Here is a 264,539-nt window from a genome sequence, read left to right on the forward strand (position 1 = left end):
CAGCAAAGCCTGACAATCATTGGACTCCCAAACTTTGAGTATAGGGTTTTGATATACAACCTCTCAATCTGTGCAAGTTTGAAGGGAACCTGCAACGTGTCTCTTGACCCTGAATTGAAAAGACCAAAATTGAATACATAAATGACATAATAGGTGCGTTTGCTGTTATTTGGCAAAGTCGAAAGGATTATAATAATTGCAAAGTTGGTTGTTATGAATAAATAAAATATATAGCTGCATTTGTAATAACTTTTAAAAGAGGAAATGTGTCTATAATGATAAACATGTGTGCATGAATAAACGACACGCATAGGACACAAGAAAATTCTGAAAAAAGGAACGGATTTATCTATAATTTATCCAAAAGGCAAAACATGATTGAAGAAGGTTTCGATGGGGTTGTATAAAGATAGTACTATCGTAGCAAGCGCCGTATACACGTGAGTATGATAACAAAGACAATATCACACTACACTATACTTGACCATGACGTCACCACGCTGATACCTTACATTGTTTAGCCCTTTGTTGGTCCCAGAAATTGTCGTATTCTGGGAAAATTCCTTCCAAGTGGAAACACTGTCACGAACTTATTTTATGCAATATATCGTTGTACTTATTACTGGCATTAACGATGCCCCATTGCAAACAGAAAGAACCAACAGTGTATACACTTCGCTGTTTTCATTCATGCAATGATAGAACGTAAGCGTGAAAAAAAAAGTATTCCTCTGCTAAATCTTCTAAAATGTTGTGGATTTTAAGTTTGAATTGTGCTCACCCCAAGTTGTTCACGAAAGTTGCACCCATACTGTAATAGAGCAACCCTGCAACTTGTTTACAATGGACGTACCACAGAGAAACGTCAAAGAGCAGAAATCATAATCAGCTCCAATAATATATAGGTCATTCTCACATGTCGTATTACACATGCAAACTGTTGAAAAGTTCAAATTGCAAATCTGCCAAGTAGTCCTTTTACAGAGAATGACAGAGAAAGATAAGAATAACAAGTTCAGTAATATTTGATTGATCAAGTCTCCGACAGTGGGAATTATGCCCTAAAATGACGGGAAAACATTTTGCTACTCACACCAAAGCGCATATACCGGTCATGGATACTAAAATGTTGAAAAATAAATATCATGATCATTGCATACGATATTTGTGGCCAACATTTAATCATAACTGGAAACAAGTTACAGAAGACCCTATTTTGGGCCCTCACATGACGACAAAAATATTATTCCTGAACAGCTTTGGTTCACCACTATTAACTTTATATCCACAACACTTCAGCAAATTTGGGTAAACGCTCTAGGGGGAGTAGCATTTCTTACGTTTTCAGAATATGACCTCTCGTGACCTCAAATGACCTTCATTTTTTTTTAAATATGATCGCATGTATGAAACAATAACTCATGCAAAGCACTCACGAAATTCCAGCCAAATCGAATGAAAACTGACGAAATGGCAGTCAATGAAGTGACAGAATTTCGGCAGCTGAGCTAACAACGAATTGAAGTTATATGGATTTGTCAAGGATACATTGATTGCTTAAAGTCTCAATACGTGTTTGCTGATGAAATTTGGAAAACAAACTTCCGAAGCAGATTCAATGTTTCTTATACTAAATGCACTCTGACCAGGTGGGTTTAATGAAGAAAACAAATGGCGCGAACGATTTACCGTAAAATCACTGCGACCGCCCATATCAACATGTTCATTACACAAATCTAACTGATATATACTCGTTTCGTTCACTTTTTTGACCCAATTCCACGGAGGAAACGTCTGAAAACAACTTTTTTTAATCATTGCAATGGAAGGAAATGACAAAATTTCGCAAGCTACATCGGTAAGACCGAAAGAAAGATACTATTCAAGGGGAGGGACCGAACACAAGCTAGCCACGAAAGTGAGAGTAGTCCTAGGCCTAACGGTCGTAAACAAAACAGAGGGATCTGATTGGCCCATGATCTGTTGGGGGCTTGCAAATTTTGATTGAAGTTTGTAGAATCTACGGACTCGTTAATAAATCTGGCGAATTTTATTCAGCTCAAAATGTTTAACGACAGAAAACTTAATAAAAATAATGAATATTGATATGGAAATTGCATAGAACGGTGTCAGTTTCACTGAGCTTTTAGTTCAGTTAGCTGTAAATGTCGAAGTTCAAATTTGGCAAACACGTACTGAGACATTAATTCAACCTTTACTCTTCGATCGCGTGCAGTAGAATGTGCGCACGCACAATCACCACATGCACGACGTTACCATCATTGTAAGGTAAAACGAATTGTGATTTTAGTTGCCTCACGCGTTGATCAGTCAGCTAGGAAAGCTTTTACCTTTGTAGTACCTGAAATACATTATCAAACATTTACATCAAATAAATCAATAAGTCAAATGTCAACATATAACCTAGACGGCTGACAAACAGTTTACCGGTATGCAACCCAAATTATTGAAGGGTTAAGCGGATCATTTACATGCAATTGTCTGTGATGTGAAGAGTTAAGTGAGAAGTCCCCTTAAATCATTACTTTATTCTCACCTGTAGGGTAAACGTTGGTAAACCACGGTTGTTCCTTCCAACTATGGAAACATTGTTTTAAAATATTTGGCGTCAAGTGGTGGATGTATTATGTGTTTATATCAAACAAATGGAGTGGGCCAAGAGTGGGTTAAGAGCACGCATCACCATTTGGAGAGGGCTAAGAGCTAGGGCCATAGCAACAGGGGGTTTGAATATTCAATAGTTGGAAAATCGGTCGTGCAAGACATGAAAAGTTTTATCTATGCAACATTCCTTAAAATAATTTAAGCTGATAGCACTCTCGAAAGGATAATTCTGATTTCTGAATCAATGATGTTAGGCTGTTTTTATTTATTTCTAAGTTTAGGCTTACATTATTACAAGATCTGACAAAATTCCAACTTACAAGTCACCAAAATCCTGTTTCTAACTCCTTGTACAACCCATAATAAAGTTGAAAATACTACAAACTAACTTTAAAATTTGTCTGAATACGGTCAATTGGTGTTCAATTTATCAACTTATCATATTACTGAGCACCCGTTATAGCGTACTTAAGGTACAACGAATTGACAACCCACTCCACTCTGTAAATAATTTGCTTGTCTTCTTTACACTTATACTGCATTTGTTTAAAATACCAGTCTGTTTTCCAAAATAATGTTTGCTAACCTGCAGGAGCGGTGCTTTCTCACGGCTCGACCAGACTTGTCTCCCCCGGAAACACACCCACTCGTGTTATGCTGCTGAAAATTTCGAAATTGGAATTTCTATGAGGAATTTTGTACGTTTTGCCATCTCACTTGTTGAGCATGCGCTTGTATTTGGGATAAAATTTTATGTTCTACATTGCTTCTTGCCGGTGTACTGTCTTAATATTTATTCTTCATGTTACTCCAATATGAGATATAATTATGCGTATCATATTACTGCTGTAATTGAATTACATAATTATGGTCAGTTTGGTCATCAATTCTAATAATCCGCCCAGTTGGAAAAATGATGATTCTAGTAGGAATATTATGATTCTACACCCCCCCCCCCCCCCAATCACAAGACCCTTAAAACGTCCCTACATTTATTAAATACCAGTTTGCTTTCCAAAATAAAAATTTGAAAACCTACATTCTCGATCAGGCTATTCCCCCCCCCCCCCCGACGCACCCACTCGTGTTATGATTGGAATTTCAATGAGGGATTTTGTACTTGTTCACTGTGTTCGTTTTGTCATCTCACTTGTTAAGCCTGCCCTTGGTTTGGGACAAAAATGTATGTTATATGTTATTGATTCTATATAAAGCTCTGCTGTGATAAAGTAGGAACCCTACAAGATTTTATTTTACTGTTATTCATTTCTTCATATTTTTTTATCTATAGTTCTTCCTAAAAGGCAACTGAATCTTACCAAATTTATCCACTTTTGACGATTATGTCTCTGCAAATCGCATTGAACATTACGACATATGTAAGCTAAAACTTCACTGATTGGCGTGGTGTACGAGAAACATCATGGCCTTAGTGGTTGACACATATTTATGACCTTGACGTTCGTAGTTCTAGGAGGTGGATCCATCCTGTCCCTGGTTACACTGTAACCGTTGTAGTGTATATTCTAGTCACGAGCCACATGCAGTGTAGCCTAACAGTAACTGTGTGTGCAGCCGTCTATGGCTGGCCGTTTGTGCCATCTTGTATGTTACCGTGGCAGAAACTTGGGTTGTCGTCGCGGAAACTTCCGTTGTCCAGTTTCGTCCTCTTCAGATTATTTTTCTGGATAACCATGGCAACGGTCATTAAGCTAACACCAAACTGTTATGTTAACTCCTTTCTTTTATACCACATTTAGACAAGTTCCTTCAACTCTTTGTGTCGAATTGGGCAGCCATAATATTATTCTTGATGAGATAATCTTCGATAAAAACATAAACTAACTTAGTAATATAACACGCATAACGTGCATAATAGGGAAAGCCTAGGAATAATGCGGTCACTGTGAACAATGAGTAGCAAACTTACTAATGGATATAAACGTTGTTAGGAGACGACATATAGTCCTTAATGTGTCTTGCATTGCATGTACCACTGAACGTACCACTGGAAAAGATATCAATTCATCTCACAGATATTCTTCCTTTATAATACCTGAGTATTTTGAATCTATTATACAATGTTACTCAGCATAGTCCATTGTTTTGTTTTTGTAAGTTATCTCTGTCTCTCTCTCACCCCTCCCCCACCCCTCCCTCTCTTCCTCCTCTCCCCCTCTTTCTCTCGTACCCACAATGACAAAAATCAGTTGGAATATTGTAGGAAGCAAGTATTTCTACTCAAAGGATTGCCAAAATCCTCACTGAAGAAAGGAGTTAAGGATTTCAAAAACTTAAACTTGGCTTAAACTAGAAGGTAAGCTTGATGGTGTGCAACTATTTAACGGCCTTGGTTACTTCTTTGTGCAAATTATGCTTAACTTGAGGTAAACCTGTTGGCCCATAAAGTTCAAAAGTTTTATACTTTCTGGACGAACTAACATATTTCCAAATATTTGGTGACCTGCTATTAAAACTCGAGATGTTATAACATCAACGCTTCCACCTGTGTTGAACTTCAACCCTAGCCTTTCATGCCGCGACCATTCGGCGTTCAGTAGATAAACCTGTAGGTGAGATTAGGGTCTGGGGTTAGAGTTAGGAGTTAGGTTTATAAGGTAGGAGTTATATATATATTCTAGGGTTAGAGCTAGAGCACCTAGTTTTAGGATAATGATTAAGGTTTCGACACTTGGCCACAGGGGCAGGCGAAGATCTGAGAAACAGCTTCGATATTACGTCACTGCATGATAAGTGACGTGTTTGATGCCAATCACGAACCTAGGGAAGAGAGGATTTGAAAGGCATTAATTTATTACGGTTTCCACACCTCGGATACGCTCCATAGCAACAACAAACGTAGCCAGGAGTTAAAGGGGTATTGAATGGGCCTTTACTAACTGTGATACAACAAAACTAAATTGTTGTAAGGTGGTGGGTTGAAAACCCGATACTTGCAAATATAGAAGTATATAATTTTATACAATCCGCGTCGGAACTAACAAAAAGAAGACATTTATGCAGTATTTTGCAACCATAGAATTGCCCACTTTCCTAACTGAAGACTAAGTTTCATAACGTTTAACTGTCCGTAAGGTACCGGTACGCCTTTAAGTATAGGTGTGGTGTGTTGAAATGAAGACTGCAACTTTCCGTCAGAAGTTTAAGTTACACTTCCGCTTCAATATTTCGCTATAAGTAACGTGATATCTATATCTCGATGGTTGTTCTACTATGATTGTGTTAAAGCTGAAACATTTCAGTTATCGTAAACGTTATCTTTATGAATTTTTGTCTCAAATTGTCATGCCTACATCTACTATATTTTAGATTTTAATGTCCCATGTTTATTAATCCGCCGAGGCCAACAGTTTCCCATTTGCATGTGCTTTGAATACTAGTCAGCTAGGGCTGGTCACATGTTTCGTTTAGTAATGATTAGACACTATTGACCTGCTGCTGGTTGTAACCTTTATCGTTCAGCGGTGCAGGTTGTCCCTTTAATTTTATTTTCTGGAGTGTTTGGGTCACGAGCCGTTTGATCGTGTTACAGATCGAAGGCGTTAGCTTCACTTATCAGTAAACAATCTCAGAAATCAACAAAGACAACTTAATTGTTCATATAAACAATCAAATTGTCCATATAATTCAATAACGTTTGCTACTGAACAAGCTTCCTTACCGTAAAAAAAAAGTAAGTTTTTCCCCTCACTGTCTGTAACATTGGTATAAACCTGCTCTCAGTGAGTTCATAATGGCTTCCCTTTTTTTTCTCTCTTCAGCAATGACAAATTTTTAAATGACACCCTTTGCATATCCCAACAATAAAAGCATGTTTTTAATTTGTTTAACATATCACGATAAGCCTCCAAGAATTATTATCCTTGCAACAGTTGTTTTGTATAAAGAAGCCTCGCAGTTTATAAGAAAATTAAAATAGAAATTATTATGACGTGAATATTCATATCCACTTGGATATCATAACTGGCAGGGAATATAATATCAAGTTTGAATGAAATCGAGACACTTGGCTGAGCCTTCACCCTCAAAATATCAAATAAGTGCTCAGGAAGAAGAACATATTTCCATTGTTCCAGGACCTGGTGAAATGTGAAACGATATTAAATTTCAGAATTATAATATAAAGTGTTTCTCCTTTGTCCATAGTCTTTATCATGATATTAATATGGTACTTTATTCACTATGACAGTACGTCGGGCGTAGTAACAGGCTTATGTAAGATTAAAACTATTAAATCTGAACAAGATTCCTGACAACAACGTAATGAGTGGCATCACGTTAAATCTGATCCGGTGTTGAATGTAAATCTAAGAGACTGCACAAACTAAGTGACAATTGTAAATATTTATCAACATTGTTTGGACCGTTGCTGGACAGTGAATCCGTCTAATCTTTCGCGATTTAGGTATACACAGATCAGATCTATAGGCATGGAAGAATTATGTTTCATTGCAGTAAAGAGGTGTCATGCTAATGGCCACTGCAGTAAGGACTATGACGTGTTATGCTCAGACCACTGCAGTAAAGACTATGACGTGTTATTCTAAGACCACTGCAGTAAAGACTATGACGTATGATTCTCAGACCACTGCAGTAAAGACTATAACGTGTTATGCTGAGACCACTGCAGTAAAGACTATGACGTGTTATGCTAAGATCACTGCAGTAAAGACTATGACGTGTTATGCTAAGACCACTGCAGTAAAGACTATGACGTGTTATGCTAAGATCACTGCAGTAAAGACTATGACGTGTTATGCTAAGATCACTGCAGTAAAGACTATGACGTGTTATGCTGAGACCACTGCAGTAAAGACTATGACGTGTTATGCTCAGACCACTGCAGTAAAGACTATGACGTGTATATATGCTAAGATCACTGCATTAAAGACTATGACGTGTTATGCTAAGACCACTGCAGTAAAGACTATGACGTGTTATGCTAAGATCACTGCAGTAAAGACTATGACGTGTTATGCTAAGACCACTGCAGTAAAGACTATGACGTGTTATGCTAAGATCATTGCAGTAAAGACTATGACGTGTTATGCTAAGATCACTGCAGTAAAGACTATGACGTGTTATGCTCAGACCACTGCAGTAAAGACTATGACGTGTTATGCTAAGACCACTGCAGTAAAGACTATGACGTGTTATGCTCAGACCACTGCAGTAAAGGACTATGACGTGTTATGCTCAGACCACTGCAGTAAAGACTATGACGTGTTATGCTAAGACCACTGCAGTAAAGACTATGACGTGTTATGCTCAGACCACTACAGTAAAGAGTATGATGCGTTATGCTCAGACCACTGCAGTAAAGCGTATGATGCGTTATGCTCAGACCACTGCGGTGAAGAATGTTATGTTTCACGTTGTTGATGTTTCGATGTCTTAATTTGCTTTTTATTGAATTTGTCTTGCAAGGTTTGTTATTGTAATTGTAGGTTGTTAAGTGATATCGCAACAATGCTGTCCGTTAGCGATATACAAGTAAAGCGCTGTAAACACCACACGCTAATGTCTATGAGACTACCGAAAGAAGCCTTCAACAAGAACCCTTGTTAAACTTAACCTTCGTAAACAAATTCTAGTGCACAGTCATTACAACTTATGTCGTTCCAGTATTTATTCTTGTCGGCCAAGTCTTTGGCACGGAATTCAGTTTTAATAAATTTGATAAGGGCAATCTTTCTAACCGTCGTCAATTGACGGGAGGTTTTTTCAAGCCCTCTTACAACCACCTATTCCATGTATTTCATCAAAATCGTTCAAAATCTTAGGTGCGGTTACAGTGGATTCGGAAAGTATGCTTGTATAGCGCCACTGTAATCCTTAATTCCTTGTATGTTAACCTACACAAGGTACACATACATACGCAACCTACAACCCTCTCATTTTAACTTGTGAAAGAAGTTCCTCGTGATGAAATAGGAGAGAAAAGTTAAGCGCCTTTCACGAGGAACCGACGGGAACAGTGTATTTCTGCAGCCTTAGCAACCGGTACCACCATGGCAGACAGATCCACGAACAGAACGAGGTTGGAACCGATCGCCCAGCTTATCGGCGACGACGAAATAACTTCGTGCTTCCATCTTTTATGATATTGACACATTGCACGTGTTTAAAGTAGCATGTACAATAGGTCAAGTCTTGCTCACAAAGGGAAAGACATGGGGCTGCCTACTTAACAGACTAACATTTTCTATGAGATAGTTACATTCGGTAAATTGGCATAAGCAATAAATTTTAAGACCGATGAGTTTATTTAAAAGTTTGAGTTGTTATCATGACATGAGCTCCTTAGACATGTTTACATGGCGTCTGATGGCTGCTTGTGTTCCAGCTACTCTCGCTACTGATTTATTGCTCTCAGTACCGCAGGATAAGTAGGTCGCTACATTCAGAGGGCTCCATGTTTGTCGCGAATTACTAAATTTACAACCACCATGTCAGGACTAAGATAATCTTGAAATGAGGTTGCAGTGTTAAATAGTTCAGACTATGATACATTGGATGTCGATATAATAAAACCTTGCCACAGTTCACCGCAAAGGAGGACGGTTCATCTATCAATTGGCAATAAGTAGCATTTCTCGACAGACACACAGGGAAGCATGATCCAATAAGGTGTGAGACCGTCCACACCGTATTACGACGACAATAACACGATAATTTAGTAATATCGTGAAGCATTTGGTCATCGCAAATAGCCCGTATCAATACTATAGCTTATTTATAGTTTATTTGTACATCCTACCTGAATATAACCAACAATGCAGTAATGACATGTATACCGTTATGTCGACTTCGATCGCAGTCCTGCCTATCAATAGTACGGAAGCTGGCCCTAACTAGTAATTATATTGACGACTGACGGAAGAAGTTACTGCACAAATTACGAGCAGGCAATCTACAGTATAGGATCAATGCGGCCTCATATTGGAAAAGAGCAAACTGGTTTACACACCCATTGTCTTGCTTGCATGTGTAGTTCTGAATAACATTTTAAAATATAATCTTTCCCGGAAATTCCACATTATGCTCAAAATTTCAACTTGTTTTTTTTCCCTATGTATTTCGACTATTTATGTCGAAATTTGGACATTATATTTGAAAATCTGGGGGTGTTTTATCTCGAATTCGGTATCTTAAAATATCTATTTTCTTTTATTTCGGCATTTACTGAAATTGTTGAGATTTTTAATTACGAAAATTCGACGTAAACTGTAAAAGCCTCACTCTTTCCTCCAGGTGTGGTAGCCAGCCATCGTGGTGTGAGGGACAGAGCCAAATTGATTTCCCTGCCAATTTTAAGAGTCAAGGAATTTAAGTTGGGTTAACGCTTACATTTATATGACATGAAATCATAAAGGCCAAACTCTCTGTTACGAATTCAACGTTAAGAAGGGGGGGGGGGGCGGGTTGCACACAATTTGCTGACATGCATTCTGGGGAGGGGTCTAAGGGGTCTCCCGTTTGAGATAATTTTGTTTCGGTAAGATGGCTAAGATGTCAATTGTTGCTATGATGTTAACTACATTTGTATGAAAGACTATGCGCACGTGTGTTATTAAAATGAAAATTTGGGCAAGGGGTGGGGTGGGGAGGAGGCACGTGTTCCCATGCCCTCTAACGATATCAAACATTTTACAAATTCATAATAGTGAAAGTGAGGGTAGGTAAACACAAGTATCTTATATCTCAATGACCCAAAAAATGATGTGTTTTAGTTCAAGATGACGACCAAGGGCGTGCCTAACGACTCACGGAACTTAACTAGAAAATTCAAATATTCTTATTCATTTAAATTTAACTTGTTCAGAAAAATCTCGTTCTGTATGCTTGGTATGTCTATTGAGGAAAGCCCTGTGAGAAGCAGATCACTGTGTGCTATTATATATCTATTATAGCAATAAACCGTAGTATCTTATCTAGTATTATATATATATATATATATATATATATATATTATAGCTATCAACCCAAGTATCTTATCTAGTGTTATATATATTATAGCTATCAACCGTAGTATTTTATATAGTATTATATATATATATATATAAAAGCTATAAACCCTAGTATCGTGTCTAGTATTATATATATATATTATAGCTACATTATAGCTTAGTACCTTATATAGTATTATATATATTATAGCTACAAACCCTAGTATCTTGTATAGTATTATATATATATTATAACTATAAACCCTAATATCTTATCGAGTATTATATATATATTATAGATATAAACCCTATTATCTTATCTTTTTTTAAATATATATTATAGCTATAAACCCTAGTATCTTATATAGTATTTTATATGTATATATGATAGCTATTTATTTACAAATAAAGTGGCAAGTTTTTTTGGCAGTCCCCGTTTCGTCCCAGAAAATTTCTGTAAGGGGGTATATTTCTTTCGCCCGCCCTTCTGGCTAAGCCACTGCTTTCCTTGACATTTTGAATTTTCACATAAAGATTTTGATTTTTGTCGAACTTTCAAGGAAGAAAATGGGAAGTTCAGTACCATAGTATATGAAAAGAAATATCAGTGTTAATTTGATTGCCCGACACTCTCCTTGCTATAACAAAAGATTAAGCTAATACTTGAGCATCCCTACTTGTAGATGAAAAAATAAGGGGAAGAAACATACCACTGCCTCCACCCCTAGCTCCCCCCCCCCCGACACCCTTCTCCTGTTTCTATGCCTAACCTATGACAAATTATGATTTCTATTTGCACGTGGTCATATTTTTTTTATACCTTTCTTAATGATTACCAGTTATCTTGTATTCTCTAATATTTAAATGTAAGAATAATGCGTACAAACTCTTCCTTGTGTTAAACAAGATTCCGTGCGTGTCGGAGGAGGAGGTTTTGTAATCTATTTTTAGAAAGTGAACTTCTTGTTTAGCTTTGGTAAAAGGCAGTGACAACTCTGTATAGTAAAAATGAAACATGTAGTTTGTGAATCTCTACGTCAATAAGTACACCAAGACTAACAAACAAATATGAAGGTAGCAACGACAAGCATACTAACAGACAGACAGAGCTACTGACGCCTGTCTGAATGATTGAGTCCCTCCCTATACATGGTAGGGTTCTGATTCAACAAACACGTATATCCTGGTTCTTGTTGACATATGCAAGCATGGATACAATTACCATGTGTAATTTCATATTCTGAGAACTGCACAAAAGATACAGAATATTAATTATACAGGTACCATTTGGTAGTAAGTCTGGTAAACAATGGATTGTGTAACCGCTGCCTTGTTATGTCTTCTTCTTACTTTATTAAGACCACGTACTCTAAATCCCATCATGCGTAATTTAACTGCATGGTATTCGCATACTAACCACCGTCAATGCGTAAATGTCCGATATAGCAATAAATCAATAAAAAATAAATAAAAATAATATATATATATATATATATATATATATACATATATATATATATATATATATATATATATATATATATATATATATATATATATATATATATATATATTGATTTAAAATATTGGGGCACTAATAAAGTGAATAATAATGGAACTGACAGGCCTGTATATAAAATGTATAGACGTAATATGATTATGAACCGTACTTTCACAGTAGACTGCCACACACTGTTCACTTATCTTAGGAGCTCTCTACGTTTATTGTTATTCTAACCAAACTCGTGAAAACCAAAAGCAACATACGGTCATCGCATCCGCGATCGTGCATGTACATGCTTTTCCCTTAAAATACACACTGTTTTCCTATCGAACGCCATTCCGACAATACGTGCCTAGAGAATCCTGAGGTTTCACATTACTGACTAATGGAATATGAAGAAATGATCATCGCTACAATTAACTGAAATAGCGCAAACTGTCCAGGCGTTCACACTTTTCATTTAGGAAATGAAATCTCACGAGGACAGGTGTCCCCAGTGCAGGCTACTGCCATGTACTTGACATCAGTTAACTTAATCACAAATCAAAATATTAGTGAACATATAACACATGACTACTAAACTAGAACTTGAGGTATAATGAGTAATAAGGGGTTAATCAACGGTCTAGCGTGCGTTACTCACAGGATTAATGCACGATCGGGGGATAATGCAAGCGATGCACGAGGGCGGAGCCCGAGTGCATCCAGCGATAGCATTAACACCCGGAGTGCATTAATCATGTGAGTAACGCACGCTAGACCGTTGATTAACCCCGTTCATTCATACACTACCATTTGTGTGGGGGAAAAATCATAAAACAAAACATTTTTGGTTACATATAACCAAAGATTTATTAAAGTGATGCCCCGTAATTTTACCGTGCGTTACTCACAGGATTAACCACGGTCAGCTGACCTGAATGGACCAATAGGATTTAGGAATCTTTACTAAGTATGAATGAACATGGTTTTAACAACATCATGACTATAACAGCACCTAAGATTAGCACCATGTATGTATCTGTCCCAAAACTCCTATGAATATATATAATTATCTTAAAAACACTGAAAACTATCATGAGTGGCATCGCTAACCAAACTAAAAGCACAATATAATTTAAATGTAGTGTTATATTGCTTGTACGTGATAATACAACATACTATACAATATTCAAAATACTATACTAGAAAGGAGATTAGCCAATGCTAGCGGGCTTTCATTATCTGGTGGCTTTGCATATATAGCCTCAGCGGTGCATGGGCGCAGATCCTCATTTTTTTTTACGCTATAAAGGAAATCCGTAATTCATTTTTCAACCCAGTTGAAAAGCTCTATTTCTAACCGAGGGTGGGGGGGGGGTCGAGCGGATGAGGATAAAACATTAATAACTACTAATATTTTAGCACAATGTATGAGCTTTTAGGAGATACATGAGTCATTATGAGCCTGATAGGCCTAGCACCTACACGAGTCACTCACTAACCCTGGGGTATGGACATTTGATATTGTGTCTCTCCCCCCCCCCCCCCATGATGGACGCTCCTGCTTGAAATGTCCTTTATGTGTGTATATTTGTATGAGAGAATTGCGAAAACCTAATCACATTTTGTGACATTTTGTCAGGCCAAGCCTAATCCTACTGGAAGTGTCTTAATTCTTCAATATTTGTAAACTTTTCATCAATGTAGAACGTGTTTCATAATGATACTGCATGCTGCACTCCATTGCTGGATATATTCTTATCATGATTCTTTAAGATGAATCAAAACTGATTCCTGCTATAAGAGAAGAGTAACGAATGGAAGAATGCTATCGCTTTCTGCTTTCAGGTTGTTCTTCTTCTTGTTATTTGTTATCCTTTTCCAATTGATTATTTTGGTGTAAAACGTGACAAATACCCGAAAGAAACAACGTCATTAATCAGAAGTGACGTCATCAGAAAAAGATTAGTGCTCTGCTGGCAAAATTAGTTTTCGATTTCTCATTTCATGCTTTTGGTTTCCTTGTAAACTGTTAATATATATACTTGTAGTTTTTAAAGCATGTTGTGCGATTAAGAATGCGTATATTTCAGGTTTCGGTATTGATTAAACGTCGACATCTAAATAAGTAATTTTAATTTCACACTTGAATTTATTATAAAATATGGTCGGTGTTATACTTTCATGTATCAATGATGTAAGTTTTGTTCACCTAACAAATTACATTGTATACTTCAGTGTATCAGTGACTATGTAATACACTGGCTTGGTGTATCACTTAGTCACATTGTATGTTCACAACGTGGCAAATTACTAAACTTCATAGGGGAACATATTTATTTCGACGAAACTGTAACTATTCAATACATTGTAAGCAATCAAAAATAATATTCATATACTTTGCTGTATAATGCAATTTGTTTCACACCACTGATGACATGGACTCGGATATAATCAATACATAACTACTGTGACTAGGAGCCATAATTGTAATAGTTTCTGTAAGAATTTCAATAGATATCAAATATTGTAATCATAACCTGTTCAAGGGTGTACTTATTGCCTATATCGTGACCTCTGTTAAACGGTACGACATCCAGGTGGCCATGGCATGCGTCACCATACCTGTATAACGATGAATACGGCAGTGAGTCATTAAAGAAGGCAACAGCTTTCAACTTTAACCTTTACATAAACAGCTTTCATTACAATTGAGTCGGTCGTTCCACGGTGATTGCGTTACATTTTACGTTTATCGATGTTTCTTGTAATTACCCGTTACTTGCGTCATTCACAAATAACGGCTCCTCTAAATATAGGATTAACTACTCACAAATGACAAACAGTTGTATCCCCTCACTTGGCTACCGTGCGACCCTCTGCACCCTTTCAAACAAAGAGTAATAAAAACAGAAGGCGCATCCCTTTGAAGTTCACTTAAGACTAATTAAGGGAAATAGTGATTTCAGCATTCTTCTTCGGTAGTGATGTTTACGCAACCAACCTATGACATATCACCGGGGTTTGTATACTAACGAGGACTCCCAGTACATGTTATGCTTTTTAATTCTTAGAGGACGGTTATACTCCAAACACAATACATGTTATGCTTTTTAATTCTTAGAGGACGGTTATACTCTAAACACAATACATGTTTTGTTCGTAATAACAGTCGTTCAGGATAACACTGAAAACTATTGTTTCCTCAATTAATATCTCAGAGGTTGATAAAATAAAATAAACTAACACTGATATCCATGCATGTAATTGTATGATTGAGGAGAGAGTTTAATTTAACAGCAATTGCTCAGAGATTAGGTGTTGGTGAAAGTTCGCCATATTTTGCCACTAGATACATTGTTTCTTGAAATTAAATTACAATGTGTCAGAACAAGAACGCATGAAACTCGCTCACAATTCATTTAGATGACAAGGCCCTATATATGTGCAACCTCCGCCTGTTCTCCTGTCCCTGAGAAACGAAGCTCAAGAAAACCCCAAACGTACATTTGCCCCTACAAGGACGTCCAGGCTGTTTCTAGCTAACATTATACTAGGACAACTATGTGGCGAATCCGAAATTAAATGCATAGAAGCGGTAAACCTAGACGGTTTGGCGCATTTTTGTTGCAGACGTAGGATTTGAGAAACATGATATAAATAGGTATAAACGTTGCTTGAAATCATAGACGAGAAAGCATGAAATCAAGCCACCCCTCCCCCTCCCCCTCCCCCTCCCCTTCACTGAATTTAATGCAACTTCCCTCTGATATATACATTCCTTTCCTCTGAGCCCCTTTCAATTCATGTTTACCCTATATCATAATAATATTGTCCTGCTGACGTTATGCTCAACTTTCACAAATCCTACTTGTCAGTTAAAACCCAGTGACTCTGATATACATTATATAAATACACACACACATTATATATATATATATATATATATATATATATAGGCTATATATATATATAATTTGTTGTTATGTATTGAAACCACTCACAGGGTTACTGGGGCGTATGTTTAAACTTAAAACAGAAATACAAGTCATTAAGAGATAAACAGAGTCGCGCTCCTAACGAGTTGTAAAACAATTAAAATAGTGTATCAACTTTCCGTAGATCGTAAAGAAATAATCATAGCTAAATTGTTTGTACAAGTCTACAAATGAGGTGAGTTGTTGTATAGTGTGTGTTTGATTACCTTCTGTGGTGGCATAAGAATACCGTAAGTACCCCATTACTTGTTTTTAATGGGCCAAAGAAACATCTCATGGTGAGCTTAAACCTTTGTTCGAATATGAAATACACAGTGAATTGGTTTGATGTGCCGAGACTGGCATTGCGATTTGCGGTTCAGATTAATAACGGTCCATGTTGTAGTTGGGTGGCCGATAATGGACACTATATAGGTCAAATTGCATGGCAAACTTCTTAATAATTCTTATTTTAGAATAGTCAAGGATCTTCGAAAGCAAAATTAGACAAATAGGCTACCGAAAACTTTGGAGATCCTTCAATCTAAAAGTAGAAACGGCAACTTAATGAAGACGTGTGCCTAGGTCTGTTTATACTTTAGTATAGGGCTACATCACGCAAAGAAACAGAACATGGGACTGTAATTGCGGCTTACTAACTTGCCATAGCCTCAACGAGCGATGTTGGCCAATCAACGAGGAAACATTTCTTGTTGATGATATGTAAGTTATGTGAATCGTTTTAGTTCGGGCCAAGTAAAAAAAATGTTTATATATATGTACCTGGAAGTGACTGGTCACGGTTGTTAGGAAAGCGGTAATGTTACAAAGAAGAAACTCATCTAACAGCTGTGTGCATGTCTCACTCTCTCAGCCTCTTGATGAGAACTTACAATACCCAAAGTGAGAATTAACATCATGTATAGTGCCCTCAACAATACTAACTTTCTTACATGATTAACACTTTATCACGCTTCAACCCCCCCCCTCCCACCTTCCCACCTTCCCCTCCCCTCTCCCACTCTTCCAAACTCTCGCCTCCTTCGTGAAGAGAAGTGAAAGATCCTCTGCATAAGATGTTTACAAGACGTAATCCCATAAATTCATTATGAATGGTTTAACATTACTGATGGATGATACTTCTACTGGTATTATGCATGTACATAAACCGTACTACTACAGTAAATAACTGTGTGTAGTGGAGGGTATCGACTACATTCTTGGAATAAAGTAACGTTTATACTGTAGTATGTAATATTACTAAACAATTAAGCGTAAACAGTCTCATCTGTGCATCCCATTCCCCAATTCCACCGTATTAAACCCCCACACATATAGTTCTAAGGCTCACTGTATCGGCCTGTCCATAATTCCCGATCTGAAATATGACGTTAACATGGGAGCAGTAATGCCCCCTCCCCCACCCTACCATCACTCTCACCAAGGTCCAACAAAATTCATATTTGGTATGTGAGTACACCTTATTGAGTATATGCAATTGCTATAGATGTAGTCATCACCGGGGTCATTGTAGGTCATATAGCATGTATGTAAGCTTTTGTAATCACAATTACTTCATGAGTAAATGTTTTTAGAAAGAAGACCAAGGTTGACCTCAAAATGACCTTTAGCTCCCACACATTGCAATAGGGTACTTGTATTCATCATACAACATAAGCTGAAGTTAATCCAAGCTGCCCTTTTGAAATTATCGTGTTTACGTTGAATGAATGTATGAAGTTTGACCTATGTTGACCTCAAATGACCATTGACCTCTTTTAATTTCGATAGATTAAGGAGTGTTAGCTCAGTGGTTAACGCCGGTGCCTTCCAATCATAAGGTTCCCGAGTTCGAGTCAACTCCAAGATTAATGTATGTCGTCCAGTTGCAGAGTTGTTGTCAATTGACAATTCATAACCATGGACATTTAATATGAATCTAAGAGACTGACTTCGGTCAGCTTGCGGCTTTGATAAGCCAATGATGGCTTCTTCGCGAGTTCATTCTTGCAGGAGGATCTAAAATACATACATACATATATATATATTTCTTGTACTCACCCTTCGATGATACGTAAACTAATACGTGGAATAAGTATCTTTCACCAGACACAACAACATCAATAGTTAGCTAACCCTGTTAGCGTTTTTGGTAATACACAATTTGTATAAAACGTCGTTTTGATGTATTTTCGTCTGTTGCCTTTACCAATTTCACGGCACGACTGAATTACAAAGTGAATTATTACGCATCAACATGAAAAGCTTACTTATACTAACAGGGAAAACTTAAAAGAACGTTTATATATTTTTTTTTTATCTATGAAGAGCATGAAAAACTTGATAGAAGAAATGTGGTACTGGAATTATTAAAGACTTCAGAAAATAAACCAGGGCGTGCAGGTAGCATCTGAACCAGGCGGGAGTGTTTATGTTTATATTAAAATGTTCCTAGCAAACTTGTAACTCTGATAGGCCCAGTGAAAGTAAATTTCAAATTTAGAAGTCGACTTTAAGATCTAAAATTTCGAGAACTTGACCTTTCAGTTCTCGAAAATTTTACAAGAACTCCTTATAAATGCTCCAATTGAGGCTAAACACACTTCGGTCCTGCACCCTATTATGGATGTACATCAGCGAGTTTCTAACTATGGCAACTAACTGACTGACGATTTGGTTGCCCGGAAATTGAGTCGCCCAGTGGACAAACTCTAAGAGTGACCAAGTTTTAGTTGGCAATATCACTAGTAACACCGTTACGCACCTTGTTTCAAATTGCTGAAAATTTAAACAATTTTAAAATCTACATGACGTGTTAAGGGGTTATAGGACAGTTAAGAATTAACACAAACTGATCTTTTAAGAATGCTTTTCATCTGCTTCGGGAAAACTTTACATTTGAGTGCATCATTTTGCAAATTTGCTAGTGGGCAAGGGCTATACTCACCCAGAAACCCGACCAAGGGCCTAAAGGGGGAGAGGGTGGAGAAGGGGGGCTAAAAGATCCTGGACTTTCAGGCTTGATTAACACATGGGTTGTGAATTTATGAGCACTTACCTTCTGCCTGTTTGTAGTCATACAGATGTATTGAACATTTTTAAACATAAATGTTCTTTTTAAGTTGTTAAGTTGATTATCGGGGAAAACCTGGATTTCGACCGATATTCCAAGTTGTCAGGAAATCGAGGTTTATTGGTTGAAAAACATGAATATTCAAGTTTGTTTTAAGGATTCTGATTTATCTGTGATATTCCAAGAATTTTTTTACCGATAATCCAAGATTTTAATCTATTATCCAAATTTATCGACCGACAATCCAGGTTTTGTTGTTGTCAAAAACCCAAGTCTTTTTTCCGGCGGAAATTCAGTGTATACAACACAGTTCAGGCGCGGCGGAACGGGAAAATTTTTGGGGTGGGGGGGGGGGGGGCTAATGTGTGGAGACTATCTAAGCGGAGCGCCACCATCGGTTGGCGCGGAGCGTACAAGAAAATTTTGGGTTTTTCAAACCCCCAGATGGCCGGAAACGGCCCTTCCCGAGTGTTTTATGCTGCGAATACCTAGCCCTAAAATATGGGTCTCAAGCCTGCAATTTCTCAGATTGAACGTAAAAGTCTGTAAAACATTGTAATTTGTATATTCGATGGTGTTTTAAGAGAGTAGCTATTACTCGTAGTGTACTCGCAAAGACTTTTTTGAGTGTAGGAAGGGGATGTTGGAGAACTGGCTGAAATGAGGCAAGTCATTGGCCTAAGACGAAGTTGTGTTGCGCTTACCGGTACTCACACTCACTGCTTCCACTTTTCACGGGGCGTGAAGACGCGGTTGGTGTGACAATGTGGTCTATAGCCAAGGGACGGGCCGAGGGTCCCCCAGCATTTACTAAAATTATTACACCTATATAGTATACGTGTGCACCGGACAGATCGACAAGTATGCATTGAAAAATGGGCAGATGCACGTTTCGGACCCTTGGTAAATATTGGGGGGGGGGGGGGGCTGGGGCTTATCATGCATTTGCCCCCTCAACTTTTTCATTGGGGGGCTGAGCCCCCCAAGCCCCCCCCCCCCGGTTCCGCCGCCACTGACACAGTTAACATACAATTACAGTCTCAATGTATTAGGGGACTGGGCCACATAATAAAATGCTGTTTTGATCATTCTTGCCCAACTCAGGCTCTTTTATATATACACTGTGGCGTACTGTGAGTTCGGCATGCTATAGCACGATTGACCAATTTATCTCACTTGATGCAGAATGAACAAAAACGAAGATAAAGGACAAATTACGACGTGAAGAAATTACGCAAGGTTTATTTTGTGATAAACGGGTTCGAATTTTAATCGAATTTCCTTAGACGTTTGAAAGTATTTCAGCTCGTAATTTGTGTTCATTGTATGACCGGTCCTATGAAAGGAATTGCTTCTGAAACGTTTATTAGGCTAATTGCATAATGTTAATGCTACTGTCATAGGCCTAAGCCAAGTGTAAGTTGACGCAAAATAGAAACAGTACGTAGATGTTGCCATAGACAAAAACCCGATGAGAATTAGGTCTACTGAGGAAGCAGTAGGTATCAGTAGTTCCGTTACTAACTTAATAATACTAGACCTGCCGGTGGAATCTATCTTTAGCACTAACAATAGTAGAATTTTAGAAGGCTAAATTAAGTAAGGCAAACAGTTTTAGTCCATGGGTAAGCTTCATAAGAAGCTGCCATACAGTTGGGATGCTGCATTAAAATGAACGCAATTTCATCATCCAATGGTGGTGACATGGTTCCAGTTACTGATGCATTTGTACTGTATAGGCATGGAATGAGTTCTGACGGAGAAAATCACACTTTCCCATAAAGATATATATCTTAGTTATTTACACCAGATTCCAGTCAAATAAATAGGTGGAAGGTTAGCTTTATGAGCAAGATGTGTCTATAGGCAGTTATATAAAATATACCAAGTAAATAACCCACGTTAATAGCCCACATGTCTGTTAATGTATCTGCTTTGCACTACATCTGTTGCCAACAATTTCAATGGTAGCACCTGTAGTTACACATCAGTGACAGCAAAAGTTAACAAGAAACATGTCAAATGTAAGCAGATCTAGGCCTATAGTGAATAAGAATAGCGACCAAAGTCAATAGTTGTATAACTAACTGGGTTCTGTATTTGATAGGCCCCAGTAAGTGGTCTTGTTGCATTTTCTTTTGCGCCATGTTAGGGTATACCCTAACATGAGGCCTGCAGATGTGATCGGGCAGGGATGGGAAATTTTTGCATTCAACTATGACTGTGCATGCGGCTTGATTTTTACGAAATTGTAAATTGTTTACACATCCACTCTACTATAGGTGAAGCAAATATTCTACCAGACCACCAGCCATGATAAGATGCAACAAACAGCAGCTCTTATTTGAAGTACGTTTGATACTAACCATTTGTCTCTTTGGTTGTTTTTTTTTTATTCTGTTAATAGTTTTTCTTCTTGCATGGGAATTTATCTCACTGGCTGGAAGTAAATTACCTTTCCTTTTTGTTACCTGCCTTTAATTCTTGTGATTTTCTTTGATTATTTGATTCCTATAAGTGATCAATTTAAGTTGTCCAAACATTTCATGGGAGCTCAAGTGATTGCCGGGCTTGTAATCAGCAGTTCATAATAGCTTTCTCTCACTCCATCTCAAGGTGTTTGTAATGTGTTTTCATTCTTTGTGTACCTAGCTAATTCTTTGGAGATTGAATTGTATCTGCTCTTCTGTGGAGGAAATCATAAACTGACTACTTTGTAATCCCAAAGATTAGTCATTCATAGTCATGTTAAAGGAGAATTCAACGATCATAGGTTTAATTTCTCTCTACAGAGTGCAGTTGTATTGGTCGGGTGTCCGACAAACACAGACTTCCTCTCTCTAAGTAAACAATAACAGTACTTCAAATTGTACACAATGTGAACATTTGGCCTCAGTTACAGTAAGTTAGAAGAAGCAACTAGCCAAGGACTTGAAATGATCGATGTCCAGTGAACAGCTGTTGTGTGGTCCTATTTTAAAACCAGTTGATGGCCTTTGTATCTAAACCACATCAAATGCTTAGGATCATACTTTACACATTTTATTGCAGCTTATTGAGTCCCCAAAGTCATGTCTGACCTGCATATTACATGCAGCCATATCAAACTCTTCCTTATAGCTGTAGCATGTTTGTTAAAGATCATTTTAAGTAGGCCAGATCTAGTTACCCCTAATTAAATATTGTTTATGTAGGATACACATGCATTATCATTTGTTTGTTTGTTAAAGTGTTCCTACCATGCCTTGCAATGGTTTAAGGGAATACAATATCTCAGTATGTTAGGTCATATTAGATTTTTTACAAGTAGTTTTGCAAAAATTGACCAAACTAGAAAATTGTATAAACTTTTGGTTTGATCTTTGGTTTGACTGTGTATTGTATGATATATATTGGCGTGAAGAATCATCCTTATCACTTCCAAAACTTGAGGAGAGGCATCACAAAGGAACCCCAAAGGTTTGAACTTTGAAGAAGTCTCCAAAATAAGAACATTCTTGGTTGCTCCTGCCCAGAGCAAAGACATAAATCTAGGAAATTTATTCCAAAAAGGAAATAAAATTGTTTAAAAGATTTTACAGTTTAGAAAAAGCTATTGAGATGCATATTTATGTTTGTACAGCAGCAACATACTGATATCTGCCAGTCATGTCATCAACAGGAACTGTTTTGAAGCTGTTCATATTGTAGTGTGATACCCAACATTAAAATTGTTGGTACTTTGGCATAAGGAACCTCTTTTTGTCAGCCAAAAATATGTATACCAACACAGTAGCCAAATATCAGAGTCACCTATTACACACATTTGAACACTTTCAAGTTTTTGCATTCAAAGGTTTATTCCAGTGAAACCATTGTTCTCGAGAGTTATTTTGGATTTTTTGTAGTTTGTGTCTAGTGATATTGAATTAAGGGAAACTTGATGTGTGCATTGCTGGGTCAGAAAGTGTAAAGCCTAAAAGAGTTGTTGACTGCAGTTAAACATGGACTGAATAACGCTACAACATTAAATAGTTCTTTCAGTCATAAAGTCCTATAGTATGATTTTAATTGCATGGATGAAGTTGGGGAATAATATTCACATTTTGTGTAGTGTTATTGAAACTTATGAATTTTGCCTCTTATGAAATTGTATCAAGTGTAAAAAAGCTTCTATATAGCTCTGGACATGTATAGTAGTTTGACCATACATTTTTATAGCATTGTACGATGTGGTATTGGATAAATTATTCCCTGCTAACAAGTTGTTTGCTGTTATCAACATTGATCCACAAACAGGTGCTATTTCCTAAAATGACTAAATGGAATACATAGCAACTTCAACCAAAACTTCAGCAGTAAAGTTTTACTTTTGACACTCACTTACATGTAATTGATTTAGTGCAAGAATGTTTTTGTGACTTAGTATCAATGTACAGCTAGGATTGTATTTTTTATATGTCAGTTACCATGGCAACAGCTTTCAATATTCAGTATATATGGTTTATATTAGACTGGGTGCAGTAACCTTCAAGTTTAGCCTGTCAAGTGGTATCTATTGTTATGAAAACATGTTGTTAGTTTTTCTAGGGCAGGAACTAATTGTGGCCATTTCACCTGGCTGCTTTAAGACAGTGGTTCCTTCTTTAATAGGAAACTTCTACAAGTATGAAGCCATTGTTCTCATATTATAATCAATAAAGCAGACTGATCTTATCTTTTCCTGGCTCTTCACCTTAAAGCTTTCTCTCCAATTAGATTGTTCCTGTTCCAGTAGCGGTTTTTTTTCAGTTCAAGAGCTGAATGTATAAAGTGCTTTATTTTTCAGTGTTTTCGTTAACCTCTCTCTTGTCTATTACTCCCCCAAAAAATCCTTTACAAGGAAACCATTTTCCTTTGTACTTTGTTATGTAATTAGGACAAATTTGTCCTACAGGTGTATTGATATGTTGTAAATACCCTGTAAAGCACGTTTTTTTTTCACTGTCACCGTTGGTGAAAGATGTTTTTGACTAGATGGTCTGCTCCTATTAGAGATATGCAGGCAACATCAACTTGGAAAGTTGGGCTATTTAATTCTTTGACTGAAATATCACATTCAACAACCTAAGAATACTTTGGGAAGTATTTGTGAACTGACTTTCAATTATTTATGTTGTTTTGGGGACTTAACTGTGCTAAGAGACCAATACTATTTGCTTAGATGGTATGGTAGGGTAGCTTTAAACGGTGTGAAGACTCGCGCAAAAAGAAACGTCTAATGCCGGTAATCTGACCTAGTTTCGAATGAGGTGTAACAGAAGTGTTAGACACCACCATCGATCCCAGAAATACACACACAGCTTGCTACCGTAGTGAATTAGACACTAGTGTACCGTCAGTACATACAGCTGCGGTCAATACCCACAGCACAGTGTATAAACGATACAGCTATGGACATCTCAGGTCCAGCTAAAGATAACAAGGTATCATGTTTCATTACTGTCTGCATTTTGTAGCAACAGTAACAAAACATTACTTGCAAGTAACAGAAAGTTAACTTTTTCAGATGGCCGCATGCGGTTTGGGGTGAGTCTTCAATGCCTTTAAGAAAAAAAACAAGCTATGAAATGGGTTTAAATCAAATTTCTTTGTTTAAATATATTTTCCTTACAGAAACAATGGGTTTAAAGACTTTTATTTTAGTTGAAATGTTTCCTGCAGGAAGTTGTTGGATATCCTTTGGTACTGCATTAAGTCTAAGGTATGAGTCATCACAGAGACAAGAACAGCCTCAGGAGGTCATTCAGGTCTCTTGAGGATGATCCCGTTATAGTGAATTGTGTAAGGCAGATTAATTATGTAATCCCCCCTCCTCCCACACTGCATTTAAGTGGTGACTTTTAGCAGAAAGTTTAGTCTCGGTATTTCCAAGAAAACCGAATAATTTCAGCAGTAGTAACGTTTCTCGCTAATGTTCCAGTTTGGGTGTTGATGGGGTGTTTTGGATTCACAATTCCTTGAAGGATGGTTATATGTTTCGTTATTTATGTTTGAAAAGTTTTGATCACAAATATATCTGATAAGATATGACTGCTAATCCTAGTTTTTGGTAAACAAAGGATTATCATTTATATTATCCTAACTTAAAATATTCATTGGTTTCATCCCCTCCCCCCCCCACCTTTTTCTTCAACCAAAATGAGCTAGGATTTAATGTTACCTGGAATGTAACAATGATATCATGAGTTATAAAAACAAAATTGCTGAGATTTACCTCTAAAATATGTATTTTAAGATGAAACCTCTGTTTGCATAGAATAGTGCCAGGTGTCACTGTGTGACAGTGTGTGTCATATTTCAGAGAGTAAGCTAGACAGCAGTGTATAGAGCTCATTTCATCAGGCTTTTGATCTGACCATTCACATATCAAAGTTTAAAATTTTGGAAAAGAAAGTAACATTTATAAAACATATTTAAGATCACATGTATTGTTTATTATTATTTTTTATTAAATGAAGTTGATTGTGTTAGTGCAGTTGTTTTGTTGTAGGTTGTTAATACCAGAAAACTTTCCAATTGATGATATTAGGTGATTTACATACAAGCAGCTCTCAACCGTTCAGTATTCATTCTTCTGCTTAATTAGTTTAGTCTCTGTTGGTTTCCATTTTTGCAGAAGTTAGTATGAGTCATGTTTCCAGGGCCTACATGTCTCCCATGCCAGCCAATTATTTACTGTTAGTAAATATGTGCAAACCTTATCACAATGAACTAACAACATCCCATCTTTCTGTCATTAGTAGAGCAGTGTCTCATTAATGGCCATGGGAACCTTCTCTCAGGACTTGTTGGTCTGCAGGGTGTGTCAACAACTATCTGTTTTGATGTAAATAGTAAGATTTGATTGTATCTAGTCTTTTAAAAAGTTACAATAAGAGAAGTTTAGATGATTTCACATGAAGATAAACTGATTGACGTTCTGCTTACTTACAACTTTGGTATGCCCGGTTGTCATCTTACCTTCCTACAAGAAACTTCAATTACTCACCAAACCTAAACATAGTGTAATCATTAGTACTAAATAGTATTGATAAGAAAGAAAATAAGTTTAAACATGAATTAAGTGTTGGTATCAAAATGATATGCAGTCTCTGAATCTCATGCTTTTGATAGCTAGATAAACTCCTGAAGTGACCAATATTGGCAGACGTGACACATCTCATGTCACAGGGTTGTCATGTCACGTTTGTGGTCTTGGTTGCATAGGCGTAGGAGGCGGGGAGGGGGGGGCTGTAGCCCCCCAACCAAATATTTTGAAAAAATTCGGGCAATATGCTGAGAATTTTTCCAGCACCTAGGGTACTGAAAGAAATATAATTTGCAATGTGTTTTTGAATGATTAAACTTATATTATTATTATTATCAATATTATTGAAACCGACTTGTACAATAATTATAACCAATATGGAAGGGTAGTAACATGGCAAATGATTGTATTTATTGGCAGGCGATGTAATAACAGATGAATGCTTATATGATATGCACATTAAGATGTTGAAAAATTTTGGTTATATTTTTCGGGCAGGTCGTTACAGCCCCCCAAATCAAATTTGTCTCCTACGCCTATGCTTGGGTGCATGTATATGGCCAGATGTACTATGATATATATTTCAGTAGTTTTAAATTTAAAATATGTGGAAAATTACATGTTATTTGATATAAATAGTCATAATAGTTAGATTTTTAGTTTAGATCTAGTTTTGACTTGCAAAATTTATTTAAATTGGCCCACAGTCAGATTAAAACCAACTATAATGCCTGCATGTAAGGAATTCAAGTAGAAGGCAAAATCTGAGGGTATAGCGTGCAGACTATGATTAGGTTAATGTGTAGTAATGAGATGCCAGTCATCCATGGTATATATATATCAAAACTGTCAGAAATATGGATTTATTTGAAGACAGAACATCTCTTTAACATACCAGTCTGCAAACTTCAGCTATAATAGCCAACTGTGAAAGTAACTGCTTGTGAAGTAAGTGCTATTTTTATTGAAGCAAGTTGTGTGATTTCTTTCATAATAGACAATTTTCTTTAGTGATCCTTAGGGAAGATTGAATAATTTTAGCACGATTATTAGTAACTTGCTGCATATATAATATGTATATTATTATACATATATTATCATCAAATTTGACTTGTTTTCTGTTATGATTAGTCGTTACTTTTGCCTAAGTGCTTTATGAAGACTGCTGACCACCTTGCAATTATCATTCAGTTTTGTGTATTCTGGCACCAAATATGGTATATAATTGACCATATGTACTCCTCACAGCAGAAGGTAGCACTGTGTTGCTAGGCATATACACACAGACCGATAGCAGAGGGGGTAAACTAATTGACAGCAATCTTTACTTTGGCTGAACCAACACAATGATCATAAAATTTGGTTAATGCTGGTTGAAAATCACAGTCTGTGTGGAACCCTCGGATCATAAAGGTGTCAGAGAGTAATAATAAAGCAGTTTGGTGCTCTGGTACTACAACTCATTAAGAAGGGCTGCTATCAGTAGACGGAGCTCAACCTAATCAAGAGTTCAAAGTGTTACCGTTGATCGTCATCTCCAGCAATACTACCTCCTCCACTCAGCTGATCATGTGTAAAGAGCAAACTCTTTGGCTGATGTCGGTCTTTCATTTTCTCACGGTGCAGTGACATCCTCTACCAGTCACAGATGTATTAGTGCTCCATTTATAGGCACACTTGAAAATACGTCAGATATATATCGTAATTGGCAGTGATCTCGCAACTTTTTCCTAGGTCAGACAAACAAAGAAACTGTGTTATCGAACAGCATCACGAATCACAAGTTTGTGTTGAGCACATTAGATGTGGACATGTGGAGATTTGTGTTGATATGTACCTTCTCCAAAACCTGATGGTAATTAAGGGGCATGGGGGCATCATGAATGCATAGTGTTGATATTGCCTGATTTTAGAGAACTGTGTTTATTGATTGTAATATGGCGTAAAATTATTTCGTTTGAATTTTGAGACAACAGAATTGCTGTACCCTAACTCTAGCTGTACATAGTAAAGTTCACTTGAGTCAGATTGGCTGCAAAATCAGCATTTAATGGTATCTTTGATGAAAGAGACTTGATAAATAAAATGGCATATGTGACATGTTTGTGCCTGTGATGTGTGTGACTCCTTGCATGTAAACACGATATTTCAAAAAGAGAAATTAAGATGTGGATGTTCCATATTAAAGGGTGTGAAGACTCTCGCAAAAAGAAACGTCTAATACCGGTAATCTGACCTAGTCTCGAATGAGGTGTAACAGAAGTGTTAGACACCACCATCGATCCCAGAAAATACACACACACAGCTTGCTACCATCGGTAATTAGACACTAGTGTACAGTCAGTACATACAGCTGCAGTCAATACCCACAGCACAGTGTCAAACAATACAGCAATGGACATCTCAGGTCCAGCTAAAGATAACAAGGTATCCTATTTCATTACTGTACTGTCTGCATTTTGTAACGACACGAACAAAACGTCACTTGGCAAGCAACGGAAAGTTAACTTTTTCAGATGGCCGCACGCGGTTTGGGGCAAGTCTTCAATGCCTTTAAGTACAAGAATTGCTTTAGTTTTAGTGGAGGGCAAATTGGTCATAATGTCAGTTCAACAGAGGTCAGTTTATGAAAACATGATATCCTAATTAGAAAAGTCTACATGGTCATGGTATATAGTATAGAGATGTCTCACATTCATTTGTGCAAGAAATGTTGAAATTGGAGATGAACTACTAGCAGAGATCGACAGAAGTCAAAATGGGAAAACCTTGCGATGACTCTCTGTGTTGAGAGTACCATGCTAATGTATGATGAACTTTAATGCCATATATTACTTCCCTCCTGGCTTACCTGTCTCCCCACAACCTAGGCACTCTCGTTCTACCGTGCGTAGCCTGTACTGGTAACCTTTTAAGACTGCGCGCCCTCTATATGACCGGACCCCCCCGGTCAATGTCCTTTCTTCTCATTCTACCATCCAAAGTGCGTTTTTCGTCTGTTTTTTTCCTGTTCGGTTCCCTGTACCGAACCGTAGCCAAGGATCTTAGTTTTTTTCCAATCGCGGATACTGAAGTGTTTACAAGCGTCGCAGCCCGATAAGAATCCTTTTTTTTTTAATTAAAAAGGGAGGTTTCTACAATTCTACATTCTGTTGAATTCATTTCTGGATATAGATGACAATGGTATGAAGCTTCACATTGGTCGAACTAAATACATAGTTTTTTGTGTGTGTTGTCTTTGGAACGCCTGGACAGTGTCTGCACACTAGCAATTTCAACTTTAATTGACCTTACCACCCTTGCTTTTACCTATATTTAGTGACATAACATGGTGGGCTTTAACAAGAACTAAATTGTATCAATAACATTTGTGTCTGTAAAAACCTCTTCAAGAGTGTCACATAATTCCTGGCTTTTGCTTCTGCTGGATGATGATCATGATGATCAATCTCCTTCAGTTTTATTGACTCAATCTGTAACTTGTTACCAGTGTGACACTCTTTCCCTGCCAGTAGTCTCATTGTGCCTTATCAGTAAACACAAACTGACTTTTACCCCAATAATGCAGAGGTTAACAGCTATATTGCACCTCAATTGCCTTGTTGCAACTTCTTGTTGATAGCACAGTAGACTACTTGTTTTTGAGACAAGACCAAGTTTTATGGAGTGATCACATTTCAACTTTGTATCAAGTTTAGAGCATTTTACTATCCATGAATGAGTTGAAAAATTGTGATTATAGTCTAGATATTATTTAAAACTTTCCTCAGAGGTGGACTTTGTTCTTTGAAATACTCTAATAGTTAGTGGAGGTATGTGATAAATTTATAATTTACCTCTTAGAGGAATGGTAGCATCCACTCTCAAAGTCAGAGAGGGTCGTGCACCTACTCTGCTGCACAAACATTAAACAGGACTCCATCAGTCAAATAACTGGCTTCCATAGCGGTTTGGGTGGCCCAGTAACCTTTACAACTAATCAACTTATATGTGCTACTCATCTGCAGAATCAAATGATGGTTAAACTGCCAAAACACTTGTCAATCAAGTTATCATGAGTTCCATAAAGTATTCAGACTAGTCATATTACCATTCAAATATTAAGAAACTTCACAATCAACTTAATTGTTGTGAGTTTACCTTGCTGCTATAAATGCAGTCAACAAGGGCAAACGTGAAACCAAAGATTTCGGCCTTCAATTGAGATTGGATAGTTTGGTATAACCTTTACCAAATTGCTTGTTTCAAGCCTGGCAAACATGGAAGAAAACATATCAAAAGTTTGTTTTTTACCTCCAAATGTAAGATTGCTAAACTCTTCAATGGGTTTCCAAATGAGTTTTTGGGGCTTTTTCTTCTTTTTTGTTTTATACCTCATGCAATTGGTTTACACAAGAAAAATCTTATCACATAATTATTTGTTACTTGATTAATGATTGAATTGACTGTAAAAAGGAAGCTTACATTCATAGATGGTTCATGATGTTAATTGGACTAATTACAAAATGGATAGGTCAGACAACCTCCACACTCAGCAATTAAAACAACATTGACCATTGGTCTAACTTCTCCTACACTTTCCTCCTCCCATCTCAAACATGTTTTGAGGTCCCTGATAATAACAATGAAGTTTCATAGTGCCAATATTTAAACTTGCCAGTACTCAGAGGCCCTGGAGTATTATGTAGAGGGAGCAGAGTTGAGATGGGTCTAGAGTCGCATTTTAAAACTGGATACTTGGTATGGACTTGACGAGGGGAGGGTTAGGGGTTAGATCAAGGGGAGGGGTAGGGGGTAGATCATTATGTAGGGGATAGATCAAGGGAGGGTTACGGAAAAGATCGAGGGGAGGTATAAGGGATATATCAAAGGGAGGTATAGGGGAAAGATCAAGGGGAGGGTTAGGGGATAGATTAAGAAGAGTGTTATAGGGAAAGATCAAGGAGAGGGTTAGGGGATAGATCAAGGGGAAGGGTAGGGGATAGATAAAGGGGAGGGTAGGGGATAGATCAAGGGGAGGTATAAGGGAAAGAGAAAGGGGAGGGTTAGGGGATAGATCAAGGGGAGGTATAAGGGAAAGATCAAGGGGAGGGGTAGGGGATAGATCAAGGGGAGGGGTAGGGGATAGATCAAGGGGAGGGGTAGGGGATAGATTAAGAAGAGGGTAAGGGAAAGATCAAGGAGAGGGTTAGGGGATAGATCAAGGGGAGGTATAAGGGAAAGATCAAGGGGAGGGGTAGGGGATAGATCAAGGGGAGGGGTAGGGGATAGATCAAGGGGAGGGGTAGGGGATAGATTCAGAAGAGGGTAAGGGAAAGATCAAGGAGAGGGTTAGGGCATAGATCAAGGGGAGGGTTAGGGGATAGATCAAGGGGAGGGGTAAGGGATAGATTAAGAAGAGGGTTAGGGAAAGATCAAGAAGAGGGTTAGGGGATAGATCAAGGGGAGGTATAAGGGAAAGATCAAGGGGAGGGGTGGGGGATAGAGTAAGAAGAGGGTAAGGGAAAGATCAAGGAGAGTGGTAGGGGATAGATCAAGAGGAGGGTTAGGGGATAGATCATTAGGTAGGGGATAGATCAAGGGGAGGTACAAGGGAAAGATCAAGGGGAGGGTTAGGGGATAGATCAAGGGGAGGTATAAGGGAAAGATCAAGGGGACGGGTGGGGGATAGATTAAGAAAGGGGTAAGGGAAAGATCAAGGAGAGGGGTAGGGGATAGATCAAGGGGAGGGTTAGGGGATAGATCATTAGGTAGGGGTTAAATCAAGGGGAGTTATGAGGGAAAGATCAAGGGGAGGTATAGGGGATAGATCAAGGGGAGGTATAAGGGAAAGATCAAGGGGAGGGGTGGGGGATAGATTAAGAAGAGGGTAAGGGAAAGATCAAGGAGAGGGTTAGGGGATAGATCAAGGGGAGGTATAAGGGAAAGAGAAAGGGGAGGGTTAGGGGATAGATCAAGGGGAGGGGTAGGGGATAGATTAAGAAGAGGGTAAGGGAAAGATCAAGGAGAGGGTTAGGGGATAGATCAAGGGGAGGGTAGGGGATAGATCAAGGGAAGGTATAAGGGATAGATCAAGGGGAGGTACAAGGGAAAGATCAAGGGGAGGGTTAGGGGATAGATCAAGGGGAGGTATAAGGGAAAGATCAAGGGGAGGGGTGGGGGATAGATTAAGAAGAGGTTAAGGGAAAGATCAAGGGGAAGGTTAGGGGATAGATCATTAGGTAGGGGTTAAATCAAGGGGAGTTATAAGGGAAAGATCAAGGGGAGGGGTAGGGGATAGATTAAGAAGAGGGTAAGGGAAAGATCAAGGAGAGGGTTAGGGGATAGATCAAGGGGAGGTATAAGGGAAAGATCAAGGGGAGGGGTAGGGGATAGATTAAGAAGAGGGTAAGGGAAAGATCAAGGAGAGGGTTAGGGGATAGATCAAGGGGAGGGTAGGGGATAGATCAAGGGAAGGTATAAGGGATAGATCAAGGGGAGGTATAAGGGATAGATCAAGGGGAGGTATAAGGGATAGATCAAGGGTAAGTATAGGGGAAAGATCAAGGGGAGGGGTAGGGGATAGATTAAGAAGAGGGTAAGGGAAAGATCAAGGGGAGGTATAAGGGAAAGATCAAGGGGAGGGATAGGGATAGATCATCTATCTCACTATATGAATCCAAGTGTCTAGTTCATGTCACACCAGGAACGAGGAGATAGAATGATGTTAATCTCATTAAACAAAGTTTTAATATTATATTTTGACCTGAGTGGAGATTAAATGCTAACTCATGCATTTCATGTAATTATGCACTTCCTGTATTTATGTTCAGCTGGTAATTATAGAGAACAAGAGTCTTAATATCATTGTGACAGATTGACATAGAACGTCTAGATGATATAAGAATATCACACCAACTCCCATAACTCAATGATGTTTTAATATTTTTAAACGGAGAACATTTTGTAGAACTTAGTTGTATCCTTTAAAACACTATATATTTTATCAACAAAGTGACAATTAAGAGATTAGGAGCACAAGCCGATATTAATGATCTTATATTACTAATCTTAGATAGTTTTAATCACTGATGAGGAGCACAGGCCGATATTAATAATCTTATATTACTAATCTTAGATAGTTTTAATCCCCGATTAGGAGCACAGGCTGATATTAATGATCTTATATTACTAATCTCCGATACTTTTAATCCCAGATTAGGAGCACAGGCCGATATTAATGATCTTATATTACTAATCTCCGATACTTTTAATCCCAGATTAGGAGCACAGGCCGATATTAATGATCTTATATTACTAATCTCCGATACTTTTAATCCCAGATTAGGAGCACAGGCCGATATTAATGATCTTATATTACTAATCTCCGATACTTTTAATCCCAGATTAGGAGCACAGGCCGATATTAATGATCTTATATTACTGATCTTATATTAATGATCTTATTTTACTGATCTCAGATAGTTTTAATTCCCTAGATCTCTTGCATATTCCTTGGCTTACTTCTCCCTTTCAAGAATTACAATGTTGATTACAAAACTTGCAATTCTATGTAACACAGTAAGGAACTTATGGAAGAGCGCCACCAGTATTTGTGTAGGTAGCCTGACATACTGTATGGTGTTATAACAGTTCAGTTGTATGCCCTATTGTCTTCTATCTCACTCATTCTGCACTCTCCTGCACCCTTACCATTAGTGTTTCCATGTTGCAGTGTGGACAATATAAATCCCCTGTAAACCCCAGAGGAAATGAACAAATAAGTCTTAATATCTTTCTGTAATACTTATTTATTTATTTATTTATGTATATATATATATATATATATATATATATATATATATATATATATATATATATATATATATATATATATATATATATATATATATATATATATACATATCTGGAAGTAAATCCAAAGCAGAAGGCCAGTTGATGTTTAGAATTCCATTTAGCTCTGAGGAAGTTGCTTTCTTTTCCGGGACTTCAAAATTGTTTTGATGAATCTTTATTGTCTGGGTTCATTTATGTGGCTGCCTAAATACATTAATATTTGGATTTTAACTTCCAATTTCTTATCTTTCATGAGAAGGTCCTCTAAGTTAATTTTATTTCTAGTTAGATATAACAACCATTATGGCATTACTTCATACTTGGTGTTCATTTTCTTGAGGTGATTTATTTGCAAACATTGCTATGTTTTTGTTTTGATTTGATTAGTCTTGTATCATCATCATCATCACCAGCAGAGTTGAGTATATTCATCTAACTGTATCCTTTGGAGAGGGTTAAGTTCACCCTATTGCCCCTCTTAAGTGCACCCCTGATCTTGCCTCACCTTTCACCTTGTGTCTTGGCTTCTCTCGGCACCACTTCAAAGAAACCCCGAATTGATCAGAGCAGAATAGAAGTCTATTCAGCTATTGGACAGATTCTGTTTATTGGCCATTGACATCCCACCCTCACTGGAGTGTTTTGTTTTCTTTAATTCTTTGTTCAAGAAGTTGTTCGTGACTAGTGTTTACACACTCCACTGCCCTGTTCTTGTAACTATTGGCCAGGTAGAGAGGAAATGGAGGCGGAGCTATGGTACCTTTCTTGAACTTTTGATTGGTCTTTTCCTCCCCATTGATAGGCTTCCCTAACTTATTGTGCTGGCTTTTTCTGCAGCTCTCACACTCAGCCAACTGGCTTGAAGTTTACTCATTTACATATACTGACTGGCTGCTCACATTTTAATGAGTTGAATGTCGTCACAGATTAGAACTGTTGACTGCACAGTCTCTTTGGTTTCCTCAATGTGGTTTATATTCAGCCTACCAGAGTGCACCTTGTCATTCTAAATGGTTGTACAAGAAGCCGGCTTGTTTCAACAGAATACTTTAAACATTTAGTAGAAGAACCAAATTGTTCCCTAACAGTATGGAGGCCACACCACTGTCCTTATATTACAGTTGGCATATGTACATGGCAGCTTGCAGGGATCCTAATTTTTTGTTATGGAATGCTGGTAAGACTTTTAATTTTTAATTTTAGTTCTTAATATAGAAAAATGATAGAAGGAAGCAGAAATACTGGGTATGTGCAATCCTCTGAATAAAAAGCCCCCCCTCCCCCCCCCCCAAAAAAAAACAGAATTTACCTCATAGTAAAAACAGTATCTTGTTTGTTGCACAAAGTTGGAGCAATGGGTTAAATTTACAGTGTGTTCTTCCCAAGGAAAGTTCAGTAGCTTTTATATTAATCTCTGTTTTGTAAATTAACTTAAAATGTTTCCAGTTTGATTGGGTTTGAGAACTCTTTGAAATTACATTGCGTGCATCTTTGTATTTTTTTGTTGTTTTCATTTTTGTGGGGGGGGGGGGTGGGGTCAGGTGGGAGGAGGGGGTTGTCAGGAATTATATAGGGCTGCTGTTCCATCTCTTTCATATTACTGCACCACTCCTTGTCTGTGAATTGCTTCTGTGTTATATTGTGCTTTCCTCAACACATGGTATGCCCTGACTGGAAATATTAAAAACACTAATTTATTGTTTGGCTGATAGTAGTATTCCTGCTTTTAATTACAACCAATCTATTATTAACAAATAAATATGTTTATTAATAAATTCCCCAAATATAAGCATTCCTCACTTATAAAGGCCAATATTTTGTTAATGTTAATTTTGTTATAATCGTTGAAGGTTTTGCAGAATCACTGTCTTAATCGCACACATTTTTATTCTTGGGTTGAGAGAACTATGAAAAGAATTGTTGTAGAAATGAGGACATTTCAGCATTTCATGTAATAATTTAGGGCAATGGACTTGTTGATACATAAATAATTGAACTGCAACACAGATGCATTTTTTCCTCTGTTCTAAGTCCTAAAGAGTGTATATTTTAATACTATTAAATTTCAATCATTGTATTAAATAAATGATTAGTATAAACTTGATTCATTAAAGTACCTACAATACTCTAAAATTCAGAACTCTTCCTCTAAAGGTTATGGTCTATTTTGGTATTAAGTTTTATGATTGCTTGGCATGTTTTCATACCAGCATGTTTTGCAAGCATAGCTCAAGGGAGCTGCCTGGCTGAACTGCATGGCATCTTCTGCATATTCACAACAGCTTACTGTCACAGTGTTGAATTAGGCAAAAAACAGTTTTGAATTTGAAAACTGAACATATGCTCAGGGATGTGCTGTGAAATGTTATCAACAGACCATAACCACTCTTCTTAAAACTTATTTTAGTGAGACTTTAGTTATCAGCAACAACATTTTTCATACCTTTTTGGTTTGTGGGAAAGCTTGACAATTTTAAGAACAAAATGTGTAACTTTCTTCCTGTGTCCAATCTCTAACTAAATGGCATGGCAAAACACCCCTGTACATCAGGTTCCATAGTTTTGTGGATTTGAATTCACTAAATTGTTGAAAAGGATATTAAAGTTATAATACTAGGATTTTACAATTATCCAGTGAAAGATCTGACATTGCTTCTTCTATAAACCATGGTAGTATGGACACCAAATAATTATCAAATCTTTAAATGTCCTATCATATTTTTGACATTGCTGATTGTTGCTAGAGAAAAATATCAACAGTTTAATTTCTGAGTTTACAATCGATTTTGCAGAAAGGCAGATAAATTAAAAGACTTTCAAATATGATTAATTCCTTGTTAGTTTGACATAAACTTGCCATTTTAATGTACTAAAAATATCAGTTTGGAAACTGAACTACTAATTTGCAATGATTTTATTACAAATGTTACAGGTTAAAACTGATTTAATTTCCTGATGTTGTTAGAAAGATTTAGTAAAGAATAAAGTAAAAATAATAAGAAAATATTTTCTTACAAACTTGAATACAAAGGTTATTGGATGATACTGAAAAGAAAAAGTGAATGTTATCACTATTTATTTTCAAATCACTTTTAATAATTCCTGTACACACACCCAAAATACAGAGTGAGAAAGAGAAACATTTATCCATAAAATATCTTTCAGGACTACTGGTTTATATTTATTAAATCTATAAAGTATCTCTCAGGAATAATGGTTTTTATTTATTAAATCCATAAAATATCTCTCAGGGCTACTGGTTTATATTGATTGAATCCATAAAATATCTCTCATGACTACTGGTTTATATTGATTAAATCCATAAAATATCTCTCATGACTACTGGTTATACATTTATTACAGTCCACTTTGTCAGAATTAGTACATAAGCTACCACAAAAATATCATTGTCTATGCTAGGACCCTTCATTCTTTCTTTCAACATGTCAATGTTCACACAGTTTAGCCAGCTGTGGTAATTTTGTTTTCTATTTTTTTGAGATTGAGGAAGGGGAAATTGGAGTTTATTAGGAAAGTCCCCTTCCATCACGGTTGATCTCTTCCAGCCCTTGTTTTCTGGTCAACATTGGTTAGTTCCTCAAGGATGGGCCTAATTCATTTATGGGGTCAATTAAAAACCATTACAAAAACAATTTTACCTGTGCTTCTTTTGTTCTTTGATGGTAAAGGATGTGTCCCGTCTGTTCATCTGGCTTAAGCTATTACGTCACAAGGTGTGATCAGTTTATCTGGAGACATGATTTTAATTCAAAGTTCATTTATTTTAACCAATTTGACGATGAGCTAATTTTTGGTAATTGTTTTCTACATTCGGCCAATCAAATAAATGCAATAGAGCTAATTACAGAAAGGAATTATTCATTCCTTATTGAATAAAAAAACTCAATTCTTTTGTCTTCACCTGTAGTACTGGAATGGAACTTTTGTTACTTTATAAATGTTGATCAGAAAATGATGAGCCGTAAGCCAAATTTTATTTCCCCCCACATATATTGTTAAACTCATTGGAAAATGTTTGCAATAGTCATTAAAAATGTGTAAGAAATTTAAAAATGTATGCCAATGAACAGATCAACAAGATGAATTTTGAAGGTAATACTGTAATGAAATCAATGTACCAAATAAAGTTGAATTTTATAAAATATTTTAAGTGGTCTTTACCCAAAGTTCCTTATCTGACATGATTGCTTATATGTGAAGTTATTTCCTTTTTTTCCCATTTTTTCTTTGGGTGGGGGGGGGGGGAGATATGTTTGTGAAAATTAAGCTGTTAATGTTTCCAGTAATTCTTATCTAGACTAATATCTATACATACCACACATTAAATATTTTTTGAGGAAATTGCCACTGAGCTGTTCTTATGAGTTACTTCAAATTCCAAATTAGCAAACAAGAAAAATGATAAAATATCAACAATTTGATAGATAATTTGCTACTGGTCAATTACTTTTAATTCCATATATGCAAGTATTTTGTGTTGATACTTCAAAGAAAGCCAGATTTAAGCTGTGTCATACAGTAGTTTTTAATTTCAAAAATTTCAGACACAAGACAGCATTATGCTGTTAACATTGTTTATTCTTACTAAGAGAATAAAACAAATTAGAACTTCAATTAAACAGCAGCAGTATAACATATTTGAAATAGTTCAAAGCCTAAAGGTGTGTTTTGATTTCTTCATAGATGTCTGCATTATCTGTGAAGCAGCAAACATCATTCCAGATAGCATTGTCTGGCTGATAAAATAGTTTGTCATACTTTAATTTATTTTAGCATAAATTTATATGAATCAACAATCCATCATTTTTGAATGTTCAGTTAATAATTGACTTTAGTTGACTTAAATTTTTCAGCAGTACTAAATCTGCAACTGCCTTGTGTTAATGATAGCTATAATGATATCACAGTAAGCACTGCTGAGTATGGTGGGAAGTGAATGTTGCATTTTTGTGCTGATATTATGCAAAAGAGATAAAATGTGGAGGCGGCTAATGGCGGTATGTCTCCTGATTGACTTTTAAAGTAAATTGTCAGTGAAAATTGTCATTTCCTTTCCCATAAATATTGACATTAATTTCAAGATCAATGATTTTTTCCTGACCAGTAGCAAGGATTATCTATCAGAATTTTAAGTTACTCAGTATGCTAAAATATTTGAAGTGTTGCATGTATATATACTGCTGTTGTTAAATACACTGTGAAGTCTTTTAGCATTTATCTCAATTTGAATAAGATGGTTCCTGTAGAATTCCTCCTAATTTAGATATAGTCCATCTCAACAACCTCCCATTATTATCATTTATACTAGAAGGTTCACTCTTCATGAAATTTTGGTTTTAAATAAGTGAAATTGATCTTCTTTATTTGAAATGTATCCGAATAAGTACTTAGCTTACTACTAAACAACAATGGAATTACATTTTGTTCTTTGCATATGCTTCTTTGTTAATTATCTATTAATGATGGTATGTTACATTTAAGCTGGTGGTAGTTCTATGAGTCAAACAATATTGTTTTGACATCAACATGGCCCCCTTGATGTATTTGTTTACTGCAAGTTCATGGAATGTCAACCAACCCATTTAGAGTAAGTTACGTTAAAAGAACCTCAATGAAACATTGAATTACTTGCAACAGAAACTACCTTCAGAAAAACTCACTTATTGAGAAGCTGTATGTGGAGAGTGTCACCAAGTGGAACGGAACATTTTCTTACGATTCTGTTTTCAAAGGGATATTCTATTGGCACTCACTGTAACAATTATATCTGAAAGAGAAAATTATTCCACATTGTTAGTTGAAACCACCATCTTGTTCCTATCTTGAGATCTGCTTGGCTGAATGTAACCTATTTTGACACGGCAAACCTACCCTTATTCTGGGATCGCTGTTAGTGGTCCCTGTATCATCAGATGTTCTGTAAACTTTAATTTCTTTTTCTAAATTTCTTGTTGATTTATCCTTGAAATGTGATCCATGCATTACTGTCAAGGTTCTCTGTATTTCAAATTCCAACTTTCCTGTATATATTATTTTAATATTATAAAAGGAAATTACACCCTACCTTCGTTAAGTAATTAATTGGCCTCAGATATAAAGCCATTTCTCAAAATTCTGACTTTTTACTGGCTAAATGCCACTGGAATTAGCTGTTTGCCAGTAGACAGTAAAGGCACTGGCAATTTGGTGCCAGTAGACATTAGAAATTGTCATGATTCCTGTACCTTGAGCACATGATAGGTCAGTTAAGAATTGTCAGTCAAAGAATTGGCATGATTCCTGTATCTGACGTAAGCCCTGTATTACTGCTATATATTATCAGCAAATATTATCGGGCTGTAATTATCTAAAGCCTGTACAGTAATGAATGCTCGTTATAATTTAGGGAAAACTTGACTTCTAGCCAGTCAATTTTTAAGCGCTGGCGTTTTATAACAAGTTGATTAAATTGTGAATTTTCATAGTCCCTGAAATAACTGTCATGCATCTACAGTACACATAGTCCCTGAAATAACTGTCATGCATCTACAGTACACATAGTCCCTGAAATAACTGTCATGCATCTACAGTACACATAGTCCCTGAAAGAACTGTCATGCATCTACAGTACACATAGTCCCTGAAATAACTGTCATGCATCTACAGTACACATAGTCCCTGAAATAAATGTCATGCATCTACAGTACACATAGTCCCTGAAATAACTGTCATGCATCTACAGTACACATAGTCCCTGAAATAACTGTCATGCATCTACAGTACACATAGTCCCTGAAGTAACTGTCATGCATCTACAGTACACATAGTCCCTGACTGTCATGCATCTAAAGTACACATAGCCCCTGAAATAAATGTCATGCATCTACAGTACACATAGTCCCTGAAATAACTGTCATGCATCTACAGTACACATAGTCCCTGAAATAACTGTCATGCATCTACAGTACACATAGTCCCTGAAATAACTGTCATGCATCTACAGTACAAATAGACCCTGAAATAACTGTCATGCATCTACAGTACACATAGTCCCTGAAATAACTGTCATGCATCTACAGTACACATAGTCCCTGAAATAACTGTCATGCATCTACAGTACACATAGTCCCTGAAATAACTGTCATGCATCTACAGTACACATAGTCCCTGAAATAACTGTCATGCATCTACAGTACACATAGTCCCTGAAATAACTGTCATGCATCTACAGTACACATAGTCCCTGAAATAACTGTCATGCATCTACAGTACACATAGTCCCTGAAATAACTGTCATGCATCTACAGTACACATAGTCCCTGAAATAACTGTCATTCATCTACAGTACACATAGTCCCTGAAATAACTGTCATGCATCTACAGTACACATAGTCCCTGAAATAACTGTCATGCATCTACAGTACACATAGACCCTGAAATAACTGTCATGCATCTACAGTACACATAGTCCCTGAAATAACTGTCATGCATCTACAGTACACATAGTCCCTGAAATAACTGTCATGCATCTACAGTACACATAGTCCCTGAAATAACTGTCATGCATCTACAGTACACATAGACCCTGAAATAACTGTCATGCATCTACAGTACACATAGTCCCTGAAATAACTGTCATGCATCTACAGTACACATAGTCCCTGAAATAACTGTCATGCATCTACAGTACACATAGTCCCTGAAATAACTGTCATTCATCTACAGTACACATAGTCCCTGAAATAACTGTCATGCATCTACAGTACACATAGTCCCTGAAATAACTGTCATGCATCTACAGTACACATAGACCCTGAAATAACTGTCATGCATCTACAGTACACATAGTCCCTGAAATAACTGTCATGCATCTACAGTACACATAGTCCCTGAAATAATTGTCATGCATCTACAGTACAAATAGTGTGTACTACACTTCCTCTAGCTTTCCCTGCTCCAAGATTAACCATTTATTACCAGTAATCATATCTGCTGATATTGTTCTTGTTTGCACCAAATCTTTACAATTTATGACTTTTTGTTTTCTCTACGTCTTTTGTGTTGATATTTTATGATGGTATATGCAATTTTGTATTCTATGTATCCCTTTGTGTCCCTTTGGAACTTAAAACCAATAGGATAGTTATTTTTTTAACAAAAGACTTATTATGAATTAGATTCGTGTTCTAACTATATAAATCTACTTGGACTTTAAATTGTACTTAAATATTCTTATTTATTTCTTATTAATTTGGCTGATGTAATAGTGTGCCCTTTTCAGTGTTATCATAGTTTTTTTTTTGTGCTGATTTGTGTTTTTCAGCCCCTTTATATGTCACAGAATGTTATATCTCATACAAATTATTAGAAACAGGAAATACTAGACAAATAGAACTTTTTGTAGTAGGGTTATGAGAATTGAACCTTAAACCGGTGCTGGTAGATTTGCTGGTTGGGTTGGTGTTGAGTTTCTTGCCAAGCCAGGTAGTTATAGGTTAGAGTTTTAGCTTCCCTCATGGTATCAAATGGAATTGACTGGGTTCCTACAATACCTCATTCAGAATCTCATCTTAGAACAAAAGGCCAAGAGATTGTAAGTCCAACAATCATTACAGACGTTATGTTTTACTGCACTATACTCTGCTTTGTAATCATATTTTCAAACTTTTTATGTTTGTGGAACCCCTGGATCCTAAAATTCACAAACCATTAAATTGTATTTTTAAGTCTTGAAGCAGAAAGATCTTCGTGTGTGGTAAACAGGAACTGCATGTAAGATGTCGTTTTGAATCTTGGTTATGAAGTGATGGTTTTGACACCACAGAGGGTTAGCACAGATCACAGCTGCTGTTGCCCAAAAGGATGCATCTTAATTCAAGTATACCTATACACCACTGACAATAAAATTCATTTAGTTAAGATCATATACCACAATTACTAAATAGCTCAAATGAAGAGATGTCAGGACAATGAACTTGAACAAATTGATTACCTGCACTTAAAGTAGCATTCTGCATTACACTAATATTTTATTGACTGTATCAACTTAATAAGTAACCTTAAAATCCAAGTCTCACCAAGAAGTGAAAATAAAAAGCAAAAATAATCCACTATGCAAACTGTTCCAGTACATTGATGTATAATTGATTGGGCTGGTAGTATTTTATTGTCAGGTCCTGTGAAAGATACCATTATTTTTTATTCTATGAATTATTTTGAATAATGCAGCAAAATGCCAAGTCACTGAAAAAAAAAGCTGATAATGTTGGTGAAGCAAAGTAATGCTGATGGGAACAGTTTATATCTATTAGACTATCTATATATTATGGCCTGCAATATGGCTATTGTTTCGTTCAAGTTGGTAGTAGCCATGGGGGGAGAGGAACAAGTGTTAGGAGAAGGGGGGCAGGTGGGGGGGGGAGGGACATAGCACAGTGGTAATGGTGGAATGGGATCACTTCAGTTCATACTACTCCACACTGATTAAGTGTGTTTTAGTTACCTTTTCATGTTTCACTGTATTTCATGCACATATTCTGCTATTAGAGATAGAAAATTGTTACTTGGTTTTGGCTTATACCACATTATTCAGAGGGACCCTGTTTAAATGCTCAACCACACACAGTGTTGACACTTGGACTTGCAAACACTTTTGTCATCCAGCTGTTCACTTGGTAGCATATAATTGGATTTAATTTGTTGGGTATCAGTGAATGCTTCCATTCTATTACTTAAACTAACAAGCAAGACCAACAGAAGTCATGAGGGAAAAATAATACCACCATGAGAAGTGGTTGCTTCCAGCCGTGTCCATGCAGGGTGCCCGAGGTACTTCTCTTTATCCATGTCTGTCTCCTGCCACCTCCCATTTTGAGATTCTCTTTGCTGATGCGCTACACCAGGGTTGTTCCCCCGGTAACAAAGTTTGTCTTTCCGTCAGTGCTCTGAATCAGGATACAGTAGTATCAAGGTAACCCTGCACAGTTGGATAAACATTTTTCCAGAGTGAAAATAATTATTTCATATTAGGGAGCTCAGTGGAGGCTTGAAAAGATTTTAAGCTACCATGGTTTAGACACACATAAGATGTGACCTAAAGCCACTGCAAACATCTATTTGTATTATTAGACCGGAGTGGGTGTGCGATACTGGTGAATTTGTTCTTTGGAGTTGCATCTTAATATCTGAACCTCAGACAGCGATAAAAACTCAAGTTGAAAATGTCAAGCAAAGACAGTATTAACTGTTAATGATGAATTTCTGCTATGAACCCAAGTCATTCTAATACAGATGCCTAGCATTAGCTGCTACATAATTGGGAGAGAGGTATATCCTCAAATCAATAGTTTGAACTAGGAATGACACCATGGTCACATAATTTGCAAAAACAACAAATTTGTCTTATTTCAAATATCATATCAGCTGGAGGAAAATGACACATCCAGCTAACAGCATTTTAACAATTTTGTTAATGGTTTACTAATTTAAGAGAAATAGTAACTAAACCTTGTAAAATACCCCCCCCCCCTCTCTCCCCAAAAGAACATTAATTTCAACCATCACATTTTTTTTGACTCTGGGCCTATGCATCTATAAAACATTGAAATTTTGTTAGCTCCTCCTTTTCCATGTTTTAAGCTCAACAAGGCTATGTTGAGTGATAGTCCTGGCTGAAGTTGAATTCTTAGACAATATGATGAGTTTGTTTCTGGAAGGTATTTGATAGTTATGCAGGACATTTCAGATCACTATATCTGTTTCTATGATTTAAAGTTGTATTAATTCAAGAGCCGCAAAACCACTTTCAAAGGTGGAATCCATCCTTGTAAAATTGCATATATGGACACTCCAGTTTCAAAACCCAAAATGGTATTTTTAAATTTGGAAATCCTAAATTGTCTGAAAAGGAGCAAAATTTTATAGTTCATTTTATTACCAAAGAAAAAAATGTGAACAAAGGAAAAGAGCTATGACAAGCTGAAATGATAAGTTCTTAAATGATGACGCTAGCAGTCAGCATGTGCAGAAGCTAGCAGTCAGCATGTGCAGTGATCCATTTAATGATGTTTATGGTGTCAGGATACGATTAGAGCCATAGTTTAGGTCAAAGGTGGTAAGGATGCCTTCCGAAATCTAGGAATTCAGCACGTTTTCAAAACAAGGTAGAGTTTACATGTTAGTAAAGAGTGGTTTTTTTATGTTTAATGGTTGCCTGAGTTAATTATGATGTATTCATCAACTCTCAGCTCTTCCTGTACATCAACAAGACAAGTTCACTCTTGGGAGATTCACTGGTTTATTTTTACTTCTGTTTTACTATTTATGTCAGTAACATATTTAGGACATGCTTCACTGTTGTAAAGTTTCTAGTTTGTATCAATAATATTGATAGTTGGCTGTACACACACTGAGTATTGTTGAGAGATGTCTACATATTGTAAAGATTAGACTGACTAAATTTCACTGACAGTGGAACAAGAGTTAGGATTAGATCATTAGATTTGTAACCTATACAGTACATAGCTATAACTGAGGATTCTGTATAGCTAAAAGTGACTAGCTAGGATTAGATCATTAGATTTGTAACCTATACAGTACATAGCTATAACTGAGGATTCTGTATAGCTAAAAGTGACTAGCTAGGATTAGATCATTAGATTTGTAACCTATACAGTACATAGCTATAACTGAGGATTCTGTATAGCTAAAAGTGACTAGCTAGGATTAGATCATTAGATTTGTAACCTATACAGTACATAGCTACAACTGAGGATTCTGTATAGCTAAAAGTGACTAGTTAGGATTAGATCATTAGATTTGTAACCTATACAGTACATAGCTATAACTGAGGATTCTGTATAGCTGAAAGTGACTAGCTAGGATTAGATCATTAGATTTGTAACCTATACAGTACATAGCTATAACTGAGGATTCTGTATAGCTAAAAGTGACTAGCTAGGATTAGATCATTAGATTTGTAACCTATACAGTACATAGCTATAACTGAGGATTCTGTATAGCTAAAAGTGACTAGCTAGGATTAGATCATTAGATTTGTAACATATTCACATAGCTATGACTGAGGATTCTGTATAGCTAAAAGTGACTAGCTAGGATTAGATCATTAGATTTGTAACCTATACAGTACATAGCTATAACTGAGGATTCTGTATAGCTAAAAGTGACTAGCTAGGATTAGATCATTAGATTTGTAACATATTCACATAGCTATGACTGAGGATTCTGTATAGCTGAAAGTGACTAGCTAGGATTAGATCATTAGATTTGTAACCTATACAGTACATAGCTATAACTGAGGATTCTGTATAGCTGAAAGTGACTAGCTAGGATTAGATCATTAGATTTGTAACCTATACAGTACATAGCTATAACTGAGGATTCTGTATAGCTAAAAGTGACTAGCTAGGATTAGATCATTAGATTTGTAACCTATACAGTACATAGCTATAACTGAGGATTCTGTATAGCTAAAAGTGACTAGCTAGGATTAGATCATTAGATTTGTAACCTATACAGTACATAGCTATAACTGAGGATTCTGTATAGCTAAAAGTGACTAGCTAGGATTAGATCATTAGATTTGTAACCTATACACATAGCTATAACTGAGGATTCTGTATAGCTAAAAGTGACTAGCTAGGATTAGATCATTAGATTTGTAACCTATACAGTACATAGCTATAACTGAGGATTCTGTATAGCTAAAAGTGACTAGCTAGGATTAGATCATTAGATTTGTAACCTATACAGTACATAGCTATAACTGAGGATTCTGTATAGCTAAAAGTGACTAGCTAGGATTAGATCATTAGATTTGTAACCTATACACATAGCTAGCACCTCTACATTCATCACTGTTGACAATCGTCCACCACAATGATGGTGCAGGGCAGACATATGTCTTATGTACCTAGCAGCTCAGTCGCCAACCAAAATTGATTTTGCATGATGGGGCCTAAACACAAACATCAAAGCATGTAAGCCGCTTCTATATCTGGTCAGATTCTCTCCTACTCCCCTGGTTACCTGCAGAACAGCTTTGTTGTGCCTGCTATTACCAAAGATCCAATGAAGCAGCCCATTGTGTTGTTCTGCGTCATTAAAGTGTTTGCATTTGGTGCGTGTAGGTGTCAGTAAAAGGTATTTTTATCAGGTTCACTGAAATTTTCTTGATGAATTGGATCGGAGAGTGTTTCAAGAAGATCTGAAAAGTCAGAGTACAAGCAATATTTTAAGTTTTCTGTGATAATGGCTGTTTGATGAAAAGCCTGTAAAGAGCTCAATAATTGTTAGATTTTGGTGTAATTTTAACTTTGGTTCATCATTGATCAGCCAGTGATTAAATGTCAGTTGAGTGGCGGAGACCACCTAAGTATATCTTGCTGTATCAGATATAAAATAAAACCCTTAATAGTGGATCAGTTATCTTATAGCCTAGCATAGCCACCAAAATAAAAACATGATTATTTGTACTATATCAGGTGGGCTAGACTGTTAAGATAGCCTGACCCTGGGACCTCTACCTGACCAAATGGTTGACTGCTTCTTGAAGAAAAAAAAAGGCTGTTTAAATATATATCTTGTGAGCTACAGCTAGGACACTGCATGTACCACTGTCAATGGTACAGTGTTGCACTTTGCAGTAAATTCATCAGCTGATATGTGTCCGTAAGAGATCGTTACATACCTAGCCCTAGATCTGAGTTGCTACTAAGAATGGACACATATTACATAGATGTTAATAAATCTGGCAAATGACAAGAATAATTAATAATTTGATGCACTTTTTAGTTAATTTTAGGTGATTTTTAATAATATATACAAATGGTTTTGTTCAATTTATTGCAGATCCCAAAAGAAACAAGAATGCTGCAGTTGCTTCAGCATCCAGTAATAGTCACCGTCTTTCACCGTTACAACCAACTCCAATTCATCTAGCACCACTGCCATGTGGTTCACCACGACAGAAGTTACTGGAAACTGGCTACCCTATCATACCCATTTCTCCATCGGCATGGGCCCAAAGCCTTGGATGGGCACAACTAGTGCAAAGCTTCAACAGCCCTTTCTTATCTCCTCCTCAATTTGCTACTGGACGTGTGAATGGAAAGTTGGTGGAGAAGGCCCCTAAATTTGATTACGCCAACATCGCCATGTCAGCCACCAGGCCATGCAGCTCTGACAAGACCACCAAACTTACAGGTCTAACCTTCCCCTCCCAACCTCCAGAAAGGAAAAAGGGGAGAGGACCGTCCCGCACTAAGAAAGAATTTATTTGCCGTTTCTGTGGCCGTCACTTCACGAAATCGTATAACCTCCTCATCCACGAGAGAACCCATACCGATGAGCGTCCATACAGCTGTGACATCTGTCACAAGGCCTTCAGGAGACAAGATCATCTCCGTGACCACAAGTAAGTTACACAAATATTCTATTAATCTGCTGGACCAAGAATATTAATATGCAAAAAAGACAATGAAAGTAGGCAATGAACATGAAAATACAGAAGAAGGGATTAGCTAGCTTCTTTATAATCTCCTGATTATAGTCAAACTCAGATAAGTAGAGTTTATCACTTCCTTCTGTCAGTTGTCAGATTCAGTGTGTATTGTATGTTGTTGTATATAACTAACTACATTGCAAGTAAAGGTTGCATAGCAATCCTGTATGACGATACTATGCATGGTCAGCGAACTTTGGACATTGTTTAACCAAATTCAAGTGAAGGGCTGTAAATCATGTTTTTCAGTGGTTTTAAGTTTATTGTAGCAATTTTCTCAAGACCTAGAAAGATCGGAGCTCTGTTAATGTTGAAGATTCAACACAACAGTCGAATTATTACTTAAATGTACTAATTATCCATGTAAAGGTATCATGTAATGATTTCTTAAAGCTCTCAGTGTGGAATCAATTCATTTGTCATCTTGGTACATTGATGCAGCTGTTTTCCAGCTTTTATCAGTTAGCTCACTGCTCTAATGATTGTTTGTTATGAGTTTTGCTATATGTTAAACAATGTGGTGAACAACCTTGTCTTCTTTTGACTGTAAAATCCTGTTTTCTGCAAAGTATTTATCAAACATTCTTAGATCTATCAACTCAACTGTAAATTTATATTTCCTTCCTTTAGCTATCTAAACAAAATCATGTTAATCCTTTCAGAAGTTTGTCTTTAGTTTACCCTTTAAGATCCTGTGACACACTGGCCAGGTTATGTTTTGGCAGGCATAAATCTCTTGAGTGGTATACCCATGGTAGCTGGGACACCACCAGGCAGAGAGGGTTGCATGGAAGGGACCACCATTCAGGTTTACAGTGTTTAGAGAAAGTCAAACCATAGATTGGAGAGGTGATGAAAGCATGGTTGTAAAACAGCTATATAGATAAGAACAGTAGCAGTGGGTACATCAGGTTTAGTGACAGATTTCTGGCTTTGTTCTATCATCCTTCCCCCATTACAGAGGGAGTACCAGACTGTCTGAAATGCTATAAATTAATGGCGATTGCATGTTTACTACCACACAGGAGCCTGGATATGATTCACGCTCTTCTACACTATAACGCTCCCCACTGCTATAAACTAGTGTGGAAATTATGTCTAGTTCAGCAGCTTACAACTTAAGTTCTATATATAGTCATATGGAAGGTAATAATCAATGCTACTTGTGAACAGTTTTTGAATATGCCTCTTTCCTCCGGCCCAGCCCCTAGGTATCACAGTATTGATTAATTGGTTAATCCTAACTCTAGATGTGTAATGATATTACAAAAGTACACAAAAAGACATCTGTTTTGTTATAAGAAACATAGTTGAAATTCCTGCCTTTGTTAAGAAAACAATAGTGACCTTGATGTTTCCTAAATCATATTCAAAGTTGAAATATATATTCACAAATTGATTGTTAGTAGATTGGTTGTGTGATGGTATAAGTTTGTCTTTAGTTCATCAACAATTCCAGGATTTGTATCTTAAAGAGCTAGAGAACGAATAAACGTGCTGCAGACCTGTTACATTTGGGTCAAAGTTGATTGTTTCTTGACAGTCTTGGTTTATGGACAGTAGTCTTTACTAATCTGTCAATCAAAGAGGCTGAGGTGATCTTATCTTTCACACGATTCCTCCCATCCAACCACAAACAGCCCCAATATCTTCCATTTTATCATCAAGAGCAAATATCTAATTGATTTGATAGTTTACAATTTTCCAATTCATTTGTTGATTCAAGCCCTATAATTCATACAGTGTTTAATACTGCAGGGTGTTGCCTGACCTATCGATGGTCGCAGAGGCTTCTGGTAGTAGTGAAAAACAAGAAGTTTTATCTTTACTGATTTTCAATCATTGTGACAAACTGAAATTCTATCTATAAAATGTAAATAACATCTGCTAAATCGGTCAACTAAATGACTTCATCAGATATCAACATATATCCTGCTAGATCAAACTACATGAGGATTGTGTGGAAGAGATTATACTAGTATCCCTTAAATTTACATAAATATAGTAATAAGGTAAAAAAATCTTTATTGTATTCAGTATTGTATAAAGAAACGCATCATGACTAGTTAAATATGGTTACAAACATTTTCAAGCCACGTAAAATAGAAACAGGTTTTTGATACATACAGTACACATAAATTTGTTGATGTTCATTCACAGAGTAGTCATAATGTTTAGGTTACTAAGATATTAGGGATACCGTCAGTGTATAACCATGCCATCTCTTTGTCACAATTAGTCATGGTTTCTTAAGTCAAATCACAAGTCATGGTTTCTTAAGTCAAATCACAAGTCATGGTTTCTTAAGTCAAATCACAAGTCATTTCATTTCAGTTTGTTGTAAGTCAAGTTACAAGTCAAAATATAACAGCAACTTATAAAGTCATATTATAGGAATACAGTAGGCCAATTTACAACTTCAAATCAAGAGGTAAAGTCCAACAATTAGGCATCTTTGTGAATTGTTGCAGGTATAGGCTGGTGTGATTGATGTAGTTCTAGCTGCCCTACGATGAGGGCAGGAAATTTAACTAAAGGAATAATCTTGCTAGTGGATTGGACAACAGCTGAACTTTATTGTAAAACATGCACTTCTACCCTACCTCCTTCATTATATGTCTATGACTGAAAATATTACTGTATATTCACTACTGTATAAGTCATGAAACATGACTATACTGTACAATATTCAGAATACCTTGATTGACCATAACTACTAACTGTGTAGAGTATGTGTAACATCAGAAATCATATTATCAAATATTTGTACCACCATTCATATAAATGATGTATAAGCGCTCAGGATAACTATATTACTCATTCCACATATAAGCAGAATGCTTAAATATTCTGCATACTTCATCCTCCCAGAGAGAAGACATAAAATTGTTGTCAATAATGCTCAAGTAATGCTAAAGTAATATAGCACATAAAGTAATATAGCACATAAAGTATAGCACATAAAATATAGCACATAAAGTAATATAGCACATGTATGAAACCAGTCAATGAACCATCGAAACATATGTTGCTCAAGAAATATGGAATCTCGTAATATCAAAATACTAATTATGCAATATAGTTAGTTGCAAAATCTTCTTTCTCATGATAACTTGGCACAGACAAGGATTCCCAGATGTTGCTGGTGTCAATGACAAGTTTCTTAAGATCGATACTCAATTTGCAGTTAACAACATATTTCAGTCTGCTAGAATATGCTACAAAGATACTGAAAATGGTAAACCCACTTGACCAATGAAGGGTACATATATTTTCCTTTGCATGTGAAATTAAGTGTCAGCAAAAATAACCTGAATTATGTTTCAAACCAGTACAGTATTTCTTTCAATTTTTTATACAAATTGGTAGCGTCTATCCAATAATGTCAAGAAGTCAAATAAATTCATGTCAAGACGCAAATGATTGCCTCAAATGAACAAAACTTCCCTTCCCAACATATTGTTTTGGATTTTTTTCTTTTTTTCTCTTGAAACCTTTAATACAAACCTGCTCGCCGCTTTGCAAAATTGTTAGAAATGATTAGAGGAGTCACAGAGCATGGAAATAATTCCTTAGTCATGCAGACTACATTTCATTGTGATTTATCTGTCAGCTTGCAAAACATATAAACAGAAAGTAAGCAGATTGACAAGACTACGCACAAGGAATATTTTAAAGCAAATTGGCAATGATAATGAAAACCGGCTCGGGTACTGAGGCTCCAGTTATATTGTACCGAGGTTCCTTTAGTTATATTGTACCGAGGTTCTTCAATTCTATTGTATCAAGGTTACTCTATTATATTGTACGGAGGTTCCTCAGTTATATTGTACCGAGTTTCCAGTTATATTGTACCAAGGTTCCTCAATTCTATTGTACCAAGTTTCCAGTTATATTGTACCGAGTTTCCAGTTATATTGTACCGAGTTTCCAGTTATATTGTACCAAGGTTCCTTTAGTTATATTGTACCGAGGTTCTTCAATTCTATTGTATCAAGGTTACCCTATTATATTGTATGGAGGTTCCTCAGTTATATTGTACCGAGTTTCCAGTTATATTGTACCGAGTTTCCAGTTATATTGTACCAAGTTTCCAGTTATATTGTACCAAGTTTCCAGTTATATTGTACCAAGTTTCCAGTTATATTGTACTGAGGTTCCAGTTATATTGTACCAAGGTTCCTCAGTTATATTGTACCGAGGTTCCTCAATTCTATTGTATCAAGGTTACTCTATTTTATTGTACCGAGGCTCCAGTTATATTGTACCGAGGTTCCAGTTATATTGTACCGAGTTTCCAGTTATATTGTACTGAGGTTCCTCAATTCTATTGTACCAAGGTTCTTCAATTATATTGTACTGAGGTATCTTTGAACTTTGCATGACCTCAGGGGTTTCCCCTTCTACCATGGATCCCTGAATAGTCTCATGATGGCAGGAAGTTTTCATTTGACCTGTTTTGTGGTTGTATGTCTAACTGAAGGATGTAGTAGTTAGTCTACATCAATGTCTAACTCAGGAGTTTCCTGCATGATCAACTGGTAGCAATGATTAATTATTTAAAGTAGCCAGTTTTCACGGATCATCTTCCATTTCTCTGAAGGTGTATTAAAAGTTAACTAATAAGGAAGGTAGGCACTAGATTTATTTAATTGCAGGTGTCCTATATCAAAAGTAGGCTTACCCTCAAAACAAGTGGTTATTTACCAATTCATTTCAAATACCGGCCAAAGCCATTGTTTGTGTGATGAGTATTATATCAGCCAAAGATCTAATTAATTAGGGGTTAAGAAGGGCAATATGAAAGGTGGAAACAATTTAGACTCTTATCTGAGTTACCTGAAGTTATGTGAAGGTTACACAATTAACAGAACAGTGAGCATAGTTAAATACGAAGGGTGATCTGTAACTAGCAGTCAGTCTCAAAGATGTCAATTAAATCTTCATTTGGTGTTTTCTTTATTTCAAGACAGACATCTGAAAATGTGAGTCATTATTAAGCCTTTCTGTCAAAGTTTACCATCAGACTAATCCCTGGGTTTATTTACCGGTTTGAACACCTATGTTATCTGTTAGAGCAATCTCTTATCTTATAGGCAGCTTCCGGTGTCCACACTCTTTAACCTGGAGCTTGATTGACAGACCTTGTTTGCTTTACAAGATTTTTCACATCCATCTCATGTCTTCTCTGTGCCTAAACCTTCTGTAATTGTACCTCCATGCTCTACTATATGGTGATCATGGTTGAGGTCAAAGTTTATTTGAAGCTTTAAGTGAGTAATCAGTACTGTTATGTCGTTAATGATGGTACAAGTACTCAGTAATTGAACTTTAATAAGTATCTCAAATCTTCCCAGACATGTCGACTCTTGTTTGGGGAGTTATTTATTGTCATAGTTTTCACTATTACAGAGTAAATATCATTGTTGGACTTCATTATGCATTTCAATACTAGTTAGCTAATGGTTGATTACCAAACATTTGAAGTTTGTTTTTTATTGCAAATTTAGCTTAATAGGAGGATGTAAAGGATTGCGTGTGAGGTGCAGTGAAATAGCAGTTACTTAAAATCATGTGATAGTTATGTTTGTCTCAATTATTTATTAATTAATTAATTATTTATGTTGGTTTTTGTCTGTCTCTTCTACAGATATATCCATTCTAAAGAAAAACCATTTAAATGTACGGAGTGTGGTAAAGGATTCTGTCAGGCTCGAACCCTCGCAGTCCATAAGACCTTGCACCTTCAGCAATCTCCACACAAGTGCACCACCTGCGGCCGAACCTTTAACCAGCGGAGCAACCTGAAAACCCACCTGCTTACCCACACAGACATCAAACCCTATAACTGCAACAACTGCGGTAAAGAATTTAGACGCAACTGTGACCTTAGACGTCATAGCTTGACTCATGGTGAAGGAGGTTGCATGCCCGAATGCCAAGAAACTGTTATTACTATACCATCAGTACCACCCACTAGCCTCCCAGTACCACCGACTTGCCTCCCAGTACCACCTACAAGCCTCCCAGTACCACCACCTATGGAGGAGACGATGAAACCAGTTCCCTAAGCATTGAAGTCAGCTACACCCAGATTCACTTACTGCATACTTGTCAACAGTAACACTCACTGGGGACACAATACAAGTACCCAGACGTTAGTATATAGGTGTTTCAATTTGTAAATGGACGGACATCCTGGTAGTTCAAGAATATCATAAATTAAATTATCTCTTTGTGCAGAATAAAGCTGTATTCACAACAGCCATTCAAGCAGTATAGGAAATAGTTAATGAAATTAAAGGAAAAAAGCTCAGAAATAATGAGCAAGTCATTACAAGTAAATTTTTACTTGTTTCGAATAACACAGGGCATATCCAGCTCTATCCATGGGGGTATTGAGGAGGGGCTTGAGTGAGGCATTTTTATTATAAAGCCTAGTGCATGGTGAATTGTCCCATCTCATTTAGGGAAATGGTGGGAAAGGAAACTGATGGGGTGCGGAGAGGAGCCACCACCGGTGTAAAGAAATACCTGCCATTGATGTTCATGGCAAATCTGTAAGAGTAGATAACATTGAGGTATTGTGTGCAATGCAGACAGACAGCTGCCTGGCCCTCAGCAATTGTAAAGGTGTTAGACATACACAGAGCAGCAATGACGCAAAATAACTTTGCTGACGTTTGGGGTATATGGTTCTTGGTTTAAATTCAAATAGTGAAATCTAAGATAAAGCTATTTTATTTGTTTGTATATAAGTAGGGTTTTAGTGCAATTCAAGAGTTTAGAAAGCAGCTCTTCATTAGCATGGTCTTTTCTGTTCTACTGAAATGAGGAAAAAGATAAGCATTTTTATTTCCTTTGCCTCGTCTTATTGAGTGCGGCTTCCAGGCAGGGTAATCAATGTAAGCTCTGCTAACAGTATATTTACTCACAAAAGACAAGCAATGTAGGATTAGAACTGTGAAAATGAAGCACTTTTTAGAGCCATTTCTGTTTTGTTTTTTTTAAATTGTGGTATTAGTGCAAAATAATTTTCCTGATGTAATTGTACATATTAAATTTCCTTGAAAATATTCTTAGCCACTCAGAGGTAGTGCAATGTATAGCCTAATTTACTGAATTAATGAGACTTGCTCACATCTTGGGATGAATGGGAGAAGGTTAATCACATGAAACTATCACACTTTCATTCAACTTGTAGTTTGTAAATTAACTCATCTGAGTGCTTAAAATGGTCTCACAGCCTTGGATGGTATACCCAGAGATGAGGGATACACCCTAAGATTAGGGGATACACCCTAAGATAAGGGGATACACCCTAAGATTAGGGGATAGACCCTGAGATCAGGGGATATATCCTAAGATCAGGGGATAGACCCTGAGATCAGGGGATATACCCTAAGATCAGGGGATATGTCCTGATTTCAAGGTACATATCCCAAGATTATCCTATCATAGCTGATTAATGGCAATTGGATCAACAGTAACTCAAAATACATAAATTATTAACAGTACATAATAAAGACTGATTCTATGAAGAGAGTAATGATGATATTCTTCATTTTGAACTTCCAAAGAACAGGAGAATGTTTTATGTTAGAAAGTATTTTTTACTTTAAAATATTGCAGCCGTTTTTGTAAATAAGTAGAAACTAGGGAGGCTGAGTGAGTAAACTGGCTTTCATGTTTATGTATATACAGGTACTATTGTAACACCTTATGGGCTATCATTCCAAGTCAGATTTATTTGTCATGTTTTGCACAGTTGCTAGATATTAAGAAATTCATTTCATATTTTTGTGGTATTTATGGGCTTATTTAATGCATTTTATATTATGTTTAAAAATGGTAGAAAGTTTCCCTGCATTTTGTTTCTCAATTATGATGTGGTATCAAGAGAGATTTCAAGTTATTGAATCAATCTTTTGTCATAGTTCTTGTTTCAAGCAGGAGAGGAGGTGATGAGTTTAACATGCCATGTAATTTGCCGCCTTATTAGAATGCCAAAGAGTGATGTTATACGGTAATACGGTTATACAGTAAACCATTTGTGGAGAAATATAAAGTTGGCAAGAGATTATAACCAAGTCTTCTGTTGTTTGTATTATTTCTTTCCTTTGAGAAAAAGAAGAAGACTAAACCTTACATGATAGAACAAACAGCATCTGCAATGGGGTCACCTCTCCCCCTCCCCACCCCCCTACTGGAAAATCCAAGTAGTAGAAGAAGTAAATCAAGAAACAAGTTGTGCTCTGGTTAAAATTTCCCCTCATAAATATGACCTGATGAAATATATTCATACTGATAACTGTATATGACACAAGCTATATAGTCCATAAATAGTCAATGATACATCTTTGTTAATTATTAATAGATCTTAGTATTCAGCATTTGATCTGCTGTATCCATAAGACAAGTATCCAGTAGGATCAAATAAATAAAATCTTATGACATATTACTGTTTGAATAGAAAAGTGTAGTCTATTTGGATCTCTTCTGAGCTTTACCAATGGCCATATATACAGACTCATGGTTTGGCTAACTGTGTTAACACAGTAGTCAATCAGCATACACACAGGAGCATACATTCCGTCTGTAATTGATACAATTAAAGCAGGTATGAGTACATCAGGCTGATTGTACACCATCATATGTAGAGAAGATAGAGTCATAGAACAAAACTATCTCTGTTTCTACATTTCCTTGACTTTGGTGGTATTATTCTACCAATTACATCTAGCTGCTTCAGCATTGCTTGTGTTCATGAATATTGTATGTTCAGGGGCCTTGTTGACAAGTACCCATATTTAGTCTCTTAGGTGTCTAAAGGTGCTAAATATAACAAAAATTCACTCAAGCTCAAACCATAGTTGACCTTGGGTGAATAAGGGTGCTCGTTGAGGGACCAATTCAATTGCTGCAGCTGGGCCATGTTGAGCCTTGCTATGATACTGAAAGAATATCTTGTAACGCTACAGATCCTGAGCTACTTTTACCATATTGTGTCCAATAAATCCAGGGACATGTTAACATTGACTGCCCCCCCCCACCCCACCCCCATCAAGGATTAGAAAATGACACTATGTAGGATGTTAAAATTTGTTCAAAATGGAAACACCTCATATTGAAAGGGTTTTTTTTATGACCAAGATATAAAAATATGTCAATTAACTTGAAGGTATCTTGAAGTCTTCTTACTTATCACTAGGTTCAAAAAGATGATTTCCATGTGAAATACTGCTGGCTATATAGAAATATTTAATGATCTGAAAGGCCTTTATATCAGGTGAGTATGTTTCTATGAACGAAAGGCCACACAGGCACAAGTGGAAATTAATCAAGGCATTTGTTCAAATTGGGGGGTATTTCCGGGTACACGAAAACTGGGGATTGTCCGCAGGAATCAGGGATGTCTGGTCACCATAGCTTTAAAATAAATTTGAAGTTAACTGGTTAATTCTTTTTTAATTGTAAATCAAATTAACCCATTATTTCTTCAGAAACTCAATGTTTGTTGCTCCCCTCTGGGTATTGCTGCAGATGCCCATGGATAGAGGAGCCATCTAAAGAGGATTATTAGATGATTGGTTACCATGGCCACAGGAAGGAGGGCAGCTAAATCCATCAGAAATGTAGTCACATTCCTGTTATAAACACTTCCAAACAAGTGTCTAATAGGGGCAAGGGGTAGGAGAACATGTTGAAACAGACAAAAGGTCCACTTACTGTAATTGGAACACATAGTATGAATACAGTTTTAAACACTTCTGTAGTTTCAGTGTTATGAAAGCCATAAGAAAGTTATACAATGCTTGCAGCTCACTGACATGTCTTAGTTAGGAAAGAGTAAAGAATCAAAATGATTTGAACTACCATGTAAATTTACTCAATATAGAGAAGAAAATACATGCTACCATGACGTGACTACATCCATAGTCCAGCATAGCTGATAAGAAATGTAGACGTGTTTAAGCTATGAAGTGAAGAATAGATTAATACTGCTTTAACCTATTAAGTGAAGAAGAATAGATTAATACTGCTTTAACCTATTAAGTGAAGAATAGATTAATTCTGCTTTAACCTATTAAGTGAAGAATAGATTAATACTGCTCTAACCTATTAAGTGAAGAATAGATTAATACTTCTTTAACCTATTCAGATTCCCTCCACAATCAGGAAGAGGAAAATGGAACTTGTCCTGACAACATTGCTTCATATGTTAACATGGCAACAGTTTCAAAAACTTGCAACACATTTGCATCTTTGTCTAGTTGAAGCTTCCTTAATTTGCTAGAGAACAGTACTTTTATGAAGAACAGCAGCATTTCAAACTGGGTACAGATGTCTGGAACACACAGAAAATATGGTTTTGGTTTAAGGTGCGAGACTCTTCATAGCTAGTGTTACATCACTTTATAAGTCAATTGAGGTACACTATTGCTGATGTTCTAATTAGTACCTATTTGCAAGCTGGTCTTAATTTTGTGACAATGTTTTCTGTTTCCAACTATTGACTAAGCAAGGCAGTTTTCACTTTACTTTGGTGATAAGTACAGACATGAAGTAAGAATTAAAACTTCAATACAAAGAAGTACAATCTAGAAAAAACAGATAGAGAGAATGCAAAACTCATCATTCGATCCCACTTCAATATTGTGTCCTTAATTTGAGATATGGTTGATTGAATGTAACCCATTATGTGAGGTTAAACCCTCCCATACCCCAGTAAGAGGATCACAGTGGGTAGTATGTCATGTCATACTCCAGCAACAGAATAGATAGTACAATAACTGAATGCATGAATTGTTTCAAGGTGATCATAATACATGAGGTAACTTTTAATAACTCTTCTATTTTTACGAAGTATTTACAATTACATTCATCAGATTATAATGACATTATTGAAAGACTTAAAATTACCTTTCTTAAACTTAAGTGAGTAAGTACAGCAACATATTATAAGTATAACTGAGGACGGATTAATTGGATGGAATATTGTTAGACACTCTCTTTATCACAGGTACAAAAGAATATAAACCTGCCAAATTACAAATTCAATTATTGAAAATAAGGTTGATTAAAATAGGACAAATTGTCTGTTTATATTAAGGTTGATAAAAAAAACTACACATATAGTTGATCCAAAATGTTCTGTTATTTGGAATTTCATAAAAATGCACCCATTTTTTTTGTGAAAGTGTTACTTTCCTCTATGGATAAATGATAAACTTAAAAAAACCCAATGTAATCGATCAATTTCCATAACCACATCCACTTACTCTGCTGTTGCTAGTAAATTGCATTGACAAATTATCAGTTGATAACTTCATATCATTGCCACAAAATGCTACGAGGATGTGATTTTGACATAACTTCCAGGAATCGACTAGTCACTGGAATATTCCTTTAATTGGAAGACAGAATAGATCAAAAGGTTATTTGGATGAATGTTTGTGATGCTATTGTGATGCTATTTGTGATGCTATTTGTGATAAAGTCACAAAACATACATTATTTTAATTACTTCCTTATAAAATGGTTTTGATATTAAACCTGAAACAGCAAAGTTCACAAAGGTCTGAGTTTTACACTGAATCTTTGGTCGATATAATTCTAATGGAGGTGGCTTCTGAGAATGGTATTGGATGATACTAGAAGAACTACCCCTACCTAGATCTAAGGAATACTTAAGGACTTATTAGCAGTGAAAACTGATCCTGAAGATGAAATCTGATGAATGGGGGACTGACCTTGACAGCCTTCGTCTGTACCATTCATCAGACCTCCAACTGAAACACAATACCCTCTCACTAGCAGTCTTACTGGTTCAACTTTTACTCTACCCAGATTTTATTACCACTCATCTTAGGATTGGTAGTCCATTGAATTGGTTGTTCTACTACAATAGAAGTTACTTATTATGGCAAACATCAAATCTTTCAAACTTAGCAGAAACAATTTAGCTTGTTAAATATAAGGAGTATGAAGGAGAAGGCATACATGGTATGGCAGTTAAACTATGGTATTAGACTAGAACTCAGGACTGCATTGTCCTATACAAGATAAATGGATACACTATAAAATACAAGTATCATCAATTAACATTATACACCTGCATTGTCCTATACAAGATGTATGGATACACTATAAAATACAAGTATCATCAATTAACTGTGTACTCCTGCATTGTCCTATACAAGATTGATGGATACACTATAAAATACAAGTATCATCAATAATCTGTATACTCCTGCATTGTCCTATACAAGATGTATGGATACACTATAAAATACAAGTATCATCAATTAACTGTGTACTCCTGCATTGTCCTATACAAGATTGATGGATACACTATAAAATACAAGTATCATCAATTAACTGTGTACTCCTGCATTGTCCTATACAAGATGTATGGATACACTATAAACTACAAGTATCATCAATTAACTGTGTACATTTAGCGAACGAAAATCTATAACAAGTACAAAGGAGCTGAATACCATAAAAAATGGCTTCAAAATCATTAAAAGTAGTAAGTATTGTTTTCAGATTTAAAATGGCTCAAGTACTTTCCTAGATGGTCTGTCTCTAGTACTTCCAAATATTCAAGGCTGTGAAATTACACGACAAACCATTTTTGTTGAGAAACAATCTTTTAAGTCCCTGAATGCTACCACAAACAAGGGTTGAATAATTTACCACTTCAAACCAATGAGTGTCTGCCCTCTCTCTCCCTCAGGACAATGAACAGAATAGATAGTACAATAACTGAATGCATGAATTGTTTCAAGGTGATCATAATACATGAGGTAACTTTTAATAACTCTTCTATTTTACGAAGTATTTACAATTACATTCATCAGATTATCATGACATTATTGAAAGACTTAAAATTACATTTCTACAATTATTCAAGTTTACAAGTGAGTATTAACTACAGCAACATATTGTAAGAATAACTGAGGACAGATTATATGGATGGAATATTGTTAGACACTCTCTGTTTCACAGGTACAAAGGAATATAAACCTGTCAAATTACAAATTCAATTATTCACATAACGTTGAGTAAAAAAGGACAAATTGTCTGTTTATACTAAGGTTGATAAAAAAATAAACTACAAATAAAGTTGATCCAAAATGGAAATATGTCCATATATTCTCTAAAAGTGATTAAGAAAGGGACAAATTGTCCATATATACTAAGGTTGATAAAAGAAAAACTACAAAGAAAGTTGATCCAAAATGGAAATATGTCCATATATTATCTAAAAGTGATTAAGAAAGGGACAAATTGTCCATATATACCAAGGTTGATAAAAGAAAAACTACAAATAAAGTTGATCCAAAATGGAAATATGTCCATATATTATCTAAAAGTGATTAAGAAAGGGACAAATTGTCCATATATACCAAGGTTGATAAAAGAAAGGGACAAATTGTCCACATATACTAAGGTTGATAAAAGAAAGGGACAAATTGTCCATGGTTGATGAGAGGAAGGGAAGAATTGTGCATATATATTAAGGTTTATTATGGACGGAATGTTCATATTATATCAAGGCTGATAAGACAGACAGTTTGACCATTTATAAATATTATTGATTAAAACAGACAGATTGTCCAAATACACTTATGTTGATTTATATTTATACTAAGGTTGATAAAAGAAAGAGCAGAAGGGTCCATAAAGACAAAGGTAGGTAAGAACAAATAACGATGTTCCATATATACTAAGGTTGATTAATAAAAGGATGAAATATGGATATGTACAATTGGCTGGTAAATACAAAGAATACTAAGGTAAGTTAATGCAAGGATGGTTCATAACTACTTATCATTCTTACAAATGAGATAGATAACATGTTAGTACTATTCAATTTAACACAACATGGAATTCTGAATGTGTATTAATATTGATTGATTCATGTCAATTGTCCATCAATTAACTATACATGTCAATTAGGATGCAGGTGTTCATCACTACAAACATTGTATAAGAGACATTAAGTGAGCTCTAAACCAATTACAGTTTTTTCTAGATGATATAAAATGTGAGACTTTCTGGCTGGTTTTTCTACATAGCAGCGAGACTGTTGTGAGAGGCGGCCATTGATGGTGTAGCAGAGCCGGGAATATTCAACAAGTCCTGAGAGCCGATTCCTCCCACTGTTTTAGGTCTCAGACGATCAACTCTTTCAGTAGACTCAGCCAGCTTACTGTGGACTTGGCTTTCATTTTGTAAAGCTGTTTTTAGATCTTTGTCAATTCCAGAAACTCCCATTTCACCAAACACCTGTTAAAACAGACAGAAACCCTTGTAAGAAAACATCAAAACAAAAGAACAAATACATGGTTGCAATGTTTACGTATCAAAAACACGGACTATTTATTTCCTTGTCCAGAAAACACGGAAATGAAATCTGACAACAATAAGTCTCGAGAAAAGATTCATATGAGAGTTTGGCAAAGACACATTTTCTTCTTTTTCTTCTTCCTTTTATAAGGATACCTGATTGCATTTCCTTGAACATGGGGAATCCTGATACTCAGAAGTTAACAACTGTAGTAGTGTTTGCTTCCATGGAAATGTAAGTCAGTTCAACTCAGTTTGAAACTTAGAAGCTTTGTGACAGAATCCATTACATCATTACATCAATGGAGATTTTAACACAGTTGATTCAAGGATGGATTCTCAATAGTTATGTGAATGCTGAATCACTTCAATGTACAGTACTATCCAACTTTCAAGAAGATTTCTAAGGCATCCAATACTTGCTTCCAGATAACTGCTTGTATACTCTATCATCTAAACTATCCCTCCCCCATTAAGGATGCAAAAGGGGTAGTTGGGGAGGTAATAAGATCTTTCCCATTGTCTGTATGTTGCTTCAACAGTCTTCATCAAGAAAGGCAGCCTCAGCTACTGACAGGTCCACTTGACTCTAGGTATGAGTAGCGTCCCTCTATCTCTACGCAGGAGACTGTGTCGGCTACTGACAGGTCCACTTGACTCTAGGTATGAGTAGCGTCCCTTTATCTCTACGCAGGAGACTGTGTCGGCTACTGACAGGTCCACTTGACTCTAGGTATGAGTAGCGTCCCTTTATCTCTACGCAGGAGACTTTGTCGGCTACTGACAGGTCCACTTGACTCTAGGTATGAGTAGCGTCCCTTTATCTCTACACAGGAGACTGTGTCGGCTACTGAAAGGTCCACTTGACTCTAGTTATGAGTAGCATCCCTTTATCTCTACGCAGGAGACTTTGTCGGCTACTGAGAGGTCCACTTGACTCTAGGAATGAGTAGCGTCCCTTTATCTCTACACAGGAGACATCATGATCACAGTCTTCCCGTTCTCTACTGTCATTCACAAAATTTTCTCCAACTGGACCAATTTTCCCAGAACAGTTTACTGTACATTTATATTTCTCACAATAAAAGTCAGGTATCAAATATTGCTTCATTTAGAAACATCCTCTTTCTGTGTCATCATAGACTATTTAAGCAAAACATAATTATATGTTGGTGTACATAGTGTGCTTTGATATATCTATTCATTCACTTGAATAATTTATAAGGGCCATGAACTCTTGCTTAAATATTAAGGTATATGAGCTAACCCCTGCCCTCAAGAAGTTTAACAAGCTGCTGAATAATTATTCAACTTCAGACACGGCTGTTACAACAGCATAATGGAGATCAGTGTGTATAACTACCAACTATGCATTCACTTTGATGAACAGATAAAGCACAGAGTGAATTTTTGAAAATGGCTGTAATTTTAAATCAATCCCAAGGAGGCAGTCTACTTGAATAAATACCAAAGATATTATTACCTCCACAACAGCTCCGTCGGGGAGCTTGAGAAAGTGACGATACATCTCCTTCAATCCATCCAGGTGTAATGTATGGATGGAGACATGTGTGGTGACCTCTTCCCGGGAAGGCTTTCTCTGTGACTCATCACACTCGTCCTCTTCCTGCAATCAATATCATAAAAATGAAACACTCCCAGAAACAAACAACGGGAAAAGTATTTTTTTCAGAATTCTGCTTTTACAGAAACCTCCTGTGTTTCCAGGATTTTACCATCAGGGCCTTAAACATCCATTACAGGGCATTTAACATCCATTACAGGGCCTTTAACATCCATTACAGGGCCTTCTTAAGTTGCTCAATATCCCAACCAAGTATTACATAATTGCTATGAACTGTACAGACACCACTAGATCTGATCAATAAACAACAATAATATGACAAACACACCAATATAAATACACGCAGAGGCTATAATAAACAATGACAATAAATATGATAAAACACTATTATAACTACACGCAGAGAGGCTATTATAAACAACGACAATAAATATGATAAAACACTATTATAGCTACACGCAGAGAGGCTATTATAAACAACGACAATAAATATGATAAAACACTATTATAACTACACGCAGAGAGGCTATTATAAACAACGACAATAAATATGATAAAACACTATTATAGCTACACGCAGAGAGGCTATTATAAACAACGACAATAAATATGATAAAACACTATTATAGCTACACGCAGAGAGGCTATTATAAACAACGACAATAAATATGATAAAACACTATTATAGCTACACGCAGAGAGGCTATTATAAACAACGACAATAAATATGATAAAACACTATTATAGCTACACGCAGAGAGGCTATTATAAACAACGACAATAAATATGATAAAACACTATTATAGCTACACGCAGAGAGGCTATTATAAACAACGACAATAAATATGATAAAACACTATTATAGCTACACGCAGAGAGGCTATTATAAACAACGACAATAAATATGATAAAACACTATTATAGCTACACGCAGAGAGGCTATTATAAACAACGACAATAAATATGATAAAACACTATTATAGCTACACGCAGAGAGGCTATTATAAACAACGACAATAAATATGATAAAACACTATTATAGCTACACGCAGAGAGGCTATTATAAACAACGACAATAAATATGATAAAACACTATTATAACTACACGCAGAGAGGCTATTATAAACAACGACAATAAATATGATAAAACACTATTATAACTACACGCAGAGGCTATTATAAAAGAAGATCATAAAATATGACAACACACCGATATAACTTCACGCAGAGAGGCTATTATAAACAACGACAATAAATATGATAAAACACTATTATAACTACACGCAGAGAGGCTATTAGTGCTGTGCCGTTTACACGTTTAAACGTGTAAACGAACGAAACATCGTTTAAACGTTTAATAAAACCTTATGAACGTTTAAACGAAACTATGATATCAACTGAAAATTAAATTATTGGCAAAAATCGCGTATCAATTCCCGTGTTTATTTTGTCTACTACGCGAAATAAACTTGAACGCTGTTATCCTTTTGTGAAAACTTCCTGATTCGCGGCACAAGTGTACTTTATATCGAGCCGACAGCAGCGGCGCAGATAATCCAGTCAATGCATGTTCGATCGATATGATTACAATCCCTGTCCATCACTTTGAACTCTCCGACCAGACAATACCGGGTCGAATACTCGACTTGGTAATAGCTGTTCAAATACATGATCAAAGGAAATGTATCGATTGGAGATCGTAAAAAAACTCTGAAAATCAGTAGAAAAATTACCAATTGTGTACGAACAGTAAGTTGGTACACCTTTCAAATTTTACGAAAGATCCAGCAAAACACTTTCGAAAAATTCACACGAAACTGGCAAATCGTGCTAAATGCAACTATTGTCATGTATACAAGGCTCTAGTACACCCATTTATGAATAAACCGTAAGACCACATCTAGTGTTAAGCGGGGAGGGGGGGGGGGGGGAAGAAAGTATTTTCTAGAATTTCCAAAAATACGGAAAAAATAATATCCTACCACAGTTAAGTGTATAGCAAATAGCCTAACCACCTCGTCTCTTACGGATCTCACGTAACTACAAAAACACAACCAATTGTATTTTGCGAACTTTACGTTTTCTACAAGAACATGGAAATAATGTTAAGCATTAGTTAATCATGCCGTGTGGCCTAAAACATATTTTATTACAAGGTTTACTTTCATAAAGATGACCATAGCTTGATATCTTGGCTGCGTGTATCAACTGTGCCTCGTGTATCATGGGGAATACACTATGAAACGTTTCTTGGAAACGTGCCAAAAATGTTAACAAACAGGTGTTAGAGGATGAGCGCGCAGTTGTTTGGCAAGATATATGGGAAAATTCTGAGCACATATACAGTATCCTACCGTAGTATTTAAGTTAGGTTAAACCGTACTGCAGTTGTAATCTGATGTACGTTTAGTGCGCGCTATTCATTGTTAGGCATTTTAGAAACGGGGCTTTGCCGAACGTTTTTTGTTTCATAATATCGGAGGTTCTGTAAGTTAAACTTTTTAAAGATTGTAAAACAGATAAATCTCTTTTCATTTTATAACAAAATACAGCTACTCTAACTTGTCATTTAAAAATTTTCATCTGCTTCGTGACAATTTAAATTCAAAAAGTTGTCAGTATTTTGCATCCTCAACGGCGAATTTTTTTATCGCCAGACACGCAAAAAATTCCTTTTCCTTTTCCGGGGTCTTCGCCCCACCAGGGCCCTAGGGCGGTCCCCTGGACCCCACGCCTTTATACTCGGCGTTTTCTCGCGATATTCGCGAACGTTTAAACGTTTAAACGAACGAAAAATCGGCCGTTTAAACGTTTAGGTCTTTAAACGAAAACTCACAGCCCTAGAGGCTATAATAAACAATGACAATAAATATGATGAAACACTATTATAACTACACGCAGAGAGGCTATAATAAACAACGACAATAAATATGATAAAACACTATTATAGCTACACGCAGAGAGGCTATTATAAACAACGACAATAAATATGATGAAACACTATTATAACTACACGCAGAGAGGCTATAATAAACAACGACAATAAATATGATAAAACACTATTATAACTACACGCAGAGAGGCTATAATAAACAACGACAATAAATATGATAAAACACTATTATAGCTACACGCAGAGAGGCTATTATAAACAACGACAATAAATATGATAAAACACTATTATAGCTACACGCAGAGAGGCTATTATAAACAACGACAATAAATATGATGAAACACTATTATAACTACACGCAGAGAGGCTATTATAAACAACGACAATAAATATGATAAAACACTATTATAACTACACGCAGAGAGGCTATTATAAACAACGACAATAAATATGATAAAACACTATTATAACTACACGCAGAGAGGCTATTATAAACAACGACAATAAATATGATAAAACACTATTATAACTACACGCAGAGAGGCTATAATAAACAATGACAATAAATATGATAAAACACTATTATAACTACACGCAGAGAGGCTATAATAAACAAGGACAATAAATATGATAAAACACTATTATAACTACACGCAGAGAGGCTATTATAAACAACGACAATAAATATGATAAAACACTATTATAACTACACGCAGAGAGGCTATTATAAACAACGACAATAAATATGATAAAACACTATTATAGCTACACGCAGAGAGGCTATTATAAACAACGACAATAAATATGATAAAACACTATTATAGCTACACGCAGAGAGGCTCTTATAAACCATGTCAATAAATATGATAAAACACTATTATAACTACACGCAGAGAGGCTATAATAAACAACGACAATAAATATGATGAAACACTATTATAACTACACGCAGAGGCTATTATAAAAGAAGATCATAAAATATGACAACACACCGATATAACTTCACGCAGAGAGGCTATTATAAACAACGACAATAAATATGATAAAACACTATTATAGCTACACGCAGAGAGGCTATTATAAACAACGACAATAAATATGATAAAACACTATTATAGCTACACGCAGAGAGGCTCTTATAAACCATGTCAATAAATATGATAAAACACTATTATAACTACACGCAGAGAGGCTATAATAAACAACGACAATAAATATGATGAAACACTATTATAACTACACGCAGAGGCTATTATAAAAGAAGATCATAAAATATGACAACACACCGATATAACTTCACGCAGAGGCTATTATAAACCATGTCAATAAATACAATAATATAATAATTGAAGCTAAAAATGAACAGAAGCTCTGATAAAAAATGAGTCTGTCAGAAAACTGACCTCTTCTTCTGCCCAGATGTAATCGTACACGGCTACCTTTCTGCGTTCACCCTCCTCGCCACGCCACTGCTCGGATTTCTTACATATGAAGGCCATCTCCTGGTTACTTATCTCCAAGTCATAAGGAACAAAGAAGTCATCCTCTGATGCGTGCAGGCGGTGATAAATATCCAACATCCGTCCATTATTATGAAGTCTAAAAACAGTAATAGAGCAATGTCATTGTGAATGCCAACAATATGTATTCATCAGAAAATACCATTTTCCACTAAATTCCACTCACCAACAGATTTCACCAAGGAATTAGTGTTATGCTCACGGTAAATACTATGAATTAGTTCTCTTAAAGGTGCAATGAGCAATTTATTAAACAATGAAAACATACCGAGTCTTCATGTCAAGTGGGCTTGGCTTGGGTACATCTTTCATGAATGTGTTGTATGGCTAGGACAATTGTTCATTTTTTTTGTTTTGGAGAGAAACCTTTGCAAATTTTATTGTGACATTACTGCAAGATGCATTTTCGGAGTACTAATGTTTATTTGCCTGAAGTGGAAGATTAATGTTGTAATTGCAATCAACGTTTACTTGTTATTTTACTATGTCAAGATTTACATATTGTCATGCACTGGCATGTTTTATATCCATGAATTATGAATTCAAAGCAAGGCTTGTACTTGAGACAGAAACTGATGTCTACCAGCGAACATTACCAATGTGTAATTCTGAAAACAAATAGATTAGCAAATATTTGTGTCTTCCACCCAAAGCTAAAACTCTAGTAGAATTTGCACAAACTTTTGATTTTTTTTTTTTTTTATCACAGCCTCTCATTTTTCATAGTAACACATAAGACTTAACTCTAAATAACCTTTGCATTTGAAAGCTTTGCTGCTGTTTCCTTTAATACTACTTTGATCTTATCCTCCATGACTCAAAGAATTTTTTTTTTGACAGCATCAAGGTTGCTTGAGGTTACATATATTTCAGGGTAATGGCATTAGATGCCTTGAACGTTTAGCAGATCAAAAACTTGTCCAACAATTTCTGTTACCATATTAGTACCACAATTATAAATGCATAGAAGCAGTTTCCTTGAGCAGTCAGCGAGCAGCCAGAGCTGTTAAAGTCCTGGAGATGATGTCCAGGTAAGAACCAGGAAGGAATACCCTGGACTCCTGAAGAGGTACTCTTGGCAAACGACCAACTACTAATTAATAAATCATTAATTTATGGCTCACTAACATTGATTTCCTATATCAAACTTGCATTGCAGTAATTACCTATTCCAAACTTGCGAACTCTAAATCATAAATTAAAGGGCAGAGAAACCAACTTCTTTACAAGAAAAATGAAGTAAGCGTGCAAACACAAATTTGTTGTAACAACTTAATAGTTCGTTGTAGCTACTTACTAGTTCGTAGTAACTACTTACTAGTTCCTTGTAACTACTTACTAGTTCGTTGTAACTACTTACTAGTTCCTTGTAACTACTTACTAGTTCGTTGTAACTACTTACTAGTTCGTGGTAACTACTTACTGGTTCCTTGTAACTAGTTACTAGTTCGTAGTAACTACTTACTAGTTCGTTGTAACTACTTACTAGTTCGTTGTAACTACTTACTAGTTCGTTGTAACTACTTACTAGTTCGTGGTAACTACTTACTGGTTCCTTGTAACTAGTTACTAGTTCGTAGTAACTACTTACTAGTTCGTGGTAACTACTTACTAGTTCGTTGTAACTACTTACTAGTTCGTTGTAACTACTTACTAGTTCGTTGTAACTACTTACTAGTTCGTTGTAACTACTTACTAGTTCCTTGTAACTACTTACTAGTTCCTTGTAGCTACTTACTAGTTCGTTGTAACTACTTACTAGTTCCTTGTAACTACTTACTTATTCGTAGTAACTACTTACTAGTTCGTTGTAACTACTAACTAGTTCGTAGTAACTACTTACTAGTTCCTTGTAACTACTTACTAGTTCGTTGTAACTACTTACTAGTTCCTTGTAACTACTTACTAGTTCGTTGTAACTACTTACTAGTTCCTTGTAACTACTTACTAGTTCGTTGTTACTACTTACTGGTTGGTTGTAACTACTTACTAGTTCATTGTAATTCTACACTGGGTTACATGAGAAGCCATTGAATTTGTTATAATTTGGTGCAATCCCATATGTTTCAAATTAAACAAGAATGTTTATTTTAATATGCGTTAAGACACAAGATACGAGCAAACGTGGTGAACAAACAGTTTGATTACAGCTAACAGGATGAGAGGCAAGGCATAGGACTCTGAAGGTTTCTTGCTCAGCAGAAACATTAAGTAGGAACAATGAGCTTTATTCTAACCAAAATTAAACAGAAGCAGTTACCTGAGAAAGTACATGTAGAAGATGACGAATGAGAGGAACATAAGAGACAGATACAAGGGCACCGTCAACAGAATCCCCATCAAACCATTGTTATGGATGCGGTAGAAATGAAAATACAGCTTGGCCGCATCTGCAATGGGTTCATCTCCAACCTCAAAGTCATATCTCTGTGAAACAAGCAGATACAACCTCAGAGTTAACCTTTCATTTTCATCTTCCTTTGGTTACAAGAGTATTAATGATAGATTACTACATCTAACATTGCCTGCACATTTGTTAGCTGAAACTAACAGACATACACAGAGCAGTTACACTTTCATTTTCATCTTCCTTTGGTAACAAGAGTATTAATGATAGATTACTACATCTAACATTGCCTGCACATTTGTTAGCTGAAACTAACAGACATACACAGAGCAGTTCAACTTTCATTTTCATCTTACTCAGTAACAAGAGTATTAATGATAGATTACTTCATCTAACATTGCCTGCACATTTGTTAGCTGAAACTAACAGACATACACAGAGCAGTTAAACTTTCATTTTCATCTTACTCAGTAACAAGAGTATTAATGATAGATTACTTCATCTAACATTGCCTGCACATTTGTTAGCTGAAACTAACAGACATACACAGAGCAGTTACACTTTCATTTTCATCTTACTCAGTAACAAGAGTATTAATGATAGATTACTTCATCTAACATTGCCTGCACATTTGTTAGCTGAAACTAACAGACATACACAGAGCAGTTCAACTTTCATTTTCATCTTCCTTTGGTTACAAGAGTATTAATAACAGATTACTACATCTGACAATGCCTGCACATTTGTCAGCTGAAACTAACAGACATACACAGAGCAGTTACACTTTCATTTTCATCTTACTCAGTAACAAGAGTATTAATGATAGATTACTACATCTAACATTGCCTGCACATTTGTTAGCTGAAACTAACAGACATACACAGAGCAGTTAAACTTTCATTTTCATCTTACTCAGTAACAAGAGTATTAATGATAGATTACTTCATCTAACATTGCCTGCACATTTGTTAGCTGAAACTAACAGACATACACAGAGCAGTTCAACTTTCATTTTCATCTTCCTTTGGTTACAAGAGTATTAATAACAGATTACTACATCTGACAATGCCTGCACATTTGTCAGCTGAAACTAACAGACATACACAGAGCAGTTAAACTTTCATTTTCATCTTCCTTTGGTAACAAGAGTATTAATGATAGATTACTACATCTAACATTGCCTGCACATTTGTTAGCTGAAACTAACAGACATACTGTACACAGAGCAGCAGGAGCAGCAACTTCTCCAGTGTATCATATGTAAACCAAGATGCAGTCTCGTGAGACCTGCAAAATGGCAGCAACTCTGCTAATCATTGCCAAAGAATCAATTACATACTTTAAGTTACTGGAAAAAGAATCAAAATTCAACAGGAAACGCATGCTTCACGCACTGCCTTCAAAGTAAACGAGTATTTCCGGCTTGAGAGACAATGTTTGCCTTACCTTACCTTTGAATGTGAAAGTAAACAAACTTAGTAGTTACACTATTATTTCAGCAAATGTTAGTAAAACTAATTATCAAACTGCAAAGACATTAGAAACATGAGAAATACAATACCCAGGGAAAGGTGCTAGGAAAATATCCTACAAATCAAAATTATTTTATGGTTGCTTGCTATTGCTCAAGCATGAGTAACACCACACAACTAAGCAGCATTAGAGCCATGTACCAAAGGCATACTGGAAATACTAAAACTGTTCACTATGAGCTAGAATTGTAGGTTTTCAGCATAACTAAGGTGTGACAGCATAACTGGTCATGAAAAGATGAAGGATATCAGCAGTGAAGAATATGATCTCAAAACACTCAGCAACAATTCAAATTGATCGCCATATGGACTAAAGCACATTAAACTACATACTTTGTCCCATGTTGGGTAACATAAGGTGAATTCACTTGAACAGACAAGTCATTACTACAAAGGTTACGAGTTTATGTTCTACATTACTTGATATGCTACACACTTCATACACGAGTGCTGTAGATATCCAATTATTATAAACTCAATGTGGACACTTTTATCCATCCTGCAGACAAACCTATAACCCAATAAGTACTCTTTCTTGAAATATTAAACCCTCTCAAGTTGAGTGGTGTACCACAGTAGGTAAATGCACTAACATGTAAAGAGTCAACTACACAACTGAATTTGTAAAAGGCACCCAAGTACACTACACCATTCATATGTAAACACCACCTAAGTACACAACACTATTCAATATGTAAAAAGCAGTTAAGTACACAACACCATTCATATGTAAACACCACCTAAGTACACAACACCATTCATATGTAAACACCACCTAAGTACACGACACTATTCAATGTGTAAAAAGCAGTTAAGTACACAACACCATTCATATGTAAACACCACCTAAGTACACAACACCATTCATATGTAAACACCACCTAAGTACACGACACTATTCAATGTGTAAAAAGCACACCATTCATATGTAAACACCACCTAAGCTATTCAATGTGTAAAATGCACTAAAGTACACAACACCATTCATATGTAATCACCACCTAAGTACACTACACCATTCATATGTAAAGAGCAAATAAGTACACTATAACATTCATATGTACAGAGCACCTAAGTACACAACACTATTCAATGTGTGAAAAGCAGTTAAGTACACAACACCATTCTAATGTAAACACCACCTAATTACACTACACCATTCAATATATAAAAAGCACCTAAGTACACAACACCATTAAATGTGAATAGAGAGCCCATATCTAAGTGAACTACAACATTCTGTTATTGGTATGAGGTGGAGGAGAGCTAATATTAACATTGTGCTATAATGCAAAGAAGTGTGGAAAATACCGTTATGAGGGGAATTTGTTTTTCCTTTTGAGAATTGACCTTACCCCTAATGGTGCATCAACAACTGCGATCAGTATTGGATCCAAGAAGGTCAGGATGGCGTACACCATGATAAACTTGCAGAATAGATCTGGGAAGTTCCCTATAGTCTTCTGTGTCAGCCAGCACATTAGGACCAGTATAGAGAGAATCAGGATGTTGGTAGCGGGACCCAGTAAAACAACAGCAACCTCTTCTCTTGTATGGAGCAGAGATGACTGGTAGTTGAGACTCACGGTGTATGGGTGAAAGTCAAATCTGGAAACAAGAGGATATAACAACCTTCAGTATTAGATTGATTAATTTTTAACTCTGTGTGATTGGTCCTCCTTTCAGCCAGTTAATTTGAAGGCAAAATGAGTTTCCTGAAGGAGAAGCAAACTTTCATGAATCACACTTAGTCCTTGACAAATATGGCCCTTTGAGAGATAAATACTGAAATTTACTTTTTCATGAGGATATAACTCAAAAATTTGAAATAGAAAAGACTAAACTGATCTTCTTCATACACTTGGTATCTTTAAAGGAACATACCACTTATAAAAGGCTGGCTAAACAACACTATAAATGTCTGTTGTAACACACTCACTCTAACTTTGTACTACCCTTTTCTCACAACTACTGATAAGTAAGAAGAAAAGTAACAAAGGTGATATTACACTAAGAAAAGACTATGTACAAACCTACCTGTGGCACAAGATTGATGCATAAAAATGCAGGCCCTGAAGCACTTTGTAGCAGCTTGAAGTTCAAAAACATTGCAGACAATAATGCTCATTGAACATGAGATTAATTTGTCCTGATATAATGTTTAGGTTTTGTAAACTTAGAGAGATAGATAGAGCAGACCTTGTACCATGCTAAAAGTATACCTAGATAAATAAATAGAGCAGAGCTTCTACTATGCTCAAAGTATACCTAGATAAATAAATAGAGCAGAGCTTCTACTATGCTCAAAGTATACCTAGATAGAAAAACAGAGCAGGGCTTGTACTATGCTCAAAGTATACTTACAGAGATAGAGCAGAGCTTTTACTATGCTCGAAGTATACTTACAGAGATAGAGCAGAGCTTGTACTATGCTCAAAGTATACTTACAGAGATAGAGCAGAGCTTGTACTATGCTCAAAGTATACTTACAGAGATAGAGCAGAGCTTGTACTATGCTCAAAGTATACTTACAGAGATAGAGCAGAGCTTGTACTATGCTCAAAGTATACTTACAGAGATAGAGCAGAGCTTGTACTATGCTCAAAGTATACTTACAGAGATAGAGCAGAGCTTGTACTATGCTCAAAGTATACTTAAGCTGCAATAGAGCAGTTTTACTTGATGACAAATGAGATGTAGATGTAGAGAGAGCTACACCTATTCTGACAGGTGATGTCATACAAGGCTGTGTAATATCATGAACTGGCTATACTTGTGTCTTTGATTTTGTGGAAGAGTGCTTGAAAGCTTCCAAACGAAGGAAAGACTTTCAGCGTTATGAGATTGTGTCATCTTATAAAAACGTTGCACATAAATAATATGGCAACCTTTACCTGCGACCATCTTACAAGGCTTGGAAAATTCTAACAAACTATAACGTACTGTAGCTGCCTAGTTACATTCCTTTTCAATGAAATTGTACCTCTAGCAAAACTTTCCACTCATTTACCTATGTTGCAGAATCCAATGTTAAAGTAGTCTTTTTGTGTGTTTATCCACAAATTGCATTAAGCTACATTAACTTAGGCTCTGTCTTAGCCTTTTTCACTGTTTTCACATATATCCATACTCAAGGGATCACTTGAAACCACTAACATTAGAGCCAGCCTATAAGCCTTTGTGTTTTGCTACTAATGTGAGGAGGCCTACCCTATGCTGGACTGGAATGATGGCCAAGCATGTCTTCAAACCAAAGACTTGACAGGCAGTCTAACATCAGGACAATGGGTGATGAAATCAAAACTAACTTGAACATTTTGCATTATACTCTGCCTGTACTTGGCTGTAACAATATTTACACAAGCCAATACACGATGATCCCTCTTAGGAGAGATTATGTAGTGTGAAGCAACACTTTAAGGGCACACAAGTAGCATTTCAGAGCAACATTTCACCCAAAGGGTGTCTTCCTGACAGATTTTTGCTGTCAAATGAAGTAACTTCTGTTTGCCATTACGCATTGCATATCTAGACAAACTTTGGTATGATGTTATATATGAGTCCACTCGAATGTCGATTAGAAAATATGGACGACAGACAACATCCCAGTGCAGCATGAAAACACAGAATATGTACTGAGATAAAACAAGTGTAAATGTCTGCAACCAAACATGTAGACATATATGGAGCTATGAAAACACCACTTTTGTTAATGTTCAACAATATTATGAAATATGAAATAGCTAGTGAAACACCATCTGTAGTTTTCAATGGCTTCAGCTTACCTGCTAACAGGAATGTTAATGATGTTTAGGAAAGCCCATTGTCCAATGTAATGTAGGTACATCCTGATGAAGAAGACAAGACAGAGTAGCAAGACCAGTGTCCAAAATTCACGGGACCGCCACTGGGACAAGCCCATCTCTGACAAGATCTGCCGGGACACATATTGTATCTTCTCGTGACCCTTTCTCTCTAAGTGACCTTTCGTTGAAAATGGTGCCCTGTAAAAGGAAATGCAGTGTGTTCCAATCAGGAAGGTAATGATGAAAGTGTCTCTTAAAGACAGCATTTTGAATCTAGTAATACAACAATTCTACCCAAAAAATACCAAATACTTTCAGCTCATAGATGCCTAATTAGTAATTAAAATAACAATTCCATCTGTGTCTGACAGATTGATGTTACTTGCACTTTGTTACAGTGATATTACAAGTCATCTATCTCTTAAAAGAGCTTCTTTTCCTAGAGTTCTGAATTTTTCACATTATTTCTAGTCATTTAGTTACTGTCCCTGGTGAAAGTTTAGCAAGCATGACCATCCTGACAATCTAGTCACATATAAATTGTTGACCTTAAACAGGTGGAACACTGCTTGATAAAGTTACTTCAGCAGCTTAAACCTGATCTGGGTTATAAAATATATTATTCATCTAGTCAACATCTCCTATATTACTTTACTTCAAAATGTACATTCTGTTATTAAGACAACAAGCTCTTACATGTTTGTCTAATGAAAGGTATACTTTTTCACTGTTTTTCTAAGTAGACCTTCTTATAACATGTGGGTTCACTATCTACACTCTTCAATGTAGTATGATCTTTGTGATAATTAAGAGAATGCACTCAACTTCCTCTCTTCTGTGCATTAAAGGTGCTGTTTTGCTATAATTTGCAATACTATATTACATGATATATAACCTCTTCACCAGAATCAAATCCAAAGAGAAGGAATCTTAAAAGGAGTCCATATAAATTTGTGTATGTAGCTGAAACAAGAGGGAGAACACAAGCTATAACCAATATACATAGATATAGCTACCTACATTGAGCTACCTACATTGTAGCTACCTACATCGTAGCTACCTAGCATTGTAGCTACCTAGCATTGTAGGTACCTAGCACAATATAAAAAAATACCAGATAACATGTCTCATCTAATGCTCCTTGTAATGAGAAGCATTGTTAAGTAGAGTAGTATTATTTAAGATACTAATGTAAGAGCTGAATTCATTACTAGTTGTATCAAACAATGCAATGGCCATACATCAAGAGGTGTGGTGTTAATGATGATTTGATTAATTAACTTGTTTACATGTAGGAGGCATATCAGGTGTATTGAATCGTTAAGGGACAATTCATGTGCAAATCCTGTGGCTGGAAGAAAGCCACAATGTTATAAAAAGAATTGGAGAAGGTTCTTACTGGACAGCAAAGGAGTGAGCGTCCAAATCCTCCAGATGAGTTAATTTTTTACGTTTCTTCCTTTGATTCAGAAGAGCAGTCTTGGGAAGCATCGTATACAGTCTCCTGATGTACTCGGTAGCAGCAGGATTTGTATGTTGCTGAAACAAGAAAGAGAACACAAGCTAGAAACAATCTACATAGATATAGCTACCTACACATACTTATTTAGCAAGCAACTTGCTAACAAACATAACACCATGTGGGATCCCCAGTCTGTAAAAAGATAACATCAGCTGACCATTCTGACAAAAGCCCAGACCATAATTTTAACAGATTCAAACACAACAAACTCAGTTCAACATCAGTGTCAAGGACCACTACCTTCTGTGTGATAACTCACACTGTAAGAATTTACCTCACAAATCTAGATCATTGACCTTTGAATAAGCAACATTGCAGTATTTAATAGAGGCCATTGTTCAAAGAGGAGAGGCTATTGTAGTATCACCAACCAAAGTGTGCAGTTAAATATCAAAGAAGATAAATGTGGACATTCAAAACATCAAGCTCAAGATTAAAACATTTCTACATGAAAATAGAATCAACAATCCTATCATTCTTGGAAATGTTACGACTGCCCCGACTTTAAGTTTGAAGATTGAACTCCAGCATTACAGCAACAACTGCCACTGTATTGCCAGAATCTGGAGCAGTTAAACATTTCATATGTGGCTGGTTATGTGTCTGAACTGAGGATTGTGAGATTATGAACTGCGGTATTAACCGATGCTGCAATAGTGATCATTTGACTGCAAACATTAAAGAACCTTGATGTAGTCTGTGAATAGGGAGTGTGAGTAACCAGAGGAATCTTATATCCAGGGGCTTATATACCACAGATACCTCACAAACAATTTGCAAACAACCCTTGTGAATTGATCAAATACATTCAAACTTGAACTGATAGAGTCATTGCAACTGTAACATAAAAACTCAATCAAAATTATTTGGGGTACTTTTTTTTTAGAGATTTCATGAGCCTTTCAAGAACTAAAGTATACACTGAGACCATAGAATGATGAGTGTATTCATGAATATGGGAAAGTAACATTTTCATCCATAACTTAACCAACCCAACACTCTTAGAATGAATGCTGAATATTATTTTTTTAATTATCAATTTATTTTAGCCTGACAGTCTTGACTATTCTACTTCATAAGGATTATACATGCCTAACAATTTACTAGGTTGCTTGGATGAATGAATACGCCGAATCGAGTAACAGTTACTGAAAGATTAAAACCACAACGCAAATAATTATTGAGGTTTTGAATCTTGTAATTAGTTACAGCTTTAAGAATGTAATAGCTGAAAACCTCCCTACTTAAGATATCAAGCTTACTTGGCCCCAGAGCCCACAGATTGTTCTGTTTCATTGACATCAAAGGACCATTTTAAAACGCTAACTAACACATGAGTGACGTTGTAGCTCAACTGACTTTCACAGAGGCAACTGTACAGTTCACAGACCATGAAAGAAAGTTGTTCCAGGGTCTGTGTGTGTATTACAGATATTATCTAAAAATTGGATACTGTTGCTAATCTGAACTCTATCCTTTAAGGTTTTCACGTTTTGTTGTCTGGCAACCTCAAATGACCTTTGACCTTATCCAAAAACATAGGTTTCTTATACTCCCATATGGGGCATTAGTCAACTAAGTATAGAACTTGACAAAGTTTCCCTTCTGGAGATGTACACAAGGTGTTCAAGTTACAGCCTCTGGTGACCTTGAACAACCTTTCACCTCCACAAAAAACAATAAACTACTTCTACTCAAAATGGCACATAACTGAATTAATTATGAAGTTTGTCAAAGCATCATTACTGGAGATATTATTGTTTACCAGCAAGGTATCACAAAAACACACACATACATGCATATGCCATCAAGACTGTTTAGGTAACGATTATCATTTAAAACCAATACCAATAAAGATAGTGATTAGATACATATTGACAGGTAACAAACAATAACTTATCATTGAGAGCAACTGTTTAGCAAAGTTAGTAGCATTTAGATTTCAAGCCAAGCAAGTCAATCAAACATGGTATAACAGGAACAAAGGCCCTCTACAGAAGAATGTTGTTGTAAGGTGGCAACCTTTAACTTAAGAGCATCATTTTGAATTTGGTGAAAAATATGCCCAAACCTACCAAAGAACTACAATGAGAAACCTTTTTCCAATATTTCCCAAATGAAAGTTAATAAGAATTAATATCATTCAATCCTGAACATTTCATCAATCAGTATAATCAGATGCAAATAGAAAATTAGAAAATTGAATTATCATAGTCTTTAGAGAGTGTTACACATCAACAACTCTTAGGCAATTTTTTTTGTAATTGTCTTTCTAACACCAAACATGTGAGTCATTTAGCACTGCTATACTTAACATCAAAGTATGATCTGTAACTGCTCTGTATCAGCTCTTGTACCTGTGAATTGTCATCCAAGGTGACAACGCCCAACTGTTTATCAACAGTTTACACTGTACTAGAAATGTATGTACCTGGATAATACAAACCACTGAAAAGTTTTACCAATATGATGGCGCTATAGCATTATACAATGTCACTAAAAGCTTAATCTCCTTTATTGTCTTGCAAAGTGAACTTCCATAACAAGTTAATACAAGTTAATAATTGCTATCTCTCTTCCAAACAGGATCATCATTGCTTTCCAGTAAAGCTCACAACTGTCTGGTGTGAAACAAGTATTTGAAACCATCAACTGAAATACATTACAAATTCAGAAATACTTCTATTTGGTTCTGTGTCTTTTATCTGGATTGACACCAATTAAAGTAATCACTTTGATTAGCTGTTTGGAGGGAGTTGCTGGATTCAACATTTATATCAAATATAAGAAAGATAATGGATTGTCTAAACTAAGAAACCAAACATAATCAAGTAGCTGGTTTAGCTGGTGTACTTGAAACTGGCAATAAGCAGCCAATCATGTCCACAGTTGTCCATAGAGGGCAATTCTGTGTCAGTCTTGCAATAATGGATCCCACACTCCGGTTACAAACCTGCTTCTGTTTAACTCTACTTAGCAGTTCATACCAAGAACATTGACTGACCATTATGTAATAGGTTCAACTATCCGTTAAAATTCTACTCCAGAATTTAACAAAGATATCCCACTTAGTGATATTTTCTTAATGCTATTATTTTCCAGTGGTTATAGTTGGTGGATCTACTGCTTATATCATACACAAGAAATAAAGGTGTAATATACCCCTAAAATTTAAAATTGAAATTCCTTCCTTTGACCAAAGACAGCTTCAGAAGCATCTATGGCATTTGTCAAAGGCAGTGTCTTCACTTATTTTCATAAGTCTCAGTGTTCAGTTGTATATGATGTTTAACGTAACAAATAATGACACATGAACAGGTTTTTTAGCCTGTAGTCACTTTGAACCTTTGCGTGGGTAACTCTGTAACATCATGGTTGTTGCATCTCTACAAAAGTCACTGAGAGGAGCTCAATAACTTAAGCAGAATACAAACTATCAATAAATACTATCCATAGAGTTCAGATAACAGTCAGCATAAGTCTGTTGTGTTTTTACTAGTCCAGATATGGGTTTGTGGGAATTATAATAGTTACCTTGTAGTACAGGCCGGGTTCGCCTCTAACAAGTCCAGATATGGGTTTGTGGGAATTATAACAGTTACCTTGTAGTACAGGCCAAGTTCACCTCTAACAAGTCCAGATATGGGTTGTGGGAGGAATTATAATAGTTACCTTGTAGTACAGGCCGGGTTCGCCTCTAACAAGTCCAGATATGGGTTTGTGGGAATGATAACAGTTACCTTGTAGTACAGGCCAGGTTCACCTCTAACAAGTCCAATTATGGGTTTGTGGGAATTATAATAGTTACCTTGTAGTACAGGCCGGGTTCGCCTCTAACAAGTCCAGATATGGGTTTGTGGGAATTATAATAGTGACCTTGTAGTACAGGCCAGGTTCACCTCTAACAAGTCCAGATATGGGTTTATGGGAAGTATAACAGTTACCTTGTAGTACAGGGCCAGGTTCACCTCTAACAAGTCCAGATATGGGTTTGTGGGAATTATAATAGTTACCTTGTAGTACAGGCCAGGTATGGGTTTGTGGGAAGTATAACAGTTACCTTGTAGTACAGGCCAGGTTCACCTCTAACAAGTCCAGATATGGGTTTGTGGGAATTATAATAGTTACCTTGTAGTACAGGCCGGGTTCGCCTCTAACAAGTCCAAATATGGGTTTGTGGGAATTATAATAGTTACCTTGTAGTACAGGCCAGGTTCACCTCTAACAAGTCCAGATATGGGTTTGTGGGAATTATAATAGTTACCTTGTAGTACAGGCCGGGTTCGCCTCTAACAAGTCCAGATATGGGTTTGTGGGAATTATAATAGTTACCTTGTAGTACAGGCCAGGTTCACCTCTAACAAGTCCAGATATGGGTTTGTGGGAATCATAATAGTTACCTTGTAGTACAGGCCGGGTTCGCCTCTAACAAGTCCAGATATGGGTTTGTGGGAATTATAATAGTTACCTTGTAGTACAGGCCAGGTTCACCTTTAACAGCTTGGAAACCATCATCTCTCTTCATAATCAATTCATCTTCACTATCTTCACCAGAGTCATCGAGGGAAGCCTTCTCACTTTTCTTCATCATTTTTCGAGAGCCAATTACTGTGGGTGGTTGGGCGCCTCCTCTAAAGCGAACACCATCTGATTTACTATCTTGAGTAGACTTGTAAAGTAAGAAGAGAATCAGCAGACAATTGCAGTTAATGAACTTACTTTTACAAAATATGTCCTCTCACTTATCTATTGATGTTGTTCTGGCTGCCAAAGTAGATTAAGATCAATCTACTACTCACAGTTGTCTGTTTAATACAATGTGTTTCAAAGTGGTCTCTTTACTGACATTATACCCCATCAGACAGATCTGATCTACTATTGCCCACATTATCTGTATAGTGTAAACAGAATGGCTGTTGCTAAAGCTTGGCCATATCTTGACTTAATTCTTGTGCATGTGAACATCCCCTCCAACAGATATCACATGCTACCTACAATGGAGCTCTTTATAACAAAGTTTATGAAGGTACCTGCTCATTCAAGTCAGCTTTTGTAAGCATTTCTTCACTGCTGGAAAGGTCAATGCCCTTTTTCTGAATGCTTTCAGAGCTGGTGGTCTGACTGTCTACAGATGCCTCACCCACTGATGCCTCCTTCTCCTTGACACTTTGCATGGAACCCTGCAGACTGCCAGAGCTGCTTTTTATTTTACCTAAAAAATAACAACGAGTATTCTGACAATTTTTCTGATTTTGGCATTTATAAATGTTTAAATTTACTGTGAACAAAATGACATGATATAGAACAAATCTGTAAATGATGAATGCTATTGTATTTAGTTGTAACAATCCATCTGACAGTTGTCCTTCCATCTGTTCAAGGTCCATGTACCCCACGATGTAAATACAAAATATTAAGTCTGAAATCTAATAGGCATGTCAGCAAGTTCATTACACAAATGTAAACAGAATAGTTTACACATGCGATCAAGATTTTAACGCAGTCCTATACTCGTATCATACACCTTTTCAAATTCCACGGAGGAAACGTCTGAAAAACCTGTTAGTTCATTGCAATGGAAGGAAATGACACAATTTTGCAATTTACATCGGTAACACCGAAAAAAAAGAAACAAGAGCAAGGGACCTAAGGCAGGCTAGCCACGAAAGTGAAAGTAAGCCAAGGCCTAACGGTCGTAAACAAAAAGGAGAGATTTGATTGGTTTGATTGATTGATTGATTGGTTTGATTGATTTGATTGGTCCATCTGTTGGGCAGGGCTTGAAAAGTTGATTGAAGTTTGTAAAATCTACGGACTCGTTAATAAATCTGGTGAATTTGATTCAGCTCAACATTTTTAATGACAGATAACTCAATAAAAATAATGAATATAGATATGAAAATTGCATAGAACGATGTCATTTTCACTGAACTTTTAGTGCGGTAAGCTGGAAAGGTAGAAGCTTAAAGTTTTGGCAAACACGTAACGAGACTTTAAAACTCATTCCATGTACTGTATTGTGCAGAAGGTTCATTTTTATGTAGCTTATGCGCTTTCCCATGGTGACGTTGCCAGAACAATTACATAATAAGGTGAAAATTCTACTTTTGACCCTTACCGGAGCAAAATTTGAATCCTGCATTGGCTATATTTTGTCCTGTTAGAGCCTAATGAAGATATAAACAGTGAGTGCTGCATTGCTTGGAGTTTAATGATTATTACCTGCACTGTCTACACTGAGACTGGAGCCAGGGATTGGTTGCTCCCCATCCACTGCCTCCTCCGCCCCCTTCACACGATCTGGAAAGCTCATCAGTTGAGAGGAGAACTGTAGCTCCACCTCATACTCCTTCTGTCCAGCAATAAACCTACAAAACATTAAACATGACACTTACCATGGTAAAGATAAATACAAAGATAGTCTCAAAACCTTGTGACTAAATCAAGAAAAAGATTGTTTCAATAAACCTATTTCTACCCAGATAGACCCTTCCTTAATCCATGAAGTGAATCATGAAAGGGAGGCTGTGATGTCATCATGTTACCAGCTTTATTTCTTATTTCCTTTTTATAGTGTTGTTGATTTGTCCTTTAAATGTGATACGCTTGGAATATTGACTAAATTCAAGCGAGAGTACCTTAAAGAATGGAATGGGTTAAGACTTATCTAACAAACAATATAAGATACACAAAATAATATTTAATAATAATAATAATAATAATATTTGATTTTTATATAGCGCTTTACACCAGCGATAGGTCTCAAAGCGCTTTACAGACGTTATATTACCCCTGGTCAATGATAACCTGTCCCAGAGACAATCCCTTTAGTCGGCAGCAGTTATATACTGCGCCCAATGACAAGTTACCTCACAGGTACCCTTTTAACCCCTGGGTGAAGAGAGGCAAGTGAGATAGAGCATCTTGCTCTAGGACACAACAAAATGAACTAGGCAGTTATCCTTGGATCACAAGTCCGACGCCTTAGCCAATTGGCCACCACGCTCTTGTATAAAACCATATTGCATCCTTCTGAAACCCTACAGTCTTGTGCATATTGATAAACCAGGCTAAAATCAAACATCTTCAAGAAAATACTCCATAATTCATTCCACTGAACAGATGTGTTCAGGGTCACCGTAGATTTTATCAATTATAAATTTCACACTGAGCATAAATTAAATATTTTGCATTTTACGCTTAGCCTTCTGTGGTTACCTTGGTAACTTGATGATCTCAAAGTACATATTACTCATCCAGTGATCTAAATCCGATGCCATCAATTTTTCAATCACTTCATGTTTCTCGATTCGAGGGTCAAATTCTCCTCTGAGCATGGGAGTCTTGTATCTGAAAAACAAAATCAATAAACATAAGTGGGATCTAGGTAGAATTTGTTGTCAGTAAAGACAGAGTGTTATCTACCATAAGTATTAAGCTTTGACCAACCAGGCAGATCAATTTGTTGAAATAACCGGTAAAGACTTTACTATCATCTAAGCTGGATGGTAGAATGCTTACCTTCCTTGAAGAACATCAAACTGTCCATCACAAATTGGAAAGACACCCCAGGAGACCACTTTATCAACCGGTAGCAGAGTTCCTCTGAGGAGAAACAGCTCAAAGAGTAGAACCATCCCTGGTCTGATCTGAGATTTGGCAGGGAGTACTGTGAACACACTCTGTTCAATCTATGAAGGAATAAAGGCAAGTCATTTTGACACTTGGAGAGATTTATGGATATAAAACTTGTTGATGCTCTTAATCACAACCAGAAAGCCAGCAGGCTAAGTGGTTCCTTTGCCTTTAAATATATGGAATCACCTGATTGATTAAGCAACTGAGGAAAATATGTCCTGAAGTCAAGTACCAGAACATTAGAAAAGAGTTCCGGATAACTTGACCATTGCAAAAGTAATATCCTTCTGAAAGTTGGTGACAGATAATAGTCATTAGTGGAAGTGGAAAATCCTCTCAGCCCACTTAAAAGAGGAAAGGTCAAATCCTGTGACCATTACTGTCCCAGAAAAGCCACTCATCAAAGAAATGGTTTCGAGTTTGAGAGCTTACACCGTTTCCAGACTTTGACCTATGTTGACTTCAAATGACCTTTGATCAGCATCATATTTGGGCAAATACGAGGACAATATATGTCACTAAATGTACTTGTGAAATAAAAACAAGCACTAATAAGGGCAACTGTAAAGGGTTAAGGTCAAGCATTCTGTGTCAAAAGTAAATCCCTGAGGTCTTTAATATTGATAATTCAGATCAGTTTTAAGATATTGTGCAGTAACTTCTGACTAAATTTAGATACAAATGACATATAAACAGCATCTTAAACCTTTACCAATCAAGTATGGTGAGAGCATGGATGTCTACCAAGATAGTGAGAGTGATGAAATATTACCCTGACATGGTGTAAACTTTCAGGAATTACTAATTAGGTTCTTAAAACTACAAATCATTCTCAATTTCATGACAACAATATCAATTAAGGTCTGACCAATTATGTGCTTTTCTGTACACCATGTTCTTGCACAAAACATCATGCTGAAACCAATAGCTTATTACTGACCATATCTCCAACTAAGAAGAAAGGTTTTCAGGGATGAATTCTGCTAGCCTTAAACAACAATTGACTTAAAGCACATTAGAAGTCTCAACTTGAGAACAAAATTATCCAGCTTTAAGGTTTTATATTTCCCCCTTGTTGACCTCAAATGACTGGGCTCTTGTACTCATTATAGGAAAGTCATATCCCAATATGACATCTGATGTTATGTTTAAAATTTCCAGAGCATAACCTCTGCTGAACCCAAATGACCTGCACCCTCCACCAAAAACAATAGGGTTCTTGTACTCATTATAGACAAGCCATAGCCATACATACCATCTACTGCAGTTTCCTATCTGGAAATATTGTATTTACAGTGTACAAGTTTTGATACCTGGTGACCTGAAATTAATTCTGACCTACATCAAATTGTGTAAAAGCTATACTAAACAGAAACAAAATATACACAAGGCTATCATACTATGCACATATGAGCTCCTTTCATATTTTGGTTCTGGAGATATAGCACTTTTAATATATTCACATTTTGCCCTCTGCCAACCTCAAATGACCTTCGAACTCCACTACAACCTAATTACAGAAAACCACACGCCAAATATTAGACTGCACAGGGGACCTTCCTTGAGATATCATGTTTACAAGATTTTCACACTTTTTTCCCTCTGTTGACCTCAAACGACTTAAAGTTGACATTCATGAAAAACACTACAGATTGTCTACTCCCCAATGGCAAGCTACACACCAAGCTTGGACTTCCTACAACTTCCACTTCTTGACATATTGTGTAAACAATGTTTTCAGACTGCAGACTTAAAATGACCTTTGACCAATACCAACAGCAATCCCAAACCAGTTCTACCCAAGGGGAAACTACATACCAAATACGAAATATACCCCACTTATCCTTCTGAAGTTAGAGCATTTACAAGAAAGTGTCACATATACACATGCCATCAGCATCACATAGATTCCTTCTGCCTTCGGCAAGGAATAAAAAAAGAATTATTAAATGAAATTGTTTCTTACACTCATCTCGACATTGAAGAAATTTCCATCGTGATTCAGAGGAAGGGTAGCTCCTCCCCATTCCTGACCTCTTAAGCTGGACCACCTCAAAACATGTCCTCCCAGGCGGTCATAAAGGGACAACATCAGAACATAGCGGCCACCTAATGGAAATGAAACTCTTTGCTCAATGAACTCTCTAACAGGTAGTTTAATTTCATCTACTTAACATGGAAGTAATTGAATAGTTCACTTGCAGCAGCTGATTGGCTGTAAAACTGATGTCTCTGCTGCCCTCTTTGTTTTACTTTGGGTTGTCTGTTTGTCTGTGTTTGTCTGTATGTTAACATGCAACTAGTTCCTTTTCAATCGATATATTTTCAGATGTTACATGTATTCTTCCATCAGACAAACTGAACTTCTGCATATGACAAAAATTGTAAGATAAATGTCACCAAATTCAACTGAGACATCTACAAAATGATAAAAAAACTTGATTATGCGGAAAACACGGCTGATTACAACCAGAACGATTATCTTAAAGTGTCATTGTGAAAACTCTGGTAACACCAGGGAAAGATTTCCATTTAAGAACATCCAAGAAAAGAACCTACAGAATGCTACCTACCATAACACAGGAAAATGTGGCAGCCACAGAGACATTACTTTAATTGGTTACTACTATCAAGTATCTTTAGAACTTACTTGGAAGTTTGTCCTTGACACCTCTCAGACACTTTAACTTGATCTGTATTGGCTGAGGAGCCTTGTTCCAATCCACCTTCCATCGTCGACCCTTCGAGCCACCGTATTCCCCATCAGCCATCATTAGATCTCCATACATTGTCTATTTAACCAGAAAGTAAAACAAAATACAGATCTAACTTCATTAAACTTATCACACTACAGAAAAAAGGCCTGCTGAAGTTGAAGTACTCAAAGTACTTTGTACACCTATCAGTTTGTCATCATCTGCCTAAATAAATGAAAGCTGCAGCACTAGGGAAACAGTCTTGCTTAACTACAAGTAGACCTAGAAGTACAACATGAACCCAGGACTTACCTTGATTTCACCCTTGCAGCACTAGGGAAACAGTCTTGCTTAACTACAAGTAGACCTGGAAGTACAAAGTGGACCCAGGACTTACCTTGATTTCACCCTTGCAGCACTAGGGAAACAGTCTTGCTTCACTACAAGTAGACCTAGAAGTACAACATGAACCCAGGACTTACCTTGATTTCACCCTTGCAGCACTAGGGAAACAGTCTTGCTTAACTACAAGTAGACCTAGAAGTACAACATGAACCCAGGACTTACCTTGATTTCACCCTTGCAGCACTAGGGAAACAGTCTTGCTTAACTACAAGTAGACCTGGAAGTATAAAGTGGACCCAGGACTTACCTTGATTTCACCCTTGCAGGACTAGGGAAACAGTCTTGCTTAACTACAAGTAGACCTGGAAGTACTACATGGACCCAGGACTTACCTTGATTTCACCCTTGCGCAATGACAGTGCCCTCTTCAGCTGGTTCTCTGACTTCTTGAAGGAATGATGAAGCTGGTTTTGAAGGAGTCTTTCCCTTTGTAGGTTCAGTTCCTGAAACAACAAAAAGTGAAACTATAAGAATTCCTGCGTTAAGAATGTCAGGTTAAATCTAGACTGTAATACAGCGCATCATCTTATTGGACACACTTTTTTTTTTTTTTTTTTCATCTGTTTTATTGACTGATTTGACATTTATACAAATAGACATGATAATTTAGTGAGTTCTTTAGTATTACCATATAACTCAATCATTGCCTAACAATTGATTATTTTCTTATTTTTAGTTTTAATAGTACATAGCAATATCAATACATACAGTGCAACTGCAGAGAAAAACGTACAATAATACTATTCAAATATATTGATCGCGACTTGCACAACGTTGAGAAGCAAAACATTACGAAGAAGAAATTCTAAACAGGAAACCAAACAAGCAATGCGACCCTATAAAAAGAGCAGTTTCTAAATGGAACCATATTTTCAATCTTAACGACATACAATGATTATCTTTCTTATTCCATTAAAATCTCTTAGAGAGAGTTCAATACTTCCAGTTTCGTTTCATTCATAGAATCCTTGGCACTAATTATCTTTTATATCGCACGGGGAAGGAGGAAAATCCTAGGTGTACTTTTTGTGGAGAAAAAGATGAAAGACTTGAACCTATTTTCTGGGAATGTAAAGTTACCTCTAATTTCATTATATATGTTGAGCAGGCACTACTTGGTATACAGTTTTGTTTTTCAAAACAAGACTTTTTGTTTGGTTATAAACTTACTCTCAAACATCCCTACAACTTTCTCATTTTTCATGCGAAATATTTCATATTTCAACAGAAAACTCTGGGTAGTATTCCCAAGGGTATAGATTTCTCTAAATTTAAGTTCTACTCACATATTGAATATTATCTATGTAAGAATAAGCCTAATACTCCGATCTCTCTTCAAGAATTTAAAACTGCTTTTAGTAAGGATTTCATTTGCAGTTAGCGCTCTTTTTATAGGACACACTACTGAACGTAACAAAGCATTTCCCAGAATAAAGTTAACAAGAAATCCCAACAGGACATTTGCCACTGTGTATATACTTGATATTGATGATCAACTAGAAATCAAACCCAGCAATAATATCTTCTGTGTTTCTCATTTCAGTTTCAGACTGAATTCTTGCTCAAACAGGCTTTTAAGATGGTGGATTGGCAACAACCTAAAATATAAGGACTAAAATACAAGTATTCGCATACATTTTAACCTTAGACCTAACTATTTGGAGCAGTCACATTACTCATAATGTAGCTATATGAAACCTCTTTGAAAGATAAAACTTTCTGAACATTAGAATATATCTCATCTGGTAGTTATGTCACAAACCTCTCTTCTGGCCAGATCTCTTCGCTTTTCCTTCATTACTTTCACGACATGGTCCTTGGCTTTTTCTTCCTTAAGTAAAATGGCCTCCTGCCTCTGTCTAGCCATGAGTGTCTCTTGTTGTTGGTATGCAATGTGCTCATCACGCAAGCGTCGTTCTTCTTCCTACAGATAACAAAGTCCATTGAAATTTAACTTTACCATTCAAAGTATCATCATCTCAATTCCATTCTTGGTATTAATTGACAAAAAAATGACTTTGCAATGTTCATTAACTACTATTACAGCATATAACCATTCCAAAATCTTAAGCCAATCTGTCACAAGTAAGGAAAGTGTTGGCTGTCAAAGATAAATACACTTGAAAACATGTTGCTTGATGTTACATTTGATACACAAAGTATCTCCATATGAAACATAATCAAATCACACAGGTTATTATTAATGATGATTCTTGTGGTTAGCAGAGATGTACATTGGTAATACACTCAAGCAATCAAGCAGTCTTGCTGATAAATATAAGACTGAAAAAAAAATGAATTTGATTTTTAAAAGATCATATAGTGAAATCCATGTTACTAATGCATTTTACATCAGTCACCCTTGCTTCCTCAGTACACCTCTAACTAGACTTTGCCCAAAGTCTGTTATGTAAATTCTGAGCCTTTTACCACACTTCCTAAAACTGAGAAATTGTCACTGTTTCTTTGGGGCATTAGTTTGTCCTTCTGTGATAACAGACTATGGACAGAATGGACGTTCATCTTATGTGATCCGTCATGAACAGATCACACTGCTTGTTGTCCAGCATTACATTAAAAATTCGGCAAAAGACAATTTGAAATTCAAATCTATTGGAGACAAAACCTTAATGATGGGAATATATTTATTTATATTTCCCACAGTACAATATATGACAAAGCGTTTGGTCACAAAGTTAGGTAAATGGCCTGATATATTATCCTGTGTGTGATAATAATGAACCTGTTCATATTGTACCAGGTGGCAACAGCCATTCATAGCTCACTGTTCCTGGAAACATTGTATGAAACCACCATTTGGCAGGAGTAGTAGCTTGAGAAATATTTAGTTGTAGAATGATTAGAAGTGTGTCTAACTTCTCTGACAGAGGAGAGAACAACCAGTGTGCATGCCAAGTATTAATGTATGTTCAGGGCAGGGTTGTAGATGGAAAAAATTTGCCTAAAGAGGCTCTGCACAGAATAATATGTAACATACAGTCTGTATTTCCAAGCTTCCTCCTCAGTAAAGAGCTTAGCTCAATCCCACTCTATATATAAAGTATACTGTATACTACTGTAAGTAATCTACTTAGTCCAAACATTACAACCTCTCCACAATCAAGCGGTGTTTACTTTCATACTATTTACATCCTAAACAGACACTTTCTCTAACTGTTGGTAATTTTGCATTGAACAAACCCAGCACAACAATATTCAAATAGAAAGTGCACAAAAGGCAGCACAAAGTTTGCACAAATGTTTGCCAAGCATGTTCCGAACACATCCCAGTTCCCAGCATCGATGGAAATGCAATCAGTCAGATTTCTGTACACAAAGTTCACAAGAAAAATGTTGCCAAACCAAGATTTTAGTCAGTATCAGTATACAAATTGTGAAGGAAATGTGAAAATTTTTCAAAAAACGTATGGTTTATGCATAACCATATGATAGACTGATCACAATCTGTACAGAGTTAAAGTAACCTTGCAAATGAGCGAAGTTCCAAAAGGAGTTTTATGTTTGATTTAGAGTTTTATGTATGTTTAGAGTTTTATGTTTGATTAGGGTTTTATGTTTGTTTAGAGTTTCATGCTTGTAAAGGGTTTTATGTTTGATTAGGGTTTTATGTTTGTTTAGAGTTTTATGTTTGATTAGGGTGGTGTTTTACAATCCTGTAACATCCCTAACTGTTGTTAACCTATTTAGATGAGTTACAGTGCCCTATTATAGTGTTGATCATAAAAATGATACATTTTTAGCTTTATTTTGAAATCAGCCATAATTTGACTTTTTGGAAACAACTTCAAGGCTAGGCCGGACCAAAATTTAGAACTCCCAGATCAATTGCTGAACGTTAATCAAAGTTAATCAAATCCCAGTGGTTACTTGCCACATATTGCAAGGAAATTTAAACTAGTAATCTTAAAAGGAATATTCCAATGGGGAAATGTAACACTAAGACAGGAGAAAAAAAGCCACAGTGTTGGTTGAATAACCCAAAATAAATATTTTGCCTTTAACTGGAGATAGCGTTGAATAAATGTAACCTTATTCCCAAAAAGTGTATCACAGCAGGTGGTCTGTGATGTCATCATGGCAGATGTTCTTCTAAAGCTTAACTTTCCTTTTATAATCTGCTTGTCGATTTATCCTTCCTTTGGAGTACTGTTATTTGCCTTTGTGGATAAATGATTTGGATATTACAAAGAATAGCAAAACAATTGCAGCTCAATTGTATATTACAAAATTTTTCATATCTACAGTTGCCAGCAGCAATTACAAGATATCACAAAGTTTTCACAACTTCATAATTTCTCTGTACAACATGCAAGGAGAATATGATTTTGACCTAAGGAAGCAGACAACTTCCAGCAATTTGTGTAAAGCAATCAACTTTAGCCCCAGATATATATCTCTAAGTAGCATATTGAAGCTTTTCAAGCTTTTAAATTTTGCTATGTGCTGATCTCATCTGACATTTAACCCCTGGCCACTAAAAACAATAGGAACCTATGTTGGGTAGCATTGTGCCAAGTATCAGGTTTACCACCTTTGCAGTTCTTGAGATATTGTGTTTAAGCCTAGGGCATCACAAAAACAACCCTTACAAAAACATGCACATTAACTTCACTCCAAATGTTACTTGCCCACCTAAGGCAATTAACTGATTGTTGTCAAACCATCTGTTAACAAGAATTTATCTCTTCCTTTCTTATTGTAAATGAGCTTTGTGACTTTCCACCAAATATGTATTTTTGCATGTAATACCTGTACTTCCTCCAAGGATATATTTCCGATCATCAAGACTTCATCTTGGATGCTGTCATCAAATCTATCTACATAGGGATCAATCAGCTCATCTTTCAGAGTAGTCTCCAGGTTAGATATTTCCCGGTAGTTTGGTTCTTGTTCAGGTCGCAGAAACAGATGCGGGGGCTCTGTCTCTGTTTCAAGATCACTCTCACCGCCATCTAAAGTGTCCAGAAGGTTGACTAAATTTGGAAGTTCTTCGCTCTTGGGTGGTTCTATAGATAGACACAAAACAGTCGTAAAAGCCCTTGGCAGAATGTAACATGCATCACTTGTAATAAACTGCTTGCAATTGTAACTTCTAGGGTATTCTTAATTCTTGATTTATGAACATCCTCATAAGCAAACTTGCTGTCCCGGATGTGTAACTTAACCCTGGTCATTGGTAACTTGTCACGCCTACACACCAAAGTGTGCACAATTCAAACAATCTCTCCTGGGGCACCACAGTGCACCACAGCCACGTGTCCCCTGGGGGACTTCCCATAGGGTGCAGCCACAAACTGGCGCACGCAACTATATTTACAAGTCACCTCGCAAGTCCCCATTTATACACCTGGGTGAAGAGAGGCAATGGAGATAAAGTGCCTTGCCCAAGGACACAACGCAGTGATCTGGCCAGGGCTCGAACCTGTAATCCTTAGATCACAAGTCCACTGCCTTAACCACTTGACCACAATGCCTTCTATGTGTGCACAACCATGGTATCATTGAATAATAGAACTGCATCACATATAATTCTACCAATAAGCAGAAATTGTTCTGACCACCTAAGTCATACAATTTGAAGAACCAAAACATTTCCTACCAACAATTATTCCCAAACTTGATTGGATTCCCCCAACCACAAATCTATAAGCAATTTGGCATAACAGAAAGAACATATGTATAGCTTATTGGAAGGGGATGGGGGTGGGGGTGGGTGTTTGCCAGATATCATGCTTTATAAGTTGATGGTGCTACTACTTAGCCAATGTGGGATGTTATAGCGCCACCAAAAGGGGAAATCTCTTACCTAGCCCTTTTATTTCATATTTTCATAGTAAGAAACCTTTCAGAATGGGCTAGTAGTTTTCTAGACTAGTGATGATTGTTGATGATTGAGACTAAAGTGATTGTTTAAACAGTTTGCAAATACTGCCTCCACAAATTCCAAAATAGCAATGAATATAAAACTTACAGTAGCACTATTTGAGATGTGATGTCTTTTCATTGCATATAATCCCACATAATATATTGCTCTCTTTACACTGTTCATAATGAGCATGTTAATGAGGACATTCTTTGAAATTAGGTGGATTTAGCTTCTACATATAGATTGGCTGGGAGAGTAAAATCTTGCACTTGTTATCCCAGTTCCCTATGCATTTTTTCAAACAAACTATCTTCCATGTTTTCAAATCTATAGTTTTGATCAATGGAAAGCAAAGTTTTTAGTTTTCTTGAACACAACAATAAAATTGTCAGGGGCATCAATCCATTTCCAGGAATTAAGGAGCAACAATATGATCCCTCCATTAATACAAAACATTTGATAAGAAGCATACCAAAACTGGGTGTAAGGCATACCTTCACCTTTCACCTGGCTTCCCTCCCCTCCCCCCATCCCCCCCCCACACATCTTGTATCCAGGAAGAACAAAACACAATGTATATGACAGTTTGATTTTCTCTGCAGTGTTCCTATGTCATTATTTCTAATAAATCTGCTATGACAATAAATAATGACAGTATTTTAGGCTATATGATATTTGCTTTCAATTTACAGTGATGGTCGAAATGTAACAAAATGACAGAACACTATTCTAACCCATTAAAAAATTTGAAAACAAGTATGAGATCTTTCAGCAGTGATCACAGATATTTAATAAAATAAGATAAATACCATAGTTGTAATCCAAGAGGCTAGTCTGGTCAGTCACTTGTTCCTGGACACTTGCCAGCTCTGCTTCAGTGTGTGTCCCCTCTGATGATGTATTCATCTTCAAATCACCTAACGATCAATCAATCAAATCAAGAGACATTGAAGAAACAAACATGCTTAAAGCTTCATGTGTTGCTTGCATTAATGCAAATCTTGTAAGGAAATGAAAACGTTTGTCTTCCAGTGGAAATGCAATGACACATATATTTGGAATTTGTTGTTGTTTTTGAAAGTTTCAAATAAAGTATAAGTACTGTATAGGACTAAATGAAAAAAAAAGAAAAAAAAAAAAAAAAAAAGATTATCAAGCACCCACCCCTTTAAGTTAATGAGAGTTGATATGAGCAGACTTCTTGATGTTTCACAATCCACAGTACTTAAATACTGTACTGCATAGATACTACAACAATCCACTTAAATATTAAAGAGATACAAGGCCTTCAACTTCACAGCAACTACTAAATTAACATAATGACAAAGAGATTCTCCAACGACTTTAAAAATATCATGAATCTTTCAAGATTCAGCTGTTTTATGGTCATCTGTTTTATGGTTTTATGGTCATCTGGTTTATGGTCATCTATTCAATGGTCATCTTCTGTGGTAAACAATGAGAAAATAGTCGTCTGTTGGCACAATAAAATGTTAGTGATCTGCATCACCAAGTGGGACAATTAGTACATCAATCAAGCAAACAACAGGAATTTACTGAAGAACCTGATAACATCTCTCTTTTAATTGCTGTCTTAGGCCTGATCAATTGGAGCAAACACATCACTCTAATTAAATCAACTGAAGGCAGAAAGTTACCTTGCTAAACTTATTTAATTGCCTCTGTCTAAAAGAAGTAAGTTCAACTAAATTTATTTCCAAGTCTGCTCCCTCTTTAAAGGCTTTCAATTTGAGAAATTGACGACATTTTACAACACATCCAAGACTGAAACTAATTTATGGCAGAACCACAGCTGAATTGCCTTTAACAGAGAAACTCATTTTATACAGGAAGTTTTTTTTTACTTGACCAACTTCCCATTTACTTTCACTTTTGTTCCCTAATTCTGCAAAGGTGAAACAAATACTTACAAAATGCATGTACATGGCTGTAGTTGACGCACATGTGTGTCAATTACAGCCATGTATGCCTTTTGTAAGTACTTGTGGCACCTTTGCAGAATTAGGGAACAATAGAACTAATATATTACCATATATCATAGGGGTAGGAGCCTCATTTGATTTGGGGGGCTGTAACAACTTGCCCGAAAAATAAAACCAAAATTTTTTGCGCGCTTTGCGCGCGCTCCACATGGTGATGTGCATATCATATAGGCAATCATCGGTTATTACATCACATGGCAATGACATAAAATCATTTTCCGTCTTATTACCCTTCCGTATTGGTTATAATTATTGGGGAAGTCGTTACAACAATAATGATCATAATAATGTAAGTTTAACCATTGAAAAACACATTGCAAATTCTTCTTCTTTCAGTAGGTGCCAGTGGCGGAGCTAGGGGTATTGGTCAGGGGGGAGAGAATGGTCTGTAGGGGCGCTTTCGACATTAAGTGGAGCGCCACCACATGTTGGCGTGGAGCGTACAGACATTTTTTGAGTAAAGATACTCCCTAGATCGCCCGAAATTACCCTTTCCAGGCCTTGCTAATTTGCAGATAAAAGAAGAATAAATAGGTGTCATCGACATTTGTCAGAAAATTGCACCAACAAAATGTGACAAATGTCAATAGGTATTTCAGAGCACAATAAAAAAGTCAATAATTACAAAAAAAAAGCTGAAAAGGGCGCCAGCAGTCCATTTGAGTCCGTCAGGGGGGCATCTGCCCCTCTGACTGTATGGACGCTCCGCCACTGGAAGGTGCCCGAAAAATTCTCAGCATATTGCCCGAATTTTCACCAAAAGATTGAAAAACACATTGCAAAGTATTATTCTTTCAGTAGATGCCCGAAAAATTCTCAGCATATTTCCGAATCTTCACCAAAGAAAAAATGAAAAACACACTGCAAATTATTATTTTTTCCAGTAGGTGCCTGAAAAATTCTCAGCATATTGCCCGAATTTTCACCCAAAAAATTGGTTGGGGGGGGCTGCAGCCCCCCCGCCTCCTACGCCTATGCCATATATAGTGCATTTTCCTGCAAGCATTCACCCAGTAGAAAACTTGAGGAGTCCCCACACAATCATAACTTCAATATGGTAATCATAAGCCTACATTTCTGAAATAAATTAGGAACTTTAGATATTTGTAATCTTTTTATTAGCTTAGACAAGAATAGAATTGTACAGTCTTGTTCACATGATTGTCTTGTATGAAACTCAAAGTAATGATAGTGTGTGGGACAAGCCTGTATCTCATACCTGATATGCTCAGATGGTAGCATGGTAAATGGCTCATTTAAATGTTAAGCCTACTCGATACTAAGAAAGAAGAACTGTGTGAGACCTTTTCACCACTCTTGTGTTTACCTTTCATAATGTTCAGCTGTTCTGCAGCCTCCTCTATGTGATGTGGAACTTCACTGTTAGATAGAGGATCGTGGACTGGTGATTGGTCGGTAGTTTGAACATTGACCACATCTCCCAGGGCATCTTCCGGGGTATTGTCAGGATTTCCTGCATCATCTTCACTCCTCTCTTCATTCAGGACATCTGTAGGCTGCTGTTGCTGCTGCTGGACATCATTAACTCTGATCTCTTCATTATTTATATCTTCTTCTTCTTGTGTGTTCTCAGGTCCCCCAGGCTGTTGCTGCTGCTCCAGGTTGGTCTTGTTACTGGTCGAGGCATCCATCACCTCATTCTCTTGATAGGGTGGAGGACCGTCCTCTTTTGGGAGCTCTTCCTCTGCTGAGCAACAACCAAAACATACAGTAGTCACATAAAATACCTCAACATTTATAACTGCTATCTTTAACATATGTGTGAATACTTTATGATATCCATAAACAACTGTACATATAGCACTACTTCCTCATCTCACTATAACTGTCAATAGCATGAGAGAAATATAAATCAGAAAAGAGCAATGTCTTCATTTGAATAATGTGCTGTGAAGGCAGGTGGGTCATGCTTGCAAAAACAGCACTCTCAAAACACTAAACATGAGCTCCAAATATATAGTCATAATTAATAATAGCTGCAGAGGATAATATTTTAATTTTGTAAATATATCAAGAACTATCATCATTTGCATATAAGATGCTGGACTCTAAAAGTCTAATAATGCTCTACAAGCTGATATCAAGGTAGAATTCTGATGAAATATAAAACTAGTATATCATGGTAATGGAGAGCAACCAGCCACTTTCAAAGGGCCCTTTGGGATAAATATTGCTGTCAATATAAAAAATGTGCCCTACTCTACATGATCAGTTCTTTTCTAGTTTTAACATTCAGGCAAAAACTACCTCTAGGTTGGCTCTCTTCTTCCCTTCTGGTCACAGATTTCTTCTTGCCACCTTTCTTCTTCTTTCCAGGTCTAGCTTTTGCTTCCATCTTGCTGACTGAATACAGAAAGGGGAAAAAGGCGAGGGTGAGATTTTGGAGGAAAGGTTTTGTTTCCCAGCATGCACTTGCAGCTGTCCATATGATATGGGGATGTTGTTTTTCCACACTATAAATATGCATGTTGCATTAAAGTAGAGAAGACACTCCATCTCTATTTCTTTCCATGTAATACTGTGCACAAACTCTTCAGGCACAAAACTGATTTAAAATGTCATAACGATTATGTCTTTCCTTGATCATGAAATTACCACTTCTCACATTGTTTATGTTAACCCTCACAGAGCAGCTAATTGGCCCTGCAACTTTCATGAATTTGCAACTGGACAATCTCCTGTTCATCTCTACTTGCTTTGTTAGATCATAATTAAACCAAAGTCCTGGATGGGAACAGGAAAGGTATGTGCAGTATCACATATTAGTTCAGTTATTCTCAGCACACACATAAGTTTTAACACCCATGTACAAGTCAAGTGTTAATTATGCATAAACACATTACTGTACCCAATGTGGGAACTGACTGTCAATGTGGGACTGTTATGGAGCTCAGCGTGATGCAATTCGTTTTTTTCTTTAACTTGGAACTATCGTACCGCATTTCCAGGTGTACAGGCGTCTATGGAGACTATTGGAGACATGAGCTCTCTCTGTCATGCTGGCTTCTGCATGAGCTTGCTGCTCGGATTTCAATGCCATGAGCTCTCATTTTCACACATTCCTTGTGAGTATTTTGCTTAATTTGGATGGTTCAGACTACGAATTACTTTCTGTCTTCTCCTTGTTAACTGAATTTCACCGGAGCTTTCTGTTTATTTGCTTTTCTTGAGAGGAACTTACTTCTCTTTAATCACTTACCGCCAACCCTGGCTAGTATGGATCACTACAGTGAAGGTCAGTTCCTCCATTAAAGGCATTGAAGACTCGCACATACAGCTGCGGTCAATACCCACAGCATTGTATACAAACGATACAGCGATGGACATCTCAGGTCCAGCTAAAGATAACAATTAAGGTATCACGTTTCATTACTGTCTGCATTTTGTAGCGACAAACAAAACGTCACTTGCAAGCAACAGAAAGTTAACTTTTTCAGATGGCCGCACGCGGTTTGGGGCAAGCCTTCAATGCCTTTAAGAGTTAAAGTGATACAAAAGTTTAAAAAAAATGCAGCACAACTCCGGATGGGTTTTTTTGAGTGGTGTTCCAGATTGAAAAGTATTGTTGGAAACAGAACATGTAATTGTTTCTTGTTTTGTTTGGTTCTGTTATCTTTTGCATAGGCTTCAGTTGTGTGTTTGTATGCACTCAAGTCAAGTAATAAGAAGTTTGAAGGCTGTGTGCCTTGCAAAAATATTGCGTCCAGGATTCTGCCTTTGTAACGTTGCTGACTGTCCCACATCTCCCAGCTTGACCCCAGCCTTACAATAAATTTTACCAGAGCAAAGCCTATAAACATTTAGTGCTCCATTTTCTGTATTGCCAAATCATGACATTGGTAGTCTAAGTAACAGAGGCCTATAGGCCCACATACAAGTATTACTCAAAGGTGGCTACAATTTGACATTTCAATACAGCAACTAATAAGTATGGACTAGGCCTAGGAGTAACAGTGTCTTTCAGTGTAACCTGCTTAGGAATAACAACACAGCTACTAGTGCTGATAGTCATAATCGATTGATCACCAGTAATCGCGATTACACTTTGGAAGTTTGATTAATCGCGCTCAAAACCTAAGATGCGATTACTCCGCTACATGTTAGCACTACGCATAATCTGCTTTTGGAAAATATCCTAACCTATTAAAACAACACAAAAGCAGTTTGTCAGCAAACATCGCAAAAGTATACAGGGTCTCACAATACAACACTACTCCCCAAATGTTATTTATCAGTGGACGATCCCGTGTCAAAACTCTCGATCACACCACCTTCCACTGCAACTACATAACTTATGCATTACTGTACCCACAGATCTATCACGCATACTTCTTGTGCAACGATACCGTTATAAACACAAACCAGGGAGAGCCTCCCTAGCCTAGCCCTGCATAAACTTCCAGCCACATACTTTAGCAGTTTTCCGTACTGATCAGTGTATACCACATGCATATCAACAAGCTTCGACATGTTTATGATGTCTGTGGACCATTAATAAATACATAATATAAGAAAGTCATTAGATTGCTGTCATTTGTCAATAGTCCTTAGTTCCGCTGTAGTGTGTGGTAAATATTACCATCGGTCTTGTTTTCAAGTTAAGCCTGATGCATGTGGTTTGCTAACGCTGTCAAGTAAAGCAAGTAATATGCTTGTTCTGCAGTGCAACATTCCATGTTTGAGCATTGCGCATAATCGCAATTTCGTAAGTTCGTAATCTATTATGATTGCCAAAGTATTTGTCATTTCTTCATGTTTACAATAACTTCATTTCTGGCCTGGTTTACATTTATCGGGTGTCTGCTCAAATGTGTCGATTGCGGTGAAGTTTAATTTCAATGTGCAAATATGTGCCTGTTCTCGCGCTAGGCTCTACGCCCCTCTACAGAAAACTATCTACACTAATCATCACACCGCTACTAGAAGATACATCTATTCACTTATATATTTGCTTTCATTAGTGCTAGTAGTTGTAGTAGCCTCGTAGATACATTCGAAAGATTTTGATTTATTTGCAGGATTTTAAGAAAACGTTGTAGATTGAAAGTTGTTCACAGTATTTTTATGGTAGATGTTTTAACATGATTCAGACACCACACACGTTAAGACACAAAAGAAAAAAACAAAGACCATGGAGAAATATTTTTTTGGACTGTATATAATTATCTGCAATGTTAAATGACAGTGATGATGTCATAACTGTAACCGAGTAATCGCGAGAAGAGCTATGCGATTAATCGACTGCAAAACAAAAGGGTCGACTATCAGCACTAACAGCTACATATATACCAGTCTCTAGTTTTACCATTGTTGAACTTAACACCAACCCATTATCGAATGGTATAGACCGATGCCTAGTCCAAATTAAAACAAACAGACACGAATGGGACATGATCTAACAGCAGGCTTAGCCCATTCGGTACTAATTTAGAATCCGCACCATCCGACCCTACTTCCTAACCCCTAACCCTATTCCCTACTTCCTAACCCTACTCCCTATCCACTAACCCTATTCCATACTTCCTTACCCTAATTCCTAACCCCTAACCCTACTCCCTAACCCTACTGCCTAACCCCTAACCTTATTCTGCCGATTCGAAGTAAGCTTTCCCATTCATATGGTACGGATTCTAAAGTTAGGCCGCCCATTCGAACACGAGATATTTTCGTTGAGTATTCTACCTAGGCTATAGAAATGCTTAGGACCTTAGATTATGGGTACCCATACTGGAAAGTACGACCTTTCACACAAAGATCTTTGGCGTATGGAAATGTACGCCAATAAATTTGGCGTACGGCGTACATTCCTTGCCCCAGGGAAAAGTACGACAGTTGGCGTGGCGTATCGCGTAAGCGTGGAGGAAAATTCAGCTGAAACAGTGGAAGTGACGCAACATGGTTCAGACAATCGAGTTAAATAAATCTGGAGAAACTTTCACACAGTAAATACGCGCGTACGCGCGTACCATGCATATTGGTCATGTGATGTGTTCCAGGGTGGTACTAATATATTACTATCCCCATTACGCATGATGATTTCACCCAAATTTTCATTACACGAAACCTCCAAATATACAATAACAGATGTAAGTTATATGGTCCGGGAAGTGCCTTTTCCTGCGATCTGGGGGGGCATTATTGACCAAAAATTTTGGGTGTACGCAAAACCACATACACCTTGGCGTATTTCTTTGGCGCATGGTCATAGTACTTTCCAGTATGGATGGGTACCTTAGGCCTACTGTCGCCTAACTACTAGCATGGTGACTTCGAAGTTCGGACACTTAAGACTTAAAACACCCCAAAACTAAATCTTCTGGTATAAATCACCTGAAAATATACTTGATATGGTGGGAAAATTGTGTTATAGTACGATACACGGCCAAACTTTCTTTCCTGCAAACTGTTTTCACGTTGTATTCCAAGAAGATTCTTCGTGATTGTGGAACTGGTATTTCTTTGCTAGAGTATTGCGAAGTTCGGACACGCAACCCACAGTGTGGCGCTGGTGATAAAATTGGTGGCGCAGTTGCTCTTTCAGTAATTATAACAGACTTCATGGGTCTTCGTCATTTTATTTACAAATATGTAAGTAATTTCTTGCACACGGGTCATTTTGGAGAGAAAATAACTGTAGCTTCGTACTTTTTGGTGAAATTTGGCTCTTCCTGTAGGTTTTCATGGTGAAATCGTGTATTTCTTAGGGTGTCCGAACTTCGCAGTATGCCGAACTTGGCAATACTGACTATACTAGTCAACAATAGACTAGTCCTAATGTTAGGCGTATTGTAACTAAAGCTTAGGATAGGGCAGAACGCTGTACCAATACTATTACTAGTACCATGTAAGCGTTAAGCTTGGTTTAATACATATGTCGACTTTATAAACGACAGAATAGTGATCTCTATGGTGAGATCATTTAGCTGCTTACTTTTGTATTTTAATCGTCGCTGGACTTGTATCCTAATGATATTGTTGTTTGTACCATGTTGTTAGTCTTCAGTACTCAATAGTTTCCTCTTTTGCACAACGAGCTTCCCTTGTTGTCCTAGAAATACTGACGTCACGTTATCGCAATTATTGACGTCAGTGCAAACACAACTCAAGCGCATATATGGCAAGCCATATGGGACAAACACCGCATAATATATCCTCGTATTAATACGAATATATACACGTATTAATTCCAATGTGTACGCGTATTAAATCAGACAATAACTGGCATGTCTTAAACTTTCACAAACGAGTTTCGAGAGTTATCACATTGTAGCCTCACCAGTACAATAAATGAGTTAGTCTCTATTGGCGTACACTCAGGCCAAACAACAGCATGATTTAATACGTGTTATTATTCGACTTAATACGTGTATATATCCGAATTAATACGTGTCTATCTTCCAATTTATCATCATATGTATTCGAAATAATACGTGTGTATATTCGAATTAATACGTGGATATAGTGAAGCCTTATGATTGATTAATAATATATATGCTTATATATTCGAATTAATACATCAATATATTCAAATTAATACGCGTAAATATTATACGGAGTTTGTCCCACGTGGCTTGCCATAAGCGCATGAGTGTGGCAAGCCAACTGCCCAAATAATTAGATAGGCCTATTCTAGGTTTTTCGGTCGAAAAACCACGATTATCGACCGGCAAACCTGGAATACCAACTGAAAATCCAGGTTAATCACTCCATTATCCAGGTTTTTCAATCGACAATCCAGGTTTTCCGACCGAAAATCCAGGTTTTACAACTTAATTCTGGATTATCGAATGAAAACTTGTAATATTGCCAATAAACTTGGAATATCGAAGAAAACTTAGCTATATCTGGCTTTATATATTGCCACATGAAACTTTATATGTAGATCTGTAATTGGTTTGTATCAAGCTACATCTGGCCATGAAACTTTATATATATATATATATATATATATATATATATATATCGAGAATAGATCTGTACCAAACTAATTAATCTGGCTATATATGGCCATACTAAACTTAATATGTATATCAAGTCTCTCTATCTGGCATTTATATGTGGCTTTATCTAACCGTATAAAGTCTTTATTCAGCCAAATATTGCCAAATATGGATTTTAAGGGATAACATTTCAGCAGATTCAGACAAACGCTCCATGAGGAGTAGCATTTTCAGAAAATGACCTCTCCTGACCTCAACTGACCTTCAGTAAATATGCTCGCATGAATGAAAACTTAACTCACACAAACCACTGACGAAATTTCAGCCAAATCGAATGAAAAATGACAAAATGGCAGTCATTCAAACACAGTGGCAAAGAGTGACAGAGTTTCTCAGAATCGCACGATCGCTATAGCTCAGCTGAAAGCTATCAGCTGAGCTTAAAATGAAAAATAATGCAGACAATGGTATAATGCATGGTGTAATCATGGCACGGTGTAACTTTTACATGCCGCGCTCATAACACAATTCATAACGTGAAGCAGCAAATGTTCCTGAGCTGTGATCACAAAGCAACCGGTCTAATAATTGTTAGCCAGTTATTTGACAATGGAAGAGCTCAAATTTCACCTTGGAGATGTAAGTTATAGCAGCTCATGCCAATGCATGCAGGTACTAAGTTTAAAGTATGTTGTAACAACCACTTGCTAACTGGGAAGTGCTACTGGCATTTGGCGCCTTGGACGACACTATAACCTCTCGATGTCGGTGCTTTTAGTATGTCGATCGGACGTCGTCTTTAAGGCCGAGCTAATAATCAGATAAGCCAATCCGAACATGGTAACTACTCTTCTTCATTTCTTTTGTGTATAGAGAAAACACAAACCGGAGTGATTCGTACATGGTTGCACATGTAAGAGAGTTGCCTACTTAAAACCTTTCATAACATCCGTCGTCCTCAAATAAAGAAAGGTTACTGAGAACGCGTCCCGCCCCCCCCCCCATGTATTTTTCCTTTTTTACAAGGTCAATTTAAGTGGTCATCAACATCGCTCTAGAGGTATATCATCATCATACACCCACCAAGTTTGAAGTACATAAGCGTTGAATTTACTGACATCATGACCTTTGACATTTAACATTAATTAGTACGGTATTCGCGAAGCATTCATTCAAACAACGTTCCTCAAAACGATCATTACATTATTTATGGGTATTAATTTATCCGGCGAGTGCCAAAATGGGGCTTTAAAAGTTTACTTTCGTCGCACCCTTTGTTACCAAGCTTTGATGGTTGGATATTAATAGGATCATACTTGGAAAATTTGTGCGCTAACCAATGCTGCAGAAGTGGGTCGCAAACTTTATTTAGATATTCCTGTCGCTGGAGTTGATTGCTTACTAAACTTTTCGTAAATTTTAAAATAAAACAGGAAACTTTTCCTTTGGTTATAACATGAGCATCCGAAAATGACATAATAGCTGCAGGGTCATATAGTTTATCAGACGAGTCCCATTTGCGCCCAGTTTCGATGCACCCATCTAGCTACCAAGTTTTGAGCTCATATTCTGATGAAGATTCCAGGCGCGTAGCCAAGGGGGGGGGGCGAAGGGGGCAGCCGCCCCCCCCCCCCCCTTGAGCATATTTTTTATATTTTTTTTTAATGTTTTTATGATATCGCTAGTATTGTCAAAAGAGAAAATGCTAAGATGCAACTTACAAGGCCTGGGAAGTGCCATTTCCAGCGATCTGGGAGGCATATTCAGCCAAAATTTTCTTGTAAGCTTCGCGCCAACGCATGGTGGCGCTACGCTTAGATAGTTTCCAATGCCGAATCTACAGTTTCGCCCTTCCCTTGGCAAATTCCTGGCTACGCGCCTGGAAGATTCTCTCCGTTTTTCGATTCCATTTGTTCATACGTTCAGCACAAGTTATTATTTGAGTAAACACAAATTGCATCGATCTGTTTTTAGGACCCGATAGAAAAAAAAAGCAAAATAGTTCTGTCGGAGCTACATTGAGTATGCCGTAACGATTTTTACAAAACGAGCCAATGACACCCTATCATAGTCACAATGAGATATCACCTGATACAACTTTGCGAACCTTTTGTAGTTTTGTGACGTAACACATCTCCTCACCCTACAGTGTATATAGGGCGTACAACGGTAGAGGTTAGAACTTTGCACACTTGATCAAAACTAACTGGAAAATAATTTATTTCATAAACAAGTATCATAAGGACAGACGTGGAGGAATGTGAAACTGTTAGTCAGAACTTGGCATTGTCTGTTGGTGTAATTGCCAGCCAGCTAAAGTAAACATGTCAAATGCATTCAGGCGTTATAAGACAATATCTGCAGTCACTGCATACAGTATACTATTCTAAGTTGGCCAAATATCGCCATCAGAAAAAAAATAACACCGCCCGAACCTGCCAACAAATGCAAAAAACATTGCCAAAGAACCCCTACTACCTCAGTCGACTATTTGACCTTTGATTTGTACATGAATTAATGCAAACTTGTTTTCAGATTTGGTATCATATATGTTTGGACCAAAAAGCTGCCCCCCCCCTCAGATATGACGTCATATATCACGGAGGCTCTACTTTCCATCATGTCTAGGCGCTCCGGCCCACCGAGTTTGATGTCTATCGGCGTTAAAGTTTACGAGGACTTAGCAACTTAAGAGGTCTTTGAACTCCTTTAATCATGTGACCTTTTGTGTTCTACATATAAATGCGTTCCCGACTTGATATCCTTCATGGGATTGAGGGTTTGGGCCATATTGTCATTTTGATATGTGTGTAATGACCAAAATGCTTCTTTTTTGTTAATTAACCTCTAACCTTTGAACCTATGCCAAGGCACACACTGAACAAGCTTGAAGTTCACCCATCCGCCTTTTTAATCAGGAGTTCGCAACACACTTTCTAATAAGCATACACGTATACACATACCCAGACAAGAAAAACGATGGCGTTATGCCACCTGACAATAGTACGCGACCCCCACCACCTAATCATATGGACCTCCCTATACCAATAAACTTACCGCATCATTTGTAGTGCCGCTGAGGACACGAAAACAAGGACGCAAATTAAGAATACAACTCAAACAATTGTTTTGAAAATTTCCACCGTAAAATATAATCTCCCTCTGGATCAGGAAGTTTCACTGGGTATAATAGCCAGCGAATGCAAGAAACAATACAACAAAACAAGTATACAACTGATTTATTGTCAAGATTTGTGAATAGTCAAAATTCAAGAAGAATTTATGTGACTTTTAGCCAAAAACAAGAGACAAAGAGAGGGCGGTCAAGAAAGGGCGGTCAAGAGAGGGCGGTCAAGAGAGGGCGGTCAAGAGAGAGAGCATGGCAGGACAGAGAAGGTGAAAAGGGGAGCAAACAGGGTCACGTGACAGGATGCATCAAGGTAATATTAGCAGAAACAACGAGGGTCTTTGTTTTAAGAAAAGTTTATTAAGTAGGGGAGTAAAACAACGAGGGTCTTTGTTTTAAGAAAAGTTTATCAAGTAGGGGAAAGGAAACTCCTCCCAAAAATGGGAAATAAGGGATTTTTAGGGAAAAGGATAATTGTCACACACACATATATATATATATATATATATATATATATATATATATATATATATATATATATATATATATATATATTTATATATATATATATCTTTATATATATATATATATATATATATATATATATATATATATATATATATATATATATATGCGCGTGAAAATGACATGTATATGGATGAGATGAACATAGACCCATTTTTATTAATTATAACGATGTAATCTCGGGCTATTCGTGTGGATATAGAAGGATTTCAATTATTATTTCAGCCTCCTATTTGCAATTGTCGTAAATGTTTCTTTATATAGCAATAACTGGCACATTAATGAATACATTCTAACGGCATGGAAAGCTTTTCACAGAATTGTTAACATGTAAGTCTATATCCAAACTCTTAACAAGAGGGCGATCCATTGCGTTAAACATATTTCGTCGCCAACGCTCTCTAGAGACAATAGATGATTGGCTACAATATAGCATGTTCAATATTCACACCCTTCATTCACGAACTCCGCAATGTAGAAAACAACACTGATGCTTTACCTTTGCGTCTTGAACCCAGTCACCATTTTGTTTTTAACATACAGCGTGTGAAGGGTCTATTGAACATATTTCCTTGTCACGTTTGGTCACATTCGACTTGTAAGGCCACGTCCCTCTCATGAGGCACCTTCCTACAGAAATTTCCCTCACTAAACATTTGCGGTATGTGTGGTTAGATGCAAGATGGTATATATTATGCGCAGTCAGGGAATTGAAGTATAATTACCACTTGCATTGATATGACTCTTCCTGACACCATAGGCTCCACCCTCTTACGAATTCAAATTTTAGGAAGAAAAACACAACATTTTGCTGACATCCGAACTGAGGAGAGGCCTAAGGGAGGGATATCCACTTCCGTTTCCGTAAGAGGGCTTTGATGCAAAATGGTGCTAAGAATGTTATCATGTTAACTGCATTTGTGTATACTGCACTTTACGTGCGTGTGGTTACAATCGTATACGCAATGTGCAAGAGAGAAGGGGGGGGGGGGGGATGAGGCACGTATTGACATGCACTCAGTGGCTATGGACATGTATAGATTAAAGATATGAGACATTTACGAAATACATATATCCAGCAAACACAAAACGTTATCATGACATATTTAAAAGAGCCTCTAAAATATGTTTTTATATAACGTTAAATGCGGTGTTATAAAAACGTCGGCATAACGTTTTTATGAGATATTAATGTTATATTAATGTTTTAACGAAAAAATGTTTTGAAATAATAGCTTGAAAACGTTTTTGTGACATATTTATTACACTACAAATAACGTTATCAAAACAAAAGACGAAACGTTTTTAATAACGTTTTAAAAACGTTTTTTTGTGGGTGTAATGATGCGTATGGGTAGGCCTACATAATTATATAGTATGGTCTCATATCTCGGTGACCTATATGGACACGTTGCTACTTTGACTAGAAGTATCAATTACCGAATGAAAGTTTACCTCGTTTTTTATCTCGTTATATGCTTAGTATGGTTAATGAGGAAACTTTCGGAGAAGCGGATCACTCCGTGCTATAAAAGCAAGAAACCTTCTAGTATCTTTTCCCAAAGTTTTTTTTCCCCAGACACTTGCATCCCCCAACCACCGTCACCTCTGGCTACGTCGTTAAGACAAGGTTGCATCCCAAATGTTTAAAAAAAAAAAAACTTAGCATTTCTGTGGAAGGCAATTTATTTTTGACCCACATGGGGTGTACTGCGGTAGCACCATTGTGTATGAACATATAGTAGGCCTATATGCATGTCGCTACTACACGGATGAAACGGTACCGACGGAATATTAAAGTCATATGTAGCTTATATGACTTCCGGGATCTCCTGGTTTTTACATTTTTACATTCAGAGTTGTATATCAAATCATTTTCGCAAGAACTGAGTCATTGGTGAAGGTCATCAAAACCACGTCCGCCATTGTTTTGTTTGTTATTCATATCTCTCCTAATACTTCCGTGTTCTACAGTGGTACTGAAATAGGCAAACAATACGTGTACAATATCAGACTTAACATACTTCCTTCTGTACGTGCGCATTCATTAAACGACAACTGTAGTGGAAAGGGTTTCCATTTGAGGTATTCACATTTTTAAAGTTCAAAACGGTGAGTGTTTTGAAGTGCGAGTAATCTTAATTACTAAAGCATTGAATAGTGTTTAGTTTAGTTATTTATCGTACACTGAAATCGTATCAGGCTGTGTCGTTACCTTTACGGTATACACACTCAGGTTTATATCCATTATTTCACTTTCTGTATCCACAAAGGTCTTCCTGATTATGGCAACTAATACTCATATATGCGTAATCATGTCTACGGCGTCCACTAGTATAGTGATACAATCGTGGCAAGCTATTTGGAGGGTTCAGTGGTATAGCATGGCTAACTAAAGACCTCAAAATAACATTCGTTGAACAGTGCCAGTGGCCAAACTATAGTGTCAGGTGGTGGGAAAGACACGAGATTTAACTGCTTAGCCATTTAAACATGTCAAGAGGATCATAAAAATATTTAAGACTTTGAACGTTAATATTTATGATGAGCGTTGGGTATACCGTAGTTGAGGAGTTCCTTCGTGGGGTGCATGTTGAACATTCACGGTTTGTTAAGACGCTTGCTATGAAAACCTGCATTTACTGCCAGGGATCCAGATCTTGTAATATGTCTTATCGGAGGCTTCTTAGCCTGAACTCATCGACTCTTGATTGCGACATTGACTAGTGCCATTGTAAGTGACACTTTACGAAATCAGGGAACTTCCCACTAGTTTTCCCGTAGCACAGGAAGTTTGAAGGTTGTACTGCGTGGATTCCTATACAAAACGGTAACATTTGTACTTTGATTTCATATCAAAAGATTGATTAAACAAATTTCAAAGGTTATCGTTGAACGTTCGTGAGTGCAAAATACATACACTGTAGTCCGTGTACCTGTATAGGCAAATTGTACATTTCAATATTGCTAACTTTAATGTTTGGTTTCATTTGTAATATACATATTGTTGCTTTCTTTTATCGGAACAGCTGTAAAAGAATGTCGTCGACAATAAGTTCAGCGACCAGTACGTCTATGACGACAAACAGCAGTTACACATCTGAACCTACATGGCCACGGACAACTGACGAAACTACAACTGCACCAACAACTACACCTCCACCTACTTTGAGTTCAGAAGTGATAATTGGCATTTCTGTTGCCGCTGGGGTTATTGTCATTGTGATAATAGTCGTGTTGGTTGTATGCTGCATAAGAAGACGAAAACTAGTGAGTATGCCATTTGTCACCTATAAGCCTTTCTTATATCGACTAGTCGTATACCCATGAAGCTTTGCAAGTATTTACGTGGGCTGATATTACAATGAATCCTTTTTCAGTGCATACAGATACGGGGTTGTTATCCTGAGTCAAAATATTAGTTGTGATCCATACTTCCCAATGCCATTTACGTTGTAAACAAGGATGCAAATCGTCCTTGATTGTATCCGTTTGAGACATTTTCTAATTTAGGATATATATTGCCTGCAGGCTGTGTACATAATACATAATGTATATACCATCTGTGCTGATTTATTAATATGGCAGGAGCCAAATGCTCTCTGCAATTCCAATACATTGCCATTTGAATTAACTCTTCCCTTCGTGACTACTCTCATTGTAACATGCAGAAATAAGTGTACTATTCAGATGGAAATTAGCGGAAGACGGAGTAGTCCTACTATTTGCCGATTACGAGCATATATGCCACAGAAACATTCACTAATTCCATTCCGGAATAATATATAGCTTTATAACTGGCAACTATAAGTTAGGTGCCAGTGAATTTGTCTCATCCACTATCACATTATTCTCTACTTTACTTTCATATACAGAAACAGAGACAGATGCCAACGCCTAAGCCTCCTGACCTTAGCAAAATAGTAAGTTATACTTGGTTATTTCTAATCAAATACCTTTTTTATCTGATTCATGGTTATAGACTTTTGGTCAAATATACCATCGGTTTAGTTCAACAAGTCGATATGTGCTCCAGATATGTAATGATTAATCCAATAAGTATTCTTGTATTAAGGAAAAGCCATGCATTGGTACTGTGGCATGACGTACATTAATGTGTCATATTAAATACGATCATAAATTAATATGAATTACATCTGTTTTGGTCTTCAATTCCTAATTGATATAGTGGAGTTATGGTACTGGAATGAATATATTGATGTTGGTTTTTTGAGGGCGAGGGGGGGGGGGGTACATTCCCTCCAAAGTCCCCTTATACATTGGCTTTGATGTCTTCACTACAGATGATAAATTATTCGGGCCTATGCCGAAAGAAAACATTACAGGGAAGAGCGGGCCTGTTCAATTACATAGGTTTCCTTTTATTACTTTCAAGCAATCCATTTTGCGAGATTTAGCAGTGGTTTTAAGATAGTGTACAATATAGCTATGCCATTAACATGCATGTTAAATGAAAAAATATAATTCTATAGAAAACGGTGCCTCTTTCATGATATAACAATACGGATTAACTTAGAAGGAAATTGAATACCTCACTGGTCGTTTAAATGACGAATTGATGTCATCACTATATCTGTAGGCATGTAAGAATAATATTTACGGATTTCTGTAGACACAAAACAAAGCTTTAACACAAATAGTGTTTAAATTTAACTAGCGAATATCGTATTATTTGTTTTACCAAAGCGTAAGTTTAACTCAATATTTTAAGTGATTACACAAGAAGCAAAATAAAGACCTTTTAGGATCATGGTATATTTTATTTGTAAAGGGGTGTCAACGTAAACAAGCTCTACAGAGCTTCTTGTTGGCACTCCTCAATCTCTTGTTCTCTTGTACATTTACCCACGTCTATTGTCAAAATTGCATACTTTAATACAAGAGATTGAAATAAAGTCTTATGAATGAATGGTCATAGAATAACTGCGTTGCATTGTATTATGATGTGGGCCTATACTTATCTAGACAAAGTGCAGCTCGTTGGAACAATTTCTTAAAATTCGTATAGTTTGTAGGTGTGTCACGTATCTTTACCAGTAACCAATGATCAATAATATCACTATCTTTAATTGATACAATGTAGTGTATATACATTCTCATAGTTCTAGTAGTAGTCCCGCACAGTGGTTGTGTGTACGTCTATACTTCTATAATCATGGTGACTGAGATTCCAAGAAAGCATTGATCAAACACAACTCACAAACTATATTAACGTGAAAGATTGACATAGTGACATTGGAGATTAGTAATTTTGCTGCTTGTGCTATCTCTGCTTCCTTTGACTCTCTCCTTTGAGTCAGTGGCTGACATCCGATTGATTTAAAGTTATAGAAATGGATCATACTGTTATATTTTTCCAGGTTGGATATTCCCATTGTGTCATCTAGAACGTTTATTATATACATTAACTTCAAATTCAATGAACTATCATATGCACAGAACTCTTCTCATTTCCACGCAAATATACATACATAAATTGTACAACACAATAAACGTGTAGAAAATCAGGAACTTAATTGTGCAAACATAAGGAACCTATGACTACCTATAGAGCCTATATAAACATCTTTTATATCGTACTTGTATCATGTACAAACACATAGGCTATTGTATTATTCTTGCAACACTATACACATATTACTACACTCATATACAACACATTGTTATGATAAACCTGCGTCATCTCAAAAACAGTTTTGTTCAAATAGTATATAGTTCAAATTTATTTATCATGTTATCGTACACAGAAACCATTAACAAACAGTCAACTTATTTCGGCTTTCGATCTCAAAATATTGAGATATATCGTCAAATTTTTAGATTTATGATAAAATTGCAACAGAAATCGTCGCCATTTCATAATTACAACGATATTTTGGTACGAAATTAAAACGTCAAACTTCGAGAGAACTATATATGAGGTGAAATTTACCCATAGCAATGATTGGTGAGACTGATCAATGATGGGCAATAAAGTTGCATTCTCTATAATAATATTAATAATGATAATAATAATAATAATAATAAGAGTAATAATAATAATCATCATCATCATCATCATCATCATCGTCATCGTCGTCGCCGTCGCCGTCGTCGCCGTCGCCATCATCATCATCATCATCGTCATCATCATCATTATCATCATCATCATCATCATTATCATCATCATCATCGTCGTCGTCGCCGTCGTCGTCATCGTCATCATCGTCGTCGTCGTCATCGTCGTCGCCGTCGTCGCCGTCGCCGTCGTCGTCGTCGTCATCATCATCATCATCATCGTCATCATCATCATCATCATCATTATCATCATCATCATCATCATTATCATCATCATCATCATCATTATCATCATCATCATCATAATAATATAATATAATATAATATTATAATTTATTGTTCTGTTAAAGTATACTGACGAAAGAGGCAATACATACAGACATGACGCAAAGGGTAATAGGGTTTACGTAGACGACAATGAATCTGATTACGGAGAAGAGTATCTTACCCCTGACGTATTCAAAGAGGAACTCAGAGTACATCCCTACAATGCCACGAAACCTCGAATTAACCCCTCTTTTGAACCGGACCGTCACCAGCAGCAAAGTACTCAGGGTAAGTTCATTGTCTGGAACCCCAATCTGTTCACATTTTCAATTGAATACCAATTAAGCAAAAATCCCCCCCCCCCCCATTAACAAAAGAAAATTATGCCCTTGCAGGTGGCCCTCCTTTGTCATTTTCCCAGCCCCGTTGTTCTTCTAATAGTCAAACCACTGTATATGGTGTATATATTAGACGCCTCGGTGTAGAGTAAACAAATATGCCCAATGTCTACTTACAACAAGAATTTTCTAAACAATTTAAGTCAAGTTATATACGTGACGATATAAAAGTTTCCAACAAGTTAGGTGAAACTCACACGAATGAATCCCGAGACCAACTGACTTATTACAAATCAGATCTCATGTCTCTGTATCAATAACGTAGAACACTAACTCGACAAAGGGGCAACCAATAGAGTTGTATGTATCCGAATACTAATATAGTAAACAAAAATAGCATTTCTATAGCCTCGTTTCCTATAACATGGCACCTTCTTAACAAATTATAAGAATATCGATCGGGCGACTTATAAGTATTAACGTTATACGTGTGACCGTTGACCTCCGTTTCTAATGTAACCGAATATTTCGATAGTGCATGATATAACATACATGTAAATTTAATATTTCCACTTGAAGTTACAACACCAAAACAAAAAATAACGAAAAGAAAATGGTATAGGCATATATAGCCTACGTTTTCATTAATTTTCCCTCGTTTTTTGATACAACGATTGTTAAACAATTTTACCGTTTTGAAACGAACTTATTATAGAATATTACTTTTCATATACCGAAAATGTTTATAAACTTCGAGCTATATAAAATAATAATAATAGTAGTAATAACAACGATATTAATAAATTAAGTCTCATTGTTTCAAATGCCACCGCCTTTATCCAATCGGCCACAACACCGTGTTTTCACCAAACTTATTAACTTTAACCAAAATTATTGGATTTTGTGAAATGAATGTTGTCATATTTCGTGTCACGTTTATAATTCATGAGGTTCGAAAAGAAACTTACCTGAAACATATCGCCAGTCTTTCCGCTGGTGTAATTGTCTTCCTGAATATAATATCCTGTTTAATAATGTGTGGGACTATCAGTGATATAACTAACTCAAACATTGTGGTGCCCAGTCCAAAGTTTTCTTTGAACCGCCCTCCATCCAAACGGAGTTCTTTTACTATAGTCGGTGAATGTAATCGCTGAGATCTTTCCTAGATGAGGGGGTATACCCACAATGATCTTTTTCTCTTTCGTTTTACTGCTCTATACCCAAAGCTAAATAAACTAAATATATTTCATAGCAATTTTATATATGTATCATCATGTGACCCAGGACACTATAAATATCCCGCCATGAAAATAATCGCCGAGCGATCCCGTCGCTTGTAGTGTGAAAGCAAAAATATCGCCGGACGACTTTTTTTTTTTATTATTATCGCATCGCGTCTATTGTCAAAGGGCCTTTAATCTGATTGTATGTTCACGTATGATTTCACAACGATTGATGATAATTTCTGCATAATGGGATGAGATATGGTTCCTAGCCCTTCATTATGTGTTTATTGCTTCTGCCATGTTATGTGACGTTATGAATAGAGCTACACCGGGTCTCGCCCTGGGAGGAACTACAAGCACAAAATGGTATAGCTTCAAAACTCCGATGAAGGAAGATAAGGGTTCAACTTGAAACTTCGTTTCGACGATCCCTGTTAGCAATGCCAATTTGATAAAAGAAATAATGGTTTGAATGCTTGATACGACAGCTGATATACATCATAATGTAAGACTTATTCATTCAATACTACAAAGATCCAGTTTCGAATGAGATGATGATGGCCATGGCGAAAGCGGTGACTTTATATGTGATAACATTATCTTCTCTTTACACGCACATTAACTTCTCGAGCACTTGTTTTCCTTTGCAGGTACAAGACGACATATCGATAAAGATGACAACATATTTGAAAATATTCATGTAAACCCAAATAGACCTATACCGTCGGATCCAGCTGCATCAAGAGGCTACGGGAAGAACTACAATGATACTCATGTACAGATTGACTTTAATGAAGACTACGAGGAAGCACGTAGTGATCAGAAAAGAACAGATACCGAAGATTATGATAATCAAGAGGACTATGACTATGTTCCCCCACCACCATCAATCAGAGACTCAGACCTGTACCTAGTACCAGATACGAAAAACGTCATTTACCAAAACAATCCAGTAAAAGTGCACCAGCAAATAAAAACACGTCCTTTCAAAACACAAGAACATATGAAATCAGAATCTCCATACTTGATGAAAAGATACTAACGTCTCAAGGGAGGTGTAATTTGTATTCCGGCTGAACTTCTCTCTGAAGGAAGTGAGAATGTGCCAATTTTCGAAATACTACTATGTATTAGATACATTGGTCAGGTTCGATTCAAGTCTCGACATTGGAGAAGCGTTACGATGACAACAACAGTTTGAAACAGTTTGCATCATGTCGCAGGGAATAGGTATTTCAGTTTGTGAAAGGAGCTTTCCATTTTATCAACTTTTCAAGTTTTTTTCCCCTTAACCAACCTTAACGAACTTGAGTTGTGGCAAGTGGGTATATCAACGTGATACAATTATAACGTAATTAGACTAGACAAGCGAAACAAAGGATCTAGTTACAATTATATTAAAAAATGGAAATGTGCTGCTATTGTATCGAATTGTGTGACGGTATAAATACCATGCATACCTGTTCATATGAACCAAGTTATACGTGCATTACTTAACTAAATATGTATAGGCATACAAGAAGTACATAATATTCGTCCTTTAAAGATGACGTTGTAACATTTTTTTCTACCCAAATTTTGACTTATTTTCTCGAAGAAGCGATATTTTTTATCTAAAAATTCAAAGTTATTATTCTCAAAATATCAACTTAAAATTTCTAAAGAAAATGTAGGATTATGAAATGTTATTGTTATAATAGTAAGGTGGATCTATCTATCGTAATGTATAATCATGGTATATTATTTATATACTTTATAGTTATAGTTCCATTATTGGTAGTGTCTGGTATGACATCGTTATGGGTACAGGTTATACAAATAAGACATATAAAAGAGTTGTAGGTGATATTATCAAGCGGGCCGGTCGGGTTGTTGATAAATGTTTGACTATACGGTGGACCAAGTCTTTGAAAGTCGGGTTTTGGGGAAATTTAGTTCAATGTTAAATGATGTTAGCCACCCCTATAATGTTACAAGATGAGTAATTCTATCATACCACGCATTGGTAGACTGCGACCACCGAGGGAATTCCACGAATCGCAACCATTCGTCTTTTCCAGGGAAGCCGTTGGTATTTTCAACTCGTCGTTTAATTGTTAGTCATTCTTTTTGACATTAACATTACCCTGTGCGGTTTTTTTTTTGTAACTTGGCAGTGTCTGGTCTGTACCCATATATGTTGCCTGTGTCCATGCTTTTTTTTGTTTTGTTAGATCGTCTTTTAAGTTTTTATGCTTTATTGGTCTTATTGCTTTACCGGTTTTTGTGCAAGGATGTAATTTCCCTTGTTGGATACAATAAAGTTTGCCATACCATATAACATACCACAGCATACCATTGTACAGCATGCAGTGTATAGGTAATTAAGGGTAACGAACTGTTCACATGCATATTCTTTAAAATATACGGTTTCTGTGAGAGTTTCATTTATGAATATGTCTGAAATTAGACGGATTATGAGGTCCACGGAAAAAAAGAGTAATTTGATTGGGCCAACACTATCTATGTTAATGCAAATACCTAGCTGAAGACTCAGCATTGATGTATCACCACTTACAATAGTTGCCGTGATGGAACAAATTATATTTCTTCCAATTATTTCATGAATGCCATCAAGTACTTTTTTTGTAAACAATCATTTAATAATATCTTCACTTGGCACAGGCAACTGCTTTTTGGCGGGAAGATGTGCGTGAATATTGACTTGGGTGTCCTATGTTTTCTGGTTTCGATGATAATCGTAACCTTTGTAGTCATGAGGGCGGATGAGTGTGAGTATGTGCGTGTGTGTTCGTGTGTTACGCCTTGCTTGTAAAAACGATATCTCAAGAAGGGCAGCTTGGAACCATCTCATATCTCGTGTGTAGGGAAACCACATTGAGAAGAAGAAGTCCATTGTTTTTAGAGGAGGTCAAAGGTCATTTGGGGTCACCAGGGGTCAAAGTGTGAAAACATTGTAAACATGGAGATTGTTTACAAACTTCACGGGACTAAATTTTATATACATATAGCGAAAACGTCATTTAAAATCTTAAATAGCAATTTATTACAGGAACAGTTTCAGCTTACGAAGTATACGTAATGTGTTTTAAAGGCATTCATAAATAAGTTATGTTCATATAGTAATTTCTCAACTATAAAAAAGTGTATTAAACATCGATATCCCGACGGCTTGGTTATATGCAGGCAACCCCTATATACAGTATAGAGTTTAGTACTATAGTAGCGAACCAGGCAGACTATACTAACAATAAACATTGGACATCTTCATCTAAAGTTTAGATATAAGTGCATTAAATGACTATAGCCTATAATAAACAAGCATATGTCTGCATGTAAACAAACTTTTCATAAGATCATACAAGGTTTACATTGACTCATACCATGTTAAGATAAAGTCATCCATGAAATCTCAGTAAAGTTTTGCATTCTGGTGTAACGATACTACACAAAGGCAGCTCTGTATCGTAAGTATTCAAGAACACAACTTCGCGCCGGTAACTGTAGCCCTTTGACTTTTCAAATTTGTTGCAATCTTTTTTCATTGTTCATATTAATAAAAAAAATCATTAATCATTATGTCCTTTTGTTTTTCAAACTAACATTGTAACAACCTATGTCTGCTAAGAAGGATCCCCGTTTATAACTGTTGTGCGCCACTGAACAGAGGGTTTAGCCTATAAAGGTGTCATAAAAAGTTATATCAACACACGCGTTAATCATTACATTAGCTGACTCGTAAAATGGGAACAAACGTTGTCCCCTGTCCTCTCACATCACGAGGGCTCAAATAGGTCCAAAGTTCACGCTATACCCGTCACAAGCTAGACTTGTCCCTTTCTATCAGTCACTGATGGAACTTGCGAACAATTGCATTTCTCCGGTGTATTCAGTCTGAACACTTTAAAAGCAGCGTACATTCACAAGTTTTTCAAGGGAGTTGAAGCGACTAAAAGGTTTTTTTTTTGGAGACCAAAGTCAGTGCAACAAAGCAGCATATTGATTTATATGTACAACTTCACACTGATTTTTGCTGCTAGTCCAGGGCGGAAATAACCTCTCTAATTTTGTGACTGTTTCTTCATCGATTTTCACTGGGGTGACACCCCGACCCCTTTTGCGTAGGCTCCTAGTTGCACCCATGCCTAGAAATCCAACACATAACGTTACGTCTTCGTGTGAAATGGACGTCTCAAGAAGGGAAGATTGGACCAATCTCATATTTAGTATGTATAGTTGTGACACGTCCAGTACAAAAAGCCTATTGTTTTTTTTATGGGAGGTCAAATGTCAGTTGGAGTCACCAGAAGCCAAATTGTGGAAATCTGTTTTAAAATCTACCGTATCTCCCACCGACCAGCCTATTCGATAACATTTGTATACGCTACATAAGAATAGGAGGCTGTTGGCAATTGGAAATTGGCTTATGGGCATCCGTAGAAACGAATAAAAACTCGCGAACAACGTTCCGTAGGCCTCAGCCTGTCGCTTGGCTGCAAACTTTCGCTACGATACTCTGTGTGAAAAAGGTGTATTCTTTGTACAAAAAAATGTACTATACAGTTGCTAGGTGTGCGTGAGTCCGAAGCTTATACAGTACCTAACTGCTACTTTGAACAGCTACTAGATTAGCGTGATTCGTACATTTTCCCAATTATTTATCTTGCAGATTGGTGTGCGAAAAATATCGCTATTACCCACTACACTGCCTAAATCAAAGCGATCTTTTACGCACTGAAAATCTAAGGTTGAAAAAGCATCTATCTTCCACTCTCACCGGTGTTGTGATTGAAAATCTTTGCAAAAGATCCAAGCAGCAAGAACAGCAAACTTGTCTCAAAACTCATTAAAGTGCTGTATATATTGCGAATTATAACTGATGACATGCAGGAAATGCAGTGGCGGAGCTAGGGGTATTGGTCAGGGGGGGGGGGGGAGAATGGTCTGTAGGGGCGCTTTCGACACTATCTAAGCGGAGCGCCACCACAGGTTGGCGCGGAGCGTACAAACATTTTTTGAGTAAAGATAATCCCTAGATCGCCGGAAATGACCCTTTCCGGCCTTGCTAATTTGCAGATAAACGAAGAATAAATAGGTGTCATCCCCATTTTGTCAGAAAATTACACCAACAAATTGTGACAAATGTCAATTCAAATCACATTTGAGAACGTCAGGGGGGGGGGGGCATCCGCCCCTCTGACTGTATGGACGCTCCGCCGCTGAGGAAATGCCTTAAGAAATAATTTTGGAGATGTTTGGCCACTTTAAGTGTATTGGTATTCTGACGCGAACCTTTTTCCTTCATGCTTTTGTGTAATTTGACCTCACCGTTGTACGTACAAGCAGTAGATGAAACTTTGTTCACATGTAGGCCTATGTACGGAATGCAGATCAAATAGCGACACAATTTCAAAGCCATTTTCATGACCGGTTAGCCGATACTATCTACGGATGCCTATAATCTAATTCAATTTGCACCTGACTGATGGGGAGGTATTCATACTCACATGGAGTCATATAGCCACCTAAGAAAAATGCTCAGTGAATTAACGACTGATATACGCTACAACAGTAAAAGTTGATTTGATCAGGTTGAGGTAAACATTTCTAAGGCAATTAAAGACTACAAAAGCTGAAGCTCAGTGAAATATCTTCGAAATATTGCCGCATAGCCAAGGCTACAGTTACTACGGTAGCTTTAATACAACGATAACAGCAAGGGCGGCGGAAGCACTTTTAATCTGGGGGGGGGGGGGGCACCGACGTCGAAGGGCACTTTGCAGAAATTCGATTGGACTGATGCAGCCTGATATTTAGTACCCTTAATAACTGTTATTGTATTATCTTATTTGCGTATACACATCACTCCATCAACGCCACCCCCCCCCCCTCAAGGAAACAATGCATAGGCCTACTAGCACTGCAATATCTAATGTGGAAACAAGGAAACAAGGAAAAAGACAGAATGAGGTGAAATCATTATAAAGTCCAAGTCCCTACACACGCGATCGATATGCATGAAAGCAAATGAAATATGTCAAAATACTGAAAGAAAAATAATTTGCTATGTGTTTTTCAATGGTTAAACTGATATTATTATGATCATTATTATTGTAACGACTTTCCCAATAATGAAAACCAATTTGGAAGGGTTATAACACGGCAAATGATTGTATGTTATTGGTATGCTATGTAATAACCAACGCATGCCTATATGATGTGCACACTAACATGATGAACGCGTGCGTAGCGCGCGAAAAATTTTAGTAATATTTTTCGTGCAAGTCGTTACAGCCCCCCCCCCCCCCCCCAACTCAAATTGGGCTCCTACGCCTGTGGTAGTAAACATTTTAAAACTTCCCGAAATATTTCATTCGAAGTGGGTTTCGCTTTGTAAACTCATTTTTATTTAGAAATTTTTATGTAGAAAAAGGGCACATTTTTAACCTGAGGAAAAAGGGGGGGCACGTGCCCCCTGTGTCCCCCCGGTTCCGCCGCCCTTGGATAACAGTTATACCAGTATTAGTAAGTACTAGTTAAGCAAGCCATATGTTCTTCCCCGCCTGTGTCACTGCCAGTGAAATGCCAAAGGACAGACGCAGTCTTGAAGGAATCTAATACCGGTCGATGTATATTTTTTTCCAGTTAAAAGCCCCGGCCATTTCAATTTCTTGGAACCTTGAAACAGGGAGCTGCTACTCTAAGTAGCAGCTCCCTGCTTGAAACGCCGTTAAACCAGGGAGTTGTTCTCCCTGGTTAAACGTAGGCATACAGTATGCTTCCGTAGGGGACAAACTAAAACGAATGACAGCGAATGACCGAATGACGATTGACTTTGTACAGGGTAAATTATCATTCGCGAATGACAGCGAATGACAACGAAGGACAGTGGTGAGTGGAGATAGAATGATTAACGGAGTGAAGTAAATGCGGTTATTGGTTTTCTGCGCAAAAAATGATTTGAGGAAAATTGCATGTTATACGTGGTTGCAGGGTTTTGGTGTAATTTACGGATAGAAACCACAGGGAAAGTTTTTGTGTAAGAATGCGCTTGAGTGCTGTGCTTTTGACATTTACCTCTGTAGATTTATATGTTAGTTTCTAACAATTAATATCGGAAAAATGACGTTAAATTTACGTTAAAATCAGACTCACAATTTCGCTTACTATAAAGTGCGTTTTTATCTTGTCCGTTCTTTACTAGATCTGTAAGCCACGCACTTCGCGTCCACTCGGTTTGCGTGGCTTTAATATACCCACGAAGTCTGAACTGTGATATCTGGTTGAAGCAAATGTCTGTGCTGTCATTACTGTGATTCGTTTTAGTCAGCGCAATTTTTTAGTGTGTACAACATATTGTCATTCGTTATGTGTAACGCAATTGTCATTCGTTTTAGTAACACCCTTCCGTAGTTAGGCAGCTGTATAGTTGTTACGTTTCAGCGGTACTGATCGAACAGTAATTAGGAAACGATTTCGTGTAACCAATGTTTTTGCAAAGAAGCAAGATAAAGATATCTTTTCCATTCCGCACACGTACACCCTTAGAAGTGGCTCACAATTCTGTTCATTTTTTAATATTTTTTATTAATTGCCAAACTTTAAGACTCTGCGTAAAGTAGCAGTGTAGGTTGACGCTTTTGGTTGATCTTCAAGTTGCTGCAAGCGGCAAGCCGGAAGTGGCTTCCATTTTATGGCGGGCCATCAGTCTCAAATCATGGGAGATCGACTTATACCGATTTAAATCGACATATACCAGTTTCCTTCGACATATATCAGTTTCCTTCGACTTATACCAGTTTCATTCTACATATCATCGATTTAAATCGACATATACCAGTTTCATTCTACATATCATCGATTTATTTTACTTATCATCGATTTAAATCGATGATAAGTAAAATAAATCGATGATATGTCGAAGTAAACTGGTATATGTCGATTTAAATCGATGATATGTAGAATGAAACTGGTATATGTCAATTTCCGTCGACATATCATCGATTTATTCTACATATCATCGATTTATTTTACTTATCATCGATTTAAATCGATGATATGTAAAATAAATCGATGATATGAGTCGAAGTAAACTGGTATATGTCGATTTAAATCGATGATATGTAGAATGAAACTGGTATATGTCGATTTAAATCGATGATATGTAAAATAAATCGATGATATATCGAAGTAAACTGGTATATGTCGATTTAAATCGATGATATGTAGAATGAAACTGGTATAAGTCGAAGGAAACTGGTATATGTCGATTTAAATCGGTATAAGTCGCTCTCCCTTGATTTGAGACTGATGGCCCGCCATACCATTTACCCATTTCTGTGGTACCAGCCAACAATTAGCCGACGCTGCTGCTCGTGGTACCACGTGACCCTGTTCATAGCGTATACATATCACAGAAATTACTCTGATCTCACACTACACTAAATCGTCGTAGTTCCATGCGACGTCTAAGCACGGGGTTTTTCCACAATATTTGCTGTGCAAGACACAGGACTCTTGTAAGTTGTAGGAATACTAAGTAGCTTTATTCATCCAGTGAAGTTAGACTTACCTGTTTTCGAGTGGAACACTCAAAATTACCGTAACTTTAAGGCAGATTTCATAACTCAAAGGATTAAAATAACGTTAGCCTTTGGCAGTTTTACTTTATAGAACATAACCGTACGTAAGGCTAGGCATACATAGGCCGGTTAAGGTCTAGCGTGAGACGTTAACTTCCGCCATTACTTTCCGCCAAGGCGAAAACACATGTTTGTATGGCGAAAGTAACTTTCTTAGATTAAGCTTTTTTCAAATGATAAGTTTCTTCAATGAAACTTTAAAATGCCCCTCCAGCTTGAAACCACATTGCCTCAGGAGACATAGGCATTATGAAACTTATGTATCAATGTCACTCAAACCAGAATGGATGCTCAGTGGACTTACATTTACAATCATGAAATAGCCTAGGCCTATAGCCTAATTTCTGTTTATACAGCCAACAGCCAACATTAACAAGGTTCCAGTGCCATTCCGCCACAGGTACATACCGCCATACCTTTCCGCCATAGGTTCTGATCCCAAGGATTGAAAGCTATGGTGGAAAGGTTGATTCGCATTGGAAGGATTGGTACACCATCCTCAAATGGTTTACACAGGCTCTCTATATAGTGGATAAGCAGTTTGCTAACAGTTTTATTTTATTTTCATCTTGAAATGTGTCGGTTCGCTGGATAGACTGAATTGTATATAATAGATGCAGTCTTTAATGTATATAGTCAGTATTGCGAAGTTTGGCATACTGCAAAGTTCGGACACCCTAAGAAATACACGATTTCACCATGAAAACCTACAGGAAGAGCCAAATTTCACCAAAAAGGACGAAGCTACAGTTATTTTCTCTCCAAAATGACCCGTGTGCAAGAAATTACTTACATATTTGTCAATAAAATGACGAAGATCTATGAAGTCTGTTATAATTACTGAAAGAGCAACTGCGCCACCAATATTATCACCAGCGCCACACTGTGGGTTGCGTGTCCGAACTTCACAATACTCTAGCAAAGAAATACCAGTTCCACAATCACGAAGAATCTTCTTGGAAAGCAACGTGAAAACAGTTTGCAGGAAAGAAATTTTGGCCATGTATCGTACTATAACACAATTCTCCCACCATATGAAGTATATTTTCTGGTGATTTATACCAGAAGATTTAGTTTTGGGTTGTTTTAAGTCTTAAGTGTCCGAACTTCGAAGTCACCATGCTACATGTTGATTAAATAGTTTTAATTTTAAGTTTGTAATCTTGAGTCGAAACACTGCCTTCAAATATATACAAGTTGGTTGAATATATCAAATTAATTTAAGGTGATTGTATGTTAAAAAGGCCAATTCTGAGTTTCAATTTAAATGACCAATTTTGTGGATTTTGCAGGCCTATAGCCTAGTGTGAAGCGAAGTAATATACAGTGCATATAGGCCAACAGTGAACGTACAATAAATGTGCTCTTTCTGCCATACAAAAGTTCTCTACAGCCATCGGGGTAACATGGCAGAATGTTTCTTTGGCGGAAAGAGCACATTTTCTATGGGGAATGTACCGATGGCAGAATGACACGCCCCCCCCCCCATTAACAATTATAGGTCTGATGTCCCATTGGGACTGCATCGCCCCTCGAGCCTTAACAGAGGCTCAGAGGGAATTGAAATATTTTCATGAAATAATCTGTTAATGAAAAATCACCACCATAAGTGTTATCCTCCTCTGCACTTGAGCATATAGGCTCAGAGGACACTTGAGAGGTATCCTTTCATCGCGGTGAATGTATGTAAGTTTTCATGTTCCCACTACACATTCAAAGCATTGGCGCGTCCATTTCAGAATATTACACATATTCCTCATTTGAGCATCCACAATATTAGTTCTTTGAAATAATCACATAAATTTACCCAGCATAGCATCGTTCATTAGTCATCAAGGTAGTCTTGGACTTGAATTTTACCACTTTGCATCAAAGCATCCATGTATTCAATATTATGGCATTGTGAGTCTAGCAGAAAGTATGATTAGGTCGGACATATTGACTGTGCATCTGCACGTATCCAAAAATTAAGATGGGTTTGCAGAGTCGCCCAGTATTCTATAGTTATTATGCAGGTGTATCAAAGTATAAAGTTAATCCAAAAGGCTGTTCATGCATGAATATAAAGGTGATACAAGTCTAATCAAGGTTAAGTACTAGTCTAGATAAATGAAGCAACAATGGGGTGTATATTTTTAAGTCTTCCTTTAATTGTTTAATATACGTCCCAAATTTGTCCATAAGCTTTTAAGTAGGGAGGACAGCTACTATACTAAAAAATAAAGGAAAATACTATGTGATCCTTACTTTCTCATTTAAAATATCCCCAATCAGATTTGTATGCTTATTCCAACGAATATGACTACAATATATTCCATACCCTACAAAAATGGTAGTTTCTGCCACAGAAAATAGGTGTTTGAATTATTGAGTGTTTGAAATGCCATATTAAAAGACTTGGCTTTCAATTCTTGGGTAGTCATGATCACCAAACATTACTGGTTACTATATAAATACTGTACAGGCTTACATTGTGGCCTGTGCTGTACGGTAGGCAATGACTACTAAGTAAATGTTATAAATTACCCTACAGTTGGGGGTTAGGCATAGTTATAGCAAAACTACATTGCCAAAAATTCCTTGGATTCAAGTTCAGTGTAAACCTCTGTGGTTGGCAGGAAACTCAGTATAGTTTGTTAGTCTCTCAGCAATTGTTTATTTTGCCATAAGAAAAAGAAAGGTTGAATTCCTTATGGGATGGGGATGGTGCTTGTTAAATGTATTATGCTCAGTCCCTTGTTTGTTAACCAAGTATTGCTTGCAAGCATAAAGTTCAAACTTATTATGTTGATTTCCCTCAGTTAGTTGTTTGCTGTGTTCATCATAGATCCTGGTCAAAGGTCATTTTGCGATTATATGACAATCGGTTTAACCGATTACCGATTAATTCCTGTGACAATCGGCTGATGCGGATTACCGATTATTTCTTCATTTTCTTGGAACTGGCCTAATGTATGATTTAGTGTTATGCATGATTACCAACTTCTAGGCCAATACAATCAAAGATGTAAATGAATGACTTAACTTTTCACAGTAAAAGATTAATGGAGCAAGTAAAGAACACTGTAATTCATCCATAGGGCGTTGTACGTTTATAACGAAGAGTCGCAGTATTGCAATCCCCCCACAACACAGTTAATGACAGTGCTGTCCAGACTACAGAAGGGGAAATTAGTAGCCATTTGCTACGAAATGAAAAAAAGAAGTTAGGGACATCTTTTACAACTGCTATTAAAACCATTATCAGTGTTGCAACTCCAACGTAAATAAAGTGAAAAATATATCGCTTGTAAATAAAATATTTGTTATTTCGTTAGCTGATATCGAAATATATAATCTGATATGAAAAATAATGTGTCAAAGTAAGTTAGCCTGACGTTTCGATCCTAGCAGGATCGAAACATCAGGCCAACTTACTTTTACACATATTCTTACACAGGCTCTTTAGTGGATAAGCAGTTTGCTAACAGTTTTATATATTTATGAAAAATAAAACAACCCTGAACGTTTGCTTCAAGTTTTCAGTGATTACCGTCTGCGAGGTAAAACTTGAGATGGAACGTTGTTTCAAACGATCATACACAGTAAGTCAATGACCAAGTACACAATGTATAATGATCTGTCCAGAAACCTGCAAGCCTTAGATAACAAGTCCACTACTGCCTTAACCACTTGACCGCAATGCTCTGGTAGTACAGGTTCTCAGTTACTTTTAATATTGAAGGAAGGTCCCATACAGTACAGGTGAAATGAGGTAAATAGCTCTGTCAAAATGTAAATTTCATGTAAGTTTGATAACTTCAAGAGTAAAACTTGGATGAACTTCAAAAATGTTTTTTTTTTCCAAACATGAACCCTAGTGTTCTCTGAAGAGGACAAAGCTCATGTGAGGTCAACTGATGTCAAAGTCTCAATCCCTTGTAAACATAATATTTTGATAATTTGGTAAGCCATGAAGTACTCAGCTAATGGTACTAAGGGAAATCCGAAGTCTGCCATGGGTTAAAGACATTAATACTCAAAACAAGTTATGTGGCAATGTTACCCTTACTCTAGCAGGGTTAAGTTTAAAGCATTTTTCCAGGTGGTCTGTGGAGCAAACCAGAACTGGAAATGAGGTTTCAGAAAGGCAAAACTTTGTTGTGTGAAATGAGGCCATTTTGCATCAACGAAAGCCCATTGTGCTGTAACATCGTGTAACTACTTTGGTCACATTTTGAACTCTCCACGCTCTTTAAACAGTAATAGTAGCAATATTGGCAGGCAGCTTGTTACAGACCATAGGCCAATGAGAAACATCAAATATCTGTATTATGTTGCTGTTGTACCAACATGTGATTGGTTTTAAAACATGTAGCTCATATAAACTCTGAACCCTGAAATACATTATTATTGAATAACTATATAACTGGAGACATTCTTTTAGTTTTGTGAACACATGATACATTTAACATTCTTTGTCAAGTTTGCTGAACATGAATTGTCTGAAACCACTTTACTTGAAAAGAAATAGTCATTAAAAATTTGCCCTGCTTTCTATCTCATCACTAGGAATTAATTGTTAACAACTCCTTCCTGTTAACCTTGATTTAATTTGATTTAAAACAGCAGAATTTTGAGTTGTCATCAGTTGGTCACACCCAGTATTCGATATGCCACGCGGAAGACTTAGAACGAGATCGAGAAGTAGATCAAGAACGCCGAAACGAATGTCGAGAAGAAGAAGGTATGAATCCGAGTTGCCTTTTTGGTTACAATTCCAAAGGCTCAGTAACATAAATTGCAAACGCGCTGACCAGTGTGAGTGTGTGTGACAGCCAGCTTATAAAAACAATATCTCAACCAAATGTTCTCACCTTGATTTGTTTATTTCAGATTGCTTGAATCATCCATTGCTGAAGGAGTGATGTAATGGATATTGATGAGATATGTTTTTGATTTCGTGCCTGAGGCAAAGTACTACTATGGTGATGGCATGTGTGTGTATGTGAAATCTGCTGGTAAACACGGTAACTCAAAAATTTCATGGTGGATTTACTTCATGCTTGATGTGTGGATTGGTCTTATTGAGTACTATTTTCTGTGAAGATCAAATGTCATGTGAGAGCAAAAGAGGTCAAGGTCTTAGAATTTTGTAACTTTGCACCAGGTAACTCGCCGAAGTTATTCTAGGTTAGTATTAGTCTGAAAACCTTGTAGACATGGTTACTGCATGGTGTGACCACCTTTGGGTATTTGCAAACAATATAAAAGCACTTTGCAATTTAAAAGCAATTTGCAATATACTTTGTAGTGTATGAACAGAGTTATTGACTACAATATCATAAAGAGGTTGGCAACGCTAAACTTCCTGTACTCACATAGACCATGTCATTCTAAGTATAGATTCAAGAAATTCACTTACTGTATGATGCAAACTTTGGATGCTAACTTTCTCTGCCATAAACTTGCCGTGTTTTTCATTTAGCCTGCAAAATTGAAACAACTGCTGCTGATCTGCAGACCAAGCCATGCTGATGCATCTTATGTATAGATTTCTTTGTTTGAATTTAAATGTTTATTAAAATAAAGAAATTAAAGACCTAGCCATGAATGCCGCATTGGTTTCATGATTCTTTTTGCATTCAATCTTTGCTGAACCAATGTACCCTATTTTATTGACATATTATCCCTTGGAGATCCCTCAGGTTTGTATCTTGTAAATAAAGAATAGTTCACAGAAACAGACTAGTTTAGAGAAGGTACGTATTGGTCAAAGCTAAAATGTGAAGCAACAAGGTTTAAATATGGCAGTATATTTTTTATGTTGTACCATGGCTGTGAACATATCTTTGACTGTCTTTAACGGTTTTCCATGTCTATCAAATGATCTCAAAAAGTTATTTATATGTGCTTATCCATTGCTGAGTTAACAAAATCATTTATTTTCTCACTATTTGTACTGATTGGGTTATTGTCCGGTGTTGTTACTAGATTGGAGTCCTGAGTAGGTTGGAGAGATTGTGCTGCTTACTCATGAAGAAATATACCAATGGTGACATATGTATCAGTCAGTGAGCTGGTATTCTATACAGTTGTCATCATCATAGAGGAGCTTACTATTCAAAGCAGGCAGTGGGAACTTTAATGATGTTGATTACGTATTGAAGAAACGTACCAAAGGTGAAATACGGTGCAAGTATGGTGGTATACCATACAGTCCTATCTATAAGAGCAGCTTACTGAAGCAGATAGTGGGAACGTTCATTGATGCTGTTCATTACGTACTGAAGAAACATACCAATGGTGTAAGTATGGTGGTATACCATATAGTCCTCACTCAAAGAGCAGCTAACTGAAGCAGATAGTGGGAGCGTGCATTGTTGCTGTTTATTACCTACTGCAGAAACATACCAATGGTGAAACATATTGTAAGTATGGTGGTATTCCATACAGTCCTCACTCATAGAGCAGCTTACTGAAGCAGATAGTGGGAATGTTCATTGTTGCTGTTCATTATGTACTGAAGAAACATACCAATGGTGGAGCTTGGTGTCACTAAGATGGTATTCCATACAGTCATCTGATTGAAAGCAGCTTACTGAAGCAGACAGTGGAGTGTATTGTTGGTGCTGTTCCGTACTGAAGAAACATACCAATGGTGAAACATGGTGCAAGCATGGTGATTTTCTCTACAGACCTCATTAAAAGAGCAGCTAACTGAAGCAGATAGTGGGAGTGTTCATTGTTGCTGTTCATTACGTACTGTAGAAACATACCAATGGTGCAAGTATGTAAGTATTCCATACAGTCCTGTCTATAAGAGCAGCGTACTGCAGCAAAGAGTGGAGTGTGTTGTTGGTGCTGTTCATTACCTACTGAAGACACATGTACATACCAATGGTGAAACATGTTATAAGTATGGTGGTATACCATACAGTGGTAAGTGTGGTGGTTTTCTATTCAGTCCTCACTCATAGAGATGCTAACTGAAGCAAATATTGGGAGCATTCATTGTTGCTGTTCATTACCTACTGAAGAAACATACCAATGGTGAAGCATGGTGCAGGTATAGTGGTATACCATACAATCCTCTCTGTAAGAGCAGCTTACTGCAGCAAACCGTGGAGTGTTTATTGATGCTATTCATTACCAACTGAAGAAACATGTATACCAAAGGTGAAACATGCTGTAAGTATGGTGGTATACCATACAGTCCTCTCTGTAAGAGCAGCTTACTGCAGCAAACCGTGGAGTGTTTATTGATGCTGTTCATTACCAACTGACCAAAGAAACATGTATACCAATGGTGAAACATGGTGCAGGTATGGTGGTATACCATACAGTCCTCTCTGTAAGAGCAGCTTACTGCAGCAAACCGTTGAGTGTTTATTGATGCTGTTCATTACCAACTGACCAAAGAAACATGTATACCAATGGTGAAACATGGTGCAGGTATGGTGGTATACCATACAGTCCTCTCTGTAAGAGCAGCTTACTGCAGCAAACCGTGGAGTGTTTATTGATGCTGTTCATTACCAACTGACCAAAGAAACATGTATACCAATGGTGAAACATGGTGCAGGTATGGTGGTGTACCATACAGTCCTCTCTGTAAAGGAGCTTACTGCAGCAAACCGTGGAGTGTTTATTGATGCTGTTCATTACCAACTGACCAAAGAAACATGTATACCAATGGTGAAACATGGTGCAGGTATGGTGGTATACCATACAGTCCTCTCTGTAAGTGCAGCTTACTGCAGCAAACTGTGGAGTGTTTATTGATGCTGTTCATTACCAACTGACCAAAGAAACATGTATACCAATGGTGAAACATGGTGCAGGTATGGTGGTATACCATACAGTCCTCTCTGTAAAGGAGCTTACTGCAGCAAACTGTGGAGTGTTTATTAATGCTGTTCATTACCAACTGAAGAAACATGTATACCAATGGTGAACATGGTGCAGGTATTGTGGTATACCATACAGTCATCTCTGTAAGAGCAGCTTATTGCAGCAAACTGTGGAGTGTTTATTGATGCTGTCCATAACCAACTGAAGAAACATGTATACCAATGGTAAAACATGGTGCAGGTATGGTGGTATACCATACAGTCCTCTCTGTAAGAGCAGCTTACTGCAGCAAACTGTGGAATGTTTATTGATGCTGTTCATTACCAACTGAAGAAACATGTATACCAATGGTGAAACATGGTACAGGTATGGTGGTATACCATACAGTCCTCTCTGTAAGAGCAGCTTACTGCAGCAAACCGTGGAGTGTTTATTGATGCTGTTCATTACCAACTGACCAAAGAAACATGTATACCAATGGTGAAACATGGTGCAGGTATGGTGGTATACCATAAAGTCCTCTCTGTAAGAGCAGATTACTGCAGCAAACTGTGGAGTGTTTATTGATGCTGTTCATTACCAACTGAAGAAACATGTATACCAATGTTGAAACATGGTGCAGGTATGGTGGTATACCATACAGTCCTCACTCATAGAGCAGCTTACTGAAGCAGATAGAGGGAACTTTCATTGTTGCTGTTCATTACCTACTGAAGAAATATAACAATGGTGAAACATGGTGTCACTAAGGTGGTATTCCATACAGTCCTCTGATTGAAAGCAGCTTACTGAAGCAGACAGTGGGGTTTACTATCGATGTGTTAATTTTTCACTGCAGAAACATCCGGATGGTTTAATATGGTGGTATTCCTCACACTTCACTCTCATTGAACACTGAAGTACGTATCATATGGTTATGGATACTATCACTGCTCATAAATGTTACAAGATAGAAAGATATGCAATTGAATGCATTGTTGCAGTTAACAAGAGTTAATGCTTTCCTGTTGCTGAATTTATGAAGAGAATGTTAACAGTTCTCAAACTATCTTTACCTCTTGCATCATGGTGAGTTTTCTTTAAAATGTTTGTTAAATGATTACTCTACTTCGAAAGAAACTTTCCGTTTGAATATAATCCCCCAAATCATAATTTCTTATCCTTTTGACTGCCTGAAGCTCCAAAATTTGACTGTACCAATGTTCTGATGTAGAAATGTATTTTCTAGGAGTAGTACTAGAGGTAATTTCATCAGTGTGTAAGATGTATTGATATATCTGCACCTATAATTTCAGATCTAGATCATCATCGGGCTCTCCCCATTACCAAAAGAAGCGATCATCTCCAGGGGGTAACAGGTTTACTGCACGATCATCTTCTCCTAAGAGAAAGCATTATCCTGCGGAAAGAAGAGACCAGAAATATAGAAGATCAGCTTCCTCGAGTCCTGAACATGGTCATCCCAAAAATATGTCACCTATTAAGAGACGTTACAGTATGTCAAGATCTCCTTCACCGAAGCAAATTCGAAGATCACCAAAATCTGATGAACGATTTGGATCATCAGCCCTTGGGTCAAATGAGATCACTGACTTTGATCTGAGAATAAGGGAATTGCAGGCTGGAAAGGCAAGCAAGTTTGCACCATTTGTGGAGGAAAGTTCTGGGCGTCGTGTGGAGTACCCCAAAGAAGAGAAGTCATCACAACCATCGGCATATGCTCCATTGAGTGAGTTTTCAAGCTCAAAGTTTCACTCCACTCCCAGAGATGAACACTCTCCTGATGCATACGGTCGAAAGTTTAACCAAAACTTCCAAGATGGCAACTATCGGAAAGCTTCAACTGAAAAAGTCAAGAGAAGTCCATCTGCGGTGCGTAGACGGAAAACAAGTCGTTCCCCTTCATCTCCACGCTCAAGGAAACGAGACCATACACCACTTCTAAAACACAGGAAGAAAAGCTTTTCTCCTCATAAATCCAAATACCTGAGTAAAAGTCCGATTTCCAAACACCCAAAGGATTCTGGTAAGAAAGGCAGGCATGAAGGTGTTGAAAATGAGAGAAAGAAAACTCAGCCACGCTCTTCCAGACTTGGTCCTGGAATAGATTCAAGTTTAATTGTCATACCAAGAAGAAAAGATGAAGGGACGACTCCAATTTTTGACCGTCCAGAGGTTCCTATCTATACCATCAGAGATGATCCATCTCTGATTGCAGAAGGATATTTTGACAAAGAGGATATCCAGGGAACGAGATCCATGCAGGTGCAGAGTAGCTCTGACTACACTCATGAGCCCAGAGATAACCAGAGGGCACCAAGTCCAACCGTCACATTCAGCTCAACTGGTCTGGAAAAGTTAAATTTTCCAAATAGTGCAGCTTTCTTTGACAGAAGAAAGGAGTCGCGGATTGTGTCTACGACCCTCGGTGAGATACACGACAGGATGCGAGACAATATGCAGCATTCAGGGCAGATGCCCTCATCTGACCTGCGACTGGCTCTTGATCGAAAACAGCTCTCTCCCTTGAGAGGTTCATTCACCTCTGAACTTCTAAACCAAGAGGCCATAATATATGAGAGAGAAAAGATGACAAGGTCTCTCTCAGAGGAACGGAGGCCGGTCAAAGAAAGACTTGGAGGCAAGAAGGATGAGTTTCCAGACTTTAGGAAGGAGGTTGACATGTTGAACCAGTCTGATCCTTTGTTAACTCCAAAAGGAAGAGGATACTTTGAGGTAAGAATGATACAGCAAAGCGTGGTGTGATACCTTCTGGTTTGTGTTTATCAGTTGAGGTGTTTGATATAAAGCAAGATTTGTAAGTCAACAACTGCCAAGAGTTTATATGATCTTCAAGGCTGCAAATTCTGTCAACACTTCCAAAGTGCTATAGTTTGCTGAGTTTCTGCTTAACTTGACACTTTCAAACAATTATCTAGTTTTAATTAATTGGAGGATAATGTATTAAAGTTAGGTAATAAGCAGGGCGTGTACCTAGATGCATTGATTAAAAGGTTACTTTACTCATACATATTGATGAAGGTATTGAAATTATGGATTGTCATGAAATTGATTCATCTCAGGGTTCAAAATTTGAAATTTTTTAACATGGCATCATAAGATAGGCAGTTTCATCAGATGTCATTTGCCACATGACTTTCCCATAATGAGTACAAGAGCCCAGTAATTCTTTGTGAATGTCAAAGGTCATTTGCGGTAAGCAAGGGGGAAGTGTTAAAGCTTTAAAGCACAGTAGCTGGGTAATTTGTTTTCAAGTTGGGACTTTTAACTTGCTTCAAGTTAATGGTTGTTTAAGGCTAGCAGAATCCAATCCCTGAAAACTTTTTAGTTAGAGAGTGGCCAATAATGAGCTTTGGGTTTTAGCATAACATTTTGAACAAGGTTGTGGTGTACAGGAAAGCAAGTAATTGGTCAGATCTTAGTTGATATTGTTGTCGTGAAATTGAGAATGATTTTTATTTTTAGGAACCTAACTAGTAATTCCTGAAAGTTTACACCATGCTCTCATTATCTTGGTATACATCCATGCTCTCACCATAACTTTGATTAATCTTGGGAATTTCATTCAAGAGAGGTCTTGCATGTCTCACATATATGTCTATATATACTATTGTGATGTTTCAGGTGAGCATATGCTGCTATAAAAAATGTTCAGATGATTTTATTTAAAGAGAAAATTGGAAAATGACTGTTGACTATTTTGTGTTCACTTGGTTATAGCATGATGATAGAGAAGACTCTGTTCGTCAGCAATTTGCAAGTCCTTTCCGTGGCAGACCATTCCGTGGATTCAGGGGCAGAGGGTTTCCCAGAGGAAGAGGATATTCAAGAGGATCTTTCAATTCCAGAGGGAGATCCTTTCGTGGAAGTTCGTATAGAGGAGGAATAGGAAGAGGACTTGGTAGAGACAGAGATCGTTGGGCTCACGATAAGTTTGAGGATCAAGACACCACAAGCTACAAAAAGTCAAAGAAAGTCAAAGAAGAAAAGGTAAGACAGATAGTTTATGAGCAGATTCACAGAAAGCCAACACAGAACAGAGAGCGATTGTGGTCATACCAGAGACCATTTGCTGATATGCTTTATTAAAACATATTGACAATTTCAGGAACAATGTATAAACAGTGCTCCACAGGTCAGTCATAGTTTGGCCTGAGCATACAATAATTACATTGTAAATGAACAATTTGTTCTCCATTCCCTAGTGTGTAGCTAAATGTTTAAGTGATTATCAAGAAAACTTGATCATCTGCAGCAGGGCTTTCATCGATATCTTTTTATTTTAAATCTTCCTGACAGGGTTCTAAGAAGGACAAAAAATCCAAGAAATCAGACAGAGAGCGAAGGGTAAGACTTGTAAATCTAATTATAATTGACATACCACGTTACAGTAGTTATTTTCTGTGTGTCATGTTTGCCTCAATCTACAGAGTTTGTTATTGATTAAGTCTTATAAAAGTGAATGGTTGCAAGATAAGTGGAGCCAATGTTCATAAGTAAACTTGGTAACAGGATAAGCGGAGCCAATGTTCATAAGTAAACTTGGTTGCAGGATAAGCGGAGCCAATATTCATAAGTAAACTTGGTTGCAGGATAAGCGGAGCCAATGTTCATAAGTAAACTATGTGATAGAGATAGCTCCATGATAAGCAACTCACCCAAAGTTATTCCAAAGTTTGCATCTGGATAGCTGATATCTCAATGTATAATACCTGCCAGTCTGTGAAAGCTACAAGTTAGATTTTAATGTAGAGGGGGAACCTGCAAAGTCTGAATCTGTCAGGGTTTAATGTTATTGATGATGGAGCTGATCATTATATTCATCATAAAAACCTCAAAATATGTCTTGCTTTGTTAAGAATCAAGGCATTTATGAGTGTGGAAATTATGTATCATTAACCCCCCTTCCAGTAGCCCTCCAAAATGAAGAATAACTGTATGCCTTGGAAAGTAATATGCTTTTATTTGTTTGTTTCAGAGTTCTCACAAGTAAGAAGGATGGATTGGCATTTTGGAAGTTCCGCACAGGACTTGTGTGAAGATTTTATCATTTGTTAGTTTTTGATGATATTATAAAGTGGTACTTTCCAATGATGTTAGAAGTGCATCCTGATGTGACAGTACTCTGATTTTAATGAGGGTTTGCACTAGCTGGTTTGCACTAGCTGGTTTACACTAGCTAGGTGAACTTATTGAGATATGAAGTGAGCATATCCATAGGAACTGAACTGATTTCCATGTGTTACTCATTAAACATTTCTTAGCTTTTATTGCCATTTTTTATTTTGTTTCAATTTGTCCTCATATGCTTCATTGCAACCATGAAACATGGCTAGGTGAACTTATTGAGAAATGAAGTGAGCATATCCATAGCAACTGAACTGATTACCATGTGTTACTCTAAACATTTGTTAGCTTTTATTTTTTATTTTGTTTCACTCTGTTTCATATGCTTCGTTGCAACCATGAAACATGCATCATCTTCTTCGCATGCAGCATCCATCTTATCGGCTATGATTGTAAAGTGAAATTGAAATTTTATCGTACAATGCAACAAGTTTGTTTTGTTGTCTTTTTCTACCAGTGTTGATGTTAGAAAAGAATTCAAAAGTTACTTTTCATGTCATCCCTACATGTAGTGTACATGAGTATTAAGATATTGTAGACAGATGGCTGAAGCAGTCTATTAGTGCTTTTAGGTTGAAATGGAAATGCATGGTGTGAAGAATGTTCTACAAGATATATCATGGTGGTATAGGAATAAGTATTGAGGTTGCCACTTGTGGGTCTGGTGTATAGAGGGCCATCAGTGGGGTATCAACATATACTGATTTAAATCGACATATCCCAATTTCCTTTGACTTATACCAGTTTCTAGCAGCTTCAATTCTATTTTTTTATTTTAAATTCTAATTTAACTTCTACCGAATTAAATTGACATGTCATCGACTTAAACTGGTAGATGTCTATTTAAATTGACTTTTGCCAGTTTAATTCCACATATAATCAATTGAAATGGATGATATATAAAACTAAATCGGTATATGTAATTTTAAATCGACACATACCAATTTAAATTTCAAACGGTGGCACGCGGTTTGGGGCGAGTCTTCAACGCCTTTAAAGTTACTTGTACTGTTTCCTCCCTGAGCTAGCGAAATTTTACGAACATACAATGGTTTTCACCGAAGGCAAAATGGTCGATTAATCTAATGAATACATGTAGGCCTATAGTCTATCATTGCAAATGTAATGCCCTCCAGTCTATTAAAATCCTTAAGTACGTCAATTATGAGCCCACCATGCTACGCCTAGTAGTAGTAGCCTACTAGTACTAGGCGTAACTGCATGTTAGGAATGTTACTGTGTTAGCCTTACATAATACATAGGCCTGCACACTGTACTGTCAGTGTCACAGACATTCACTCTCATATTTTAATAATTAATACTACCCTAGGGCCTAGGAGAAATACTTAGTTTTGTACTGGTGGAGCCAGGGGGGGGGGTCGTGCTTTCCCAAAGGGGATTTAACAATATGTCTAATGCCCCATTGTTTGTCCTAAGCAGGTAAACCGTCTAAGAATGTGCAGCGTATTGTCTGCAACTTTGAAAAAGATTACCAAGTACTCACTCCACATGTTATTCAGCACTTAGACTACATGTTAGAAATTGGAAGCCCTTCTAGTTTGACGGTAATGACTTTGTAAACTGCAGTGGTTGTAATCCTTGTTTGGACAAGGTTTTGAGCTATTCAAGTTTATGAAATAGTGACAGGTGATCAGCATGATATCCAAGAGAACTTCATATGTCATTCAAAAGCATTTGGTCAAATAATCAAGAACTTGCAATCCAATTTTTGGTTCAGGGGCACAAAATATAAACACATCGTTTTGGTCGTCTTCATCATCATCAGTTCTGATGCCGTTGGTCATTGCCCACTTCAAAATCATAGCTAAAGGTGTGGTTTCAGTCAATCTTGACAGTCAATTAAACATTTTCCTTGCTGTCAATTGAGTATGCAAAGACCTCTTTGTTTAATTAACAACAAATATCATGTTGCATTGTGCCTGGATCAAAACACAACAGCAAACTTAAACTTATTTGCATTTCATGTATGGCAATGTTGTAGGTTTTGGAAGCTTGCTGAAAGCAAAGGAACCTTTTGGAAAGGGGGGGGGGGGTCCATTGCAACCAGCGACGTAGCCAGGAATTTGAAAGGGGAAGCACTTTTTGCGATTGATATGGGGGAGGGGTCTTTGAGATATTTTTGAACAATTGAAGGTCCTTAGATGCGATCTGGTGTATCATATTATCAGCAGATTTTGTTTCCTGTTTGAATTCTTTTACATTTTCTTTTACATAATATATCAGGAAGACAAACAGTGTGCTCTTTTACAATTTTTCCATTAGGATGATTCTTGTTTATTGTCCAATGTCTGGACTTGAATACATTTGACGAACTTAACTGATGGACAATATAAACTTTCATAATTTGTAAGACAGCCAGATGTGCAGTGGCCTAAAAACAAATATCGTTATCGCAGTGTACACTCCATCGAGTGCGGTTATGTAGGCAATATGTATTTTTTTTTACGCAGTGGCCAACTGTAGGCTTGTAATAGGCTATAGGCTAAATTTAGCTAATAGCATCTGCCAAACTAATTAGCTGAATCAGTAGGCCTGAATGTTACTATGATTATAATCGAGTTAACGGAGCTGACGAGTATCCAAGATCAAAAGAGCACTGACAAAATAGCATGCTAAAAAACAAGGTTTTGAACATTTTTTTCGACACTGAAAGGGGGAGCTACTGCTCCCCCTGCCCCCTGGCTTCGTCTCTGATTGCAACCAGCCTTTACACTGTAACTCCGTCAGCATGTGTACCGCACAAACTGAGCAGAAACTTGTCTTTGTCTCCACCCACTCTTTCTCGTACCCCACACTGGATGTGAATTACTTTGCAAGTGTAAGGATATCACATGATATTCAATGTACAAGGGATATGTGTGAGGGAAATGTTAACACTAAAAACATGACTATCTCTCTAGGGAGGGTGATTTATGTATAACATTTCCACGTTCCCCCCCCCCGGCCCCCATCCCCAAGTGTTTTCGTAGGGAAATCTCGGAGAGTTGCACCTACAACAGCCCTCCTCATGCCAAGCAACGGCCCAATCATTTAAGTTTGAAAAAGCATGTTCAGGCAAAACTCTTCTACGCACCAACATCATGCAGTATACTACTGCGAAGGGGAGGGGGGATCGATAACCTCTCAGAACTTGGTCTGATAGGATGAAACATCTCAACACGTTAAGGCTATACGAGCTTTGGAAAATGCCAGGTTATGTATCTTACATTAAAGGGTGTGAAGACTCGCGCAAAAAGAAACGTCTAATGCCGGTAATCTGACTTATTGTTTCGAATGAGGTGTAACAGAAGTGTTAGACACCACCATCGATCCCAGAAAATACGCACACAGCTTGCTACCTTCGGTACTTAGACACTAGTGTACAGTCAGTACATACAGCTGCGGTCAATACCCATGTAGCACAGTGTATAAACGATACAGCGATGAACATCTCAGGTCCAGCTTAAGATAAGGTATCACGTTTCATTACTGTCTGCATTTTGTAGCGACAAGCAGAACACTTCACTTGCAAGCAACGGGAAGTTAACTTTTCAGCACCCGGTTTGGGGCGAGTCTTCAATGCCTTTTATGCAAACAAAGAGGTATACATGGCTCTGAATGTAAGTAGAACATAAAGAAACTCTAAATGTAAGCAAACAAGCGCGCCCTCTGTTATTATGTATTTGTTCTTTGGCCACATTTGCATGCCATTTTAACCACTTGAGACATTTTAAATCGGGCAAAGACTATAAACATGGTGAGTCCATCTGTGGTCTTGTACAAACAACAAGTTAAATGTCAACATGGCCTCACCTAGCTGTATAAACTCGGTATCATATCATAATTATCCACCTTTTCATTCTTCCAAATCTCTCTACAATAATACATTTGATCGTCCCTGATAACTGCATCAATGGACTCGGCGAATCCAATTCTATCACAAACAGTACTTTTTCGATCTTTATGACGTTATATTGTGGTATTTGGCGCCAATGTAAACTGCCTGACTGGCTTGAAATTCTCAGCATAATACAGACAAAGCTCGTCATTTCGATTGCCTCCGACCTCTGGTTACTTCCTTACCTTTTTCAACATGCCGCCTTTTATTCAAGTAGAAAAGAAAAGATATGAAACTTAAAAAGTAAGAGAAAGTGTCAAGCTGTATATACGCCACAAATTATTATGCCATTGCATGTTGCATTTCCGACTTATTAACGTAAACGCGTTTGACAACGTCACTTCCGCTTGGAGTTAAAAGACGGGAAAACCGGGATTAAACTTGCAGAACGTACCTTTGCAATTAGCTGACAAGGTAACTATAATTTTCAAATCAAGCTCTTTCCAGTGCTGTTGGGTTTGCCTTAGAAGGTATTCTTAAAAAGCGCTCTTAGACAGGCCAAGTTACACTGAACTAATACATGGATATCACGTGAAAGCATCGGTTTACCATATATATATATATGAATTCGGAGGTTCAGCTTCCTAGACCTTTTCATTTAGTCACCATAATTAATCGGGCTAACCCTAATGGTAAACATAGGGTTAAATTCCAGCGGCCCCCATCATTGTCTGGAAAATTCTTATTGTAGTAGAAAACCTTTCCGCTTAATGGCGCACATAGAAATTTTTAATTCCAACCAAGATTTTGACTTTATTAAGACTTTATTTTGACATGCCATTCTCCTGTGACGTTATCACAGTCGTTTGGAAGGTGGGGAAGTTTTCCATAGAAACTATTAGTTGTGCAAGTATCTGCAAGTTTCTTTTGATTTTTAGCCTTAGTTTGAAAATATGGCCACTTTAGCACTTATAACTTCTAAACCGGAATGGTTTGAGCTTCCGTCTCGAATATGTTGGGGAACTAGTGACCCACTAAGCCACAAAATTAAAAGATAAGATCGGATCCCCCACTTCAAAGACCCCCTAGCCACTAACCGAATACGTTTGAGAAAACAGGCGCATTGGACTATATAGGCTACAAAGCATGTGCATTATTGCAGGTGCGTATCCAGGGGGGGCGTTGGGGGCGCGCGCCCCCCGGGTAAGAAAAAGAGGAGAGAAAAAAAAGAAGAAAAAAGGAAAAAAGAGGGGAAAAAAGAAGAGGAGGAGAGGAAGGAAGAGAAAAGAAAAAGAAGAGAGAAAAAGGAGAAAAGGAGGGAGTAAAAGAAAAACGCGAAGACACCGGGAAGAGAAAGAGGAACAGTGACATCATTACAGCGCTGAAGGGTAGCCAGTGACGGATCAATGATTTCGTAAAAGTGTGACTCACCCAACCCCTTATACCGACAACTCCATTTTTTGACGTTTCCATTTTCCTCTCTCACTAATGATCTATATATATACTATATATCAGGTGCGTATCCAGGGGGGGGCGTTGGGGGCGCGCGCCCCCCGGGTAAGAAAAAGAGGAGAGAAAAAAAAGAGAAGAAAAGAGGAAAAAAGAGGGGAAAAAGAGGAGGAGGAGAGGAAGGAAGGGAAAAGAAAAAGAAGAAAGAGAGAAGAAGGAGAAAAGGAGGGAGTAAAAGAAAAACGCGAAGACACCGGGAAGAGAAAGAGGAACAGTGACATCATTACAGCGATGAAGGGTAGCCAGTGACGGATCAATGATTTCGTAAAAGTGTGCCTCACCCTACCCCTTACACCGACAACTCCATTTTTTTGACGTTTCCATTTTCCTCTCTCACTAATGATCTATATATATACTATATATGGTCTATCATAACGCGTGTGTAGAATTGTGCTATGAAACCAACTGTGGCTGGTCTCGAACTCGACCGTGTCGTCGGGGAACATGACGCATTTTGGGATGGGGGCGACCGCCCCCCCCCCCATTCAGCATTTTTTTAAATGATATCGCTAAGTAATTTCAAAATAGAAAGTGCTTAGATGCAACTTACAAGGCCTGGGAAGTGTCATTTCCAGCGATCTGGGAGACATTTTCGGCCAAAATTTGCTTGTACGCTTCGCGCTAACAAATGGTCCTGGGTAGTGCCATTTCCAGCGATCTGGGAGGCATTTTCGGCCAAAATTTTCTTGTACGCTTCGCGCCAACCGATGGTGGCGCTACGCTGAGATAATTTGCCTACAGGCTTCGCCCCTCCCTTGGCAAATTCCTCGCTACGCGCCTGTTCGAATTTGTAACGCAAACAGCAGATATCACATCATATCAGTGAGCATGAAAATGGCGTTCCAGGATAAAAAGCCTCAAAACTGTCCGACTTGCCTGAAAAAATAACCAAAAATTTTCGCGCGCTTAGCGCGCGTTCAACGTGTTAATGTCGATATCATATAAGCAAGCATCGGTTATTACATCGCATGCCATCATGTACCGTACGGTCCGTTCAAATTCCGCAGTATACCGCGGGATGCTAATGTAAACAACGACATGTCTCATGTAGATGTATAAAAAGCAGGTCCAATTATGTCAAAACTCTCTTTTACATTAGTAATGGCGAATTAGGGGCTGCACCCCCGCCGCGCAGTGGCGGAGCGTCCATACGGTCAGGGGGCGCATGCCCCCCCCCTGACGGACTCAAATGGACTGCTGGCGCGTTTTTCAGCTCTTTACCACTTTTTACTTATTCTAGATTATTGACTTTTTTATTGCGCTCTTATCTACTTATTGACATTTCTCACATTTTGTTGGTGTAATTTGGAGATGACACCTATTTATTCTTCGTTTATCTGCAAATTAGCCAGACCCGGAAAGGGTCATTTCCGGCGATCTAGGGAGTATCTTTACTCAAAAATTTTCTGTACGCTACGCGCCAACCAGTGGTGGCGCTCCGCTTAGATAGTGTTGAAAGCGCCCCTACAGACCATTCTCGCCCCTCCTGACCAATACCCCTAGCTCCGCCACTTCCGCCGCGCCTCCTACGCCTATGTGTATAGTGTTCGGTTTCGGAAATATCTGCTATTTTTGCATTTCCTTCAACCAAGTTTTATAATAGCCGTTATAAGAGGTTTTAATATTTCTACACCAATAAATTAACTGTGTCTGAATTTTAGAAAATTTCTGACCAACATTCTGCATCACACTTCCCTCTACTCGTGCAATTTTGACCGGTCTGTTAGGGGTTGAAGGAAGTTTTTCTATATTGGTTGTCCATAGATGAAATTTTGTACAACATTATGGGTATGTTTTGAAGTGAGTTTATTCACGAGAAATGTGAATTTTCAAATTCTGAACAAATATGGGGCTTAAAACCTTGAAACGTGGGGCCGACGGGTATTGTGGGCCGCGACGTAGAATCACCTACAAATGCAAAGACCCACAGGAGATGCGATCAGGTCGAACATGATGTGTGCCGGGTTGACAATCTTCAAAAAGGTTATGGATGGAAAAAAAACTATTAGGAAATACTTGGTTCTCAGACAAAAAGTGTACATCTGGTTGGTCATTTCAAGCCCGAGAAGTGCCGTTTCCGGTGATCTGGGGGGTATCAAAATAAGAAATTTTCTTGTACGCTGCGCGCCAACCGATGGTGGCGCTCCGCTTAGATAGTAATTCGCGGCCCCCGGGTTTGAAAATCCTGGATACGCGTCTGTATTGTGTATAGCTGATCAGGTAAAGGTTTATATAGAACAGTGGTTCTCAAACTTTTTGGATCTACCGCCCCTTTTGCCCTATTGGACCGGCCCAGCGCCCCCACCAACCTCGTGTCAGGGGCGGCGTCAGGGTTTGGAAATTGGGGGAGGGGAACAAAACAATATATGCTGGTTGATCATTTTCCAACTGACCAGTATGCACGAAATTGACATAGACGCAGGAAGCTACTTTTGCATTTGGGAGAGCTGGCGGAGTGTGAGTTTGTGTGTGTCGTGGGGGAGGGGTCAAAGGGGAGGGCCCTCCCCTTTGGGAAATTGTTGAATATTTTAATGCCCTTAGATGCAATATGGTTCAACAAAACGTAATTTGATGAAGGGTTGTTGGAATTCGGTTTGGTATGGTATATGTTACAGAGGAACATAATGGGGTTGTTGTCGGTTACGTTGAACTAGGGGTTAAAAAAGGGTTACCATATTACGGGCTCAAGCACCACCCGTCCCAGCACCACTAGCCTGGTTTGCGGGAATGGAAAATTGATGAACATAAATGGAGCCAGAATCTTTCATGGTGCACGAAAAGATAATTTCAGCTTAAATTTGGTGTGGATTCAGATTATCTTTATATTATGAAACTCCACAATGAATTTGGTAAAAACCAAATATGGTGGGTGTCGGGCCCTTGTTGAGTTGGCATGGAATGACTCATTTGATTGAGAGGTACTTTAAGAACTTTTTTGCATTGACAAGTATGTGTTCTCAGTAGGTTTTGACTGACATGAACTACTTTTTACCACTTTGTAATAGCTTGGAGAGCCTGGTATGTTAGTAAGCTTCTAATGTCTTCTCAAGTCCACATCGATATACTAATACATGTGCTTTCATCTGCTGCAGTCGTTCAGTCATATTCATATATTGTATGATTACTGAAGCCTATGTCTACCATTGTATTGTTTTACTTTTACTTATTTTATGATGATTAGCTTGTGTTAAGGGGGGTAGTTGACATGTTACTCCCCTCACACTGTATAAAATGTCATCTGTCACTTGCCAGGCCAGTGGTAACACACATGGTATTAGAAATCCTTGTGTAGTTTGAAAAATACAATGTCAAGACTTTTATTTTGACTGTAGGCAAGTAGTACTCTCTCTTTCTGAAGGAGGGGACAACTGACCCTTGCCTATGTTTTCGTAATTTTGCAGAAGTTTTCCTTATGTGTGTTTGTATAAAAAACCAATATTGTAAAACAAAAGTTTTCATCAATAAATATGGAACATTTAAAGATGGTGACATTCCCTTTTTTCCCCACATTATTAGCAGCAGCGTTATCAGGGAATAACTTCAAATGAAAAGCTGACACCTCCAGTTTTTTTTTAACCCCAGTATGGATAGAAGAAAAATTATGAAGGAATGATATAGCAAGTTTACTGGTTACATCAAACATACTGTATTTATCAATTATTTCATTGATCAATTATTCCGTAATAGTGCATTTCTTTCACCTCATTTAAATAACAGAATGCCACATACTGTAGACCAGTTGGAGCATACGCCTCTGTTAAGGTGAACTATAAGGCTATTACAGCAAGGAATTAAAGGTAGTCTTTTATTGGCCCCAAGTTAAAGACTGTACTTGCTAGAAGTTTTTAAACAGTACTTTCCTGGAGGTCTTTACTTTCCAAATTGTTCTCAGACATTCTAAATAAACAGAGAAGATGATCAAATGTCCCATTGAGGTAAATTTCCTCCAGGGTGTTTAAAACACAAGAATGTGTCCAAAGTTGACAAAATGTGAATATGTGGCATATTTGGGGCCAACACAGTCAAAGAGAGCTTGTCACCCTACAGTGAAAAGTAGTTAATATGAGTTGTGGGCGAATCTAGTGCTGATATTAATCTTTTCTCATTTAGCCACACCCCCCATTCCCTCCCATTAGCTAGCAGGCTCCCCTGCAATTGAAGTTTGATGCAAATGGCAGATCTATAGATGAGTATTAAGGGAATTAATATGGTATATGAGTGGGGAATGGTTGCAGCAAGAGTTGATGGTCTTCCTTCTACACTAGCACCCCATGAAGACTAATAACTCTGTCATACATACCCCTTGTCACAAGTCACATGCTACCAGAGCAAAATAGGGCTACAGCTCCACTCACCCCCCCCCCCCCCCCTTTTACCCAAACATACATGCACCACTTCCTCCGGATCAAGTGGTGACCTATCTATAACACTTAAAGCACTACGGACAGATTGGTGGACAGATAGGGACAAAGTATAGCCTTATTAAGGTTCCATGCTTCAAAGACAAATGATACCCTAATGAATATAAAGAGAAACAGCAGTTTCCTATTTATGTTTCAAAAAATGTGTCTTAATGAACTAGTTGACACAAATAACTTATGTTAACGGCACATTGTGCAGAAAAAGTTTGAGACAGTCTTGTCCGATCATTGAAAACGGCTGATCTACCAATCCTACTACACTCAAAGAACATAGCTTCAATGGACTTTGACACAAGTTGCATTAAAATGAATAGGAAATGCTATTTTTATACTCAATAGCATATGCTAATGACTTGAATAACACAAACTACATTAGAGCCCTAGAACACACTAATATTGTTACAAGATGTTGTTCCTTCTGTCAACCACTTTGTTTACTAACATGTGCCTACAATTAAATCTACATTGTAAGTAATCAAAGTAGACTTTTGGGTTTATTATATGATCCCTCCATGAAAAGCATTTACACTTTTGTGCACTACAAGATTCTAGTAGTTTCTTCCCACATGTTGCAAATACGTATTGTAAAGGTCAAGCAAACCACAGTGGAGTTCTTAATTTGGAGTGAATATTGAGACGCATTCACCCACATGGGATGTAGACTAAAGACACCAGTCTCTAGATAATTGAACCTTCCAGATTGCACACAATAATTTAATCTCGACAAGTAGTTCTGAAGAATGTCACCAGTCGGATTGCCAGAGAGGTTGAACTTGAAGTAGAACTTTCATTCTCCTATGAGACCTTTCTCCAATGCTTCCTTCTGTAAGTCCGCTAGTTCCCTAGAAAGTGGAGAGAAGTAAATTGGACATTGAATACCAACAAAATGACAGAGTTCATTCAATAGAGACTAAATTATCAGAGCTGGGTAAATGGCAATCAGCTACTATTTCCTTGTTGCATAATAAAGTAATAGGAAATCATATCAGAGATGTGAACAAATTTGTTTGAAGATTCTGTTTTTGCTCCTGGACAATAACAGAAAGACAGAGCAAATGCAGGCTAATATGAGTTTGAAGAGCTTAAACCTTCATATAAGATATCTACTAACCTTCTGAGAGCATAGACCTTAAGGCGACTCTCTTTGTCATCCTGCATAATGTCCAAGATGGCTCCCCATACTGCGGCCCTCGGTGCAGGTTCTATGTCCCATCGCAAGTAGGTACTTTCCCACAGACACTAAAGAGAATTCATGCATGTGAAGTTATGATATGAAGTTTACAAACTCATATGTTCAAGCTATTAGCATATTTCAAAACTATTAGCATATCTGAGAACTATTAGCATATATTAAAACTAAGAGAATATCTTAAAACTAATAACATATCTTAAAACTATTAGCATATCTTTAACTATGAGCATATCTTAATACTATGAGCATATCTTAAAACTATGAGCATATCTTAAAACTATGAGCATATCTTAAAACTATGAGCATATCTTAAAACTATTAGCATACTTAAAACTATTAGCATATCTTAAAAGTATGATCATATCTTAAAAGTATGAGCATATCTTAAAACTATTAGCATATCTTAAAACTAATAGCATATCTTAAAAGTATGAGCATATCTTAAAACTAATAACATATCTTAAAACTCATAGCATATCTTAAAACTATTCTTCTTAAAGCAATCTTCTGAAAGCAATCTTAAAGCAATTCTTCAAATCACAGCTAGACTAGAGTACATTTGATGTACTCCGCTCATAAAATCTCTTGATGAGTAAATCAACATCCCACACTGAAGGTACAGTAGCTCATCTCCTATTATGAGGAAGAGTGGGGGACACTACTACATGAATGTTGAATGATTGCTCACCAGACTTTGAGGGGCTACTGCTGGCCAAATGACATTCTGGTTGGATTTAAAGAGTGGGTTTAAATACTTCTGCAGGATATCAGGTCTGTTGACAAATGTCCTATAGGAGAGATTGAAAACAAGATGGACACATGACATTAATGAAACACAACATTTTAAGGGTAAGGAATCTGTGTAGGCCAAAACATACATTACTATTGGTTAGGTTAGGAAATAGATAGGCTCCACTTAATCAAGTCAGAATATAATGCTCCACACAAAGCATCCCTAAACAATATGTAATAATGAAGACCACTTCTCAAGGAAACCTGACTTGAATAAATCTAATATGTTTGTCCTTCTGAGATACAGTGACTCCCTTTCCGGGCTACTCTAGGAGGGATTCAAAATTAAGATGTAAAAATGCATTGCATTGCTCTCTAGTTTTGTACACACATGGTGTGCTTAAAGCATGTGAGGTCAGAGGTCACCACAGGTTTGAAAATGAAGTAATCAGGAATGTGTCATTTTGTTAAACGTTCACCATTTGAAGTAAAAAGCTTACCATAGTGATGTTGTTTTCTCTGCAAGTTCCAGCCTTTCTCTTTCTGCCTCATTGTTACACAGAAATGTACCTACATAGAAGAAAGTAATGCTAATGATACTTCTCTTAATCTCTTGCGGCAGTCTTGAGAATTGATGTAAATGTATCGTCGTTGCACAGGCAATTAAAACCCAAAACAATTTTAAGTGACCAAAAACTACATAAAAACTACATAATTTGAAATATGTTATTTCTTCTTTCCCATGTTCATACTGCATCTCCTTCATTTAGGGTGATACTTCAAGTTTAAATAACCAGAAAGAGTTGAGATTCCTTGCTTTAAAAGTTTACACACATTCACCTTATAGGCAACTGATTAAAATGTATCCAAAAGCAGTTCTCTTGATAGTAATTGCAACATTCACTTGTGCACAACAACCAAGTAAATAACTGGTCATTTATGTACATCATCTCCCAAAGTGTTTCAGTATCCAGCATGGCAAGTCTTGACATCCCATGGATGTAATGTGAAGCCATCCATATGCTATGTTCATTCCAAATTGAGCTAACAATGCCATTCTACCACAAACCCCTTAACAATTATTATATATGAATGTCTCCCTTGATGAGTTCACTTTATACATTCCAGATATATGACAACTTTCCAACAACTCCACTGCCTTAAGAAAAATCTCAGATAACTGGGCAGTCCTCTGACAACTATGGCTAGTGTTGCAAAAGATAACCTTTGACCATTCCAACTCAAACTGTGCTGAAAAGGACCCAAGTGTGTTAATAAGGACTCCTAATTCAAGATGGTATATTCTCTGAAGCAAAAACTGTAGTTATGGCCAAATATTTCACAAAAATTCCTTTTGAACAGCACTTCATATACAGTGTGCCTTCAAAAACAGAAGTTGAACAAAATGTTTCCTCTGATAACAATGTATCGACAATATAATTTTGTAATGGTTATACACAATTATAAGACACATTTAAGTTTGACCAGCAATTATAGCAACAACATACTAAGTATGTGACTTATAACAGATATGTTATTGATTATCATGTTTTGACCCCGGTTGACCTCTACAAAAAATCATCCCATCCAAGAATCCCTAATTAAAGAGGCACCTAGGTACACACAAAGTATGAGACTGATCAAAGTTAGACATATTGAGTTATCATGTTTACAAGTTTGAATTGTTTGACCACCAATGACCTCATATGAGCTTTGACCTCAATCATAAATACCACAAATAGTGCTTATTCTGGGACACCTACAGCCTGTCTATTAGATTCACCCAAGCTTTAGTTGTTGAGTAAGCTTGTCAACAAGCTTGGTGACCAATAACAAAAAGCAGCTGAGAACACAATGAAATGCATCTATGCACTAAAGTATGAAGTTAATACAAGCTACACTTGACCAGTTATTTACAAGCCAAGGTGTCACATACATACACACACACCCCATCACCATCACATAGATGAACATAGATACTCTTGCTTATATTAACTCTGTCATTTTGCAAATAATTGAAGCAAAAGTTTTCAGTAACTTCCATATCATTCCTTTGAAACAGGAACATTTTGTTGGACTCAGCTTTGGTTTGTACTAAATGACCTTGGCCTCATTTCCCACTTTCAAATTACTTCAAAAGACCAAATATATCTAATAAGCAGATAGAAATAACAAATATATGACTAGCAGACTACATGAATAAATCTATATCAAGTGAGCCCTAATTTTTAGGCTATGTTATGAAACACTGTGATAACCTTGTCCCTGCTTAATAAAGGTAAGTTTAGGGATGGCACAAAGACTGGTTGAGAGAAGCAGCCATGAATTGCAATTAACTGAATGTTTTTAACGTAAAGTTTGTTGAGGCATTCCTTCTGGAGATATCGTGTTTACAAGCAGGGCATCACAAACACAGGCAGTCATGATTGCATAATTATCATCCAAACCAAGACATAAACTGGAACATTTAATTCAAGGCCAGGGAGGGTTATCCTTTCAAAGCTATACTACTATATTGGTATGAATACAACAACAAGCTCTTTAGTTTAAAGCAAGGGAACCACTACATATTACGTACCAAACTGGGATGCATATGCATTCTCAAATATCATATGTAGAAAGTCTTCATTGAATTCAAAGGAACATGAAAATTGCTGATGGATCTGGAATGAACAAAGACATAAGAGTGTACTATATGAGTAACACATGACTTAGAAGTTGCATTCTGATATTAACACAAGTTATATAGACAAACCAACGACTGTAGCTAAGAAATCAAAATGTATGCCACAGATGGTAGTGTCATAAATTTGAGTGCAAAACTGCAAAAAATATAGAAAAAGGGTCAGGCCACAGATACAATCATTTAAACCAAATGCTAAAGATAGCATTGTCTTTCAGATCATACCATAGCTACTTATATCATAGACACATACTTACTTTAAGCTCAAAGCTATAGCTAGCCCTACTAGTGTTTCTATGTTTGTACCATAGATAATAAATCCTTGCTATGAGTGCTGGTGTCACTAACTTTATGCCATATTTAACTAATATTATAAGTCCATGTCATTGAGTTACCTTCTGCCTTAATCTGTATTACTTGCAATTGTAGAACAATATCAAGGGTTTTGATACGGTTCTCTAATGATTTGCGGGTGCGATAAGTTTGATATATTTTGAATTGAAATATTGTACGCTAGTCCTACTTGTTTGGAGAATGGACTCTCACAAAGAACACAGTTAATACTCAAGCCAATACAGAATGCATAATGTTTTACTACAAACCTGCCACACACAGTCCAAGAACAGTAAGAAAACAGGTCCAACATGCTTTGTTTTACCACTATAAAACACACTCTGAGAACAACGACTTGCAAATGGATGACCTCCCTGTAACCATTCTCTTTCTACTAGCGCCTCAAACCTTCACAAAAGAAGAAGATATCAAACAAGTTATTTTCTGACAACTGAATTCTTTTCAGCAACAACAGAGAGCTGCAAAATGGTCATCAAAACTATGAGCAAAACATATTGTTTGTGTAACACTGAATGGCTTGCAGCTTACCCTTCTGCTTTGGTGGCAATCCAGGCCATTTTTTTAAAACTTGTTATTTTTCTGGAAGACAATTTTAAATAGAAACCAACTGGAACGCCAATAGGCTTAGTGATTCCTTGCCACATTTCATAAGAGAAGTTTTTGGTATAATAAGGTGGATGCACATACTGCACATGAAGTTCATTCAAGCTTTAGTTTCGGAGGTATCCTATTTCAAAGGCATTTTGATTGAGCTCTTTGAACACAATAGAAAACAATTGGCCTATTGCTCTCTATAAGCTTGACCAAAAAATCGTTTAAACTTTACAGTTGCCAAAGTTAACAAAAATTTCAGACTTCCACCCTGTTGACCTCAACTGAACTTTGACACCCATGGGCAAGCGTGAAGTTCATTCAACCTTCACATATTGCAAGCTTTTCATAATTTGACCAATTCTGACCTCCAGTGACCTTTGAACTCTGTAAAATCAGCAGGAGTCATCTACTCTCTAAGTTGAATCCATATACTAAGTTTAAAGTTCTTCAAAGCTATACTCTTAGAGTTACAGGGTTTACAAGGTTTTCAGACTTTTACCTCTATGGTGCCAAAGATCTTTGACCTCTACAAAAACCACTAGGGTTCTTGCACTTAGGTGGATCCACATACAGAATATCAAGTTCACCCAAGCTTTGATGTTGAAGTTGTACAGTTTAAAATGTTTGCCTACTTTGACCTATGATAACTGCAAATGATATTTGACCCCCATACAAGAGTCAACAAGGTTTTCAGACAGACCTCTGGTGATGTCAAATGACCTTTTACCTCCAAGAAAACAACCAGGGTTCTTACACTAAGGTGGATCCACAAACAATATTTGGAGTTCATCCAAGCTTTGACATAAAATTATACAGTTTAAAATGTTTGCCGACTTTGACCTGTGTTGACCTTAAATGACATTTGACCTCTATAGAAAACAAGAGATTTGTTGCATACAATAAGGTCAATGAGCATAGCATCCAGGCTTTAACTTTATAGTAATCATGTAGACAAAGTTTTCAGACTCAGACCTCTGGTGAACTTAAATTACCTTTGACCTTCACAGAAAACAATAGAGATTCTGTACTCACTTAGATGGATCCACATATTAATAAGAAGTTCACCCACCATACAGTCTCCGAGTTATCATGTTCAAAACGTTTTCAGACTTCTGACTTTTCTACTTCTGTTGAACTCAATGAGCATTGACTTCCACAGAAGACAACAGGTACTCACTAAAATGTATTCACGTACCAACTACGGGACTCTTCCATGCTTTTACTTTTAGAGTTGCTGTGTTTACAAAGTTTGCAGACATTGACCTCTGTCAACCACAACTGGCCTTTGACCTCAACAGAGAACGTAGGTTTCTTGATGGATACACAGATCATTTCTGTTTCATGGTTCATCCAAGCTTTACTTTGGTGTTAAAGAATTTACCAAGTTGTTCAGACTTAGACCACTTGTGACCTCCAATGATCATTGACTTCTATGAGAAACAAAAGTGTTCTTGTACTCACTAAGGTGAATCCATATATTGAGTTTGAAGTTCAACTAAGCTTTGTATAATAAAGGGTTTAATAGGTTTTTAGATTTTGAACACTGGTGACCTCAAATGACATCTGACCGCAGCAGATAACAATTGCTAATATTCATCCACATCCCAAGTATGAAGTTGAAAAACCATGTACATTGTTAGATAGTTTATAAGTGCCAAGGCGTCACACAAACACCCATACACACAATGTCTTGACCGCATAGGTTACTTGTCTGCCGTACGGCAAGTAACTAAAACTACACAACTAGTCATGGCAACATCTCAGATGGCAGGCATCAATGATTCAAAACTCACTGCCTGTATTCACCTGAGTTTGTGCATTATATCACTTACCCTCTGATAGTTCGACAATCTGGATCAAGTATGACCTGTGCCAAGGATGTCACTTGAGGTGTGACATCAAACCCATCTGTGCCATGAACCAGAACAGAAAAATCTGAAAGTATAATAACAAACAATAATGTAACTTCCATGTGGCCAGGTCTGAGCAGGAAAGTCCAGGGTACAAGTTAACTGTTGACTGATGAACTAGCAGTATATTATACGCCCCCACAGGGTATTCCCAGATCAACCCCTAGAAAGATGCAATTTCAATTATTCCGTTTTGGACCTGTCTTGACCCCAAATGACCTTTGACCTACTACTTCATGTGTACACGTTCATGAAATCCCTGACATGCGCAACAACTTGGAAATACTTTTGGCAGGACCGAGCAAGTGGTCTGTGAGCAACAGCCTTTCAACTGATATTGACTAAAACACATATAGATAGATAGACAACTTACACCATTGGCTATGTCAATTGAGTTTGTATTACAAGAAAGCCAACAGGCTTGGTGATTCTTTGCCAAAAAAAAAAAATTAAAACATTGAATGCAGACTGCTTTACAAGGTTTTCAAACTTTGACCTCAGTTGACCTCAAATGAACCACGACCTTCACAGAAAACAATAGGGTTCTGGTATTCACTAAGATGGATCCATATACTAAGTGTTTCGTGGGCCTCTGTTGGGGTGCATGCAATAACCTGATCGACTATGCAATGATAATAGATTATAGATTGAATCATGTAACATCTTTCTCCTTTAATTTTGAAGCTAATCAATATAAAATGTTCGAATTGTCAGAGTTCAAGACAAAATGATTTCTGGGATTACTAAATGCAAGGGTAGCTCCTCTGCTGGGTGATGATACAGTACCCCTCAAACATCTGTTTGAATAGCTTCCATTCTTCCGCTCGTTACGTGATTCAATCTATAATAACACTAATTACAAAGTTCAAACAAGCTTTACTTTCTCATTTATTGTGTTTACAATGTTCTCAGACATTAACCTCTGTCGACCTCAAGTGACAGTCGACCTCCTAAAATTGTAACAGGGTTCTTGTATTCACTACTGTGGATCCACACACCAAGTATGAAGTTCATTCAAGCTTTTATTTTTGCAGTTATCATGTTTACAATGTTTCAGGCTTTGCTCTATGTTGAACTCAAATGACCTTGCACCTCCACCAATGTCCACAGTTTTAGTTTTCATCTCACCACTGTGGATCTACATACTTTCTATGCAGTTTAACCAAGCTTTGCTATTGCCATTTGTTTATGTTTACAAGATTTTCAGACTCTGACCTATGTTGAAATCAAATGACCTTCAAACTTCCACCATGCAATTTTCAAGGAACAAAGATTACATTATGCACACATAACCAAGTTTGTAGAGCATCTGACGCACTATATGCATGATTTTAAGTTGCATTGAGAAAGCACATCAAGAACGGTTTGAACTTTACCGTGTCAATTAGCCACTTTGTAACAACATGCTACTTACTTTCTCTATCAATACACTGGGCTACTAAGCAGGCTACATTCAGCAATTCCTTGACATGGCCCAGCCAACCACAGGAGGACAGTCTACTTAGCCATTTGTCTGTTGTCCTGTTGGAATCTTTGCAAGCTATAGAAAGAAAGAAGTAAAAAAACAATCTTTGTTATAACAAAGCATGCTGTCCATTATGTAAATCTATACAATAAAGAGTTCAGTGTTACTAATGTGTGCCTTCTTAATATTAGAAACCTTCAGGATTTTTGATTTCACAATGTCACTCCAGACAACTTCATAGCATATAGCATGTTCACACAAAATTTCTGTGACGAAAGAAGCAAACATCCATTTCATCAACACAGTGTTTCAAGGTAAAACGGATGCCAAAAACATGTGAACTTCTCCATAATATAATATAATATGATTAATCTTTTAACAGTCTAACATTTCATGTATGCATATGCAATATATATGGCAATCTACACTCATGCATATGCATACAATATAAATGGTCTTCAACAGTGAAAGAAGAACCATGTCCTAGTGCTTGTAGCATATGGAATGCTGCTATATCTTTCACAACATGTGAGAAGTAGCACAACCATCCCAAAAACATAATTTCAGATTACGAAATTTAGAGGTAAAAGCAGACTTTGGGATGTTTTTAGATACTTATATCAGTAATGAGTTGTTTTACTTCTGAGGCTTTTGACAAAATCAAGGCCTTCTCACTTGATTTTACATTTAACCCCTGGTCATTGGGAACTTGTCACACCCACATGTGCTCAATTAAAACAGCTGATCCCTGGGCACTTGAAGGAGCCACATTTATCTGTCGGGGACTTCCCATATGGTGCGGCCATAATCAGGCACACTCAGCTATATCTGCTAGTTATCTCACATGTCTACATTTACACACCTGGATGAAGAGAGGCAATTTGAGATGATAGTGTCTTACTCAATGTCACAATTTAATGATCCAGCCAGGACTTGCACCCACAATCATTAGATCACTATTCCTTTGCCTTAGCCACTTGACCACAACTCTTTTCGCAAGCTATTTATCTTTATTTTTGCAATGTTCCTTCTGTCGGTCTCAGATGATCTTTAATTCCACAACAAATAGCGACTGAGAACTTACTAGAGGTATCTGCCATAAGCATCATTTCACCAAAGTTGTACATGCTGATCAACCCTATTTGCAGGAAATTCTTGATTTTGACAACTTTTTGCCTCAAAGGGACTTGAACCCCATTTAATAGTAGAACAATACCAAAGTGGGTGGCATTTACATAACAAGTGTAATCTCCATGTTTATACAGGTTGAGTTACCATATATAAAAACAATACATTCTAACAACATGCAATATTTACCCTCAAGAAGTTTAGTCAGGCTCTCCTGAAGTGTGCTGTGCTTCTCCAATGGTTTGTGAACTCTCCGCCACTGAGGATAATGGGACTCAATCTCAAAACCACCACCTAAAACAAAGGTAAAAAGTAGAAAAATTATAAACAATATTCCGCCTATATGTGGAAAAACAATACAAAACAAACTTGTTTCAATAAAATGTGCCTCTAAAGTTTACTTAATAGTTTTTATTTATTACCTGCTACCTGTGGTTGAGCACTATCTCCTGTTAAGGTTGTACCTAAATTGTTTTGGATATATATGTATTTGAAATTGGAACAGTTAATAAACTTCCAGCCTCCACCTGAATTCGAACCCTCGGGTATCCCACTTTATATGCTAACCAACTCGAAATCATTAGCGAATCCTAGGACAGATCACGAAAGATATACTTTAAACAGACTCTATTAAATGCAAAGGAAAGAAATGAGCAAGGCAAAAGAATATAAATATTTTAGTAATACATATATATATATATATGTAGACATACATTAACCATTAAGAAACATGTTCTACCTTTGGACTTTGCTGCAACTGCAGAAGAGTATGACCTGGTGTCTATTATATACCCTCTACGGCCAATTCCAAGAGCAGCATTCAGCAGTTTCTCATCCTCTCTACAACGTTTGGAGTTACCACCAGTCAGTGGTTGGCTACTTCTCATTATGACAGTCTGTAAAGAAACCATATTAGCAATCTTTACTAGCACCATATCACTCCAACCAGACTACTGGCTATAAATATAGTGTAATCTGTAGTATTGGGAGAACATGTAATACTTACCCTGAGCTGTGAGTGATCTGTAATATTGGGAGAACAGGTAATACTTACCTTGAGTTATGTGTTATCTGTAGTATTGGGAGAACAGGTAATACTTACCTTGAGTTATGTGTTATCTGAAGTATTGGGAGAACAGGTAATACTTACCTTGAGTTATGTGTTATCTATAGTTTTGTGACAACAGGTAATACTTACCTTGAGTTATGTGTTATCTGTAGTATTGGGAGAACAGGTAATACTTACCTTGAGCTGTGTGTGATCTGTAGTATTGGGAGAACAGGTAATACTTACCTTGAGTTATGTGTTATCTGTAGTTTTGTGAGAACAGGTAATACTTACCTTGAGTTATGTGTTATCTGTAGTATTGGGAGAACAGGTAATACTTACCTTGAGCTGTGTGTGATCTGTAGTATTGTGAGAACAGGTAATACTTACAATGAGTTATGTGTTATCTGTAGTATTGGGAGAACAGGTAATACTTACATTGAGTTGTGTGTGATCTGTAGTATTGGGAGAACAGGTAATACTTACCTTGAGTTATGTGTTATCTGTAGTATTGGGAGAACAGGTAATACTTACCTTGAGTTATGTGTTATCTGTAGTTTTGTGACAACAGGTAATACTTACCTTGAGTTATGTGTTATCTGTAGTATTGGGAGAACAGGTAATACTTACCTTGAGCTGTGTGTGATCTGTAGTATTGGGAGAACAGGTAATACTTACCTTGAGCTGTGTGTGATCTGTAGTATTGGGAGAACAGGTAATACTTACCTTGAGTTGTGTGTGATCTGTAGTATTGGGAGAACAGGTAATACTTACCTTGAGCTGTGTGTGATCTGTACTATTGGGAGAACAGGTAATACTTACCTTGAGTAGTGTGTGATCTGTAGTATTGGGAGAACAGGTAATACTTACCTTGAGTTGTGTGTGATCTGTAGTATTTGGGAGAACAGGTAATACTTACCTTGAGGTGTGTGTGATCTGTAGTATTGGGAGAACAGGTAATACTTACCTTGAGTTGTGTGTGATCTGTAGTATTGGGAGAACAGGAAATACTTACCTTGAGCTGTGTGTGATCTGTAGTATTGGGAGAAAAGGTAATACTTACCCTGAGCTGTGTGTGATATGTAGTATTGGGAGAACAGGAAATACTTACCTTGAGCTGTGTGTGATCTGTAGTATTGGGAGAACAGGTAATACTTACCTTGAGTAGTGTGTGATCTGTAATATTGGGAGAAAAGGTAATACTTACCTTGAGCTGTGTGTGATATGTAGTATTGGGAGAACAGGAAATACTTACCTTGAGTTATGTTTTATCTGTAGTATTGGGAGAACAGGAAATACTTACCTTGAGTTGTGTGTGATCTGTAGTATTGGGAGAACAGGTAATATTTACCTTGAGCTGTGTGTAGTCTGTAGTATTGGGAGAACGGGTAATACTTACCTTGAGCTGTGTGTGATCTGTAGTATTGTGAGTTACAGGTAATACTTCTCTGGAGTCATGTGATCTGTAGTATTTGGGAAAACAGGTAATACTTACCTACAAATGCACAGATTCCACTGCCTCAACCATGTGTGGGATATACATGTCACTGCTATCAACTATTAAACTGTTGTAATATCTCATTACTATTAATAATACTTTTGGTACTACAAACAACCTATCCATCTGCTGTCAGTCTTACCTCATGCAAGGCTGTCAATGAGACATGACTGACAGCTAGAAAAGAACACTAACAAGAACACAGGTGTACAACAATAAAGATATAGATGAATATTGCCCAGCTGTGTTGTTAGTACAGGGAAAGTATAAACTTTCACTCCAACATCACTAAGAATAAACATCAACCATCCCCTTTAAACTAATATACTCTAAGAATATGTGGCCAGCTTATGCGTCACATAAAGCAACACGCTATTCACGATGTAGTCCATACGATCATACTTCTCAAATTAACTTCTGACGACATCTGAACAGCAACAGTTGGCACATAAACTTGGAGGGCCTTGATCAAAGATGGGAGAAATCTACAAAATGAGTCACTATAAACAATAATCCTTGGTTAGATATTGATTACAACAGAGTACACTCTTGGATTAGCTGAAAATAGCTACATATTCTTCTCACGAACCTGGCGTAGTTCAGATTATATAACAAACCTGCTTCACTGAGGTATTTACATCAATTAATGTGATATGACCAGAGTCTGGCATCCTACATGAGTGGTCGATATACACTCTATGCATAATTGCCAAGAATATGTTTCTTCCTCCATTTCTTGTTTTGCCTACATGACACTTTTAGTCACAGAGATACTAAATCCCATGCTTAGGAAAATATTATGCAACAAAAAACGTCAAACAAATTTCTTGAACTGAAAAAAGGGAGTAACAACAACCGCCAAAACATTACCAGGTTTCAGGTTATCAATGATCAACCTGTATGTTTGATATTAGAGCCGTGGGCATGGCTTTGGTGGCCGAGGTCTTACAAGAAATTTTGTCACAAGAAAAGAGCTGGTCTAGAATTACTATAGGACTAATAAAATTCAGTAAACAGGGGAATATCAAAGGCATGAAGAAACATTTTCAGTCCATTACCCATCATTTTTCAGCAAGTAAACTTAATAATAATTCATGTCACAAACTGTTAGTTTTTCTTCTTTAAATAGTCAGCTCTGTACATTAAGTCCTCATTATGTGGTAGTGCTACTGTTCATTAAACTCACATCATGTTTTTTGTGTAAGTAGCTCAGAATTGGGAATCTTCCTCCACTTCTGAAGGCAGCAGCTTTCTTTAGAATCTCATCATCAACAGTCTTTGGAACCACAATCGCTCTGGGGTAGGTCGGACTCACCTGGGGGGCAAAAACAGCAAACCTTCAATCTTTATTCTATCTCCTTATATTCTCTCTTTATTGAACATAAAATTCATTCAAAGTGGATACCACCAAGTTTTCTTGAATAATTTGGAAGTTTTCATCACAAATATTTAACATGACAATTTGCAACCTGTATAATATTAGCCAATCGTAATCACAGGAATTTTGGAAGAGCATCATTGTCTATTTTTAGCATGAACAATTTTCTGTAATAGAAGTGTTGTTAACTCTGTACCAAATCATTACAACCTGCGGTTGATTTTTATGATTTTATTCGTTTCGAAACATTCATCTGTATTGATTGAAAGAAATTTTATTTCTTTCCAGAAGAAATTGTTGTTGTCTTAGAAAGATAAAAATGTATTTTCATTCAAGAATGACGTGGTTTCAATGTTTTTCATATAGGCCTAGTAGTGAGTGTGTGAACTTGGAGTTTGTTTTTCAAGAAAAAAGCTTTGTGTCCTTCATATGCAAGCAGTTTGCAAATTTCGTGTCCCTGGCTAAGATCTCGCATCCCAGATGCAGAAACCTGCATTTGTAACAATGCTGGGCTGAAACTTCATAGATGTGAAACTCAGATGAGCTTACACTGAATAAATTTTCTAGTATTCTCATACTTTCCTATTCCCTACTGTTTTAGTTGTGCAAGCTGCTCACCTCAAAGTCTTCATTTACATAGCTCAACCTCCAGTTGTCGCTCTTAATTCTTGTGAGTTCACTTTCAGGCTGAAAAGCTAGCCAACCATCTTCTAACTTTTCAAATGTGCTTCGATAAAAGAAAGGATAGGTCATCTTCACAGATTCTGGAATGACAGGAAGTTTGTCTTGAAATTGAGTTCAATATTTCTAAAGAAAGCAAAGAGCCGAATATCACCTTCTTTGTGATGGTGCAATACAAAGGATCTTAAAATTATATAAGAGCCAGACTTTTTCTGGGTACATATACAACTTCTACAGTGAAAGGAGTAACAATATTTTTGTTCAGGTTGAAGATTCAGTTTTTATGATTTTGTACAAATATGAGCAGTATAACACGATGTGATACGATGATAGATAAACTGACCATCAAAATGCATCTTACACATTAATAGTTTTGATAAAAGGAAGTTGTGCCCCTTGTCGACCAGCTTGATGACTGGATATTTACTTCCACTTGATTATCCTTATTCACCATGATCAAGAGCATTTAACTTAAAAGCAATGAACTTGACACTTTCTGACATCTGGATGGTATGATGGCCGAGCCTAGTGGGATTCATAAGAAATATTTCAAGATGACCATTTACCTGATTTATCCTGTTTAAACATTCTATTTATAAGTACTGTAGGTTAGTAGACAAATGATCCATCACTTGATCTTAATGGATTCACAATATGTAGTCAATTTCAAATTCTTTCAGCATGTTGAAAATCAGGGCAAGACAGCAAGAGATGAAGAAGAAACTTGCAAGCACGATAGAATGATGAGATTGCATTACTTACGCAAGGATGAGAGATTTTCTATTGAACTAGCCACATTTAGACATTCTTCCATGCTGGGAATGTCAAGTTGTATCACCATGAAGTTCTTGCAGTAGAGAGTTAGTTGACCTGTGGAGCCTATGAACTTCTTCTCAAGGTAGTCTACCATCATGTGTAGTAGCTGGAGAAAGGAAAGATCAAAACAAACCACGCTAGCTATTGATATGTCGTCCACTGATTTCCTGTGCTTGCCGGTTAACTACTGTAAGACAGTTTAGTAAGATAAACACATGTGGTTCATTATGTCCAACAAAACACTCTGACACTAATTCAAAGGGAGTAGCGAGCTAAAATGACACCTGTAGATGTGGTATATGAGGTATGCTATGATTGTGCAGTGATATATGTTACAAGGAAGTAGTAATATGACGGCTAAACAACTCTACCTATTGGTTAACAATCCATAAAACATAACTTTGTTGACAAGACAAAAGATGCTGGAATAACTGCAACACATAGCTTGCTACAGACAAAGACATCATCTTTTCAATTAACTAGTCTAATTCCTTTGTCTTAGCTCAGCGCATACCATTATGTTTAGGGTCAATGTTTGCCTTTAATCTGAACAGATTAGTACATTATGCCAAATGTGTCTGCAATTCCACAGCCTAAACTAGTAGCAAAGTTAAGACCCACTAATGCAGGGGTGGGCAACTTCTTTGAATGCATGGGCCAGATATATGGAGTGAAAAATTGACGAGCTGCACCTAACCAACAATCTGCTGTTGATTTCAAACCTTGGTTCCGAGAACTTTCAAGCAATTGGTGTGTGTACTTAATCTGTATTCACAAAAACATAATGTCAATACAGTACAGTTGATAATTAATTGGGATAAAAGGCCTACCTGACAGCATCATTAATGCCGATAAATTCTAAGCAGCTATCTCGTTTTTTGTGATGATGTTAAATTGATTGATTTGTTTTTGTTTTTCTTGAGACATCTCACGGGTCGCAAAAAAATCACTGGCGGGCCCGTGGCCGTAGGTTTCCCACCCCTGCACTAAAGTATATGTTCTTATGGATACATGGGTATACTGTATATTCAGCTGTGAATGTATGAATGATATGTCCAAACAACACACACAGATAGAGTTAGCTGTGTGCAAAACTGTATAAAGGAGTTTCAATAAATGACAACCTGCCAAAGTGAGTGCTCATTCCTAAAGATAATGTGGCAATGAAATATTTAGAAACTGAGATAAATACCTCAATAAGTGAGTGGTTTTCTGACTGATTATTAAAATATTAAGACGCCACAAAAAATATCATAAGTTCTTAATTACTGCTGGGATACTTCAATGTTAAGACCCTTTGATCTGAACATGTGAATACAATCTTCATGGTTAAATAAGTAGGTATAAAGATCTCAATTCTATTACCAGAATATCTTCAATCTCTATTATTTAAATATGAATTTATTGTGATTTGGTATCTCTATTTCAATAATGAGTTCCTCACCAATACCTAGAAAACAAAGCTAATAAAGCATTAAGATATTTATTTCAGCAATGTCACCTTTAGGACTGGATACATTAATTCATGTTTCAACATCTATCTTCTGTTTATCTTAATAGAATATTCAGACTTACACATGATATAGTGCAGATGAAAACTGGTAATAACAACTCAGCTACATTACACTATATTACTGTGATGTTTTTAAGGCAGCCAGAGTGTAAAGCATGTAGTCTCTACCAACAGAAAAATACATCTTCAGATATAATAGCCTGGGCTATTAAAGGAGAAAAATAAATCAGTACTGAGGCGAAATGTTTGTTTCATATTCCTTTCATTTAAATTCTCACCCAAAGTTCTTCAGTATTGGCTTTTCTAGATGAAAGTATAACATGGTGACCAGTCACACAGAGGGTGCCCTCTACTGGTGGATGGAATGGTTGATGAAGCTTAACTCCATCTAATTTTGGTGTCTTGATGAACTCTACAAATTCCATGGCATCAAACGCAGCTGAAAGAACACAACAGTTCAATAGACATGAAATACATTATAAACAAGAGCCGAACTGGCACTATGGTTCCTTGATTGGTGGTTACAGTGTTGTATGTCATCACTTAATATCATAGTAGATATAAAATGAATGTATATTGAGGCACACATGTACCAGCTTTAAACCAAAACTGTTCTCCAAGTTTGGATAGAATCCGATTTAAGGTTAGGTTTTTGCAATTACAAAAAAAAAAATATCAAATTTTAGCCCCTCCCCAAAAGTTGGGCTAAAAAAAATTTCGCACCTATTTGGCTCAATCAAACTGGCTCAAAAATACATTTGGCCCACAAGGATTTAACCCCAAAGAGTGTGGGCCCCACAAATTCAGGCCCTAAGAATGTGTCCCAAAATGCATTTGAGGTTAAAATAAAATTGGGCCCACCCAGTCCAAACATGGGCCCACAACTCTTTGGGCACAGATGGTCATGAAACATAAATGCCACCATGTACCATCTATTAAACCAACAACTGTATACCAAGTTTGACTAAAACCCAACTTAAGGCCAAAAAAGGAGACCAGGAATTTTTTTTGGCCAGGAAGTCTAAAAAGTTTAGGCCTACTGTATATGTACTAACTGTTAACCAACAACTGAATACCAAGTTTTGCTTAAGGTTGCAGATGTATTGCAATGTAAAGGTTTTTGTGTTTGACTCCATAACCTCATTAATATTCATAAGGTCAATGCCAAAATCAATACTGCGCACCTTATCACTATAATACATCTAAATAGCAAGTATGAGAAATATCCATAATTCGTTTGTTGAGTTATTGTGGACCCAAGCAAGTGTCACAGACGCACACATACACACACACACACGCCAAACCTGACTGCATAGGTTCCTTTGCTTCCAGCAAGGAACCAGAACCAAACCAGTATACAATTCAATGAATATTCCAGTAACAGATAATGTTGCACTTATCCTATAGAGAAAACTTCTCCACAATGTTATGGAATGCCAAAAGGACCATAACTGATGATTATAATGTGATATTACATGATAAATATAAATTTATATATGATAATATTCTAAGTTAACAAGATTAAAATAAGATTTGACTCGATGATAATTCAGTCCCTGATAATCACACGATGATAATAATCGAATAAAGGATACTACGATAACTTCTTACAATATAACACATGCCTATGCATATCCATATGAATTCTCCTATGCATACATGCATATTACTCATAAGGTAGACCTCACGACTCACAAACAGGTTAGCTGATTGTTATGTTTCACTTTTGTTGAGTGTTTTATGCGAGTGACGCATTTTACTCATATAACCAATCACAACTTATGATACAGAAGTGTAAATTATCCGGTCCACATAATCTAGGCTAGCTTCACCACTTATCACAGACAGCTCTTTCTTCCTGATGGTGGCATACTACTATTAGAGTCTATATATCAATCCGCCCAGATGTTCTCCTATCCCAGGAAAAGTGCCAAAATGCAGTAGGAAAACATCTTTTTTGATGCAGTATCAATCAGGATCTGGTTTCTTATGGCTTGCATTTTGAAGAGCATGCATGGAAGTACATGTGGTGACCCCTTTAGGCCTCCCAGGAGCAGCATATAAAAATTGTTTATTACTGAGTGAAGAGGTTTCTTTACAAGTCCAGAAAACTTCAGGCTCTGATAGCAAAAAATCTGCATGGTCATGATACAGAAAATTGATGGTGTCATGAAAGGCCAACTTGTCAGCTATCCAGTGATGGATAGCGTTTAGCTAGTGAGAACTTCTATCTAGACTTAGTGTGTAAGTCAATGGGGCTGTTAATGGGCTTATTAGTGTTACAGTACCTTAATCAAAACTGTCAGATTTTTCATTTTAAGTGTTAGAAGTCAAAAGTTTGGACCAAAGCAGTTGCTATGGTGTGTAAAAAATTTTTCCAGAAAAAATGTCTGCGAATTTCATGCTAGGGTTATTTTTACACATAAATTAGTATTTCAGCCTAAAAGTACCACAAAATGCATGTTTTCCTTCCCAATAAACAATTGGGTCATTAAGCCTTGATTTACCAAAGTTTCCGTTCTTTGGTTCTGGCCTTCAACCTGTTAGGTAGGGTGCCTAGTGCACAAAATTCAAAGTCCTTCAGAATCAGACCAAATGTCTGCAGTGTGTGGGCATGAACGACTAAGTTCAGTGAAATATGACATCTGTGTGCACGCCCTTGATGGTTGATGTGAGCGACCACCGTAGTGTTGTCACTGAATCTCGTCGTTCTGGTGGCCCATTATAGAGGGTGCACAGTGTTAAAAGATTACTAGTTATTCCAGGCACGGTAGGTAGAGGGCGCTCAGGTTGTGGGGAGACAGGTAAGCGAGGAAGGAAGTACAGTAAATAATGTAGGAACTGTATGGAGCGTGGATTATGTCCCAATCTACTATACATTTGCGAAGATGACATCAGGTTCTCTACTGTTCAAAGTATATTTGGATATATTTGGATATATTTGAAGTACAATCTAAGTAGTACTGTATCTTACTTGCAGTACTGTATCTTACTTCAAGTAGCTAAGTTTTAATAGCTAGCTATTAGAACTTAGCTACTTGAAGCAAACTAGTACTATAAGTTTTAACAGCTCTATAAGTACTGTAGCTTCCTTCAGGTAGCCAAGTTTTAATAGCTACTGTAGCCATAGTACTGTAGCTTACTTGTAGCTAAGTTTTAATAGCTAGCTATAAGTACTGTAGCTTACTACAAGTAGCTTAGTTTTAATAGCTAGCTATAAGTACTGTAGCTTAATACAAGTAGCTAAGTTTTAATAGAGCTAGCTATAATTACGGTAGCTTAATTCAAGTAGCTTACTACAAGTAGCTAAGTTTTAATAGCTAGCTACTGTATATGTATGGTAGCTTACTACAAGTAGCTTAGTTTTAATAGCTAGCTATAAGTACTGTAGCTTAATACAAGTAGCTAAGTTTTAATAGCTAGCTATAATTACGGTAGCTTAATTCAAGTAGCTTACTACAAGTAGCTAAGTTTTAATAGCTAGCTATAAGTACTGTAGGATCACTTCAAGTAGCTTACTATAAGTAGCTCATTTTAAATAGTAAGTTAAAGTAGCTATTAAAGTAACATTAAGTAGCTAACTTTAAGTACCTTAATTTTAGGAGCTAATGTTAAGGGCACTGATTTTGGCCAACTTTCAACAGGGTTGAATGTTAATTTTCAGAGCAAAATGTGCATTTCACCAGCTTCGCTGGGAATTTTTTAATTTTGTTTTAATGAAAAAGTGCCTGTGTGATACAAACTTGAAAGTTTGCAGACTGACCAAGCATGGAGCTAATGTATAAATCAATAGCAACATTATTGTCACAGCGGTCTGTGAACATGAAAACCAAATACCATAGCAACTAAAAGATCAGACAGTATATATTGCTGCTAACCCTTGCAATGTTCTCTTTATCACACAAGTTTGTTGCTTCTTACTAGTTAACATGGATGCAGAATTAAGTGCAAGCAAAATTATATGTAAAACCTGGCACATCAAAGTGATCTCGCAAGAATAATTTAAAATTGAAAAGGTTTAATAACAAAATTCCAGGATTTGGGTCATAGCATACCAACAGTTTGAATTGCTATTAAATGTTAAGTTGAATAAAACAAAGCCATTTGAAAATGGTTCCTCAGGACTCCTAACTTCCAAAAGGTTGATAAAATGATGACAGTGCTGTGATACTTTGACTAACTATATATTATAATTAAATTATAGATGAGCACTTCAAAACAACAGAGAAATAACCAAGTGCATACATTACTGACATCTGTTGTTCAGTCTTTATCACTTCATATTGCATCAAGAAAATCCAGGTTTTTGTATAAATGCAAGGTGGTTGGATTAAAATAATATGTTGAAGCAGGTCTCCATGTTAGAACCAAATCTTATAGTTTTGATCACTACACTATGTGATTGTAACAACCATTAAATGCAAGAACAGGTCATAGAACCATTTGTCCATGTTGTATGATCAGACAATACAGTTAGCAATTACATTCCATTAATTCTATTTTACACTACACTAAACAGTTCAATCCATAAATACACACAACATTGTGCACAGAGGCTGACATGTTATGAAATGCTATCAATTAAAACTTGTTAAGTTACACTGTAAGCCAAGTGTAATCTCTATTATAACGGTTTGAACAGCTGACATGTATACACTGTGAGAGCTACCTACCTGCAGATGGCATTATTGCACACATCCCTTTCGACAGCTTTTGTTCTTCTCCCTCAAATGTAATCAAGTGAAATAATCTTCCAAATACGACAAGCTACAGTAAGCCATATGTTTGAAGACCAACCATCATCCAATCAAAGATCACCTACTGTACTGCTAGCACTACTATTATAATTATGACATTTACAATTATCAAACTCTGCGTTTGTGTACATCGCATTGACTGCTCACTGCATAAGTAGATGATTTCAACCAGTCAATGTTTGTGGATAGAGAGAGTGCTGTTTGTGTTAGTACATGGCAAACAGACAGACAACACTTTGCATTAATGCTTCACTAAAAAACATGCTGGCAGGATGTACAATTACAAGATAATTACAGATTTTGTATGTACTTAACACCAATTTCAAAATTACACTTTTTTGTGTTTATAATACAGCAGGGATGTTTAAACTGAAACTATATATGAATTGGTTAGCACATTTTTGCCTGCCCACATCCATTTATGCAAACTGAACAAAATATCAGTTCAGGAAAAGCAACTTGTACATCCTGCATGCCTTTTAATGACATTGGATTAATTTGTTGGTAGGTTTATGTTCAGTTTTCTTCAAATTGAGTATGATTAATGAGATTGTCATAGAAATAAATTTGCAGGCATCAAGAATTCAATATTTTGTGGACATGTCAAAGACAATCAACTGTGCAGCTGTCTAAGCTCTGAATACTTACATGGTTGGATGCAAAATCCATATTGCCCCAACTGACAATCGGAGGTGTGTTGGAGGGGGGGGGGGGGGAGGGAGGGGGGGAATTTCCTTCCAACTTCCTTTATGCACGCCACCATTTAAGTCTCAATACCTGTTTGCCGATGAATTTTGGAAAACAAACTTCCGAAGTAGATTCATTGTTTCTTATTCTAAATGCACTCTGACCAGGTGGGTTTCATGGATGAAAACTGTCTCAATCGAAAGAAAGGAATATATCTTCTGTTGCGCTTATGGCGCAAATGATTTACCATAAAATCGCTGCGTCCACCCATGTCAGTATGTTCATTACACAAATGTAAACAAAAGAGTCTACACATGCGACCTGATCATGATTTTAATGCAGTTCTATACTTGTATCGTCCTCATTTTACAACTCTACAGAGAGAAATCTGAAAACACCTGTTTATTCATTGCAATGGAAGGAAGTGACACAATTTCGCAAGCTACATCGGCAAGATCGAGAGAAAGATATTATTCAAAAGAAGGGACCTAAGACATGCTAGCCATAAAAGTGAAAATAGTCCTAGGCCTAACGGTCGTAAACGAAACAGAGAGATTAGATTAACGCATGATCTGTTGGGCGGGGCTTGCAAATTTTGATTGAAGTTTGTAGAATCTATGGACTTGTTCAAAATCTTGGGAATTTTAGGCAGCTCAAATTTTTTTATGACAGATAACTAATAAGTAGTATGAATATTGATATGAAAGTTGCATAGAACGTTGTCATTTTCACTGAGCTTTTAGTGCAGTAAGCTGGAAAGGTCGAAATTTAGATTTGGCAAACACGTAATGAGACTTTAATATGGATCTACAAAATACAAACCTAGGTCATCCAAGCATTAATTTTTAAAGATGTAATATACCCAAGCTTTTTAAACATATTTTGACGCCTGTAGTCCGGGGCATTCCACAACAGTGGACAAGGACTTACAAGAAAGCCTTTAATGGTTTCAGTCAGAGCATTCTCTGAACAACACAAAAACTTATTTTTGTGGATGAATTGCTAATTTTGTATCTTATCCCTTATTAAAGTTGATAAAAGGCATTCTTATAGTGTCACGTTCAGGACAATGAACTTATGGATCCCTCTTAATTGTAAAGCCATGCTCTGGAGTCAAACTAGTAGGGACAAGAATAAACAGGTTAACTACATATTTTGAAGTGTTCAGGTTTTAACACCCCATTAATTATTAACCAATTAATATTCAAATATCCCATCTGTGACATTTTGGAGTAATTTATGAACCTCTTTTTCAAAGTACACTACTAATCTGGAATCTCTGACTTCTTAATGCCATGGCAAAGCAAAAACAGGAATTCTAAAAACTATCCATGTAATTATCAAGTTAAACATTTCAAATCTCCTTTGTAACAACAATCCCTTCTTGCCTTTGTTAGAATAGACATTACCAATTTGTTACAAAAATTGGAAAGCTAGATAAGTGTGATTAAAGGGAATAACATAGTGTTCAACTTTCATATGCAAATTTTGATGGTTCTGAGTTTGATCTCTTACGACTGCTTTTGTATACAAAACTGTTATACGTCTTTGTACATGTGTGGAAATTGCTCATTTAGCTGTAATAGTTGAGTCACTGACTCAAGTAACTTTAATACTTGAAATGATAGTAACTCAGTCATAACTCATTACTGGGTATACATGCTGTACAAAATTTAGTAACTGTTGTCAATCAAGGTATTCTGTATATTGTATTGTCATGTTTCGTGATTTACATGTACTGTACATAGTGAATATGTCATAGTTTCAGTGATATATATCTAAAGAGGTAGGGAAAAGTACCTGTTTTCACAATAAAGTTCAGTTTGTTGTCCAATCCACCAGCAAGATTATTCCTTTTGTTAAATTTGCTTGCCTCATAGCCCTGCACAGCCAAAGTTCACTGATGTCACCCCTGAACTCACTATATAATACATCTACAAAGCAAGTTTGACAAATATCCATCACTCCGTGGTTGAGTTATCGCGGACCCAAGCAGCTGTCACAGACGCACACGTACACACACACGCCGACCTGACTGTATACTGTAGGTTCCTTTGCTTCCAGCAAGGCACCAAAAGTATTCCTTTTCTAATACAGTATATGCTAAAATGTTGTGGATATCACTTTTGAATACTGCTAACCCAAATTGTTCACAAAAGTAGCATCCATACATAATAGATCAACCTGCAATTTGTTTATAATCGCATGCGACAGAGAAATGTAAAAGAGCAGAAACTGGAATATGCTCCAACAATGAAGGTCACTCTCACATGTCGTATTCCGCACACAAACTGTTGAAAAGTTCAAATTGCAAATCTGCCAAGTAGTCCTTTTACAGAGAATGACATCAAATACATAGCAAACCTGAATAACAAGTAAATATTTGACTTGATAAAGTCTCCCATGGGCAGGCAAAAATATTTTTCCTGAACAGCTTTGGTTCACCACTATTCAAATGTTATATCCACAAAATTTCAGTCAATTTGGACAAACGCTCTAGGACGAGTAGCATTTTTAACGTTTTCAGAAATGACCACATGAATGAGAACTTGACTCACACACCCCAATGACAAAATTTCAGCCAATTCGAATGGAAAATGGCAGACCTTCAAACACGGCTGCAAAAAGTGACAGAATTTCTACAGAATCGCTGTAGCTCAGCTGAAAGCTTTCTGCTGAGCTAAAAATTGATATGTGACTTGCCTTGACCAACATTGACTTGTGACTTGACCAAAAAATTAATTGGTTACAATACTGGTGCTCAGTTATATGTAGACCTACATATATACCAGGTAAGAAGATCAACCGTAACATATTTTTTAGAGTTTTTATAAGTGGTAATAAGCCAAGGTGTTAACACACATACAAACCAGTTGTTCACATATTTAAATTTGCTAATATGTAAAGATGATCACTGCAAAATGCAAATGATGAACTAGAAAGACAACAGGCTTATTGATTCCTTTGCACATTTTATACAGTACGACAACACTGCACACTAGGTTTTCAAGCTATAACCACTGTTGATCACTGTGCTTGCACTAATAAAGTACCATGTTCATCCAATACTTTTTATCTTGTTTACAAGCTTTTGAGAATTGTAAACCTCAAGTATTTAACTTAGGACTGTTGACTCTTCACATCTCATAAAACAATAGGAAGTTTGTTCTGCTTATGTGAATCTACAATCAAAGAATGATGTTTATCAAAGCCTCACTTCTGATCATAAAGTGGTTACTGGAACTTTCTGGAAACTGTAGGGTATGCCAGTAGGGTGCTATGCTTGTGATGAGGCAGGGTAGGGTAGTACACAAGGAACAATGTAAATTTATCAATGAGAACATAGGAACCTGTTAATGGTAGCCACTGCTACCCATATCTTCAAATATAATGTTTTAAACTGCAATTTATGGACACTGCAAATGCTTCGTACTCTATTATGTGATTCAGGAATGATATTAGAATGGACCAAGCAATGAATGGACTGGCCAAAGTGACCATTTACTAGGTCATATTACAATCAAATTGCTAAAGGAGGTCCTAGTATGCCAAGTGTCACATAGTGTCACATAGTGTAACATAGTGTACAGCCGTTCAACTGTCAATATTAAAGCAATCAAAAGCTTACACTTGTCACTAAGCATCACCAGGGCTACACCGTCCAACCAAATGGGTTCAACTCTTATGCTAATTTTAGGAGATTTGTGTAATAAATAAACCAACAGGTAAACTGCTGTCTGTTTATTAATTAATTGAAACAACAAGAGGGCAACTAAACCACAGGTAATGCTTTCACAAATGAAAACAGATGTATTAAACTATTGTACTCTGATAGAGTCACTTAAGAAGATCAGATCTACAAACTTTCATGGTGGCCGTTGACATATACACTTGTCTGAAAATCCAGAGCTTTGGCAATAACTCACTTTGCATTTAGCACTACTCGCTCCATAAATTCAGCAGACACATACTGTACATCTAACTACAGACATTGAACACTCACCAATGAAAGAAGCATGAGTGGTACTCAACAACCCTACTTCAATCTCTCACCCAGAATGACTAGATTAAACTCTTTCATAGGCACCACACAAATGATGGTATTAAATTTGAAAAAAATTCCAGTATAAAATTAACATCATTACAATGTACCCCATTAGGGTTAAAGCTATGACTTTGCTTAAAGCTTGTTAATCCATACATGTGTAGACAATGGCAGTTTCTAACTGCAAGAGATGAGAAGTGATAGTGAAACCAAAGTGAACAGTTATTAGGGTGCTTTACACTAATCCAGATCAAATCCACTGATGTTATCTGCCATTGTTATCTCTCCAAGGGTATAATAAAACGTTGATACGGATGCTTTTACATTTTAATTTGTACTCAGATCCCCCCATGTCTCTAACCAGTTTTTGCCACTTATTACCATGGAGCTACTGTATTTATAGCTCCATGGTATTATGACACTGGGAGTGTCTTTGCGCAAGAGTGGATTGCAAAATAAAGCAGTGACATTGCCATGGTTACTGTAAGCTGTGCATACATGTGCTACAGTACTGTACTTGTACACATATAATACAAGACTTTATGTACACTTGTACATATTAATGACACCAACACACAGCAAAATACCTTTACAAGGCAAGGCCTACAGACAAGTTTGTGCTAAATAAGGTACGTTGTAAAAAAAGAAGGAATATTGGCGAAGCACGAAGCATATCCACAAAAGTTATTCAATGAAAAGAACTACGATTGTATGAAATGTAATTTTCTTTGAAAGCAGAGAAATACAAAACGGGGATTTAAAAGTTCACCAGTATGCTGCAATTAAACGAACAAATAACAATTGATACTAAAGTCTTCCCGCGAGACACACAATGATACAATGGGCACGAGGCCAAATAACCAGATATCTCAGGTTTCTGTTGATGTGGATGCATTTACACTTCAAAGGTTGATCTTGACGTTGGGATCAGACCCTGGTCTTAGCCAGCATCAAAATAGGGAGATCTGATCCGGATCTGAATTGCATTTCAACTAGTCTTGATCTCCATGTCGAGATAAGATCTTCACCTCAAGATCAGATTCGGATCTAGTTTAAAAGCACCCTTAATCTTCATGGTGGCCTAACTATTCTTGCCCTAAAAGGAGAAGTTAATTGGCTACAGGACAAGTTCTTCAATGTAAAACAGAATTTGAAAATGAGAAAACTATGTCACATGAACACATGAAACTACATCCTTATACAGATAATCAAATATACTGTATGGTTGTGGTTATATTTACTCGATCAATCATGGGGTAAATTTAGGCATGGCACTCTTGTTTATTGACATGATCACAGTCCACAAGTCTGAGAGCTTTGAGGAACGACTGTCTTGCTAAACCTTCCAAAATGCATACATGAAGGTGGCTTTTGGTCAAAGCCATACCCAGGCACATTTCTCTCATTAAATGGCTACTGGGCTGCTTACAGTACTGATTTCGCTTAACTCCCGTTGAAAAAAAATCAACGATCGATAACAAAAGTTGAAAATCGATAAATAAAGTTGAAAATCGATATAAAACGAATAATTTCGTTGACAAGATTTAGACTACTGCGGGCACGGTTGTCAACGAAGTTTCAACGAAATTTCTACGAAAGTTATCGCGATAAAAAAACGCAGGGGCAATTCTGGACATATCAAGGTTGTGACTTGCATTGAATCCTTAGTGTAACTACAGCCGTTTTCAGACTATACCAGAAGTTGCCGAGGAATATTACAAACGTTGCAAAAGTTTGATTGCATATAAGACAGAGTTTGTTCTGTACTAGGTGTTTGAAAAATGATTTGGCTAGGAAAATAAAAACTAGTCTTGGTCGATCGTAACAAGCACATTCTACGACTCTTAAGTTATAGGCTAGTATTAAACTAAGATAAGTTTAAGTTAACTCACCAAGGAACACAGCGTCAGAAAAAAAAGAAATAAAAAAAATATCCACAATGAAACAGTCGTAGCTGGATATCAAAGAGATCTATATTTCCAATAAATTCCTGTGTTACTTGACGTACTACAGTACCGTTTACTACAGAACATCACTCACTTTCAAACTTTTCTGAGAGCGCATTCCATCCAAAAAATATCCCCCCGGCTTCAATTGCACGCAAAATAAAAAACATCCTTTTATTTTCCCCCCTAACCCAGCTACTGTAAGTTGCTCGCGAAGGCAAATGGACTGCCCTGGTAATTAAGGTCGCAGCCTGGGTCTGGGCCACCTACAGTATGCTGCTTACATGTGCATTCCCTACCCTGGATATCCTCACCACCAAATTTTTTTGAGAGGCTTAGTCCAATCATAAACCTCGCTTTGTCAAATTCACGCCTACCATTTGTTAATTAGCATAGTATTTATCTTCGTGGGGGGTTTAGCACTGCAGAACCTTTGGCTGGCTGCCTCTAAGAGCAAAAATTATTTTACCCCTACTGTTCGTAATGGAATGGATGTTACCTGTAACTAAGTTAATTGAAAACCAAATATTCATTCATATATATAAGTAGAACAATCCAGCAGGGATAGAAAGTTTATCTTGAATGAACCAATCAGAAGTCGTGCTATTAATAAAACTTGAAAACACCTGGCCAGCAAGAGAGTTGCAAACAATTGTTTCCATGACTACTAAGAAAATAAAGCAGTGGCTTGGGGCCCACGTTGGGGAGAAACCTGTGGAAAATGAATATATTTTCATTGCTTATTTGAGTATTGCATATTGGGAAGAGCTGATCAAACATTACTGGGGAGGGCTTTCAACTGGCCTGACGGCATGTAAATTTAATTTAATGAGAAGGGGGAGTTTTTATAAGTCTCCCGGTATGTGTCACATGAGAAGTAAATGTTTTGTTTTTAGGTTTTATCATCGTTTTTCAAGTGGAACAGCTCATAACATCATATCAAATGAAAATAATATATTTGAATATCCTTCCTTAGTTTTACTAATCAGGAATGTTTGATAAGGCATGCAATGCATCGTTCGAAAATGTAATTTTAAAGTAGAATTGAAAATGAACGACATAAAACAATATCTGTGAAGCGTGTGGAGCACAAATTTGAATATTCGTTGTGAAGGAAAACATAATGAACGATGTTTACTGCGTAAATAAATTTCGCGGAACTGGTATAGAGAAATTACGTACTGCAGCTTACATCAGAGAAGCTCATAAATGACACAGGTGGATAGAGCACATTAAAATTAGCTTTGGAAATCCCAACACAGACGACAAAAGTTGATATCTCCTTCCGTTTTCGAGTTATAAGCGATTTTGTGTTTTTGCGAGATGGTTTTCAGTATATTTTCATTCAATAAGGTCGGTTTTTTGTGTGTGTTTTCTTGTTCGGAAATGATCCGAAATGAAAGTAATAACTGTTAAGTTTTTCCACTTTTGGTATAAAATTATTCCATCAAAGTTAACCTGAGTAACATGTCTCATGCCAAATCTATATTAAACAAAATAGAAAAAATAAAAAGAGAAAACGCCTTCTTGAAAAATGGAAGTGTCCTCGCAGAATAGGCGGGGCATCTTTATTTTGCTTCAAGTAACATGTTTTCGCTCGGACACAAAGTTTCATACAAGTTTCAACTCTAATAAAAAACCAAATTTACATCTCTTAAAAATAACTATTTTTCGTAATCTGCAAGTAAACCAAGTTTATTTATGTCCATTCATTGTTATTTTAATGGTTAAACAGCACTCCAACTTATTCTGGAAGGGTGCCTCGTGGTACATACTGTAGCGTGTACTGCAACCTTCAAGATGGCCTGGCAAAGTTAAGACTTACGTCACTGTGTTTGGGGTTCACAGTTAGAAAAAGTCCCCCTGTCAGTTTTACTACATGTTTCTTTGAGTGTTACTACTCATGCAAGCCTGAGAATGCTTTTGTAAATATTCTTGCTTTCAAACGACTGTACCAAAGTCTAATTGATACTAATAAAGGAAGTTACGCGTTTTCCGACGTTTCGCGTAACCATATTGACCTTCTATTTCGTTTAAAAAAGAATTTCAACGCATCGTTGAAAATTCCACAAAGGAAATGACTGAGATAACCAATCGTTAAAATTCGTTGAATTTCGATAAAAATCGTCGAATTTCGATAAAAAACAAAGAAATTCGTTTATTTTCCTTTTAACGAATTTCAACGGGAGTTAAGCAAAATCAGTACTGTACCTGAAGATGTTTTTTGTACTGGAGATACATGGTCCATCTATGTAGCCCTTATCTTGAAACTTTAACTATGAATTTCATTTTTCTTAGCACATGTTTTGGTAAACTTCCATATTCAGATATTTTCATATCCCATTATCGTCTTCACTATCTTTGACAGTCTGCTAAATAAGTGTTAACAAGGCATTTATTAAACCAACAATCAGGTAAAAAACAAAGAATGGAATAGATGATCAGGTTCATCAAAAAGCACATAATTCTGACGATCGGCAAAATAAGTACCAGTACAACGGTATTTTGAACAAAAGGATTGGGTGAATAAGCACCAGTACAACATTTATTAACCATCAATCCGGAAAGCAAGAGTGTCATCCTAACTGAAGTGATGATTGGACGAATAGCTGCCACATTAAAAATTACATAAGGCTCATCCAATACTATGGCCATTAACCAATACTATTGCCATTAACTGTTGACCGAGGCTGCTATTACTAATACTGCTTGCTCTAAACATACCAAACTACATCTACATTTTGTGATATCTTTACAAAAGTAGCATTCAACATTAATTCAAAGAAATGTAATCAGCTAGGCTATCTGTTAACTTCAACTTCATCAGGCACAAACTCACCAATAGATGCAAGGCTAGTATTTGTAAAACGACTTAATTTTCAGCAATGAAGATGAAAATAGTTCAATGGCTTACATATCTTGTTCTGACTTGAAAGAGTGAGCAAGAACCAAATCTACAGTAGTTGCCTAGCTATTAGTAGCCTTAAAGGGTGTGAAGACTCGCGCAAAAAGAAATGTCTGATGCCGGTAATCTGACCTAGTTTCGAATGAGGTGTAACAGAAGTGTTAGACACCTCCATCGATCCCAGAAAGTACACACACAGCTTGCTACAGTCAGTAAATAAACACTAGTGTACAGTCAATTCATACAGCTGCAGTCAATACCCACAGCACAGTGTACAAATGATACAGCGATGGACATCTCAGGTCCAGCTAAAGATAACGAGGTATACATACTGTCTGCATTTTGTAGCGACAAGAGAAAAATTTCACTTGCAAGCAATGGAAAGCTAAACTTTTTCACAGGGCGGGACGCGGTTTGGGGCGAGTCTTCAATGCCTTTAAAGGGTGTGAAGAGTAGACTCGCGCAAAAAGAAACGACTAATGCCGGTAATCTGACCTAGTTTCGAATGAGGTGTAACAGAAGTGTTAGACAACACCATCGTCCCAGAAAATACACACACAGCATGCTGCGTCGGTAATTAGACACTGCGGTCAATACCCACAGCACAGTGTATAAACGATACAGCAATGGACATCTCAGGTCCAGCTAAAGATAACAAGGTATCATGTTTCATTAAGTACTGTCTGCATTTTGTAGTGACACGAACAAAACATCATGCACTTGCAAGCAACAGAAAGTTAACTTTTTCAGATGGCCGCAAGCGGTTTGGGGCGAGTCTTCAATGCCTTTAACTAAGCTTAAGTCGTAAATTATATTTAAGGCTAACTTAGTAAAAATTCCATCAAGTTATTGTTACTGTACTTGGTCTAAGCCATACGTATTGTACTGAAATAATAGGAGTTAACGACCTAGCCTAGGCATACCTAGTATTGCGTAGAAGTCGCGGTTTCCTGCATCAAGTTTGGTCTGCAGTGAAGGTCTGTTGATATTAAGTTGTAATGTGTATTTCAGTCCGGGAAAAGGATGAATCCTTTCGCTTTATTTATTGTTATCTTTTTGTTTCACTGCTCAGTGGTTGATGACAGTAAGAGCTAAGTATATGGAGATAAAGTATTCAATCGGCAAAAGTAAGTTATAATGGGCTACCTGTGATACGTACATTTTACATGGTAGAAGAGTCTACGCATAGCAGAACCGCTAATCGTTATTTCAATGGCCTTGATGCATGAAGAGAGCACTGATCTGTACACTAACATCAGTGGAAGAGATCCAATCATGAAGGTCATGTGACGTGCTCCCAGGTGCCATTAATATGTTATTTATCCCTTTGCCAGTTCAACACGTTCCGTTGACAACATTACTCCACTGTAATAATGAAAATATAACGGGCATTTTGATTCACTACATACAGTTCTAGTTACAATTGCCGCTTGTATGTATACTCCTGAGTTTGGGTCGTGGTCGCGATTTGAAGGACTGCTGCTTTTATTCCAGTTAGAATTATCACTCTTGAGACCATATCATATTCATCGAATGCAGCCCGAACGTTCGACTTAATACTAGATGTTGCAAGTTTCTACAAAGAACGGACACGGACTGCAGTCACTTTAATTCTAAGTGAACGTTAGTATTAGCCTAAGTTAGTATAGTAAAGGAACTCATAATTGCAGTATGGGCTATAGTGCTAACTAGTAGTAGTAACAGAGGCTAAATCTCAAGCTGTAGTACACAAATCTCGACCCAAGTCCAAAATCTCTCATTGACTCTACACGTATAACTAATCTAAAAAAAAAAAAATATTGACGCACCTTCGTAATTGACGCACCAATAAATTTTCCTGTAACGATACAGCAGTGAACCTAAACTTTTTGCAGCGATGCAGTTACATATTTCATGAGTTTGAATCCATTTCAGGTATATACTAATCAAATTGTGGAATTTTTTAAGCTTTTAACATCCCCTCCCAAGTTTTTCACATATTATTGGCATTTAGAAATCTAACTCCCTAAAAATTACCTCAACATGATAGTTGCTACTAGTAGGATGGTGACTTCGAAGTTCGCCCACTTAAGACTTAAAACACCCCAAAACTAAATCTTCTGGTCTAAATCACCAGAAAATATACTTCATATGGTGGGAGAATTGTGTTTTAGTACGATACACGGCCAAACTTTCTTTCCTGCAAACTGTTTTCACGTTGTTTTCCAAGAAAATTCTTCGTGATTGTGGAACTGGTATTTCTTGCTAGAGTATTGCGAAGTTCGGCCACGCAACCTACAGTGTGGCGCTGGTAAAAATTGGTGGCGCTGTTGCTCTTTCAGTAATTATAACAGACTTCATAGATCTTCGTCATTTTATTGACAAATATGTAAGTAATTTCTTGCACACGGGTCATTTTGGAGAGAAAATAACTGTAGCTTCGTACTTTTTGGTGAAATTTGGCTCTTCCTGTAGGTTTTCATGGTGAAAATCGTGTATTTCTTAGGGTGCCCGAACTTCGCAGTATGGCGAACTTTGCAATACTGACTATACAGTACTGTAGCATGGTAGGCTCTGAATTGATGCACTTAAGGATTTGATTAATTCCATCAACGAACAATCCAAATCACTCAAACTGTATTCGTTTTATATGTGTAGTTCCTCAGAAATGTAATTACACATTCGTCGAAGCTAACTGTAGTGTAGGCATAACTTAACATCCATTTACTTTGGATGCTGTTTGCTATGCAGTCTAAGCTATACCAGGTCAGGTCCAGAGAGTAGTGTTATCATAGTGAGGTAATTTTGGTTATTTTTAAGGAGTAAGATTTCCAAATGCCCAAAAAATGGGGTGAGGGTGTTAATAGCTTAAAAAAAACACAACTTGATCAGCATTTTCCTGAAATGAATTAAAACTCATCAAATACAGTATGTAACTCTGCTTGGCTGCAAGAAGGTAAGGTTTAGTGTTTGCACGTCGTATCCGGGTACCCACTCGACGCGATACTACCCAGTTCCTAATTTATTACCCGAATCCTACGCATAGTGCGATATTTTTTATTTTGCAAATGGATGGTTAGGCAAGATTTTCCCATTGACTTAGTGTGGTGTTAGGCTACCATGTGGTCTCATATTTTGTTTTTTGCAAACCAATGGTTTAGCAAGATTTTACCAAATGTTGACTTAGTTTGGTGTTAGGCTAACATGTGGAAGAAATTGAAAGAATTCTCACAATTATTATTTATTCATTCGTTTATTTCATAGAAGGAAAGACTGACAAGGAATTTTACGAGATGTCACTAATGGATTATAGACAGGATTTACTAAAAAATAATAATCGCATGGCTTTTAACTAAACGTTTATTCCAGATGCGACCAATTTGTGAAAGTCGCGGCTAATGCGAACCCTGGACCTGCATAATAGAAAGTATATGTAAAAACTGTTTAAGAGCTAAATTGGATATTAATATGGTCTGATCCAATAGATTTGGAGAGCAAACATAAGCAGCGGTGGCAGTGCGATGTTAGTAGTGATGTAAATTATATGAAGTTATTAACAAGTTAATGAAAGAAACAAAAGCAAATAGAAATTATTGAGGAAGGATTTATACCTTATCTTACACCTACATATTTGAACATGAAAACATTGTCAGTGGAGAACATAATTAATTAATTTATTATAGCATACAATATGTAATTTCTTGAAAATCGCCATACACGAGGGTAAACAATTTTTTTCCCGGGTACCGGATACCCGACGGGTAATGGCTCTCGGGTACCCGGTTCCCGATTGTTGGATCTGTGTAAACACTAGTAAGGTTGCCTGCTGTATTGTTGCTAGTTAATAATTGAAGGTGCGTCAATTACGAAGGTGAGTCAATTATGAAGCCTTACGATACTACTTATAGTAGTAGTACAGATCAGTGTTCAAACTAGTAATAATTATAAGCTTAATTTTGGTTGCTTTGGTACTATCATGAATTTGGACATTACATCAAAATTGATACACTGTCATAGTCTTCTGACTATACAGTACAACATAAGCCAAGTGAATGATCCCAATTTCATTCAGATCCCAATTTCATTTCACATTACATATGCTGAGGGAGCTTCTCCCGGTGATATTTTGCACTATAGCTATCATGGAAGAGCGTAAATTGTATTCCAAACATGCCTGCCATGCACTGAAAAAAATCACTACAGATCATGCAAGTATCCAGTATATTGTACATAAACCTTCACAGTTTAGAAATGCATGGTGTAAACAGGTGAACTTCCTTCATATATAAATCTTTGATTTCAATGATTTCCAGTTTCAAAAGTTTGCCAAACAATTTTCAAAGTTGTCTTCATGGGTTTTTTCCCTTTCCTGGAAGGTACAGTAGTCTTTCCATGTCCTAAACTTAAAACAAAATAGTTCACATCTTGGTGATGTAAAATTAGAACATTTTCAAGACAAGATGCAAACCATTTTTGATATGACTGAGTTTTACTTTGACATAAAAGCATCCTTTGGCCTGAAGTGTATTTCACAACAATATAGTGTGTCCAATGTTATCAAAGGTGGGCATAGTTTATTCTGTCAAAGCATTAATTTTCTGACATTGAAATGTTAAAATGAACAAATGTGGGTTCCCATGTTACAAAAAAGTTAAAAAACAGTCAAAATTTATCATTTTTTGTGCTTCTGTGAATTAACTAGCCCATACAAAACTCTGCATGCATTTATTATGGTGTAATGTGATCAAACTTTGAGGAAATCATGTAGTTGATGAATATGGAAAGGTTAAGGTGCCGTAAAAATATTGATTTTTGTATTGTGAAAGTGGACTAGCAGATTTCAACAAAATGATTAATTGCTCAGTAATATATTAACAATTTCCTTAAATCAAGTAAGTGAGGAATTCAACATAGTGATGCAAAATGACAAACCTATTATCAAATATAACAATTTGCCATAGAATGATAAATTGATTACATAATATATTCACCAATTCAACATTGTGCAGTAAATTGATGGATTACATTCAAAATATCATCATTTCAACAATTTTGTCACAAAATGATAAATTGATCACTTAAGAAAATTTTGTGACATAAACAATTTGTAGCAATTGATGAATTGCAGAAAAAGATCTAACATTTTGATTGCACCTTAATGTTTCCATATTAGTGGAAGGATTAAACTAAAACAAGGAACAAATTCAATGACATCATGACTGCTAACCATGGAAAGAACAGTTGTACTTTCATCATAGGAAAATTACTTTATACTGTACCTCTGTACCATGAATGGATCATGGTAAGGTCTAGACAATGCAAGTGCATTTGTAATTTTTAATGGGATCTTTGCAACATTGGGGTATGCCTGCACCCAAAGCTTCAAGTCGCACCAACTGGTTTAAGCTCCTAGGCCTCATCTTTGTTTTCAGAAGTCACTGACATGTGCATATTGTGGAAATTTTAGTTTTGAGATTGATGCAAGGCACTGATTACTCAAATTAAGATCTACAGATGTGAAAGTCTTAAAAATGAAAAGATGTGTGTTAGAGTATGTGTGTGTAGCCACTTAAAACAGTATCAGATCTCAAAGTTGGCTTACGTTAAAGGTACTTTGCGGTAAGCAGAGATCAGATTTGGTAAACCTTATAAGCATGACACGGTCTGTGACAGCACCTTGCATGGGAAGGAGGGGAAATCGTTATGTGGAATCAGCTAGTAGATACCATGGTGTAGGATGCCACAGTTTAAGATAAACAAGTTAACAGCCCTGAAGCAGTGTACTGGTACCGGTATGCTTTAATCTTCATGCTTGAAGGTATCAGGGTTTTTGTCCCCCCCATCCACCCCTTCCCCTTGTTGTGCAAGGTAGAGTGAAGTTTCATTTCTTATTTCATTAGAAATATAATTCTGGGACCAAGTAAAATTGATTGCCATGGTTTGCTTATACAATAGCCTTGCAGGTATATATTGACTTTTTCTATGTTTAATTTTGATATTTTCCATTGTTGTTGTCTGTGATTAGAGAACCAAATTTCTGACGGTCGTTTGAGTAATGGTGAAACAAAGCTTCCATGCTGTCGAGAAAACCAACATAGAAATTCAAGCAGAGGATCTGGTTCCTCTCATTGAAGAGGACACACCTTCAAGTAAAAAAGGGTCGGAGATGAGGGGATGTCGCACCATCGTGAAAGATGTCCTCGGAGCTCTGATCCATACTATATGGGGCTGGAGTGGGCCTGGGACGCTCATTGCTGTTCTCTGTTATTATCACCTTGGAGGTGGTGTCTTACTCTTCTTGATTGTGTTCATAACTTGTCTTGGTATGTTTTAAAAGTTATGATTAATTTTGCCGATCAAACTTATTTAGTTTAATAATGATTTGACCATACAAAATTGTCCCAGAAAGTATACAAACTGTAAAATGTATTACAGCAACTGTTCAGGGCATTTGATCATCATCCTTAAAACATAGCACCACCAAGTGCTGGGATACCCTCACTATTCTGTCTTCCCGTGAAATGTGGAGTGCATAATTTCCTTTTTATACAGTATAAGTTTATTTATTATATCATAGGAGGTAAGTGGCCCCTTTGTCTCATGCGCAAGGTTATACCCACTATGAAGAACTAAGTTTTGCATAGCAAAGTAAACCAGAACCTCAATAAATGTCTTCTTGATATCTTGTAGAAAGCAAAAGAAATACATGTGGTGGTGATTACATTGTGTGTGTGCATGGCTTGTACTGTAAGCAAGGGTACTCACCTTGCAAATAGCTTGGAACTTTGTTTGTAGATTCCTGTTAGTAAAGTTTTGGCTGTTTTCATTATTGGGGGGGGGGGTTCGAATATCATTTGAAGTCACAAGTGGCCAAAAAAAGAAAACCATGTAAAATGTAACACTTATAGCATTTCACCTGGTCCTTATCAGCTGTCACACTTGGTTTGAGCATCAACCTTGGGATCAATGTTGTCTGTTATCTCCAATGATCTCAGATATGACCTAAATCTCTGTGATATACTAAATGATTTTACTTAGATATGATATGCTTAAGATTTTACTGAAGATAACAAAAAAGGTTCCATTGGTACATTAGTTTCCACCATAGAAAAAAAAATTTAGTAATTTTGTGATAAATAACATTAAAATGCATATTATCATGTTAATGTTATTTGCTCCTGCTAGGTTTGCTGTACAATGGCCAGGATTTGTTACTCTACTACCCAGATCAGCCAGATTCTTCAAGGGTGTTCGTACCGTCTCCTTCAGTTGTCGGTATACACTCATCTCAGTATGAAAATATTTTCATACAAACAGCAGACAATGTTAATATAAATGCTTTACTTATGAAGCAAGCACCATCGGTGATTCCATTGGTGCCCACCATCTTGTTCTTTCATGGAAATGCAGGGAATATCGGTCATAGGTAAGTTTGTCAATGGAGTGATAAATTAATTCAGATCAATTATCTTCAATGTTACATAAAATGTCATCCGAGGGAAGGAATCATAAAACCAGGGGTTCCAGTTACTGCTGTCCATAAAGGATGCATCTCAACAATTAGTAACTGGATTGGTATGTAGATCCTCCTGGTAGTACACAAACTGTATCATTATTAGTAGGGGTGGGAGGTCATTAGGTACTGTTATTTTCTGCACAAGGTACTTTCCGCTGACAAAAAAACGGTGCTGTCCGCACACCAAAATTTGTCAGCAGAAAACAACATGGTTTTCAGTGGAAATACCGTTTTTTTTATGGAGGAGCAGAATGGCGTATCGAAGTGATTCGGCACATTGAAATGAATGAGGAGAATGGAGAACGAAAGAATTTGGCTGGAGAAGGATAGAATTTGGCTGGAGCAGGATAGAATTTGGCTGGAGCAGGATAGAATTTGGCTGGAGCAGGATAGAATGTGGCTGGAGCAGGATAGAATTTGGCTCCAAGACTAAGATTTTCAGGATAGATTAGGTTTCGGAAGAGGAATGGTGATTGAGTACAAATGGCGGGAATAATTATATTTACTTAATCAGCGTCACCTTATTTGGCTGTAGTTATCAATATAGCGTGAAAAAAGTGAAATCGAGCTGTATGGAATAATTTGGTCTTGCTAAGTTTCATCCTTATTAAGTAGACTGCATTTTAAGACTACTTATTCCATGTTTATGCCGGCCTCCTATTGCCTTTTATGACGACCGCCACCGCCTTGTACTGATTTAAATTATAAGCAGCTTAACTTCCCTGACATTCACTCAGTCTAACCATCCTTCTTGACTTTCTTTAATACTCTCCCATCTTATTTTTATCATCCTGGATTTGGTATCCTAAAATTGTTGAAAAAACAGTGTTGTATACATGTATGCTAAGTGAAAAAAAAGTTGTTTTCGGCACAAGAATGTTTTAAGCTGACAGTATTCAGCGGAAAGACAGTGTGTGGAGAATAACTGAAACTGAGGTCATTTGGGGTCAGAAAAACCTTGTAAACATTGAAGCTGCAAAATAAATGCTTGGATGAACTTAAGACTCTATGCATAGCTCTACATTAATGAATGCAAGCACCTTATTGAAATTGGTGGAGGTTGAAGGTCATGTGAGATCAACAGAGGACGTTGTCTACAAACCTAGTAAACATGATAACAGCTTTGTTGAACTTCCTTGATGTAGTATGTCGATTTTCAGTAAAGTGTACACAATGCTTGTCGTAACTGATGGAGGACAAAGGTCAACAGAAATGAAAGGCTGGATAGCGTTTAAAAAATGTGTCATGTTTGATGTTGTGAAGTTACAAAAAATTCCATTAAAGTGATAGAGGTTATTAGATCAACAGAGGTCAATGTCTGAAAAGCATGTAAACAATACATAAAAAAGGATGGCTTGTTTGAACTTCATAAAGATATAGTTATAAAGAGCCATCTTAGTGGGTAGAAGAACCCTATATCTTTGTAAGTAGGTGAAAGGTCATCTAAGGTCAAGAGGTAATGCCTGAAAAAATTCTTAAAACTAATTCCAAAATTAAGTGTGGAGGAACTCCATACATTATATGATTACATGATACCTATTGATTTCTGTGGTCATTGAATGTCAACACTGGTAAAAGTCTCCAACTTTGAAGAGTGGATGAAGTTCATACTTTGCATGTGGATTTACTTGGCTACAAGAACCCTGTACTTCTGTGTGGAGATCAAAGTTCATTTGAGGTCATTAGAGGTCAAAGTCTGAAAATCTTCAATGCAAGATAACTCAAAAAGATATTTAAATTAACTTCATACATGGTGTGTGGCTCTACCATTTTGAGTACTCAAATATCATGCAAAGGTCAAAATATATGCTCCAAAAGTAAAACTTGGATGAATTTCTAACTATAAGAACTGTCTATGCATGGAAACAGTAAATGCTGTATTATAATGTTAATGTGGCTTTCTGGTTTATATCTTTTGTAGATTAATCAATGCTGCCATCTTTCATTCGTTATGCCACTGCAATGTTTTACTGGTTGAGTACAGAGGGTATGGCAAGAGTGATGGAGATCCTTATGAGGAAGGTATGTCCAATAACAACTTTTATCTCTCTCAATCTCTCCTATAAGAGAGAAAAGTTGTTATTAAATAATAAAAATCAGGAATGTCTACTTCTGTTAATTTAATGTGGTAGTATCTGCATGAAAACATAAATAACATAGGGAAAAACATATTATCTTAAATTAACCATTGTGAATAGAATTGTGTTGTGGCAAAAAGGAGAACTTGTTGTTTGTCATTGAAATCTGAGTTAAATAATACTTTCTAACATCAAAATATTCACAAAGTTTGAAAGTTAACTCTGACATTCTTTAACCTTGATAGCTTCTAAATCTGTGTAGGTAGACATACCCTGTAACTGTTTCCCATCTATTTATTGTGATATGCCATTTTACTATAGACATTTACTATTCAGCAGCTACTATTAAGCTATTAAGCAGAATTACTTTATTGCACTTTGTTCTTTCATAAATGGTCCCACCAGAAAGTAAACTTGTTTTCTTTGAATTTCATCCAATGTTACTTGCTGTACACACATTTGCTGCCATTATGGTCTCATCAAAATATTTTATCTGGGAAAGATAAATTCTACATGTTTTTGGCAACTTGTACTGTGTATATATGGTACAAGACCAGGGTTACATTACATCCTGATTAATTGTGATTGTCTTGATTTTGCATTGAAAATATATTGTCCCTCTGGCAAACTAAATGGTTCCAAATTTCTAAAGGTCTTTGTGATGGTAAAAAAGATATCACTGCTTTTATGATACATAAACTAACAAAAGTATGCATCACTATACATGACCATTTCAGAAGCATTATGTAATAATTTCAACACACAAATCTAACTGATGGCTGCATAGTAGGCCCACAAGATTGGTGGGAAAAGCTGTGTGAAACTTGGGCAACATAGTTGCAACGGAAGCAGGTCACTTCGCCCAACAACCATTTCGCCCAACTGCCATTTCGCCCAAACTTACTTATTATGACCAGGCTGGTTGGGCGAAATGGCAGTTGGGCGAAGTGACTAGAAAGCGTTGCAACAAGTGCTAACACTAACATTAATGTAGCTTGTTTTGTGATGTTTAGCACTCCAGTGAAGTTAAATAACATTGTTTAGATCATACAGCTTAACTTGGTTAGCATTAACATGTCAGTGTCCCTCTGGACACCGTGTCCCTCTGGACACTGTTTTCCTTCTGGACACTGTTTTCCTTCTGGACACTGTCCCAGTTTTCGACCAAATAAATACGGTAACCCTATGGAGAATCTAGAGAATGATGGCAGTCATGCAGGGTTCGGCTATACAAATTTGCTACCGATTCTAATGATACCTGTTGGTGTATTGCTATAAGGATATTGCCTTTTATCTATTTTATTTCTGCAGGCATGTATAAAGATGCTCAAGCCGCTCTTGATTACTTGCACAATCGAAGCGATATAAATTCTAACTTCATCTTTGTCTTTGGGCGTTCCCTTGGGGGTGCTGTTGCCATAGACCTTGCATCCAAGCCAAGAAACAGAGGTAAAATTCGAGGACTGATTCTAGAGAATACTTTCACCAGCATTCCAGATATGGGCAGACATCTCTTTAGATTGGATCTGATTAAGTGGATCCCATTATTTATTGTAAAAAACAAGGTGAGTAGAAAGTTCCTGCTTCAGTAATATGCTTTTGCTCATAATTAATAATGATAGTGTGCAGGCGCGTAGCCAGGAATTTGCCAAGGGAGGGGCGAAAATGTAGGCAAACTATCAGAGCCGTAGATACGGCATTGCAAACTATCTAAGCGTAGCGCCACCATGGTTGGCGCGAAGTGTACAAGACAGTTTTGGCTGAAAGTGCCTCCCAGATCGCTGGAAATGGCACTTCCCAGGCCCTGTAAGTTGCATCTTAGCATTTTCTCTTTTTACTAGCGATATCATAAAACCATTATAAAAAAATTTTAAAAATATGCTCAAGGGGGGTGGGGCGGCTTCCTCCTTCGCCCCTACCCCCCTTGGCTACGCCCCTGATAGTGTGGATCTGTCAGTGTCATTTCTTCATCTCCTCCACCCTGTCCGCCATTCTCATATAATGAATATCTTATGACATATTACATTGTTGGTATAACTTGTCATGGATGGTAATATCCTATGACATAGGTGGTATCATATGACATATTACAGAGTTGGTGTAGCTGGTTATATAAATCATAATAATTTAATATCCTGTGACATATTACATAGTTGGTATAGCTGGTTATATAAATCATAATAATTGAATATCCTGTGACATATTACATAGTTGGTATAGCTCGTCTTGAATCATAATAATATAATAACATAGTTGTTATAGTTGGTCATTGATGTTTTGATCCTGTAAACATTCAAGTCCTCAAGATCATTGATGGTCTTGAATCATAGAGCTAGTGCACAACTTACAACAGAGTCTTAGTTCACACACATCTCTAGCAATCCGAAAAAACCAACAGTTACTAAATCTCATGACTCCTCCTTCTGTTGGAAGTAGAGTTCATAGTAGCTATCCGTGCATCAGATTTAAAGGGGTCCTTTGAGCACATTCACTTTTAACAATTCATATGTATTACCATGCATGTTGATCAAACTTGAACAATGTAGGCTTAGACTTGGATATTCAGCATTGTAAGGAACGCCGGGTTCGTAATATTTTAATCATTGTTTTGATCAGAAAATGCCTTGAGTTGAGACAATCTATGAATTTTGTGCTTACATCTCTGATTCTGAAAAGGATATTTCATCTCACAGTATGTTTCTTCTCTCTGCATTAAGAGTTGCTAACGTAAAATGTGCATTCATACCACAGTAGTTTCTGTTGCAAATTTTTTCGCGGTCCAATTTACCACGTGCTTCAGTAAATTTTATTTTGGTGCAACATTGTAAACTTCTGTACTGTAGAACATTGAAGTTTGATTTTTAATCGACATTGCGTAAACAGCTATTTACATAAATCTACTGTAATTTTCGTACAGATGATTGCATGCAAAGAGCTCAGGATAAATGTTGGATCAGGTTTTGATGATGCACATGTGTAGTTGAAAATGTAGTTCGAACAGGCATGTACATGCAGTAGTACAGTGAACTGTGTGGAATTAGTGAGAGATACGCACACTGTTGGTACAGTGATTTTTGAAGAGTTGTTGGAATCGCTGCAAGGTCAAAGCACGGAGCGACTACGGAGATGGCGAGTAGGGTAGTACAAGGGCGGATGAAGGAGGGGGTATACCTTGTTTGAAACGGCAGGGTGGGCGAAAGGAGTAGGCCAGGCCGCCCCTGTCAAACAGCGAAGCTAAGGCACTGAGCCATCTGCCCAATATATTGTGTATAACATTCACAAAAGTGTAGGTAATTATACTACACTACACTACACTAGTAACAGTAGGTAATACTATGAACGCAACTGGTGTTCGATCAGGAAGCAAGCTTTTCTTTACGGGACACAAACTTTTTGGGGGGCTTGCGTCCCTGGGACGCAACCATTTTTTCTCTAATAACATTACTGGATCTTCACAATTAGCTGGTGAACCAATTTTCTCCTCTTCCTCAGTTCTTTTCTATGTCGAAGATATCAAGAGTGAGGATGCCAACATTATTTATATCAGGAGCTGCTGATGAACTTGTTCCTCCTGATATGATGAAGATTCTGTTTGAGGTTAGACTTAATACACAGTATTATTAACTGTTTATCTTAATAAGATACCACCCTCCATGGCCTGTGAGAAAGTACACCACTAGAGTACTTACTTTTATGGATGCAAACTCAGTGCAGCCAGAGATGACATCCAACATCATGGCTCCCCGATAAACTGAATGAAATTGTGAGAATTACTTGCTTTTTTGATTGGCTGATGCTTCTGTCTTGTGTGAAATTGTAAATGCTTTAACTTGTGCATTGGTCACTTTCAGTTATCATCCTATAGGATATAGGACAGCATTGTTACGAACGCAGGATTCTGCGTCTGGGACGCAATGTTTTGGCCAGGGTCGCAAAATCTTCAAGTTGCTTGCGTCCGGCAGACGCAAACTTTTTTTTTTAGAAAACAAACCCCAAGTACACATATACAAGTAGGTCAACTGGAAAAAAAAAAAATTTTTGAATGAACATCTTTCATTATTTCTATCAACCAGAATGCCAGTGGGCTTATTGTGATTCCTTGCCTAATGAGATTATAATCCCAAGCTTTCATCATTGTTGATTAAATTGAACAGCAAGGTTCTTTCACTGACTGTGGACCTACCTACTAAATATGTTAACTTACCATGTTTACAAGCTATAATTTGAAAAAATCAACTCAAGCCCTGCCCCCTAATAAATGTGCATAATATCACATTGAACATACACAGGTGCGTATCCAGGGGGGGGCGTTGGGGGCGCGCGCCCCCCGGGTAAGGAAAAGAGGAGAGAAAAAAAAGAGAAGAAAAAAGGGAAAAGGAGGGGAAAAAGAAAAGGAGGAGAGGAAGGAAGGGAAAAGAAAAAGAAAAAAGAGAGAAAAAGGAGAAACGGGGGAGTAGAAGATAGCCAAGACCTCAGGAAGAGAAAGATCCCTATTATATACACAGGGTAGCCAGTGACAGATCAAGGATTACGGAGGGGGTGTGCGCCTCACCCTACCCCTTACCCCGACAACTCCATTTTTGACGTTTCCGTTTTTCCTCTCTCACTAATGTACTTGAACTCGGAGAACATAACGCATTTCGGGAAGGGGGCGACCGCCCCCCCCCCCCCCCGAGCAAATTTTCTTTATGACATCGCTAGTAATTTCAAAATAGACAATGCTTAGATGCAACTTACAAGGCCTGGGAAGTGTCATTTCCAGCGATCTGGGAGGCATTTTCGGCCAAAATTTTTCTTGTACGCTTCGTGCCAACTCATGGTGGCGCTTCGCTTAGATAGTTTGCCTACAGGCTTCGCCCTCCCTTGGCAATTACTCGCTACACGCCTGTTCGAATTTGTAAAGCAAAGAGCAGATATAACATCATATCAATGAGCATTGAAATGCATGTTCCACGATGTACAGCCTCAAAAACTGTCAATGTGTGTAGTCAAAGGCGTAGGAGCCAGATTGGATTTGGGGGCTGTAATGACTTGCCCGAAAAAAAAGCCAAAATTTTTCGCGCACGAAGCGCCCATTCAACATGTCGATGCCAATATCATATAGGCAAGATCGGTCATTACATTGTATGGCATCGTCTACCTTACGGTCCGTCAAAGTTGCACAGTATACCGCCAGATGCTAATGTAAACAACCAAATGTCTTATGTAGATAGAGAAAAAGCATACAGATCCATTTATGTCAAAACTCTCTTTTACAGTAGTAATGTCGGCCAAGCTATATTTTTCTATATTGGTTGTCTATAGATTGAATTTTGTGCAACATTATGGGTATGTTTTCAAGTGATTTTATTCACGAGAAAAGTGAATTTTCAAATTCTCAACAAGTAATGGGCTTAAAACCTTGAAAAGTCGGGCTTTCGGATATTGTGGGCCGTGACGTAGAATAACCTACAAAAGCAATGATCCATAGGACATGCAATCAGGTCGAACATGATGTGTGACTGGTGACAATCTTCAAAAACTTTTGGGAAATACTTGGTTCTCAGGCAAAAGTCTACATCTGGTTGCTCATTTTCAAGCCCGAGAAGTGCCATTTCCGGTGATCTGGGGGGTATCAAAACCAGAAATTTTCTTGTACGCTCCGCGCCAACCGATGGTGGCGCTCCACTTAGATAGTAATTCGCGCCCCCCGGGTTAGAAAATCCTGGATACGCGCATGATACATTATCATGTACCTGCTGTATACCAACACCTTCACACAAATTATGATTCAATTCTGAAAATGTTTACATTTGACCCTGTGACCTCATTAATATTTTGAGATGAGCACCAAAATCCATAGGGCTCTTCTACTCAGTATGGCGCATATATGTACCAAGTATGATTTCAATCAAACTTCTTGTTGTTCAGTTACTATGTTTACAAGCTATTTTAGTGAGTTATATGGGTCAAAAAGTTTGTTCTTTCAAAAAAATGTTAAAAATCGTTAGAGTGACAGATTTTCACAGAAATTGCAACAATGACGTGTGATGTCATAAGGAACAGTCACATGGAAAAGTTTGGCAATGAGGTCATTGGGTCAAAGGTCAATCTGAAGACAAAAATGAAATTCATCTAAAAATTCAAAATTTTTATGATCAAAAAGTTTTTTTTTGACCTAAGGTCATACCAATCCAAGATGTTAGGGTTAGCTTAGGGTTAACATATTTGCTACTGTGTGTACACAAAATGGTTTTTCGCGATACAAATTGATGTTGCGATGTAACTGGATGCGTACCATCAGGTGATACCTTATTCTTGTTTCCAGTCATTTACTCTGGAAATGAGGGCGCTTTAAAAAAAAGTTCTATGGATGTGATTCTTGAGAGTGGAGGAATAACTTACACCGAAAAATAATCATGTCATGATGTACAAAATACGTGACCTGTTTGTGTCCATTTTGTTCTGATTGGAAGTGACGTCATCAAACGCAATATGATCAATTACTCAAAAACAAAATTGTTAATTGCCTTATAAATAACAGCAAAAATACTTCGAGACATCTTCTATGGACTCAGTGAGTTTAAATTATTTTTCCTTAACATTACACAAAATGTGGTAGCTACTGGAAGACACATCATATGGTTGCATTGATTCTCTGGACTGATTCTTATTAAATATTCATGAGAAAAAACGATCAAATTACATCTCATCTGGTACTCCTTGGAGGTGCTGATTATGAATCTGTGATTATTTAGGCGGTTTGGAGTGGTGGGGGCATTTTATGCCTTCCTGACGTTCCATACCGCACACTTTTAAGACTTAAGTACTGTTTGTGTTTTTTATCAAAATGCCCCCCCCCTACCCCAGGGAAGGAACGCACCTACAAGTTTCATCCTGTTTTGGAAAGGGGACACCCTAGCGGTAGTACCCCAGTTACCATGGTAACTCTCCAAATAAGAAGGGTCAGGATTTTTCCTTGCTTAGTAACACTAATTAGTATGACTGTTTTGGATTTTTTTTTTTTTAATTGACCCCCCAAAGAAGGGACGCACCTACCAGTTTCATCCTGTTTGAAAAGTAGATACCATAGCCATGTTTCCCTGAAAAGATGTGCTTGAATCGGACAACCCCAGTAAGGTCAAACCACATTGAGTACAAGAAGTCTATTGTTTTTGGTGGAGGTCATTTGGGGGCCACTAGGAGTCAAATTGTCAAAACCTTGTAAACACAATATCTCAAGAAGGGAAGCTTGGTCAGACGTGATATTTGGTGTAAAGAAGTTCCACATTGAGTTAAAGGAAGCCTGTTGTTTCTGGTCGAGGTCATTTGGGTTCACCAGGGGTCAAATTGTCAAAACCTTGTAAACACAATATCTCAAGAAGGGACGCTTGGTCAGACGTGATATTTGGTGTAAAGAAGTTCCACATTGAGTTAAAGAAGCCTGTTGTTTCTGGTCGAGGTCATTTGGGTTCACCAGGGGTCAAATTGTCAAAACCTTGTAAACACAATATCTCAAGAAGGGAAGCTTGGTCAGACCTGATATTTGGTGTAAAGAAGTTCCACATTGAGTTAAAGAAGCCTGATGTTTTTGGATGAGGTCATTTGGGGTCACCAGGGGTCAAATGTCAAAACCTTGTAAACATGATATATCAAGAAGGGAAGCTTGGTTAGACCTGATATTTGGTGTAAAGAAATTCCACATTGAGTTAAAGTAGCCGGTTGTTTTTGGTCGAAGTCGTTTGGGGTCACCAGCGGTCAAATTGTGTGAAAACCTTGTAAAACACGATATCTCACTATTATAAGCTTGGCCAGATCTTATACTTAGTTTGAAGTTGTATAACATTGAGTAAAACATGGAGTAAAAAGAATCCTGCTGATTTTGGTGGGGTTCAAAGGTCATTTGGGTCACTAGGGGTCAAATTGTGAAAACCTCGGAAACACGATATCTCAAGCAGGGAATCATGTGCAGACCAGATATTTAGTTTGTAGGAGGACCACATTGTGTAAAAGAAGCCTATTTTTGTTGTTGATCATTTGGGGTCACCAAGGGTCAAAGTGTGAAAACCTTGTAAACATGATATCTCAGTAAGCAAAGCTTGTGCCAACCGCATAAATTATTGTGTACAAGTACCACATAGAGTTACAGGAGCCTATTGTTTTTGGTGGAGTTAAATGGTCATTTGGGGTCAGCAAAGGTCAAATTGTGAAAACGTAAACATGATATCTCAAGAAGGGAATCTTGGGCCAACTTCATATTCAGTGTGTAGAAGTACCACATTGAGTTTAACGGGCCTATTGTTTTGGTGGAGGTCAAAGGTCATTTGGGGTCACCAGGGGTCAAATTGTGAAAACCTGGAAAAAAAAAGGGTCACATGAATTCCTGAAAGGTTTACCATGTCAGGGACATATTTTATTGCTCTCACATCTTCGTATACATCATGCTCTCACCATACTTGGTAAAGGTATAAGATGTCCTTTTTTTACCTACGTTTAGTAAAAAATTGCTGCGCAATATCTTAAACTTGGTCCCAATTCTCCATATTAAAGACCCTCATGGATTTACTTTGACACAGGACACAATTGACCTAACCCTTTACAGTTGCCCTTATTAGTGCTTGTTATTTCACAAGTACATTTAGTGACAGATACTGTCCTAATATTTGCCCAAATATGATGCTGATCAAAAGGTCCTTTGAAGTCAACAGTTTCCTCTTTTAAGTGGCTGAGGGTTTTCCACATCAACATATGCCTGTTATCTGTCATCAACATTCGGAAGGATATCACTTTTTGCAATGATTTAGTTGTCTGGAACTCCTTTCTGATATTATGGTCCTAATTGAAATATTTTTATTCACAGAGATGTGGAGGTGCAAAGAAAATGGCAGTGTTTGAGAATGGATCACATAATGACACTTGGCAACGAGCTGGCTACTGTGAAACCGTCAAGGACTTCTTAAATCGGGTTAGTAAAATTACTAATGTCAACAGAATATCATATATGCAGCGTAAAAGTAAGCACTGGGCCTGACGTTTCGATCCTAGCACGATTTCTACAGAGGATGAATGACAAGTTAACAGTAACAGAAGGGGCAAAAACACATATGTTAATACAGACAGGTTAATGAGCAGGGTGAACACAAAGAGAAACAGATGTAAAAGCATAAGTAGACAAGGGATGGAGAGAAGAAAGAAACCAACAGGGTGAAGAGGAGAGGCAGGAGATAAACTAGAGAGGGACAAAGACAGAAAAGTGTGGAGGAAAAAGGTGGAAGAGAGCTACAAGAAGAGGGGTGTCAGAAGGGGAGATGGATGGGGGCTGGGGCAGATGGTTATTCATGTCCTTCCTGAATGTTGAGCCCATGAGGTTGAATGGTGCGAAGGCATTGCATCCAGTCTCTCTCTGCTGATATAGGTCAGGACGGCTGCCTTAAGATTCAAACCCATTAACGGTTTGACTACTCTTACAAAGGCTCTTTAGTGGATAAGCAGTAAGCTAACAGTTTTGTATAAAATTGTACCCATTTCATTCAAATGAGTTTTGCTGCATGTAGTCATATCCTGTCAAATGACAAATACCTGTTTTCTATCATTCCTTTAATACATGTTTTTTTGTTGCCATTTTTGCATAATGTAAAATAGACTAACATCACAGACACTGTTGTTTCTTTCAGTATTCTGGTGTATCGAAGCAGCCTTCCACATCCGGGCAACCTGTCGAGCCGCCCTCTCCTCTGGCCACCACCCCTCATTAGTTTACATCGACGTGTAAGGTACACCAAGGCGTCCAGGCCCTCTGTTGATCCATCCTTTCTGCTACAGTCAGCTCCCTCTTTTTAGTTTACATCATATAACAAAGCGTATTATCGTGAGTTCATCCCATTGTCAAGCAGTGAGCCAGACGTATTCAACTAGTTCTTCTCATGATCAGCAGAAAGTTACATTGCTGTTTCAAACTCAGTCAAATTCATGAACATGAGGTCTGATATTTGTATAATAAAACTGTTTAACCAAAGTACTACTTGACTAATATTGAGTCATAAATTAACAAGAATCTCTCAAATGAACAAATTGAAATACTGTATTGCTTTTAATTCCCTAAGATTTATTATAGTACCTTAATTTGTGATCAGGAGATAACGTCATTCCGTTGCCGTGTTTTTTTTCCCAGCAATCATTTTGTTAGTTTTTTTGTGCGTGAGTTTCGGGCCGTTTTATGTAAGTTTCCAAGATACTTCACATATTACAGGACCCTATCCCTCAATAAAAACATTTGATATTAACATAATGCAGGATTCTACTTTAGACTGAAACCAAGGAATCGTAGAGAATGTTGTATAAAAGTCAAAGCATATCTAATGGTAAAAGTGCAGTCAAGATACTCAGTGTCCACATGAATTAACAAAAGAGAGGTTGATTTGCATAGAAATCATGTTCAAGAAGAAAATTAGTGATAGCCTTTCCTTCATACTGTGATGCTTGTACTCAGTAGCCATTAAATATATCCACAGCACCTGTGTGCTGCTCATTGTTTGAATTTGTTAAACATTAGTGAGAGCTTGAAATCTCTGGATTTGTTTTATGTAAATACAATTCTGTTCTTGTTGCCGTTTAGTGAAAGTTGTATATTTATTTCAAAGTATCACAAAGGTGGCCTTTCAATATCTAGAAGGAACTTATTTTTTAGTACAATATTGTATACAGACTTCAATTGAGCCTAATAAAGTTCATAAAGATGTGATTTATTTTGTTCATATTATATTTGTTGCATTCAATTGTTGATACTGCAGAACTAGATACCTTGTCACAGTAAAATATCATGAGTGCTCCATTTTGAGGACAAGAAACAACACATGAATACATTCATATTAGGACAAACCTTGTTTGCAATTTTAACAATGAGAACTATCAGTTTGAAACTTACAAGAGACATAAATTTAATATCATACGTATCAACTTAATCTCTCCTCTGCCCCTTCCCTTCTTTCAGACTTTTCCATGATATTAAAGTTAAGTTAAAATTAAGTTAGTTGTTGAGCAAAGTAATTTAATGGGTGGGAGAAAATAATCACACTGGTTGTGCAATTGCGCACCAAGAAACGTTGAGCCTCGGGTGTCAGCCTTGTCCACGATGGATAACAGGTCGTTTAGGTCCGCCACTCTACCGTCACGCCCACACGATACTCCTCTCGCCGACAGAACTCATCTCTCCGGGAATTGGTGTTCGCAGCCACCTTTCCGCCTGAGGCGTAGAGCACCCTGTTCAATATAGTCTGCAAACACATCTGAATTCATAGGAATCAGCCATCATACTAGTATTAGTTCAATAATGTATTCCAACACATCTGAATGCATTGGAGTCAGACATCATACCAGTATTTGTTCAGTACAGTCTGCAAACACATCTTTTGAATGCATTGGAGTCAGCCATCATACTAGAATAAATTAGTACAATAGAGTCTGCCAACACATCTGAATGTACTGGAGTCAATATTCATACTAGTATTAATTCAGTGTGAGTGCGTTGTAGCCATGATTCCACTAATCCAAATCACTTCAGCATACTAGTTAACCATGTTATCAGTAATCATGATTTCATTCATATATTAACCTTAATCACCCATCATGTATGAATTCAGTGCAGTTTGATATCATATCATGGTTTTCATCAGCCCTAATATATCAGTATCAATTCAACATCGAGACATTACCCCTATATCATGTCTTTTTAAATATCTTTGCCAGAGTGCTCTTTGCTATTTTTCCAGACTGTTTTACTGGTCTCTCGTGGTTAATTTCACTCTCGGTCCTCACTTGGTGAAACTCATGCTGCCCCTGTGTCCACACTTTCCCCTGTTTCTCCTTCTTTTCTTTCATTTTCTGCAGTCTTTTACTTTGTTCTACATTCTGAATGTATGCAGCCGTTTCCTTTTTGGCTTGTGTTAATTCCATCCTTCCTCTTTGAATTCTAACTTGTTTTTCAAACTCTAATCTTTCTACGAGATGTGCCCATTTGAATCGAGGTAAGTATTTAAGGCTCCACAGCTCGTCGTAATACGCGTCTCTCTTCTTTTCTCCCATGCGAGTATTGTGTAGTGAGGCAGCGACTCTTTTTGCTGTTCTCTTCTTCTTAAACTCAATCCATCCTTCTGTATACAGTCTCGCCTTGCTTCCTCCTCGTTTCCTACGTTGCTGTCTAAAGTAATCATCTGTTAACAGAAAAAGAAAATGTGTAAAAGTAAGTTGGCCTGACGTTTTTGATCCTAGCAGGATCTTCTTAAAAGGCTAAATGACAAGTACAGGTAACAGTAACAAAAGGGAAAAACCATGCACAAAATACAGAGAGGTTAATGAGCATGGTGAACACAAAGAGATAGATGTAACCTGGATTAGTAGACAAGGGATGGGGAGAAGAAAGAAGGAAACCAGCAGGGGAAGAGGAGAGGTAGGAGATAAACAGTGGAGGGGCAAAGAGAGGATTAAGGGAAGGGGGTAGGGAATAAACTGGAGAAGGAAAAAAAGAAGAAAGTACACTGCATGAGTGACACATTTTATATAAGAGTCATATTTTGCAATTGTCAAGATTCAGTGCCAAATAAAAACTTCAGGTTTGAATGTACTAGTTATGTTTGGGCAAATGGGTAGGCGCTAATTACGAAAATTAACTGATGCCTAGTTCGAGTTTTATCAATGACCTTAACTGTGTAAAATGGTTCGCTATCTGCACGTGCATTATGTACGGGAAGTTTTCACGTGCAGAGATCGTTCACAGAAACTTGTTTTCTATTGTTATTTGGTTGCAGCCAATGATCTTAACCTTTATCATAATCTTTTTCGAGACAACCAAATGACTATTGTTCTCTATTGTTCGACAACTGATTACAGGAATTTCTTAAACCCGCAACAGTATCACTAGGGTCTTGTGCTTACCAAGGAGATCTTTCTATTATGTCATGGAATTCAACCAAGATGTACTTTGCTATTTCTTATTTTCAAATAATTTCCCAAGTTTCACCTCACTTGACTTAACATGATCTCCACTGAAAATAGGACAGTATAAATTCTAGACACTAGACTTCAGCTTGGTCACCAGAAATAACTCTTATAATATATTCCCTTAACTTGTGTATCTGCTTTTGCGAAGCTATGACTTCTGAAAGCCTGTGTTTTTGGCAGCGAAACAGCCCAAAGCTTTATATTTCGTGGACTCGATTATTATTGCATCCACTGACCCCAATACCATAAGACACAGTATGTATACTGGCCTATAATAGCAGCGAATCTTACGAAATATGACAAGACGTTTGGGCAGTTTTTTTATAACTATCATTTACTTTTAATAGAAGAATTGCTACCCAAAATGAGTTAACAAGTGTGTGAAAAATTCTAACAACCATTTTTTTCTCTAGTAACTGCATGTTAATTGGAAGGGTGATGTTAATGGCTCACTAATACCAAAAGTATGTTGAAAGTCCACTGTTGTTTCCCCTCCGCAGAATGATGTCACACGGTGACCTATATATTAATGAGCTTTTACGCTTCACGTTTCTGGTCAGTGAGAATCTGCTAACTTTAACATCAAATTTCTCTAAATTGCTGTCTCTTTCGAATGATAACCACAGTATTGTTTAATTACTAAACTACTTTAGTATGAGCCAAAGAATAAAAGAAGGTTTTTTATGCCTACAGCTATGCATTTTCAGGGCTAAAAGAAAGTAATTTTAATGATGGAAATCATTCTACAAGGCAAAAATAAAGCTATGAGCATCAGTCAGGACTGTGACTTCCTGAAGGAAATAAGGTGGGAATGCATATATGCCTCCAGGTAGTCCCAGGGAATGGAACTGTCTGGAACAGAAGGTCTAGTAGGCCATGGTACATAGGGCATTTATGTGCTGTTTTCAATTTCCGTGCAACTGATCGAGGGAGGGGCTAAATTTATCACAGAATGATGAATTAAGAGTTGCTAATCACAAATTGCTTTATCCCCACGCATGGTTGTGGTTAAGCGAGAAGAAAATTCATAGAAAAGGGAGTTACATTACCATACTTAAAACCAATATACCAGTTCCACTACTACTGTTTTACTGAAGTGAGAAAGTACACTAACACTGCAAGTTTCATGGGAGTTCACTCAATTTTTTTTATTTCAGACCTTGAATGAAATCATAAATGAATTATGACTGCTAAAATATGTAAGCTAATTAACCAATTGGTTAATTAGATTAATTAGTTAAAAAACATTGTTAATTAGTTAATTATCTAAATGCATTAATTATTAAAAATCCTACTAATTTATTAGCCAGTTAATTAATTAAGGCCATTTTAATCAGTTGAAAGGATTGAGTATATATGGTAGAGAACAAAAAGGAAGGAAATTTCAAATAATCTTCAAAACTTCATCCACATCTTTGTTTGTATTTAGAGAAGTTTGACTGAGTAGGTTGTAACATGGACTTCCTTTAAATAAAGATTGTCTCAATTGCCTTGAAAGAATGCTATACCCTCCCAAACCAAATTTGACTACAACTCAAACTATGAGCACTTTGTTCATTCAAAAGTGAAATACTTTTTCAAGCCTGATGACTCAAAAGACAGATGCTTATCCACGCTATTCGAGGTGCAAGAAGATGAGAGATACTACCTCCCCTGGATGACACGATACCATTCCTAGTTAAGTCCAAGCATTGCTAAAATAAGACCCCCTCTCATCAATTTTCCTGAAAGAATGCTTACATCCTTCCAAATACAATATTCACTATTAAATACAAAAAAAAACAAAAAAACTACCACACTTCCGGGTGGGGACTGATACAGCACTCCAAATAAAATACTCAATTTTCCTGAAATATGGCCACATCATCCCAAATACAATTTTTTCTAGTAATTTACAACAACAAAAAACTTCCAATCTCTGATCATTAGCATTTTGTTCATTCGGAAAAATTAAATCCTTTCCCATCCTGATGACTGCCAAGGCTGATTGTTTACCAGACAAAGTGAAATAATACACAAAAAGGAAATTTGCTTGTTCTCTCGTTTATTTCATTGCTCATCTCTCTCTTTTTCTCTTTCTCTTTTACTCAGTCTTTACAAGTTGTGTTTTGTCTTATACTCATTTCTCACTCAACCTTTCTCTCTGAAGAACAGTTTACAACTGACCACTGTTTCTAAAAACACACTATTCAGTAACTCAATACAATACATGCTAATTTCACATAACAAAAACAGAATGGTTGGGCAAACAATAGATGGCATTTTGAAAGCATTTGCCTATTTTCATAACATAGCAGGTGCAAAATTGTTAAACTACTTTACTCTCTAGAACATTCTCCCCTTCCATGAGGTACTCTACCTCAAGTATAAAAAAACAAAACAAAATTAATACATTTTACTCATACATTAACCATCAAGAATCTTTCTTCATTACTGCAAATCTATGTACAGTAAGATATTTGTGGAGTATTTATATCACATAATATTGAACTTATATATAACACTTTCTGTCTACATTCGACACAAACACATGGAAACACTTTTAAATTAAACATGTATGCTTATATGGTATGTTCTTATACCAAAATTCACTGATACAAATGCAATAGATCTTGGATTGTGTACAGTCTGAAGGGAATTTATAACCGCTTCTAAGTAAAATTTACTTTACCACAAAAACTTAACTTAATCTAGGATTTCCACACGACAAATCTTTGTAATGTTTCTCAAATAAACAACTCTAATCTAGGTATGCTTATAGCTTTAACAGGAGCCACCTTTGCTTTTGAAGCTACTAGCTGCACTCTGATTCCATTTACCCCCATGGTTGTTAAATAAACCACAGCTGCATATGCATCACTCGAAGCATCACAAAACACATGCATTCTTTGGTCTGCGTTATCCTTTGGGCACAAGCATATTCCAATATCAATTTTGTCTAAATTAACTTAATTTTCCAACCACCTTCTGATTTCAGATTCTAGACCCCCTACATTAGGATCATCCCAATCAAGTCCTTTTTCCCCAATTATTTTGCATTCAAATCTTAGCTACTACTATAATAGGCCCAATAATTCCAAGAGGGTCAAACACTGATGATAGCTTGCTTAAAACAATTTGCTTGGTTAAGGTTTCAACATTACTAACCATTACTGGCTTCTTAAGTTGAAATTTGTCTGACTCTGCATGCCAAGTCAATCCTAAGGCCTTGTTGACGGCAACCTCTGTCTAGTTTTATCAACTGACTTAGCCCTATGTTCCTTTGGAATCCCTTCTAAAAGCGTCTTTGAGTTTGATATCCATTTCATGGGTTTCATGCCCGCTTGGCCCCGTAGAGCAACCAACTGGGTATACAATTCTTATATCCTTTCCACCATTAACAATCTCACACCTCATAAGTCTCACAACCAGTCTTTTCCCTGTGAACTTATACGGTTTCATTTTGACGGAATGACAGATGAAGCATTCATTCGGAAACATGTGGCGTTCCCTCCACTCTCTTGGACCCCTTGTATTGTCGGACCAGAGGGTGCGTTTCCTTGGCGGTTCGTTTTCATCTGCGTCATCATTCAGCTTGTTTACATCCATTTCTATATAAGTAAAATTAAAAGAAAAAATAGCTGTTAAATAATGTTTTGCAACAAGAAAGGTAAGTTTTAAATTTTGAGCAAGGATTATTTGCCTCCACAGTTTTTGTTACTTAAGATTCAAAGCATTTTGCCCCCAACTTTCACTCCCTAATCATTAGGATCATTCAATAATCAAAAAGGAAAATAATATTTAGAATTTAACTTTTATGTTTAAAAATTTGAAAGAAGAATAAATTGCCAATGTTCAGCAACATGCTCTAGCAAAATCTTTGAATTTCTTAAAGGCATTTAAAGTTACCTCGCAATCTTAACACAAGTTGACAGAAAAGGTTACATTTCCAAATTCAAAATTGCATATACCCTTGTAAATACTGTTTACCGTATGTGCCGTAACAAAAAAATATATGTATATATGTCTTCTTCCTATTGAGGGTCCATTCTCATAAGTCATAATGAACTAAGAAGTACATGCATACCATCAGTGTATCAGGACTACGTATATTGCTCATGTGGGAATGATGACAAGAAAATTACAACAAGAAAATTAAATTTTGCTGATAAAATATGCTCTATGTAGGCTATATGCAGTAGGCTATATGCAGTGTTTTTGATCAAACCTGTAATTTGCTTTGTCAGCCTGGTGTAACCCACAAGTTGAGACATTTGAAAGAAATATGCTGGTCAATGGAGTTGTTTACATCACAGTCAAACTGTTTACTAATAGACCTTATACTGTGTGTGAGCATATCTTTTCTGGATTGAATTCGAAATGCCAGATTTGAATAAGGGTAAAATTTACATAGGCCTAGTACTAGTAGATATTATGCCTTGCACCAGCAAGATATTTCTATCGCTATATTACCTTTGCAAAGTGGTTATATTGTGTACGTTAAAATTCGCCAAGTTAAGTCAAATTGGCTGAGCTCTACGCCGAACATACATTTCTTTTCCAAGTGGGCAATTTGGAAAAACAGTGGTAGGGCCTAGCCACCTAGGCCTAACTAAAATTAAGGGGCTGGTTGGGAAAAAAATGGATCAATACAGAATCTTACATATTTTTGACTAGTACATACCTGCAGCATGTTTTTCAGCGAGTTTTGCCTGCCTTTTGACTTTACTTATGTCGCAAAACCGTTTGTAACATTCAACGTGGTATCACCATATGTCTCGAAGTAGTAAAACTTCCCCAACACATTATGAAATTGTTAACGTTAGGCCGATCGCGGAATTTCTGGCTATTTCTGCCTCCTTGCAATCAAATTGTGTCCACTCCAAGGCAAATTTCTTAAATCTCTCTTATGAATTACTTGTCAGTTCAATAAATTTTGATTTAGAGCAATCTTTAACGTGTATAATACAGTTTTCTCGAAGCGACTTTCGTGTAACACCGCCACTACTGAGCGCGGCCATTTTTGTTTTCGGAACAATTGTTCTGTCAATATTAACAAACGTTGTGATTGGTTGATTCGCCGAAATTTCGTGTATGCCTCAAGAATGTCCCTCGTACGACATTTCTGATTGGTAGAAAATAGCCTCGTACAATAACGCAAAAGGACCCGATTTCTGTTAGATTTTTACCGATTTTTAAGCATATATACCAGCATCGCAAGTGGGGACAACTGAATATCCATTCAGAATAATATTTTCATATTTATCATTCACATATTATCCCCTCCCTCTTTGAGTTGCACGGAATGAAACGAAATCAAGGGATGTACCACGGCCTATAGAGTTTGATGTTTGCGTGTGTTGCATACAGATTTATCATTGGTTTGCCAAAGATGGAGAAAATTCTGTCGCAAACTTCCTGTTCTAACGTCCATTTGTTGGGATCTATATGTCCCCTGGACAAGGCGTCTGCCCTCACGTTGAGTTTGCCCGCAATGTGGGAAACTCATAGCTAAGCGGCATAACTGGGCAGGTCCAAGCTATTTGAACTGTGACGTACGGGACATTTCAGAGACTTAAATTTGTCTAAAAGTTATATTAAATCTATTTTCCAGAAACTTTTTCAGGTTTTCATATTTGTTATTGCTGCTACTTTATTACAAACGCATGAAGATTTCCTACACTTGCTTTAATTAGGTCCCATCTTAATTAATGTACAGTGTGACGTACGGGACCAGAGAATTTTGTGTTTTTTTACTTAAGAGCAAAGTTGAAACCGCTCTGAAATTAGGAGGGCAGTGATCAAGCTGTTATAACTAGTGAATAGCCTAACCTTCCAAGGGCTAAGCTGTAACATATTAGAAAAAAATATGAAGCCATTCCAGTACAGTTGTTACACAAATGAAAATTGTCCTGTGACGTACAGGATATGTGACGTACGGGACAATTTGTCCATATACAAATTGACTATGAAAACTCATATTTTTATTCCTGAATATACCATAACAAGCTGATTTCTACATAAAAACATTAATTTGGATATGCCAGAACAATGTCATTGGTAATTTCATGCCATATTTCCTTCTTTCTGGGATACGGAAAAGAGCAGTCACTGTACTTGTGAGATCATTCCTCATAAAACATGGAATATCTACTCTACACATACATCAAGTAATCATAACATCAATTCTAGCTTTTTTAGACCACAAATGATTCAAGATGCAAAGTTTGGTGCAAAACTGTTTTGGTATGTACAGTATACTGTACAACACTGCACCATACTCCCCACTAATGACCCTGAAGTTGAAATATGATCCATCCCATTCAAAATATACCAAAATGTCCACAGTAATGCCACGTAATGTCCATCTATGAAACTAGTACAACAAAGAAAACTCTATAGACCTAATACTGGTTACCAGACCAAATAGTTAGAACATCAATTCTTGCTTTGTTAGACCACAAATGATTCAAGATGCAAAGTTTTGGTGCAAAACTGTTTAAAAATTGGTATACTGTATACTGTAAAACACTGTATCATACTCCCCACTAATGACCCTGAAGTTGAAATATGATTCATCCCATTCAAAAATCAAAATACCTGTATACCAAAATGTCCACAGTAATGCCATGTAATGTCCATCTATGAAACTACATAGTACAACAAAGAAAGCTCTATAGACCTAATACTGGTTATTGAACAAACTCATGAGTGATTGTCCTATGCAAAATTGGGCGAGCGAAGTTCAGGAAACAAGAACATACTGTAGTTGCACATTATCATAGTCACACTTCACAATAGGCCTACGAAATTTTGAAATGCAAACTCAACATTCTTGAAGTCGTCCTCATTCAATGTCAATGTTGAATAGCATTGTAGATGATTCTGTATCCCCCACACGCACAATTGACTTCCCAATAGTCAAACAACACCTGGGCTGTTGGTGGTCATCAGTCAATAGTTTATTTGGTGCCATGATGTGCTCTTCAGGCATGCAGGGATTATAAGTTGCAGCTACTGTACCAGCTTTCAACAAAATAAACTTGTAAGCATTGGAAGGTTTCCAGTAGAGGTCCCCATTGGAGCCCATGTATGTTTATTATGTATAAATACAGGGTTTCCACCACACTATGTCCCGTACGTCACATTTTGTCCCGTACGTCACATTTTTAAATTTGATAATTAGATTTGCAGTGAATATTATTTCAATTTTTTGGGGATGGATATTGTTGAGCGATGTTCTTAATTAGAACTTTATAGAATATCACAAAAAAAAAAATTGTTCCTCCATATCAAAACTTGAAAAAAGTGCTGAAAATTGTGACGTACGGGACATCAGTATTTGGACACTAGCTAATTAGCATATTTAATTGATGAACCCCCAAACATAATATGTCAAAATTATTGGAAGGAACGGTGTATCATGTCCCACATAACTTATATTCAATAAGTTCATAATGCTGGCAGCGAAATAGGATTCCAAATGTCCCGTACGTCACACTGCAATTTGAATTTATGCAAATTTGCTGGCTGTAATTGTTTGAATAGGCAAAAATATTCAAAAAAATTATGAAAATCTGAAACTTCAATAATTCAGCTTTAACATGACACCACATTTTGGGTGTTTCAGTAAAGTTTGAAATTTGGCTTCTAGGGATACAATAGCTTGGACCTGCCCATCTTCTCTGAGTGGGTGACCCCCCTGTCGGTTGATGTAGGACACCACTGTGGTGTTGTCTGTAAATATCGTGCCCTGTACGTGTTCGTTGAAGGTCTCCAGGGCTCTCTTGACTGCCATCATCTCCAGAATGTTGATGTGGGACAGTGGAGTGTTTTCTCTGTTGGGAACCACGTCCCCCAGGCCGTGCGGTTGCAATGCCTCTGATGTTGTGAGCTCAAGCCCTTCCAGGCTCAGACGTTAAGGACCAAGTCAAGATGAATAAAGACGTCGTCAATCCCCACAGCGCCTCTTTTCTGTGAAGGTACCACTTCAGTGCTCTGACAGGACAACAACTCTTGTCCTCTGGAGCTGACGAGAGGTTCTTAATCTGAGGGATGAAGATGTCCCCCGGCAGTTGAGCAGGAAGTTGAGTACTTGATTCTTGGCCAGGAAGGACGGATCAGGGACCATCCTCACCTCATGGTTCTCAAACCTAATGTGGTTAAGTTTGGTGGAGAGGCAACATCTCCTCCAAGCTGACACCAATGTGACAAGGAGTAGCGTTACCCAATCAATTTTATTCAAAGTTGAACAAACCTTTTCCTTTCCCGAACCACTATAGGCAAGTCGGCTCAACCCCGGCCAGATCCGGCCCCTTTCCCATTACAGTATGTAAAATGGCTACTGTTGACGATGTATGAACATTGCACAAGAAATGACTGAAGCATGTGGTCTTAAGGGACCACGAAAAAGTTTGCAACAAAGAAATGACTGTGTTATGCACATTTGACTTTAAAGCAATGCAGAGAGAACAAACATACTAAATCCTTGTCAGTATCAGAGATGTTAGATTCTCACAAAATTCATAAACTTTCTCAACTCATAACATTTTGTAATCAATACAATGATTCAGATCTGACTGATAATGTTAGATACAATTCAAGTACAACTTCTACCATGATTGCTCTTTGTCGAATGTGTTGGCAACAAGGCCTAACTTAATTATATTTGAGTGCACACATGTGATAGCCTATAGCAAAAAATTCACCATTTTCGACAGAGGGGAAAGAACCTTACAAGTGATTGTTGTTAAACAATGTACTTTGTGTTCAGTGAGCACTACAAATGCAAGAACTTTTTCAGACGATGGGTAAGGGACTATTTAGCCAATCAGACCACAGGAAATACAGAAAAGCATCATTAAATTTTTTTAGCATGTAAATCTCTGTAATGGAAATGTTGCTAACTCTGTACCTTACAGTTGATTGTTATGATCTGTAGGATTGGAAGAAATTTTGGTTCTTTAGAGAAGTTCTGGGTTTTTAAAAGAAAGAAAGATGTTCATTCAAAAATGTACTATTTTGTTATGTTTATGCATAGACCTACTTGTGAGTGTTTGTACTAGATCATAGATGGGTTTGTTCTCAAAAAAAAGTTTGCATCCTCCCGGACCGCAAGCAATTTAAAGATTTTGTGTCCCTGGCTGAAAAACATTGTGTCCTGAACCCAGAATCCTGCGTTCGTAACAATGCTGGATTGCCTACAAAAGTGTTAAGTAAATAGGTAGACCTGTACCAACTTCTTAACCTTTTAGCATAACAAAACATGAAAGCTGTTTGATCTGTACATGTTCCAAAATATTTCCTTCATTCAGGTTCATGAGCTCCTCAAGAATACAGAAGAGCACCACACCAGTTCTCCACTTCCTAAGGGATTTCTTTTCCAGCAAATTAGGTCAAAAATAGTTGCAACATTACATTATTAAAATGTCATTTTTGCTGACCACAAGAGAGACAGAGAGTAAGATATTGAAATTACAATATGCTCAGCTCTTATCATCCTTAACAAGAGGTCACAAAAATATGTAAATATAGTTCATAATTGAAAGTAGCTTTATATCAGAGTTGAATGAAACTGGTTTGGATTGTCAAGCCAGCCACTAATGCATAAGCTGTAGTACAAACAGAGGCACACAGCAGTTGTGTATTCACCTGTACAGTGTTAATATGCTTGAACATTATGTGAATATTAGGTTTTAATTTCCTACTACATGACAAGTAGCCACTCTGGTTACAGTATATACTTAAGATACAGCTGGACAATTAAAAGAGGAATACATGATGTTTACTGTACCTTCTGCTTGAAGAAACACTCTTCCAATCTCTCCATATTTTGCTAACATCTGTCTGACTCGTGAGGGTGTCATTTTCTCAGGAACTCTACCCAAGTACAGGACACCATATTTGTATTTCTTGGTGACTTCTGAGGTTGACTTGACCAAAGTTTCAGCGCCTTCATTCACTAAAACAAAGTACAAAATTACAATGAGTCACAGTTTTTTGGTTGGAATCACTTGTAATCAGTTTCTTTAAAAGAGTATTGCATATAAAAACTGAAACCTTAAACATATATATATACTGTATGCTTAATCATTACTGTAGTTTCCCTTCTCCTTGGCAACACTTAAAATGCCTGACTGATTTACAGTTTGTGTAAAAGTAAGTTGGCCTGATGTTTCGATCCTAGCAGGATCTCAGAAGAAGATCCTGCTAGGATCAAAACGTCAGGCCAACTTACTTTTACACATTCTCACAGGCTCTCTAGTGGTTAAGCAGTTTGCTAACAGTTTTATTTTATTTCCATTTACAGATTGTAATACAATGCACATTATTGTAGGTGTGACATAACACAGCCTTAGGACCATTGACAACAATTATTGTTTAAAGTTACATCTTGGCTTTGACAATGGATTACAGAGGATGGGACAGGAAGTTACTCTGTCCACATATTGTAAGGCTTATTTTTGATAGTTCCAGACTGTATTAAGTTTGTAACGGTAAGCCGGGCCGTACACTATTAACATTAAACCGAGCGTAAACAGGAAAGTCTTCATAAATAATCTTCAAAAGCTGATATTTGATAAGTTCCATTTTGTAATATAACAATAACTTGGGATGATTAAAATACACAAGCATAAATGCAGATTATAAATATAAATTACAGAGCCCTCTGTTATACGTCTGCAGGCTTCGGGAGATCAACTTTAACTCCCAGATACGTCTTTAGGAGACACTTAAACCCCGATTCTAAAATAACAAATTACGACGCAATGCACAGGGGCGTGCAGGGCACACGCTCTGCCCTTGAACCTGATTGGTCCAAACTTATAGCTAATCCCTCACCCCATTCTTGATTGGTTGAGTACCAACCCAGTATGCAGATGAGCACATGCAAATGAGCACTCAACCAATTTGAACCAGTTTTGCTGTCTTGCAGCCCCACAAACCGAATCATTCAAAACATCTGTACACGCTTCTAACAGCGCGTGATTCATAGCCCGCCACACCACAGAGCAAACCACCAAAACGTGACCATATGTGTGACGTCATAATAACAACAAGTAAACATTATGTTAAACAAACTAGAATACGCTTCAAAATATTTACCTTCCTAGTTAACAGATGTTAAGCTACTGTATTAATTAAGAAGTGACCACACTATGATACCATTGGCAATGACATCATACCACAGGTTACTTTATTGGAGAGATCTGATGTTAGGTGCACATGCAGACAGATGTAGGGCTTCTGTTGTAGAGAGTTACTTTGGAGGTCAAAGCTGTGTAAGTGATCTACTGGTACTTAAGAGGTTGGAAAAGTATGTTGTTATGTTTATGGTTTGTGAATAGAAACTGTTAGTCATCTTTCTGGGAAGTGTGATGTGGGAGGACTTCTTGTCTGTGCTGCTAGCTAAGAGTTTGTAAAGGTGAACCTAGGGTAAGGGGAAGGTGAAGATATTGGTTAAATGCTCTCTGTTATACATACATACCAAGAACGAACTTTAACCATGTATAGTTTATCAGTTATTGTGTTTACAAGCCAAGGAGTCACACACACCACTGTACAGACACTTGCCATCCCCATCACTTTTGATATCCTCCTGCATCAAAGTTCAAACAAGTATCTGAAGCAACTTCAACTGTGTATTTCTAAACAAGACTGCAGAAGCGCAAAAAAATGCTAACAAGCAGGTAGCTGCTGACAAAAGTTTTTTTTTGTCAAATAGCCTAGGCCTATACTTGTAAAAAGTGTACGCACTTGTAACAATGATAGCCCATGGTTATCTGAGGATGATTTCTTTTTAATATATGGCCTAAAGTTCTCCTAGGCCACTTATTTTGTTTGCCGGAAATTTAGGGTAACTTCAGCCTCATGTCAGTCAGACTCCTACTTCCTATGCCAACCAGTGGCAGAAATGGGTAGTTTGTAAAGGCCCGGTCACACTATACCGATTTTTTATCGGAATACTACCCGATTTTCCCTGAGGAATCGAAACAGCCAGTTTTTCATTCGTGTCTTCTAGCCACAGTGATAAAGGACCTGATTTGCTATCTGTTGAGCCATTCCGATGTGGAATAGCCCTCTCCTAACTTTTGACATTGACTCTGTTTCCTTTTATCGGATAGCTATCCGATTACTCTTCCGATTTTTATCGTTTTTCGATGTGACGTCACTTCAGAATGTAGTCCGTTCCAGAACCCCTCAGATTTGGAGTAGGTATTCGAATATTCCACTGCATTCATTACATTCACTACCACAAACCTCACTCTTCGGCCTACAATCGGAAAAATCGGACCGTATTCCGATATAATATCGCTGTAGTGTGACCGGGCCTTAATGGTACCTAACAAGTAACACAACAACCAGCCTAGGCCTCATCGAACAGTACCATGCCAATAGAAAGTTTTACAAGGATGGTGCACTTACACTTAAACACTAAGGCTGAAGTAAGGACTAGGCCTGAAAACTGAGATTAACACTGGGAACAGCATACTCACTTGTGTAATTATCAATTTAATTTTCAGCTGATGACAATTGACATAGTTGAGTTTGACGTTAATACGTTTCCAATCACAGGGCGAGAAAAATGATCATATAAATATTACTGTACACTGTAACGTTGGCACTGACTTTCTGTAAAATTGTGGTTATTTGACCTCTGCTATTTCTTGCACTGAAAATGCACTAGTCTGATCGCAGGAACCCGGGAACAACTACAATTCTATGGTTTTTGTACTACGTATTGCTCGGACAACGTAGCATTAATAGCACGTGCGAATTATAAAGTAGTCGACGAGACAAAACAAACGAGCACATGTGCTGTGTTGGTTGTTTGGAACTTCGACGTAAGAAATAGGCCTAACCTAACAAGTTACATAGAGTGATATTATTACGTAACAACAACGAGGCGAATTTGGCAAATCTAATGTGGTGATGCAATGATGTTAGGTCTGTTGGTAGAGCTCCCTCCACCTGACTAACGCCAGATTATACTTACTGTAATTGTTTCTCCCTCATCTTTTTATGGTCGGTTAAACCCATGAAACAAAATGGAGATTCCTATGTTACTTGCCATTTCGAAAGCTACAAAATTGAAATATCCTGAGGTTAGTAGAAATAGAAGGTAGGCTAGGCGTTGCCTAACTTAAATCGACCGTAGCTATGCTAGAATAGACTGTACTTAGTGTAGGGGCGAACAAAACAAACTCAGTCAGAGCTGTGTAGGCCCTAGGTCTATACACGGTACTGCATGGACTAACTTGGTGAGCTACTGTAGGAATGCAGACTTAAAGTAGTAGTACTAGTAGTATACTGTATACTCCTGAGCTACAGGTATAGCATGCAGATGATATAGCCAAAGTATACTCTACTTTGCAAAATTTTCATATCACAAAAGGAATGCCACTGGCCAGTTTAATTCTTGAGTTTACCTAGCCTAGCTATAGAGTTTCTACCCCAAAATTAAATACTTGTGTTGTGACTAGGCCAAAATTAGAAAATAAGGCTAGGCTATGGACTGATTTGTCTAACTTAAGAGCCGAGTATAGGCCTAATGTTGACTATTTATAAGGCCTAGGTCCCTATACTCCCTGAGCCTCCTCCCTTGCCTAACGTTATTGCAGATTTACGAAGGTTAGCCTACTAGTATAAACCTATGTTGACAGAAGGAGGAAAAGTTGACATGGCCTTTTTTAAATTGTTTTTGAAGGGTAAATATGCCTAGGTTGTAAGTGCAAGTAGTGTGAATTGGTTGAAGAATGCTTTGGACAAGCACTTTAAGCATTGTAATCGGGTCTGAGTGTTTGTGTCCTCAGTTTTTTTCCCTCTCCTTATAGGGTCCATGATGGGGTCTTGAGTGTCCCAACTGATCCTTTTTTTCTACTAAACTAGGCTAGGCCATATGAAAAACTACAAAAGGTGAAGCAAAAAGGTCAACATGAAAACAGTTGGACTGTTATTAAATTGCAATTTACCTTCGATTTCCACTGTAATTTTTACAACTTTTAGAACTACGTAAACTTTGGGACATCTTGTTAAAATTTCTAAAATCAAAAGATTAGATAGCAAACAAGAGGATTTGTCCCGATTAAAGTGACTTTAGGCACCAATTAAATAGGCGCCACTAGACAGAAATCTATGGATGAGGTTTGAATGGTATTTAAATTAATATATTGTAAACTCTACTCAACAAACATGTGAAAAAATGGACGTATCATAAAAAAAATTACATAAATGTTCAATTGTACTTCACTGGGTGAAAGTGATTTAAATTAATGAACTTGCCATGGTAGTAAACTGATGAACTTCGACATCGTTAGGAGTAGGTCGCAGCTACTGTACAGTAGCCCATGTACAGTATGATGAGGAAGACTATACAGTTCAGTAGGTCATACATTTTCTGGCTGTATGAAAATCCCACCACTGTCGATTTTTTATTAGAGAGCCAACAAAGAAAGAAATGCCACAAAGGTATGGTACTTAGTCAGAAGGGCGGCAGAACCAGGGTGGCACAGGGGGAACGTGCGCCCCCACTTTGCCTCAGGTTAAAAATGTGCCCTTTTTCTACATGAAAATTGAGGTGTCTCAAGTTAGCAAGAGGCCAGGGAACCAGAATGAACACTCGGGAAGGGCCGTTTCCGGCCATCTGAGGGGTTTGTAAAACCAAAAATTTTCTTGTACGCTCCGGGCCAACCAATGGTGGCGCCCCGCTCAGATAGTCGTGCATACAACTTTGCAAATCCTGGCTACGCCCCTGACTTTTAATGAATTTCTGTGGGTCAAACTCAAAGCTATTTCGAATGGAAAAAAATTGTTAAGATGTTAACAAGAAATAAACTCTAATTCGGAAGATTCCTACATTAGCAACTAGCATGATTTCACCTCATTTTGTCTCAAAAGAAAACTTGTTCCTTGTTTCCCAATTTGCACCTTGGATATTGCAGTGCTAGTATGCATATTTTCCTTGAGGGAGGGGGGGGGGGCGTTGATGGAGTGATGTGTATACACAAATAAGATAATACAATAAGAGTTATAAAGGGTACTAAATATAAGGCTGCATCAGTCCAATCGAATTTCTGCAAAGTGCCCTTTGATGTCGGTGCCCCCCCAGATTAAAAGTGCTTCCGCCGCCCTTGCTTAGTCAGCAAATCTGCCAGGCATATTATTTGAATGGGACCTATGGATTTAATGTTCAGATGTTGGCATTCAATTGCTTTAAGGATAATTCAACAGTGCATCTAGGTACTGTAACATCACTTTTCTTCTATTTGCAGGTTGTTTTTGTATGCAGTCAGTTCACTGCCCTGTTTTTCTCTATTGTTCTTCGCTGCTTCTTTAAACCCACAAAGTATTCTCCAACTGTGCGTTATACCTTACAGTTATGTGTGGGCTTAAGTATTGCTTTACTAAGCTTTGGATGGTAAGTTTTTACACGGTCTGCATTTGTTTTGGTTGTGGAAGAGTCTGCAGTGATTGGTAGATTTCAAAGTTCAAGAGAAGTCAAAGCAATAAAGCTTGACATGTTGAGCACTTCTCTATAATGATTTTAGCTTTTATTGGGGATCAAAGATCTGTGAGCTCATCAGACATCAAAACTTGGATCATAATAAAGAAAGCTACAATCCCCATTTAGCATCTTGGGCATAATGTTTTATATGCATTGTTGATTTCCCTTTGCCAATTTTAGGAGTTTGGTTGAATGATTCTCAGTGGATGACTATAAAGAGATGTGCTCAAAACATTCATTATACTATATATTTTAGATTTAATAAGTTGTACATCGGTTCAAGCATATAAGCAGGGTAATTTGATGCTGTTATTCTATTGTCCATACCATACATGACCAGTAAATGCTCAAGGGGCTTTACTTTGTTTTATTTATTGAATACATGGAGATTTGGAGTAGATGACAGCTTATGAATTTACAAGAAGATTGCATTATCATATCTCATTTATTCTTACAGGGGAACTCTTCACTTCCTAATTGATGCAACCATTTGCTACATTCTCACGTTGACCCTTGACCCAAGATACTGTCCGTTGGTGGTCACTCTTGTGTCTGTCGCATACATGTCAGCTATTCATCTGTGTTTTCAGTTTTCTAATTTTGGTGTTAACAACCTTGACTACGTTGGGTAAGTATGTCTCCCTTTTACTCGGGTTACTGTCGGGGAAAGAACTTTCTAATTATGAATATCAATCCACAGTGTGATTTCTTACAAAATTTCTTTTGCTAGCTTGTTTTGTAGTGTAATCTGGTGAGATTTCCACCTACCTTTCAGGTTTTGTGACATTGGATTTTTAACTTGAACAAAATACTTGGTTCAAGATGAGGTGTACTAAACTTTGGCATTTGACCATAAATCCTTGAAGCATGAACATATGAGGCTCTCAAAATTCCTGTATTTACTTATGTGCACTTTTAAGAGCACACACTGGACAAACAAAGCGAAAATACTGGAGAAATTGTATGGGTCTAGTGTAGTATGTTTATTAGTGTTTGCACACGGTATCCGGGTACACGCCCGACGCGATACTCTCCGGTTCCTTATTTATTACTCGAATCCTACACAAAGTGTGATTTTTGTTTTTTTTTGGCAAACCAATGGTTAGGCAAGATTTTCCCATTGACTTAGTGTGGTGTTAGGCTACCATGCGGTCGAAGATAACAGCAATAATGAAAGTATTCCATGGATATGTGTTCTGCGTCACAATTTCAGCGAATAAACTAATGGTAAAGGCATAACAGATAGTAGTAGTAACAATTGTTTTAGAGCTAAATTGGATATTTATATGGTCTGATCCAATAGAGGTGGAGAGGAAACATAAGCAGCGGAGGCAGTGCGATGTTAGTAGTGATGTTAATTATATGAAGTTATTAACAAGTTAATGAAAGAAACAAAAGCAAAATAGAAAGTATAATTACACCTACTTATTTGAACATGAAAACATTGTCAGTGGAGAATATATTTCATTTATTATAGCAACCAATTTGTAATTTCTTGAAAATTGCGATACACGAGAGTAAACAATTTTGTCTGGGTACCTGGATACTTGACAGGTAACAGCTCTCTGGTACCCTGTTCCCGATTTTTGGACCTGTGTAAACAATGTTTTTTTGCATATCTACCTGGTATTTTCGGTATATTCGTTTATGACAGATATCAATACCACTGGTATGGTTGTGAATGAAATATCAGATGTACCTGCTATATCGATATATACTGATGCACCCTTCTCTTCCATAGCACCGAATATGCACAACGACAATTGCACAATGTAGTAACAGGTGATATCACCTGGTAAAGATGATAGGTTCTCATTGGCTTGTTTGAATACATTGTTACTAACCGTTACTAAGACCGAACGTTACTTTAAACAAGACCTCAATTGGCATGGATGAAAATGAAATTGTTTTGCATTTATCAACAAGTGGAATCATAAAGATACTGTAGAAAGCTTGTCCTCAGAATATGAGTTCAGTCCTTGGTAAGTAGATGGTTGCAATGAAAATGCACGAAAAAGGGACACACCTGATAGACTAAATACAATGCACACCAATTACCTGATTCCATTCTGTTTTGTTTGCAGACCCCTGATGATATTAACTGAGAAGTTAAGTAGCTTATCCTGGAGTATACATGATGGTAATTATTCATCTTGACTAATGAACTAACAATGAAGGAACATTTGTTTCATTGAAAGACTGTATAATTAAGGGCTATCATGTTTGTTCTTGCATTTTTACTTTAATTCCTTTCTAAAGACCAAAGGAATTTTTGTGATGATGTTTAAGTGGGTATTTGTTACTTTGTACATGTATGTGGTGCCTTAGCTTCTAAACACAATAACTGAAACAATACATCTTTGTTGAAATTATAGAATTGCTACCAAATCATCCTGATTCACAAAATTGTCTCAACACTTAAGGAAATATATATTGTATGGATTACAAAACTCTTCTCATAGTCCTCTGAGCAGGGTTGGCCTCAAAATAAAATGTGGGAAGTACCGCCTGGTATTTTCTGTCCGGGAAATATTATCCACGGGTGGGAAATACTGGGGAATATTAAACAACTGAATATTTTTCATTTCCTCAACTTGTTTATTTATGCAAAAGTGTTACAAAACAGCTTAAAAACCAGAACACCCAGTAAATGCCCAAAAAAAAGAAGGTAATGAAAACTTGTAGGCCCTTTGTACAATCCTGTAAAAAAGTACTGAGCCATGACATGTTTCGATCAAAATTTAACAACTTTTCTGCCAACTTTTTTTGTATGAAAACAATTTACAGTAGTCAATGCTGTAGATTATGCAAAGTGGAGGAAAATCTGAATGTTCACAGTCTGGAATGATATATTGCAGTTACTCAAGAAAGTTTATCAAAATAGTTAAGTGGAGGTCAAAGGTCATTTGAGGTCATCAGTCATGAAACCCTTGTAAACATGTACACCCTCACTATACATTACGTCAGATTCATGAAGAAAACTGCTCATGTTACATCATCGAAACCACAATGCATTTTTGCATTCTGGTTTTAAGTGGAAGTCAAAGGTCAATTGGGGTCAGCAGAGGTCCAAATGTCAAATCGATCTCATCAGGTCAACTATTCCAAATGCAAATTCAGCTCTTTGTTCAAATATGTCCCTCTGTTTTTCTTTCATCGTTGTGGTATTATGCCACACGATTCCTGTCATGAAACCATGTAAAGCACTGACTCTGTTTAGAGTATACTGCCCTCCATCTGTGGTATTAACTTCAGCCAGGGTTATTAGCTTGCAAACTACTCTTGTGCTGCATGTGTACTTAAAGGCTAGTACAACTGGGGGTGGGGGGGGGGGGGTTTGAGACTTTCAGATGATATCTACATGAATTACATGAAAAATCGAGAAGAATCTAATATGATATATTATTAATTTTTGGTTTTACATTAATTAAATCTGTTTCACTTCACAGGATTTACAAAACCTGAACGTGACCTTAATGAACTTCAGAAGAAAATGGTTGTAAGGTAAAGTCTGTTTATGCAATTATGACCCTATTTTGTATTGCACACATAAAAATGCATAGCTAGTGGTTTTTAGACATCCTCTAATCAGTTCAAATTTATGTTACATTGAATCTTTACACTTGTACCCTACCATTGATGTATGGCACATTGTATTATTTTCTTATGGGACTCTGTAAAACTTTATCAATCCTAGCACTTTTGGACAAGGAATTTGCCATTTTCGCAAAAATTTCTAAGCGCTCATGTGACTGCATGCCAGCCTGTGACGTCATTGTGTGGTATCGGTTTAGGAAAACTTTTTATGAAGCCATTCACTTCAAACTAACACTACGCCGATAGGACACTCTTTCATATTGTTAATATCAAAATGCCAAAGAATTGTGTAGTACAGTAGGAGGTTGCAAAAACACATCTGAAAACCGAAATTTAAGTTTCTTTACATTTCCCGGTCATCAAACTGAAGAAAAAACGTCACAGGCTATGGATTAATTTTGTGAGGAGAACCTGCAAAGACTTTCTCGCTCCAGGTATTTCCCACTGTCTGCAGGCAAAGATATGTTCAGAGCACTTAAGAAATGATGACTGGAACAGAGGATGCATTCTTCAGAAAAAATTGCTTGGGACTAAGGGAAAGGAAAACGTTCACTCAAAACACTGCTGTGGCTTGCGTTGAGCATAACCACACGCATCTATCCTTTGTTCGTGGACATTACAGTTTATTTGTGTGAATCTCCACCGAATGTTGTCTGCAGTTTACACAGAACGTTTATGTGTTATACATCCCCCCACCGGCTGTTTTATAATCATAATTTACTTTTAATTGAAGAATTGCTACCCAAAATGAGCTTTTACGTGTCAAGTTTCTGGTCAGTGAGAATCAGCTAACTTGACATCAAGTTGCTGCTCTAAATTACTGTCTCTTTCGGAATCACAGTTTTGTTTTGTATTAAAATACCCCAGTAAGAGCCCCAAGAAAAGGAAATTTTTCTGCCTCCAGATATGCAAGCTACAGTAATGAAATGTTTAGATGATCCATTTTTTGAAGATTCACTGACATTTTATGTTTTGTATTTGTGATCTCAGTTTGACCTTTCAAGTAGTTTGGTTGCTGTTTGAGTTAAGATTTGTCCAAGTTCTTTTGCTTCCTGTTAGGGTCCTTTGTTTGAATGTTTGACAAGGCATCATGTGTAGTACAGTTAAAGAATAATAACTCTCATATTATTAAGGCATTGTCAGAGATCTCATTGTGTCTCAACATTTGATTATTTCCATCATATTTTTTGTTTGCAGGCAATATCCTTCAGTGCTTAAATTCTACAGCTTTATATTTTGTCCTCAAAATCTCTTGGTTGGACCATGTACATTTTACACAGACTATTGCAAGTTCATAGAAGGAGATTTATTCAAGGTTACAGTGAAACATGGAAGTGGAGAAGAAAAACAAGTTTATAAGGAGCCTTCAGCAACAGTAAGTACAAGAGGCTGTCATTATAGTAAACAATTCTTTTAAATTAGACATGAAACCAGTCCAGTGCTCATTATGAACTCTTGGAAACAGCAATGGGAAAATACAAGGTGTTTGATGTTCTCTGCAAGTTTGAAAACCTGAACAAGTGTAAATGTGATGCTATGGGCCAAAATGTTCATGATTGTGTAATAATTTACATTATCAAAGATGGAGGTCAAATTATGGATTTTGGTAGTTTGCATTTATAATGCAATGCATAGTGAGGCTTTTTAAGGCATGCTATTCTACTCTAAGCTTATTATGCCATCAATGTGGCACTCCACACCAAACATCTTACATTAAGGGGTTAATCAACGATCTAGCGTGCGTTACTCACAGGATTAATGCACGATTGGGGGATAATGCAAGCGATGCACGAGGGCGGAGCGTAGCAGAGCCCGAGTGCATCCAGCGATAGCATTAACACCCGGAGTGCATTAATCATGTGCATTAATCATGTGAGTAATGCACGCTAGACCGTTGATTAACCCCATTCATTCATACACTACCATTTGTGTGGGGGGAAATCATAAAACAAAACATTTTTGGTTACATATAACCAAAGATTAATTAAAGTGATGCCCCATGGTAACATGAAAACATGAAGCATGGTAACACGGTAACAATTGTATTCATCCGTCGGTAATTTTACCGTGCGTTACGCACAGGATTAACCATGGTCAGCTGACCTCAATGGACCAATAGGATTTAGGAATCTTTACTAAGTATGAATGAATGAAAGTTCACCATGTACAGTGTGTACTTGACTGCTATGGTAATGTATGTGCATTAACAGAAATTTATTTAAAAGTTTATTATGTGTGTGTGTTGAGGATATATCTGTTATTTCAAATTCAACTTCTGTTATTTCAACTTGTTTGCTCTCACCATATAAGGTAACTTACTGACTTTCCTTGCAAACATTGATGTTGAAATTTGTTGCTAAAAAGTGCATCAAACATTGTTTATTTCGTTTTGTTACAGAATGCAGTAATTGGGAAGCTGTTGTTCACTGGACTCTCTGCCCTCTGCATGTTGACCCTAGTCCCAAGATTTCCCATTATGGGAAATGTTGGTAAGTTGCACCATCTGCCTTTAGCATTTAAAGGTGTCAATAACCTTTTGGTTAATTCCTAAGTATGTATAGATCTATGCAATCTGTTATGGTTATCAGACCAAGTCACTTCCTATCTGTTTCTGTACCATCTCATCTCTTAACACTATTCCTACTTTGAAAATATGATGTGAATCTTACATAATAAGCAATATTATTATTATTTATTTTTTACCAGATGATGACTGGATTGCAAATCATTCATTCCTCTACCGGCTAGGATGGTTGGTGATATCCATTGAAGTAGCCAAATCCAAGTATTTCATGGCCTGGGTCTGGGGTAAGAAATGATATCATCTGAGATGTCATTCTTTTGACTTCTTCTTTTAATTTTTGTCATCATAAACAAGAACTGTTATAAGTACTCTGTAAACCAGACAGCAAAACTGCAGTGTGGTTTCGAAGATACTACATGAATAATCTTATATGGATGTGACACACTAGGCTGTAGTGTACAGCCACGATGAACAACATACTTCAATCCTAGTAGTAGAGCAAAGAGCATTGAGATATGACAGACAATAATCACATTGGCAGCTGATGACCGAGATGGAAACTTTTCTTGTATTCAGCATACAGATTGATCTCTACCAAAGACAACAGGCTTCTTCTATGCAAAGTTGTACACCTACAAGTTGTACATTAAGCAGGCGCAGGCAACTGTCACACCCTGGTCCCCAAGATTTTTTGTCTGGTTTGCCTCTAAAACATCTAACTAGGCAACAGTATATTTCCTAAACAGCGCCTGGTCATGATCCCGAACGTTACTTCATCCAAACCTAAAGTTTAGTGTGAAAAAGTACCACATTAAGTAGAAGCTTATTGTTTTTTTGTTGACGTCAAAGGTCATTTGGGGTCACTAGGGGTCAAAAAGTGACAACCTTGTAAATCACAATATCTCAACAAGGGAAGCTTGGACCAATCTCATATTAAGTATGCAGTTGTGGCACGTTCAGTACAAGAAGTCTATCCTTTTTTATGGAGGTCAAAGGTCATTTGGTCAGAGGCCAAATTGTGGAAACCTTGTTTCATAATCTACCATATCTCCCACCGACCAGCCTAGTAAACAGCACGTGCGTTAAGCCTCATAAGAATAGGAGACTGTTGGCAACTGGAAATGCCTTTATGGACTTCCGTAGAATCAATAAAAATTCTGGTTGCACAGGCATGTATGCAGGAAAGTACATGGCAGCTCCAAAGTTACAGACACACTTCAGTCAATAGAGATTTGGTCAAGACTTCTGATTCTTATCTACCAGTGCCCACAAGCTAATTTCCAATAGCCAAACAACCTCTTCTATTCGGCGAAAACGCATGTTTCATAATAATGGGAGATACAGTAGATTATAAAAGAAGGTTTCCATAATTTGACCCCTGGTGACTCCAAATGACCTTTGACATCCACCAAACACAATAGAAGTCTTTTACTTAACGTCTCACAAGTACTTACTAAATAAGAGATTGGTCCAAGCTTCCCTTGTTGAGATATCTTGTTAACAAGGTTTTCACAATCTGAAACTTGGTGACCCCAAATGACCTTTGACAACCACCAAAAACAATAGGGATCTTGGACTCAATGTGCCAGAACTATGTACTAAATACAAGGTTAGTCCAAGGTTCCCTTCCCGAGATATCCTGTTTACAAGGTTTTCTAAATTTGACCCCAAATGACTTTTGACATCCCCCCACCCAAATAAATTTCTTCTCAATCTCAGCAAGCCGTGTCACACACATACCCAAAGACACATAATCATCAGCCTGCATGACTACAAAGGTTTCGGTGATAACCTAAAAAACACTAGATCCTAGAAATAATACCTGCATTCAAATAATTGTTTGACAAGTAACAACTACCTTCATACATTCAAGTTTATACAATGGTTCCCTAATTATTCAAGTTTATGCATCATGGTTACCAAATGACATATATACATTCAAGTTTATACACCATGAATAACCAATGGCATATATATATACATTCAGGTTTATGCAACATGGTTACCCAGTGACATATATACAATCAAGTTTACACATCATGGTTACCCAATGACATATAAACATTCAAGTTTATACACCATGGTTACCCAGTGACATATATACATTCAAGTTTACGCATCATGGTTACCCAATGACACATTCAAGTTTACACATCATGGTTACCCAGTGACATATATACATTCAAGTTTACACATCATGGTTACCCAATGACACATTCAAGTTTACACATCATGGTTACCCAGTGACATATATACATTCAAGTTTATGCATCATGATTACCCAGTGACATATATACATTCAAGTTTACGCATCATGGTTACCCAATGACACATTCAAGTTTACACATCATGGTTACCCAGTGACATATATACATTCAAGTTTACACATCATGGTTACCCAGTGACATATATACATTCAAGTTTATGCACCATTAAACCAATGACATATATACATTCAAGTTTATGCACCCTTATTACCCAAAGAGATGCATTCATTCCAATAATATGTATATACGCAGGATACACCAATGATCTAAAGGAACTAAATGTATGCACCCATATTTTTTCTCTTTACTTGCAGCGGACGCTATCAACAACTGTGCTGGGTTAGGTTTTAATGGTTATGATGATACAGGAAAACCTAAATGGGATGGCATTACTAATGTTAAAATCTGGAAATTCCAGGTGACAACTTTTGAGTTAACTGACCTTGCATAATACTTCATTCAACATGTTTGAAATGATGTAGTAATGCAAAAGCTGAACCTAAGTTAGATCAGTTTCAAACTTGTTAACTATAATTGTTTAATACTTGTGAAAGATGTCTAATTGTGGCAGTGTGATTGTAGGTTGCAAGGCAATGCTAGAAAATATGAACTAGTAACTAGGACAAGAGATTTTTAGAGATTTTAGAGATTTAGTGGCAAACATGTGGAACTTATGAAAACTTTGGTCTGTGTAAATTCACATTGGGATAGTATCTTTTAAATAATTTGCTGATAACCCTACCTCCAATCTGGAAAGAAACATGATCAGTTACTTGTTAATGTGATACTTACACCCCTCCTCAATACCCTTTCTCAGTACCTTGGATGCTATGTGCAAATTACTGATCTTTAAGTAAGGAAATCAGTATCACCTCAGCCCTTTCTCTGTCTTTGTGATAAGCAAGTTAGGCCTGAATTTAGTTTGTATCAGTTTTGTGTTTTGTATTATCCTTGATTAAGTGAATTTAACATAGCTAATAGCTAATAGTGTAAGCAATCGTACATGAATCATATCATATTCACTGTGTAACTCTTTTGAGGGCCTACAGAGAGTATTATATGATCGATGATGTAATATATCAATGGTGGCCTTTAGATACTAATGAGGCATAGTTCCATTTTCTGTCCTAGACTGCCACCAGCCTCAAGGTTCTGATAGATAACTGGAATATCACAGGAGCTCGCTGGCTACGACATGTTTGCTTTGACCGGGTACCAGTCCAGAAGAAGCTGGCGACATTTATGCTGTCTTCTATATGGCATGGATTTTACCCAGGATATTTCTTCACATTTGGATCTGCTAGTATCATGGTGCCAGCAAGTCAGAAAGTAAGTCTAATGTACCACCTGCACCTGAAGAATATTCTTATGTGAGAGCATACTCTACTAAAAACCCATGGCAGTATACAACTGTCTTAGTACCATGTATTACTGTAAAACTTACATAATATGATACTACTACAGTAGCAACACTACTTATGCCTTACAAGAAAGTATGTGACAGAAAAATTGGTGGTAACTAATGTTTTCAAAAATCAAAAATTTTTGGTCAGAGATTAAGTTAAATGTTTATGTTGGCATTTAGTCAAATTGTGAGGATTATGTAGACCTTTATGCAAATTCCCACAACTCTTGTTACATAGTTGTTTAAGTTGTTTTATCAAGTACTTTGTTCTCAAATCTCTTGTTGAGAACTTGGAGTCATGATGGGTCTTTGCCTACAATGATTGCTACACAGTAGCTCACTTTGGTTACTTTATGCATTTTTGTGAAGTGCTTTGAGATCATTCTTTGATGTAAAGCGCTATATAAGAATAAATTATTATCATTATTATTTATCAAGGTGTTGTCATTGTTGACTATATTGTAACTCAAGCAATAACTAACATTGATGTTTAGCTTGCTGCTTGCATCATGATATGTGTACAGCTCATGTTACAAATGTTCACTCATGTGTTACATTCTCCAAAAGAGCAAAAGTAGCTACAAATTTAAAGTCCTTTTGCTTTAGCTTGAATATGAGCACTGAAGTTGAAGTACTGAAAAGAATTATTGCTCATATCATCAACGTTTTCTGATCAGTTTTGTTTGTAATACCATAGTTCTTTTCAAATGCTTTCTCTTCTCTTGAATTTCAGGTTCGTGTGAATTTGCGTCATCGTTTTCTTTCATCGACCAAACTTAAAGCCTTCTATGATGTAATAACGTGGTTCTGTACTCACCTGTGTCTTGCATACTTCATCGCTCCATTCACCTTTCTCAGATTTGATCTTTCCATTAAATATTTCAAGTGAGTACAACTACCATGAACATGACAAGGCAGCATCGTTTTACACAGCTAGTGTACAGCTACAATACCTACTACACAAGAGACCACATAGTAGTATATCATACAGCTACAATACCTACTACACAAGATATCACATAGTAGCTTATCATACAGCTACAGTACCCACTACACAAGAGATCACATAGTAGCATATCATACAGCTACAATACCTACTACACAAGAGATCACATAGTAGCATATCATACAGCTACATTACCTACTACACAAGAGATCACATAGTAGCATATCATACAGCTACAATACCTACTACACAAGAGATCACATAGTAGCATATCATACAGCTACAGTACCCACTACACAAGAGATCACATACTAGCATATCATACAGCTACAGTACCCACTACACAAGAGATCACATACTAGCATATCATACAGCTACAGTACCTACTACACAAGAGACCACATAGTAGTATATCATACAGCTACAATACCTACTACACAAGATATCACATAGTAGCTTATCATACAGCTACAGTACCCACTACACAAGAGATCACATAGTAGCATATCATACAGCTACAATACCTACTACACAAGATATCACATAGTAGCATATCATACAGCTACATTACCTACTACACAAGAGATCACATAGTAGCATATCATACAGCTACAATACCTACTACACAAGAGATCACATAGTAGCATATCATACAGCTACAGTACCTACTACACAAGAGATCACATAGTAGCATATCATACAGCTACAGTACCTACTACACAAGAGACCACATAGTAGTATATCATACAGCTACAATACCTACTACACAAGATATCACATAGTAGCTTATCATACAGCTACAGTACCTACTACACAAGAGACCACATAGTAGCATATCATACAGCTACAGTACCTACTACACAAGAGATCACATAGTAGCATATCATACAGCTACAGTACCCACTACACAAGAGATCACATAGTAGCATATCATACAGCTACATTACACACTACACCAGAGATCACATAGTAGCATATCATACAGCTACAATACCTACTACACCAGAGATCACATAGTAGCATATCATACAGCTACAGTACCTACTACACAAGAGATCACATAGTAGCATATCATACAGCTACAGTACCCACTACACAAGAGATCACATAGTAGCATATCATACAGCTACATTACCCACTACACAAGAGATCACATAGTAGCATATCATACAGCTACAGTACCCACTACACAAGAGATCACATACTAGCATATCATACAGCTATAGTACCTACTACACAAGAGATCACATAGTAGCATATCATACAGCTACAGTACCCACTACACAAGAGATCACATACTAGCATATCATACAGCTACATTACCCACTACACAAGAGATCACATAGTAGCATATCATACAGCTACAGTACCCACTACACAAGAGATCACATAGTAGCATATCATACAGCTACAGTACCTACTACACAAGAGATCACATACTAGCATATCATACAGCTATAGTACCTACTACACAAGAGATCACATAGTAGCATATCATACAGCTACAGTACCCACTACACAAGAGATCACATAGTAGCATATCATACAGCTACAGTACCTACTACACAAGAGATCACATAGTAGCATATCATACAGCTACAGTACCCACTACACAAGAGATCTCATAGTAGCATATCATACAGCTACAGTACCTACTACACAAGAGATCACATAGTAGCATATCATACAGCTATAGTACCTACTACACAAGAGATCACATAGTAGCATATCATACAGCTACAGTACCCATTACACAAGAGATCACATAGTAGCATATCATACAGCTATAGTACCCACTACACAAGAGATCACATAGTAGCATATCATACAGCTACAGTACCCACTACACAAGAGATCACATAGTAGCATATCATACAGCTACATTACCCACTACACAAGAGATCACATAGTAGCATATCATATAGCTACAGTACCTACTACACAAGAGACCACATAGTAGCATATCATACAGCTACAATACCTACTACACAAGAGATCACATAGTAGCATATCATACAGCTACAGTACCCACTACACAAGAGATCACATAGTAGCATATCATACAGCTACAGTACCCACTACACCAGAGATCACATAGTAGCATATCATACAGCTACATTACCCACTACACCAGAGATCACATACTAGCATATCATACAGCTACAGTACCCACTACACAAGAGATCACATACTAGCATATCATACAGCTACAGTACCTACTACACAAGAGACCACATAGTAGCATATCATACAGCTACAATACCTACTACACAAGAGATCACATAGTAGCATATCATACAGCTACAGTACCCACTACACAAGAGATCACATAGTAGCATATCATACAGCTACATTACCCACTACACCAGAGATCACATAGTAGCATATCATACAGCTACAGTTCCCACTACACAAGAGATCACATAGTAGCATATCATACAGCTACATTACCCACTACACCAGAGATCACATAGTAGCATATCATACAGCTACAGTACCCACTACACCAGAGATCACATAGTAGCATATCATACAGCTACATTACACACTACACCAGAGATCACATAGTAGCATATCATACAGCTACAATACCTACTACACAAGAGATCACATACTAGCATATCATACAGCTACAGTACCTACTACACAAGAGACCACATAGTAGCATATCATACAGCTACAATACCTACTACACAAGAGATCACATAGTAGCATATCATACAGCTACAGTACCCACTACACAAGAGATCACATACTAGCATATCATACAGCTACAGTACCTACTACACAAGAGACCACATAGTAGCATATCATACAGCTACAGTACCCACTACACAAGAGATCACATACTCGCATATCATACAGCTACAGTACCTACTACACAAGAGACCACATAGTAGCATATCATACAGCTACAATACCTACTACACAAGAGATCACATAGTAGCATATCATACAGCTACAGTACCCACTACACAAGAGATCACATAGTAGCATATCATACAGCTACATTACCCACTACACCAGAGATCACATAGTTTCCATGTCGAGAGTGTAAATCTTATAGAATAATTGTTAGTTATATGAGTGCTGTTTGTTTATGGTATTGCTGTTAGTTATTGCATTCCTTTAATTTCAACTATGGTATTATTTCATAGAGCAAAAATAAAGCTCCACATCCCTTGGTACCATTATCTCAAGTGCTGTACCCTCATTTAAATCTACAACATAAACTACATATGCAATACATAGCAAAGTGATTGGTCTTCAGTTTGAGGTTTGGGGAGAAGTAAACCTGGATCGAGGGTTACTGCTACTTTGTATACTTGCTCTCATGTTCCATAAATTGAATTTCAGTTAAGTTTTAACTAATCATGTTTTGTTTTCACAGCTCCTTTTACTGGTTCCTGCATATTTTGGCTTTTTTGGCAATCATCTTTCTTCCTGGCAAAAAACGGACAAAGCCTTCCTCGACCACCAGTGAAATGAATGGCAGTTATAATCACAACAATTCTGAGAGTTTGTCCAACAATCACAGAAAGTCTGATTGAATTCAATTTTAAGTTAATCCTATTAGTAGGTTTAGATGAGTACATACTAATTATCTCATACTCTTGCAGCTTCTCTCTATAAAGCTTAAATACCGGTTAACTGTACAGTTAGCTCTTAGTATCATGTAATGCCAATGAAATCTTCAAATTTCATATTTTACAAATGGGTTGAATTGTTTTATAAATTGAGGTTGATTGCTATTTGCAAATTATTATTACTAAGTGAAGATATTTTGTTGCAGTAGTGTTTTATGATCTGCTTAAACTATTGACTAATGAATCATTGATGTGCCACATAAGCTATTCAAGATGAAGTTATCCATTGGCAGTTTCACCAGTTATAACATGGAATGAAATACAGCATGCAATGTAGTGTGGCTTCCCACTGATATTGTTAGCAGAGATGTTGTTCATATAATTGCTACCATCTAAAGGCCTGGATGGTTATGTTTGGTAGAGTAACTGTTGGTATTTACAAGGGTGCTTGGTCTAACCTCCACCCTACCAACAAATTTCTTTCACAAGTTTAACCATCCAATAACATGGGCAATTTTTTGTCAGGTTCATGTATATTTCAAGTGACCCCTAAAGATTTCTCTCCAAGAGCAGATACTCAGATTTCTATTTTATTTATTGATATTTGCAATTGCTTTGCTTTTAGTTACTGCAATCTAATTTTAATTCCTTTTCTTTTTCCACTTTACACTGATTCCTATGTAAAAGATGCATCATTGTAAATATTTGACAGAATACTTTCAATTCTGACAAACATGTTTTTCTTAATCCTGATTTATAGGTCTCCTAGCCTTGTCTGATCATCAGAGGCTGCATTTTGAATTCTACTCACAACTGTTTTAATTCTGAATACTGGTATTCAAATCATGTCTGCACTAGAGCCAGCACAATCTCGATGTCTTTCGTTGACAATGATGACAATTTTTCTAGAAAATGTCAGATCGCACCGGATTTGCCAGTAATCTTATGGAATATATGTATTGTTCAGCTAATTTGTAACACCATTTCAGTAGCTGCTTGGTTCTGTAGAGGTGAATCATTTGAAATCATATGGTTCGTATTTGTAATGTATGCCTGTATTGACATGAAGGAATTGAGTAAATTGCAACATTAGGAGAAACCTTCAAATAAAGGGAAATAATATGAATTGGAAATTGATATCACTTGTGTGTCTAATGTAGAGAACCAGGTTTTGATGGTATCACTAAAGTATGATGCATGACATTCTGTGAACATGGACCGACCAGTATTATTGAATAAACTGGTAATTGACTGATATTGAGGTACTCTGTTAACTTGGACCAACCAGTAGTGAGAGAAAGAACTGGAAATTGACTGATATTGAGGTACTGTTAACTTGGACCCACCAGTAGTGAGAGAAAGAACTGGTAATTGACTGATATTGAGGTACTCTGTTAACTTGGACCCACCAGTAGTGAGAGAAAGAACTGGTAATTGACTGATATTGAGGTACTCTGTTAACTTGGACCCACCAGTAGTGAGAGAAAGAACTGGTAATTGACTGATATTGAGGTACTGTTAACTTGGACCCACCAGTAGTGAGAGAAAGAACTGGTAATTGACTGATATTGAGGTACTCTGTTAACTTCGACCCACCAGTAGTGAGAGAAAGAACTGGTAATTGACTGATATTGAGGTACTCTGTTAACTTCGACCCACCAGTATTGAGAGAAAGAACTGGTAATTGACTGATATTGAGGTACTCTGTTAACTTGGACCCACCAGTAGTGAGGGAATAAACTGGTAATTGACTGATATTGAGGTACTCTGTTAACTTGGACCCACCAGTAGTGAGGGAATAAACTGGTAATTGACTGATATTGAGGTAGTTCTCATCAACCATGATTTACATCCAGATTGAATCCTCCGGGGTGAAATTGTGAAAACCTTGTAAACACGATATTTCAAGAAGGGAAGGTCGGACCAACTTCATATTTAGTGTGTAGAAATACCACATTGATTACAAGACGTTTATTGTTTTTGGTGGAGGTCAAAGGTCATTCGGGGTCACCAGGGGTGAAATTGTGAAAACCTTGTAAACACGATATCTCAAGAAGGGAATCATGGGCAGACCTCATATTTGGTGTGTAGGGGTACCACATTGTGTAAAAGAAGCCTATTGTTTTTGGTGGAGGTCATTTAGGGTCACCAGGGGTCAAATTGTGAAAACCTTGTAAATATATCTCAATACTGGAAGCTTGGGCACCTATAATTTAGTGTATAGAAGTACCACATTGAGTTAAAGAAGCCCATTGTTGTTGGTGGAGGTCGAAGGTCATTTGTAGTCGTCAGAGGTCAAATTGTGAAAACATTGTAAACATGACATCCCAATATTGGAAGCCTTTTGATTTTGGTGGAAGTCAAAGGTCATATGGGAACAGGTCAAATCGTGAAAGCCTTGTAAACATGTGCACCCTCACTATACATTACGTCAGATTCATGAAGAAAACTGCTTGTTACATCATAGAAAACAACAATGCATATTTGCATTCTGGTTTTTATTCCTTGCCCGAAGCAAAAGGAATATACGCGATGGTGTGTGTATGTGACTCTTGCTTGTAATCACGATACCTCAAAAAGTTAATGGTGGATTGACTTCATACTAAGTGTGTGGATCCCTCATTGAGTACAAGAAGCCTATTGTTTCTGTGCGTTCAGTGGTCATTTGGTGAGTGCAAGAATCTCATTGGAATTGATAATGGTCAAAGGTCACATGGGGTCAACAGGCATCAAAGTCTGAAAACCTTTTAAACTCCAAAATTAAAGGTACACTTAATCTGTGAATTCTCCAATGCTATGATTTGCTTTTCGTGAACATAGTTTGGTCAAGTTCAGTTCTGTGAAAGGGCTCTATAGGTCTTCAACAAAACATACCCTGGTGATGAGATCTACTTCAGAGTTCATACTCTTGCTTTAATGTGCTCTTAAACAACCTATCAGTTTTCACCCTCTGAGTTTCAAGGTGTCAACAGGTTACGGTGGTGGAAAACTTGGGCCATTTTCTCAAAATATTTCAGTGTATAAACAATGTCATGTATGTAACTCTCAACAACTATGAATGGGATTTGCAGGCTCAAAATTGGTAAAATGTGTCTATATATCACATAGGAAGACTGTTCTTTCATTTAGGATTATAAATTGTGGTTGATGCCCACAAGGGATTGCTACCATCCTTTTCTGGTGTTTTCACTAAATTCTTGGACAAATTTTACTCACTTGCTCTACATTAGATAGTTACTTTGAATTTGGAAAAATTTGTATGGCAAGGAATTACAAGGCTTAAAGCAAAGGAACCTATGCAGTCAGTTTCGTGTGTGTGTGTGCGTCTGTGACAGTTACTTTGGTCCGAGATAACTCAACAACAGAGTGATGGGTATTCGTCATACTTGCTCTGTAGATGTATTATAGTGAGAATGTGGGCCCTATTGTTTTTGGCGCACTTAATGAACCACTATGTTTTTGGGCCAAATATGTTTGGGACCATTTAAGCAAATATTTTTATCAGGCTCAATTATTTTGGGAGGGGCCAAAAGTTTAAAATTGCAATAACTCCACAATCTTAAGTCAGATTGTGTCCAAACTTGGAATACAGTTGTTGGTTACCAGCTGGTATGTGTGGGCATAAATATGAGGATATTGGGTAATGTCTTACAACACTTTAATATTCCACTAAGCTCTTGTTTATTTCTCAAACTTTCCTGGGTGTAAGATGACGCTGAATTCTGCTCCAATTTTGGGATGGAGTTAGCATCAGTTTTGGGACAGACTTTTGATTTTCACTGAGGGGTATGACACCCCCCCACCCCTACCTGGACTGTTCGTCTCCGAAAATGGGACACATCAAATGAGGAATTACAGAAAAACAGAAAACAAGTTGCGAAGTTTCATGAGCATAGTATTCATTTCTGACAATATTTTTCAATATTAAGATAGCTAGCATAATATATATATTGAATATTGTACTATGAGTTTCTAGGTAAAGTGTGTGAAGACTCGCGCAAAAAGAAAAGCCTAATGCCGGTAATCTGACCTAGTTTCGTATGAGGTGTAAAAATAGTGTTAGATACCACCATCGATCCCAGAAAATACACACACAGCTTGCTACCGTCGGTAATTAGACACTTAGTGTACAGTCAGTACATACAGCTGCGGTCAATACCCACGTCACAGTGTACAAACGATACAGCGATGGAAACCTCAGGTCCAGCTAAAGATAACAAGGTATCACGTTTCATTACTGTCTGCATTTTGTAGCGACAAGAGAAAATTTCACTTGAAATAAACGGAAAGTTAACTTTTTCACAGGACGGCACACAGTTTGGGGCGAGTCTTCAATGCCTTTAACATACATTTGTATATGAATTGTGATCTGACAAACATCAGTAATCAGAGGTACAGGAAGTAGAAGCACAGTAACTTTAGCAACAAATCCATGGCAGTGACATAACCAGATGCTTAGGATGTACAAAAGCTTAAGATAATTACAGAACTGAGAGACAGAAAAATACAGTCACAGGAGGTCACCAAATATACCTATTACCGATAATGGTTTCTACCCGGTCAGGGTAGCCCCCCACCCCCCCAACCCCTACTTTCTTACCCTAAAAAAATCCATTATAGAGTCTGCACAACATGTAGTTAACTCAAACTGATACCTTGACTAGACAGGTTCACCAAACTCTTGTACTCTCCCTGCATTAATCATAAATAATAATCAGTAGTTATTTTTACGACACATAAGCGACCACAAATGGGCTTAAGGATTACAACTTACACGTCGAGTGGCTTCCAATTCAACATTTTTCAAATCAAATTTGGAATTTGTTCAATTTAGAAAGTCATTTCAGATAAGAAACCGAAGATTGCTCTTGGATGAAACACCAACCTTACTATGACCCGGCTGGGTATCCAACCCGAAACCTCCCGATTGCTAAGCCTTATGGCTTCAATTGCCACCGTCTTTATCCACTCGGCCACAGCACCGGTCTAATTGCATTCACTATAGTCCTCCTCCTGTGAGAGGAGATGTGCTGGCATTAGCTTCCTTGAGACACTGTTACATGAGAATGTATCTTTCAGATTTAAAACCAATCTCCACATCAACCCTCTAGTTCTTCCAGTTCTGGTTCTACTAGTAGACACTAATGGTAGCTCAAATAAACCAGCAAAATGAATATTCATAGCATCTAGAATTTTAATTACCTCGGGGGAAACAAACTGTATTGATGAACAAGTCTTTGGGATCTTTTAAAGTCTGAGAATCGGGGAACATTGATGTTTTATCACTCAATGATGCTCGCAGAACCTGAAATATTTACAATCTTCTTCCATTCTAAACTTGGACATGCCAACTCTCCAAGTTTCTGGGGAAATCTCTCACTTGTGATGTGATCATCTCCCTATAAAATTGGAGCTCTCAACAAATTTTTAAATCAAAGATGGGCCACTTGTTAATTTGCATTAGAGATGTGGAGCAAATTTAGTTAGATCTTACCCAAATCTCCCTCCTTTGTCCTTGTTCCAAGATTTTTGGTCTGAAAATTTTGAAATCTAATTTGAAAGCTAAGTTGGTGAGTAGTTAAGACTACAAAATGCAACAGAAGAAATACCAAATATACAAGCACTTGCATTTGGTGCATTTGGAATTACTTTTTATGACACTTCACTGTAGAGAGAACTTGCCAAAGGGGCTTGGGAAACATTAATGTGAACTCCTCAAGTGCACAATCCATACACAGTATATCCTCTCCACCAACTGGATGACAATGGTGAAACCAAAGAGATTGATGACAATGGTGAAACCAAAGAGATTGGTAGCAGAGGCTGGCCTTCAACCTGATGTCATCAGAGGTATCGGTCACCTTTTCAGTTTCTTCATCTGTAACGGAAACATAGAGAGGTTGCACGTCATTTACCTTGTTTCAATCTCATTCCTTTAAGATCAGATTTTCAGAAGTAATGACCACATACATCGAACAAACTTGTCTTGGGTAAAAAACAAGAAAACAAAAATGCATTGTGGTTTCAATGACTTAACATGAGCAATGTTTCTTCACGAATCTGAGGAAATGTATAGTGAGGGTGTACAACATACTTGATCTTAGTAATACAGTGAAAGCCAGTGTGATGTGACAAACAATAAATTCACAATGACATAGGCTGTCCTGAAATGACCATTGACCTCAACAACAGGCTTCCTGTACTAAATGTGATACATCAACATACTAAATATGACATCTGTCCTTGTTGAAAAATTGTGTAAAACATGGTTTCACAATTTGAAATCGAATGACCATTGACCTCCACCCACAACATTAGGCTTCATGTGCTCAAATGTGGTACAATTACATACCAAATATGCAATCTGTCCAAGCTTCCCTTGCAATATTATGTTTAGGATGGTGTGTTAGTGTAGAGAGACAGGTAAGAGGGGAGTGAAGTAAAAGTTTGGCGTTTGTTGACTTCAAATCACCTTTGATCACCAAAATCAATAGGCTTCTTTTACTCAATGTAATACACCTTCATACCAAAGTATGAGTTCTGCCCAAGCTTCCAATATTGAGATATCATGCTTACAATGTTTTCACAATTTGACCCCTGGTGACCCCAAATGCCATTTAACCTCCACCAAAAACTATAGGCTTCTTGCACTCAATAAACATAATAATATACATCATAAAATATACAAAATAAATATGAGATCTGCCCAAGCTTACCTTCTTGAGATATCGTGTTAACATGGTTTTCTCAATTTGACCCCTGGTGACCCCAAATGACCTTTGACCTCCAAAAAAAAACAATAGGCTTCTGGTACTTAATGTTATACACCTTCATACCAAGTGTTATCTGTGCAAGCTTCCAATATTGAGATATCATGTTTTAAAGGTTTTCACAATTTGACCGCTGATGACCCCAAATGACTTTTGCCCTCCACCAAATACAATAGGCTTCTTTTACTCAATGTGACACTTCTACACATCAAATATGAAGTTGGTCTGACCTTCCCTTCTTCAGATGTCCTGTTTTCAAGCTGGGCGTCATACACGGGCACACACACATGAATGCAAAGGTTACGATTATCATCGAGACCAAAAACCCCCCGCCCTCCTCCTTCTTTCCAACCTTATATCCATCGACACAAGTCAAATAGTAATTACTATCGGTCAACTCACTGCTTCTTTCATGCAGTTCTTGAATGCATGGAACTCCTTGTCACAAATTCTAGGTTTGACGTCATTTTTTGAGATGCACAAAGCATAGGCGGATGCCTGTTGGTAGCAAAAAAGTATAAATTGAATGCTGAAATGTGATCATCACCCTAATGTTCATATGAAGGCTGATGTTAATCATTTCTAGGATGGTTACAATATAATATTCTTTTGTGATGATATGAAAGTTTTCTCAAATTCAACTTGTTTGAGTCTCTGGTATTTTAATCTAATTCAGTAACATTTAATATGAGTCCATGTTTCATAAATTATATCTTTATTCATAAATTGTGAAAAATCAACATATATGATGGTGATAAATGATCACAAGCAACCAATACCATAATTCTTCTTGATAACTTTGTGAGTATTGTTTATGGTAATCATACATCCTATCCTAGTGCAGTTTCTAATAGACAATTACTAAAACTTGAGATATAGTCTACCTCCACATCTATATCATTGAAAGCTGGTTAAGCTCAAGATGTCAATCTAAAGCAATCCTGTGGCCATAAAGCAGGGCTTCTCAATTCTCTACAAATGCCAGAGAAACACCATGGTAGGAGTAAAAGGGCACAAGGATTCAAAACAATACTTACACCGAGTGCAAGAAGCCTCAGGGTGCTGAAACAGACTTTAGGTCAATTTCATTTCTTTTTCACAGGCTAGATTGAAATCTTTAGTTGGCTATACCATTGAGAATCTTTGCTATAAACCAATCATAATGTAAGATTTAACACTTTTTTACTAGGAAATCAAGGTCCCTGCTGGAAGTTTCCAAAGGAATAGGCATTAGCTGGATCAAAGACAGTAGAATAATCGTTTCTTTACTATTTGTTATGTTTTTTTAATTTCAAGTATATAAAGGATATTATGTATGTAAGACTATAGAAGGTGGCATTTCTGCATGAAAGGAATATAACTTTATCCAGCTTAAAAAGTCCACTGGAGCCCTTTTTGTCCATTCCTGTATTGTGACGTTTGTGTAAATACCCGAACAGGAAGTTATAAGAGGAATGCCCTGAGATGACAATGGATTACAACAGACTGGCATACCGGCTTGTTATCCGTTAACCGGCACTGCTAGGTCGAGGTTAAAAAAGTAGTAATTTCCTCCTGGTCATAAAGGAGATAGATTCGTCCGAGGAACCAGATAAACTGTTTGGCTGAAGGCCCCAGCACTGCTGACTGGATCACTAAGCCAGCCTACCACTGCATTAACAGTATCATAAGAGACTTACATTTGCTGAACAAGTAGTGAGGGCCTTAGGAAATAAGGCCAGCCTTCCACCTCCTCTCAAAGACAAACTCATTCTTCAATTACTGCCTCTGCAAAGATCAGAATAAATCAGAATATGAAATATACATTAGTCTCAATCTTGATACTTTCCAGCAAAGACTTTAACCATGAGACCCAACCAGAAACTATATTACCAGAGGGAAACCCCTCCCAGCAGTTACTTGCCTTTACATACATTACATAGGTGTAGTTTGCAAGCTGGCTGATGTTCATACTGCAGATGGAGAGCAGTATAAATCTAAACAGCATCAGTGCTTATATGATAACAAATTAAATTTGTCATCAGACGCTACAAGCAGTGTTTCTGATACAAAATATGAGCCAAGTGGAAAAACCAGCTAAGGTTTAAAACCAAATGAAGAGTTTAAAACAAGGCTAGGTCCTCACAAGACTGCGTTACATTCCTCCTAGTGCTACAGCAGCCCACGCCCAAGGTTAGGCCTAAGCATACTGTGGGATACACCATGCAAGATTCTAAACGAAGAACTAATTTATGGAAATTTTTCTCCATACTCTTGAAGCAGACAAAATGGCACAACGTTACGCTTTCCTTCTTGTTGTCGAGTATGACACTGGATTATTTGTCTTGCATGATTCCGGAACACAGAAATTTACAAACACAGAAAGCTGATAAAACGATTTCAAGGTCACTCGCGCCATCTTCGGTATATCCTAAACAATGACTCGCGCAAAGGGTGTCTACGTTATAGTTGCGGGGTTTCGACGAAATCCTGATCTTTTAGTCAAAATATATTTTATTTTCACACACAGAAGCATTTGATACACCAGGTTAGCTCACATTTTGTGGAAACAATATGAATTGACATGAATTACAGCTCACCGATATTTAGCGGCGGATAACACAGTTGTGCTTGCTTTTTTAAGCAGAGGAGGGTATCCCCGCATTTGCCTAAATATGATATCAAGTGTAACAGCGCACAACATGCATTTTTAGCGACTAATAAAAGACTACGGTAGTTTATAAGTGCCAGAATTGAAACGTCTTTGAAACTGTAGAGGCCACAGAGGTTTAACGATTGAGATTTTGAGACCCCTTTATGGCAAACATAGAAATATTGTAACGTGATAACAGGGGGAGGGGGGAAGGGGAGGATTCGGATAGATGGGACACTTTCTACTACCCCTCTTCTGGTATCACAGAAAGTGAGCCCAGCTGAGTAATTAAATGCGATTTCGATAAACTTTTTGCAAAGCAATATTATAACGCAATAACATGGGAACGCATGGTGTCTTCGAATAGAGGGGGGGGGGTCACTCTCTAGGCTAATGAATATTTTCAGCTGCCCGTGGCGTATTGTTGTAGCGGGCTTCAGCGGACCCAGAATGTGGGACATCGGGGTTTATAAATGCTATTTAAAGACAATTTTAGAATAAGACATTAACATTGTAACGCAATAACATGGGTGCTTTCGAGTTTTAAATAGGATTACTGTTACTACCCGGGCGTGAGAGGGCTCAGAACAAGGGCCAAGTGGGGTTATTAAATGCGAATTTTGTAATTCTTTTTTGGCAAACAAATCTAAATCTAAACAGTAAAGAAACGTATAACATTAGAACGTAAGTATAACATGCGAAGTAAAAGGGCCCTCAGACACTACACTTCTTCCGCTACCCCGAGAATAATTTGTCTTAGTGGGCGTCAGAGGGCCCAGATTAGTGGACCCAGCGGGGTGACAATGCGATTTTGAGAGGCACTTTTAGCCAAAAAATCTTCGTTGTAAAGGTATACAATGAGGGTTTTTTTCAGTAGAGGGGCACACCCTCTATTTAGTCTATATCCCTCTTCCGTTAACCCAGAAGGCTCGATGTTGTTGCGGGATCCAGAAATTGGACCCAGAGTAATTAATTTCAATGTTATTTTGAGAGGCCTTTTTGGCAAACAAATAATCGTTGCAACGGCATACAATGAGCGGTTTTCAAGTAAGGGCCGTCACCTTTTATACCCTCTTTCGCTATCCCGGGGGTAATGTGTCTTAGTGGGCATCAGAGGCCCAGAAAGAGGGCTCAGCGGTGTAATTAAAATACAAATTTGACATTCTTTTTGGCCAAAAAATCTAAATAGTAACGGTACGTATAAAATTGGCAGGCAGAAACCCCGAAGCTGTGGCCTGCGAGGTAATTATACGTAATTTTAGGAGGCCTTTTGACAACTAAAACTATAACTGGAGAGGTAACCCTCTACCACCCTTCTCCCGTGCCTCGGGCCGGGGTGGGGTGGGGAGGAGTGCGTGTGTACAAAGTTATTGAAGGTGTGGTCGTTTCTGTGGAGAGACAAATTTCCCTACATGGCGGCAAGACTATGAAATTTAAAAGGGTGTGAGCGTTACACGCCAACAATAGTTATATTTTAGGTCTATAGAAAAAAGAATTATATAAAGATTATAACATAATAAACAATGCATGTGCGCATGACTGTCCATGTAAAAATATGTAGAGTATACTGTCATGAATAAACCTCTCTTTGTTTTTTATATATTTCTTTGTTTTATCACCAATTGTATACAATGGGAAAGGGAGTCTCCTATAAAGTCTCCTATTGAAAGTAATATAACTTATTTTCTGTTTTTATATTGCTTCTTTAATTAGGGTTCGTTAAATTAATTTAACCATAGCTTCTTCCGACAGAATCACAAAGATATATATAAAACGAGATATAATCAGACACATGAATTTATTAATCAACCCGGTATTTTTTAATAAAAATTGTGATAAATTACAAGATGTTTCGATTATAAAGTGATTGCTCTAAAATTGTTTCAAATAATACTACCCTGAGTTAGCGGTTAAATATAGAAGTATGATATGCTGTATAACGTTTTCGTTTACAATATTTCCAAATCACCAACGACATCAGGGGCGTATCCAGGATTTTCCAATAGGGGGGGCGCCAGGCATGAATGATCGCCGTCCTGGGGGATGGGTCTAAGGGGAGGGGTGTACAATTTTTGCTTTCAAAGAAGGGCTGAAATGCAAAATGGTGTCATATGCATGGGCGGCGATCCGTACTTTCGAGTGGGGGGGGGGTATATGACCTTGTTGACTATCTAAGCGTAGCGCCACCATGAGTTGGCGCGAAGCGTACAAGAAAATTTTGGGATTAACAAACCCTCTAGATGGCCGGAAACGGCACTTCCCGAGGTTTCCAAGCGGCATATACCCAACTTTAAAATAGGGATGTCATGTCTGAAATATCTCATAACCAGGATCCAAAATACTTTTTTTTTAATTTCGGGTGTTATTTTGGGAAAATTGCCCCTGTCAATCTTGTTTCAGGCGCAACGTTAGAATGTTCGAGAGCTCTGTTATATTATTCGATGAAGAAAATGGCCTCATGCAGGCTATTATAGGCCTATACACATGCAATACACAATTACACATAGTTACATTCCTAGGTACCGATTGCTAGGGCATCCAGGTGAAACGTGTATTAAGCATTACCCTGGTTACATGAGATTCTCAGCTGTTCGAGGGAACATGTACGTGTGTAGGCCTACTATAGGGCCTATATGAATACTGTGAGGGTGCATATATGTACTATATCAATACCGTGGGCGCAATAATACATTTTGTTGTTATAGGGCCAATGAAGCCTACAGTCAACTATTTTTGCTTTATAAAGACGCTTTATTTGAAAAGATCGCGCTGCGTTTATGGTAGGCGAGAAATGAAGCTAAAAAAGAGCCGTACATTAACGAAGATGCATAAATGTAGGCATGAAAATATTCTTATTCCTGGCATTTGGTGGGGGGGGGGGGATATGGTGCATTACATCCCCTCCACCCATTTTCATGGGGGGATATATCCCCCCTCCACCCAGGATCGCCGCCCATGGCCATATGTGATCCATTTTTCGACCTTAATAATAAGCAACATTTCCAGTAAATATGGACACAAAATGCACAATTTAGTATGGCTGGCATGTCATTTAGTGTTTATAGTGATAATACAAACACAATTACCATCTATGTTTCTAAAACTATTATGCCGCCGAACTTCGCCAGAACCTTTTTTTGGCAAACAAAAAATAAAGCATACGGGAGGGGGGGGGTGAGCGATCACCGACATCTCACATAAAGGTCGTCATCAGTTTTTTTTTTTTTTTTTTTTTTTTTGGCTAAACTTTTTTTTTTTTGGTGACGGCCAATAGGGGGGCGCGCGCCTGTTGCGCCCCCCCCTGGATACGCCCCTGGACATGACTACATTGGAATGAAAACACTACCGTTGAGTTTTATTAAATGACCAGTATTCTAGCGTAGGCCTTGTTATAGCCTAAGGTTTGTTTGATGTCTTTCAAATAGTCCGGAAATTAATCAAATGTTATTAATAATTTTTCTAAATTAAATTTATATATATTTTAATGAATATTGAATGTTATACTGTTCTGAATGACATTAATACAATGAGTGCCTGTAGGTCAGCGTTAATAATCAGCTGGCGCCCACGTTTATACTAAATGTATACTACCTGGCAGTGTTGTAGTCGAGTTCCCCTAGTCTAAGTCAGAGTCCTCCCTGTCCTATTCCAATTCCAGGACTGTCTTGTCCGAGTCCCGAGTTCTTTGAGCGCTACGTATTTTTCGTATAACAAGGAAAATCAAATACACGATTATACAGTCCAGTGTTTTGTGTAGCCTAAGCGTTTAAGATAGACATATCCTGTCGAAGTGTACTTTTTTTTGCAAATTACACTTGGTTACTTGGATAACTAGTGTATATGATAAAGTCATTTCCATTTAATTAAAACTCAAGACGTTCATTTCAGGGGCGTTGGAGTGGTAATAAAGTTGAAGAGAAACCATTTTCTCTACTTGCTGATTGGATTGTCTGCCATATTATATGCGTCTACCTTTGTGTACACTAAATATTGGGGGATAATAAGTCTGAAATGCGCAGCTTTTCTCATTGCAAACTGCAAAATGTAGGGGCGAGTGTACAGCGGCTAAAGGTGTACATGTCATGGGTTCGATCCTTGTAAATCACTACTTATACGTTGTGTACCCGACAAGACACTTTATCTCGCTTACGTATATGGCAAGCCATGTGGGACAAACACCGCATAATATATCCGCGTATTAATTCGAATATATACGCGTATTAATTGGAATATACATGTGTTGTACATGTGTTTCGCTTTTTGAAGCGATCTCGCGAGCCCGCCAAAATATTTATCGTTGATATATGTACACAGCAAGAGCGGAAATGTGTATTCGTGTACATTCGAATTAATCCGTGCATAAATTGTATGTATGTATGTATGTATGTATGTATGTATGTATGTATGTATGTATGTATGTATGTATGTATGTATATGTGATCTTCCCGCAAGCAGGAACTCGCGAAAGAAGCCATGAAGGCTTATAGACTCGCAAGCTGACCGAAGCCAAGCTGACCGAAGAAAAATAAATTGGATTTAATCCCCAAATGTATTCCATTTAATACGTGAATATATTCGAATTAATACGTGTATATATTCGAATTAATACGTTTATATATTCGAATTAATATGCGGAAATATTTAAGCCATATGATTGGCTAATAATACGCGTATATATTCCAATTAATACGCGTATAAATTCCAATTAATACGCTGATATATTATGCGGTGTTTGTCCCACATGGCTTGCCATATACACGTACTCCTCTCCACCCAGGTGTATACATGCACGGGGGCTTGTCATGCTCTCTGAGCACAAGCACCTGCGCCACTTTAGTTCATGTACTGAGTTGTGATTACCAGTGGTACATGTCAATATAAAGTCGTGTGAGATGGCGGCTCGTCTTTAACAAGACCTAAAACCCATGTACTTTTATATATTTACTCTTATGTCGTCAGTAGCCTCCCTGACATTAGCGTTGTGAATGTAACGCACCAATAAATAACGATTATCACGGTATATACACAACAGATTCGATGTTAAACCAGAACGCAAAGTTGCGTCGAGATTCCTCTCTAGTTGTTATCAATATTTGTAATCACACAGAAGAGAAAAGATGGAATGATAAGCATTATTCAGTGGTGCAGTGACTCATATCATATCATGTGGACCATAACATCCAAAATGGTAAATTCCAGTAACTTGAATAGAAACACACAAAAAAACATAAATATAAATATAAATTGTGAAAATGACACTATCACAGAAAAACTTGTGATTATTGCTAATATACTACTTATTCATGCTTAACTTTTGCTCATTTATGAATTTAATTATTTATTCATTGTGATTTGTACATAGTTGAAAGTGATTACGGTAAACACTGTTTCTAATTGTAATATATATAATTGTCTTAATTTTTCAAAAGTAAGCACCCCTCCTATCAGAAGGGGGGAAGGAGGAGCAGGAATGCCCGAATTGAAGGGAACCTTAGCCCCCCCCCCCCTACCAGGGACCTTAGCCACCCTGTCGGGGAAATCCTGGCACCACCGCTGCCTCTTATACCCTACCCCGGACGATGGTCACAAAACGTGAACTTTCTATAAAAAAATCCAGCCTCCCGGTCACATCTTCCTAGGTGCCTTTTTCTAACTTAATTCTGGGCACCATATATTGCCCTTTGTGGCAGTCATATATATAAATACATTCTCAAAGGGGAGGGGGATACCTCCACCCCTTAGTGACCCTACCACAGGACGGCGATTACAAACGTATACATTTCAATACAACTTCAGTTCCCCACCCCTGGCTCCCTTCGCACTGGCTTCAGGCGCCCCTGCCCAAATAATGAGCACGCCCCTGGGTGGGGTGAATAATCGTTGCTGCACCAGTGCCGCATCCCTCTCCTAGCCTTACAACCCTTTCCCCTATGAGCTATACCGTTAAAGATATACCAAATTCTAAATATATAAATAGTAAGCCATCATCATATGTTTCTACCGACGAGACCGTTAAAAGATTAAATAAATTTCTGAATATATCCCTATGCCATCTCGTGAAACTATTTAGGCATATGACGTCACAGTGACCTCTCTGAATTGTAATCACTGTCAACGACCTATGAAATTTCAGAAAAAAAAACAGACTATTAATAGATTATTAACAATGCTCGTGGTTTGTAATCATGTTGTAAATAAGTGATTTTTTTTACTCGAATAGATTAGAAACTGCAGGACTGAAGTTGATATTGGTTATAAAATTCTTGTGATCCAATGGTAATTATTATTGTTTCGTTACTTCCGTAATTCACCATGTCTTTATATAAAATAAAATAAATGTTCCTTTACATTTGCCCAGACGTCTTGCAGACAGTTCCTGCAGAATGAAATACCTATATTTATTTACAGATTCTTCATCAAGTGCTTGTATTGGCTCTGAATTAGCTACGCATGTAGCAAAATATAAGAGAAACACTCCGCAATTTTGCCCGTCGGATTGTTGTGGGCAAGATACGATCCATTTCTTTTCTGAACGCTGAAAAGAAGTGCAGTGACGTTACCAAAAGTAAATCATTTACCCTCTTTTCCATATGTCTTTCAAAGCTGTTCAGGGAATCTAGAACGTCAACGTGTTTTTTATTAGGATGCAAAATTAGCATATTCCAATGAATTCCCTGACAGTTGTTTGGAATAAATAGCAGGTCAACTCCGATGAACCAATTACTTTTCTGACCAGTGACTCTTGCGTGATGTCCTAGCGTAGAATCTGTCGATGTTTTCGCCATTAAATACGTACAGCGAAGCTAGTAGAAATACCCAAGATCTGTCACTATTAATTTGTTTTGGGACACTCATTCTGTTATGCCCAAATGTTTTCTTCTCATGGTGTCTGAATACCATTAACCAATTTGTAATTGTAGGTAATGAGTGGTCGTCACTTATTTAAATAGTTACAGGTAGCGTCGTCTGTCCAGATATAATATTCCACACTGATAATTCGTAATATAAGAGTCTTTTATTTGTCAAGGTAGACTGTATACAGCTACCAGTGGCATCCCAGAATTACTACTATAAATATCATGCCATGCCCTCAGTCCACCCTCAGTAAAGCCAATGATATACAGGGGCGTAACAGATATGTGCTGTATATATCCTCGAATAGATGTGTCCTTATTTATTTCTTCTTTTTGTTTCTTCATTAAGCCGAGCAGGCTCATTATTTCCTCTGAATCCATCCGGTAATGTGATCGGGATTCGCTGGAGATTTTTTGTAACACATGGTGTGTCTCTCCTATGCCGTTCCTATTTCCAGATTCGTAAATAGCTCCTTGCAAGCTTGATAACTTACTTATCTGCATTTTCATCGGCTTTAACGAACCCATCGAAAATTTGTGGTATAGGTCTTTTCTTTCAGCACGTCGAATAAATCAAGCTTTGATGTCATCTTTGGCGTGTTGGAAATAGGTTAATTTTCCATCCAGTCTTGAATACCACAAATTTTAAGGCGTCGAGAACGCCGGTTGACGTCTTTTACGAAATGTTGCCATACTAACCCGGTGGCTACTGAACTTGAATGAGCAAAATGGGTTGGATTTTTTCATTATTTCCAGAACAGACTTTTGCCATTCCCCTCTACCAAAACATCTCCCGTTTTTGTTTTTCTTTTAGTCTATGCCATTCTTCTCCTGGGAACGAGAAAGTCACACATTTCGGCAGACAACGAATGAAGTCACAACTGCAGTCTTCTGTTTTTGCTCCAGCCAAGGATGACAGAGACTTTAAAGTAGTTGCATTGATGCCATCTGACTCGTGGTCATAGTCTTCTATATTTGAAAACACTGCAGAAGATGCATAATCGGCATTAGATACAGCATGGTCTATATATTCAGGCGATGAGGGTATGGTATAGCCACCGGTTTCACATTTAGGTTTGTGAGATGAAGATGTTCTGTTTTCATTGCCTAATGAATGTAGACTATGCCGCTTGTCGTCATGGTAACTTGGGTGATGATTCTTGGGTGATGAGTTCATCGCATTGTCTGAGTCGTTTATATCGAACTCGTTTCCACGTTCAGATGGACAGTGTTTGAAGTCACCAGAGTGGTTGTTACTTAAGGGATACGAGGAACAATTGTCGTCTTGGTCTATTTCTGCCGCTGAATCAATCAAATGGTGTATCCTGGTTGACGAATACAACACCGAATCTTCCTTGGGGTATGTCTTCTCCTTATTTGGCGGAAACAATAATCCATCGTTACACTCTTCTATATTAAACACATTTACCAGACTTGTTTGAAACATTATTAAAATCGTCAACGGTGTGATGTATAAAATCAGGTTCCGGTAAACACTCCGATGAATCATTATCTGTCTCGGTGTTTTTGTTGTAGGCTTTATCTACATCAGTGGGTTCATCATTGATTTCTCTGTTGTAACATTTCGTGTTTCGTAATGTGATATTTTGTGGGACATTGGCTGACCTTCCATAACACCAGAATTCTTTGACGTTATCATTGCAGTCATCTATTCCACAAACATAGTGAATTTCCTCGTCATTCACAACATCTGTAAGAATGCCAACGCACTTGTAATGATACCAGTGCTTACACTTTTGGCACTTGATATACTGCATCGAACTGTTGTTAACTCGTTGACATAAGCAAAATAACTGAAACCCAATTGTCTGAGAATCGCTTTGCAATTTTAAGTCTTTTAGACATCTTTTGCATACTTATATCGTCGTCGATCTGGCCCTCGTCTTCGTGGACCTCGTCATCATAATGTGAGACACCGCCCAAATGTTGTTTGTCATCTTCTCTGGAAAGAACACTTTGCACATTCCCTCGGTTTTCTGAACATATAGTAAACAACCTGTGTACTGAATTGGTATATCTGTATGCCGGCCAAGAGAGTAAATCAGCAACTCTCATCCAAAACGATCTATCGAACGGGGGGTCAGAATTGATTGTCTCCTTCATTACTTTCCTTATTGCCGATCGAACATCGTTGTAATCCACTTTCTTAAGAATCCTCTTCCTTTTATGATTCCTCTTAGGATTCTTTGTCTTTTTCTTCTTGTAGTCTTTCGAGGCACATCCTTTCATCACCCTATGACAAATATGAACTCTCAGCCTTTTAAAGGTAATTCCATGGACGTTAATGATGGTAGGCAGTCAGTTCGTACATCGGTATCAATTACTTCGAGCCTAATGTTCAAGCGCTCTTTTACGATAGAGTGCATTTAATGAAACAAAGAAACGTCTAGGAAGCATCCTGAATGAATCATTCAATTACAATTAGAACGCATGGTCCTATGTTCCACTCCTTCACAATTTGTCTTATGAAGTAATGAGTAATAGTGAAATGGAACATCTTTGCACATATAGATAGGAAAAAGTGTATCAATTCTATCAGATTAAAGTAATTTTTGCATTACTCTTCTGCAAGTACATTTCAATCCATTCAGAGAATAAATGGGGAGGGGTGGGGGAGGGGGGTGGATAATAAGCATGTAATATTTATCCTGACTTCTATACTTCCATAATTGACTCAACAAATAGCCTTATTTTATTACTGAAGAATAAATACATTAAATACAATTGTAAGGGATTAGAAAGTGTAAGTTTGACTTACTATAAATTAACGAAATTTAATGTGTATAAGTACCACATTGAGTATAAGCAGCCTACTGTTTTGGGTGGAGGTCAAAGGTCATTTGGGGTCACCAGGGGTCAAATTGCAAAACCTTGTAAACATGATATATCAAGAAGGGAATCTCAAACCAATTTTATATTTGATGTGTCGAAAAACCACATTGAGTACAAGGAGCCTATTGTTTTTGGTAGAGGTCAAAGGTCATTTGGGTCACCAGGGGTCAAATTGTGAAACCTTGTAAACATGATATCTCAAGAAGGGAAGGTCAGACCAATTTCATATGTGATGTGTAGAAGCATCACATTGAGTTCAAAAGTCGTTTGTTCTTGGTGGAGGGCAAAGGTCATTTGGGGTCACCAGGGGTCAAATTGTGAAAACCTTGTAAACATGATATCTCAAGAAGGGAAGTTCAGACCAATTTCATATTTAATGTGTAGAAGTACCACATTGAGTATAATCAGCCTATTGTTTTGGGTGGAGGTCAAAGGTCATTTGGGGTCAAACTGCAAAACCTGGTAAACATGATATCTCAAGAAGAGAAGGTCAGACCAATTTCATATGTGATGTGAAGAAGTACCACATTGAGTTCAAAAGTCATTTGTTCTTGGTGGAGGTCAAAGGTCATTTGGGGTCACCAGGGATCAAATTATGAAAACCTCGTGAACATGATATTTCAAGAAGGGAATCATGGGCAGACCTCATATTTGGTTTGTTGAAGTACCGCATTGTGTAAAAAAAGCCTATTGTTTTTGGTGGAGGGCAAAGGTCATTTGGTGTCACCAGGGGTCTAATTGTGAAAACCTTGTTATCACGATATCTCAATACTGGAAGCTTGGGCTGACCTCTAATTCAGTGTGTAGAAGTACCACAATGAGTCAGAGAAGCCTCTTGTTTTTGGTGGAGATCAAATGTCATTTGGGGTCATCATAGGTTAAATCTTGAAACCCTTGTAAACATGTACACCCTCACTATACATTACATCAGATTCCTGAAGAAAACTGCTCATGTTACATCATCAAAGCCACATTGCATTTTTGCATTCTGGTTTATTATGCTGACACCTGACACTAAATGGCCATAATGATAATTATTAAATTGTTACTTTTTCTCCATACTGCCATTACTGGCCTTACCTGAACAGTGATGTATTAAAGTGCAACAGGCCATTAAGCTTTTCATTTAAGAATCGTTTCAGACTGTCCTATTTTGAACATGTGATTGGCAGGTTTCCGAATTAAATAGCTTATCAGAAAGGAGCTGTTCTGTAAAGCAAGATAATCAAAACATATGCATACAAACACACCCATATAACAATTTCTGAATATCCTTTCAGCTGCCCAAAGGTACTGGAATGCAAGCTCTATTGAGTATTTGACAGTACTTAGACAATGTTTGTCTGACAAGCATTCAATAGCTGAGCACTTTGTGTTGAACTGGGTTCACTTTGCTCAAGGCCATGACAGAATAACAACTGGACATCAGGTTGAACCATCTGTTACAGAGCTCTTAAAACCAGGCAGTTGTTAAAACATCCATTGGGTGACCCTCACACTCAACCAGGTACCGCAAAGCAGAAGCAAAAATTAAGTGTGTGTGATACCTTCATCTTCTCAAAGTGGGACGGTGTATGTGTGGCCTCAGTCAATTTGGGAGCTAGCTTCAAGTCTTTGTTTTCTTGAAAGCTGACAAGATCTTTCAGTGGTTTCACACTGACCTTGTTTGGAGGTAGAGCTGGATGAAGAGTTAGTTGTAGTGCTGGCAGATGGAGTAGCTTTGTGATTCTGGTTATTGTGTTCCCTTGTACCAGAAACTTGTATTCCTCATATCATACAGTCTGAAGCTTGCTCTCTATGGTGGCTCCTTGAAGAAAGCTGTCCATTTTATCCGTTGGGAGGGTCAGCTGTTGTAACTCATCTTTATTGAGTACACTGAACTGTATGTTCCCTTGGGCCATTTCTGCGCTCATGATATGCTGAAGTTATTATCCTAGTGTGTGGCTCATGAATCTGCAATGAAAAGATTGTAGAAACAAATATTAACATGTCAATTCATTTGAATACCTGCAGTGTCTGAAAAAAATCATGAACAGTTAATGACCTATTGCTTTCTTCACTGAATGCTCTTTTACATTTGCTGCAACTACGGATGGTTTCATGACAATATACCCACATCAATTATTAATATTCCCGATTATAATGTTATTAAGATAGGACTGACAACAGGGTGGGGAGCTGGCCTCTATATCAAGGCGGGGGTTATTTTTAAATCTGCCACGACATTAGTTGACTATTGCCTATATGTAAAACAATTCAGGTTTCTTACTTGGTAAGGCATTAGACCATGGATCATTTTTGTCTGGATGGCGGAGGTTCGAATCCAATTTCTTTCTTTTACACCAAATTACAGATGAATTATAACTAATTTTAAAGTGCAAATTCAAAATATATATTTCATTTTTAACTATCTCCTTCAATGTTTTGGAGACACTGCGGAAAAACTGTTTCACGTTGTACACACATACTGGGTTACACTGTACAGTAAGACAGCGTAGTTACAGCGTTGGGCCTGAAACAAGTTGTAAAAAAAATGTAATAAGTGAATGTTGATCAACCAAGGGGAATCTCTGTACAGTACATGAGATATCTTGTTTACAGGCTAGCTGTAACACACACTCACTCACACATGCATTCTTGAGCATTTTATACAAACATATAATATATATAAATTTGAAATATATAGTGGCGCTTTTAATCTCCAAGTTAGGGTTTTTTCTGAAATTGACGGCCCTGTTCATCACCCTCACTTTTAATATACCTGGCGACAGGCTTGTGAGAAGGGTTGTATAATTTGCTCTATAATCAGTGCTGCATAGGTTCATTGACATATGAAGGAATCAGAAAGCATTTTGTATTCCCTGTGTGACCGACAAATGTCTAACTTTTCAAGTTTTGCTTTAATTACTGGAGAACTTTGTAAATTTTGTAAATATGATTGTCATCGATATGCATGAACTTGGATTTAATTGCACACTGTGTATATAAGTCAATTCATAACTTGTGTCTAAATAATCAGCTTCTTTGAATACATGATGTTGACTGTTGGTTTGTTTATTAGTTTGGTAATTATTTGAATAAAGTTCTAAATTAATTCAATGTGTTAATGTTGGTTCTCTTAGTTGGTTTGAACAAGCATGTGAAGGAGGTGAATAGACTTACAGTTATTGTAGACTGGTTGGTTGTGGATAGGGCAAGTTGTTTCAGTAAAGTGTCCTGATTCACTGTCATGTTGGTCAGCGTAACTCTATCTCCAGTTTTACAGTAGCTGGAGATTTGGTGGCACTATCTCATAGTGCCACAACACCTGTGGCACTATAAGATAGTGCCACAGGTGTTGTTGTGCCATCCTGTACGAATTTTAGGTTGTGAACCAACTGTCCGCTTGATGGTGTGCGTACGATTTCGTCCTGTATGTAAACAAAACGGAATGTTTTAAAAGACTGTTGATTGAAACATGGTGAGTGTGGAGTGAAAAAAGTTAGCATTGGACAGTATATATTGTGTGAAAGCAGGGAACAGAGAAGTTTTGATCTTTTGATGTTTTGAGTATGAATCAGACAAGACTTGTTGTTTGTCTTATTTTTGTAAATTTTCAGGATTTTAATGAAAATTAAACCAGGGGCGTATCCAGGATTTTCCAATAGGGGGGGCGTCAGGCATGAATGATCGCCGTCCTGGGGGATGGGTCTAAGGGGAGGGGTGGAAAATTTTTGCTTTCGAAGAAGGGCTGAAATGCAAAATGGTGCCATATGCATGGGCGGCGATCCGTACTTCCGAGTGGGGGGGGGGGGGGATATGACCTTGTTGACTATCTAAGCGTAGCGCCACCGTGGATTGGCGCGAAACGTACAAGAAAATTTTGGGATTAACAAACCCTCTAGATGGCCGGAAACGGCACTTCCCGAGGTTTCCAAGCGGCATATACCCAACTTTAAAATAGGGATGTAATGTCCGAAATATCTCATAATCAGGATCCAAAATACCTTTTTTTTTAATGTCGGGTGTTATTTTGGGAAAATTGCCCCTGTCAATCTTGTTTCAGGCGCAACGTTAGGATGTTTGAGAGCTCTTTTATATTATTCGATGAAGAAAATGGCCTCATGCAGGCTATTATAGGCCTATACACATGCAATACATTATAACACATAGTTACATTCCTAGGTACCGATTGCTAGGGCATCCAGGTGAAACGTGTATTAAGCATTACCCTGGTAACATGAGATTCTCAGCTGTTCGAGGGAACATGTACGTGTGTAGGCCTACTATAGGGCCTATATGAATACTATGAGGGTGCATATATGTACTATATCAATACCGTGGGCGCAATAATACATTTTGTTGTTATAGGGCCAATGAAGCCTACAGTCAACTATTCTTGCTTTATAAAGACGCTTTATTTGTAAAGATCGCGCTGCGTTTATGGTAGGCGAGAAATGAAGCTAAAAAAGAGCCGTACATTAACGATGATGCCTAAATGTAGGCATGAAAATATTCTTATCCCTGGCATTTGGTGGCGGATATGGTGTATTACATCCCCTCCACCCATTTTCATGGGGGGATATATCCCCCCTTCCCCCCCCCCCCCAGGATCGCCGCCCATGACCATATGTGATCCATTTTTCGACCTTAATAATAAGCAACATTTCCAGTAAATATGGACACAAAATGCACAATTTAGTATGGCTGGCATGTCACTTAGTGTTTATAGTGATAATACAAACACAATTACCATCTATGTTTCTAAAACTATTATGCCGCCGAACTTCGCCAGAACCTTTTTTTGGCAAACAATAAATAAAGCATACGGGAGGGGGGGTTGAGCGATCACCGACAACTCACTTAAAGGTCGTCATCAATTTTTTTATTTTTTTTTTGCTAAACTTTTTTTTTTTTGGTGACGGCCAATAGGGGGGGGCACGCGCCTGTTGCGCCCCCCCCTGGATACGCCCCTGATTAAACTATGAAATAATGAAAATCATTATGGAAAATGTAATGCAATTCTCATTTCTGACTCATTTGAAGCTTTAAGCAGGTAGGAATTTTGCATTGACATAAATCTAAACTAAAGCTGCATGATTAAATTTTCAGAAATAATCAAGAAATAATTGATATGTATCTTCCAAAAAAAAGGTATGCTTCTTTGAATTTCTTGGAATGGAGATACTGGTGTGGGCTGGTTGTATAAGTCAGTAGAGAGAGAACCGTGTTCCTTGCGAACAGTCACATCTAGGAAGTTAACCTATTGGTGAGAGTAATCAAAGGTGAATTTGATGGTGCTGTGGAAAGAATTGATGAGATTAATGAAAGTGAGCAGGCTACCTTCATCACTGGTCCAAACGAAGAAGATGTCATCAATGTTGCGCCACCAGATAAGAGGACGGCAGGAAGCTGTACTGAGCATGCGTTCTTCAAGGCTGGACATAAACAGGCAAGCAAAGGAAGGAGCCATCATGGTACCCATGGCAGTCCTGTCTTTGAAGGTAATGCTTGTCCATGAACATGAAGTTGTTTTTGGTGAGTACCTCTTGTGATATAAAAGTGATATAAACCATGGTAAAATTGTGGTATGGTAAAACTGGTAAACCGCATCCATAGGACCAAACTATCCCAGTCAATTTGTGGTATGCACTATGTTGTACCACAGTTTACTATGAAAAAAATAATGGTATTTTGCCATGGTTAGTGTGAGGTCATTTTTTTCTAGGCTACACTTCATTTTTGGAGCTTGCATACTGTGTTGAAAGAAAATGAGCATTTTCTACTCCTAATAATTTCAGAGCGCTATCGGAATATAATGACGTCACTATGAAGAACACTATAGTTTGACATGGGCCTTTTCCACGCACTAAAGCAATGTACACGCAATGTTGTATATACACGCAGAGCCAATACAACGTCCTAACACAAGTAACATCTTTATTACATACCGATGTGTTATGCCCTAAGTTAATACGTTGATTATTACACGACTAGTGCATTTCCAATCGCGAATTTGGTATCAATGAAAAGAGCATAGGCCTAGTCTTAATTCTATTCTAAATGATTTTACTGTAACGAAGTCACGTTCACGGCAAATTTAACGGCACTTTATGGAGCCATGAAAAGGGCGCCAAAATTCATTGAAGATTTTTGAGAAAGTACGACAAAAATAGAAATTTTAACTGTTTTATTACGAAAAACAAATGTTGTGAGATTCATCTTACCGTGTCGTGGTTGCTAGCGTCGCTCTTTTTTCATTATCCAAACCAGAGAGTTAGGTCTGAAGCAGTTTCGCGAAATTTCATACGCCTGACCAAATTTTTGGGGCGGGGCTACAAGAGTATTGCTCTCTGAGCTCAGTAACTCGCTTGTTCGGGGACTGACTGTAAAATCTGCACCTGTATGTTGTTGAGTTTTGAATTTGCATATCAGTTTATAAGTTAGAGCACAGTGTCTCTCCATCCGTCAGCATGTAATCTTGGACATCTCGTCCTGTATCTGTCCTGTACAGTATGACTATGTTATGCAATAAAATATAATAAGATGTTTTTACTCAACGTCGACTGTGTTCTACTGGATTGCTCAAAGAACTCATTATTGAAACAAAGAAACAGGCATCCACTCATGTTATTAAAACCGGTTTACCGAGAACTTTACATCGGCCGTACTGTAGGCCGAAATGTTGGAAATTTAATCATTTGTTTTTAAATTGCGTCTATTAATCTGTTAATATTACAGAAAATCATCACGACCATCTTATTCCAAATGCGAATAGATGTGGCTTGAAAAAACATAAAGGTCATTTAACAGCTCTTTGGCTTGAGGCTTTATCACATAAGTGTATAGGCGGAATCAAGTTTTTATATGTTGCTATCAAACATTTTTGAGTAGATGCGCGTCTCAGGGACGCATGTTTCAAAATCCTAGTAAGACACTGGTTCGTGATTGGTCATGTGGCTTATGTATGTGGTCATGTGGTTTATGTTCAATATCAGATTACGATATTACGAATATTATATTTCCATACGGTCTACCTTTTACCTCATTTAAGTTTGAGTTGCAACACTGATAATGGATAATTGCAACCTTTGCTTTCATGATGGTATATGTGCGCGCGTTTGTGACGCACATCTTGTAAACACGATATAGGCTATGAAGAAGGGAAGGACGGACCAATTTCATATTTGGTGCTTAGAAGAACCACATTGATTTCAAGAAGCCTTCTGTTTTTCCTGGAGATCATTTATGTCACCAGATGTCCGTCAAATTGTGAAAACCTAGTAAACACGATATCTCAAGAAGGTAAGCTTGGAAAGATACATCATACTTGGTTGAAGGTGTATAACAAAGTAAAACTCGGAAGCCTATTGCTTTTGGTGCATGTCAAAGCTTTGGGGGAAACGGGTCATATTGTGAAAGCCTTGTAAACATGATATTTCAAGAAGGAAACCTTGGTCAGAACTCATATTTGGTTTGTATATGAACCATATCAAATTCAAGGAGCCTATTATTGCTTTTGGTGGAGGTCATTTGAAGTCAACAAACGCCGAACATTTACTTCACTCCCCTCTTACCTGTCTCTCCACACTAACACACCTTCCTAAACATAATATCGCAAGAGAAGTTTGGACAGATCGCATATTTGGTATGTTATTGTACCACATTGAGTAGGCTACAACAAGCCTAATGTTGTGGGCGGAGGTCAATGTTCATTTGAGCTCACCAGGGGTCAAACTGTCAAACAAAACAAACTTTAACATATGTCATATTTAGTATGTTGATGTGTCTATCAAATATAGTACAAAAAGCATGTTGTTGAGGTTAATGGTAATTTCAGGACAGCCTGTGTCATTGTGAATTTATTGTTTTCACTTTACTACTAAGATAAAGTATGTTAATTGTACACCCTCACTATACAATATGTCAGATGCATGAAGAAACCATCTAATGTTATATCATCGAAACCACGATGCATTTTTGCATTCTGGTTTTCATTTAGGAGCCCATTGCTACTATTTTTCCCCTTCTGTACAGCATTGGTTTACTGGATGGGATAAACCGGATTGAACCTTAGTTTGTGGTTCTTTGGGCCAGACAAATTTCGATCCAAATCTGCTGCAAACAAGGACCCTTGGAAACACAAAACATTACCATAACGTTCTTAAAAGAGCCTCTAAAATATGTTTTCATAACATTTAATTCCGTGTTATGAAAACGTCGGCAAAATGTTTTTATGGGATGTATTATTTTTCTCACATTTTGAAAACGTTATATTAATGTTTTCACGAAAAAAAATGTTTCGAAATAAAGCCTGAAAACGTTTTCGTGACATATTTATTACATCACAAATGACGTTATCAAAACAAAAGACGAAACATTTTCATAACGTTTTAAAAACGTTTTTGTGTTTGCTGGGCCATGGTTGTATATAATGTATTTCATTTATAGACAATAATGCATGAAAATATGCCAAATGAACGGAAAATATCTAATATTTTAATGATCAAGGGCATTTTGATCTCTGTTGATGTTGTGATCTCTCTCTCTCTCTTTATATATATATATATATACATATATATATATATATATATATATATATATATATATATATATACATATATATATATATATATATATATATATACATATATATATATATATATATATATATACATATATATATATATACATATATATATATATATATACATATATATATATAAATATATATATATATACACACACACATATATATATATATATATACTCATTTTAAGAAACTTTTTTATTGTCGCAAATAGCTTTATAATGTTCTCCGTCCTCTAAAACGTTCAATTACAAGGTTTGGTTAGGGTCGGTTCAGGGTTAGGGTTAGAAAAAAACAAACAACCAAATTTTGGGTAGGGCACCGCTAATCATACCCATAACACTCTCCCCTCCTTTAGAGATGTCATCCCTGACATGTAAACATGTATCGTATGAAGAAATATAGAATTCAATGTAAGAAGAAATGAATGGTGAATAAAAGTTTTATAAAATGCACTCTATACTGTTCTCATTTGTCGAGTCTTGCTCATTACAAGCTGAAGATATAAACCTTAATAGTCATCTCACTACTAGAAACACCTTGGCACCCATACTATTAAATGTATACACATAGTTTACTTTAACCTTCTTTGTAGCAAATTTACCACTGACTATACTTTGATCTGAAGTCACAGAATATTAAAGTACATTCGTTTGGCTAAAAGACAAATAAATTTGAGCACTGCGCAATACTCAAAAGACATTGTCGTGTTGCAAATGACCAATTAGTCACTAAAACCTTGCATACCATTTCACCAATTTCCTTGTGCCCCTAAGAACTAGCATGTTCCATTTAACTATTGTATTTACATACCTCACTACCAATGCTATGTTAGAAAACACATACACATGTATCTCGAAATCTGTCATTCCTGTGGAAATAAACAAGTTTGATAACAATAAAAGTTATAACGTATCATACAATTGAACTCACAAAGTTCTCTCAGTGTTTAACTAATGTCTGGTAGAGTTATAAAATAAAAACTATAGTAGGACTATGACCTGTTGGCAGTGTGTACCACTCAGCAGACGTCTGGTAATGGGAAGGTTTAAGTCGTCCGTCCCTCCAAATAGTCCCTTAGCTGTAAACCAAGTGTAACTGCTTTAACTACAGCCTCTACAATTTCTTTCTCAGAATACCTCTTTTAAGTCCACTGTCAATCTGGTGGACCAGAGACATGAATGCTAGCTTGTCACGTTGCCCAGGGTCCCCGATCTGTCCTTGTATCTTGAACTCTTTCTTGTATGGCAGAGCATGATCTGTGGGAGGGTGACTTTCCTTCTCGGAGATTGACATGGTCACTTTTAGTTCCCCTAGACATCTTTCAAACTCTGCTTCCAAGTCCTTGAGCTTCCGCTCATACATCTTTACCGTTTCCCTCATATCCGTTTCAGCGGCATCATCGGCTGAGGTGCTTTGGTCCGTCTCCATTGTGGTCTAATCTAGTGGTTACTTCAGTCCTGGCAGGGTCGCCAATTTGTTAAGACCAGGATCTCTCGATCCCACTGTGAGACGGAGAGAGGAAAAACCAGTTTAGTTTTAGTTGTAACGAGTTAAGGCACATGTTAATCAATCACTGATATAATACAATAACTATGCAAGTCTCACATTTAAACTTAACTGCATATTTGGCTAAGGCATCTGAATGGATTTTCATCCTGGCATAAAGGCTACTTCTAGTTCTTAAAATAATAAACTGAACCTGCCCAATCTTTCTAATAATTCAATACATAACAATACAATCAATCTGGCGGGCCGTAAATACTTATTTCTATCTGGATCATTTCGGGGAATCCCCTACTCTTGTTACTGCGCAATGACGTCACCCCTCATGACAGTTCTAACGACCAAATGTACACGCTGTAGCCTATTCATAACGCTAGGTCACTGAGCAGCATTACGTACAAAGAAATTACCTAAAATGTTACATCTACGGCATCCTGATACATATGATATACTATTATTAACAGCATCAAGAAATAAATCACTTTTGTACTGATATGACTCGTATAAATTATGATTTTCTCTATGAAAACTAATAAATTAATATAGGAGAGGCTAAGTCTCCATCCCCGAGTTCCGTTGCCATTTGCCAGGAGAGGAAAGTGTTTGCAATCTCTGCAAGTGGACAGCTGTACTCACGTTGGTTGGATGGAGACATTTAATGACAGTCCTGGAAGTAGGATTTTGAAAACATCTCACTTTGCGCCTGGGGGTCTAAAGCAAGGGCGGCGGAACCGGGGGGGCACAGGGGGCACGTGCCCCCCACTTTTCCTCAGGTTAAAAATGTGCCCTTTTTCTAAATAAAAATTTCTAAATAAAAAATGAGTTTACAAAGCGAAACCCACGTCGAATGAAATATTTCGGGAAGTTTTAAATGTTTACTACCATAGGCGTAGGAGCCCAATTTGATTGGGGGGGGGGGGGGCTGTAACGACTTGCCCGAAAAATATGACCAAAATTTTTCGCGCAACATGTTAATGTGCATATCATATAGGCATGCGTCGGTTATTACATCGCATGCCAATAACATACAATCATTTGCCATGTTATTACCCTTCCATATTGGTTATCATTATTGGGAAAGTCGTTACAATAATAATGTTGAGAATAATATCAGTTTAACCATTAAAAAACACATAGCAAATTATTTTTCCTTCAGTAGGTGCCCGAAAAATTCTCAGCATATTGCCCGAATTTTCACAAAAATTTTGGGATGGGGGGCTGCATCCCCCCTCCCGCCTCCTACGCCTATGTTTACTACCACAAGGCTTCTAACATTCTGGTGAGTGCCATTATGCATATTAAATTTGCCAAAAAAATCCTAATGCATTTCCAAAATGCATTGCTGTATTACATTGTGACTTTGTAATAAGCAGAAGCCATTTATAGCCTACTATGAATAATGAGTTTAGTTTTAATATCCCATAACCTACCCCATCCTTTCGTATTTTGACATATTTCATTTGCTTTCATGCATGTATCGATCGCGTGTGCAGGGACTTTGACTTTATAATGATTTCACCTCATTTTGTCTCAAAAGAAAACTTGTTTCCCAATTTGCACATTAGATATTGCAGTGCTAGTATGCATTGTTTCCTTGAGGGGGGGGGGGGGCGTTGATGGAGTGATGTAAATAACATAATACAATAAGAGTTATAAAGGGTACTAAATATCAGGCTGCATCAGTCCAATCGAATTTCTGCAAAGTGCCCTTCGACGTTGGTGCCCCCCCCCCCCCAGATTAAAAGTGCTTCCGCCGCCCTTGGTCTAAAGAGTTCAAAGGTTGAACCTGCCCATTGAAAATATCTGTGTAATGTGTCTTAGGTGCATGGTAATGCTATGTTAGGTATTCACTACGACTATTCACTGACAACAGCATACGTTTGGGAATAATTATTTCTGCATTACAGCTACATTTCAGATTGCCAGACAAAATACCATATTATAAGTTTTAGGCGTTAGTTCGCCTTTTGTTGATATAGGGCCAATGAAGCCTACAGTCAACTATTCTTGCTTTATAAAGACGGTTTATTTGAAAAGATCGCACTGCGTTTATGGTAGGCGAGAAATGAAGCTAAAAAAGAGCCGTACATTCACGATGATGCATAAATGTAGGCATGAAAATATTCTTATCCCTGGCATTTGGTGGTGGTGGGGGGGGGGGATATGGTGTATTACATCCCCTCCACCCATTTTCATGGGGGGGATATATCCCCCCAAGGATCGCCGCCCATGTGTATGTGCATATGTATGTGTGTTTGTTTGTAAGTGTATTCATATTCATGGTCAATCATTAGTTGTCAAAACATGAACCACACTCTGAGAACACCCAATTATCTGATATCTGTATAACATTTAATCTTGCTTAGGAAAATAGAGAGCTTTCACCTTTTGATGGGCAACCTGCTGTTCTGCTGTGGCCGGAGGACTTCTAAGACCTGTTTTAATCAGTGTGTTGATGTAAGGCCTACACAGAAAAATACAGCCCATGATGGTCGCAGAGTGTTCCTAATAGAATTATTGTTTGCATAGTAAAGCAAAAAAGAAAGTTTGATGTCCATCCTAAAGCTATTGCTGGTGTTATGTTATCCTACTAAATGTACTCAACTCCATAAAATCTCTTTGAAGCAATTTCAACCAGATGTCCGCCTCATTCGTAAACTTGTCATTTGTCTCATCTTGACATAAATGTTTTATGAAGCTATCAATGTTCTATATTTTTTGCATTTACAGATGATCTAATTTTAGACAAGGGCGTAGGAACCGGGGAGCTGGGGGGCGCCAGCCCCCAGTGAAAAATATGGGGGGGGCGGAAGTATCATTCCTACCCCCCGCTTCGCATGTCAGAAAACCCCTTTTTCATTTCCAAATGAGAAAAAATCTCATTTGGAGCACCAAATTGCATCTACGGCCAGGTGAAAATGCAAAATTATTTACAAAATGGAGTGGGTGTTGATGTGTTCTATATTGCACCAAATTTTAGACCCCTCCCCCAGGCCGGCCATCAGTCTTCAGCCCCCCCCCCACTCAAAAGTACCTTCCTACACCACTGATTTTAGAATCCAGGTGCTGCATTCCTTATAGAACACACTTGTAGGTGGAGCTTACTTTGAGAATTCTTACTTCCATACGATTGGCTCTTTGTACTCATTAATAAGATGTAGATATCATACCATAATAGTAATATATCTCCAGATGCAAGAAATTTGCAGATCATCCACATTTGGTCATATCCAAATTGTTATCATAATCAAAATATTTCACACTGACTACCAGACATTCATTTCAACTGTGATTGAACTATCACATGATAATTCCAAATTAATTAGATATGAGAGAACAAATTATGATCAAATAAGTGACAAATTAAACTCTCAAACTTCTACATTTATTAGAAAAGAGTTATCTGAGAAAAGCAAACAATCTTGCACGGAAACTTCATCAGATGTGAGCATGTGAAATTTGGTAAAGGAAGCTGTTGTGAAACTTAAGTGCATGCATGGCATTTTGGATTGATCAAAGAGGAACTGTGCCACTGTGTAGAACTACAAACCATCTGTGAAAGCTACTACAATCAGCATAGATATTCCCTAAAATATCAACAGGTATTATGTGACAAACTTTGTTCAGAAAAAGATGACAAGAAAACAACAAATTTCTTTTGTAGCATCTGTAGTAAATAACACAGAGATATCAAGACATAAATTATGGGCAAACAGAACTCAGGGTCAGAAGGGGAGAAGATGTAAGTTACTTTTGAATGTACTGAGTTATTGAAATAATTTTATCTGGAAAGGTCACCCATTTCTGAGGGTGCACACCAACACTATCTGATGTACTCACTAAGGTGGTGTATTATAGAGTAGTATGGAGCTTGGCTTTTGGAGATTTCATGTAACAAGTTTATTAGACTATGTTGACCTCAAATTTAAAAACAATAAGGAGGTTCTTCTTATTAACTGAATCCACATGCAAAGTATGAAGTTGACCTGATTCTTGGTTTTACAAGATTTACAAGATTTTT

General features: G+C 37.2%; 8 protein-coding genes and 3 long non-coding RNA genes across 26 annotated transcripts; 6 read left to right on the plus strand and 5 right to left on the minus strand.

The window, feature by feature from the left end:
* Nucleotides 1-20,183: 20,183 nt before the first annotated feature.
* LOC139984169 (uncharacterized) lies at nucleotides 20,184-25,978 on the plus strand. Its single transcript, XR_011798960.1, has 3 exons — nucleotides 20,184-20,390; nucleotides 21,414-21,480; nucleotides 25,893-25,978. It is a non-coding gene; the product is annotated as an uncharacterized lncRNA (long non-coding RNA).
* Nucleotides 25,979-34,900: 8,922 nt separating this feature from the next.
* Nucleotides 34,901-56,626, plus strand: LOC139984164 (uncharacterized). Its single transcript, XM_071997928.1, has 3 exons — nucleotides 34,901-35,192; nucleotides 47,885-48,449; nucleotides 54,187-56,626. Exons 1-3 carry the CDS (start codon nucleotides 35,105-35,107, stop codon nucleotides 54,605-54,607), a joined length of 1,074 nt encoding a protein of 357 aa, XP_071854029.1. The 5' UTR covers nucleotides 34,901-35,104; the 3' UTR covers nucleotides 54,608-56,626.
* Nucleotides 55,527-103,830, minus strand: LOC139984160 (uncharacterized). Of its 5 annotated transcripts, none has more exons than XR_011798957.1 (22): nucleotides 103,681-103,830; nucleotides 98,997-99,092; nucleotides 98,056-98,436; nucleotides 95,535-95,642; nucleotides 93,609-93,865; nucleotides 90,601-90,762; nucleotides 89,171-89,281; nucleotides 88,388-88,529; nucleotides 87,704-87,846; nucleotides 85,621-85,790; nucleotides 85,318-85,449; nucleotides 84,322-84,467; nucleotides 83,130-83,311; nucleotides 82,568-82,768; nucleotides 77,977-78,116; nucleotides 76,557-76,775; nucleotides 74,127-74,379; nucleotides 71,153-71,319; nucleotides 68,776-68,971; nucleotides 64,378-64,521; nucleotides 58,656-62,834; nucleotides 55,527-58,585 (listed from the first exon to the last, which is right to left on the minus strand). XR_011798957.1 is itself a non-coding variant. In XM_071997925.1 (21 exons), exons 2-21 carry the CDS (start codon nucleotides 99,082-99,084, stop codon nucleotides 62,616-62,618), a joined length of 3,558 nt encoding a protein of 1,185 aa, XP_071854026.1. In that variant the 5' UTR covers nucleotides 99,085-99,092; nucleotides 103,681-103,830; the 3' UTR covers nucleotides 55,527-62,615. The 5 variants fall into 5 exon arrangements, 2 of the variants coding, with proteins under 2 accessions (XP_071854026.1, XP_071854025.1); XR_011798959.1 differs by having other exon boundaries at nucleotides 55,527-58,547; nucleotides 58,621-62,834; XR_011798958.1 differs by having other exon boundaries at nucleotides 58,621-62,834.
* Nucleotides 103,831-110,105: 6,275 nt separating this feature from the next.
* On the plus strand, nucleotides 110,106-119,295 carry LOC139984170 (uncharacterized). Of its 4 annotated transcripts, none has more exons than XM_071997938.1 (5): nucleotides 110,106-110,426; nucleotides 111,371-111,611; nucleotides 112,217-112,264; nucleotides 114,770-114,974; nucleotides 116,904-119,295. In XM_071997938.1, exons 2-5 carry the CDS (start codon nucleotides 111,381-111,383, stop codon nucleotides 117,293-117,295), a joined length of 876 nt encoding a protein of 291 aa, XP_071854039.1. In that variant the 5' UTR covers nucleotides 110,106-110,426; nucleotides 111,371-111,380; the 3' UTR covers nucleotides 117,296-119,295. The 4 variants fall into 4 exon arrangements, with proteins under 4 accessions (XP_071854039.1, XP_071854036.1, XP_071854037.1 ...); XM_071997935.1 differs by having other exon boundaries at nucleotides 110,108-110,453; XM_071997936.1 differs by lacking the exon at nucleotides 110,106-110,426 and adding an exon at nucleotides 110,545-111,171.
* Nucleotides 119,296-124,612: 5,317 nt separating this feature from the next.
* On the plus strand, nucleotides 124,613-138,306 carry LOC139985188 (uncharacterized). 3 transcript variants are annotated; one of them, XM_071999445.1, is made up of 7 exons: nucleotides 124,753-124,772; nucleotides 129,504-129,621; nucleotides 130,869-133,796; nucleotides 134,024-135,464; nucleotides 136,470-136,739; nucleotides 137,049-137,096; nucleotides 137,728-138,306. In XM_071999445.1, the coding sequence occupies exons 4-7, from the start codon at nucleotides 134,199-134,201 to the stop codon at nucleotides 137,740-137,742; spliced, it is 1,599 nt and encodes a 532-aa protein (XP_071855546.1). In that variant the 5' UTR covers nucleotides 124,753-124,772; nucleotides 129,504-129,621; nucleotides 130,869-133,796; nucleotides 134,024-134,198; the 3' UTR covers nucleotides 137,743-138,306. The 3 variants fall into 3 exon arrangements, with proteins under 3 accessions (XP_071855545.1, XP_071855544.1, XP_071855546.1); XM_071999444.1 differs by lacking the exon at nucleotides 130,869-133,796 and having other exon boundaries at nucleotides 124,613-124,772; nucleotides 129,507-129,621; XM_071999443.1 differs by lacking the exon at nucleotides 130,869-133,796 and having other exon boundaries at nucleotides 124,616-124,772.
* Nucleotides 138,307-139,499: 1,193 nt separating this feature from the next.
* On the minus strand, nucleotides 139,500-180,274 carry LOC139985190 (myotubularin-related protein 9-like). 4 transcript variants are annotated; one of them, XM_071999446.1, is made up of 15 exons: nucleotides 180,136-180,274; nucleotides 164,915-165,075; nucleotides 163,070-163,229; nucleotides 162,245-162,390; nucleotides 161,435-161,563; nucleotides 158,442-158,598; nucleotides 157,892-157,996; nucleotides 156,524-156,649; nucleotides 155,032-155,134; nucleotides 152,854-152,992; nucleotides 152,147-152,231; nucleotides 150,069-150,138; nucleotides 149,525-149,624; nucleotides 148,756-148,883; nucleotides 139,500-148,486 (listed from the first exon to the last, which is right to left on the minus strand). In XM_071999446.1, the coding sequence occupies exons 1-15, from the start codon at nucleotides 180,260-180,262 to the stop codon at nucleotides 148,432-148,434; spliced, it is 1,791 nt and encodes a 596-aa protein (XP_071855547.1). In that variant the 5' UTR covers nucleotides 180,263-180,274; the 3' UTR covers nucleotides 139,500-148,431. The 4 variants fall into 4 exon arrangements, with proteins under 4 accessions (XP_071855547.1, XP_071855551.1, XP_071855550.1 ...); XM_071999450.1 differs by having other exon boundaries at nucleotides 180,123-180,147; XM_071999449.1 differs by lacking the exon at nucleotides 180,136-180,274 and adding an exon at nucleotides 179,900-180,129.
* A 61-nt stretch (nucleotides 180,275-180,335) lies between these two features.
* LOC139985192 (protein ABHD13-like) lies at nucleotides 180,336-199,269 on the plus strand. 2 transcript variants are annotated; one of them, XM_071999453.1, is made up of 8 exons: nucleotides 180,338-180,599; nucleotides 184,981-185,278; nucleotides 186,141-186,381; nucleotides 188,393-188,493; nucleotides 189,861-190,114; nucleotides 192,042-192,146; nucleotides 197,389-197,493; nucleotides 198,203-199,269. In XM_071999453.1, the coding sequence occupies exons 2-8, from the start codon at nucleotides 185,011-185,013 to the stop codon at nucleotides 198,281-198,283; spliced, it is 1,155 nt and encodes a 384-aa protein (XP_071855554.1). In that variant the 5' UTR covers nucleotides 180,338-180,599; nucleotides 184,981-185,010; the 3' UTR covers nucleotides 198,284-199,269. The 2 variants fall into 2 exon arrangements, with proteins under 2 accessions (XP_071855555.1, XP_071855554.1); XM_071999454.1 differs by lacking the exon at nucleotides 192,042-192,146 and having other exon boundaries at nucleotides 180,336-180,599.
* Nucleotides 198,726-214,641, minus strand: LOC139985193 (activator of basal transcription 1-like). Of its 2 annotated transcripts, none has more exons than XM_071999456.1 (3): nucleotides 214,501-214,641; nucleotides 211,297-211,464; nucleotides 198,726-200,737 (listed from the first exon to the last, which is right to left on the minus strand). In XM_071999456.1, coding segments are annotated over exons 1-3 (660 nt in total). In that variant the 5' UTR covers nucleotides 214,502-214,641; the 3' UTR covers nucleotides 198,726-200,246. The 2 variants fall into 2 exon arrangements, with proteins under 2 accessions (XP_071855557.1, XP_071855556.1); XM_071999455.1 differs by lacking the exon at nucleotides 214,501-214,641 and adding an exon at nucleotides 214,001-214,328.
* Nucleotides 203,572-206,845, minus strand: LOC139985194 (uncharacterized). The gene is made up of 2 exons (XR_011799342.1): nucleotides 206,188-206,845; nucleotides 203,572-205,114 (listed from the first exon to the last, which is right to left on the minus strand). It is a non-coding gene; the product is annotated as an uncharacterized lncRNA (long non-coding RNA).
* Nucleotides 214,470-232,467, plus strand: LOC139985191 (lysophospholipid acyltransferase 2-like). Of its 2 annotated transcripts, XM_071999451.1 has the most exons (12): nucleotides 214,473-214,609; nucleotides 216,776-216,921; nucleotides 217,466-217,636; nucleotides 219,093-219,148; nucleotides 220,458-220,512; nucleotides 221,803-221,980; nucleotides 223,004-223,094; nucleotides 223,312-223,413; nucleotides 225,711-225,814; nucleotides 226,528-226,725; nucleotides 227,535-227,686; nucleotides 231,139-232,467. In XM_071999451.1, exons 1-12 carry the CDS (start codon nucleotides 214,553-214,555, stop codon nucleotides 231,296-231,298), a joined length of 1,470 nt encoding a protein of 489 aa, XP_071855552.1. In that variant the 5' UTR covers nucleotides 214,473-214,552; the 3' UTR covers nucleotides 231,299-232,467. The 2 variants fall into 2 exon arrangements, with proteins under 2 accessions (XP_071855553.1, XP_071855552.1); XM_071999452.1 differs by lacking the exon at nucleotides 216,776-216,921 and having other exon boundaries at nucleotides 214,470-214,609.
* Nucleotides 232,468-247,073: 14,606 nt separating this feature from the next.
* Nucleotides 247,074-256,637, minus strand: LOC139985195 (uncharacterized). Its single transcript, XR_011799343.1, has 3 exons — nucleotides 255,766-256,637; nucleotides 253,606-253,853; nucleotides 247,074-252,396 (listed from the first exon to the last, which is right to left on the minus strand). It is a non-coding gene; the product is annotated as an uncharacterized lncRNA (long non-coding RNA).
* Nucleotides 256,638-264,539: the final 7,902 nt, after the last annotated feature.

This window comes from Apostichopus japonicus, chromosome 17, assembly GCF_037975245.1.
Source record: "Apostichopus japonicus isolate 1M-3 chromosome 17, ASM3797524v1, whole genome shotgun sequence".
NCBI lineage: Eukaryota > Metazoa > Echinodermata > Holothuroidea > Aspidochirotida > Stichopodidae > Apostichopus > Apostichopus japonicus.

Bases quoted from the DNA above. Each gene is read 5' to 3' on its own strand.
- LOC139984164 (XM_071997928.1), top strand. From the start codon at position 35,105: ATGGAGGCCACACCACTGTCCTTATATTACAGTTGGCATATGTACATG. The intron at 35,193-47,884 runs GTAAGACTTTTA...AATTTATTGCAG, and splicing joins TTTTTTGTTATGGAATGCTG to ATCCCAAAAGAAACAAGAAT. The intron at 48,450-54,186 runs GTAAGTTACACA...TCTCTTCTACAG, and splicing joins GATCATCTCCGTGACCACAA to ATATATCCATTCTAAAGAAA.
- LOC139984160 (XM_071997924.1), bottom strand. From the start codon at position 99,084: ATGGAAGCAAAAGCTAGACCTGGAAAGAAGAAGAAAGGTGGCAAGAAG. The intron at 88,530-89,170 runs GTAAGTCCTGGG...CTGGTTAAATAG, and splicing joins TGCGCAAGGGTGAAATCAAG to ACAATGTATGGAGATCTAAT. The intron at 62,835-64,377 runs GTAATAATATCT...CTGTTTTAACAG, and splicing joins CCGACGGAGCTGTTGTGGAG to GTGTTTGGTGAAATGGGAGT.
- LOC139984170 (XM_071997938.1), top strand. From the start codon at position 111,381: ATGTCGTCGACAATAAGTTCAGCGACCAGTACGTCTATGACGACAAAC. The intron at 112,265-114,769 runs GTAAGTTATACT...GTTCTGTTAAAG, and splicing joins CTCCTGACCTTAGCAAAATA to TATACTGACGAAAGAGGCAA. The intron at 114,975-116,903 runs GTAAGTTCATTG...TTTCCTTTGCAG, and splicing joins CCAGCAGCAAAGTACTCAGG to GTACAAGACGACATATCGAT.
- LOC139985188 (XM_071999444.1), top strand. From the start codon at position 129,548: ATGCCACGCGGAAGACTTAGAACGAGATCGAGAAGTAGATCAAGAACG. The intron at 129,622-134,023 runs GTATGAATCCGA...CTATAATTTCAG, and splicing joins CGAATGTCGAGAAGAAGAAG to ATCTAGATCATCATCGGGCT. The intron at 136,740-137,048 runs GTAAGACAGATA...TCTTCCTGACAG, and splicing joins AGAAAGTCAAAGAAGAAAAG to GGTTCTAAGAAGGACAAAAA.
- LOC139985190 (XM_071999446.1), bottom strand. From the start codon at position 180,262: ATGACCTTCATGATTGGATCTCTTCCACTGATGTTAGTGTACAGATCA. The intron at 150,139-152,146 runs GTACGTAATATG...TCTTCTATGTAG, and splicing joins TGCATATGCATCCCAGTTTG to GTACATTTCTGTGTAACAAT. The intron at 149,625-150,068 runs GTAAGCTTTTTA...TCTCTCCTATAG, and splicing joins GAGAAAACAACATCACTATG to GACATTTGTCAACAGACCTG.
- LOC139985192 (XM_071999453.1), top strand. From the start codon at position 185,011: ATGGTGAAACAAAGCTTCCATGCTGTCGAGAAAACCAACATAGAAATT. The intron at 185,279-186,140 runs GTATGTTTTAAA...TGCTCCTGCTAG, and splicing joins TGTGTTCATAACTTGTCTTG to GTTTGCTGTACAATGGCCAG. The intron at 186,382-188,392 runs GTAAGTTTGTCA...TATCTTTTGTAG, and splicing joins GCAGGGAATATCGGTCATAG to ATTAATCAATGCTGCCATCT.
- LOC139985193 (XM_071999456.1), bottom strand. The intron at 200,738-211,296 runs GTACAGTAAACA...TTCTGTTAACAG, and splicing joins AGTGTTTCTTCAAGCAGAAG to ATGATTACTTTAGACAGCAA.
- LOC139985191 (XM_071999451.1), top strand. From the start codon at position 214,553: ATGGAGATTCCTATGTTACTTGCCATTTCGAAAGCTACAAAATTGAAA. The intron at 216,922-217,465 runs GTAAGTTTTTAC...TTATTCTTACAG, and splicing joins GCTTTACTAAGCTTTGGATG to GGGAACTCTTCACTTCCTAA. The intron at 227,687-231,138 runs GTGAGTACAACT...TTGTTTTCACAG, and splicing joins CTTTCCATTAAATATTTCAA to CTCCTTTTACTGGTTCCTGC.